This window comes from Aethalodelphis obliquidens, unplaced genomic scaffold (genome assembly GCF_003676395.1).
Source record: "Aethalodelphis obliquidens isolate GAN/ISIS:26980383/991018 unplaced genomic scaffold, ASM367639v1 scaffold32, whole genome shotgun sequence".
Classification (NCBI taxonomy): domain Eukaryota; kingdom Metazoa; phylum Chordata; class Mammalia; order Artiodactyla; family Delphinidae; genus Aethalodelphis; species Aethalodelphis obliquidens.
In genome coordinates, this window is record NW_020837976.1 from 10,477,213 (window position 1) to 10,765,570 (window position 288,358).

The 288,358-nt window shown below is 39.7% G+C and overlaps 1 protein-coding gene, 2 long non-coding RNA genes and 1 pseudogene across 4 annotated transcripts; 2 read left to right on the forward strand and 2 right to left on the reverse strand.

The window, feature by feature from the left end:
- Nucleotides 1–123,395: 123,395 nt before the first annotated feature.
- KLHL14 (kelch like family member 14) lies at nt 123,396–222,515 on the reverse strand. Its single transcript, XM_027127701.1, has 8 exons — nt 221,467–222,515; nt 194,370–194,491; nt 145,819–145,908; nt 137,808–137,886; nt 130,409–130,599; nt 130,169–130,327; nt 127,014–127,171; nt 123,396–124,512 (listed from the first exon to the last, which is right to left on the reverse strand). The coding sequence occupies exons 1-8, from the start codon at nt 222,393–222,395 to the stop codon at nt 124,372–124,374; spliced, it is 1,869 nt and encodes a 622-aa protein (XP_026983502.1). The 5' UTR covers nt 222,396–222,515; the 3' UTR covers nt 123,396–124,371.
- LOC113631338 (uncharacterized) lies at nt 221,679–227,274 on the forward strand. Of its 2 annotated transcripts, none has more exons than XR_003437266.1 (3): nt 221,679–221,789; nt 223,823–224,040; nt 225,098–227,274. It is a non-coding gene; the product is annotated as an uncharacterized LOC113631338 (long non-coding RNA). The 2 variants fall into 2 exon arrangements; XR_003437265.1 differs by lacking the exon at nt 221,679–221,789 and adding an exon at nt 222,517–223,540.
- Nucleotides 227,275–232,788: 5,514 nt separating this feature from the next.
- On the reverse strand, nt 232,789–237,002 carry LOC113631265 (uncharacterized). The gene is made up of 3 exons (XR_003437240.1): nt 236,990–237,002; nt 236,097–236,105; nt 232,789–232,895 (listed from the first exon to the last, which is right to left on the reverse strand). It is a non-coding gene; the product is annotated as an uncharacterized LOC113631265 (long non-coding RNA).
- A 48,190-nt stretch (nt 237,003–285,192) lies between these two features.
- LOC113631266 (60S acidic ribosomal protein P1 pseudogene) lies at nt 285,193–285,590 on the forward strand (annotated as a pseudogene).
- Nucleotides 285,591–288,358: the final 2,768 nt, after the last annotated feature.

Below are 288,358 nucleotides of genomic sequence, written 5' to 3' on the forward strand. Positions count from 1 at the left end.
CTTGAAATAAAGCACAGAGTTGGAGGCATATAAATCCAACACCTGTCATAAAAAAAATTTGTCTCAGCCTAGGCTCAGGACACTCTGCTTGGGCTCTCTGTTTTATCCCATTCCTGGAAACAAGAGCTGCTGCTGACATTGAAAACACAGCTTCTTATAATAGTTTCTTATCTCGTCCCTTAATTGGCCAGACAACCCGAGAGAGAAGTGAGGTCACACATTCACCGGGTTTAAGTTTACATGGGATCCTGCTCATTTTTTTTGTCTTAGGCTCCGAGATAGCTAAGGATGTTGCTAATGTCATATGTCATGACAACGGCGCCCCTTGATTCCCGGTGCCCTCAGAGGTCCTTGTCATGGCTCACAGAGAGCCAGGGGAGCCTGTGGATGCACACGGAGATATGTGCAAATCCATCACCACTACGGAAACTGCAATTCCAATGTCATGCCCTCCTGACGGAGGGTCAATGGCCCTGGCCTCGAACATGAAGGATGGCTCATTCCTTCATTAGACAGAGCTCTCCCCTGACCCAGAACACTGAGGATGAGTAAGCTCATCTCAAGACTCAGAAGGCCTGGCTGCTAAAAGCCTTACCACCACCCACACGGTTCATTGCACAGTTTCCTGATGTATACAGCTCCAGAACCCTCCTCCTTTTCCTCTGAAGCTGCAAGGTTTCACTAGTGCCACAGTGAAGAGGAATCAGACATTCCCATCATGGACACCTCTGCGAATATCAATGAATAATTTGTACCATGCATTTGTGGAGGAGAGAAATTCCTAGTGACCAATCCTAGTTTAGCAGAGAGTTTATTTTTCTTTTCTCTCTCTTTCTAAAATCACATTTGGTGCCTTGCGTGCCTAAGGAAACTTCTCCCTTGTCTTCATTAGAATAGAGAGTCTCTGAAAGTGTTTCTGGGGAGATAGCCCAATAAGTGACTAACAGTGCCAAAGTCAGACTGTCTGGGTCTTAATCTCTTCTTTTGCACACTTAATGGACTTGTGGACAAGTTCCTTAACTTCTCTAAGCTGGATTTTTCGCTATAAAATGGGAATGATCATGGTACCTAGCTCACAGAGCTCTTCCGGTGAATGATTCCACATAAAACACTACCTATGATGAGATAGAAAGCGAGCTTTGGAGATAGACTTGGCGTTAAATCCTGGATCTGTTCTCAGCAAACCATGTGACGTTAGGCAAATATTTAACCTCTCTGAGCCTTTTTTTTTTTTTTCATAAAAATGAGGATAGCTATTCCCATTGGAATATGTTTTGGAAAGGTTATATGAGTTAATCTCTATAGCACATCTGGCATATCATAGATGCTCAATGAATGTTAGTTTTCTCTTGTATTAAATTGTCAGAAACAACATGGTAGAACAAAAAAGCATGAACTTTGGATAGAAATTGACTTGAAAAACACACTATATTTATATAAAGCTCAGGGCTCACAGTCAATATAATTTCTCCCCTCATCCTCCCTTGGGCTTCTAGAAGTCAAATATATATTTTTAAAAAAGCAAAGCCAAACCAACAGCCATGACAACACTTTGAACTCTGATAATAAGAGGAGAAAGTTAGATGAAAGAGACTAGCACTTCTTATATGAGATAAAGGAACATCAAACCATATACACATAGATCTTCAGGTCGACTATGTAGAGGGGATTATTTATAAAATGAGTTGGTGTGTATCAAAGGATGTGATATTAGGGGTTCAAAGTCCCATTCTGATAAGCTTTCAAGAAGAAATGAGGGAGAGCTGCTGCTTCAACTCATGCAGATTTCAAAGTTAGAAAACAGCTAGCATCTCTCTTCTTGGGTGTGTAACAGTTCCAGAGAAACCTGACTTGCAGGGATGAGAGGACCTCTTTCGGGGTTACAAAGGGTCAAAGGCAGTCAAGCGGCCCCACCCCTCCTTGGCATGCCTTGGTACTGAAAATTTTCCATTTTATGTGGAACTTGAGACCTTATCATGAAACCCTGCATTTGAGGCCCTATTGTTTTTAAAAAAAAAAGTTACAAGAAATTATAGAGGGAGCTTGCACAGCTGGTGAGTGTTGGCAAACAAACCAAACCGAGAAAAGCAAGCCAACATAAATTCTCACCAGAAAACAGAGCGTGTGAGTGCCTTCTGGCCACAAGAGATGCAGGAAATCCAAAGCAAGGGACTTGAGAGGCTGAGAGAAATTTTGTTAAACTCTTACGGTTTCTCACTTCAACTTTGTGAAGAAAATTTAAGCAACAAAGTCCCTCTACAATGTGTCCCGGGTTCTCACACCGAGGTTCTAAATACTTTCAATGAATATTATATAATATGTCCCAGATTCACAGACCAAACAATTAATTGATGCTTACTTCCCCATACTGTATCCCTCAGGAAGATAATGGAATCTTCAAGTTGTCTTATTGCAGAGAGAAGGAAAGGCTCCAAACTTGATGGGCTTCTCAGAATTAAGACACACAGGCTTCGAAAATGAGTTTAGAACTAGACATATCTATACGCTGTACTACTATCTGTGATGGTGGTATTTTGGGAGGATAAACTGTGGGGTAGTGATAGATGTAGCTGAAATAAAAGTGTGATTATTTACGTGATAAAAGTCATTCTAGGGACGTCCCTGGTAGTCCAGTGGTTAAGAATCAGCCATCCAATGCAGGGGACGTGGGTTTGATCCTTGGTCGGGGAACTAAATCCCACACGCTGTGGGGCAACTAAGCCCACATGCCGCAACTACCGAGCCCACATGCCACATCTAGAGAGAAACCCGTGTGCCGCAATGAAAGATCCTTCATGCTGCAACGAAGATCCTGCGTGCCACGGCTAAGACCGACACAGCTAAATAAATATTTTTAAAAGAGTAATTCTACATTTTTGAAAATGTAGAGTGTAAAAAAATGAAAACTCTAACATATCATCTAGTCTATTGTTGTTAATATTTTGGTTTACTTTTCCCTAGTATCCTTGTTGGAGGCTTTTTGGAGGCCATTTATTTCTTTTTTCTAGTTATGGTCGTGCTAACTATATGTCTTTGACTTCTGTATTTTTTATTATGTATATATTTCACCATATTGTGAATTCTCCATGAACATAATTTTGATGACTGCTTCTTATTTGGGTTAAGTTCTTAATCTTCCATCCCCTATCTCCTCCTGTGCATTTGTTTCCACCTTTCCATCTCTGTGATCTCCAGACAGTTGTTTTATGTGGAATGCCAAGTATAGGGGAAAACAGGGGGCTCTGAAAAGAAAGGCCTGTTTCAAGTCAAACACCGTGAACTTTCATGAAACAAGAGTCAATGTTAGGGATGAGTCTACCATTACCATCCTGTTTTGGAGCAGATAAAATTAAAAAATTTTTTTCTTTCTTAAATTTTTTCTCCTTAATGATACATACTCATTATAAGTAGTAGTCAAACTAAATGAAAATATATCCTATAGAGAGAATAAAAGTTCCTTTCTCCTAAATTTCCCTCCCTAGGGGTAACTAACCACTTTTAGTGATTTGCACAGCCTTCCGGACTTTAAAACATGAATATACAAACACATATGTGAACATTTTGTTTTTAAATAATACAAGATCATTCTAGACATAGTTCTGCAACTTATTGTTTTTACTTTCTATATCATTGACTTCTCTCCATTAGTTTATATGATTTAGGCTCTTTTGACAAGTACTTTTATACTACTCTGTCATATTGCTGAGCCACAATTTATTTAACCATTCTCTGATTAATGGACGTTTGGGTTTTCTATTTCTTTTTGTTGCATTAAATAGTGCTGCAATTGACATCCTTAAGGATATATCTTTGCCCACTTGCATTTCTAAAAGAATGTTCCAGAAGTATAATAGCTTGGTCAAAAGTTTCGAACAATTTTTTGTTGGAAGGTGGCAGATCACTCTCTGAAAACGTCCCATGAGTGGACCTCCCACTAGCAATGGATAAGCGTCTCCATTTTCCCACACCCTCGACTTCTCAAAAGGTGGGGATTGCTGAGTCCGATGCAAACCATCTCCAGATACAATTTCCTATTATCTGACGTATCTGTACATGTATACCTTTTCTCTGTTACACTCCAAGTCAAAAATTATTTTGGGAAAGGCAGGAGAAAAGGAGAGGCAGAGAATGAATAGAGGAGAAAAAGAATCTGGTCACCGTCCGCCTGGTTTCACAGTTTTCCATCACTGGCTTGTGGGTAAGTAGTTAGAACCTTGAAGGCAGCTAAGGGAGGTTGTAATGTCTCGCCATGGGGATGCGCTTTTTTTCCCAGGTTTTTTTTTATTGTGGTAAAATACAGTAATATAAAATTTACTATCTTAACCATTTAAAAATGTACAATTCGGAAGTATTAACTACATTCATATTTTTCTACAACCATTACCATCATCCATCTCCAGAACTCTTAATCTTTCAAAATTATGTTTTATATACATTAAACAATAACTCCCTATTCTTCCTCCTCACAGCCCCTGACAATCACCATTTTTAAAAAAAAAATTATTTAATTTAATTTATTTATTTTTGGCTGCACTGGGTCTTCGTTGCTGCATATGGGCTTTCTCTAGTTGTGGCGAGCGGGGGCTACCCTTCGTTGCGGTGTGCGGGCTTCTCATTGCGGTGGTTTCTCTTGTTGCGGAACATGAGCTCTAGGCACGTGGGCTTCAGTAGTTGTGGTATGAGGGCTCAGTATTTGTGGCTCATGGGCTCTAGAGCGCAGTCTCAGTATTTGTGGCTCACGGGCTTAGTTGCTCCGCGGCATGTAGGATCCTCCAGGACCAGGGATAGAGCCTGTGTCCCCTACATTGGCAGGGGGATTCTTAACCACTGTGCCACCAGGGAAGTCCCACCATTCTTTTTGACTCTATGAATTTGACTATTCTAGGTACCTTATATAAATAGAATCATACAGTATTTGCCTTTTTGTGATTGGCTTATTTCACTTAGCGTAATGTCTTCCTCAGAATTTCCTTCCTTTTTAAGGTTGAATAATATTCCATTGTATATATATACCATATTTTGCTTATCTATTCACCCATTGATGGATACCTGGATTGCTTTCATGTTTTACTTATTCTGAATAATGCTGCTATGAACATGGGTGTACATATATTTCTTTGAGACCTGTTTTCAATCCTTTCAGGAGTATACCCAGAAGTGGAATAGTTGGATCATATGGTAACTATGTTCTTATTTGTTTGAGAAACTGCCATGCTATTTTCCATAGCGCTGAATCATTTTGCATTCCCACCAACGGTACACAGGGGTTCTAATTGCTCCACATTCTTGCCGACACTTGTACTTTTCTATTTTTTTGATACTAGCCAACCTAACAGGTATGAGGTGATTCTGGCTGCTTTTGGAGCTGCAGCGCTCCTTTTTGGGAGAGGCCCAGCTGAGGGCAGCACATGTGTCACAGCAGTAGCTCTTCTGCTATCTGGATCTTAAAGGCCACGATTGAGAATAGCTGGAGGAAGGGGTGAGGGACTGACACTGCTGTACTAACTCAACTACTCAACTGCCAACTACTCAGCATGTCGGTGTTGAAGGAGGCACATGAATATTTGCCAAGGGAAGAGAAGCAGCCCTTTCCAGCTGCCCTTCAGGGAAACACCCTCCTAGCGCCTTCTCTGCATTTACTGTGAAATTAAGTGCTCAGTCAGGTGGCTTAGTTTAATTTACTTTCCTTTTCTTTCAACTGCAGGATTCCTGGGGGCAGGAGCTGGGTCTGTAGAGTCACCAGTGTTCCCAGAACACAGTCACCAGCACAAGGTTAGTGCCTAATAATGGTCTGATGATCACAAGAGCACACCCCCCGTTCTCTTTTATGTGGAGGCGGTAAGGACCTACTTTACAGGGTAAAAATGGTCATAGCAATGACACTTAAAAAAAAAAAAGACTGATTTTTAGAGCAGTTTTAGGTTAACAGCAGCATTGAGTGGAAAATATAGAAATTTCCCATATACCCCTCCCCCCCAACCTCTCTCTCCATCACCATCCCTCACCAAAGTGGTACATCTGTTATAACTAATGAACCTACGTTGACACGTCATGATCACCCAAAGGCCATAGTTTACTTCAGGGTTCACTCTTGCTGTTTTGCATTTTATGGGTTGGACAAATGTAAAATAACGTGTATGTACCACTGTAGTATCCCACAGAGTAGTTTCACTGCCCTTAGAACAATGATGGTGCTAAAAATGTTTTTAAACATTCTTTGTTTTTAGCCTTCAAAATTGCGTAGAAGTTGAGAAGACAAACAGCACATGTTTGACATCTATAAGCAGAGGGCTTCAGCGGGCACAGGGTCCCAGGAACTGCAGCACACAGAGCATCCCAAACCGGACCCTGTGCGAGCAGCCAGGAGAAAGCAGAGTGACCTTGCCAAGTGGCATTGGTGGCAAGCACAGAGTCAGGGAGCCTGCGCAAGGATCGGGGTAACCCTGGTAACCGGGTTTTGATTAGAAATCAAGGGCCATGGGGCTTGGAGAACCCAGTGAGCGTTTTCTATTTCAATGTGGATAAAGACAGGCAGCAGGAAGAGGGCCAAGCTCTGAAATGGCATCTAGAGGCCAGATTTTCTTCTAAGTACTGGCTGAAGTGGCTTGCCTAAGCCTCTTAATGAGGGGATTTAATCCCCCAGCAGGTGAAAAGGACCGAGGGCTTTTTCCACGGAGTCTTTGCCAAATTCTATGGTTAAGCACAGTCCAGAGGCGATTAGCCTTCTGCCCACATAAGAATGAATCGAAATTAATGTGAGGGAATTAAAACCAAGGTTAGCTTAAGTTTAAGAAATCATTAAAAAACAGTTTAAGGGAGTCAGGAAGTTATGTGATGTGTACTGAAGTAGCTGTTTTTCATTAAGCCTTTTCTCAAATAATATATATAACTTTTTTTTACTGCTAAATGCTCACGTTCGCGTTTACTCTGTAGAGACTGCGATTTTAGTAAGGTTATAATGCTATGGAAACAGAACTTGGTGCTTACTTAGCACTGGGAAGTTTATTGACCCTGATGGTAAGAACCCTCTGACCTAGGGTCCCCTAAGAGGCACCAACACCACCTGATGGCTCTTGATAATGTTGCAGGTCCACTGGGCTCAGAGGAAGCCTTGAACTTCTGGGGAGCACTTCTTGCAAACGTGTGTTCTTACAATGAACATGATTGTCGAGGTTGCAAATACTGCCAAAGATTTAATATTTCCCGAGCATCTCTTTTGTGAGAGCAACAACTGCAGGGGTTCTGGGTATGTCATCCTTGTCGCAGTCCTATACCGTACAGAGTATCATAATCACCATTTTACAGATGAGGAAACTGAGGCACAACAAGATTAAATGACTTGCCCAAGGTCAGAGAGCTAGGCCTGCTGGACCTGTGGGTTGAAATCAGATTTGCCTGACCCAAGGGAAAACATTCTTTCCAAAACTTACTGTCTGAATTTTGCATAACAAAGGGCAATGAGATGCTTTGTGATTTTTTTAGGGGGTGATGTAGGATGTAGGCCCACAGTTAATGTGTTCATTTGGGGAGCATTTAAGAATAAGTATTTCAACATAACTGGATCAACTTATTGTTGGCCTTCCAGTTTTGAAAAACTGGACAAGATCTTTCCCCAAGGTGGGCTGTGTACCCAAGAGAGATAAGAGAAAGTTAAATGTATCTATTTACAATAGCCCGGAGATGGAAACAACCTAAGTGTCCATCATCGGATGAATGGATAAGGAAGATGTGGCACATATATACAATGGAATATTACTCAGCCATAAAAAGAAACGAAATTGAGCTATTTGTAATGAGGTGGATAGACCTAGAGTCTGTCATACAGAGTGAAGTAAGTCAGAAAGAGAAAGACAAATACCGTATGCTAACACATATATATGGAATTTAAGGGAAAAAAATGTAATGAAGAACCTAGGGGTAAGACAGGAATAAAGACACAGACCTACTAGAGAATGGACTTGAGGATATGGGGAGGGGGAAGGGTAAGCTGTGACAAAGCGAGAGAGGCATGGACATATATACACTACCAAACGTAAGGTAGATAGCTAGTGGGAAGCAGCCGCATAGCACAGGGAGATCAGCTCGGTGCTTTGTGACCGCCTGGAGGGGTGGGATAGGGAGGGTGGGAGGGAGGGAGACGCAAGAGGGAGGAGGTATGGGAACATATGTATATATATAACTGATTCACTTTGTTATAAAGCAGAAACTAACACACCATTGTAAAGCAATTATACTCCAATAAAGATTAAAAAAAAAGAGAGAAAGTTAAAAGTATTAGAACATCAAAGTCTACAAATTAATATTTATTTACCAAGTGTTTGCTGAGGAAGGGGCTGTTCTATTCCAGGCACAGTGATGTACAAAGGAATTGGATATGATTTCTGCCTGCAGAGAACATGGCTAGTTACAGACATGTAATGCCACGCTTTTTACCTCTATTTTAGCACAAGACTCTGATCTCAACACAAAGGAAAACATTACATAATTTAAAAAGTGAAAACACTCTTATTTGGCCTTCCTCCAGCCTTAGAGACCCCTCATCCCCAATTTTTCTTCCTCTTGTTCAACATTCAGGTTCTGATTTTAGTTCCTTTCTCCTTCTACCCATTCTTTCCAGAGGACTCTACTTATTCCAATTCAACCATCTGTCTTCAGACTTTCTTCCCGAGTTCCAGACCTTATATTTCCAATGGTCCATTATATTTCTTACTCAGCATGCTCAAAATTGTTCTTTTCCCAATTTCACTTAAGGTCACTATCAATCCCCCAGTTCTCTAAACCAGAAACCTGGGCATCATTTTAGATTTCTCTTGCTCTTTTCCTTTCAGCTGGTCACAGAGCCTTGAAAGGATGCTTGCTAAGCACCTCTTAAGTCTCTCTTTTCAAAGTTCTCACTGTTTAGTCTCAGCACATGTATTTTAGCTGAAATCCGGCAAAAGCATCCTTCCTCCAATGTCACCCCCTCCAATCCAGCTCTTCACTCCTACCAGAGGACAGTTCTAAAATGCCAATTTGATGTCATTATTTCCAGGTGAAAATCCTTTCACTGGCTCACGTCTCCTACAGCAACTGTACATCCCTACAGTTAAGAGCAGGAACTTGGGAGCCAGAGCATCTTAGTGGGAACCCCAGAAGCATCCCTGACAGGCTTATACTAATGCAAGGGCTATTAAGTTACTTAATCTCTGTGTCTGTTACTCATCGTAAAATGGGGGGGGGCAGGGGGTGGGACATTTACCGCATAGGACTTTTGCAAGAATTAAATGACTTAACATTTGTAATGCACTTCAAACAGTACCTGGTACAGAGCAATCCCGCAGGAAGTGTTTGTTAATTAAACAAGGTTAAAACATATCACTGTAATAAATAAGACCTGCAGTGACTTCTCCGGTCTTTGTCCACTTTTCCAGTTGCATTTATTTCCCTCCAGGCAACTTATATTCTGCCATATTGAACCGAAAACTCAGTGCTCTCATATACCTCTAGACCTTTGCGCATTCTATACCTTCTGCATAAGATTCCTTTCCTCACGATCTCTTGAAGATTCCTACTTATGCTGTAAAAATCACTCAAGATTGCCCTCCTTCATGAAGCCTGGAAAACAGTTAGCTTCTTCTCTGTGCTCCCATAGCTGTGTGTCTATCCGTTATAGCACTCTCCATATTGCTGTGACTGTTAGTTTATAAGTATGTCCAACTTGCTAGGGTAGTAGGCCCATGAGTACAGACTCTAAATTTGTTCTATTCCTTTTTTGTATCTCCAGCACCTACTGAAATATCAGGCCCAGATATGTGCTGTGTACATGTTTGTTATTATTATTTTCTTTTATTATAATAAGTTGGAAGGGATTTAAACACCTAGCCCAACTTCCTTATATTAAATGTGTGGAGGGCTTCCCTGGTGGCGCAGTGGTTAAGAATCCGCCTGCCAATGCAGGGGACACAGGTTCGAGCCCTGGTCCAGGAAGATCCCACATGCCGTGGAGCAACTAAGCCCGTGCGCCACAACTACTGAACCTGCGCGCCTAGAGCCCGTGCTCCGCAACAAGAGAAGCCACTGCAATGAGAAGCCCGCGCACCGCAACGAAGAGTAGCCCCCACTCGCCGCAACTAGAGAAAGCCCACGTGCAGCAACGAAGACCCAACACAGCCAAATATAAAATAAATTAAAAAAAAAAAAAAGAAACCATGAGTTATCATTTAAAAAAAAAAAGTGAGGAAACTGAAGACAGGGAGATAAAGATTTGCCTAAGGTCTTCTTGCTAGAGAGTCATAAAGGTGGGGTAGAACCTTGTTTCCTTTCTTCTCTTTCAATGCTTTCTTCTCTACATTATACAGTGGAACTCCTGTTCCTCCACTGTCTACAGGTTTGCCAAAAGTTGTGAACCAAATGACCTATATAAATGCTAACCATTGTTTGCCCTGCTTTAACACTTGCAGGAATTTCAAATGCTGAGACCACACTCCACCTGGTGGCAATTTACCTAAATTGCAAGTGCCTCTTGGCATTGGTGACCTCTCCTTGGTGTTCCTCTGTTTTTATTGGCTCCTCTTTCTCCTTTTCTTTTGTGGGTTTCTCTTCTTTTGCCTATTCTGTAAATATCAGTGTTTCTTTGTGTCCTTGGGCTTCTTCTTCTACACGCTTTCTTTGGTGTTGGTGGAATTCATCTACTCTTGAGCTTCAAACACTGTTTATATGCTGATGACCCTCAAGTCTTCATCTCCAACAAGAGTCTCTCTCTTGAGCCCTAGCCAGGGCCACCATACACATTTGGACAGTGTGGGCCCTGCTCTTCCATGGGAGGTCAATCTCATTGTAGTCCATGCGATTGGCACCCACTGGTATGCAGGAGACCTTCTTTAGGAATCGCAAACATGACATGGCCCAAACAGAACTTATTATTGCCCCTCTGAAAATGATTTTTTCTCTTGCCTTCTCATATCAAAGGGTGATTCTTTTATTCCTTCCTCACTGTTGGTTCTTCTCTTCCTGACCACATCCAATCTGCTCAACTACCAAGTCCTATGGATTCTACCACCATTTGCTCATCTCCACCTCAGCTTCTCACCTGAGCTCAAGCCCTCAGTATCACTGACCTGCATCACAGCTACATCCTTCGAAATGGCCTCCCTGACTCCAGTTTTGTCCATCTTTAATCTGATCTCCACACTGTTGTCAGTATGGACTTTCTAGAATATGTATTTGTTCATGTCATTTTTCTGTTGAAAACCCTACGATTGTTTCCCATTGCCTCAGGGTTAAGTTTAAATTCCTCGGAGTGGCTTACACAGTCCTCTAAGACCTGGGCCTTGATGTCCCCTGCAGTTCCCTTCTCCTTTTGCTCCCCTTCCCGTTCACTCTCTGTTTTGGAAATAGTTCTCCCAGTGAAACATGATTACTTTCAACGTTATAGCCTTTGCTCACCCACTTTTCTCGGTATATTCTCCTTTCTCCTTTTTGCCTGGCTAACCCTAACTGGTCTTTTGGGGCTCAGCTGAGCCATCACCTCTTTCAGGAAGCCCTCCTTGACCTCCCAAAGGTGGGTTGGGTACTCTTCTATGCTTCCCAAGGATAATACTGACCCCTCTACAAAGCCTTTATCTTATTGTATTGTAATTTAGCTGCTCATTTCCCCACCTTCTACATTAGATTTATCTTCTTCAAGGCCCAGGACTACTTCTTATTCACTGTTGTATTCATAGTACTTAGTATCCATTCAGGCACATGGTAGGCAGTCAGTAAATTTGGTGGTGGAGGGGGTAGAGTGAACAAATAAGTGACAACAAGAAAAGAAAGCCTCATGAATAGCTCCTTTGAGATTCCTAGGCTTCAAGTGTTGGCAAACGCCAGCAATTTTATCAGAAGGCACAAGGTATGCAGGCTGGGATCTTCCAGAGAAGTGGTAGGATCCTGTGCAGTGTGGACCAGCCTGCCCAATGGCTAATGGCCTAGAAAATGTAGTTTGACTTTAAGAATGGGAAAGTCCTCTACACTGAAACATCTTTCTTCATGTGCACACCTGAAATTCTTATGTAGAAAATTCAATCTTTCAGCTTAAAGATTAACTTTCAGTTCAACTGGAACAGCCCTTGCCCCCATGCCTATATCTTGAAAACAATCAATTATACTCTAATATGGACTGGTCTCAAATATTCTTCCAAGAGGCAGTTATAACAGGGAATGAACATGAAGTTAGTGGGAACTTGCAGGGGAAGGAGGATCTTTTTAAATTTAGAAGAAATGTCCAAAAACATTCAAAACGAAGAGGCTAAAGCAATAGAGATAAAGTTTGAATATTTCATGATTTTGCGTGGATTGGCCTTTGTGTGTGCATCATTGAAAATCCATCATCTGTACTGAATGTCCTTGGCTCCTAGACAAATCAATTCTCCTGATCCCCAAAGAGAAACAAATAGAATGAGTTAGCAAGAGTGTTTAAGATGGTACGATTCTTAGTGCAAAAAACAGTACAGAATAAATTTAATCTCAAAAACTGTTACAGTTAAAATGACATATTAGAATAACATGTTAAAAAGCAAATTTAAAATTGTAAAGTTAAAATTAATTTTAAAGATATTTGAACCGTAATGTAAATTAAAAGGCCAAAGATATTTTTTCTTTGCCAAAAGCTAAATTCAGATGATCATTTTCAATAATCTCCATGAAAATTACTTTCGAAGTCATGGTTTTTAAAAAACAATATTTAGGTCAGCCATGTATATGAACAATGGTGACTCATGCAGCTTGATTACTTCTATGTTCCTAAAATTCTGAAAACTCAAGAAACCATTTTGTAGTATTGGCAAGGCCATGCAAAGCTTTATTCTTTATATACAATAAGACTTCAGCCTACCCTAGACTCTGTGAGAAAGATGGACTTGCTTAGGGTAAGGTAATAATTTTTAATATTACCTTTCTATTAGTTCTGGTCTAATGCACAGGAAGGCATAACTCACTTGTGTAACAATAAGAAAGATAAAAATATGTGTATAGATGGATGTCATCAGTAAATGCCTTTGGCTAAATAAGGCGCAATTGATTTGAGGGGCATACATCAGAATGGGCCTTTGAGCGGCCCAAGGATGGAAAGGAATGCATAACTGTCAATGTTCATTGTAGATGGTCTTTTTCCTTCTCCCTGTTCCTTTCCTCCCCTCCCCCTCCCCCCTTTCTCTCCTCTCCTTGATGAAGATCAGTGATTGATAGATGAAAATATATGCGGTAATTGGAGAGGAATGAAGTTACACTAGATGTTAGAAGAGATAGACATGGAGGTGCTATTAACTGAATTAATTAAATGGAATAAAGATTCCAAAGCAAAGCATGGTCAAAGGGAATGTGAAAGAAAAATGAGACGTGAGACAATGATAACAAAGAATGATATATATTTTCTGAGTTTGAAATAAAAAAGGAGCAAAATGATCTTTCTCTCTAGTGGCCGTGTGCTTGAAGAACTGTAAGATGTGGAGCTTGGTAGAAGCAGAGGTTAGCACAATTTCGTTGGTCAGCATCAAGTGTTTCCTATAATAAAGCCAGTAAACAATTATGGCTAGAACCTTAACCTATCATGAAGCCGACAGATGTATGAAATAGAACTTTCAACATGGAAAAGTTGGCTATTAAAAGCAGATGAGAACAGTCCCTCCCATCAGGAAGCTTGCACAAGCCTCTTAGACAGCCTCATCCACCAGAAGGCAGACTGCAGGAGAAAGAAGAACTACAATTCTGCAGCCTGTGGAAGGAAAACCACATTCACAGAAAGATGGACAAGATGAAAAGGCAAAGGGCTATGTACCAGATGAAGGAACAAGAGAAAACCCCAGAAAAACAACTAAATGAAGTGGAGATAGGCAACCTTCCAGAAAAAGAATTCAGAAAAATTATAGTGAAGATGATCCAGGACCTCAGAAAAAGAATGGAGGCAAAGATCGAGAAGATGAAGGAAATGTTTAACAAAGACCTAGAAGAACTAAAGAACAAACACCTAGAAGAATTAAAGAACAAACAAACAGAGATGAAAAACACAATAACTGAAATGAAAAATACACTAGAAAGAATCAATAGATGAATAACTGAGGCAGAAGAACGGATGAGTGACCTGGAAGACATAATGGTGGAATTCATGGCCGTGGAGCAGAATAAAGAAAAAGAAAGAAAAGAAATGAAGGCAGCCTAAGAGACTCTGGGACAACATTTAATGCAACAACTTTCGCATTATAGGGGTCTCGAAGGAGAAAAGGGAGAGAAAGGAACAGAGAAAATATTTGAAGAGATTATAGTCAAAAACTTCCCTAACATGGGAAAGGAAATAGCCACCCAAGTCCAGGAAGCACAGAGAGTCCCATACAGGATAAACCCAAGGAGAAACACTCTGAGACACATAGTAACCAAATTGGCAAAAATTAAAGACAAAGAAAAATTATTGAAAGCAGCAAGGGAAAAACGACAAATAACATACAAGGGAACTCCCATAAGATTAACAGCTGATTTCTCAGCAGAAACTCTAAAAGTCAGAAGGGAGTGGCACGATATATTTAAAGTGACGAAAGGGAAGAAGCTACAACCAAGATTACTCTGCCCAGCAAGGATCTCATCCAGATTTGATGGAGAAATCAAAAGCTTTACAGACAAGCAAAAGCTAAGAGAATTCAGCACCACCAAACCAGCTCTACAATAAATGCTAAAGGAACTTCTCTAAGTGGGAAACACAAGAGAAGAAAAGGACCTACAAAAATAGACCCATAACAATTAAGAAAATGGTCATAGGAACATACATATCAATTATTACCTTAAACGTGAATAGATTAAATGCTCCAGCCAAAAGACACAGCCTAGCTGAATGGATACAAAACAAAGACCTATATATATGCTGTCTACAAGAGACCCACTTCAGACCTAGGGACACATACAGACTGAGAGTGAGGGGATGGAAAAAGATATTCCATGCAAATGGAAATCAAAAGAAAGCTGGAGTAGCAATACTCATTTCAGATAAAATAGACTTTAAAATAAAGAATGTTACAAGAGACAAGGAAGGACACTACATAATGATCAAGGGATCAATCCAAGAAGAAGATATAACAATTATAAATATATATGCATCCAACATAGGAACACCTCAATACATAAGGCAACTGTAACAGCTCTAAAAGAGGAAATCGACAGTAACACAATAGTGGGAGACTTGAACACCTCACTTACACCAATGGACAGATCATCCAGACAGAAAATTAATAAGGAAACACAAGCTTTAAAGGACACAGTAGACCAGATAGATTTAATTGATATTTATAGGACATTCCATCCAAAACCAGCAGATTACACCTTCTTCTCAAGTGCGCATGGAACATTCTCCAGGATAAATCATATCTTGGGTTACAAATCAAGCCTCAGTAAATTTAAGAAAACTGAAATCATATCAAACATCTTTTCCAACCACAACACTCTGAGGTTAGAAGTCAATTACAGGGGAAAAAGTATAAAAAACAAAAACACATGGAGGCTAAACAGTACATTACTAAATAACCAAGAGATCACTGAAGAAATCAAAGAGGAAATCAAAAAATACCTAGAGACAAAGGACAACGAAAACATGATGATCCAAAACCTACGGGATGCAGTGAAAGCAGTTCTAAGAGGGAAGCTTATAGCAATACAAGCCTACCTCAAGAAACAAGAAAAATCTCAAATAAACAACCTAACCTTGCACCTAAAAGAACCAGAAAAGAAGAACAAAGCAAACCCAAAGTTAGCAGAAGGAAAGAAATCATAAAAATCAGAGCAGAAATAAATGAAATTGAAACAAAGAAAACAATAGCAAAGATCAATAAAACTAAAAGCTGGTTATTTGAGAAGATAAACAAAATTGAGAAACCTTTAGCCAGACTCATGAAGAAAAAGGGAGAGGACTCAAATTAATAAAATTAGAAATGAAAAAGGAGAAGTTACAAAGGACACCACAGAAATACAAAGCATCATAAGAGAGTACTAGAAGCAAATCTATGCCAATAAAATGGACAACCTGGAAGAAATGGACAAATTCTTAGAAAGGTATAACCTTCCAAGACTGAACCAGGAAAAATAGAAAATATGAGCAGACCGATCACAAGTAATGAAATTGAAACTGTGATTTAAAATCTTCCAACAAACGAAAGTCCAGGACCAGATGTCTTCACAGGTGAATTCTATCAAACATTTAGAGAAGAGCTAACACCCATCCTTCTCAAAATCTTCCAAAAAATTGCAGAGGAAGGAACACTCCCAAACTCATTCTATGAGGCCACCATCACCCTGATACCAAAACCAGACAAAGACACTACAAAAAAAGAAAATTACAGACCAATATCACTGATGAACATAGATGCAAAAATCCTCAACAAAATACTAGCAAACAGAATCCAACAACACATTAAAAGGATCATACACCATGATCAAGTGGGATTTACCCCAGGGATGCAAAGATTCTTCAATATATGCAAATCAATCAATGTGATACACCATGTTAACAAATTAAAGGAGAAAAGCTATATGATCATCTCAATAGATGCAGAAAAAGCTTTTGACAAAATTCAACACCCATTTATTTTAAAAACTCTCCAGAAAGTGGGCATAGAGGGAATCTACCTCAACATAATAAAGGCCATATATGACAAACCCACAGCAAACATCATTCTCAATGGTGAAAAACTGAAAGCATTTCCTCTAAGATCAAGAACAAGACAAGGATGTCCACTCTCACCACTATTATTCAACATAGTTTTGGAAGTCCTAGCCACGGCAATCAGAGAAGAAAAGAAATAAAAGGAATACAAATTGGAAAAGAAGAAGTAAAACGATCACTGTTTGCAGATGACATGATGCTATACATAGAGAATCCTAAAGATGCCACCAGAAAACTACTAGAACTAATCAATGAATTTGGTAAACTTTCAGGATACAAAATTAATGCACAGAAATCTCTTGCATTCCTATACACTAACAATGAAAGATCAGAAAGAGAAATTAAGGAAACATTCCCTTTCACCATTGCAACAAAAATAATAAAATACCTAAAAATGAACCTAAGGAGGTAAAAGACCTGTACTGAGAAAACTATAAGACACTGATGAAAGAAATCAAAGATGACACAAACAGATGGAGAGATATACCATGTTCTTGGATTGGAAGAATCAATATTGTGAAGGTGACTATACTTTCCAAAACAATCTACAGATTCAATGCAATCCTATCAAATTACCAGTGGCATTTTTTTACAGAACTAGAACAAAAAAATCTTAAAATTGTATGGAGACACAAAGGACCCCAAATAGCAAAAGCAGTCTTAAGAGAAAAAAATGGAGCTGGAGGAATCAGACTCCCTGACTTCAGACTATACTACAAAGCTACAGTAATCAAGACAATATGGTACTGGCACAAAAACAGAAATATAGATCAATGGAAAAGGATAGAAAGCCCAGAGATAAACCCACACACCTATGGTCAACTAATTTATGACAAAGGAGGCAAGGATATACAATGGAGAAAAGACAGTCTCTTCAATAAGAGGTGCTGGGAAAACTGGACAGCTACATGTAAAAGAATAAAATTAGAACACTCCCTAAATAAACAAAAATAAACTCAAAATGTATTAGAGACCTAAATGTAAGACTGGACACTATAAAACTCTTAGAGGAAAACACAGGAAGAACATTTTTTGACATAAATCACAGCAAGATCTTTTTTTTTTTTTTTTGCAAGATCTTTTTTGATCCACCTCCTAGAGTAATGGAAATAAAACCAAAAATAAACAAATGGGACCTAATGAAACTTAAAGGCTTTTGCAAAGCTAAGGAAACTAACTACAAATAAGATGAAAAGACAACCCTCAGAATGGGAGAAAATATTTGCAAATGAATCAGTAGACAGAGGATTAATCTCCAAAATGTATAAACAGCTCATGCAGCTCAATATTAAAAAACCAAACAACCCAATCAAAAAATGGGTAGAATACCTAAATAGACATTTCTCCAAAGAAGACATGCAGATGGCCAAGAAGCACATGAAAAGCTGCTCAACATCACTAATTATTAGAGAATGCAAATCAAAACTGCAGTGAGGTATCACCTCACACCAACTGGAATGGGCATCATCAGAAAATCTATAACCAACAACTGCTGGAGAGGGTGTGGAGAAAAGGGAACCCTCTTGCATTGTTGGTGGGAATGTAAATTTCTACATGGATTTTTTTAGAAAAATTTTGTAGAAAATTTTCTCCATAGTGGAGAACAGTATGGAGGCTCCTTAAAAAACTAAAAATAGAACTACCATATGACCCAGCAATCCCACTACTGGGCATGTACCCTGAGAAAACCATAATTCAAAAAGAGTCATGTACCACAATGTTCATTGCAGCACTATTTACAGTAGCCAGGTAATGGAAGCAACCTAAATGCCCAATGACAGAAAGATGGATAAAGAAGAAGTGGTATATATATACAATGGAATATTACTCAGCCATAAAAAGGAATGAAATTGGGTCATTTGTAGAGATGTGGATGGAACTAGAGACTGTCTTACAGAGTGAAGTAAGTCAGAAAGAGAAATACAAATATCGTATATTAACGCATACATGTGGAACCTACAAAAATGGTACAGATGAACCGGTTCGCAAGGCAGAAATAGAGACACTGATGTAGAGAAGAAACGTATGGACACCAAGGGGGAGAAAGTGATGGGGGATGGGGTTGGGGTGGTGGTGGTGGGATGAATTGGGCGATTGGGATTGACATGTGTACACTAATATGTATAAAATAGATAACTAACAAGAACCTGTTGTATAAAAAATAAATAAAAGAAAATTCAAAAAAAAAAAGCAGATGAAAATATGGACCATTACGTGTTTTATGAGATGCAGTTTTCTTAAAAGTAACAACAACAAAAACATGAAACTATAGCAGCTGAAGTGTCAAAGTTGTACCGGCCCATCTGAGTATTTTAATTTTAACATAGTTTTTCAAAAGTGAAATTAAAATGCTGTTGTGTCACTCAAAATAAATGTTTGACAGTAAAACAATGTTTAGAAGTTGGTTATAAGCAGACGTCACTGGGGAGAAGCAAAAAATGCATCGCAAACCTGAGTCATGTGGTATACCATTACCCAGAGAAATGTACGCATCTAGTGAAAAATACATTTAAAAGCATTACATTTTGCAAAAAGCCTCGACTTCTCAGGTCTGCAGTTGAAGAATGAGTCACTTCTAAAAGCAGAGAAGTGGGTGTGACTTAGCATTTTAACTCTTGGGGAAGGGCTTTACTCAAACTAGCAGATTTAGCAAAACTGGCACCTTTTCTTTAGAGCAGTGAAGCTGCAGGATTCCTGAGAAAACTGGGCGCAGTTGCTGCTTAAGCTTTTAGTCAATGAGTATTGTGAAAGGCAGGAATAAAATCATAATGATCTTTCAAATTAAAATGATGTCAAAGGCCATTAATAAAGCCAATGTAGAGATGACTATTATGTGTAGACGGAGCCAGCTGCTAGGCCGGTTCAAGATTATTTAACTGCTTGGAGAAGGAACATAATAGCAGGTGATTTGAAGCTCATCCATGCCCTGCTTTACCTCCTTGACTGCCAGTGCCCAGTGAAACCGAGTGGGGCTCTGTGGGGCTCCTGGACACGAAGGCCTTTTTCTGTCCCCCGTTTCTCTTAGGCAAGACTCCAGTCTCCATGACCTTCCCTGAGTTCCAAAGGGCAGATTTGAACAGTTGCTAATCAAGGGAGGGGCAGCCAAGAAACTACCTGAGGCCAGATTAAAGGAACCAGAGAAACTCATCAAGATTCAGGAGAGCCTGCACACACCCTAATCTTGTCAGCAACCCGACCCTTGAACCATTGCCATAAAACTCCTCACCAAACTTCCCTGGCTGGGACATATAGTTTTCGAGGGCAGGAGCCCACTGTATCCCCCTTTGCCTGGCAAAGCAATAAAGCTATTCTTTTCTACTTCACCCAAAACTCTATCTCTGAAATTCGATTTGGCACTGGTATACAGAGAGGCTGAGCTTTCGTCATCACCTCCTGTTATATCTCCAACTTTAAGCAGGTGTGGAACACTCACTACTCTTTGACTTTCCTTACAGGATTAGCTTCATAAAAGCAATGGTCTGAGCATAATCTCGTCACCACCATTCTTATTCTTACAGATAACTGGACTCAAAATTTCTGAGTCTTCTTTGATTCATTCCTCGATCTCATTTCTCATGTCTTGTAAGTCATTGTACTTTCAGGTTCTTTTTGGAAAAGTCTGAGCTTTGTCCTTTTTTTTCTAAGATTAAAGCCACACCAGTCTGAGAGCTAATTATCTCCTGCCTGGAACTTTAAAATTGCTTCCTGGAGGCACTCTGCTATGACCATTTAAGTATGCCTATACATTTAAATTAAAGCGTTTTCATTATCCTTGTTGGTAAGTCTGTAAATGCTAACAATTTTTTATGCATTAAATTATCTATAAAATTATTAGTTATGTTAAATTGATCAGAAGAATATAAATATATTATAAAATTTGGTAATTATTAAATATAAAATGTAAAGTCTCTTGAAAATACATCTGTTATTGAGGGATAAAGCTGGCTTTTTTCCCAGTTTATGAATCTACAGATGAATATTATTTACCACTAGAATGTGACAGAGTTGAACTTCAAGTTTCTCTCCTTCCTGTCCTCTCCCCTCTCTTCCCCTCCCCCACCCTCTTTCTCCCTCCACCGCCCCCCTTCTTTCTTTCTTAATCTAGATGTAGGTACCGAGAAAACTTGCTCACAACAGTTGGTGGTAATGGTAGGAATTTTGATATAAGAATACATTTAGTTATTTGAAGTTCTTCCAAGTTGCACGCCAAAAGAATATAGTAATCTATAATAAAAAATATTTTAAATTATTTAGCAGCTGGTGACTTCATAATGGCCATTTAATTTTGTAAAAGGCATGAATTGGAACCATCTGATTTGCAAAAGGATTTGCTACCCTGTCATTAAAATCATTTAATTTCTCAATATCTGGGAAGTATATTAAAAAGAAATGTATCAGCTCTGATTCCTATTAATCTTTAACTTAGAGGTCCCTTGTTTATAGAGCTAAAATTACATGAAACTGGGTTTAAAAATAACCCTGAATAATTAGACTTATGTATTTTAGGAATTTACCCATTATTTCTGAACACAGATCTATATATTAATGCCAAATTTAAACTGTCTAGGAAGTCATCACAAAGTCTTTAAAAGTTGTGATACTTGAGAATTATTATATATAAATAAATTCTAATTTTATTTTATGATGAAACATGATGTTTTTATAACTAATATATTTGACAGAATTGAAAGAGATTTGAATTTGCAAAAGAGGAAGCAATTCAAACTAAATGACACTGGTTTTCTAGGGTTTAAGATATATCCAAAAATGCATTTTAGAAACATTTTGTCTCACATTTGCATATAAGAGGATGGTCTGTTTTTAAGCCTACAGATTTGCATTTTTATAAAAATTGACAAAAAAACTATATGGCCACTGTTAATTTTAGGGCATATAAATGATGTTTTAAATAAAAAGACGCATCAAAAGAGAGATGAATTGGGACTTCCCAGGTGATCCAGTGGGTAAGACTTTGCACTCCCAATGCAGGGGGGCCCGGGTTCAATCTCATGTCAGGGAAATAGATACTGCATGCTTGCCGCAACTAAGAGTCTGGATGCCACAACTAAGAGTCCGCACGCCACAACTAAGAGTCCGCATGCTGCAACAAAGATCCTGCATGCCACAACTAAGACCAGGCACAGCCAAAACAAACAAACAAATAAATAAATAAATAAAATTTAAAAAGAGAGATGAATTAACTATTATTGCTAAGTGCATGATTTAGGGTAAAAATCTATAACATAATCTCTTTATTTTAATCTTCAGCCCCAAAATACATGTAACAAATGAACATAGGCAAATGCAGGCAAGTGGGAGATTTGTGCCCAAGTTAAAAATGAATTTGTATTTACAGTATCTAATGGTTGGGCAACAGTTAATGAAAATGTTTCTTCTACCTGGGTGAATAATATAAGAAAATATGACATTAACTTACCTATTACCCATAGATCTCTTTTACTCAAAGATATACTATCATTTTACTGAAATAATCATGGAAAATTTTACGTCTTCTGGAATCATGCAAAATAGGCAAAACACTGAGACATTCTGACCCAGCCTTCCTCCATCAGTAGAGCCTGCAATGCAGGAGGCTTATTTTGAGAAGTGATCCCGAGAAATGGAAGTGGGAGAGAGGAAGGATTGAGAGACAGAAGGCAGAAACGCCAATCCAAGGGTAGTTTGTTGAGCTGGGTCACCACTGGGGGCAGTTGCAGCTCATTCCCACTAAGGACTCTTCAAGGAGTCATGTGAAATGCACCTCAACGTTGCCTACCCAAGGGATATGTTAGAGGAGTTTTCATCCTCCGGTTCTTGTTCCCATGGGGCAAAGGTCACCTCATGGGATATGAACTATCTCCCTTTCCAGTCTGTGCATGTGTCAAACGTGGGTGTCCCACCTGGCGGCAGCAGAAGAGAGACTTGAGGGTAGAAAGTAAAAGAGATGAAGTGCCGCTGATGTTCCACAGATGTGTGCAGCTGGTTGGCTGCAGGGCACGGGGTGGGCCTGGAGGACAGAGATGGGGCACAAGTGTCTGATCTGATTGACATCTTGTCATCAAACGCTGTTATTACTAAGAAAGGTGAACATACAGAGAGGCTGGATTTGCAGCAGATCAGTGTCTTCAAGCATACTTTTTGTTTTGTTTTACAAATACTAATCTAAGAAGCTAAGGCCTGAGACTCTTGCCACGTGTTGTTAACTAGGAGAAATAAAGTGACACTCTTTCAGTTTTAACCCACATGCTTTGCCTTTACTTTCCCACCCACCCTCCTTCAGAAGTACTGCATCCTTTGCCACTAATTAGGGGGCAAAGAGAGACTGTTAAAGGAAAATTGTCTTCACTTCAGCTTCCCCATACTACCGTCTGATGAGTATGATGATCAAAGGAGGCCACGCCTACAGCAATGTTTGAAATTTTCTTGTTCTTTGGCGTCCTGGAGTTTTTATACTACAGTTTAATTCACAGTGGGTGAGAGGGAGAACATTTATTCCTGAAGCGGGAACCCTGGTCGTTGTGAAAGGGGAGAACCAAGATAATCCTTCCTCAGTTCTCAGGCAGGTCAGCTTTAGGGAAAAACACAAACGGAAGTTGAGAATATGCAAATTAATTTCCTTACAACTGTCTATAGTTGTGCACCCTTCACAAAGTCTGTCTTTTCAAGGATTCTCTCACCTTAGTTGGATATTGGAAGTATGTGACGTCATTAACTGCTTTACTGTTGCTTCCTGCCACCTGGATAAAACCCTATGGCCAATCCCTAGAAGGATGTCATCCATCGCCAAGAGTGAGCTTTCGTGGGGAGCTGGGCTGGGGAGAAGATTTCTGAAGTGTGGAGGTTATTTTCTTTGCAAATCTTAGTGCTCTGGAATTGGTGAGTGAATGAGAGCAGATATCCTTGTCTTCATGCTCAACAGGATGGCATTTGGCATTTGGATACTTGTTCAGATTCTTTCTTGGAACTTGTTTCTTAAACAATCACAGGAGGTTATTCACGAAAGTCAATGAAACTGAAATGTTCTTTGCCAGCAGGAGAATGTAACTAAATGTGCTCTCATTATATCCACTGGAAGCGTTTCCCCTGATCTTCAAAATATATTATTACATTTCAGATGACATTAAGAGATAAGTCTTTAGTCATGGAATTCTAGTAGGAGGGGAAAAAAACGCAGTTTGGGTTATTTTCTTTATTATTGTTGTTAAAATGTGAATCATGCCCTTCAGTTGATGAATTCTCATTGATGCTTCAATGGAAGGAAGGGGAAGATGAAATAACATAAATGATAGCTATAATTAATTTTATACTAAGCTTCCTTGATGAAATTAATATTGTCAGATGGAAATGTAATTTAAGCAAAATATGCTTATATGCTCTTGTAAGCTGAGTTACACATTTGGACTTTAAGAAAAAAATCACTCTTGCATTTCATAGAACTGCTTACAGAATGATTTAGCTTAATTGTTTGTACAGCTTTCTAGACATTATAGCTCTTTAAAGGAAATAAAGGCATATGAGATGAAAGGGTGAAAGACAAAGGGTCATTTTAAATATGCTTCTATTATTTTGAAAAAAAATGCAGGACACTTCTAATTCCCAAAGAAACTAGTTTTTAACACATACGTTAATGAACTCTGACAGTAGTTTTGAATTCCTAAAAAAGGGAAAACTCTGGCAATTTAAAACAATTTAGATCTAAACTGAAATAAAGTATATTGGTTTGTTAAGTAAACTTCAGAACATATTGACCTAAAATGTCAGCAAATGTTAGTGAAAAATCTATGAGTCAATATCCATCACATGCCTGAATTCTTTGTCTTTATGTGACATTTCAAGCAATTTCATAACTGGTCAGGAAAGAGTACAAAATAACAAACACCAAGACAGTTCACTGATTTCAGATAAAATCTTCCATGTTCTCGAAAAGAAAACAAACAAACCCATGAGGGTCATAAACTAACATTGATTACTTTTCTGAAAACATCAACATCTGCGACTTGTTTCTTAATATGAAACCAAACATTATGTAACATATGAAAATTTGAACTATAAATCGTTATTTCTTCCTTAAAAATCTACTCCCAGTAGACAGTCAATACAGCATTTGTTAAATCAGCTGATTACGAGAGTTAAAGGGCTCATACACAGGAATACAGAAACTCCAGTTGATATGCCGGAAGAGAGGTGGCTTACTGGTCAAGTCAGCATTCTTCTCGACATTCACGTAGGGGAATACGCTATAGTGATCTACCTTTTTTCCTCCAGAATACATTGAAGCTATACATCTCTGTTAAAGATATGGCATATTTATGAGAATGTAAAGACCTCATTGGTGAGGTTGCCTTCATCTTTGTGATTAATGTCTGAGCTGTCAGTCTTGCTGTGACCACTATACTGTGCTTAACTCCCAAATAGAGAGTAGACATGTCAAGCAACACTTGGTCCATATCCTCCTCCTGTGGCTATATAGGTTGGTTGTAAAATCTCAGACAGCTGGAGACAGTAGGAGGAGGGAAAGAAACTTGCATTTATCAAGGGTCTCCCTTGTGTGGCAAACACTGTGTGCCTACTTTCCATGTGTGGCCTCACATTGTTCTTTCAACTACCCCAAGAAGTGGGTATTATTTCCATTTCACACATGAGGAAAATAAAACTCAGACAGACTGCACTATGAAAATGTAGTGAAATTAAAAATTTTAACCCAGGTGTTTTGTTATCTCAGTGATTATTTCTTGCATCTGTGGTTGTAAGGCTTCATATTCTTTCCTGTTACCGATCCTTGTCTTCTAGCCTTGCGAGATCTCTAACACTTCTAATTCATGGTGTCCCAAACCACATTCATTACATTCCTTACTATTTTTTATTTTATTTTTAAAGATTTATTTATTTTTTTATGTATTTAGTTTTTGGCTGAATTAGGTCTCTGTTGCTGCATGCGGGCTTTCTTTAGTTTCAGTGAGCGGGGGCTACTCTTCGTTACGGTGTGTGGGTTTCTCATTATGGTGGTTTCTCTTGTTGCGGAGCACAGGCTCTAGGTGTGCGGGCTTCAGAAGTTGTGGCTTGCAGGCTCTAGAGCGCAGGCTCAGTAATTGTGGTGCACAGGCTTATTTGTTCCGCAGCATGTGGGATCTTCCCAGACCAGGGCTTGCACGCGTGTCCCCTGAATTGGCAGGCGGATTCCCAACCACTGCGCCACCAGGGAAGTCCTAACAAATGATTTTAAGTAGTTTGTGTTGATATCTATTGCATAAACTAAACAAGCTCTAATGTAGCTAAGTAGAGGCCCTGTTACCCACTAGGGACATCTTTGTTGCCAAGCCTCTGGGTAGCACCCCAAATCTTCAGGCATTTAGAAAAAGACAACCCAGCTTTGTTATAGATACTATTTAGGTGACCTCAGGCAAACACTCACTTCCTAAAGCATTGCTTCTCAACATCAAATTTGTCTGAAACACATTTGAGACTCTCCTGGTGTACAGATTTCTGGGTCTCTACGCCAATTCTACAATTCTTACCTAGTAAGTTAAGGAAATAGAAACCTCTCTGCATATTTTAAACATAAAGAAATTTAAAATAGAGTTTCAAGTGTTTACAAAATCGTTGAAAGAGGTATAGGACTAGGCTATAGGCTGGGACTCCAGAATGAGAAGAACTGACCCAGTAGGGGAGCTACTGCCTTTGAGATGGCCACGGGAGATATGAGTTTGACAATTCATCACTGTAGGTGTCACCCAAGTTCAAGAAGTTGCTGTTTCTGCCATGGTCCCTGCTGTAATGACCCTTGACACCTAAGAAGCCGGAAAGTAGACACCTGTAGCTGTGAGCCATGGATGGGAAAGCCAGACTCAAGGATCTACTTCTGCACCAGTTGCCACCACGACTGTATGTCAGCACCAGGAAGCTGGACTATTTCTGCAGAAAAGCTGTTTCCACAGACTGTCTTCCAAAAGAAACAGGCAAGACGGGCAGGGAATTGCCTTTGCTTCACTTACACTCCCAAATCTTGTGTAAGTCCTTCTAATAGGCCAAACCTCATTCATATCCAGAACCCTAGTGGGTTTTAGCTTCCAATCCCTCCACCTAGAAGGAGGCTGGAAGGGCACCCAGGAAGGCAATCTACAGTACCCTCCACACTGCGGTTAACAGCTTCAGAAGGTATCTTTATACAGCTTTGCCTATATAACATATGCAGAATATAATTTGTGCATAAAAGTATGTTGAAACATATTATATTTGGACTTGTCTTTGTAATCTTTTTCTTGGAGATCATTCTTCATCAGTGTGTGTGGATATAAACCATTAGTTTTTTAAACAGTGCCTGGCATGTGCATATAGATTGTACCTAATTTTTGCTGGAACTAAAACAGCCGCAATGATATACTTGCACCTATGTTTTGGTGCACATGTGTGAGTGATTTTATAGTATACATTCCTAGAATTCAAAAGATCTTCATATTTAAAATTTTGTTAGATGTTGTCAAATGTAAAGAGCAAAACTATGGTACCAAAATATCTTCCTGTGATTAGTTTAGGAGGTCCTTGGTTTGATCATACCTTTGCCAATACTGAATATTTATTTTCTGTGACTCTGAAGAGTGAAAAATAATATTTCATTGTTTAATTTGCATTTTTGGATTATGAGTGAGGTTGTCTTTTTTTTTTTTTTTTTTTTGAGTTATGCGGGCCTCTCACTGTTGTGGCCTCTCCCATTGCGGAGCAGAGGCTCCGGACACGCAGGCTCAGCGGCCATGGCTCACAGGCCCAGCCGCTCCGCGGCATGTGGGATCTTCCCGGACCGGGGCACGAACCCACGTCCCCTGCAACGGCAGGCGGACTCTCAACCACTGCGCCACCAGGGAAGCCCGGAGGTTGTCTTTTTTGTGTTTTCTGGATATTTGTAGTTCTGTAAATTGCCTGTTCATTTGCTTTACTCATTAAAAAAAAATCTAGTTGTCATCTTTCTATTCATTTAAGGAAACTTTGTGTATTATAAATAATATTTCTTTGTCTAATATTGATTTCAAATATTTCTCATAATCTGTCACTTATCTTGTAACTTTGTTTTATGGTATCCTTTCTTAAATATCATACAGAAAGTTTACATTTTTATATCATCACATCGATCCATCTTTTTCCTTACAGTTTCTGTATTTTGAATTGTATTATTTGAATTGTATTATCCTTCCTAATACAACTGCATATCCCAAGATCATTAAAATACCCTTCCCTAATTTTTTGGGTGTGTTGCAATAAGCCTGTCAAACTCAGGGTCAAGGGCACAGTTCTCCACAAAACTGCCCTCACTTCAAGTGCCAGGTACAAATTTGGGGGTCTCTAAGGCCACCCTCACTTCCAACCAACTAACCACAAATTCAGGGGTTCCCATGACCACCCTCAGGTTTGATAACTCAGTAGAAAGCCTCACACAACTTACCGAAAGGGCTATCCTTATGATTACAGTTTTATTACAGCAAAAAGCTACAAATCAGAACACGCCCAAACAAGAGATGCACAGGTGAAGTCTGGAAGAGGTCCAAATGCAAATCTTCCAGTCGTCTTCTCCCTGTGGAGTCCTGGATGGTGTTACCTCCTTTAGGCTATGGTGTATGATAACACCCAGCATACTGCCAACCAGGGAAGTTCACCCACACCTTGGTATCCACAGTTTTTATTGGGGTTTCATTATGTAGGCATGATTGGTTAAACACTGGCCATGTGTTGCACTCAATTTCTAACCCCTTCTCCCTTGGGGAGATCAGGCTGTTATCATGGGGCTTAATGCCCCAACCCTTTAATCACTTGGTTGGTCTTTCTGGTGTGGCGAATCCCCAACTTGAGTTATCGCCTTAGCATGAACTATCCACCATGAGTCACCTTGTTAGCATAAATTATCAGGTATGTCTGAGGGGCCCACCATGAATAACAAGGACACTCCAGTCACTGAGAAAATTCTAAGGGTTTACAGATTACCTCCTGGGAGCTGGGACAAAGACCAGACCTCTCTTTGGGTAAAGTTTATTCTTTACTACACAGATGTTTTCTAATTAAAAGAATTTTTTTAGATTTTTAATATTTTTGGAATTATATTTTTATGACTGGTGTGATACATACATTCAACTTTTCCAAATGAGCAGCTAGTTGTCTCAACATCACTTGAGTATTGTAATCTTCCCATTATTTTGAAATATCATCTTTATCATATCCTAAATTTTTATATATATGTGGCTCTGTTTCTGTATCTCAATTCTGGTTCATTTATATTTTTCTAAATCTGCTCCAGTATTACACTATTCAAATTACTATAACTTTACAGTATTTTTTTCATAGTAAGCTTTGGTAACTAGCAGGTCAAATTCCATTTAATTGTTCTTTTTCCAAAGTATCTTTGTTCTTCTTGTATTTTTCTTTTCCAGAAAAATTTAAAAATTTTGTCAGATGCCATGAATAAATCTTAATGGGATTTTTAACAGGGATTTTATTGACTTTATGAATTGCTTTAAGGAAGTTGGTATCATTAGAATATGGAAATTTCTCACTCAGGATGCTAGCATACTTCTCTATTTATTAAGTTCCTTTAAAAAATGTCCTCCAGGTGGGATAGGGAGGATGGGAGGGAGACGCAAGAGCGAGGAGATATGGGGATGTATGTATACATATAGCTGATTCAGTTTGTTATACAGCAGAAATTAACACACCATTGTAAAGCAATTATACTCCAATAAAGATGTTTAAAAAATGTCAAGAATTAAATTTGCCTGCAGAACATTTAGAAAACAAACAAAAAAAGAAAACAAACGTTCTAAGGAGTCTTACATAAAAGCTCATCTCTAATCTATTTAGTGTTACTTGACTGGATTCTAGTCTTTTTAGGGTTACACAAATATTTGCAAATATTTTTATGTATGTTCATATACCCATTATCTGACTTGAACTGTCATTTTGGAAAAGAATTTAATGTTTTTGGTCATTTCAGATATATATCTGCTTTACCTTTCTCATCTACATTAGTGAGATATCACCAACATTCACCTACACTGGACCAAATAAATTCGGTTCAGTCTTGCTCATACATGCAATTTTTATCTTTTATTTATTCAAAAAATATTTCTAAAAAAAGAAAATGCATACAGATATACACAGGAGCTGAAAGCAAGGCAAAAATGTAAGCTAGGCATAATAAGTTAATATAGGTCTGTTTTCCCTTAAAAATTCTATTTAATGTATTCTAAAATTCCTTAGGAGATATCACTGACAGGGGAAACGAACCAAGAAGGACTACTCAATTTTACTATTAAGATAAGAAAATGTATCAGAGTGTGCATAATTCAATCATACATTTAATTTTCTCTACAAGAAAACCTAAAGAGTATTTTTTCTATCTGGAGATTTTTAGAAAAAATTAAACCAAACAAAAAAAAAGGAGAGGAAAATTCCTTGATTTAATCTGCTAATATTTACAAATGGTTCATCAGAAAACTTAAAGGTATATTACATTTATTTGTATCTTATCCTTATCTGAGGATATATACAAGCACTTATTTTTCTGTTTTTGATTTTTTGGGCTAGTGTGGAGAAAAAAATAAAGCATCTACTATTCCTGGCAACTTAGACATGTGTGCTTATTCCATGAGAATTGTTTATTCTGCAAAGAAGACTTCCGTTTTGGGTATTAGGGGATGATAAAGGGGTATTTTTATTCTAATGCCTTAATCAAGCAAATTGTATATAATTGAACTTGAAAATGTGGCTAAACATGTACATGCAAACCTAATAAAATTTCATATTACATTCTCATTTAGTGAAATATAGATTTTTTAAGACCCCACAAGCACCTTGCAACAACTAAATGTGAAAATCCCCTATTAGAAGTAATACAATAGGGGCTTCCCCGGGGCTTCCCCGGTGGTGCAGTGGTTAAGAATCTGCCTCTAAATGCAGGTGACACAGGTTCAGGGACACAGGTTTGAGCCCTGGTCAGGGAAGATCCCACGTGCCACAGAGCAACTAAGCCCGTGCGCCACATCTACTGAGTCTGCGCTCTAGAGCCCTCGAGCCACAACTACTGAAGCCCGCACGGCTAGAACCCGTGCTCCGCAACAAGAGAAGCCACCGCAATGAGAAGCCCATGCACCGCAACGAAGAATAGCCCCCGCTCGCCGCAACTAGAGAAAGCTGCAACAAAGACGCAATGCAGCCAAAGATAAATAATAAATAAATTTATTTAAAAAAAGAAGTAATACAATAATTACACCCATAAATTATTAAACATGCACACACAAACACATTTCCTGAGTTCCTTAGCTATTTGAGTAAACCTTTTTTTTTTAAATTCAATTTTCCAAATCATTCCTATTTAGTCTTAGTCTGGTCTGCTGCCGTACTTAATCAGCGGTTCCCTCCAAAATTCACGTAACCTAGGCTTAAAAGGAGTTTTACTGCTGTCACAGAATAGTATCTCTGGTTTTGCCTCTCATCCTCCATGTAAACCAGCTTTACCTTTAAAGGAATCATCTACATTTTGGTCCATTAGCTATACTTTCTTTGTAAGTCTAATTCTTCTTAATTAGTCTTTCTCTGAAGATAATTCCTATCTCTTCGGGTATTAAAAAACAAAGCAAATACCAAAAACAATGTACATCATAAGATTTCATCAATAAAATTGATTCTAGCTTCTGTTTTAAAAAAAGTCCTCCAGTAAAGTATTAATTCCTGTCTATATTTCTTGCATGCTTTAAAGACAATTTCTAGGCATTTTGCTTCTTTGTATGCAATTGTGAATGAATTTTTTTTCTGTTCCTGTTTCTGATTATTGCCTTCATAGAGAAAAACTCTGGGTTTATATCTTAAATCTAGTACATTATTAAATTACGTTATATTTATTAGTTCTAATAGCTGCTCAGTTAATTATTTTAGATAGATAATTATATAATCTGTGTAATGATACTATTGTCTCCTTTTGTTTTGTTTGTTTGTTTTTGCATGGTGTAAAAGTTTATTAATGGTATGAAACCCCCAACACACATACATTAAGATTATATGATGTTGATCAGGGAGCAAAACATATTCCTCCTTAGTCTCATTTCCTCTTCCCTGTCACAAGTAAAAGGAAAGCAACTGGAGAGGCATATATAACATGGTAGAGCTCTCCATATTATGGTATTTGTGGCATCTTTTAAAATGTTGGTTACGATGAAATTGTATGCACTATTGATTCAAGCTTTAGAAGAAAAAAATCCTCCTGTGGGATGTTAGGACATTAAATTGGGGGGTGTCTGGGAGGGAAGGACAATATTATCTGAGGGTGGGCATGGTCATGTGTCATGAACAGTTGTCTTACATCTGGCAGTCACTCAACAAAGAGTGGTTGAGAGTGTGAGCTCTGAAGTAGTATTCTGTACTATCTATTGTCTCCTTTTGAATAAATATTGGAATATGGGGGTGCAGCAAAAAATGTGGAATAGAAGTATTATTAGCAGGCATTATCATTCAGCTCATAATTTTAATGTGAATGCTTCCAATATTTCACTTTTAAGTAATACGGTTGTGATATATTTCTATATTATAGCTTTTGTCAATTTTAGTAAGTTGCTTCTATTTCTAGTACTCTGTAAGTTTTAATCAGAATAAGTTCTTAATTTACAAAGTGCTTTTGGAATTTAGCAAGATCATTTTATGTAATTTCATTTGTAATATGTTATAGTGAATGACATGAAAACATTTCCTTATATTAAATCATTTTTCTATTCTGTGGTTAAACATAGTTGAATCATAAATAGTACTTTTTAATAAACTGTGGAAGTTAATTTGCTACAGTTTTAGTTAGGATTTTCATAAGTTATTTTGATAAATAGGATATTTTTGGTATTCTCATTCACCTGGAATTGGCATCAGAATTGTGTTATCCTCAGGGAATGAGGTAGGAAAGCTTCCATAGTTTTCTATGCTTTGGAACAATTTAAATAATATAGGGATTATGTTTTTTTTAATTGCTAGAAATTACCTGTAACTGCACCCAAGACTTATACATTTTACAGGAATAGAAATTTGACCAACTTTTACATTTCTTCTCTGATTGTTGATCTGTTGAGTTTTATGGTTCTTTTTTGAGTTGTTAGTAGTTTGTATTTTCTTTAAAAATGGTGTCTTCTACATAAATTTTCAATTTGGGGGTATATTTCTGCATGTTTCCCTTTTATATTTCAAGCATTTCTCTATATTTGTACTTATTTACCCTTTCACATTCTTATGTTTTTTTCTATTTTCTTCCTTCTTTTCTTAATAATGTGAATATATTTGTAACAGGCATACATAATTGATCTTTTATTTTTTAATTTAATTTTAAAAATTAATTTTTATTGCAGTGTGGTTGCTTTACAATGTTGTGTTAGCCTCCACTGCACAACAAAATGAATCAGCCATACACATACAGACATTCCCTCCTTTTTGGTCTTCCCTCCCATTTAGGTTACCACAGTGCATTGAGTAGAGTTCCCTGTGCTATACAGTATGTTCCCATCAGTTGTCTATTTTATACGTAGTATCAATAATGTATATGTGTCAATCCCAGTCTCCCAATTCCTCCCACCCCACCCTTTTCCTCCTTGGTATCCATACATTTATTCTCTACCTCTGTGTCTCTACTTCTGCTTTGCAAATAAGACCATCTATACCATTTTTCTAGATTTCATATATATGCATTATTATACAATATTTGCTTTTCTCTTTCTGACTTACTTCACTCTGTATGACACGTAATTGATCTTTTAAAAGAACCAGCCATTGGTTTTTCTGATCCAGTTTACTTAAAAAAATTACCTGTATCATTAAATTATCTCTTTACTATTAATTCCTTCATTTACTTTCTTTAGGGTTATTTTGTGATTCTCTTTTTATCTTCTTGGACTGAATATTTAATTTCTTTATTTTCAAAGTCTTTTATTTTCTAACAAATTTAGTTAGATCACATTTTTCTCTTTGTCCACATCCTACATGTTTGGATCTGTGTGCTTTTATTTATTTTTTAAAATTTCTAAATAAATTGCAGTTAAGTCTTGATTTCCTCTTTAAGAATTCTTTAGGTATGTTGTGAAATATTACTAGTGACTGAATTTGTTAATTTTTAATTTTACTGCAAATGTGGCTTACATGACTCCTGTAATTTTTACTTGAGTGGAATTTATTTACATTTTCTTTGTGGGCTAATAACGTTTTCTTACTACAGTAAAAACATTGAATGTGCTATCTACCCTTTTAACAATGTTTTAAGTGTACAATATCATATTGTTAAATATATGTACAATGTTGTAAAGCGGATCTCTGGAATGTACTCATATTGTATAACTGAAGCTTTATTCCCATTGAATAGCAACTCTCTATCTCCTTCCCCCCATCCTCTGGTAACCACCATTCGACTCTCTGCTTTTATGAATTTGACTATTTTAGGCACTTCACATCAGTGGAATCATGCAGTATTTGTCCTTCTGTGACTGGATTATATCACTTGGCATAATGTCCTCCAGGTTCAACCAAGTAGTTTCATATTTCAGGATGTCCTCCGTTCTAAGGCTGAATAATGTTCCATTGTATATATATATCACATTTTCTTTACACATTCAGTGGATATTTAGGTTGTTATTGTGAATAATGCTGCAATGAACATGGGAGTGCAAATATCTCTTGGAGATCCTGATTTCAGACTAACAGATTTTTGAGTTTTGTAAATTTTATGGGTCTTTTGAAGAGCACCTGGAAGATGGAGAATGGAGATAGGGAAACTATGTAGAGAAAGTTTTGGGGGAGATAAGGAGCTCAGTTTTGGACATTAGTGTTTGAGATATCTCTTAAACATTCAAATGGAGCTGCAAAGTAAGCAGTTAGATATACAATTCTGGAGCATGGTTTTGAAATCTGGCCTGGAAATACAGATTTGGGAGTCACCATCCTATGGATGACATTTAAAGCTACAAGATTAAATGAGCTCACCAAGGATGTGGGTGAAAACAGAGAGGGAAAGAAGATCAAGGACTGAGCCTTGGGTTTCTCCAACATTAAGAGGTTGGAGGGAAGATGGGGAAACCAACCAGAGAGACTGAAAAGGAGCTACCATTGAGGGAAAAGGAAAACTAAGAAACTGTGATGTTTAGAAGATTAATGTAGAAAGATTACCAAGAGGGAAGGAGAAATCAATAGTTCCAAATGCTGCTGATGGGTCAGGTAAGAAGAGAACTGATTATGGACCATTGGCTTTAGCAGCAAAGGGGTCACTGGTGACTTGACAAGAGTATGCCTTGCTTCACACTTTGACCCTGCCTAGATGCTTTGCTATTTACCTCTGTAGCTAAATTACATGTAGCCAGGAGTTAGTAAATGTCCTGGTCTGCTCTGGCTGTTGTAACGAAATACCACAGACGGGGTAGCTTAAACAATAGACATTTGTTTTCTCACAGTTCTGGAGGCTTAAAGTTCAAGATCAGGGTTCAGCCAATTTGTTTTTTGTTGAGGGATCTCTTCTTGGCTTGAAGATGGCTGCCTTCTTGCTATGTCCTCACATGGCCTTTCTCAGTGCATCTGGGGGTGAATGTGGAGCACTCTCTGGTGTCTCTTCTTATAAGGACACTAATCGTTTTGGATCAGGACCTCACCCTTTATGACCTCATTTAACCTTAATTATTTCCTTGGAGTTCCCATTCCCAAATACAGCTGCATTGGAAATTGGAACCTCAACATATGAATTGTGGGGGGACACAAACATTCAATCCATAACAGTAATCTATGGTCATGGGTCAAATCTGATTCACTGATTGTTTTTGTAAATAAAGTTTTATTGGAACACAGGAATGCTCATTTGTTTATGTGTTGTTTTGGCTACTTTCACACTACAATGGAAAAATTGAGTAATTGCAACAGAGACCTTACAACCCACAAAGCCTAAAGCATATATTTACTATCTGGTCCTTTACAGGAAAAATTTGCTGACCCCTGCATTTAGCTTGGCACATGCCTTACTTCCTCTGAGACTAGACTGATTACTCTTCTGAACTCCTGTGGTATTTATTTTATGGTACAGTCATCTGATTCTTCTAATTCATTATCATGTATTGTTATTTTTTAGGTGATGCTATCTTGCTTCCCAATTAGATTAAAATCTCTTCAAAGGAAGAAATTCTGTGCTATTTTTGTTTGTTTGTTTCCACCACAATGTTATACGCATGCACACAAAAAGATAAAAAAAAAATTCATTAACTTATTTATGTTATATATTTGCAGATTTCATTGCTTGCTGTGCCCACAAATGAGAGATCTTTTCCGAAGCTCGGCAGAACACACTCATCAGGATTCTAGATCCCTGGGTGACCTTGTTCATTTGGAGGAGAGATCGGAAACATAGACTTGAAGGATAGTGTTAATCTGCAGGAGAAATAAAAATAACCTTTTAAAACAACAAGAAGCCAAAAGTCAGGCTATGTGAAATATGCCAGAAAAGGCAATAACGGTGGAACAGAGGCTGGATCTGAGCCAGCCAAAAAGTGAGGTGGTTGCAAAGTAAAGTTAATTCAAAGACAAACACAAGCAGAGCATACTGACACTGGAGAAAAGGTTTCTTTTGTACTTAACATAGTCGAATCCAAATCAATGAAATGTAGTCAGTGCGTATTTGCTTATGGCGCCCTTCTAAAAAAATATGATTTCTGTTTTCCAGGCTTATAGGCTAAAAGAGGCAACATTCAGATTAGTTTCTACATAAAGAAGACTTGAAGTGTTTAATACAGAAGCTTAAGTACAAATAAAACGTTGTAATACTTTAGAAAAACTGTTCTGTTAATTTTTAAAAGTACCTTCAGTTCTCCCTTGTTTTTAATGACAGCCAAGCAGACTCTGGAGATGGAGGTGGGTTCAGAATCTGGCTGTGTTCTCACCTGCTGGAAACCTGTGGATGAGCTATTTAGCAACTCTGATTCTTGGTTTCTTGATTTGAAAAATCAGGGGTGATCGCCACCCTGCAAGGCTGCCACTTTCAGACCAGGCTTGAGAGATTTCATTTGCCAAAGTTACACCAACTCCTTATTCGGTGGCTCAGTTTCCTCGTGTCTAGGAGCCTCTTTGCGCTTTAGAGTTTGTGATCACCTGGGTAGAGGCTGTTGCTTACAAGAGAACTTCAGAGTTTATTTGTGGTTGAAAAATACACAATGAAATGTTAAGGGAACCAGGAGGAAAATACGCGGTGAGGTAGTAAAACTTGATTAGCTCAAGTTCCTTCAGTTCCTTTGTATTTTAAGTTGGGGGTAGTGGGGACAGTGGGCTGCAAAGGGGACAGTAGTTGTTTATTTTTTAATTTTTTTGAGATGGTTTCTAACATTACTTCCAGCTCTAACATTTGATGAGTCTCTAAGACCTGGAGCAAATTTAATTTTTCCTTGACACTGAGGGTTCTTGCACAAAAGACAGTGGCCAGCTTTAATACATCTTCCTTGAGGATTGAATTAGGGGAACCAGACTGTACAAAAGCACCCATGATTTAGGTTAGAGATAAGGAAGACTTTCCAGACTGTGGGAATTGTTTACTGTTGTGAATTAACAAGGGAGGATGGGACAGTCTAGTAGGATGGATTTCTTTCTTTCTTTCTTTCTTTTTTTTTTTTGCTTAGTATATACTCATTTTAATACATTTTCACAGAACAGGATGATACTGTGCATAATGTTTTGTGAACCAATTTATATTAACAAAGTCTGAACAATTTCCATGTCAATACATATATTTTGTAACTGACATAACATTTAACTCTTTTATGTTTTTATCTGAGTGGTGTACATAATAAGAAAACAAACACACATAAGTCTTCCAACCAACATAAAAAAAAACATGTTTGGGGCATTATCAATATTACTGACATTAGCTGTGCATTCATACACAATTCCTATCCTAAATTTTTCTAGCAGGATGGATTTCTATCTCTCCCTGGACAGTGTAAGATTCTGAACGTGAAGACTAGGTTTCCAGTGAGCCACGGAGGGTGGGAGGACTGTGAGGTGGGGAAACAGATGAAGAAATTAATGGCCTTTCTCTGCCAGCTGACTTGTCGTCCCGGGTTTCACGGAGTTAATGTTCTTCGGAGTGCAGGCCAAGCTTGGTGATGATCAGTGAGCAAACACAACCATCAATGTGCTTTGCATTGGGGCCCAACTAAACGGTTAAGGAAGGGATTAATTAGCACACAGAGCAGACAGGCCTAAGTGTCAAAATTCCTGGTTCTTTTTTTACCACTCTGGTTAAGAGGACTGTAAAATTCTGGAGGATGGTAAGGTTCTAAAAGTGGTCAATCTGGGGGCTAACAAAACAGCCAATCCCCTCCCCCTCCAAGTTCCCAAATAAAGCAAGCAGAGCATCTGGTGTAGTGACACCACAGGAGGAACACCGTCGCGCTGAAAGGGAGGACCTGGACATGCTGTGAGTGTCAGCCTCGCAGGCTGTGCTGCCAGCCCTTTGAGAAAGGACCCCCCCCCCAATCCCCTCATGATGACGGCGGTTTTCTCAGCTGTATTTAGACTCGATAACCACTTTCATGTTGCTCTTCTAATCTTTATTTATTATTTTATTTTGTTTAAATTTTATTTCCTACTGTCTCCGAGTTCAGTTTCTCTGTATTGTCTCATTGTCTGAGCTTCAATTTTTGTTGTCGTCTGTATATTTTTTGCATGATGGGATTTTTATCGAAAAGATTTCATTATATCTCAAGACATTCTTGTGGTGTATTATTTTGTTTGCATTTGTTCTCAGCCAATCTGATTTCTGCTTGAAACTACTGTCGCCCCACTAGGGGGCCACAAGTGCCGTAGTCTGAGCCAGCCGTTGGCTGCTTTCCCAGCAGAGTGCTAGAAAGTTAAGACTGACACACACTTTAGGGAGGACAAAGCATCGCTGTGACCATAGTGAGATGCAGACCCCTTTGTCCTGATACTGGAGCAATTGTATGGTCAGAAAAAGAGAAGACATTAAAAAAAAAAACCCAAAAGCTAAGCTTGCTATTTTAAATGTTGTTGGATACTTGAGAGCATTGTTTTCTTTCAGAAACAGAGAGGAAATTTTAGGAAAAGACTATTTGTCTAGGCAACGTGTGGCCTTGTGAGATGCTTGAGAAAAGTTGCTCAGGGCTTTTAGGATTGGCTCATATGAAACTCTCCCATCTCTATTCTCTCTCCATTTCAATTCATCTGATCCACTACTGACAGATGAATCTTCCAAAAAACTATGCTGTCATCACATCACTGCCTGTCTCAGGAATCACCAACAGTTCCACATTATCTAGACAGAAACTTCCAATCTTTCAGAGTAATAAGGACTCCTTTTAATATATAAATATATATACAAGGAACAGCCACATATTTTTAAATCAATTCACTGTACTTTTAAGTGAATTTGTATTTAAGTATTCACAACAATATCTACGTACTTAAAAAAAAATGGTACAGGTGGGAGAAGGTATTTATTCCATCAGCTTATAATGATTGGCTCACCTCTGGATTCCTGAACCCTCTGAAATAACTCCAGGGTGCTATGAGCCTTGGGTCGGAAGTGTTAGCTTGGAGGACCACACTCTAAGCAGTGCCAGGCTGTTCTCTGATTCTATCCATTCTCCTAGGTGGGAAGGTTTTCTGAGTATATCCTCCCTCCTGTAACCCCCTGGACCATTCTCCCTCACTTCTGTATTTCTAATCACTCCCTTTTAATCGACACTTGCCTTGCAGCTCCCAAATATGCTCAGGTATCAAGTTATTTAAAATATCCTCCCTAATTCCTAGCTCTGTCTCCTTCCCTTCATAACCACGGCTCCTCTCTGGGCCAGTAAATGCTCGTTTGTTGAATTCCTATCCACATGTCAGTCTTACAGTCCCCGCTTTACTTCAGTCATTCATCATTTTGCACTTGTCTCCAATTATACAAGATTTCGATATTATAAGTAACCTTATAATCTTTTTATAATAGATGTAACATATAAAAACTGTGTTAATGATAGAACCTGAAAATAGAGTCTTAAGCAAATAAACAAAAAGCTTTCATGGTGATATAATTTGTAAGAGTAAAAAAATAAAATGAAATTGAGCTCACTTGGTTTGTGGCTCCCTCCCATTCTCTACCTGATGTCTGTGGGTAGCCTTGTCTGCATGGGGTTCCTATACCTTATTTTAATCTATGCTTTTCAAACCCACTTTGTCTTTAGCGCTCCAAAGAGGACCATCTTGGGAAAACGGAAGCTGCTTACAATCAACCAACTAGTAAAGAACAGCCTTTGCAATGATCAAAGTATATTTCTTTCTTTCCTTTTTTTTTTTTTTTTGCGGTACGCGGGCCTCTCACCGTTGCGGCCTCTCCCATTGCGGAGCACAGGCTCCGGACGCGCAGGCTCAGTGGTCATGGCTCACGGGCCTAGCCGCTCCGCTGCATGTGGGATCTTCCCGGACCGGGGCACGAACCCGTATCCCCTGCATACGGGTCCGGACTCTCAACCACTGCGCCACCAGGGAAGCCCTCAGTTTCATCATTTTAATTTAAAAATTTCAATAAATATTTGTTGAATGTACAAGTCTTTTCTGTCTCCTTAGTATTTCTCAGATCTATAAATCTTGCTTCTCTCTATGTCATCCTTTAAAATTTTTCTTTAGAGCCCTTCTGGTTATATCAGAAGACACTCTCAAGTGGTCACTCATGAAAGGGGTACAAAGGCTCATCAGGACGCGGCCCCGCCAGCTTTCTGTCTCACCCCTCTGAGCTCCCCTCCAGCACACTTGCAGGCCTCCTAAGATTCCCAGCTCTTTCTTGTCTCAGGATGTTGCATGTCCGCCCTCTGTCCGTAACGCCCATTTCCCCTTCCACCCCAGTCCTCAGAGCTCTTTCACTCCGCACCGGCCTTGTCTCATCAAGGCCAGGTTAATTGTCCATGTATACAACTGCCCCTTAGAATCCCATCCAATTCCCTCCCAACAGCTCTCATTCCACTGCAGTCCTTTGTTGATTTCCTGTGTTAGACTGTAAGCTCATTAAAGGAGGGACTGTGTCCTGTTCATCACAGAACCCCCCGTGCCTAGCATAGTGCCAGGCAGACACTCAGTTATATTTGTTGAATTTCAGTAATTGGACAACAAACTACATTTTCATGGGACTTTATTTACATCTATTATCACTTTGGCTTCTCAGTCCAGGCATACCTTGGAGATATTGCAGGTTCAGTTCCAGACCACCTCAATAAATTGAGTCACATGAATTCTTTTTGGTTTCCCAGTGCATATAAAAGTTATGCTTACACTAGTCTATTAAGTGTGCACTATGTCTAAAATAACAATGTACATACCTTAATTTAAAAATACCTTCTTGCTAAAATAATGCTAAACATCATCTGACAATGCAGGGCTGCTACAAACCTTCAGTTTGTGGAAAAGCGCAAAATCTGTGAAGCACAATGAAGCGACGTGTGCCGGTGCCACTCTAGTACCTAAGCATCATTATCCCTGTTTCACAGTGGGAACCTGGGCACAAACAGCCAGACTTCCATAGCTACTTTGTCCACAGCTTCACTCCCAAGTAAGAAGTTTTCATGGGTAATTCAGGAAGTGGTTACTTTCAAATATCTGGATGTCTTGATTGTGGCATCTTACAGAAATCAGCTGTCACTTTTCCCCCTGATTATTCTAAAAATGCCAAACATATTAGGATGTTAATTCTCTTGGGAATAGTCTCAAGCTGTGTCTACTGTCAGAGGGGGAAAAGTAGGAAACTCTTCTAAGGTGAAAGGATCCTCCACAGGCCTGTTCAAGCCAAACAGTCCAGGGCAAGTAAAATAAAATGGTGGCGAGATTTTGCCAGAAGTTGAATATTACCTTATCTGTGAGCCACAAGCTATGAGCAATTTGAAAGATAAAGCAACTACCTACCCACTAAAATAAATATGTGGTCTAAATAGTAATGAAATTGAAAAAAATCTAGAAAAAGATAGTTAGTCAATCTTGTATTAGGCTCTTGATATATCTAACTAAAGCAGAAAAAGTTGCCCATGCCCGAGCTAACATATTTTGCGCCAGGGAGAGATCTATAGGTGATGGTAATTTACATAAAGAAAACTGATTTAAAATTTCCCTTCAGAATTTGCCATTTTCCCTTCATATTCCCTTTTTTTTTTTCTTTGCTGCACCACTGCTTGTGGAACCTTAGTTCCCCGACTAGGGATCGAACCCACGCCCTCAGTGGTGAAAGCGCAGAGCCCTAAACACTGGACTGCCAGGCCGTTCCCCCTTTCCTCCTCTTTATTATCCTTCCTCCCCCAACTCCTCTTTTTAAGTACTATGGACACCTCATATTCTCAGGCAGCTCCAGGACATGTCTGGTTTCTAAAGATGGTGCTGTGGTTCATTGTTTATTCTAGGGATAAATGACCCAATCTCTAATCTTCTGAGATATTTTAAAGATGATTGCTTAGAAAGGCCAATGCTTAACCCAAAGGAAGAAATCCCCTCAAAGTAGAAAGTAGATTACCAAGCACTTTGTTTTGACAGGCAAGGATGTTTTGGGGTCAGGAGAATTTCTCCTGCCCTTTCGTTTATACCATGTAAATAACAGGCTGTCCTGAGTATACATAAGGCAAGCTTTTTCTAAGGATATGAACACCCTCTACCAAAATTAAGACTAATCCAAGGTGGGTCACAATCTGGAGAGCTTCCTGAAAGCTGGAATACTACATAGAATTGACTACATTCAGGTTGATTTCAGTGTGGTTTAGGAAGTCTTGGATTAAATTAGTCAAGATGGAATCATTTAAATGGCCATTGAAATGATAAACTTTCCAACTTCTCAAATCAGCTTCAGTGGTAAGGGGTAGGGACTACATTAGCCTTTCATTTCAATACTGTTGAGTTCCTATGTGCTAAGATTTACTAGTGAGCAAATAAATGGTTAGGCAGCAAGTCTGGAATCCATCCTCTCAAAATAAGGGGGAGATGGCCTGGGGAAAAAATAAGGTGACTCGGTCTAGTAATGGTAGACTTCTTCCAAACAAAATAATGGTATCTGCTAGCAGGAGAGTCCTTAACTGTGAAATGCTTTTAGCAGAATGAACTTGGTTGTCTGGGATTCCTTATGGTAAACCAACCTAGAATCTATGGATTACGGGAATGGTTTCTGGAAAATGTCACATAAACAATGTAACTAACTGAGGACAACATAGAAATGCTTCATGATCAAAATGGCCCCTTCTGTGCAAGTGACTGGATCATACACATCACTTAGTGATATCACCTGGTAGATCTGGGCCCAGAGTGCATTCAACATGGCAAAAACTATAACCTGGGGAGCTGAAGTGATAGGGCTGAACCTGCTTTACCTCAGTCTTACTCATATCCTTGTTATTAGTAAAGTTTGATACTGTGGGTTAGATATTTCTTTTGTGTGAGTCTGATGTGATAGTCTGATCACACCTAATTATCCCACCTAATCACTTGTGCTGGGATGTAATCAGTTGGTAGTTTTTTGGATTAGCTTTATAGCTCCATTAACTGATTAGGCTTTTTACATCACTTTAGTGTACAACTTAACTCTATCGCAGTTTCTCTTTTTGTGAAATGAGATTGATAAATACCCAAACCAGATTTATCCCACTTCCGGAGGGAAAACCTATGAAAGTTCATCAAATAATTATTACAATGATGTTTGTTGTTTGGGGGTGGATCCTTAAAGGAAGGAGTAATGTAACATGAATTGAGTCACATTTTACTAGTGTTTAAGATCCCCAAGAGGAGGTTGGGCCCTGTGACCTAAATCTGACTCCATTTCATCTTTACTCTTCCGTGCCAGGGCTCCATTTTGGGAAATTTATAAAAACTGCCTCTTATAGAATAATTTATTTCTAAGAATTAAATGTCCTTCAACACACCCTATACTAGTCATTTTCCTAGAAAAGTAGGGCAGTAGAATTAAAGAACTCTAATGGTACCATGGTAAAAGAAGTAATTTAGTCCAATACTCATCCTTTTCGGATGTTGGAGCTAAAATTCAGGAAGGTTCTGGTACTTTCCAAAGCTTCTTACACAGCTATTAAAGTTACAGCTGGGTCTTGAACCTTCCTTCTGATTACAGAACTCGCCATCCTTTATCCTTTTGGGAATGCCTCCCTTCCCCTATTCTCACTTAATGTGGTTCTGAGGGGCTCCAAAGGCGGGTATGTGGCTAAAACCTAGTCAGTCAGAGTATTCCATCTACCTAAGGGTTCAGGGATGGATTTGAGGCCCAAGGTGGGCCAATGAGAGTCACACTGGGACTTTTGCTGGAGCTAGTGGTGAAGAGGAGGTCTGTTCATGCTGGCGCTGCTCAATGGGGATAGTGGTGGACGTTCCTGGCACCAGTGAGGGGGAGAACAGGCCTGACAATCGAGCACACACAGAATAAAGAGAGAGGGAAAGAGAGAGAGAGAGAGAGAGAGAGAGAGAGAGAGAGAAATTGACCTTGTTAAGCCAGCTGAACTCTGATTTCTCCATTACATGAGGCAATGAATTCTCTTTTTGCTTAAGTGAATTTGATTTGAATTGCATTTCTAATATAGTAAGAACAGTTCTAACTTATACATTGTGTCTTATGATTTCAACTCCTATTACAGACTTTTCTTACATTTTTATTGGTAGGAAAAATGTTCAGTTTTTCAAGAAGACCCAAAGTAACAGTACCTGTTTAACTGTGGATTCAAATATAACTTTGCAAGAACAAAGTAGATTCAGTCTTTCCAGCTGATCCTGGCAAGAGAATTCACCTCTGCTCCGTTCCTGTGTGGCTTTCTATTGTAAGAATTATGGGATTGATTTTCTCTGTTCCCATAACCTCCCCACACTAGATTGGAAGCTTCCTGAGGACAGAGGCTGTGAATTTTCATCTTTGCATCTCTAGTAACCACTAAAAATAATATTGATAATGCCTAACACTTGTTGAGTGTGGGTGCCAGGAACAGATTAATATGTTTTATTTATTTAATCCTCACAGTAAACCTAGGAGGTGGGTACCATTTTATAGATGAGAAATGTACTCATGTTTGTAACTCATCAGTGGTGGAGCTGGGTTTCAAGCCTACACAGTCTCTTAAACAGTGCCCTGCACTGCTTTTCCTGATGTATAGTTTTGCTCTATAAATACGTGTTAAGTGAAAGAATAAATAGCTCTGACATTGCGATGGGAAACTTCTGTGGTCCCAGTTTTACATTTGGGGAAACTGAGTCAGAATTGAGTGTAACTAAAGCCTGCACCTCTTAACTCCTACTGGGGCGCTCGTTCCATTATCCAGTGCGTACCTTTGGGTCAGAAATATAGGTAAGTATTTTAATTTGAAGCTCCAGGTAAGATTTTGTGTTTATCAGCATAACTAACATTTTTGCAATAGACTATCCTCTACACGAACACATTCAAAACCGTATCTTTTTATTTAATAAATAAAAAATAAGAATAATAATGAGAAAGCCACTTAAAATACAAAAATATTTCGAAGTATTTTCCCAAAGAATGAAGAAAAGAATTAATATGGTGGAGGGGTGAGAAGTTCTCCATAAATAAAACAGGTGGTGGCATTACTTAAGTTGCTATTCATCATGTTAATAACTTGAAAATAAGCTAAACTGACTATAAACTATTTCTTTTATTTGTAATTTAGAAAGCCTAGAATAAGGGGCTCTGAGACAAAGATAGGCCACGTTCTCCATGAAAGATTCCTGGAAACTGAAAAATAAGGTCTTTTAACATTTTGTGATACAACTGTTTTTCTTGGGTTAAGCGTAGGTTTTAAAAAATGGTGCTCATTGTTTTGCTTCTCGTTCTTTTATGCATGGACAGCCGTGCTGATGGTGCATTCAGTTTAGGAGAATTTTCCAATTGAAAAAGTGCTCTGGAGAAGTTTAAGTGCCATGAATCACCCAAACCTCATCTAAGCCTCGTGAAGGCAGAGGCTGTGAAAGGCAGTCACAGAGGGAAGACGTATTGTCGTCGTGCTGCTTGATTCAACTAAATAGAAAAATATTTTGTAAAGACATGAGAATTTCAGGCATCTGACACACTGGTAAGGATAAATGTCACATTCTGTCCAAAGGGCAAAAATGAGTGACCTGCCACTCACGCTCCCTCCTCCTCTTTTCTCTCTCGTGAGGGGCAGACTTGGAATCCCAGTCTCATGTCTACAGAAAACACAAACCAAAAGCCTCTTATTTACATTTAGGAAAGCACTGGAAATGCGAGGTGGCATTTTTCCCCCCTTAATTATTTCCTAATGGCTTTTGGACATTCAAACGGTTTGATCAGGTGAATAGATCAATACATTTTTCCAGGGTGAAGGAAATAGGTTGTTAATAATAATTATAATAATAATAGCAGCATCAGCAGCAAATGTTTTCTGTGTAGCAGGTTGGCTGTCTCCATCCTCATCTGCCCAGGGAAGACCAAGAGAATAGAGCGGTAGAGCTTTCCCACTTGCCTGCTCTGTAAACTAGTATTTAATTCTGAATAGAGTACATATTTTATTCTTTCTCAATTATTAGGACATAGTAAATGTGTCGGATGCCTGGGTTCTCTTCTTCTCAACTTTACTAACCCTTAATATTTCTTTTAAAAATATTATCATGGGGCTTTGAAGTCTTTCCCTTCTCATGTGTCTGAGTCCTAGCTCCACTGAATGAGAATTCTCAGTCCAGGAAAATATCTAAGTGGTGTGGGTGCTCTGATGGCCTCGTGAGTCTGCAACTCTCAATGGAAAGTTATATAGTGAGAGGTTTTACTTGTCTGTCCAACTTTCTCTGTATCCACTCTGTTCCCAGAAAAAAGGAAAATGTGGACAATGTGATCTGTTATGCATGTGACTTGGGGACAGATTTGCAGTCTTTTTTTTTTTTTTTACATTTTCCTTCCTCCTCTCCCCCCCTAAGTAAGCAAAAACAGTGTCCAGGAGGATACTTTTGCAAAGCACCCAGTGCATTCTCCAGAATTTGGAAGGTACTTCTCTGAAGGGGTGTGTGTGTGTGTGTGTGTGTGTGTGTGTGTGTGTGTGTGTGTGTTTGTGTGTGTGTACAGGGCTATTCTGAGCCCCAGATCACTAGGCAGGCTGAACTTTAGACCTTTAAAATCTCTAGTCCAGTATAGCCTTATCTCTTTAGAGCCACTCACTTTGGGCCTGAGTAGCCAATGGAGCAGCTAGTGAGCAGAGGCTGTCATACTTTGTCTTCCTCAGTCTGACGAGTACTAGCTCATCTTTTTTGTTTCGTTTATTCCACAGGGGTTCTCTTCTTCTCCATTAACAGCTATTTTCTTATTATCATCCCTTAATTCATAGCAAGTAATTTGATTGTTTCCAAAGGATGAATAAAAATGGTATTACTTTAAAGGGTAAAGTAGGGACTGGAAGTTCAAATCCAAATTTTACTTGTTGTAGGCAATCATTGACCAGGTCAACGCGGCCTCGAGTCTACTTAGGTACCTTGACTCCCTAAGCCTACCTAGATTCACCATTAGAATAAGTCTAAGGCCTACAGAGATATCTAAACATGAGCCAATAACCCCCTGGTTGAGGAGTGATTACATGCTATGGGTACAGGCAATAAAAACGATGCTGGGACTGTTCCTGTGTAAGTTCTTCGCTGATTCTCTTGACCTTTCCATTTTCTGACATGTATCTTCAGCACTAAATGGTGGTTTGGCTGTACTACATACTGATGTGCAGATGTACTCCAAACTGCAAGCTTAATTTTCCTTTGCCCATGAACAAGTCATACCTCTTTCTAGAGTGCGCTACCGCTATGACCCAACTGTGAAATGATTTAAGCAGTGATGGCTTGCTTACACAGCATCAATGTTACTCAGTTTCATGTATGTCAACTTTGTTTCCCCAGATAAAACTTCCTCTACTTTCCTGTTCCCGCTGTCCAGAGTTGGGAATACAGCCTGCCTTTACTAGATGCTTATTGAACAATGGGATGCTTCTCAATTGTTGTTTGTGCCACAAAGACACACACATTTTCCTTTGAGGATTTGGTTTTTAATAGCAATCGAGCTTAATGGATTATGAAATTGAGGGTCAAGATTGATGTACTAAAAAAGGGGAGGTGCAAAAAGAGGTAGGAGAACCACAACTTACCTGAAAAGCCGTAATGTGATAGGAAGAGCAAGTTGCATCAAAGGGTCTGGTGCAACTCCAAGTGATGCCATTGATAAGCTATGAAGCCTGACCAAGTTGCTTCCTTTTTAAGGCTCTAAATTCCTCATTTGGGAATAGGTATGATACCAGTCCTTATCTCACGGTGTGAGTTGTAAATGCAAAGCAAATGAAATAATGCCCCTGGAAATACTTCATAAAATGTAAAGTACACCACAAATGAGGTGATTGTTATGACAGTTATTTTTGGAATGCTCTTAGGCTAATTGTTCTTTGACTCTCCTCTGCCTGAGAGAGATCCTTTGTATTTCTAATAAGAACTTGGGAGAATTCAAAGACGACTTCCAACTATAATTTTCCCCACTCCTCCTCATTAATATCTATTCCTTTCCCCTTCTATCCTATCTCTAAAAAAGTGAAACTCATATGAGCCTGTTTGTTTTCTTTCATTAAAGGTGAACTAGGTGTTAGCATCAATAAGTGCAGTTGATTCCTTTTACTCACAATAATTATAATAAGCTTTATAAAGTTGCCAAGAACACTAAATTAATGAATGCTCTGTGGCTTCTAGGGGAAATACGGGGTTAGGTTCCTGTGAGCCGCTGGTCACATTTTTGCCAACCCATTAATACATAACCTTGTTTTATATGTGTCTTTTTTAAGACACCTTATTTATTTAGTATATAGTTGGTTCATTACCATTGAACTCATGGCCAATACCATTATAATTCATTCCTGAACAAAGCTTCTCTAACACATGTAATTTCTCTGTAAGGCATATCATAGCTCTCTTGTATTTAGGAATACTAGACAGCACTATGATTCGGGGTCATTTAAAATAGTGAAATCATCAACAAAACACAAAAATGCAAAAAAAAAAAAAATGTGGCCTTAGTAGACCACAGAAGGACACTTGTATATAACACGAGAGCTGGAACAAGAAGACAGAGCATCTCCTTCTTTGGTCTCAACTGGGAATGTGCATGTTTTTACTCAAATTTTGTGCCACTGTGTACATGTACACAAATGACCACAGTACTGTTGGGGCTACTGATTTTGGGGTGAATTTGCAGATACAAATCCACAAACCATAAGACTCAGCTCAGTATCTCTGGAGGGCAGAGTTAGGACTGACTGATGGAAATTACAGAAGAGCAGTTTTCAGATCACTTCCAAAAAAGTGTTCCCTGATAATTAGACAATTATAATTGCTCAGCAAGAGAACAAACTTGCCAGCGAGCACCTAGCATTGTGCAGGTTCTAGAAGAAGGGGAGTGATTTAGACTGACCTGGGAAGAGAATATAGGTCTTGAGAGGAGGCCACATAGGCTGTAAGATGAGCCATGATTGGAGAAAGAATAGAAAAAAGCCAAATACAGTTACCATCGTGATTGATTGCTCCCTGAAATCCATCTACATTCTTTCACACCCAAAATGGAATTTCAATCAGGCCAATATATAGTGCTTTAAAAAAAAAAAAACCCAAGAAGCAGTGCTCTTTTAAATGGGAATATGTGCATAAGTGTCCTTTATTCTTGTAAGCTGTCAGATGTTAGAAGCCACGAGCAGCACTTAGTAGATTATAGAGCAGTGAGAGGAAAATGCTTAGAGATAAGGAAAGGTTTTTGAACTGGAGGAATAACTTCTCCAATAAATCATCAGAAGAGAAGACAGAAAGATCTCTGGTAAGAAGTCACTTTTAAAAATTCCTAACCAAAGCAGGAGGAGAGAGTGCATCTCCACAAAGGATTGAAGTATCCAGAGATCTCCATTAATGGAAAACAACCCATGTCCTTTTACTTACAAATAAATAACACAATGATATCACCGCCTCCAAATAAAACTAACTGTTTAATAATCAGGCAATTTAAGGCCATGCAGAAAAATCAGATGCTTAGGCTTAAAATATATTTTTAAAGGTTAAGTTAGGGAGGAGAGGCTATAACCACCTTTAAGTGTTTTCTCCCCTCCATTTCCCACAAAGAGGCTAGGGAAATTCCAGGGACCTTCAGCTGAGAGCTGAGAATTTTTTTTTAAGCAGAGCCAAATAAAGTAGCAGTAAATTCCCTCATTTGGGCCCCAGTCTGGCTTGTCTTCTTGTGTTGGATGGTGGAGGTGCTCCCGTGGGCCTCATTCCCAGGCACTTTTGCTGGGATTTTATGGATTCTGGGCTGGTGGGGACCTGGCTTACGTCCACTCATAGGGCTGGGCTGGGTTTCTGATTTCTCCCCCTTCCTCCACTCACATCTCAGAGCAGACAGCTGGCAACTGTGCTGATTCTGTGAGGTTAAGGTCGTTTTGTTTTGTTTCATTTCCACATATGGAGAGTCTTTCTTGGGTTCCAGAAGGTAAATCCAGCTGCCCCATTTGCGGGGGTCTAGGACTCACTCCCTCCAGCCCCCAACATCTCTTCCTGGTTTGGATGTCCCTGAGCTGTTCAGTTCAGCTTCTATTTAACACTTTGCCTATAAGTTCTGTTATTTCTGGAAGATGAGCTTTCTTTTTCTTGCTTTCAAGCGTAGCCAGGTATTAAGGAAAAGAATTTTTTATCTAGAATTTTTACGTGTTCAGAAAAGGGACACGATGGCTTCCTGTTCCTGCCCCATCTGCCATAATGAACAGAAGTCTGAAGATGGTACTCCCAACTCAAACTGTTAATTTTGAAAAATGTCAAGCTTTCCCAACAGTTGAACAAATGGTTCAATGGCTACCCATGTACCCTTCACCTAGATTTATCTAATTGTTAACATGTTACCACATTCCCTCTCTCTCTATGTATATTGATATTTTGCTGAAATATTTAAAAGTAAGTTGTAGATATCACACCACAAGTCATAAATACCTCAGCATACATTTCCTGAGAAGGACATTCTCCTTCATAACCACAGTACCATTATCACAAAGTTGACAATAATTCTTTGTATTCTAATATACAGCCCATTTTCTAACATCCCTGATTATCACCCAATTATCCTTCATAGCTTTTTAAAAGGAAATCTAGATTCAATGCAAGTTCACCCATGGATTTAGTTGTTGTGACACTAATCTAGCTAAGTCTCTAGAACAATCCCTCCAGCTTTTTATATTTTTCGTGACACTGCTTTTTTGTAATAATCCAGGCCCATTGTCTTGCAAAAAATTTTTTTCTGATTATTTCTTCATGTTGAGATCTTTTTTATTGTCTTAAAATATACATAACATAAAATTGACCATTGTAACCATTTGTGAGTTTACCATTGTGAGTTCAGTGCATTAAGTACATTTACGCTGTCGTGCAACCATCACCACTAGTTATCTCCAGAACTTTTACCCCATTCTAAACTGAAATGCTAGATCCATTAGACACTAATTCCTCATTTTGTCGCAACCCAGCCCCTGAAAACCGCTATTTTACCTTCTGTCTCTAGGAATTTGACTATTCTAGCCGCTTCTTATAAGTGGAAATGAATAATCTAGCTCCCAGTTTAAGAACTTAGAAAAGAAAAACAAAATAAATTCAAAGCAGATAGAAAGAAGGAAGTAACAAACATAGGAACAAAAAAATCAGTGAATTGAAAACAGAAAACAATAGAGAAAATCAATGAAACAAAATTCTCATTCTCTGAAATATCAATAAAAGAAAAATCTCTAGCAAGTTTGAAAAAAAAACAGAAAGAAAACTCAAATTACTAATATCAGGAATGAAACAGTGGGTATCACTACAGACTCTGAAAGTTATCAAAAAGATAACAAGAGAATACCACAAAGAAACACGACACATATAAACTTAACAACTTACATGAAATGGACTAATTCCTTGAAAGTGCAAACTACCATAATACCTAATATGAAATAGATAATTTGAATAGCCCTATAGCTATTGAAGAAATTGGATTTGTAATTCAAAAACTCCTGAAAAAAAGAATCTATAAGTCCAGGGACTTCCCTACTGGTTAAGAAATGGGTAGAGCTGAGAGTGGAGGGAAAGGGAGAGAAGGGGAGTGGGTGTGGCCATGTGGGATCCTGGAAGTGATGTAAATATTCTAAACAATTTTTACTGTATCAATGTCAATGTCCTGGTTGTGATAATGTACTACAGTTTTGCAAAATGTTATCATTGAGGGGAACTGGATAAAGGGTACATGGAATCTCTATTATTTCTTACAACTGCATGTGAATGTACAATTGTCTCAATATAAAATATTTAATTAAGAGTTTGTATTTGTAGATCCTACTCCCAGAGGTTCTGATTAAGTAAGTCTGTCAAGGGACCTAGGAATCTGTACTTCCAAAATACCATATATGATTGCAATGTAGGGAGGCCATGGAGCTCACTCTGTGAAACACTATTCTATGCCATTTCAGTGGAAGTAGGTAAAAAATGTCCTTCTGATATTTCCAATTCAAATGTAACACCAGAGTATCATTTTCTTTACCATCTTTTAGTTTATATTTGTATTTTTTTCCCCTTACAGTGAAAATCTGTATTCCTAATAACATTAATGGATTTCCTTATTTATTTTATCCTAAAATATACATAAAGCAATTAGAAAAATTATAATACCAATAGTACTCTAACGATGAGCCCACTAAGTAAAGCCTAGGTTACTTTGCAGTTCTTTGTGTTTAGAATATATTGTATAAAAGTTTATGGTCAGAATACTATGTTCAAAATTTACTTGAGTTGATTCTTTCCTCTGTGAGCTTATTTTATTTTATTATTTAAACTCAATTTGATATAATTTTAGTCTCCTTTGTTTTTGTTTCTATCTAGTATAGCATGTATTTTTTTCATCCTTTTTGATTGAATTTATTTTTTGAATGTATAAAATGTTTAGTTAATTAAAAATTCAAAATAATATAAAAAGGTATATTTAGTGAAATCTCACTCCCATCCCCTTTTCTGACACCTCCTGTCTTCCACCCTCATTACAGGTCTTCAAAATTATTAGTTTCTGGTTTATATTTCCTGTATTTCTCTTTGGCAAAAATTTAATGTATTCTTATCATATATATTCTTTATTTTAAATATTTTTATTACACAAAAAGTAACATACTCTATACATTCTTTTGCATCTTGCTTTTTAAATTTAAAAATATATCATGAAGTATATCAGTTTATAGAAAAGATACATTCTTAATAAATGATGATTGAAATCTGATGAATATTCTCTCAGGGACTTATGAAAAAAATACAGAAGGGTGAAATCCAAACATCTTGCATTGGAACTCTGAAGTATATTAGTTTATTCTCTGCTCTATTCCATAAAAATTTTAAGGCAGATAACCTACTATGGGATAAATTTTAAGGGCAAGATAGTGTCCCTAAGCTATCGGGTATCCTTTGCCGGTGAAAGGTTTCATTTTAAAGCAAATGAATTTTACACAGTTTGCATTTCATTATTTTGCAAGTATTCTAGGTTTTTTTCTTCAAAATGTTCAAGCAAATCCTTCAAAATAATTTGTAGCCTACTATGTATAGGTTTGGGCTTGTGTTTAACTTGCACCTTTGGGAACATCTATCCCTGAGCAGTGAAATCTTTCCTCTCATCATGAACTCCAGGGCAATCTCAAAACGCTCTTCATGGCTGACTTGTGTACTCTGGGGTCTCTACAGGCAGGATTGCTTCACAAGAGCCTCTTCGAGGAGCAGATCTTCTCCTGGGAAAGCTTGATACCACTCACAGTTGGTGTGGTTAGAAAAGTAGTGGTAAAACCTGTATAGAATCGGTTGTGGATATGTTTGCTTTGTTTCAGCTTTCAAAGCAAAAGAACCAGATCTTACCAGTTGGATGCAAAATGTGTGTCCATTAACAGGAATATATAACTGATCACTGTTACTTTAAAAAACCCTTGTACAGAGCAAGGAAAATACCAAAAGGTCTATAAATTGCATCTTAGTTAAATTTACAGAGAGAAACATAAAGAATGAAAAAGGACAGTGAAAATCAGGGATGTCACCCCACCTTGAACATCATTGTTCAATCATAGGACCTTACTACTCATGTAACATGAGGATTCCACGATGCTTGCAGAGCCCACAGGCAATGCTGAATATTTTCTGAGTAGATGTTCATAAACAAATACAGTAGTTCAACAATTAGAATCAGGTAAAATAATGCTGGTGGCTGTTTTATATTGATGATCAATACAAATTTCTTTTTATCTCATATTTTTTCTCTAGGATTTTACACTTCAGTCCTTTCCTACACTAGTATATTTGGGCTTCACGTACATACATTTTGCAGCTAAAATCCATAGCACTACATTTTAGTTGTGCAAATGTATTCAACTGCAGTCAGAATAAAGATATTTGATAGGCATTTAAGTTAACCTATAAAGCAGTAGTGTGTGTGTGTGTGTGTGTGTTTAGCCAAGTGCTTTACATGCATCTCATTTACTCTCAAGTTTATCCTCAGATGAATAAACGGGCTTAGAGAGGTGAAATAACTTTTCCAAGAAGTTGGACACATATTAACACAGCTCATAACAGGCTGTATGGAGATTCCAAATGCCTGAAGACAGCATCCTGAAAGCCCCAGGCAGGTCAAGCTGTCATATTCTTTAGAATACCAATTTTCTATTCTTTGTGGGCTCATTATCATTATACAGGTCAAAGGGTAATTGTTTTTCAAATGTGTATATATAAATATAGCTAGTTCCAAGGGGCAAGCTGTGGGAGACTCAGTCTCAATCAGTAGATCATGCAGCTCAATTTCCTTGACCAAGCATGAAAGAAGAGGCCAGTGAAATAGCCTAGTTGATGGGAAAGCAAATGGACAAGAAGTAGAGGTGATTCTCCTCCATCTTTTCTTACTAGAAAACCGTTCTAAAGTGCAGGATATATATATTCCAGGCAGGATGGCGTCTTTACCCTTATTCCAGTTACACTTGTTTCTGTTATAGTTACAGATAACCACGAGTTATTGTGGTAGTTGTTCAAGTCATCAGCTCTCTCGCTTTTGTTGTGACATTATTTGCTGGAGATAATGAGTGGATAAGAACTAGAAACTAGGGGGCTTCCCTGGTGGCGCAGTGGTTGAGAGTCCGCCTGCCGATGCAGGGGACACGGGTTCGTGCCCCGGTCCGGGAAGATCCCACATGCCGCGGGGCGGCTGGGTCCGTGAGCCATGGCCGCTGAGCCTGCGCTTCCGGAGCCTGTGCTCCGCAACGGGAGAGGCCACAACAGTGAGAGGCCCTCGTACCGCAAAAAAAAAAAAAGAACTAGAAACTAGCATATAGTACAATGTCTGAGACACACACTTAAAAAGCTATCTTCATCAGGCTGGAGCATGTGCTTGGGGGAATGGAAAGATGGATTCAACAGTTGGTAGCAGGAAATCCAGCCAGACAGATAAAGTTATTCAAGGTGTATAATGACAAGCAGCAGGTAGCAGTCCTGGAAGTTGGTCTCTGTCAGGATGGTGCAGAAAAGGGTCATAAGTAAACTGAACAGAGTATCACGACACAAGTTTTGAAGAAAGAGGCTTCAGACCTAGAGTCGTTTATTTCCTTACATGCTCATTTAGCATTAATTAAGCGCCTTCTATGGGACAGCCACTATACTAAGTGTTATGAATATAAGATGAATAAAACATGGCCTCTTCCTCACAATCCAGTGATGGAAACAAAATCTAACAATTGCAATACAATGTGTTGTGTTAGAATATAGGTAAACGCGCAAACTTTTATGAGCCCGGGAGAAGGAACTGACAAAATCATACTGGAAAGACTTCACAAATGAGGCAAATAAGGTAAAAGTTGCCTGTTCCTTAAAAGGTTCATAGGATTTGGTTGGAAGAAGGAAAAACATTACAGATATAGGAACAGCTTATAAAAGGGTATTAAGAGAGAAAAATGCTTCTTGATTTGTAGAATGAAAACTACTTTTAGGGGATCAGAGTACAGATATGTCAGGGGAAGTGAAAAGGTATGTGACTGCAGTGATAACCAGATAGGTGTTCATAAAATACCTTGAATATCATCATCGGCCAGGTGGTGGGGAGCCACTGAATGTTTTCATCACAGGATTAGCATTTGTTAGACATACGTTAACCATGAAACTGGTGATGTTAAAGCTCCAGGGCCCCTCTTACTTCACTCAGTCTGACAATCTCTAGGTCCATCTATGTTGCTGCAATTGGCATTATTTCATTCTTTTTAATGGCTGATATTCCATTGTATATGTGTACCACATCTTCTTTATTCATTCTTCTGTCGATGGACATTTAGGTTGCTTCCATGTCTTGGCTATTGTAAACAGTGCTGCAATGAACATTGGGGTACATGTATCCTTTTGGACTATGTGATATCACTTATATGCAGAATCTAAAAAGAAATGATACGAATGAACTTATTTACAAAACAGAAACAGACTCACAGACTTAGAGAAAGAACTTATGGTTACCAGGGGGGATGGGTGAAGGGAAGGGATAGTTAGGGAGTTTGGGACCGACAGGTACACACTGCTATATTTAAAACGGATAACCAACAAGGACCTACTATACAGCAGAGGGAACTCTGCTCAATGTTATGTGGCAGCCTGGATGGGAGGGGAGTTTGGGGGAGAATGGATACATGTATCTGTATGGCTTTGCTGTGCACCTGAAACTATCACAACATTGTTAATTGGCTATACTCCAATATAAAATAAAAAGTTAAAAAAAAAAGCCCCAGGGCCCCTCGTTTGCATAGGTCTTTCCAGGACCTTGGGAAGATCCCAAGCAGTGTGTCAATGGACACAGGTTTTTGCAAAATTTGAAGAATAAATCTTTTATTTTATAGAGTGTTTTATAGAGGACCTTCTAAATGGGATCGCCTTCAGGCTCCACAAAGCCTGGATCTGCCCCTGGCATGACCTGTGACTCAGAAAGCTCTCCCTGACAATGAGTTGGAAGACGGAGTGGTGGGGAAGAGTCTGGAAGGAGGCTCTTGCAAAGGCCTGAGACTTGTTGAGAACCGAACTAAGGCAATGTGGAGACGGTTGAGAGAAGGGGTAGGCTCTTAGGACGTAGAATCAACAGGATTTGTGACAGATGAATATGGGGATAAAGTGGATGGAAAGAATTCTTGGAAGATTCAGATTTTTTATGGGTGCCTAAAAGGATGGTGTTGCTGTAACTGCAAAATGGAAAATATATTTGAGGGCTGGAAAGGTGCTGGATCGACTTCGGGAGGGGAGAGGATTCTGAAAGAGGGGTGCTCCGCAGTGTTAAATACTGGAAAAAAAGATGGAGTAAAGTGAGAATTAAGGATTGTCTATTGAATTTCGTAATTAAGAAGTCTGTGGTTACCTTAGGAAAAAACGAGGAACAGATTCACTGGGTGGTGTGGGTGGAACCAGATGGGAGCAGGAAGCAGATTATAATCCTCCTTGTACCGTTTACCACTTTCATGAGTTCAAAGGTAGGATTGCAGTTTCTTTGGGGGAGTGGGTGAGAGATGACCTGTCAAATGAAAGACAGGTTCCAGTTCAAGAGGAGTGGAGGAGGTGGGCAGGCTGTGGGAAAGGGATTCAGCCACAGGAGAAACAAGTGGAGACTCAGTAGTGGAGCTTGGGACTTTTGGAAGCAGAAGCCCAGTTACTGACAGACAAGGTCCTAGAAAGACTAGAAGTTAGGCTGCGTTAATGCTGAAGGAGTCCAGTACTGCCATAAAATGCCCCAAGTCCCCCTTGGATAAAGATAACGTTTCCCCCAGAGTCCAGGGCATATCTAAGCCTGCAATTTTGGGGCAAGATTGCTCAGCGATATAGCAAGCGAGATGAAAGGATCAGGGAATCGGGAAGAGATAACCAGAAAGAATAATTTATGGTTGGGAAAGGGATGCAAGGCAGCCCCTCTTGCCTCCAGGCTCAGGAATCTGAGGTCAGCACTTTCTAAACTCAGAGGAGAGATTCAGGCCCATTGCCCTTTGTATTTCTCCCAACAGTATCACAGTCTTTTGAATTTATCATGTGATCATTCTAAAGTTTCAGAGACAAAAAACTGAAGATTTTGCTATAAAGATTCCTAAGGGGAATCAAGAAAGACATAGTATTGGTTTGTGGACAATTCACTAAAGTACTCCTGGCAACAAAAACCAAAAGAAACACAGCTGGAATCATTTTATGAATTGCAGGCAAATTGTAAGATTGAATTCAGTCAAGATAATTGGTTTATAAGTATGTCCTTTTCTCTTTCTCCTATTTGATATTATTAACATGAAGTCTTTTGAAATGTCAGTAATTGAGATGTAATTTAATTTCTTTAATGAAATTGTTTAATATTTTGAGAATGTAAGAATAGCTTTCGAGCAGCAGCAGAGGATGACAGAAGTGAGGTCGGGGTGCTCGACCTCCGAGGGGAAGGAAGGTACCCTCCATCTCTCCAGGATGACTCTGACGCCAGGGGAGTCCCTTTGAAAGTCCTCTGTTTCAAATTCCCCCAGCTGAATGTAATGACTGCATGCCAAGTGCCATTCAGGAAACGTAAAGGGTATTAAAATAGGCAGCGATCCAACAGTATTGGATACCGTTCCCAGGCCCACAGAATGCTAGGATTTAAGCAAAGCTGGAATCTGGAAAACAAATTGGACTGTCATAGCCCCGTAGCCTGGTATTTAAAGACCTCCACAGTTTACTTTTTGCAAAAACACTGAATCAGATTCAACTCTGAATCATTTTCAACTTTTTTTTTAAAAAAACATAAGTCTGAGTTTCTCTATCATGTAATTTATGAAGTTATACTTTTGGAACCTGGAACCAAGTAGAGGATTTTATATTTATCCCTATTTAATGTGATCTTGTGATTTTGAATGACACCAAGTTTCCAGGCTGTTCAGAACTTTCTGAATACTAATCCAACCATCTATTGATAGTGTGTTACCTGTTTCTCCCAGCTTTGTGCCATTTGCAAATACAATAATTATGCCATTGACATCTTCGTCCAGAAAACTGATTGAAAGTGTGGAGAGGACAGGGTTTGAGGACAAAGCTCTCTAAGCCCTAATTTCCCGTGGTTGACAACAATTAATTAATGGGGGAAATGGGAGGAAAACAACTTCTACGAAATATCTACCATGTATGTGATACTACCAATGATTTCTTGCATATATTAGCAATTTAACCTTGAATCATGGTAACACAGTTAGCAAGTCCTGAACTTGATTTTTGATTCTACATCTCTCTAACTCCACGCTGTTACTAATAAACCATATTGCCTCTAATTTATCAAAGTTCTTTACTTGGTTGTTCGGTCTCCTACCAATCCACCAAACTGTGTTTTCTTCCAGCCCAAATTTTGCATCTTGTCCGTGAGGACACCAAGACAGGCCTTATTAAACATGTGGCTGAAATTCAAATACACTACTTGAATTTCTCTCAATCATGTTGAGACTAAGACAGTATTGGTTGGAGTTGTAAAGGAGATGAAAGAGGACAGCCTGAAGTGATAAGGTTTGACTTTTACACAAGATGGTACTTACATTTGGTTGGTTCCTTTTCTGATAAGAAATATATTGTATATGACACTTAAATATTAGAATAAATAGAAATGTGGTTTTTCATAATATGTGTAGTATCATGTAGCATGTTCTACAATTTTTCTACAGTTGCTTTTTATTTTAGAGTTTGGAAATTTGAGGATCCTGTTATAATGGGAATTCTGTGACATCTGAGGATATTCTCCTCAATACTCCCAGCTGTGGTGATAACAGGAAAAATAATAATAACATTTAAATGCTTATTCTGTATCAGACATTGTGTAAAATGCTTTACATGTGTTAGGTATCATATCACTTATATGCAACTCTTTGAAGTGTTTCCTATTATTATTCCTATTATTATTATCTTCCTATTATTATTATTATAGATTGGGAAACAGACTGAGATGTTAAGTAATGTACCCAAGAGTTGTGGTTTGAACCCAGGAAGATGGGCTCCTTCAGTGCCCCTGGCTTTAGTCACTGCTGGGAGAGAATTGTCTAAGGATTTCTTGCATTTCTGTTTGTCTTGGGAGCAGAGGGACTGAATGCCTTGTTCTGAATTATCTTTTCAAGGAGTTTAAGTAATGAATAGCCTTAGGAGACACAGTGTCCCCCCCCCCCCAAAATAAAGGGCAGTTTTGTTTACTGGCCAGTATAATAAGATAATGTCTCTCTCTGGCCCAAACTTTAAGCAGGCTTACTGTCCGCTATAAAAGATGCAGGTTCCCTAAGCTCAGAATTCCTCTCCTGTAATGCAACTCACTGTGTGTGCAGATGTCACCTGGCCCTCATAGCATGACACTGTGGGAATGAGGGTAGGGTAACTGGTACAAATGCTGATCTTCTGGCTATTGCTATTACTGAGAGTAATAAAATCCTTTATCTCTGACCCAAGATTCTCATGTTTTTTTCTACAAAACTGTAGCAAGCTCACCAGTTAGCTTGCAAGTAAGGTAAAAATTTCAGACCCTTCATGGTTCTTGACTGCCTCTATCTCAAGAGTATGTGATTATCTCATCTATAGCTCAGCAACACTATCCCAAAAAATGTGACATTATAAGACAGGGGCTTCCCTGGTGGCGCAGTGGTTGAGAGTCCGCCTGCCGATGCAGGAGACACGGGTTCGTGCCCCGGTCCGGGAAGATCCTACATGCCGCGGAGCGGCTAGGTCCGTGAGCCATGGCCGCTGAGCCTGCGCGTCTGGAGCCTGTGCTCCGCAATTGGAGAGGCCACAACAGTGAGAGGCCCGCGTACCGCAAAAAAAAAAAAAAAAAAAAGAGAGAGCTAGTTGCCTTACAATGATCCAAACATCTTTGATGAGGTACTTCCCGGTAATAAACCCCTGGTGGTGGCCTCTCTTCTCCCTCTCTTAGATTAAAAATAAAACATATGAGAATCTGACTCTCCTTAGGTAGCCTAAAAGTGTGGTTCTGATTAAGAATATTTTGAAGCAGAGCTTCTAATTTAAGATTGCAGACTAGAAGGGCACTTTGCTGGGCTGCCTTTGTTGGTTCCCTTAAGGGATGTGGACTCATTTTGATGGAAAAAATAAACACAGAGAAAAGTCATCCAATCTGGTTTCGTTATAACTGTAGAGCTTGACATGCATCTATCAACAGCAGACTGATCTAGTGTCAAGAGGGAGAGTATTTCCGGAAAAGAGCCATTCTGAAATAAATAACACTTGTTTGAGAAAATCTCAGATGTTTCCTGGAGAAACTACACTTTTGGTTGTTCAAAAAAAGTGATCATTAGAGTGTACAAAGGATGATAATTTTATTTTTATACAATGATTTGGAATACTGTGCATTTTAAAGTTTGGGGTAGAAGAATTTGGATTTTCGATAGTTTTCAGTAGATTTTAGGAGTGTTTTCCTAACTTGCAATGCAAGAGACATACACTTGAAAGGTTGAACCCAAGGGTTTATTCAAACTATTTAAAATTTCATGCACATATCTAATCTCTCCCTAAATTTTCTGCTAAGCAGCTCAGGCAGGGGCTTACTCAGGACACAGTGTAAAAAAGAGCCAACATATGCAGGCTCCCAGGAAGAGCCTGGTCAGTGGCGCATTGGAGCACAGATTTCAAATGTGGATGCATGGATTTCCTTCTTTTTAATTTTGCAATCAAATTAATGGTGATGGATGCAGAGAACGAGCTGGTAGATGGCTTGGAATAACAACAATATTGGCTGCAGTTGGGCCAGTCCTGGCGGATTTGCTATAGACTTCCCATAGACCGGTGGTTCTCACACTTCAGTGAGCATCAGAATCTCCTGGAGGGCTTGCTATTTTGGTCTCACACCCCACCCCTTCTGGGGTGGGCCTGAGAACTTGCATTTCTAATTCATTCCTAAATAATGCTGATACTGCTGGTTTGAGGAACACGCTTTGAGAACCACTGCCCTATACCTTTTCTGTGGGACAAACAGTGCCTCTGGCCTAAGATGGGGGCTGGGGTGGGGTGAGCTCATTAGAAAGGTCAATAGTTAGCCTCTTTTTTTATATTTGCCTTAGGAAAGATATAAACTTTGGTTTCCCAGCGCACCCTCCTTCCACTTCCTGCTGATTTTTGTTTTGCATTATATTTCTATAAGTCAAAGTGAAATCCTGCCATAACATATACTGACTTCAGTTGCAGCCTCTCATATTCCTTTTTTCTGTTTTTCTTCCATCACCTTCTTCCTTCACACGTGAAGCCACATGCACTCATCATTAGGTGATTTTTCTGGACAAAATCAATGCCTATGATGCGGACCTCTTCTAAACTGCAAACAAGTGGCCACTTGAATTCCTTCTGGAGTGGGAAGGAAACAGTCTCCCGTCGCTCTTTGTATTTACCTGTTGGATTTCTGAGTGTTGTACATCAACGAACTGCAAACCATGTAAGGTCAAGACCCCATCTGGATTTGTACTTTTAGTAAATGCTTGCTTTTTATATAATAACAATCTTCTACTTGGCTGTTGTACATTTTTCTCATCATAGATCCCTTCGTCAGTTTATTCATCCCAATGTAGCCATATCTGTCGCATTTGAAATTTGTCATATGCGGATCTGTATATTCTTATTTATTTATTTTTTACTGAAGTCTAGTTGATTTACAATGTTGTATTACTTACTGGTATACAGCAAAGTGATTCAGTTTTATACATATATATTTTTTCAGATTCTTTTTAATTGTAGGTTATTACAAGATATTAAATATAGTTCCCTGTGCTATACAGTAGGATCTTGTTGTTTATCTATTTTATATATAGTGGTTTGTGTCTGCTAATCCCAAACTCCTAATCTATCCCTCCCCTACCTCCTTTCCCCTTTGGTAACCGTAAGTTTATTTTCTATGTCTGTGAGTCTGTTTCTGTATTGTAAATAAGTTCATCTGTATTGTATTTCAGATTCCACCTATAAGTGATATTATATGATATTTGTCTTTGGCTTACTTCACTTACTGTGATAATCTCTAGTTCCATCCATGTTGCTGCAAATGGCATTACTTCACTCTTTCGGTATATATGTGTGTGTGTGTACATATATATATATATATATATATATATATATATTTTTTTTTTTTTTTTTTTGGCTGTGCTGCACAGCACGCAAGGTTTTAGTTCCCTGACCAGGGATCAAGCCTGTGCCCCTTCCAGTGGAAGTGTGGAGTCTTAACCACTGGACTTCCAGGGAAGTCCCTTCAGTATATTATTAATATAAACAGATTAGTGACCCTTGTTGGATAGCCTGGGATGACAAACAAGGCTTATTCTTCCGGTCAATTGATGGTTGTATAGTGGCTGCCCGGAGCCTAGACTGAGATGAATTGACGGCACCCGAGCTTAGTGGGGGGACGCTCGCCGTCATCAGGTATGTCCACGTTGGGCCTCGCAGGGGCACGTGGCTGCATGTGAGTCCCATGGTGGTGGGCTCTGGTGTGTTGTGTCAATATCACGTGCAAATAGGATAGATCAAGCAACTGGATATGGAAATGTCAAAAAGTCTGGAACCTGTTAGAGGAACTTCTATTTTTCTGAGCCTCGTTTCCTTAGTTGTAAAAGTAGGGATAATAATATCTATTTGCTATTATAGATGACATTGTTAAGCTAGAAAAGGGCTTCACAAAAGAAAGGTATTGCAATGAAAAAGAGGAATATTGGAGATACTGTGGCTGGAATGGAGCAAGAGAGCCAGAAAGGGGTCAAACCTCACCTTTTCACTTACCTATCCGTTGCTTAATCTTGCTGAGTTTTATTTTCCTAATATGTAAAAATAGTAATAAAGTGTCTACTTCACAGGGTTTTGATAATTAAGTGATTAATACATGTACAGAGCATGGCTCATAATAGGTATTCAATAAAGGAGGTCGTTAGAAATGAATTGCTGGTATTTAGGATGGGAGATTTGGGAGAACCATTGTTAAAAATATTTGAAGATGGATGAGAGAATATTTTTGGTGTGATAAGTGAATTAGGGCCAAAGGATAAAAATTGTACCAGGGAGAATTACATTGAATACAAGGATGAACCTTCCAAGAACCCAACCTAGGCAAGCAATAGAATGTGTTTTTGTGTGACGCAGTGAATTATCTAACCCAGAAAATATTCAGAGAGAGGCTGCATAGTTTTGGTCAGATTGTGTAAAATGATTCCCACTTTAGATGGGAGGTTGAAGTCTATGATATCAGAAATTCCTCAAATTCAATTTACTATGAATTCACCCCAGTGTCTTTTGGAAAATTACCTTCTCTGCCCTATCTTACAGTACCCCCAGTGATGACTGTGGTATCCCAGAGGATTTATATTTCCATAAGGACCCATTGGATTTCAAAGATTACCATAAGGAAAACTCATCAGTCTCAGTGTTTAAAAACCAACAAACAAAATGAGACAACAGATACCCATTTCTTTTCTTTGTTTTCAAAACAGTAATAGGTGCTTTGCTTACCCAAGGGCTCAGGCATTAAAGGCACCCAGTTTAAGCAGTCTAAGGTTGACAGTACTAACAAGAGGACATTCTGAAAAAGCACATCAGGACATGGCAATTGAGTCTGGCAGCCCTAGGAAGAAGTGCACTACTGTGGCTGGAGGTTTCTGGTACAGTGATCAGCAGTGAAATGATTAACAGTGTTGGCATTTAAGTGATCATAATTAGGTTTCAAAGTTAACAGCCCATTGAGATAAATAGTGGAAGTTCACACCTCTCTCAGTGCTATTGTTTATCAGACTGTCAAGTTGCAGATTCAGGAAGACAACATTAATGTGGCTTTGGACACTGATTGCCCAAAGCCAAGTTACATCCACCTGGGGGTGTCCTTTGGGTATTTGTTCAACTAAAATGTCAGGGAATATACAGTGCTGGGGTTCTGCATTGCCTACCAGCATACAGCATAGCACTGATATTTTGATGCATAGAAGGCAAATGATACAAGAATATGCTGTAATGTTCGGGAGGAATCTTCTGGTTTCATGGTATATTTTTGCCTCAGTTTCTCCTCTCAGATGGTAGTGAAACTGCTCACTTGGACAAAATGGTTTCTGAGAGACATTTAATGATTTCAACAGCAACAACACCCTTTGCTCACATGAATTAGATTTCATAACCCATATTATTGTCCTAACGGAGTTACAAGCACATTCCATCAATAGAAGAACATGGTGAGCATAATAGAATTAATTTTCATAGAATTCTGGACTGTTTGTTCACAGTTAAGTTTACACGCATGATTGCATACTGCCTGAGCTTCAATAAGGGTGGAGATGGTACAGTTTAAGTTTGCAAAGTATTGATTTTCTTTTTCAAAAGACATTCAGGGCTTCCCTGGTGGTGCAGTGGTTAAGAATCTGCCTGCCAATGCAGGGGACACGGGTTCGAGCCCTGGTCCTGGAAGATCCCACATGCCGCGGAGCAACTAAGCCGTGCACCACAATTACTGAAGCCCGTGCGCCTAGAGCCTGAGCTCCGCAGCACAAGAAGCCACCGCAGTGAGAAGCCTGCGCACCGCAACAAAGAGTAGCCCCCTCTCGCCGCAACTAGAGAAAGCTGCGTGCAGCAACAAAGACCCAATGCAGCCAAAAAAACCAAAAAAACGAAAAACAACACACCAAGACATTCAATAATTAAAGGCAGAAAAACTGGGGAAAAAGCACTCCCAAGCTTTAAAAAAAAATAGTAGTGGTTGTCTTTTAATGAAACAAAGTTTCATAAAAGACCAAATCATTGGTAGTTCATTATCGTTGTCAACATGAAATAATTTTTGAACATGGTTCAAAAAATTACACCATCAAATAAACTTAAGGAAAACTGAAGTTTAGAACTTCTCACTTCTTACCATTTCACCTTGAACAGAATTTTTCTTTTCTTTGTTTTTTATTTCTCCATCCCTCTACTGACAGGTTAGAAAATGGATCATGGCATTTCCTTTAACCGAGTGCTACCATGGGACTTGACAATGACCAAAGAGATGAGGAGGGAACCCAATGCATGAAAAGGCAGGAGAAAAGGGAAAGAAGAGAGGTAGAATGGCAGAGTAGAAAAGAAGCACAGGAGCAAGAATGCATAATAGAAGAAGGGATTAAAATCAGATACACTGGAGAATAGGGAGGGGTCATCAGTTACCTCAGGTGCTGGGACCATTGTTTTCTTGCATCTCAATTAGAAACAGACGTCTAGCTTCTGCTGCTTTGAAGGAGCACTGCCTGGGGAAACTTTTTTTGTGTGTGTGTGTGTGGCACGCGGGCCTCTCACTGTTGTGGCCTCTCCCGTTGTGGATCACAGGCTCCGGACGCGCAGGCCCAGCGGCCATGGCTCACGGGCCCAGCCGCTCCGCGGCACGTGGGATCTTCCCAGACCATGGCACAAACCCATGTCCCCTGCATCAGCAGGCGGACTCTCAACCACTGCGCCACCAGGGAAGCCCCTGGGGAAACTTTTCATGAAACGAATTACACCAGAAAGAAATGGCTGTAATCTTTCTGAAAGACTAGGAGGTGTTTTCATTTCTTACTATTTTCCAACTGGTAAACCGTGAGGTTCTGAGGCCGGTCAGTAGAGGCTATTTCCACAGGCAACTGAAACAAGGTGGGCTGTAGGGGAGACCCAGACAGTCAGTGGTGTCTCTCATTTAGTGACCGGGGAAGAATCATGTTTTCTTGTTGTGTAAATAGGAGTAGACTGGGAACTCCCTGAGGCCAGGTGTTGTGCCTTATTAATTTTAACATCCTGCATCTAAACTCAAGGCCTAGTACATAGACTTTTTCTTTTAAGGGTAAATGCAGAATTTATGACAGATGCCTAAAAATACATTAATCCTCATCTTCCTTTAGGAGAGATGAAAAGCCACTGGGTAACTATTATACTCATAATTTTCATATCACACATTCAAAAATAATTTACATTTTTCAAAATGCTTCCACAGTACTTTTGGACCCCATTGGCTCTCTTGCAATCTTAACGCATGTCGGTGTCAAGGACAGGAAGAAAATGCACTCCGTAACATAAACCGTGATGTCACGGACAATTTTGAGTGTCAACTTGGCTAGGGTACAGCCAGTTATCCAATCAAACACTAATCTGTGTTGCTGTGAAGGTATTTTGTAGCTGTGACTAAAATGTATCATCAGTACTTCAAGTATGGAAGATTATTTTATGTAATTTGGGTGGACCTGATCCAATCAGACTTTACATGTAAAACAGGCTTCCCTGAGGAAGAAATTCCCCTTGTGGAGGGCAGGTTCAGCTTCTGCCCTAGAGTTCCAGCCTGCCCTTCCCGATGGCCTGCCCTACAGATTTCCAACTTGCCTAGTCAGCCTCCGTAAGTGTGTAAGCCAGTTACCTTCAATACATTTCTTTCTTTAAAAAAAAAAAAAAAAAGCTTTATTGAGATATCATTTACATACCATATAATTAACCCATTTAAAATACACAGTTCAATGGTTTTGATTATTACATTATTAATTTTAAAAAATTGTGGTAAAATAGATATAACATGAAATTTGCTGTTTTAACCATTTTAAAGTGAACAATTTAGTGGCATTAATTACATTCACAATGCAGTGCAACCATCATCAATATTTCCAAAACTTTTTCATAACCCCAAAGAGAAACTCTAGACATTAAGCAGTAATTCCCCATTCCCTCCTTCTCCCCAGCCCCTGGTAACCTCTAATCTACTTTCTGTCTATGGGAATTTGCCTATTCTAGACATTTCATATAGTAGAATCATACAAAATTTGTCATTTTGTGTCTGGCTTACTTTACTTTGCATAAAATTTCAAAGTTCATCCATGTTGCAGCATGTATCAGTACTTCATTCTTTTTTATGGCTGAATAATATTCCATTGTATGTATATACTGCATTTTGTTTATCTATTCATCAGTTGATGGACACTTGGGTTGTTTTCATCTTTTGGCTCTTGTGAATAATGCTGCAATGAATATTAACACACAAATATCTGTTCAAATCCCTACTTTCAATTCCTTTTGGTAAATTCTGAGGGTCATATGGTAATTCTACACAGTAAGTCTATATATCTATATCTATCCCATCTATCTGTTTATCTCTTCTACTGGTTCTCCTTCTCTGGTTGAACCTTCGCTGATACAAAGTCATGAGCTGGGGGAAAGTGAGAGAAAGAGAGAACATGATACATTTGCAGAACTGAAAGTAATCTATGGCCATGTTTGCTATATTTGCTCCAGTTAAAATATGTTTTTAGATATAACAGATATAGTTAAAGCTCTTACAATCCCATTCTTCACTCCCTGTCTCCACCTCACCTCTCCAAGATAAAGAACATTCTACATCTGGTGTGTACCCTTCTGATCCATGTTTACACATTTTCAGATATGTGTAAATGAACATAAACTGCTGAGTATTATATTTTGAGTTTTAGAAATTTACATAAATTCCATAATACTTTATCTTTTTGTAACTTACTTTTTTCACTACTGTAATGTATAAGACATTCATACAAATTTATACACATAAACCTAGTTCATTTATTTTAACTTCCGAATAGCATTCCATTGTAAAAATGCACCATTATTTTTCATACCCTTCCTTATTGGTTCTAACTTTTCACTATTTCAAACAGTGCTAAATGGACCCTTTTGCTTGCTTCCTTTTTGTGCAAAAATTTAACATATAATGAAAAATGGAATCTTTCTCTTTTATCTGTGTCTAATCTGATGTTTATGACATCCACTGAGTTTTTAATTCCAAAACTACTTTTTCTTTGAGAAGTTGTATTTGGCTCTTTTTTCAAATTCACCTTTCCTTTTTATAAATTTATTTATTTATTTTATTTATTTATTTTTGGCTCCATTGGGTCTTCGTTGCCACGTGCAGGCCTTCTCTAGTTGTGGCGAGTGGGGACTACTCTTCGTTGTGGTGCACGGGCTTCTCACTGCAGTGGCTTCCCTTGCTGCGGAGCATGGGCTCTAGGCGCGCAGGCTTCAGTAGTTGTGGCTCATGGGCTCAGAGCGCAGGCTCAGTACTTGTGGCGCACGGGCTTAGTTGCTCCAAGGCGTGTGGGATCTTCCCGGATCGGGGCTCGAACCCGTGTCCCCTGCATTGGCAGGCGGATTCTTAACCACTGCGCCACCAGGGAAGCCCCCTCACCTTTCTTTATTTTACATATTTTCCTATCCTATCATTAGGCTATTTCCTTCACTCCATGTAAAGGCAATGGTATGAAAAATAGAGAAGATATTTAAGAAAAGAAAGAAAGTAGTATTGGCAGGACTTGGTAACTGACTAAACATAGGAGGTAAAGAAGAAAGAATACAAAATGAAACAATGAACATTTACTGAGCACTTAGCATGTGTTGGGCACTGGGCTAAACATATTACATGCATGAACTCATTCACGCTCCATGTAGTAAAAGATTTGGCCCTTGACCGCTTTGGGGCTGTTAAGAGTATCTTTGTTTACTGGGCTATGCCAGGTAGTCTGTGCTAACATGTGACTTATGGTGAGAGCTTTGGGCTACGTAGTATCAGTCTGACCCCTGGAGGGACTGGAGAGTAAGGTCAGCCATGCGGGTGGTTGGCCATGTCTATGTGACCAAACCCCATGAAAAACTCTGGACACCAAGGCTCAGGTGAGCTTGCCTGATGGGCAATAGTCCATGGGTGTTACCACACATTGTTCCTGAGGGAAATTAAGTGCTATCTGTGTGACTGCTGGGAGAGGACAGCTAGAAGCTTCCTGCCTGGTCTTCCCTGGACTCTGCCCTATGTGCCTTTCCCTTTTGTTGATTTTAGTCGGTATCTTCCACTGTAATAAACTGTGATTGTGAATATCATGGCTTTTCTGAGTTCTGAGAGTTTCTCTAGCCAACTATTGAAACTGAGGGTGTTTTGGGGGGACTCTGGAATTGCATCCTCACAAAAACCTCTTCAGGTGGATATTATTATTTTCATTCTTATGGATGAGAACAATGAAGTTCAAAGAAATTAAGACATGATGAAACTTCAATGCAAATAAAGACCTCCATGATTCCTGTATTTCCAATCCTAAACTTCCTAAGCTAAAGAATCCTATACTTCCGGCTTGGGTAACTGGGTACAATTCACCAAGAATGGGACTTGAGAAGGAATAGATTTGGGAGGAAGATGCTGAGTTTGTTTTTGCGGCAGTTGGATATATGAGCCTAGAGCTCAGAAACCAGGTTTGAGCTGGATATAGATTGAGGAGCATTAGGTGGGTGTTGACATTACAGGAATGAATGTCGTCACCACGCTTGAGTATATAAGGAGAAAAGAGAGAGACTGAGAACAGAATCCATGATCTACCAGTGTGGAAAGATGAGATTCAAAAAAGGAGACAGTAAAGGATACCAAAAACAGAACAGTCAGCAGGAAAGGAGGAAAACCAGACAATTATGCCAAGAACACCAAGGGAGAAGCATGTAAAGAGGAAGGGCTCGGACACTGCTGTCAAACTTATATAACAAGGAAATAGTGTCCGTTGGGTTTGGAAACCAAGAAGCTGTGGCAGGAGCAGTTTTACATGAACGGTGGGGACAGAAGCAAGGCTTCAGTGGATGGAGTAGAAGGGAGGGTGGGCATGGCAATGGGAAGGTAGACAGCTCTTTCTTTTTCATCTGCATTGTCATGTGTCATTCCCTTGATTCTTGGGAATGTGACTTTTCATCTGCTGTGGGACTGTGGACTCCTTCAGGGCACATAGCCTGTCTCTGATCCCTGGGTCTGGCTCAGTAATGAGTCCACTGCAGATGCAAGTTCCTATTTCATAGGAGTTGGTACGCTGAGGAGGGGAATCATGGGGGTGGTGGGCAAAGGGGATCATTCCTGAGGGGTTCAGAGCACACCAGGGTAGGCTAGGTTCATGGGATACATTCATGCTTGGGAGTTAAGCTCTGGGTCAGACAGACCTTGTCTCAGATCCTGGCTCTGGTATTTTCTGTGTGACTTTGAGCAACTCTTCTAAGCCTCCACTTCCTTATCTGTCCAAAAGGTATATTATTTGGCCAGGTTGTCATAACAAAATACCCACAGACTGCATGGCTTAAACAATAAGAATTTATTTTCCCACAGTTCTAGAGACTAGAAGTCCACGATCGACATGCCGGCAGGTCTGATTTCTTCCGAGGCCTCTGCCCCCTCTGCTTGCAGATGACCACCTTCTTGCTGTGTCCTCACATGGTCATCCCTCTGTGTTGCCTATGTTCTAATCACCTCTTCTTATAAGGGCACCAGAAACACTGGATTAGGGCCCATCCTAATAACCCCACTTTAACTTAATTACCTCTTTAAAGTCCCTACCTCTAAATATAGTCACATTCTGAGGTATTGGGTATTATGACTTCAGTATATGAATTTGATGGGGACACAGTTCATAACAAAGAGGATAATCTTAAAAGCTATTGCATATACTTTGGGGATGAAGAATTGAGACAATATATAGAACACATTTAGCATAGTACCTTAGTGACTACTGAAAAAATGACCTAGAGAGAAGAAAACATGCAGACTGATCAAGGACGTGCTTGCCTAGCTCTAGACGGAAGTAGAGAGGAAAACCCAAAGTTCATTTTCTGAGGCATTTCTCCTGGAACACAATCCCTGACCAAGCCCCTTGCCTACAGGTGTGTCTCCTCTCAGCTCTGGTCCTGCCTGCTTCCATTATGTCCCTCCTCTCATGACTGTTTTCCCCCATGATGAATTCTCCAAAGGCAGAGATCATGTCTATCTTGTCTGTATCATCAGTATAGAAACAGGACAACCTGCACAAACATACTTATTGAATAAATAAATGACTCCCAACATTTTTCTGAGATAACGCAGTGATTCCTCCACCCACCCCATTTTTACAGCACCGGTGTACATAAAATAGTGAGGATTTAAGAAGGCTAGAAACATTGCTTTGATTCATGCGTATTTTGAATCTGCTTTTATTCAATGAAGTTGCTCTTTAAGTTTCCCCCTTTGAGTAAAGGAAAACCTGATACATTTGCAGGGCACGCAATCTGTGTGCTGTTATGTTTTCTTAATACTTAGCTGGCTTTCTCTCTCTTTCTCCCCACTGCCCTGGAGCAAATGCTGAATTTTAATTTTGTCATTTCATGTCTAAATTTTAGCTATAGCCTTTACACAGTTATGAATATGTCGACCCCCTCCCCCCAAAACCAGAAACATCAAAACTCAAAACACGCTTTATGTAAATTTGCCTTCTCAACGTATGCACCTGAGTTCAATGAGGCTCAGAGGAACGTTGCAATTTGGTTAATGTTTTCCTTCTGACACAGAATTTCAATTTGGAATTGTGTTTCTGAAAAGGCAGTACAATTTAGGAGGCTGACAATTTAGGACGCCGTTTAAGACGATGCCTTCTCTATTAAGGGTAGTAGGAGGGCTTCTGCTGGAGGGATTAACTGGGCCAAAAGTTCACCAAGGTCAGAGAGCAACAAATGTCCTTGACACTGTAAAGGTCTGTTTGGAAATCTGAGAAGTATTCAGAGCCCCCAGTTGTTTTTTTAATGCTGTTAATGGGAGACAGAATGCTAATTAGTCAGATCCACTAAGTGGCTGAGTCATGCCGTAACCCTTCTTATAAAAGAAGTACCCATTTAAAGATGCTAAATGAGGCCATAAAGGCAGCCAACCACGCCATTCCTGAAACATAAGAGAGTACCAATGAGGCTGTCAATGTAGCCAGTGAATTGAGTTTTGTGTGTATCTAAATCTATATGCATATCTGTCTATCTATCTATGGATTGAGGAGTCAGTTTTCACGTCTAGGGCCTACTCTAATAAGCACTTAAATAAATCCTGTAATAAACTTAGGTTTCCAAGACATTTAATCAGAGCAATTTATTCTGAAGGAAAATCTATGCACAATTTTTATTTGGAAAACAAAATCCTAAGGCTTAAGAATTAAACAATTTTCCTGAAAATTGTCATTTTGGGATTATCAGTAGAGGGAGCAGAATGGTAGAGGCAGGTTCTGAGGCACATACGGGAATAAGACGTGGGGATTTCGGGGTTTGGCCACACTCTCTCGGGAAGGATATCTTCGCTGGGCTTTCTTAGGCTTTCGTCAGGAGAATTAAATTTCTAAGCTACCTATTTGCTTATTTTACAGTCTTTTGCCCCCTTCTCTCGGTTGGCTCAACGGTTACCCAAATAAAATATTTTAACTAGAATTCCTTCTAGAGGTGTTGGTGGACAGCCCTGAACGGTGTTTGTTCTTCACAACTGGGACTGTGTTTCAGTTTCTCCTATTCCTGGCACAGTAGGATTGTTAACAGGAAAACCAGTGCAGGGTTACTGGTGCCTACGGACTGGAAACAAAATACACAGGAGAACTTGAAACAGTGTAGCTCTGAGAGGACGAGCAAATCATCAGGTGTTGTCAATTCTCCCAGCACACTGACTAGTGACTCTGAGAAACCGATGGTTTTTGCTTGGGATGATCTAGGCTAAGGGTATGATTAAGAAATATGTTCCCTTCTTTCGCCCTCCGTATCTTTAACTCCCTCTTGGGAAAGGAAATACTTTCATTTTGTCAAAAGCAAGAGAAGAAAAAAAGCATGGAACTGGGACACGCTAGTTTCGGTGACAGTAGACGGTGGTGTGTGCCGTGGGAAGGTGTCTTCACGAAGGTGAACCCAGGAGACAGCCTGTGGTTGGTGACACCGCATTGACCTCCCGCACAGACCATGATTTGGCGTGGCCCTGACCCTACTTCAAGTTTCCTCTGACGGGAAAAGAATGCCTGGAGAGAAGATGAGCCTGAACTGGCACAATGGGGGGTGAAAACAAAACAAAACAGCAAAACACATTTGGCAAATTATACACTATGTCCTTGTATAAACCATTTGGATTCTATTTAGGGGTAAGTGAGGTTCTCAGTCAACATTATTTTGAGTAAAGGAATGATATACTCAAGTTTCAGAAAGATCATTCTAGCAGCCAGCAGAGCAAAGAGCTTGAAGCAGGGAACACAGAGGGAGAGAAACCAGCGGGGAGGCGGTGAGGTGTCCCTGGCCAGGGACTCTGACCGGGTGCCTGCTGTTACTTAAAGGGTGATGGCCTCCCCCCCACAGCAGTACAGACATCACCTGGGAGCTTGTCAGAAATGCAGATCCATAGGCCCTGCCTGACGAGCGTATCCAAATCTCTGGGAATGGCGTCCAGGAAACTCTTCACACACTCTCTAGTAGATTCCTTTTTTTTTTTTTTAAGTTTTCTATTATATTTATTTTAAATTGATACATACATCACACAGAAAGATGAAAATTATCCTCCAGTGCCATCTTTTCTATATATTCAGAATGCAAAGGAAAGCACTACTTCAAAATAAAACAAAAAAAGATTTAAGTAAATTGTTATGTCTCTTTTAGCGTTTAAGAGGCCAACCTTTCCTCTCTAGCTTAGAAAGTTCATGGTTAAGCTTGGGCATGGAGTTATTCAACAATGGATCAGTGGTTCTTAATAAGTCCTCCACCACACCCTGATCGGTGGCAACCCTCCATGGCCATATCAGCAATCTGTGATCCAAAGTTAAAATCTGTGTCTGGGTTAAAATCTCTAGTAGAGGGCTTCCCTGATGGCGCACTGGTTGAGAGTCCGCCTGCCGATGCAGGGGACACGGGTTCGTGCCCCGGTCCGGGAAGATCCCACATGCCGTGCAGCGGCTGGGCCCGTGAGCCATGGCCGCTGAGCCTGCGCATCCGGAGCCTGTGCTCCACAACGGGAGAGGCCACGACAGTGAGAGGTCCGTGTACCGCAAAAAAAAAAAAAAAAAAAAAAAAAATCTCTAGTAGCTTCCTAATGCACATTCAAGTTTGAGGACGCTTCTGGACAAGATACCATGGGGAAACGCCAAGTTCTTTGGTCACCTGCTTGTGTACCTGGACCCACCCCTGCATTCCTGCCCTGCAGACGTGTACTCTGTAGGGTTAACTTTCTATCTTGATGCAACAAGGGAATATGCCTTTCAGCCATCAGGGTTCCACTTGGAAAACCACAACTTCCAGGGAATAAATCAGGCCACCTGGGAATAGTTTAGTCCCTTTACTTGAGTGTTTCATCAGCTTTGATTCATCAGAGGATCTGGCCTGCATTGTAATAATAATCATTTTTATGACAACCAGCACTTGTTTAAGGAGGGACGGATGATGACAGTGTATGGAGGACTTCAGTGTTGAGCAACAATAAATCCTCTCTCTTTGCCTTTGTGGGCTAGGATATTACTAATCATTTTCTTCCTTCCTTCCTCTCTGCCTGGGCAGAAAAAAGCAGGGAGCAGCTTAGTGGCGGTGAATTCAGGGATACCACAAAGACCTCCAGGAAGGCCCAAAATCCTTCCTGTCTGTCAGTGTTCCCCATGTACTGGTCACTCTGATATTCTATTGCTTTCTTTTCCTATTGAAACCTTAGTTATTTAAGCTATGAATTCCCTCTGAGTGGGTTGTAATTGAACAGTACCCTTTAACTGACTTGGAAGAGGACCCCAAATATATTTATCTTAAAATATACATGTACTATAGTACCAACATTATATATATGATACTAATGCAAACATAACAATGAAAATATAAATGTATATAAATGATATTTTTCCTGACCCCCAATGGATTGGGTGGCAAACCCTGCTTCACAGATTCCTGCTCTAAAATTGAAGGCCTGGGGATTTTCCTGGTGGCGCAGTGGTTGAGAGTCCACCTGCCAATGCAGGGGACACGGGTTCGAGCCCTGGTCCGGGAAGATCCCACATGCTGCGGAGCAACTAAGCCCGTGCGCCACAACTACTGAGCCCGTGTGCTGCAAATACTGAGACCGCACACCTAGAGCCCATGCTCCGCAACAAGAGAAGCCACCACAGTGAGAAACCCGCGCACTGCAACGAAGAGTAGCCCCCGCTCGCTGCAACTAGAGAAAGGCCGCGCACAGCAACAAAGACCCAGTGCAGCCAAAAATAAAAATAAAAATAAGATTGAAGGTCTTAATCTGGGGAAACCCATGAATGGGCTCCAAATGGTCAATCATCTCCCTGACGTGTATGCAAAATTGATAAGCATTTTTCTAGAGAGAAGGTATACCTGTAGCTTTCTTAGAGGGGTTTTTAAACTCAAAGAGTATTATATAATCACAGGTAAAATAAAGAACAATCTACAAATAGGATTCTGCATGAGGTGGAGGAGAAAGACATGAATGGAAGCAATGGAGTTATTTAATGAGCAGCTGCTATAAATTAGATACTGTCTCTGAAACCCTGATCTACCTTCCCTCACTTGATTTTCACAAGTCTTGTTGAAGGAGCCCTTGCTATGTCTGTTTTATAAATAGGCAAACTGGGACTCAGGGAAATTACATGATTTCCTCAGGTCTTAGCAGGAATGGGATGGATCTGGGATTCAAGGAGGTAGAACAATGGACACCTGGATTTAAAAGGCTTCAAACAGGGAGATTAGGGACCTCAAAGAGACACTTCCCTTCTTCTGGTCTCTGAGAAAGGTGGAGTGCTTCCCTTACCCAAGGCCAACCCCTCCAGTTATGCCGTGGGTTCTTCCTTCTCCTGACTCTTCTGGGCCTATCTCTATCAAGTATTCTCTCTCCCTTTTACACCTTCAGTCTCTCCTGCTGTCTTGAGGATCCTCAACAAGAAGGGTCTGCAGCAGGCAAGGGATGGGTCATGAAAACAAAACCAGAACCTCTCCAGGTAATTCTACCATCTTTGTTTCATTGTCCCCTCCTCAACTGAGAACTATTCTCTACCGTCTGTATTTATTCTCTACCCTCCTCCCTGTGAACATATTTACCCCTATTACAGAAAACTTCCCTTTTCCTTCTCTCAATCTCCCTCTCTCAATCCCCTAGTACTTGTTTTTGTTTTGTTTTGTTTTAGTTTTTTTTGCGGTGCGCGGGCCTCTCACTGTTGTGGCCTCTCCCGTTGCGGAGCACAGGCTCCGGACGCGCAGGCTCAGCGGCCATGGCTCACGGGCCCAGCCGCTCCACGGCATGTGGGATCCTCCCAGACCGGGGCACGAACCCGTGTCCCCTGCATCGGCAGGCAGACTCTCAACCACTGCGCCACCAGGGAAGCACCCCCTAGTACTTTTAAAACATAGCTCTGTTCCTATAGCGTTGGTGCAGAAACACCTTTGGTTAAAGTACAGATAATGAGATTTGTTGCCTACCTATCTTTCTCCTTCAATAGACCATGAACGTCTGGAGTAGTATGTTATTTTGGTTCCCTGGGCCTGACAGAGAGCTGGGAACAAAGCACGGTAATGCACGTATGGTGAAGGAATGACTGGATTCCACTGTCGAAAATCACAAATCAAATTCTGTGCTTTACAGGGTGAACAACTATCGTGGTATTCCCAGGGCTAATGGGTTTCTCAGAATGCAGAACGTCTAGCACTAAAGCTGGGCTGAATTGGTTGCCCTATGTCTTGACCTAATGGTCCAGACCCAGTATGATCTGGTCCCAAGATGCTTTTCCAAGTCAACTGGCATTCGTTCCTTACAGACATCCTATGTTTCCAAAGAGAAAGAACAAAGCATGTCCTTGAAGTCCCCTGAAGATGGATCATCTGCTAACCCTGTGATGTGAACGCAGGGCCTCAAGCCAGGTATCATGAAAGGGTGGGGGTGTGTGTGTGCTAGTTTCGTCGCACTTGGTTCAGTTTGCCACTGGAGGGCGTGTGAGTGGAGCTGACCCAGATTGTAAGGAACCGGGCTGTTTGGATGGGGGCGGGGTGCAGGGGTGGGATGGTTAGGAAGGGGTCTGGTGTGGCACAGGAGTTCTCCCAGTGTGGTCCTTGGACCCGCAGCAACGGCCTCCCCTGGAAAGCTGTTAGAAATGCAAATTCTCAGGCCCTACCCCAGCCCTACGGAATCAGACATTCTGGGGGTGTGCCCAGAATTCAACAAGCCACACAAATGCACACACAAATTTGAGGGCCACTGTCAGGTGAGATGAACACTTTAGCAGGATTCAGAAACCTGGGTGCCAGTGGTCACAGATTATCCGTGAGGTTGCGGGGCCTCCGAACCTCTAGGTACTAACTGAGGGGGGTGGAAGGGATGATCTCTGAAGTGTGAAGGAAAGTCCTTTCCCCCCAGTATCTCTAACTTCCTCTTACTATCCTATGAGCAGCTATAATCCTGTAATCTCAGCCTGTGTCAAAACCTTGATTTAATTCACATTGGCCCACTGCTCCTTGGATGGCTATTGCTGTGCTGGGTGCTCTCCTGGAGGGATGCTGTGAACTGACCTAAGCTGATTCGATCAGCCCCATAAAGGTCTTTGGGGAACATACTGGTAGCCTGGCCAGGGTGCTAGATCTCTTGGATTGGGACAACCTTGACACCAAGTTTTATTTTTCTTTCTTTCTTTTTATTTGGCCACACCCCACAGCTTGCAGGATCTTAGTCCCCCGACCAGGGATTGAACCCTGGCACTGAAAGCCAGGGAATTCCCTAACACCGGACTGCCAGGGAATTCCTGACACCAAGTTTTAATGATAGCAAGGCTCACACCAAATTCTGCCACACATATAAACATTTTAAGTCAGGAGACACAAAGGAGTCATATAAGCTGTTCTATGAGCTTGAGAAAGTCCTAGCTCTGGGTCCCTTTGAGCAGCGGTCCCCAAACTTTTTGGCACCAGAGACCGGTTTCGTGGAAGACAGTTTTTCCATGGATGGGGGTGGGAGGGGATTGGTTCAGGCGGTAGTGTGAGCGATGGGCAGCGGCAGATGAAGCTTTGCTCACTCGTCCCCACTCACCTCCTGCTGGGCCACCCGGTTCCTAACAGGCTGCGGACCGGTACTGGTCTGCAGTCGGGGGGTTGGGGACCCCTGCCTTTGAGTGTTCCCACAGCAACTTGCCCGGAGGGTTCACTAGAGGCAAAGAGGCAGTCATGGGGCAGCAGAATGCAGCTAACATTCCAGCCAGATTCAGACAAGGAGATTCCTCAGATTCAGCAGCCGGACCCAGGACAGTTTCTGCATCAAGGCTCATGCGCAGCTCCTAATTGCACAGGCTCTCAGGCTCAGTGGATTCTTAGCCCTGTTCACGCATGAGCGGGAGGCCTGCGCAATATTTCAGTCAATACACACATCTTGATCACCACTCGTTTCACCAATGAAAAATCATTTCTCATATCCATTACTCTACAAAGAAAGCCTCTGGAGTTGATCGGCCCTAAAGAGAGCTGAAGTGTTGCTAGAGCCTCACGTGGAGGGCAAAGTTTCCGTTAGAGTCTTTCAAATTCTAACCACCCCCAGAGAGAGTCAATGAGGGTGCTGACCTCCCTCCCTCCAGCTAGATGAAAACTAGCTAACAAATATTTTCTATGGGGGAATATGCAGAGAAACATAATATTACAGATTTCATACCATATGAAAATGCTGTATGTTTAGGTCAGAAATTTCTGGTTGAGGTTGGTAATTTTATATGATTCAACCTGAAGACATAGTCCTTGAGCATCTCTGAATACCTAGTGCTATCTGTTTTTCTTACCCCATCTCTGCTGGTCTCCTTGAGTGCCCCACTGCATCTCCCCACCAGACATTGACCTTGGTTCTCCACCTGAGATGGTTCCATCTCAATCTTTTTTCTGCAAATTGCCAATCTTATCTGAGATATCACCTTACACAAGGGGCTCTAGACTCCTCACATAAACCAGTGTGCTCCTAGGACATTTGAAATACGCTGTGCTGACTGCCTTCTGAGCACCATGTTGTAAATCCTTTGTTAACTCCTTTGTCCTGCCCTGTAGGTTGTGAGCTCCCGGACAGCTGGGGCTGGACCTACCTAATTGCCAGGACGGAGCAGAAGGGAACCAACAGTGCCTTATGCTCCACAGCATGTCTCCTTGAGAAGTTCTCTTGGGAGGACAAATGAGCTTAACCTACATGACAATAATGTCCTCAGTGGACCAATACAAGGCAGATTACAATTAGGTGCTAAATGTTGAGATATGGTCTGTAAGTGCCACAAGCAGGTAGGGATAGAAGACTGTAGGTGCAGCTGATGGAAAGCCAATCGGAGACATTTAGGAGATGGAGATTTAAGCCCTTGTCTTCAGTTTCCTGGTCATAAGGGACTACGGAGGAGAACCCAGGCCACTCTGATTCACCCACTGGGCTCACCCTGGACCATTCTCTGTGGAACAGTGAGGCTCCCATGAACCTGAGAGAGAACTCTCGGCATGACCAGATCTGTGCAAGGGCGACAGACAGAGGGATGGGGAAGGAATAACAATAACAGTTACACCAATTAAAACAGAACTGATATCATCTGGGATCACTCAACCAAGTAGCATACAATTTAGTGTAATGAGAAATCAGAGAGAAGAAGAGAGAGAGGGAGAGAATGAGAACACAAACACATGCACCTACCAAGAAGAGGTGAGGCAGCAAGAGGCCAAAACTGCTGGGTTTCAACGTTGGGTAGACCTCTCATTTGCCAGCAAGAATTCCACCCAAGGAGGAAGATGACTGTGTCCTAGCCCTTTTGGAGTCCAGCATATTATCTATTGCAGATTTTGACATCTTACTTAGGCTCTTGCCAGTCTGATTTTAGGAAGAGTGTACATTATTTACATGAAAACAAATAGGAGATTTAGGAGGCATTTTTCCCCTGCATGCAATTCCTACTGAGGAATTTACATTCTTCTAATTTGCTGCTTTACTGCATCACTTAGTATCCGCCTGAGATGAGCACAGTGTCCTCAGCTGGGACGGTGCAGAAGAAATTTACCCTTTTTGCACTGAATCAGTTGCTCTCCTCCTTGAAGCCACCAAATTCTTACTCACTTGAAATGCTCTTTTCTAAGCACATGCATTGTTCTGCAGGTATCAGCTGATCCCCAGATCGCGATGCAGGCTTGGGAAGTCGTTTGATTTTAACATTTCATCCCGAGTGTCCTGTTGCAGTATTTTTCCTCTGATTGAAAGTGGCCTTTTTAATAACCAGTGCAGCGGCATGTGTTTTATCGACGTTGCCACTGATGGATTCGTCTTTGGAATGGGGATTCTGAGTGAATTTGAGCAACACACAAATGTGAATACCATCTGGTGAGCTGCTTCCTGCAGAGTTAGGATAAACATCATGAATAGCATTAATGTAAACCACATGTATTAGTGGTACCCACCCTACCAGCTCAGTAGACGTACAGACTGAAACTGAACCAGAAACGGTCTTAGGAAACCAAACATTGAACTCCTGTGTTCCTCTAGGAAAAGGAAGACACATTTAGAACCTTGGTTTAAACACATAGGATTTCTAACGCCCACGCTTTTGCTTGTTGCATTTAGATTTTTAGGACTAACAGCAGGCCAAGAGGCCAGCTCTGAAGGCAGATTTTCATGTGATTGTGGATGTCTGTCACTTGCCAGTTCTATTAAAATTGGAAGAAATACAAACAAATCATGGAAGGTCTTTGAGGCATCGTGGCCCCGTGCATTTGCAGCTGTGCCCATTGCACTTAACCTGAAAGAATACTGGCTCATGAAGAGTTTTTGTGTTTAACAAAGACAAATGGCGGATGTGACGCCGATCTTCACCGGGACAGGGCAAAGGGCAGCGGAGAGCCTTTGGGAGTCACATTAATGGAGATTGATCTTTGTAGCTGTGTTTTATTTTCAAATATCAGTAGGGAGCAAACTTCTTGGCTGTGTGGCTTTTGCTCAACATTTTCTTGATATAATATGGTTTGGCTGGATTATAATTATAATCTATGGGGGCTGTATCCATGACGGCAACCTAGATTTTGAAGTCTTTTCCAAAGGCTTATTTTCTATCGTTGGGTCTGTCTCCTGCTGCTTAAATCCCTCACAGATGTAGGGAGATGCGAATAGGATATTCTTTGCTCTCCACTGTCTATCCCTGTCTGCCTTCTTATTTATTGTCTTTACTATGTGCCAGTTGTTGTGCTACTTGCTTTCCATTGTCCCTTCATTAGCACCGCTCCTATTTTGAATCCACATCTCCTATTTAGTTGCCACTGTTGGCCATGGCAAAGTGGACCTCCCATCCCTTTTTTGGTTTTACCGCCTTCTCCCATTTTCCTTTCTTCACACTAAGACCTCCCAATGTCTCGGTGACAAAATCTATGTTGATAAGATTGGCCATGAGTTACTCATTGTTGATGCTGGATTAAAGGTATACAGGGGTTCATTATACTAGTTTTCTACTTTTATGTAAGCTTGAAATGAAAAGTTAAAACATTTCATGTTGATGACCCTTCCAAAATCCTGGACTTAGCTTTCCTGAATATGGTCTTTGCTTCCATTTCAGCTACCATGGGCAAGACCACATGTTGGACTTCAATATCACTTAGACTGTTTCTCCCCCAAGATCTCCAGCCATGAAATTTCCTTATTTGGATTCACTTTCCACCTTGCCCACTACTACCCCATCTTTCCTACGAAGTTCATTATTGACCAACACCCAGATCTCAAATCCCCTTACTACTCTCAGTTCTTAGAATTCATTTGTTTTCATTTTGGCTTCAGTTAAGCTCCTGCCTAGCGTAGGTCCCTTGGATTGGACCATGAGATGATTCTCATACCACCACCCTAATTCAATACTCACTTGTCTTTATATGATACCTGCTCTTCCAATCTTCATCCATAGAAGCCCCGCTACACATTTTTTCTCCTGCTTACTTGGTAGCAAATATACTCCAGACCCCATTACCTGGGTACAGTCCGTATGCCAGAAAGTAGCAAATATTATGGAATATATTATTATTATGGAATATTCCTTTATGGAATATCCTATGAGTTTCCATCATCCATTTATTTTAACTCACATCTTAGCCATCCAGAGCAGCACTGTCCGCTAGAACTTTCTCTGAAGATAGAAATGTTTTCTGAATCACTACTGTTCAAAATGGCAGCCACAAGCCACATGTCCTATCTATCAAGCACTTGAAATGTGACAAGTGAGATTGAGACACTGAAATTTAACTGTATGAAGTTTCCATTGATTTAAATTTAAAGAGCCACATGTGGCTAGTGGCTACCATGTTGGACAGCACGGCTCCAGAGCTTTGGGGCATTTTTCTAATTTCAGCGCCATTGTTGCTACCTGGAGAATCTTCCTACCAAGGTGGTATGTTCCCTTCTCACCGCAAGGGCAGCTCTTCTGTACTGTGGATACTTTCTCTCTTTCTGGTGCTTTTGTTGTTGTCCCTGGGGTAGCCTGACTTGATGCTGGGTACAGAGATCGGAAACGCTGGGTTCTTGGCCCCTGTCTTACTCTCTCCTTCTGCAAGGCCATCTTTCATGCTTTATTTCAGCACCAAATGCCTGGAATTCCATTGTCTGTTTCCTGAACCCCTGTAATGAAATGGCCTCTGGCTAGTTTCCTTGCCACCATCTAGGGTCCATTCTTCACCCAGAAGATAGAATGAATGTATTAAAATGAAATTCATACTTCCTTTTCTCCTCTTTTGCCATTTCAGGGGTGTTATGAATGCCTTAGCCTAAAATTCTCCTCTTCTGTTTTTTGCAGAGCTGGCTCCCATCCTTAGAATCTCAGCTTACTTGACACCTTCTCAGAGAGGTCTTCTCTGACCTGTCTAAAGAACATCCTCATCTTACTGTCTCAGGCCCTGTTTTGTCCTTTGTAGCATTTATTGCAGTTTGTTCCTCTTTTATTTGTTTGTTTAATTGTTGTCTCCTATACTATGAACAGTCTACAAAGATAGGGATCACAGTAGTTTTTCCTTCCTCCCCGTTGGATCTCTACCACTTAACATGTGATAGAGACTCAATAAAGAATTGTTGGATGAATTACTGAGTAATGTCCCTTTTCTTCCTAAGGGAGCATGATAGGCTATCCTCTTCCTTCTTAAAGTCTGGTCCATGGACTGGCAGCACGGCACCGCCTGGACTTTTGTTAGAAATGCAGAATTTCAGGCCCTACCCCAGACCCACTGTATCAGAGTTTGAGATGGTTCTATCAGACTGACTGGGAGAAGAGAGTGGGGCGCTTCTTGTCACTGCCCCCTGCATTCCACCACTGGCTCCAGACCCATCTGTGGCCCTCGTAGTGGTTTTCTTTCTATTCAAGGGGAATAAGAATGTCTCTCCAACAACAGAAATGTACAAAGTCTCCTGACTATTCCCTGGAAATGGGGATTTACATTTTTCATGTCTGTTTGTCAGCTGCGTGGGCTCATTTGAGGCTGGACTGCAGGGCTGTACTGAGGACAGAATTGCTGGTTGAAGTCCTGACGTGTTGCCCACTGGCTGTGTGAGATTGGGCGTATTACATAACCTCTCTGCGTCTATTCAATACCTGCGTTAAAAACATAGTCAGGTGGTACACCCAGACAATGGAATATTATTCAGCACTAATAAAAAAGGAGCTATCAATACATTAAAAGACATGGAGAACCTTAAATGCATATCCCTAAGTGAAAAAAGCCAATCTGAAAAGGCTACATAATGTAGGATGCCAACTATATGACATTCTGGAAAAGGCAAGACTAGGGGAGACAGTAAAATGATTGTTGGTTACCAGGGGATGGTGGGGAGGAGAGGGGTGAATAGGTGGAGAATTTTTAGGGCAGTTAAAATACTCTCTTTGATACTAAGATGAGCACATGTCATTTGTCCAAACCCATAGAATAGGCACCAAGAATGGACCTTAATGTACACTGTGGACTTTGGATGATTACAATGTGTCAATGTAAGTTCATGAGTTGTAGCACAGGTAGCACTCTGGTGGGGGATGTTGATAATGGGGGAGGCAGTGTGTATGTGTGTGGAGGTGGGGATATATAGGAAATTTCTGTATCTTCCTCTGGATTTTGCTGTGAACCTAAAACTCTTTTTAAAAAATTGCCTTAATAAAAAACAAACAAACAAACGTAGGCAGCATTTATAGAGTGCTTACAACGAGCCAGGCCCTGCACTAAGTGCTTTACTTGACTTCATGCTTAACATTCACAAAACCCTATTAGATGCCTTTTTGTGATCATTGTAGCGAAGATGGAGATTTGGGGCTCCGAGACATGGAGTACTTTGCACAAGGTTACATAGCTGGTAAATGGCTAAGATGGACTTCAAACCCAGGGCTGCCTGTCTCCAGACTCTGATCCCCTGGTGTGGTGCAGCTCTTGGATGACAGTGCTTGGGGTTCTTGTGACATCCCAGTGAAAGAATACAGTGTTGATAGACTGTGATTAAGCCTTGTGTAAATGCTAGTTATAATCTGGAGTGGAGACAAATGGCCATGTCCCTCAACACATGACCAGCTTGTACATATGGTCCTGGATGGGGGTGTCTCAGCCAGCTACACCATCTCTGCTAGTGTCCAGACTTCTGGCTCTTCCCTGGGAGGTTCACAACGTGGACTGCTGGGATGTACCCCTCTCCCTGGACGAGGGAGGTGATCTAAATGAGAAGCCAAGGGAGGATTGCTCTTCTCCAGGTACTGCACACAAACCCAAGACCTGGACTCCTGCAGGATTCTGGCTGCTCTGTCGATCTGTTCCTGATAAGTAAGAGGAGAGGAACCACAAAGTGCTCAGGCCCCCAGAACCAAGATCACAAATTGCTCGCTAGGTATCCTATTCTATGCACTTCCGTCATCTCTGCAAGCAACACAGAACAGAAAACTCATCCCCTTTTTACACCTGGGGAACAGAACAGAAGTAGAAAGAGATGAAATCATTTGCCTAAGGTCACAGACTTCACCATGCTTAAGAGCAAGAACCAGGAACTTAAACATATCTTTACTCCAAATTCAGAGCTTTCTCTAGCAGATGCGTCTGCCTAAAAAGCTGGCATTTCAGTTCTTTTATGCTCAGTTCCATTTCAGCATTTCTTCTGATGTATGGTCCAAATTCTGCTTCAGTGCATCTTGCTCAAAACTCATTTCTTTGGTAAACCATCTTCTAATCTCATATGACCACAGGCTCTCCTTATATGGAAGCTCCTGAGCATGGTCTTTGAAAAATGACATCATAATCCTAAAAAGAAAGGAAGGAAATTGAAACCAATCTTTGTGACATACTGTTTTTATTTGGTTGCTTGTGCTATTTAGATGAAGGGGCTGCAGATAGGAACTCTATCTTTTCCATGTTTCATACCATGCTTAATAAGTTCACAGAATACAATAAATGTTTCACAGGCCAATGAAAACTTCCAAAACATAACCTATTGGGGAGGGTGTAAAATTATTCGTGGCTGACATTGATGAGAGGATCAGAGTTTTTACCCTACAGGGAGAAGACACCTTGACACCCAGAGAATCTAGGAGTTATTCTTAGGAAAACCAGATACAGAGTATTTCAATAAAACCTATTTCCAGCATGAATGTTATTACGATATATACAAATGTGCATAATAATAAGGTGCTAATTTATGCCACTCTATGATAAAACTAATAGTTGGTGCTTGTTATTTATCATATGATGCACTAATTTTAATAGAATTCTTCAAAGAGGATCATTATTGCTGATAGAATGAGATAATATATGTATAGGAGAGCATGTGTATAGTAAATATCATATATATGTAAATGATTATCTTAATAATGGAATCATTTCAGATGTCTGAACAACTGAATGAGCATTGTGGAATTATCGGAAAATGAAAGTTCAAAGATGTTGGACAAATAAAATTTGAAATTGAACCAACCACACTGTAAGACAGTTACGTGGAGTGTCAGAGAAAAGATTAACTGGAATAGGAGGGAGGAGAAAGTCCTTCAGCAAATTTTGAACATCTGCTTCCTTAGTTTAGCTGTTGCAATGTCCTGATAACAATTTTTATTGCAAATGAAACCATTTCCTAATGTGTGACTGAAAGGCTTAGTGCTTATGTATCCTGTAATAGTCTAAGCATAGCTATAGAAGAAGGTGAATGAATACAGAGAAATTCGGGGTCAATAAAGGAGTAGGTACATAGCACCCCTGGGAAGTAGAGCCTGTGAGGGGCTCACGTCCAGGTCAAAGGTCAAGGCTGGTATGAATGGGTGGGAGCAGACTGACCTGGAGGAAGGTGTCCTCAAGTAAGAGCTAGGCAGGGGGATGGGCTCTCATAGTCTTGTGAGAAAGACAGTTAAATTAATAAATGCAAAGTGCTAGGTGCTATGATGATGATGATGATGATGATGACTTTTTTGATCATTTATTAGGTATCCAGTGTATATTTTACCTGCATTTCTATGTATCGAAACACTTTATGTGAACACTCTGACACACAGGAGTAATTACAGGATGCTTTGAAATCCCATAAGAGGGATCTCTAACCTAGTCTAGGAGGATTAGTTTAGGTTTGCAGGAGAAGATGAATGTCTTAAATCAGAGTGGAGAGGCGATGGAAGTACAAGAGGGGAGTAGGGTGGAGAGAGGAGGGAATTCACGTGGCACATCAGAATGGCAAAAAGCTAAGGTGATTCCCTCTCCACCAGACTTTAGTCCTTCTTGTCAGGGTTATCTATGAAGTAATTGCTGGCGAGAGAGTCATCCTGTATATAATCAGAAAAATTGAGTTCCCCCTCCAAAGCTGCTCATACTATTTATGGTAGATATTGTTCTCGTTCACCAATATATCTGGTCTCCTCTCCAGTCGCATAGAAGATTAAGTTTCCCTTATCCCCAAAGACATAGCCATGGATTTGCTTTGGCCAATGACGTGTGTACAGAATTGAATTGGGTGGAGGCACATAAACGTTGGTGTGCTGTTCGCCCTACTCCTCTTTGTTTCATTGAACCAGATCGTGTACAGCTGTAAGCAGGTGGAGCCTCTGTCAGTTTGGAGCCTCACTCAGTGTCTGAGAAGGACTCCTGAGGGTCACCTTGACCCACAGCAAGTTTCGAGTGAGAAATCAATTTCTGTTCCGCTAAGTCGCTAAATTTTGGGGGGTGTTCATGACTGCAACATAACATTTTCTCTACTGTTTGTTTTTATTGCTGTTGAAAACATTTTTGTTTTTAAATTTGCATCTTGTTTTTGTGTCCTTTGACTCACTTTTACCATAAAGTATTGTCTATGGGCTCTTAATGGCATCTATATTTTTGCTGGAATGAAATGACCTTTGAAAATAACATACTATTATTTACAAATCTTATGGTGAATTTCAGATGGGAGTTTGAGTTAAAAATATAAGAAATTCTTCTATTAACGAAGTGAGAGAGTGGCATTGACATATATACACTACCAAATGTAAAATAGATAGCTAGTGGGAAGCAGCCGCATAGCACAGGGAGATCAGCTCGGTGCTTTGTGACCGCCTGGAGGGGTGGGATAGGGAGGGTGGGAGGGAGGGAGACGCAAGAGGGAAGAGATATGGGAACATATGTATATGTATAACTGATTCACTTTGTTATAAAGCAGAAACTAACACACCATTGTAAAGCAATTATACTCCAATAAAGATGTTAAAAAAAATCCTATATGGGTAATATTCTGCGAAACATACTCAATACTGTACTATTACCGTCAGTGTTTTGATGCTTGTTTTTTCTTTCTACTGGATAATACATTCTACATTTTCCCTACCATCACTAATGAAAGAGAACTTAATTTTCAGGTAACATGACGTTCCTATATTTATTAGGAAACCAACTCCTTAAAAATGGTAGTTGTGGGTTAAACCCATATATCCTTCTGGAACTATTTTTCTTTTTATAGAGAATGTTTCCAGTACATTGCTAGACCTCACGATTTGTGTTAATTAAAATATGCATTAATACACCTCACTGAAGCCGGAATTTCAATATTAGACACTTTCCGATGGTATGAGAAAGTTGGACCCAAACTTGCAAATTTGGCCTAGTTTATTGCTTAGCATCTGCTATCAGTTTTGTTTCCCAAAGTAATTCAAAGGCAAAGGTGAAACAGGTTAATAAAAATTCAGGCGCAACTACATTGGTAGACTAGATGATTAAGATGAGAGGCTGACCTGAAACAAGAGCAAAATTTCCAGTGAAATTCTGTTTATGATGTAATTTGCAAAGGATTAGGGGATCATAGTCTTTTCTGGGGTGTTTTAATTTGGAGACTCAGAAAAAAAGGTAGGAGATTATAAGATTTCTTCCTATAGAAGATCTTGCTTCCCACCAAACAGAAAAGATTGCTCATCAGAGTTTTTTTTTTCTTTCTTCCTTCTCTTCTTTTTTTTTATTTTTAAAGAAAAACAAAACAGTATTTTTATTGTAATATTTCATAGTATCTTATTGTAATTTGAAACATACCATGGGATTTCTAAAGTGAGCTGCCACCCACTGATAACTTTTCGGAACCTAAAGGATTTTCATGAGATGTCTTAAAACCTTACTGTGACAGCATTTACATAAGAGCAGTATTTATTATAATATGGTTATCCTCCTGGACCCAGAGAGTTTAGTTACTAAAGAGATAAAGTGATTTGTTTGTTTTATTATCTATAAGACAGTGTTCTATGACGATTCAAGGACAGTATTCAGAAAAATTTCCAATATATGTGTACATTCTTTTTTTTGTACCTGTTTGTGCCTTTTTGTACCATTTATTTGACTTCATTTTCTAATTTTTAAAATCTATTCCTCACGTTTCTGCACATAGTTCTTTATGTTTCTCTCACACCTCCTTCCCTGCTCTTTCCCACCTTTCTTCTCCCCCCTGATGCAGCCCTGCCTGACGTCCACTATCATGCTTGTTCTGCCTCTTAGCTTCTTGGGGGAAATAGGATGAGATGTTTTAAACTTCCTTTGGCAAAAAGAGGCATATTTTCTGATCATCCTTTCCCGACCCTTTGACTTAGCAGGTATTGGGGACTTGTTTTAATATTTCCACAACCATTGTCATGCAGGTTACATCATCCAATCGCCTCACCAAGTTGGGCTCTGAACAAAGAGATATAAAAAATGGGAATGATAAGGCTTCCCTGGTGGCGCGGTGGTTCAGAGTCCGCCTGCCGATGCAGGGGACACGGGTTCGTGCCCCGGTCCGGGAAGATCCCACATGCCGCGGGGCGGCTGGGCCCATGAGCCATGGCCGCTGAGCCTGCGCGTCCGGAGCCTGTGTTCCACAACGGGAGAGGCCACAAAAGTGAGAGGCCCACGTACCACAAAAAAAAAAAAAAAAAAAAAAAAAAAAGTGGGAATGATAAGACCTACCATGGCAAAACAATTTAACACCAGATTATTTCACGTAGTGCATAACTTACTGCTATACGCAAAGGTTAAATTACGTGGTAAGATAATTATAGATTAAAAATTGTGCCTTACAGATAATACGTGCAAAATAAAGTAGAATGAAGAGTGATTCACTTGAGAGCAGAATTACATCATTACCAGAAAAATTAAATTCTACGCCTTGAGATTCGGCTTTCCCTTGTGGGGTTCATCCTGAGTGCACTTGTTTCTCTTTCATTTGGTTTCTCTTTCCTGTTCTGTGTCCTCTGAGAAATCACTGTCTTCTTCAGGTAGTTTGCTAGCGGAGTCATTGGCGCTCTGAGCAGGAAGTCACAGTCAAGGGCAGAGATTGGATCATCAAAGATGGAGAATTGGTGGTCTCCCCAGTTCTCCTCCAGTGTTCATTTCCAGTACACTGTGTGGTCTGTAATAGCTACTTGGTGGAGGAGAATCAAAGGCTTTAGGCTTCTCCACAGGTGCGAGTGTGCACGCACACACGTGGACAGCAATCTTTTATGTGCAAATGCACGTATTCAATTACTTCAGGGTCTACGCATGTTTACCTTTCTGATTCATATATATATGAGCACACACACGATATCCTGTTACCAGACTTCTCTGTACAGGTAGAACACCTTGTATGTTTTCTTCTGTTTTCACCTTTGTAGATGACTTGTTTCATTAATGAACTGTCTCCATCAGCTTAATATGCACCAGGACAACAGAGCCAAGAATCCTCTCAAACAACTTCTATTAGTGTTTAGAATGTACTATAAAAGTGATGGTGAAAATTCATTTATATTTCCTGAGCACAATACCAGCTGAAGTTGAAGGAAGGTGGTCCAGGATTGTAGTGAGTGCAAAGGGAAAATGAGGTGGAGAAAAACTTGCCTTGGATAGGAATTTCCTTTTTTGTGTGGTGGTAGAATGGGGATTAAGGAGGACGGTGAGCACATTGATAACTTACTTTTTTATTACAAAAATTTATCCACCTGATTTTTTATTATAGGAACATTCACAACTTATTTTTTTATTAGAAAAGTAGGGACTTCCTTGGTGGTGCAGTGGTTAAGAATCCACCTACCAATGCAGGTGACATGGGTTCCAGCCCTGGTCTGGGAAGATCCCACATGCCGCGGAGCAACTAAGTCCGGGAGCCACAACTACTGAAGCCTGCGCGCCTAGAGCCCGTGCTCCGCCACAAGAGAGGCCACCGCAGTGAGAAACCCACGCACTGCAACGAAGAGTAACCTCCTCTCATCGCAACTAGGGAAAGCTCGGGCCCAGCAACGAAGACCCAGCGCAGCCAAAAATAAATAAAATTAAAAAAAAAAGAATAGTAAAACATACTTTATAGGAAAAAGAAATACAAATCAGCACACCCGAAAATTCACCTCAGTTTAAAAATACATTGGGATTAGATCTGCACTGAAGGATCTGTGCCACCTATTAAGAGTAGTTATCCTTGGGGAGGGATTGCTAGTTCAGTAATTTCATTTTTATGGTTCGTTTGGAGAGAACCAGAGAGTTGCTTTAAAAATGCTGTTAAATTAAACCTGTGTGAGAGACAACTGTAAACTACTTGAAAAAGAAGAAAAACAGCAAAAAATCTGTGAAAACCTAGAAATGTGAAAACCTAGAAATTAGAGAAAATGCTAATCATGTCCCAAGTTCTGTAAGCTTCTTTTTCCCTTTAAAGAGCCAGACTGGAATGGTAGACAGCACTACATAGACATGTGCAGGCACACGCAGCGCTACTGGCATTTGATAATCAAAGAGGAGCCTATGGCTTTATAGCAGCAGATTATCAAATACATGTGCATTTGTATATTTTAAATTGTGAAAAAAATCTTTAAGGTACTTTGTATCTTTTTGTTTTTAAACTTAATTGACTGTTGGACCACTTGTCCTACTCTTTCTTTCCACCTTTCATTCTATAGAATAGTAAAAAACATAATCTAGTCAACCCGGGCAAACTTCATCACTTCTGGTTTTCTTAGACTTTCAGACTTTTTTTTTTAAGACTTCCAAATTTTTTTAAATTAGATTTTTTAAGGTAAGGTAACGTAGATTTACATGCAGTTGTAAGAAATAACGCAGGTAGGTCCTGCATCCTCTTTATCCAGTTTCCCGCCATGGTAACATCTCGGAAAACTAGAGTAAAATATCGCACAGGATACTCATGATGATACAGTCAAGAAACAGAACATTTCATCCCCACAAGATCCCCTCTGTTGCTTCTTCTCTCCCACCCCACCTCCTCCTTAATTCCTGACAACCACTAATCTGTTCTCCATTCTTTTATTTTGTCATTTTAAGAATGTTATATAAACGGATTCACATAGTATGTAACCTTTTGGGATTGGTGTTTTTTCACTCAGCCTAATTCTCTGGAGAGTCATTCAGGTTGGGGCATGTATCAAGAGTTCCTTCCTTCTTATTCCTGGGCAGTATTCCATGGTATGGATGTACTGCACTTTGTTTATCATTCACCTATTGAGAGATATTTATTTTGGCTATTTCCAGTACTGAGTTATTATGAATAAAGCTGCTGTAAGCATCAAATACAGGTGTTTGTGTGAACATAATTTTTCATTTCTCTGGGATAAATGTCCAGGAGTATACTTGTTGTATTGTATGGTAGTTGATCACTTAGTTTTTCAGAAAGTGCTAAATTGTTTTCTAGAGTGGCTGTGCCTTTTCGCATTCCCAACAGTAAGGGATGAGTAATCCACACCCTTGCTAGCATTTGGTGATGCTGCTATTTTTAAATTTTAGCTGTTCTGATAGATGTGTAATGCTATCATTGTGGTTTTAATTTGTGTTTCTTTCATCGTTAATGATGTTGAGCATCTTTTCATGTGCTTATTTGCTATCCGTATGTCTATTTGTGCCTTTTGCCCATTTTCTAATTGGGTTGTTTACGTTTTTACTGTTGAGTTTTGAGAGTTCTTTATCCTGGATACTAGTCCTTTTTCAGATATGTGCTTTGTAAATATTTTTTGCCAACCTATACCTTGTCTTATCATTCTCTGAACAGGGTCTTTTATGAAGAAAAGTTTTAAATTTTGATGAAGTCCAACTTAGCAATTTTTCTGTTTATATGTCATGCTTTTGGTGTCACATCTATGAACTCTTTACTTAATCCTGGATCCAAATATTTTCTCTTGTTTTTTTCCTAAAAGTTTTATTTTCTATTTAAGACCAGGATTCATTTTAGGTTAATTTTTATAGAAACTGTAAAACTCAGGTTGAGTTTCTTTCTTTCTTTCTTTTTTTCTGTGGATGTCCAATTTCTCCAGCACCATTTGTTGAAAAGGTGGTTTTTCCTCTATTTTTGCTTTTGTCCCTTTGTCAAGAATCAGTTGGGTGTATCTGTGTGAGTTACTTCTGGTTTCTCTGCTCTGTTCCACTCACCTATGTGTCTATACCTCAGCCAGTACCACACAGTATTCATTACTGTAGCTATATAATACATCCTGAGATTGGGTACATTCTTGCCTCCCTAAAATGGAAAAACTCAGTATTTTTTTCCTATGTAGGAAAAAATCCCAATTCTTCCCTGTGAGTCTTCTTTACTACTTACATAAAACCCTTTACTTGTGCTCATCGAATGTGTATTTCCCCACACCAAGTAATTCTCTGAAACACCAGCTGTTGTGTCCTATGACCTTGCAGAACACATTTATATATTCCAAAAAATTTTTCTTGTAGATTTTTGGAATTTTATACGTGGACAATCATGTTTGGTACAAATAAGGACAATTGTATTTCTTCCATTCAGATCTATATGCCTTTTTCCCCCCTTTTTTGTCTTACTGCATTAGTTACAAATTTCAGCACTATGTTGAATAAGAGTGGTGAGAGTTGAAATCCTTGCATTGTTCTCAGTCTTAGGAGGGAAGCATTCAGTTTTTCACCATTAGTGGTTTTTTTGTTTTTGGTGTATTTTTTTTTTGGTAGCTGTTCTTTTTTTTTGGTCTTTTTTTTTTTTTTCTTTTGGCGGTATGCGGGCCTCTCACTGCTGTGGCCTCTCCCGTTGTGGAGCACAGGCTCCGGACGCGCAGGCTCAGCGGCCATGGCTCACGGGCCCAGCCGCTCCGCGGCACGTGGGATCCTCCGAGACCGGGGCACGAACCCGTGTCCCCTGCATCGGCAGGCGGACTCTCAACCACTGCGCCACCATGGAAGCCCGGTAGCTATTCTTTCTTAAATTGAAGTTCTACTATGTCTATTTTTCTGAGAGTTTTTATTATTAATGATTGTTAAATTTTGTCAAATTCCTTTTCAGTTTCAGTTGATATGATCACATGTAGGATTATTGGTTGTTCTTCACTCTCCACTACTGAGAAGGAATTCATTCTTTAGGACCATGACATATATGGCTACTGCTATCTGCCCTGAAGCCAACGGTCCTGCAATATTGTCTGGTTATCAGGTCCTTGCAGGTCATTCTACATATTTCTCAGGACACTTGCTATTCAGTTCTAACAGTGTTCTTTCAACTCCTTTTGCTTTTTAAGCTCTCTTGGGAGTACAGAAAAATCTAGAGGCTCTCCTATACGACTATGGGGCTAGGACTCTTGGGTGTTTATTGGGGTAGCATGGTAAGGGTGGAGAAACCAAAATTCTATTAAGAAGTCTCAATTCAGGCCTGTCCTTGTTATGTGTGGGATATGAAGGCCTCATATTATAAGTCCAACTATACAAAAGCTATTAAAGCAACTATCAAATTCTTAAAGACATGTCCAACCTTCTTACCTTAATAAAATAACTCTATAATGACAAAAAATAAAAATATGCATAAAAATATGTTTTGTATATGACTGAAAGTCAGCAAAATATCTAAGGTGGCTGAATTTAATTATTATTTTGCATATATGTGCATTTTATTGATGGGCCAATGAGGTTTACATAAGTAATAAGATAAAGGCACACATAATTCATATATTAGTATATCTCTATTTCATAAAACTTGTTTTTTGTGTACTCATTTCAGCAAAATCACTAGTTATGTTGTTATTACCAAGGTTTTCACATAATTTGTATTCTATTGATAACAAGGCTAAACGTTACAGTCTTTTCAAGTGCATAGTGCTTCTTATGTAGTTTTCATTAATTTCAATTTGGATAAACTTTCTTCTGCTGAGACAATAGTAAATGAATTTATCAATAAAAAATTTTAAGGATATATCTATATTTATATTTCCACATTTCAGTGGAACCCTACCTTATATGCTGACAAAATAATAATTTGTAATATGCAATATTATTGCCATGTTTAAAGGTGATATACAAAATCTGTGTTTACTGCCTAACTGGATTGTTTTGCCCCTTGAAGATACATATATATGCCTTCAAGGGCAAAACTTCAAGAATTGAGTGTCAATCCTCTTTACACAAAGGGGAAAAATATATATATATTTTATACACATAAAATATAAAATCACGAAGGATTATTTCTGCAATTGTGGGAGTTGCTAGGCAAGTCTGAAATCCGTATAGTAGGCTGTCAAGAAGAGCAGGCTGGAACTCTCCTGCACCAGCTGAAGATGAAATCCACAGGTGGAATTTCTTATTTTTCTTCTTCCTTCTTCTTTTCTTATGGCATTTCAGCTGATTGAATCAAGTCCAGTCCAATATCTAGAATAACATTTCTTACTTAAAATAAATTGATTATAGACTTTAATTACATCTACAAGATACCTTCACAACAACACAGAGATTAGTGGCGGGATAACTGGGGTCTTCTTGTCCTCCATAATTTCATGAGCCAATTTCTGTAATAAGTCTTCTCATATATATATTTCTCCTCTTGGCTCTGTTTCTCTGGAGGACTCCAGCTAGTACAGCACTTTTAAGAAAGTATACATATTACATTTACTCTATAAAGTTTCTATGGAGTTATAGAGTACATTGCATCAAAACCTAACTTTGGGAGTAAATTCTATTAGTCCCATTCATCCACCTTCTCTGCCAATCTCTGAGCGCTACAAGGGAGACCCTGAGTCTTATTCACTTTTGTACTCCAAAGCTCAGCACAGTCTTGCTGATAGAGGATGAATTCAAATTGCAATAAAAGAAAACGACCATAGTTAACATTTACTGAATGCCTAAAATATTCCAGGCAAAGTTCTAGGAACTTCATATATAGCCGACCCAGTGTCTTGGTTTGCTGGGACTGAGGGGTTTCTGAGATATGACACTTTGAGTGGTAAACTGTAAAGGTCCTAGGCAAATTGGGATGGTTCATCATTCTGTCACATGTAATAACTCCAAGCAAACTGTAGAGTAATTTACAGTCTTTAAACAATAAAACATTGTGGACTTATTATTGTCCTCAAATTACAAGAATACTGAGAAAAGCTCATTAGCTGTTCTTAGTCCCACTGAGTCTTCAGGTTTTCAGTAAATTCCTTACAGGCAGCAAGTTCTTTAAAAGTGCTTTTTTTAAAAAAAAAAACCCAAAACTTTATTTTATATTGGAGTAGAGTTGATTAACAATGTTGTGTTAGTTTCAGTTGTACAACAAAGTGATTCAGTTATACATATACGTGTATCTATTCTTCTTCAAATTCTTTTCCCAATTAGGTTGTTACATGATATTGAGCAGTTCCCTGTGCTACGGTAGAAATATGATATCGCTTATGTGCGGAATCTAAAAAAATTATAGAAATGAACTTATTTACAAAACAGTAACAGACTCACAATCTTAGAGAATGAACTTATGGTTAGGGGGAATGGGGTAGAGTGGGGGGGCAGGCGGGAGGGATAGTTAGGGAGTTTGGGATTGACATGTGCACACTGCTATATTTAACTCAGTGCTTTGGGATGACCTAGATGGGTGGGATGGAGGGGGTGGGTGGGAGGGAGGTTCAAGAGGGAGGAGATATATGTATACATATAGCTTATTCACTATGTTGTACAGCAGAAATGAACACAACATTGGAAAGCAATTATACTCCAACAAAAAAAAATTTTTTAAAGGATAACCAACAAAGACCTACCGTAAAAGTACTTTTTTAAAAAAATTACAAAATCTGTGTTTTCCTCAAAATGTACAATAGGACAGGATTACAGAGCACTCTATTTCTATACTTGGGAATATATTTACTATTGGTAGAGGTTTTTTGGGCTGTTTCATACATTATCTCATTTAACTCTGACAACAAATTCTGGGGGTAGAAATTACTATTCTCTTTTATAGATGAGGAAACAGAGGCTCAGAAGAGTAAAATAATCTACTTCAAGTCACAGACAAGTGGCAAGGCAATGAACAGTGCAATTGCAGCTCTTGCCCTTTCTAAGGCTGCACACACTGTCTCTCAAATAGTAGAGAAATCTGATGTGAAGAGGGCATGTCCAAAATGTATATGCCAGTGGTTCTCTAACCAGAATCCCACCTCCAGGCTTCACCAGGATAAAGAAAGGCGCTGCTCTCTGGTCCCTAATTCAGTGGGGGCACATATTAGGTTTTCCAAGGATGCTCTGGCTTTTTGCTCTGGAAGCAGGACAGGGCAGGCTCGGTGTTCTATAGAATGCACATACCTTTGGGTAGAAAGTAGAGATCTCAGCTTCCATTCAATCAACTGGCTCCAATTTCCATGAGTGTTTGGGGAGAAGTAAAGTGCCCCAGCGCTCTCTACTACAAATTCCCTTTCAAGGTCTCCCCCTAATTAATTCATAGTCTTTGCTTTCAGAAGTGTTTGAAGGTTATAAGTCACTGGACCCTTTTGCCTCCTCAGCAAGACCTCTGGGAATATGACCCTCACATAGAGAAGACGTGGTGTAACTGTCATGAAAACGTGCCACTCTGATCTCCTGCTGCAGGGAGCTCACTTGACTGACAGCACCAGAGGCTGTGCTCTGAATCTGTCCCTGTTTGTGCCAAAGTCCTCATGGACTACTCCCAGTCAGTGACCGTGTGTGTCAAGGGTACTGAGACAGGCCTATCAGGTGGGGAACTTTTGTGAAGTGGTGTTGGCACCAGAACTTTCGACTGGCCTTCTTCAAACCTTAGAGATTAGCTGGAGGCTGAGAATCTTCCTACCCAGCTTTCCTTTTTCCCTCCCCCCTTTACCATGGTCAGACATGAATTGCATTCTTAAGGTTCCTCCTGTCTCCCCTGCTGCCTTCCCCTTTTCCCTAGTAGACCTTTTCCTCAATATATCTCTTTCACGTCTATACCTGTCTTGGTGTTTGCTTCTCAGAGAACCTAAACTAACACATACAGGTACTGAATACCCACTGTCTTCAGTTTTGAGGACTTAGCCAAAATTCTAATCTGAGACAATAGGAAAAAATTGCATTTAATATCCTGCTACACATGCCATGGGTTCAAATTTTAGAGTATTTGATTTAATAACAGATATCTGAAAGCAAAGCATTTTTGGCGGTGGGGGGAGGTGAGTGGGATGGAGAGTATATTTGTATCAATAGAACATTTGAGGAAAAATCATTTAGTTTCGACAATTCTCCAGTTTTCCAGCTCGGTTTACTTGTATAAATGGAAACCATATGGACCTAAAGAAAACCGAACAATAATAGAAGAGGGTTGTTTTGGGACGGTGAAGGCAGTTATGTGGCTTCTGAATTTATCTCTTTCTCTTACTAATGATGGTGTTGAATACAACCCTTCATCTCTCTGCATTATGCTGTCTTCATCTGAAAAGTGTAAAATATTTTCATTATACCCAAGAGAAAAATATTATCACTCCCATTTTGCAGATAATGAAACTAAGGCTGAGAGAGAAGAATTGAACTTGCCCAAGTTAACCCAGCTAGGAAATAATAGAATCAAGATTTGGATAGAAGGGTTGGTGGCTATAGTCTTTGCTCTTTTCATCCATTTAAAGCCGTATTCAGTAATCTTTAATGTGTTTTCAATGATTAATTTATGGATTTATACACTTGAAATTAAAAGATAACACTTTGCATAAAAGCACATTTTAACTGTGCATGGATTTTCCGTCAGTGAAAGGAACTACCTTATTGGACAATTGTAGTTTATTTTTCATTGGCTGCTTTACTGAGCCTCATCAAATGTATTTGCTTCGCAGAGCTGCAGTGGATTAATCCTGAATAAGTAATTTGGAAATGTTTTTATTCATTTCTATGGAAACCATCTATCTGGATTTTCATATATCAAGATCATAGAGATTTGTCCCAGTCCAATTGCAATCTTAGTTACAGCAGTGTCGGCTTACATATGAAGGGTATAGTTTTGCTCTGATGGCCCTTCAGAAATCTGTAATTGGTGTGGAACACTGACACTAACAGAATGTGTCTTATGAGGTCCTGTGAGTTAGGCTGCTGCAGATTAGTGGAATCTTTCTTGATGGAACAAGTCCTTTGGAATTTATTAACACTCTCTGCCTCGTCCATTAACTACTCACTTCTCACACACTCCATCTGGTCTTCCTTTGCTAGCGTTTTAGAGAGTCAAACCTGAATCTGAGACTTAATTGACATCCATGGTGATATATACCAGACATATTCCTTGGCTTTTTTTCCCCAAACAGGACTTTTTTTTTCACTTTGGGATAACAGTACTACTTTTATATATTTTACTTCTACAGAGTAAGCGCCTATCTCTTTATTCTCAGAATACCTCATCTTGCCTCCAGTGTTACTTTACTCCCTACCCGCCCCCCCCCCAATGGTTTTAGGGCTTTTGGAGCCACAGTGCCTCTTTTCTTCTTCAGATTGCTGAGAGAGTTGTGTGTTTGTGTGGGGGTGGAGACTGGGGCTGTGCAAGTGCAGACCACCTGGAGATTATGAACCGTGTTTAAAGAAACAATACTGTGAGGGAGGGCCTATAGGTCTAAGAATTACGTTAGAATTTTAAGCCACAGATATGAATCCTGGGAGAGTGTAAAATGAATATGCAAGAAGACATGTCTATTATCTATTTATCTATCTATGTATCTTTTTATCTATCATCTATCATGTCCATTTGCCTAGTTATCTATCATCTCTCTTTTTTCCTTTTTTCTTTCATGTGCAATAATTTCTTAAAACATTGATTAGCTACAACAGAGTTATAATTTGTAAAACAGCATCTAATATGCCAAAATATTATCAACCCAGAAATACTAGGCTTTTAATGTAGAAAGAACTCATGCCCATTTACATGAACTTTGTTTATTCTGTTTTTTGTTTTTTTTTTAATTTTTATTACACCTACTGGTAGTATAGCCACATCACCTTTCTTCTGGTATATCCTTATATTTAAATTTTGTCTCCTGTTAGGATCATAAAATGAGTTATTTTTTTATTTTTATTTTTTGCGGTATGCGGGCCTCTCACTGTTGTGGCCTCTCCCGTTGCGGAGCACAGGCTCTGGACGCGCAGGCTCAGTGGCCATGGCTCACGGGCCCAGCCGCTCCGCAGCATGTGGGATCTTCCCAGACCGGGGCACGAACCCGTGTCCCCTGCATCGGCAGGCGGACTGTCAACCACCGCGCCACCAGGGAAGCCCAAAATGAGTTATTTTTAAACCAGTCTGACAATCTTATTCTTTTACTTGGTGTATTTAGTCCATTTATCTTTAATGAAATTACTGATATATTTGGTTTTATATCTCTCATCTTACTATTTGCTTTTAATTTGGTCTGCTTTATATTTTCTTTTCCCTCCTTTCTTGCTTTTTATAGAATTGATTAAATATTTTCAGTATTCCATTTTCCTCCTATTCATTTGTTAATTTTACAGTTATTATTATTATCATTAGTAGTTGTATAATGGTTAACCTAGAGATCACAACATGCCTTGATTTATTAAAATTATATTTTATCTCTTTCCTAATACTGCTGGAAATTTAGAACATTGAACTCTATTTACCACTCCCTCCTGTCTTTTGAATTATTCTTTTTATACATTTTAATTATATATATATTTTAAATTTCACAATTTTTTTTGTATGGTCAATACTCATTTATAGTTACCCACATATGTATCCTTTTCTGGATTCTTAATTCTTGTTTTTTTCCATGTTTCCATCTGTGATCATTTTTTTCTCCTGAAAATCTCTCTTTGGTATTTTTTTTAGTGCAGACCCACTATTAATAAACGTCCTCAGTTTTTATTTGTCTGAAATTATCTATTGTTATTTTCAATTTTGAGGGAATTTTTTTTTTTAAGAGAGATAGAAATCTGAGTTGGCTTTTGTTTTCTTTCAGCACTTTAACAATGTTATTATAGGAGCTTTCCTGGTGGTGCAGGGGTTAAGAATCTGCCTGCTAATGCAGGGGACATGGGTTCAAGCCCTGGTCCGGAAAGATTCCACATGATGCATAGCAACTAAGCCCGTGTGCCACAACTAATGAGCCTGTGCTCTAGGGCCTGTGAGCCAAAACTACTGAGCCCGCATGCCACAACTACTGAGGCCTGCATGCCTATAGCCTGTGTTCTGCAACAAGAGAAGCCACCACAATCAGAAGCCCACGCACTGCAACAAAGAGTAGCCCCTGCTCACCACAACTAGAGAAAGCCCGTGTGCAGCAAAGAAGACCCAACACAGCCAAAAATAAATAAATTTATTTAAAAAAATGTTATTATAAAATCTTTTGGTTTCCATCATTTCTGTCGAGAACTAAGTTGAAAGTCTCATTGTTGATACTTTGAAAACAATATAACTCTCTTCTCTAGCTGTTTTTAAGATACTTTGTCTTGGAGATCTTCAAGATAGTGGAGGAGTAAGATGTGGAGATCACCTTCCTCCCCACAAATACATCAGAAATACATCTACATGTGGAACAACTCCTACAGAACACCTACTGAACACTGGCAGAAGACCTCCGGCCTACCAAAAGGCAAGAAACTCCCCACTTACCTGGAGAGGGCAAAGGAAAAAACAAAAATCAGAGACAAAAGGATAGGGATGGGACGTGTACCTCTGGGAGGGAGCTGTGAAGGAGGAAAAGTTCCCACACACTAGGAAGCCCCTTCACTGGCAGAGATGGCAGGTGGGCAGGCAGGAAACTTCGGAGCCATGGAGGAGAGCACAGCAACAGGGGAGCAGAGGGCAAAGGGGAGAGATTCCCACACAGAGGATCGGTGCTGACCAGCACTCACCAGCCTGAGAGGCTTGTCTGCTCACCCACTGGGGCGGGTAGGGGCTGGGAGCTGAGGCTCAGACTTTGGAGGTCAGATGCCAGGGAGAGGACTGGGGTTGGCTGCATGAAGACAGCCTGAAGGGGACTAGTGTGCCACAACTAGCCAGGAGGGAGTCTGGGAAAAAGTCTGGAACTGCCAAAGAGGCAAGAGATCATTGTTTCAGGGTGCATGAGGAGAGGGAATTCAGAGCACCACCTAAACAGGCTCCAGAGATGGGAGCGAGCCATGGCTATCAGCGTGGACACCAGAGACGATCATGAGAAGCTAAGGCTGCTGCTGCAGCCACCATGAAGCCTATGTGCAAGCACAGGTCACTAGCCACACCTCCCCTCCTGGGAGCCTGTGCAGCCCGCCACTGCCAGGGTCCCGGGATCCAGGGACAACTTCCCCGGGAGAACACACGGCGTGCCTCAGGCTGGCGCAACATCACGCCAGCCTCTGCAGCACGCAGGCTCACCCTGCATTCCATACTCCTCCCTCCCCCCGGCCTCAGTGAGCTAGAGCCCCCTAATCGGCTGCTACTTTAACCCCATCCTGTCTGGGCAGGGAACAGACGCCCACAGGCAAACTACACATAAAGGCGGGGTCAAACCAAAAGCTGAACCCCAGGAGCTGTGCCAACAAAGAAGAGAAAGGGAAATCTCTCCCAGCAGCCTCAGGAGCAGCGGATTAAATTTCCACAATCAACTTGATGTACCCTGCATCTGTGGAATACATGAACACAACGAATCATCCCAAAATTGAGGCAGTAGACTTTGGGAGCAACTGTAGACTTGGGGTTTGCTTTCTGCATCTAATTTGTTTCTGGTATTATGTTTATCTTACTTTAGTATTTAGAGTTTATTATCATTGGTAGATTTATTTATTTATTTGGTTGCTCTCTTCTTCCTTTTTTTTTTTTTTTTTTTTTTTTTTTTTTTGCGGTACGCAGGCCTCTCACTGTTGTGGCCTCTCCCGCTGCGGAGCACAGGCTCCGGACGCGCAGGCTCAGCGGCCATGGCTCACGGGCCCAGCCGCTCCGCGGCATGTGGGATCTTCCCAAACCGGGACACGAACCCGTGTCCCCTGCATTGGCAGGCGGACTCTCAACCACTGCGCCACCAGGGAAGCCCCCTTCCTTTTTTTAATATATACGTATATATATATTTTTTTTTCCTTTTTCTCTTTTTCTGAGTGTGTATGTGTATGCTTCTTTGTGTGATTTTGTCTGTATAGCTTTGCTTTTACCATTTGTCCTAGGGTTCTGTCTGTCTGTTTTTTGCTTGTTTTTTTTTGTTTGTTTGTTTTGTTTTTAGTATAATTTTCAGTGCTTGCTGTCACTGGCAGATTTGTTTTTTGGTTTGGTTGCTCTCTTCTTTCTTTTCTTTTTTTAATACTTTTTAATTTAAAAAATTTTTAATAATTATTTTTTATTTTAATAACTTTATTTTTTTCTTTCTTTCTTTCCTTTTTTTCTCCCTTTTCTTCTGAGCTGTGTGGCTGACAGGGTCTTGATGCTCTGGCTGGATGTCAGGCCCGTGCCTCTGTGGTGGGAGATCTGAGTTCAGGACATTGGTCCACCACAGACCTCCCGGCTCCAAGTCATATCAAACAGCAAAGCTCTCCCAGAGATCTCCACCTCAACGGTAAGACCCAGTTCTACTCAATGACCAGCAAGCTACAGTGCTGGACATCCTATGCCAAACAACTAGCAAGACAGAAACACAACCCCACCCATTAGCAGAGAGGCTGCCTAAAATCATAATAAGGTCACACACACCCCCAAAACACACCACCGGATGCAGTCCTGCCCACCAGAAAGACAAGATCCAGCCTCACCCATCAGAACACAGGCACCAGTCCCCTCCACCAGGAAGCCTACACAACACACCGAACCAACATTTGGTGTCTGGGGGCAGACACCAAAAACAACGGGAATGACGAACATGCAGCCTGAGAAAAGGAGACTCCCAAACACAGTAAGTTAAGCAAAATGAGAAGACAGAGAAACACAGAGCAGATGAAGGAGCAAGGTAAAAACCCACCAGACCAAAGAAATGAAGAGGAAATAGGCAGTCTACCTGAAAAAGGATTCAGAGTGATGATAGTAAAGGTGATCCCAAATCTTGGAAATGGAATGGAGAAAATACAAGAAACGTTTAACAAGGACCTAGAAGAACTAAAGAGCAAACAAACAATGATGAACAACACTATAAATGAAATAAAAAACTCTCTAGAAGGAAACAAGAGCAGAATAACTGAGGCAGAAGAATGGATAAGTGACCTGGAAGATAAAATAGTGGGAATAACAACAGCAGAGCAGAATAAAGAAAAAAGAATGAAAAGAATTGAGGACAGTCTTAGAGACATTTAGGACAACATTAAATGCACCAACATTCGAATTACAGGGGCCCCAGAGGAAGAATAGAAAAAGAAAGGGACTGAGAACATATTTGAAAAGATTATAGTTGAAAATTTCCCTAATATGGGACAGGAAATAGTCAATCAAGTCCAGGAAGTGCAGAGAGTCCCGTACAGGACAGGAGAAATCCAAGGAGAAACATGGCAAGAAACATATTAATCAAACTATCAAAAATTAAATACAAAGAAAAAATATTAAAAGCAGCAAGGGAAAACAACAAATAACATACAAGGGAATCCCCATAAGGTTAACAGCTGATCTTTCAGCAGAAACTCTGCAAGCCAGAGGGAGTGGCAGGACATATTTAAAGTGATGAAAGGGAAACATCTACAACCAAGTTTACTCACCCAGCAAGGATCTCATTCAGATTCAACAGAGAAATTAAAACCTTTACAGACAAGCAAAAGCTAAGAGAATTCAGCACCACTAAACCCGCTTTACAACAAATGCTAAAGAAACTTCTCTAGGCAAGAAATACAGGAGAAGGAAAAGACTTATGGTAACAAACCCAAAACAATGAAGAAAATGGTAATAGGAACATACATATCGATAACTACCTTAAATGTAAATGGATTAAAGCTCCAACCAAAAGACATAGACTGGCTGAATGGATACAAAAACAAGACCCATACATACGCAGTCTCCAAGAGACCACTTCAAACCTAGGGACACATACAAACTGAAAGTGAGGGGATGGAAAAAGATATTCCATGCAAATGGAAATCAAAAGAAAGCTGGAGTAGCAATTCTCATATCAGACAAAATAGACTTTAAAATAAAGACTATTACAAGAGACAAAGAAGGACACTACATACTGATCAAGGGACCGATCCAAGAAGAAGGTATAACAATTGTAAATATTTATGCACCCAACATAGGAGCACCTCAATACATAAGGCAAATGCTAACAGCCATAAAAGGAGAAATCGACAGTAACACAATCATAGTAGGGGACTTTAACATCCTACTTGCACCAATGGACAGATCATCCAAAATGAAAATAAATAAGGAAACACAAGCTTTAAATGAAACATTAAACAAGATGGACTTGGGCTTCCCTGGTGGCGCAGTGGTTAACAGTCTGCCTGCCGATGCAGGGGACACGGGTTCGTGCCCCGGTCCGGGAAGATCCCACATGCCGCGGAGCGGCTGGGCCCGTGAGCCATGGCCGCTGAGCCTGTGTGCCTGGAGCCTGTGCTCTGCAACGGGAGAGGCCACAACAGTGAGAGGCCCAGTTACCGCAAAAAAAAAAAAAAAAACAAGATGGACTTAATTGATATTTATAGGACATTCCATCCAAAAACAACAGAATACACTTTCTTCTCAAGGGCTAATGGAGCATTTTCCAGAATAGATCATATCTTGGGTCACAAATCAAGCCTTGGTAAATTTAAGAAAATTGAAATCATATCAAGTATCTTTTCCAACCACAATGCTATGAGACTAGATATCAATTACAGGAAAAATCTGTAAAAAATACAAACACATGGAGGCTAAACAATACACTACTAAATAACCAAGAGATCACTGAAGAAATCAAAGAGGAAATATAAAACACCTAGAAACAAATGACAATGAAAACACTACGACACAAAGCCTATGGGATGCAGCAAAAGCAGTTCTAAGAGGGAAATTTATAGCAATAAAATCCTACCTCAAGAAACAAGAATCATCACAAATAAACAACCTAACCTTACTCCTAAAACAATTAGAGAAAGAAGAACAAAAAAGCCCCAAAGTTAGCAGAAGGAAACAAGTCATAAAAATCAGTTCAGATATAAATGAAAAAGAAATGAAGGAAACAATAGCAAAGATCAATAAAACTAAAAAGTGGTTCTTTGAGAAGATAAGAAAATGGATGAACCATTAGCCAGACTCATCAGGAAAAAATGGGAGAAGACTCAAATCAATAGAATTAGAAAAAAAAATAGAATTAGAAATGAAAAAGGAGAAGTAACAACTGACACTGCAGAAATACAAAGGATCATGAGATTACTACAAGCAACTCCATGCCAATAAAATGGACAACCTGGAATAAATGGGCAAATTCTTAGAAAAGGACTGCCTTCCGAGACTGAACCAGGAAGAAATAGAAAATATAAACAGACCAATGAGAAGCACTGAAATGGAGACTGTGATTAAAAATCTTCCAACAAACAAAAGCCCAAGACCAGATGGCTTCACATGCAAATTCAGTCAAACATTTAGTGAAGAGCTAACACCTATCCTTCTCAAACTCTTCCAAAATATAGCAGAGGGAGGAACACTCCCAAACTCATTCTACGAGGTCACCATCACCCTGATACCAAGACCAGGCAGAGATGTCACAAAGAAAGAAAATTACAGACCAATATCCCTGATGAACATAGTTGCAAAAATCCTCAACAAAATACTAGCAAACAGAATCCAACAGCACATTAAGAGGATCATACACCATGACCAAGTGGGGTTTATCCCAGGAATGCAAGGATTCTTCAATATACGGAAATCAGTCAATGTGATAAACCAAATTAACAAATTGAAGGAGAAAAACCATATGATCATCTCAATAGATGCAGAAAAAGCTTTTGACAAAATTCAACACTATTTATGATAAAAAGCCTCCAGAAAGTAGGCATAGAGGGAACTTACCTCAATATAATAAAGGCCATATATGACAAACCCACAGCCAACATCGTTCTAAATGGTGAAAAACTGAAACCATTTCCACTAAGATCACGAACAAGACAAGGTTGTCCATTCTCACTATTATTCAACATAGTCTTGGAAGTTTTGGCCACAACAATCAGAGAAGAAAAATAAAAAAGGAATCCAAATCGGAAAAAATGAAGTAAAGCTGTCACTGTTTGCAGATGACATGATAACATACATAGAGAATCTTAAAGATGCCAACAGAGCTAATCAATGAATTTGTTAAAGTGACAGGACACAAAATTAATGCACCGAAATCTCTTGCATTTCTATACACTAATGATGAAAAATCTGAAAGAGAAATCAAGAAAACATTCCCATTTACCACTGCAACAAAAAGAATAAAATACCTAGGAATAAACCTACCTAAGGAGACAAAATTCCTCTATGCAGAAAACTATAAGACACTGATGAAAGAAATTAAAAATGATGCAAATAGATGGAGAGATATACCATGTACGTGGATTGCAAGAATCAACATTGTGAAAATGAGTATACTACACAAAGCAATCTACAGATTCAATGCAATCCCCATCAGTGGCATTGCAATTGGCATCAATGACTTCCCTGGTGGCATAGTGGTAAAAATCTGCCTGTCAATGCAGGGAACACAGGTTCGAGCCCTGGTCTGGGAAGATGCCACATGCTGCGGATCAACTAAGCTTGTGCACCACAACTACTGAGCCTGCTCTCTAGAGCCTGCAATCCGCAACTACTGAGCCTGTGGGTCACACTACTGAAGCCTGCATGCCTAGATCCCATGCTCGGCAACAAGAGAAGCCACTGCAATGAGAAGCCCGTGCACTGCAACGAAGAGTAGCCCCTGCCCTCCACAACTAGAGAAAGCCCACACAGAGCAACGAAGACCCAGCACAGCCAAAAATAAATAAATTTATAAAAAGGAAAAAAAAAACTACCAATGGCATTTTTCACAGAACTAGAACAAAAAATTTCACAATCTGTATGGAAACACAAAAGACCCCGAATAGCCAAAGCAATCTTGAGAAAGGAAAATGGAGCTGGAGGAATCAAGCTCCCAGACTTCAGACTCTACTACAAAGCTACAGTAATCAAGACAGTATGGTACTGGCACAAAAACAGAAATATAGATCAATGGAACAGGATAAAAGCCCAGAGATAAACCCACGCACATATGGTCACCTTATTTTTGATAAAGGAGGCAAGAATATACAATGGAGAAAAGACAGCCTCTTCAATAAGTGGCGCTGGGAAAACTGGAGACCTACATGTAAAAGAATGAAATTAGAGCACTCCCTAGCATCATACACAAAAATAAACTCAAAATCGATCAAAGACCTAAAGGTAAAGCCAGACACTATCAAACTCTTAGAGGAAAACAGACAAAACACTCTATGACATAAATCACAGCAAGATCCTTTTTGACCCACCTCCTAGAGAAATGGAAATAAAAACAAACAAATAGGACCTAATGAAACTTAAAGGCTTTTGCACAGCAAAGGAAAACATAAAGAAGACAAAACGACAACCCTCAGAATGGGAGAAAATATTTGCAAATGAAACAACTAGCAAAGGATTAATCTCCAAAATTTACAAGTAGCTCATGCAGCTCAATATCAGAAAAACAAACAACCCAATCCAAAAATGGGCACAAGTCCTAAACAGACATTTCTCCACAGAAGATATACAGATTGCCAACAAACACATGAAAGGATGCTCAACATCACTAATCGTTGCAGAAATGCCAATCAAAACTACAATGAGGTATCACCTCACACAAGTCAGAACGGCCATCATCAAAAAATCTACAAACAATAAATGCTGGAGGGGGTGTGGAGAAAAGGTAACCCTCTTGCACTGTTGGTGGGAATGTAAATTGATACAGCCACTGTGGAGAACAGTATGGAGGTTCCTTAAGAAACTAAAAATAGAACTACCATACGACCCATCCATCCCTCTACTGGGCATATACCCTGAGAAAACCATAATTCAAAAAGAGTCTTGTACCACAATGTTCATTGCAGCTCTATTTACAATAGCCAGGACATGGACACCTAAGTGTCCGTCGATAGATGAATGGATAAAGAAGATGTGGCACATATATACAATGAATATTATTCAGCCATAAAAAGAAATGAAATTGAGTTATTTGTAGTGAGGTGGATGGACCTAGAGTTTGTCATACAGAGTGAAGTAAGTCAGAAAGAGAAAAACAAATACCGTTCGCTAACATATATATATGGAATCTAAAAAAAAAAAAAAAAAAGGGTTCTGAAGAACCTAGGGGTAGGACAGGAATAAAGACTCAGATGTAGAGAATGGACTTGAGGACATGGGGAGGCGGAAGGGTAAGCTGGGATGAAGTGAGAGAGTGACATGCACTTATGTATACTACCAAGTGTAAAATAGATAGCTAGTGGGAAGCAGCCTCATAGTACAGGGAGATCCGCTTGGTGCTTTGTGACCACCTAAAGGAGTGGGATAGGGAGGGTGGGACGGAGGGAGACGCAAGACGCAATATGTATATGTATAGCTCATTCACTTTGTTATAAAGCAGAAACTAACACAGCATTGTAAAGCAGTTACACTCCGATAAAAATGTTTAAAAAAAAATAGAATGTGAAAACACTTTGCACCTTGTAAACCCTGAAGGAAAATACACATTCAGGTATTATGATGAAATGAGTAAATCCAACATCTAGCCTGGCAAAGATACATTAATATCTGGCCTCAGCCTCACTTTCAAGTCACATTTTTCTTTGCTCCTCTGTTCATTGAGCAATATGAATCTTTGCTTTTCCAAAAAACAGCTATGCTTTTCCATCTTTGCCCTTTTGCTTGCAGTTTCTCCACAGAGAATGCCATTTCATGCTCAACACAATCTATTAAAATCCTGTCCTTCAAGGTCGCGTTCAAACTTCACTGCCTTCATTAAGCCTTCATGATCACGACAGTCCTACGTGATGTTTTTCATCTGACTTCCTATGGCTCTCCTACTTTATGTATTCCACACTACTTGTAAGATTTTATGTCTTACTCCCTTACTAGATTCAGTGTTCTTTGAGGTTAGAGATAATAAACAATATGTCTTTGAAAAAACCATGAAATATTTATTGAATAAAGGTACTGTGTTTTTAAATTACTAAAATAATATAATCAAGTTATGGACATTTTAGGAAATACAAGGGGATGAAAGAAAATTACCTTTACTCCATCATGCAGCACAATAGCTTGTCTTTTGGGGTCCAAACTCTTCCCAGTCTTTTTCACTTGCACTTTTGCATTCTGTACCTCTGAACTTATATCTTTATCTCTTAAATTTTTAGCATTTCATGAACATGTTTCCACGTGACTAGGTAGTCTCTATGGTCATTTTTAATAACTTCATAGTATGCTAAACAAACATTCAAAGATTGGCAAATTTTGATTTATCTACTGGTGTCACATACAATCGTCAGACAGCATTCTTCTGTGTTCTTTCTGATTCCCTCCCACTAATTTCACTCCACAGTTCGTGTTCTCCTCAACTATTAATATGGCTTCACCATAGCAAACTCTCTGAAATACATGAAAGCCCCTGGCTCTCCAGAGATATTGTTTATTTAGTCATCTCTGGTCCTTTTCCTCATTTAACATTTCTAGTGAGATTTCTGCAACTCCCCCCCACAGACCTCCAAGCTCTGCCAGAATAGTTGTGGTACATTGTACTCTCCTTGTGAAAGGACTTAGACCACCACCAAGATCTCACTTCAGGCCAGATGGCATTCATATAGTTTGGCAGGAAGTTCTTTACTTGTTCTTACAAGTTTGTCTTAAAAGCAATTCAGACTATTAAAACCAGCTGGGGTTGGATGCCATATTAAATTTATTCATTTATTTTCCAACATGATTGGCCATGTTAAACCAACTCTTAGGAAAGAAAGAAAAGGAAAGAACTTTAAAGCCAAAGGCCCTTGAGGCTATGTGTCTGATGAGAAAATGTAATCCAAGTCTCCCTAGACCATCCCTAGGGTGGTCATCATCTTTTCTAAATCCTTAGAATTTTTACTATCTATACTGTTCACATAGCACCTATCACATATTTTATTATATTGATGATGTTGTATAATATATTTATGGATAGGTTTAAATAATCCCCTTGATGTAGAATAGACAATGCCTGAAATGGGATGTTTCCCACAATGCTTTGCTCACTGTGGAGCTCAGTAAATGAGTAGTGGTTGATTTTAGAAGTATTAGAATCCCTGGAGTAGCAGAGTCATTTCTGACTCAGGAATTTTATGCTCATATTCTTGAAAATGTAAGTTGTACATGGATTTTCTCAAGGACTACTCTGACCGCTGCCAATATGACAGACCCTGCAAATAGCCTTTGACTGTGTGTGCAAGCTAGTTGCCTTTGTCATGTTAACCATGTTTCCCCTATTTAATGACTGTGAAAGCAAGAATTTATATGAAGAAACCCTTGTTTCTTTGTATAAAGACCTCACTATTATGAAATTCTTTGCCCCAGTGCACAAATGGGATAGTACTGGTGTAATTCTGGCCCCCAGCTCAGAAAACATACACAAATATTGCTTCCTGGGTGATCTCTTCACAAGCAACAAGGATGAGTATGTAAGAACTCTCTTGGTATCCCCAGAGCGTTATTACGTTTTATACTGTCAGTCTTTTGTTCATTTATTCCTTCCACTGTGGACAAAGCTCTATGATGTTCCCTGTGAAGGATATAAATATATGTAAGTAACTATAATGCAAGGTGGAAGTACAATAATGACATACAAATAAGGTGATGTGGGAACTCCAGAAAGGAAGAATTTATGTCCAACTAGGGGAATCAGGGAGTCAGACTGCGGCAGAGGATATATATAAAGTCAGTCCTGAAGAATAAGTAGAAAATAAATGGATTTGTTTTCAATTAATGTTTGTAAGATAATCCTTGAAAATGCAGTAAATAACAACTAAGCCAATTTCATATGGAAAACTACTAGATAAAAGATTTTATAATCATCTCTAGATTAGTGTATTGAATGGTGGTATAATTGATGAAGAAAATGAAAAAGTGTGAGGGCAAGGACTTTATATGTTTAGAGAGAATGACTTAATCCACAGCAGGCCAAGACTTCCATATTTTTCAAGGCGTTAGAGAGCTATAAAAGCAATTAGGACTAGGTGAACTAAAGCTCTAGAGAGGGAAGCAGCGTTCTAAGGTGAGCTGATGATGGCCAGTATTTTTTTCTCTGGGGACATTTTCAAGTCCTGGCCATGCGTTGATCAACCTTGGCCCAGGCAGAGGACCAATCCTGTGGGAAAGAGAAGCCAGGTAACTTTAGCTGTCACACAGAACTGGGGTGATACAATGAAAACTTGAGGAGCCCTAAACACACAGCCAACTTTCCCTGGAGGGAAATTTCTGGAGTTCTGGTGTTGTACAGGAGGATGGGGAACTAGGTCAAAACTTCTAGAAAACAGGAAATTGTTCCCACAATCTCACAGCACTTAGGAATTCAAGACTCGCCAGGTAAAGAGAATTGCTTCAAATACATGACTGCCCACCCCCTTAAGGCATTTGAAAATTTTAAAGTTGTATGAGTTGGAATGATAAAAAGTTAAGTTGAAAAGTGCTAAAGGGAAGAGTTGAATTTTCTTTGGACTTCAGGGCCGAGGAGACAAAGAGCAGAGTCTCAGCCAAAAGCCTAGGAAGACCTGCGCTAGGAAGACGGACCACAGCCAAGCTCAGTCCATATTGAATTGAGATAGTCACCTCCGCATTCTACCTGCATAAAAGAAAAAGAGGAAACCTGCTCTAATGGAAGATAAAATTATATCCAGTCACTACAGTACATTATTTAATACACAAAACAGTGTATTCAGTCAAAAATTCTTAGACTTGAAAAAAATACTGCACCATATGCTTTATAACCAATAGAAGAAAAGACAATAGAAATAGACCTTCTATTGATCCAGATTTTTGAGTTAGCAAACGAATTACTATGATCAATATGTTAAATAAAATATAGGAAAAGTGAACAAAATAAATGAAAGAATGGAGAATTTCACCAAAGTACTAGAATCTATTTTTTTAAATTTATGCTCACCAGGAATTCCCTGGCTGTCCAGTGGTTAGGGCTCCGCGCTTCCACTGCAGGGGGCATGGGTTCGATCTCTGGTTGGGGAACTAAGATCCTGCATGCTGTGCAGCACAGCCAAAAAAATAAATAAATAAAAAATTTAAATGTTTTAAAAAATAGATAAACTATGGTTATCAAAGGGAAAATGTTGGGGGGAGGGATAAATTAGGAGCTTGGGATTAACATATACATACTACTATACATAAAATAGATAATCAACTAGAACCTACTGTATAGCACAGGGAACTCTATTCAATACTCTGTAATAACCTACATGGGAAAAGAAAGTGAAAAAGAATTGATATATGTATATGTATAACTAAATCACTTTGCTGTACACCTGAAACTAACACAACATTGTAAATCAACTATATTCCAATATAAAGTAAATATTTAAAAAAAAGAATCAAAAGTTTATTCTAAAACTAAAAAAATATTAATATCTTAAAATATGAACTCAGTGAATGGAGTTGACAGAAAATTAGACACAGCAGAACACAGGACTGAAAAACCTGAAGAGAGATTAATAGAAAATATTCAAAAAGAAGCACAAAGAGAAAAAAGAATAGGAAGAACATACATATAATAAAGTGAAAGAGACTTCTGGTACATGCTTACAAGGTCTAACATATGTATCATTACAGTCCCAGAAAGAAAGAGAGATGACAGAAAAGCCATATAGGGCTTCCCTGGTGGCGCAGTGGTTGAGAGTCTGCCTGCCGATGCAGGGGACACGGGTTCGTGCCCCGGTCCGGGAAGATCCCACATGCTGCGGAGCAGCTGGGCCCGTGAGCCATGGCTGCTGAGCCTGTGCGTCCGGAGTCTGTGCTTCACAATGGGAGAGACCACAACAGTGAGAGGCCCGCGTACCGCAAAAAAAGAAAAAAGAAAAAAGAAAAGCCATATAATAAGGTATATTGGCCAAGAATTTTCCAAAACTGTTAAACAATGTTAACCCACAGTTTCAAGAAGCTCAACAAACCCCAAGCAGGATAAATAAAAAGAAAATCACACCATACATTATACTAAAATTCCTGAAAACCAAAGAAAAAAAAATCTTTTTTTTTCGTTGTATGATTTTCTTTTTCAAATTTCTTTTTCATTGAAGTATAGTTAATTTACAATGTTGCATTAGTTTTAGGTGTAAGCAAAGTGATTCAGTTTTACATACATGTATATCTATTTTTTTCAGATTCTTTTCCCTTATAGGTTATTACAAAGTACTGAGTCTAGTTCCCTGTGCTACATAGTAGATCCTTGTTAGTTATCTATTTTATACAAAGACAAAAGTATCCACTTTTTAAAACATCTTTATTGGAGTATAATTGCTTTACAATTGTGTGTTAGTTTCTGCTTTATAACAAAGTGAAACAGCTATACATATACATATATCCCCATATCTCCTGCTTCTTACGTCTCCCTCCACCCTCCCTATCCCATCCCTCTAGGTGGTCACAAAGCACCAAGCTGATCTCCCTGTGCTATGAGGCTGCTTCCCACTAGCTACCTATTTTACACTTGGTAGTATACATAAGTGCATGCCACTCTCTCACTTCATCCCAAGTTACCCTTCCCCTTCCCCATGTGCTCAAGTCCATTCTCTACTTTTGCATCTTTATTCCTGTCCTGCCCCTAGTTTCTTCAGAACCCTTTTTTTTTCTTTTTTCTAGATTCCATATATATGTGTTAGCATACGGTATTTGTTTTTCTCTTTCTGACTTACTTCACTCTGTATGACAGACTCTAGGTCTATCCACCTCACTACAAATAACTTAATTTCGTTTCTTTTTATGGCTGAATAATACTCCATTGTATATATGTCCCACATCTTCTTTATCTGTTCATCTATCAATGGACACTTAGGTGGCCTCCATGTTCTGGCTATTGTTAATAAAGCTGCAATGAACATTGTGGTACAAGACTCTTTTTGAATTATGGTATTCTCAGGGTATATGCCCAGTAGAGGGATGGATGGGTCGTATGGTAGTTCTATTTTTAGTTTCTTAAGGAATCTCCATACTGTTCTCCACAGTGGCTGTATCAATTTACATTCCCACCAACAGTGCAAGAGGGTTCCCTTTTCTCCACACCTTCTCCAGCATTTATTGTTTGTAGATTTTTTGATGATGGCCATTCTGACTGGTGTGAGGTGATACCTCATTGTAGTTTTGATTTGCATTTCTGCAACGATTAGTGATGTTGAGCATCCTTTCATGTGTTTGTTGGCAATCTGTAGATCTTCTATGGAGAAACGTCTGTTTAGGTCTTGTGCCCATTTTTGGATTGGGTTGTTTGTTTTTTTGGTATTGAGCTGCATGAGCTACTTGTAAATTTTGGAGATTAATCCTTTGCCAGTTGTTTCATTTGCAAACATTTTCTCCCATTCTGAGGGTTGTCGTTTTGTCTTCTTTATGTTTTCCTTTGCTGTGCAAAAGCCTTTAGGTTTCATTAGGTCTCATTTGTTTATTTTTGTTTTTATTTCCATTTCTCTAGGAGGTGGGTCAAAAAGGATCTTGCTGTGATTTATGTCATAGAGTGTTCTGCCTATGTTTTCCTCTAAGAGTTTGATAGTGTCTGGCTTTACCTTTAGGTCTTTGATCGATTTTGAGTTTATTTTTGTGTATGATGCTAGGGAGTGCTCTAATTTCATTCTTTTACATGTAGGTCTCCAGTTTTCCCAGCGCCACTTATTGAAGAGGCTGTCTTTTCTCCATTGTATATTCTTGCCTCCTTTATCAAAAATAAGGTGACCATATGTGCGTGGGTTTATCTCTGGGCTTTTATCCTGTTCCATTGATCTATATTTCTGTTTTTGTGCCAGTACCATACTGTCTTGATTACTGTAGCTTTGTAGTAGAGTCTGAAGTCTGGGAGCTTGATTCCTCCAGCTCCATTTTCCTTTCTCAAGATTGCTTTGGCTATTCAGGGTCTTTTGTGTTTCCATACAGATTGTGAAATTTTTTGTTCTAGTTCTGTGAAAAATGCCATTGGTAGTTTTTTTTTTCTTTTTTATAAATTTATTTATTTTTGGCTGTGCTGGGTCTTCGTTTTTGTGTGTGGGCTTTGTCTAGTTGTGCAGGGCAGGGGTTACTCTTCGTTGCAGTGTACAGGCTTCTCATTGCAGTGGCTTCTCTTGTTGCCGAGCATGTTTTAATTTCTCTGTTGAATTTGAATGAAATCCTAGCTGGGTAGAGAAATTTTGGTTGTAGATGTTTCCCTTTCATCACTTTAAATATGTCCTGCCACTCCCTCTGGCTTGCAGAGTTTCTGCTGAAAGATCAGCTGTTAACCTTATGGGGATTCCCTTGTATGTTATTTTCCTTTGCTGTTTTTAATATTTTTTCTTTGTATTTAATTTTTGATAGTTTGATTAATATGTGTCTTGGCGTGTTTCTCCTTGGATTTCTCCTGTCCTGTATGGGACTCTGCACTTCCTGGACTTGATTGACTATTTCCTGTCCCATATTAGGGAAATTTTCAACTATAATCTTTTCAAATATGTTCTCAGTCCCTTTCTTTTTCTCTTCTTCTTCTGGGGCCCCTGTAATTCGAATGTTGGTGCATTTAATGTTGTCCTAGAGGTCTCTAAGACTGTCCTCAATTCTTTTCATTCTTTTTTCTTTATTCTGCTCTGCTGTTGTTATTCCCACTATTTTATCTTCCAGGTCACTTATCCATTCTTCTGCCTCAGTTATTCTGCTCTTGTTTCCTTCTAGAGAGTTTTTTATTTCATTTATAGTGTTGTTCATCATTGTTTGTTTGCTCTTTAGTTCTTCTAGGTCCTTGTTAAACGTTTCTTGTATTTTCTCCATTCCATTTCCAAGATTTGGGATCACCTTTACTATCGTTACTCTGAATTCTTTTTCAGGTAGACTGCCTATTTCCTCTCCATTTTTTTGGTCTGGTGGGTTCTTACCTTGCTCCTTCATGTGTTCTGTGTTTCTCTGTCTTCTCATTTTGCTTAACTTACTGTGTTTGGGGTCTCCTTTTCTCAGGCTGCAGGTTCGTCATTCCCGTTGTTTTTGGTGTTTATCCCCAGACACCAAATGTTGGTTCGGTGGGTTGTGTAGGCTTCCTGGTGGAGGGGACTGGTGCCTGTGTTCTGATGGGTGAGGCTGGATCTTGTCATTCTGGTGGGCAGGACTGTGTCCGGTGGTGTGTTTGGGGGTGTCTGTGACCTTAGTATGATTTTAGGCAGCCTCTCTGCTAATGGGTGCGGTTGTGTTCCTGTCTTGCTAGTTGTTTGGCATAGGATGTCCAGCACTGTAGGTTGCTGGTCGTTGAGTGGAGCTGGGTGTTAGAGTTGAGATGGAGATCTCTGGGAGAGCTTTGCTGTTTGATATGACTTGGAGCCGGGAGGTCTGTGGTGGTCCAATGTCCTGAACTCAGATCTCCCACCACAGAGGCACAGGCCTGACGCCCGGCCAGAGCACCAAGACCCTGTCAGCCATACAGCTCAGAAGAAAAGGGAGAAAAAAAGAAAGAAAGAAAGAAAAAAATAAAATAAAGTTTTTAAAATAAAAAAATAATTATTAAAAATTAAATAAAAATTAAAAAGTAATAAAAAAAGAAGAGAGCAACCAAACCAAAAAACAAATCTGCCAGTGACAGCAAGCACTGAAAATTATACTAAAAACAAAACAAACAGACAAAAAAAACAAGCAAAAAACAGACAGACAGAACCCTAGGACAAATGGTAAAAGCAAAGCTATACAGACAAAATCACACAAAGAAGCATGCATATACACACTCACAAAAAGAGAAAAAGGAAAAAAATATTTATGTCTTTATATAAAAAAAGAGGGACGAGGGCAACCAAATGAATAAACAAATCTGCCAATGATAATAAACTCTAAATACTAAACTAAGATAAACATAATAGCAGAAACAAATTAGATGCAAAAAGCCAACCCCAGGTCTACAGTTGCTCCCAAAGTCCACTGCCTCAATTTTGGGATGATTTGTTGTCTATTCAGGTATTCCACAGATGCAGGGTGCATCAAGTTGATTGTGGAGATTTAATCTGCTGGTCCTGAGGCTGCTGGGAGAGATTTCCCTTTCTCTTCTTTGTTCTCACAGCTCACAGGGGCTCAGCTTTGGATTTGGCCCCGCCTCTGTGTGTAAGTCGCCTCAGGGTATCTGTTCCCACCCAGACAGGACGGGGTTAAAGGAGCAGCTGATTAGGGGGCTCTGGCTCACTCAGGCAGGGGGGAGGGAGGAATACGGAATGCGGGGCAAGCCTGTGGGCAGTGGAGGCCAGCATGATGTTGCACCAGCCTGAGGTGCGCCATGTGTTCTCCCAGGGTACCCTGGAAGTGGGATCCCGGGACCCTGGATCCCGGGACCCTGGCAGTGGCGGGCTGCACAGGCTCCCAGGAGGGGAGGTGTGGCTAGTGACCTGTGCTTGCACATAGGCTTCATGGTGGCTGCAGCAGCAGCCTTAGCTTCTCATGATCGTCTCTGGTGTCCACGCTGATAGCCATGGCTCGCTCCCATCTCTGGAGCCTGTTTAGGTGGTGCTCTGAATTCCCTCTCCTCATGCACCCTGAAACAATGATCTCTTGCCTCTTTGGCAGTTCCAGACTTTTTCCCAGACTCCCTCCTGGCTAGTTGTGGCACACTAGTCCCCTTCAGGCTGTCTTCATGCAGCCAACCCCAGTCCTCTCCCTGGCATCTGACCTCCAAAGTCTGAGCCTCAGCTCCCAGCCCCTACCCGCCCCAGTGGGTGAGCAGACAAGCCTCTCAGGCTGGTGAGTGCTGGTCAGCACCGATCCTCTGTGTGGGAATCTCTCCCCTTTGCCCTCTGCTCCCCTGTTGCTGTGCTCTCCTCCATGGCTCCGAAGTTTCCTGCCTGCCCACCTGCCATCCCTGCCAGTGAAGGGGCTTCCTAGTGTGTGGGAACTTTTCCTCCTTCACAGCTCCCTCCCAGAGGTACACGTCCCATCCCTATCCTTTTGTCTCTGATTTTTGTTTTTTCCTTTGCCCTCTCCAGGTAAGTGGGGAGTTTCTTGCCTTTTGGTAGGCCGGAGGTCTTCTGCCAGTGTTCAGTAGGTGTTCTGTAGGAGTTGTTCCACATGTAGATGTATTTCTGATGTATTTGTGGGGAGGAAGGTGATCTCCACGTCTTACTCCTCTGCCAACTTGAAGGTCTCATCTCCACATTCTTTACATATGATTTTCCCAGTAATGTTTTGAAGATGAGATTATCACTCCATATACAGATGACAAAACTGAAGTTGGAGAGACTAAATGATTCCCCAGTGTCACAGAGCAAGTTCCTTCCCCTGGTCACTCTTTCCAGTGGTTCATTCAGAACAACAATATAGCATTTGCCATAATGCACCATCATTAATTGTTCACTTTCCCCTCCAACATGTCCTATTTGCATTTGGAAAAATCAGTCAATCTACCAGGAATTCCTATGAGACTTCAAATGATTAAGAAATTTATTTTGTGAGCAGGAGAGTATGGTGGTTTGAGGTGGCCTAAGATTAACGCCTTAGTCTGAATCCTTGTTCTGCTACCTATGAGCTGTTTAACTTTATCAGATAGTTTACCCTTTCTGAGCACGTGTCCTTACCTTTCACATACAACTAACATTTACTTTATAGAGCTGTTTAGAGGAGTAAATAAGAAAACATGTATAAAATGCCTAGTAGAATGCCTGGCCCATAACAAACGTGAAGTTAGTGGAAGTGTTATGTTTGTTATAATATTGCTGATATAACTTTGAATTCATAACTAAACCCTATTCCTTTTCCCTAATTTAGTTCAATCACTTCCCAAATGGCCCAGATCTGAGGGACTTGATGGGAAGCCAGGAGGCTGCCTTCTCTGTAAATTTAGGATGCCTCCGTCCTGCAGCCAAATGTTCACCTTCCCTCCTGCCTATTGCCATATGTCATTTTTTTGTGCGTAGGGGATTTGGAAGGTCACAGAGGAAAAGTCCACTTAATAAGTGAAAAAATGGAAGGAGAGGTCACAATCAAGGATCACTTTGCCTGAAGTGATATAATTCCCCTGAGCCTGAATAGACAGTCTTAAATGTCAACTGACTGCAGCCATCTTGTTTTGAACATCTTCAGTGAGCTGAAAACACGAAGGTAATGCTGCTACTCGTGTTAGTGTTAAGAACTGACATTTACCAAGTCCTTAATATATGCTAGGCAACAGCCTGGAATAGAATGGAATAAGCCACTCAAGCTTCAATTTGCAGAAGACTTTTTCCTTAGTCCTAGCCCATTGTGCTGCATTCTTGAAGCACATTATCAGGACCTATCTCTAGAACTGAACCCTGTGTTTTTGCACCAAATAGAGCCAGCCAATAACGCCATTAAGAAACCCCCCCCAATATGTGGCCCATATTTAATGCTTGATGCAGAGCAGCCCTTTACAGCTATACAAATCAAACAGACTAACTACTTGGATATTTTCTTCTTTTTTTTTTAATATAAATTTATTTATTTATTTTTGGCTGCATTGGGTCTTGGTTGCTGTGTGTGGGCTTTTCTCTAGTTGTGGTGAGCGGGGCCTACTCTGTTGTGGTGTGCGGGCTTCTCATTGCGGCGGCTTCTCTTGTTGTGGAGCACAGTCTCTAGGTGCGTGGGCTTCAGTAGTTGTGGCACGCGGGCTCAGTAGTTGTGGTTTGAGGGCTCTAGAGCACAGGATCAGTAGTTGTGGCGCACGGGCTTAGTTGTTCCGTGGCATGTGGGATCTTCCCTGACCAGGGCTCGAACCCGTGTCCCCTGCATTGGCCGGTGGCTTCTTAACCACTATGCCACCAGGGAAGTCCTATTTTCTTCTTATATGGCCCTTTCTGCTGCTTCTTATTGCCATTTTATTTTCCACCAAAGTTCCAACATCTTCTAGGTCAGGCGCTTCTAGAAAGTCAGGCTTGATCAGTCATGGTCTTCCTCCTACCTCATCTACGGGAACTCAGTCTGTTAAGATACCCAGCGGTGTGTATTAATTGGCTTTGGTATGCTTTACCAACCTTATTTTAGCTGGTTTGCTTGTTCATTTAAAAATATTTTAACCTAGAGAACCAGGTTTAATCAGAAGCCTGGCATTTACAGTGATGCCTTTTGGGATATGTTCAATAAATACTTGGTATTACAATGTTGATAATGATGAGTTTGTTAAGTGATGTAAGTGTCAAGCAGCTAGGAAAATAGAAATTTGGCCCTTACAGGGGAGAACAAACACAGGTACTAATTTTAAGACCACAGACACAGCCTAAGTAATTAAAAAATCTGGTCCTATACTCACTCCTCCAAGCTTAGCCAGTTTTAGTTTAGTTATGAACTTAAAATAGGTGATTCCTTGGGATTAGGAAAAGGCCAAGTATATTTGCTTAACTGATCATGATAACTGGTCAGCACTATAGCTTTTGGAGCTTCACAGTATATGAAAGAAGTTCTGCAACAACTAGCCATTGGTTCAGGATAAGAAGCTACTATAAAGAAGGGCCTTTTCTGCTATGCTACACTAGCATGGAGAGCTGAAGATTCAGTGGGCAAAAGAAACTCCATTACTCTTGCTTCTGTAGAATACTACAGAGGGTCAAATGACCCTCTAATTATCAGTTTAATCATTAATAATGGAATATTTGGCTGGGAAGCATTAAGTTCTTTCTAGCTTTCAGGCTCTTTACCTGGAAGCTTGCCCAAACCTGCAGCCACGTGCCTCAGTTACTCCTATTGTCTTCCATAGCCCAGTCCTTTCCTTGCCCTGCACAGCCTCTTTTCCAGATTTCTAAAAAGGAAGTAAAATGGAACACTATATTTTTAGATAATTGACCTAATTAAATATGGGATTCATTTATCCTAAGGGTGCAAGTATTGTTTAACGCATATGGTGCTTCTAACAATTTCTATAAATACTTGGTTATCAGATCTTAAGTATGCCTTATTGCAACACTCTTACAGTGGAAAAACCAGATTCAATTCATGATTTTTAACTCACAACACTTTTCTCTGAAACATTCCGTAATTTTTAACATTGTTTGTACTACGTACATACTACATACTGCCAGGAAGCTAAATAAACTTGTAAAGTATATCTGCAGAATAAAAATATTTATGCATTTACCTATTACAAACCTTCAAACAAGTTAATGTGTAGATTTATAAACATGCTTTATAAGTCAGAATAGGAGAGACAGTTGAATTAGTACATAAAGTTTTTATTTAAAGTTTTCCCCTTCCAAGCAAGCTTCATTTACACATTCTAATACTGTACAAAATTTACATTCTCTGTGACTTATTTATTCACTTTTCACTTTCTAATAGTTTGTGCCTTTCTGAAATACAGAAAGCTTTGCTTATAGTTCTCATAAATGCTTTTATTTATTTTGGCTAGAAATAAAAATTAAATGAACAAGTCCAAGGAAAGCAAATACCCTTGTATAAATGGTGACTTTCAGAAGAAATGGGGACCATTGACGATAAAAGGTTTTGAAGGAGACCTTGTATTCCTCATGACGTCAGATGGGATTTTCTCACAAAGTACTGTAACTTTTCTTTTTTTCTATATACTCATATGCGATCAAGGAAAAAAGAAATGAAAGTTGATTGCACTGGATATATATATATTTATATATATATTTTTACAACGGATCCTTTGGATCTGAACATACAAATAAATACAAAAACAACAAAGATTGCACTTTACTGTAGAAACGGCATTGGATTCTAGTACACCCATCCATCTGGACATGCTCCACGGTGAAAACTTATCACCAAGACATTTTTAACCTGTGGCTTCCCTGTGAGGTTGTTTTTGAAAGACACACTTGTTGAGGGATTCAACAACATCTCTGGGTGATTCACAAAATATTTTAGGCTTTGATTTATTCCTAACTATTGTTGTGCCAGCTCTGAAGAGCTTGAAAAGCAAATCCGTGTTCCTGCTAGTTTTTCTCTTTTGATGGGCCGCATGGACACTGTCTCATGCTCTCCTGACCTTCTGCTCTTAAATTTCTCATGCTTCTCAAGGCAGCTAGCTATTGCTCGCTTAACTGAGCCCAGGCGTCTCTGGTGATAACAAAGAAATGTGATGAGTTGCGGGAAAGAAGGAGGGTCCGTCATGGGCTTTTCTAGAGCCATATCTAGAGCTTTTTTTAGAGCTGAAGGTGAGGAAGAGGGGGAGGTATTTTGTTAGGAGCTATGGTTTGCTCCTGAGGCTCTTCAAGTTGTGTGTTTTAGGGACAGAGAGAAAAGGGGACAGTTCTTCAGAGAAATCTGTCTTTTCGTCCCTGAATTTCCGAAAGCAATCTCTCAGTTTTCATTAGGGGTTAAGTTTGGGCCAGATGTGCTATTTACAGAATATTCAATATTGCATGACTGTCTTTGTCAGTCCTATATTTTCGAAGCAAAGACAAGGTGTATTCATGACTTAATATGCTGCTCCAAATGAGAAAGAGTGAGCCTCTATAAACTGAATGGTGACACACCGTATTTTGTCTTAATCTTTCGGATAAAACTGAGGACACAGAAATTATGACTCTGGCTAGCCTGGAACCTACAGGGCAGAAAGCAATTGCTACAAGAGCCAATATCTTTCTCTTCTACATTCCCACGAGGTGCTGTAAGGGGCAAAAGGTATATGAAATGAAGTTATATGGAAACAAAAATGTTCCTCTTTAATCTTTTATGATTTTCTATAACTGTGTTGCCTACGGAATCTGTGAAGTCGCCACAGGTTAGGAATACAGAATCAAGTGGCAATTTCTGTAATGCAGTGTGAGTCTTTTGGTGGGTCAAATTTTGCATCATTCATGAACACAATATCCCCAAAACTTCAACACAGATCACATGCAGGTAGACTACAATGCACAATACTGATCTTAGGTCTCTCTGGGGGGCACTCTCCTGTATTTTATCTTTCTCCTTTTGAAAGTTGAGATCCATGTGAGGAGTTTTTATAAAGCTGGGACAAGTTAAAACCAGTCTGAAACGGAAGAGTCTATCACCACAGGAAGTTCGGTGTAATCCGAGTTACAGACAGAGTACCTGTTCAAGGACAGGTCTTCTTCTTTTGTAGCTTCTTGTAAATCATCAGAAACCAAGAATGGAGTTTCGGCAGTTGTACCATTAGGATGTATTGTTCCTATTATAATAGGGATGTCACCTGTCATTGCTTCCTAGAATGCGATACTGTTCATTCCAGGGTTTCCTGGTGTTATTTGTTGTAAGGTACACAGGCAGGCAGGATAACTGTTGCACAGGCTGGGCCTGCCAGTGGTTCTGCTACGTCTCCTTCAAGTTCTGTCCAGCTGCCTTTTTCTGGACAATAGCATATTGTAGATGACTTGTAGGCTCCCTGGAATGGTAGAGAAGCGAGCCTTTAGAGAATTACCACAGCAAGCTTATTTATCACATTTACATAAAGAAGACAATATTTTTTCTCTGCGCTTGCTAAAAAAATTCCAAATGAAAGCAATGGATCTTAAACCATTGTACTCTAAGGAAAAATTTGGGATTGGCAAGATTTCAAAATCTGGGTTTTTGTATGGGTGTGTGGCTACTAATAAAAGTCAAGCACCTACAACACCCTAGATGATTTATAAATCCCTTATGATAACTTACCTCAAGTTGGAAATTATCCCTCTGGTTTAAGTTTTAAAAAAAATTTATCTTTTATATTCTGTTTTGTTTTTTTTTTTGCGGTACGCGGGCCTCTAATTGTTGTGGCCTTTCCCGTTGAGGAGCACAGGCTCAGGATGCGCAGGCCCAGCAGCCATGACTCACGGGCCCAGCCGATCTACGGCATGTGGGATCTTCCCGGACCGGGGCACGAACCCGTGTCCCCTGCATCGGCAGGCGGACTCTCAACCACTGCGCCACCAGGGAAGCCCTATCTTAAATATTCAAATAAAAGAAGTAAATTGGATTTTAGATTGTCACCTCACTTTTCCATTTTTATCTTACTACTATAGAGAATCAGAGATGGGGTTCAAAACCAGTTTAAAATAAACTGGAAATGAAGACGTGCCAACTTCTTCACACATTGACTTACTTATTTTGAAAAGGCCACACGAGAAATAAAAAATGTCTTTAATCTTGTTTCCTTTGTCAACCTCTGAGGCTAGTGCTTGTATAATATTTCTCTTCCTAAACCAAAGCAGCTTTGTTTTTACCATAGGCAAGAAACAAACAAAAATCCCAACCAACATAATCGTTTTCTGAAAGTGTATTCCTGGTGTCTGGTTCTAAACATACCTACTCTTGCAGCTATCAATTTCCACTAGCGAAAGAGCACATGTACCAATACCTAGTGATATATGTCAATACACATTCACTTCCAAATAACTAATAGCTTTTTAAAGCTCCTCCAAACTTTATATAACAATCTTGTTGGATGCAAAAGAAATAAAACTAATTAATATTATTAAAATCCCAAATTAATCTTATAAAACCAACACACATAAATAGGAAAATATAGGAACGGTCATCATTTAAAAAGTGACTGTGTAGACCATTAGACCCTATGTGTCTTCTGATGTGATGTTATTTGAATTACACAGCCACCTCCTTACGTGTTCTCGCTAAAATAAATAGACAAATAAATAAATAAATAAATGGTACATAAATAACAAAAAAAATTTAAAAAACAGAGAAAAGCTGAACTTAAGCCCTTATCTCTAGCTTCCAGTCTATAGGAAATAGGGAGACAGAGGACTATTTTTAAATGACAACATAGGAAATCATTAGGCAATTCGAGAGTATCAGATATTCTATAAGATAACTGACCTTGCTTTTTAACAAGACAATGGCATGGGACAGGAAGAGGGGCAGGAGCAATCCTCCAGATTGTAAGAGATGTATGAGATATAATAACCAAATACAAGTGAGACTTTTTTTTTTGCGGTACGCGGGCCTCTCGTTGTGGCCTCTCCCGTTGCGGAGCACAGGCTCCGGACGCACAGGCCCAGCGGCCACAGCTCACGGGCCCAGCTGCTCCGCGGCACGTGGGATCTTCCCGGACCGGGGCACAAACCCGTGTCCCCTGCATCGGCAGGCGGACTCTCAACCACTGCACCACCAGGGAAGCCCCCAAGTGAGACTTCTTGGATCTTGATTTGAACATATCACTTTGAAAAATACATTTTTATTCAAGTCAATGGGATAAACTTGAAAATGGATTGCATATAAAGGAATTATTGTTAATTTTACTGAGTGTGATAATGATAGTGTGTTTACATAAACAAGTGATTTTTTTTTAGAGGAATACTGAAGAATTTAGGGTGAAATAACATGTCTAGAATTTGCTTCAAATTGCTTCAACCAAAATTTTTCAAAGGGAGGGCAGATGAAGTAAGTACTGCAAAGCACTGATGGATGTCAAAGTTGGATGGTGCGTTAATAAGGGCCCATTGAACCCTCAGTTTTTGTGTATGTTTAGAAATTTTCATCATAAAGTGAGGGGAAAGTGGAAAGCAATGGCAAATTACATAATCCTAAATAGAATTTGTGGGTAACTGAACAATTAATTTCCATTTTTTATGCTTAGCTGGTCAGAAACTTTTCACTCTCCCAGTCAAACAGTTTTAATAGAACGTTTGTAAAAACCACTTCAGTCCGACTTTTAGTTGGAGAGCATGGGGGTGGGAGGGAAGCAGCAAGCTACTGGATACAATTGACCAGATAGCAAGACAGCTCTACAGCGACCGCACTGAGTTTATTTTACAGCTTAAAGCAATTTACTGCGTGCGTATAAACATGTTACTCTTAAAAGGTACTTGTGTGGGTGGTAACACATTTGGAGAGAAACAAAAAGGAAGCACAAATAAAAAGGAGGAGGAGATAAATGTGGACACTTACCATACTCCAGCTGTAGCCTCCCACAAGGTAAATGCTGTCATCTAGCACTGCACAGCCAGGACCACTGCGACCCTCCAAAATGGGAGTCTGGAGAATATTCCACTGGTCACCTTTTGGGTCATAGCATTCCACGAGCATTACATCGAGGTGGGAGAAACCTAAGTGACATAGCAAAATGGAGTCACCAAAGAATAAACTCTCAGGGTCCCAATTTAAGGCTAGGGCTTCTTTTTGCAAAAGGACTAGGGCCAAGAAGTAGATAATTGTGTCTTTGAAGACACATGTATAAGCTGACTGGTGAAATTGGGAGACATGTCGGAAAGACCTAAGAAACAAACAGACAACCCCCCCCCCCCCCCGCCACTCCACCTCGACACCGACACTCCAACCCTGGATGCTTTGGATTTCTTCAAAGCAAAAATGCCTGGCTAGATGTCATTGGTAGAAGCTGATTTACCTTGGAGTATCAATAAAGGTTTATTTAAACCTTATTTAAAAAGATTTAAAATAGTAATAGCTAAAGCAAGCATTTTATAGACTGCTTACAATAAGCTGTTGTTTTCTAGGTGCTTTGTATAAAGGAGCTCATTTAACCCCCTCAAGCATCCTATAGATACCATTATATTCATTTTATAGAGGAGAAACTGAGGAACAGAGGGAGTTAATGACCTGAGTTAGTCATACGGCCATTAGATAGGCTGATATTTGAATCCGGGTGAACAGGCTTCAAAGGTCACACTTTTACAGACTAAACTTTATTGCTTTTCTTAAGTGGATATTCAGTTCTCTCAAAATCTTTTACTTTTTTTCTTTTTTTTACAGTCTGACTATATGTATAAACAGCTGCGATGATGTGAATGGTTTCCAGTATCTACTAAGGATCCAGGTTTAGAGTAGGGGGCTATCATCCTCTGAAAGACTCTTCCCACTTTTGATAAAATTTCTCAGTGGCTGGAGCAGTAACTAGGTTGCAGAGAACAACTCATTTCCCCAGACTCCACTGAAGCCCTGCCTTTCATTTAGGGAGTGAAAAATCCTTAATGGGCGCTTCAGGGTCACCGAGCAGACCAAACCCTTAAGGACTTTTTTTTTTTTTTAATGGTTAAACACATGCTATGGATGTTGGCTAGCTGACAATCACAACACATATGGTAAATTAGTCAACATACCGGCCTCTTCAAAGTAATTAAAGAGATAGACCACAAATCAGAAAAATGTTCACTCTTGAAGTGGTGGACAGACTATTTCAGGCCACTAACTTTTTTTTTTTTTTTAACATCTTTATTGGAGTATAATTGCTTTACAATGGTGTGCTAGCTTGTGATTTACAACAAAATGAATCAGTTATACATATACATATGTTCCCATATCACTTCCCTCTTGCGTCTCCCTCCCTCCCACCCTCCCTATCCCACCCCTCCAGGCGGTCACAAAGCACCGAGCTGATCTCCCTGTGCTATGCGCAGGCCACTAACTTTTTACATAAAATAAATCACATAAGGGAGCAACACAGCAATGTGCTTACTGCGACCCTGTGATGTAATCCTTTCCTTTAACATTAAGAGTTTGATGATAATTGTTGAAGCATTTATATGAAATGGGGATTTGGGCAAGTTTCCCTAGTGGCATCTATGAGGATATGTGTGCCTTCTCTGTACCGAGTACATACGTTGACTATAACCCTCACAATTACCAAGGAAAGGATAATTACCCCTTTTTTACAGACACGAGGTAAATGTCTACAGTAAGATCACACAACTCTAAGTACATAACCGGGATTCAGACCCAGGCTTAGATGCAAAATCCATACTCTTTCCCCCTTTCACAATGTTTTCCTGAGCTAACCTAATTCTGATGTGCATGTGCTATTTTTCATTTAGATTGTCATTACCTAAGTCTTTTCTGTCCAAGTATAACCTTAAATACTAAAAGTTCCTAAAATATGAGGCATTCTTGTGCAAAAGAAGTTAGTAGAAGTCATTTTTTAATGCAGAAAGCTACAAAGTTAATATAAAATACGTTGATGTAAAGGAATGAATGGAGTATGGATTGAAATGAAAGAGCACCAGTGAAAGCAAAAAAGAATGAAATGGGAAGCGTCTGAAACAGTAAAGATAAATTCCCTTCCACTGAGGACACCTCTAAGGTGAGAAGCAGATCTAGACCAGAATATTGTCATTTCTGATTGAATAGGAACTTGGAAATACTTATTTAAAAATTATACTTGTCCAGTATTTATTACAGTTAGGGGTAAATATGTATTATGAAAAAGAGAAAAAATGTCTATATCTAACTCATGGTTTAAGATGGGTATATGACTGGAAAATAAATGCACGGAATCGCCTTATGTGCCATACCCAGATGGCCTGTTTCTCACTTTGTTCAATTTCAAAGATCATGGACAGTCAGAGCTGGAAGAGATTTTAGAGAACAACTTGACCACCTTCTTCATTTTCAGATGGGAAAACGGAAGCTCAAAGCAGTTCAATGATGTTCTCAGTATCACAGGTCTCTCCGCTTTCCTGTCAAATTCAGCGTTACACACATGCACACAAACTACAAAAAAGTTGCAGTCACATACATACACGAGGAGGGAAACAAGCCAAAATATGGCCCTAAAAAGACTCTGCTTTAAATGTTACTGATTAAAAAAGCAAATGGAAAGAATTGAGAATCATAGATAGCTTGATATTCAACTCTTCAAAGAAATAATTCTAAATTTAGACATGAAATTCTGTTTTCTTTAAGAAAAATCACATACACGCTTCTTTGTGCTTCTCTGACTAAAGTTCTTTATGATTATTACAAAAACAATTTTCTGGAAAAAATCCATTACTATAATTTTGGTGATAAGGAATAATTTATTTTACTGAATTCATTGTTACAAAAAATTGTGCTTTTCAGTTATTAATGCTCTAGTTTTTTAAATTTTCTGTAGACATCATTATTCATTTCTTTAATGTATGTGGTAACTTCAAAATAATCCTATCTGCAGGAGAGCCAAAATAAGTGCTTGCCCAAGGGTACTGCTAATTTGCAAAGAGTAGATTTCATTTGGTCAACCTTTTTACTTGGTAAACTATGATTATCTAACGAGAAACCCCCTTAGCAAGAAACATGAGATGCAAATGTTATTGTGATTAAAAAAAAAAGACCTTTCAAATGATTTCCTCCAATTGCATACAAGCGATCATTCATTACAGCCAAAGTGTGGATGGCGCGTTTTGTGTTCATATCTTGTTTTCGAGCCCAGACGTCCATGACGGGGTCATAGCAATATAGCCATGGGACATATTCTCCATTGTGTACACCCCCTGTGAATTAAGCATAGACACACAAGTCAAGAAAATGCCTTGGAACTGAACTTTGTAACACAAAGTGGATGAATGACTTGCCTGAAATGTATATTTTCCCATTGTGCACTGCTCCTGCATGAGCTGCCAGAGGCTGTGGCAAGGGGGACACATAATGCCATTCATTTGTTTCTAGGTTATAGCACTCCACGCTGGACAAGTAGCCAGTTTCATTCCGTCCACCAATAACGTATAAATGTTTGTCCAACCGACATGCATAGAAACTGGCTCTTCTACAATGAAAAAAACCAAAAAACAAAACAACCCAATGTAAATCACAAAAGGAGCCCAGTCAGTCACGGGAAGCGAGGACAGCCTGCTTCAGAAAGGGGTGCAGACCTTTGGAAATTACACGTATAGCTCCCTTCTAAATCTGAGACCTTGTACAGCAACCATCTGCAGTGCCCATGCTGGTTAAGATTATGGATACTAAAGTCACAGTAGAGGAGAAATTCACCAACTCTTTGTTTCAGCTCTTTTATCTTGCTTTTTATACACTGTTAAAGTGTTCACTAATGTTTGGGATATTTGGTACCTTGTAAGGATATCACAGCTCAGTAAGACAAAGTGAAAAATGAGGTAGATAATGCAACAATAATAAATTATCTTGACATTCACTTTCTTTATGGTCCTTCAAGGGTCATTGTTCCCAATTTACAAGAGAACTACATCATCAAAATTTTTCTTCAATTATCATTTTTTCTTTTTTCCTCCCAGTATGACTGCAAGTAGAGAAACTTTTTCAACTGAATATAGTGTTGAAATCTTGCTCTTATATAACCCATATTAGGAACTTCATCTATGTAGCTTTTGGTGTTGATTCTCACGAACCTCTAAGGATATTTTAAAGTCTCTTTGCAAGAGAGACTATTTATTAAGTTATCCCACCTGCCATCAAAGGCAAAAGACATACATGCTGTGTTGAAAGGACTGGAGACAGGGAGGCCAGTTCTGAGGGAGAATATAATCTAGGAGTAAGAGATTGAGGACCCGAATTAGAATTTTAGTAGAAGACATGAAAAGAGGTGATGCAAGATATTTTAAAGGAGGATGTAAGGCTTAGTTACTAATAATATATGAGAGCTGAGGGAGAAAAGAGGTTGGAAGAGGACTCAAAGATTTGGAGTTAGAATGACTAGGTTGAAATCTTAAGCAAGTCCTTGACCTTTTGTTTCTTTTTTTCTCATTCACGCTACTGGAATAATATACTTCATAAGGATAACATATGGTTCAATACTGAAAAAGTACAATCGTAAAGTGCCAAGCCCCTCAGAGAACATAATTTATGTTTATTGAATTAATGGTCTTTATAAAAATTGATGCCAAGACTCTTGGGCCATGTCAACAGCAAAATGAGGAGCCCTAGAGGTTTTAAATCAGGTAAACCTATATTGTTTGGAGATTTTCCAAGTTGTGTTTACTAAGTGTCAAAACCTCTGGGAAGCAGTATATAGCATCTTGATGAACAGTTTGTTCTCTGGAATCAGACTGCCTGGTTGTACGACTTATTGGGTGTGTGGCCTTTGACATGTTACTTAACCCCCTCAGCCTCAGATTACTCATCTGTAACATAGAGATTATGACGGTACCTTCCTCATGGGGTTATTTGTGAACACATGCGTAAAGTGTTTGTCATAGTGTCCAACGTTTTGTTCATACTCAGGAGCTATCGGTTGATATTATTTGGATAAAAAGGTTTTAAAAATCAGCTATCAAGATGTTTGCATATAAACTTTTCCGAATAGTATTTTAAATGATGACTAAATTCTTTAGCGTTTTTATATAATTTATACCATAAATGTATGGCATATGTTATGGATGGTGATCAATGCAGTTATTTTATTTTTTCCAGCTTTCCTGAGGCATAATTGACAAAACTGTAATACACGTAAAGGGTACAATGTGATGATTTGATATGCGCATACACTGTAAAATGATTTTCACAATCAAATTAATGAACACATCCACCAGCTCATGTAGTAACTTTTTTTCTTGTGAGAACACTTAAGATCTACTCTCTCAGCAAATTTCAAGTAACAATACAGTATTATTAACTGTAGTTACCATGCTGTACATTAGATCCTCAGAATTTACTTATAATTGAAAGTTTGTACCCTTTGACCAATCTCTCCCCATTTTCCCCACCCTTATCCCCTGGCAACCACCATTCTAGTCTGTTTCTTTAAGTCTGACTTTTAAAATAAGATTCCACGTATAAGTGATATCATACAGTGTTTGTCTTTCTCAGTCTGGCATTTCACTTAGCACGATCACCTTCAGTTTCATCCATGTTTGTCATGCCAATGGCAGGATTTCCTTCTTTTCTATGGCAGAATAATATTCCATTCTATATATTCACCACATTTTCTTTATCTATTTATCTGTCAGCAGACACTTAGGTTGTTTCCATATCTTGGCTCTTGTGAATAATGCTGCAATGAACACGGGAGTGCAGATATCTCTTCAAGTTACTGATGTTGGTTCCTTTGGATACAGTATATGCGGAAGTGGGATCGCTAGATCGTAAGGTTCAGTTTTTCTGGATAGTCCTAGAATTGTTAGCATCATTGGTAGCTTGAGAGTAATATTTTGGCTATGTTTTTTTTCCCCTATATTTTCTTGACGGTTTTGAAAGAAATAGGTGCTGTGCAAAACACAGAAAGATGATGAAAGGAAAATGAGAGAAGGATAAAATTAGGAAGGAGAATAAAGAGCAAGTGAGATAGATTTCATTAAATAAGGGTTGTTGTTATCCTGGGCCCATGTCTTCTGAGGGATATATGAAGCTCTGAAATTGTAAAAAGAATTTTTTAATAAAATGTCATATATTATATATATATATATATGTATATATGTGCATTTTTGGAATATGTTTGGAGAAAGATTTTGGGGGGAAGTTTTTAATCATATTATCAAGGGGATTAACAACCTAAAAAATATGGGATTTCCTGGTGTAAAGAAGTAAAAACTCATCTAAATATAAAATTAGGTTTAATAACAATAGCAAAATTAAGTGCACACAGATGGACCACTGGTTCCTTCCATTTCTCTAACCAGATTTCAATTGCTCTCTTATTGAATATGATAGGTCAAGGTTATTTTACTAGCGCTTTTACCTTCTCAAGTTAAAATATTTGATTGAAAAGACCGACTCATGTCTACAAAAATCTGTACTAAAGTAACACAGATATTTCTTTGCATCATTGACACCAGGGTAGGTCAGTATCCCTCTTCCATATGATTCTATGACAGGTTTTGGAGCGTCTGAAATAATTAATTTACTAATTTTACTAATAGGCTATCTTTAGTGGGCCAATCCCATAGTTTGGACCATGTGGGTAACATACTATATTCTGAGTTCTTCTATGTATTATGTACCATATTCCGGTTTAGAAGAGAAAAATGTTAGTCATGACAAGTATGAAAATCCTCTATTTAATGAAGTTTAGATAGTGGAGAATACGAGAAAGATCTTCTCTTGGCAGTGTGAACTCCTTTTATCTTGTCTAAAGTTCAGTTTTCTCACTCTTTCTGTTCTGGTTCCTTCCTTCCTCTCTTAACCCGAGGGAGCCTGTTGGAACTCTCAATTTTTAGCCCAGGTGTTCTTAATCTGATGCTCCGTGTACTCCTAGCTTTATCCACACAGTGTCACTGTTAGGTTCTGAACGGGGGAAAAAAAATCAGTAGGTTTCACTTCCTGACTAAAAGTGCATTTTTATGCAGAAATTTTAATAACGAAGGTTCTGAGTCTCTGACTTATTCCCTTGCATGCCCAAAGTGAGAATTCACGAAATGCATTATAGAAACACTGGATAGTTAATGGTCTATCAGCAACTGTGAACATTTGCTCGAGGCTAAAATTTTACCATACCAGGTCTCTCCTGAAAAGCTTCCTGCCCGACCTACCCACATGAAGAGCACACCTGATTAGGCTGTTTTATTTCGGGGGGGGGGAAAAAGGAAGCTCAAGATTATTGAAGATTTTTTAATGGAATTACACTATTTGTATTACAAATTGTTCTTCTCTCCCTCCTCCACCCCTCCACCCCCTGTCCCAATGCCAGAGAGGATATTCAATGAATTGAGATAAGTTTAAAAAAACTACCAATGACCTCTACAAATATACTTTAAACCTGTGTTTAAAGAACTTTAAAAGTTCTTTCTGACCCTTAGGTCAGAAAACTGAGATTGTATCTCAGTTTCAACTTTTGACTTCTACCATCAGGTTAAAAACAGATTTTTAAAAACACAATATTGTCTCCCATTGTTTCTTGTAAGGCTGCTAGAAACATAGCATTTAAAATTGGAAACATCTTTGTTGTATTTGCTTCCAGCTTTTCACCTAGTCTGTGAAACTTAAGCTTTGTTACTGGTGCTCTCCAAATGGCTTTTTCTCTCCCTCCCTCCCTTCTTTTTCTTTTCTGTTTCGAAGACTAGCTAAGGGGTAATATCTCCACAAGAATAATACCTAAAATGTCTACTTTTTTTGAAAACAACATTAAAGTCACCAAAGCATTTTTATTGATCCAAGTGTTCATTTTTGCCCTCTTCTTACTGAAGAATCAAATCCTAGATCTGAGAGCAAAACAACTCATAGCTTTACATTTATCTTTGTACTTTTGTCTAATCACTTCTGTCAGTAACCTCATAGGCAGCAGGCATACAACTCTTGAGTTGACCTATGGTTGAGTGAGCCTGGAGGTCACGTGCCCATTTCTCTGCTGAACTGGGAGGGTGTTCTGCACTTTTATTATATTCTTCTGGAAGCTCTGATTAGGTAAGATAATCCTAGGAATTTGCCCAGCCAGCTCTATGAGAGTGGGTGATCCCAGAGTTGGCTTTCAACGTGTTTCTATTATTCTCAATCAGTTTGGTAACTTCTCAGCAGTTAGGCAGCAGCTAATGGAAGGAGGGAGGTGGGAAACTTCTGGTGAGTTTGACTAATGATCTATACAATGCAAAATTAACTCAATTAAATGTCTCAAGAAACCTCTTTTCTGATCTGAAGAGTATTTCATATATTTTAGTATTTTTTCCCTTCTTTGTTGAATCACCAATTAAACCATGCTGGTAGCTAACTGTACTTGCTATGTTGAATGGAAGCTCGGCGATGACAGAAAAATTTCATTTTCAGTTATGGATTGCTGCCTAGGTCAACCAACCCCTAGGAGATATGGAGCTAGAAGATTGACTGGGCATTTGTGAGATCTGCCTTTTCCCATTCAGCTCTGGAAGGAGCTCTTTATTTGGTCTATCGAGTTGATTGTTCTAAATCTAAAAAAAAACTTCCTTTACTAGGGACCTGACATGATATACCATAATGACTTCGAAAGAAACGTTAAACAGTCCATCCTGTCAACAGTGGCTGCCAGGCGCCGACAGACCATGGCAGGTCTTTTTATCAGGTCAATGAGCTGCTAAAAATTGTCTAAGTAGGACCCTGCCATGATAGGCCATAATGCCTCAGAGGAAGTCATTATAGAATATCAAGTAAACAATACACATTTTAAAAAATTACTAATTAGGTTTTGCAGCAATACTTCTCATCCTTAGGGGCTCTACAGTGAGATAATTGACCGTGACGTGAGTTATGCCTCCCAAACCCAAGGCGTGAAGGTTAATTATCGTGGTGAACAGCCCCCAGCAAAGGCGACCATAGTGATGAGATGCTGACATTTCAAACATGTTATTGATGTGTATTTTTAAAATGTGTTTTTAACAAAATTTTTTGGGATGGTTTTGATGAAAGGGTAAAGTGATGCAGCTACAATAACAGCAACTAGAAAATAACCCCAAAAGGAGAGAAACAAGGTACTTTGGAGAAAGACATCAGGAGAGGCTTTTATATATACATGTATACACAACAGGAGGATTGAGAAGTCTGTCAGGGTATTAACTGACTCAGAATAATTTCTTGAGGTACCTTGCAGCTAGACATTCCTAACAGTGTCTATGGTCCTTAGACTATATTGTGCCTCATCATTTTCAATGTATAGCTTTTAGTCTCCTGAAAGAGAGTTTTAATATGCTTATATGGAATGGGAAGTTAGATATTGTTTCTTTATAGCAGAGATTCATACTCTCTTTCTGTAGTAATGTACCTTTTTGAGGAATGGTATGAGTTGAAAATTTCTTTTTAACTTTGAATTTATGATTAAGGATTTAGCTTGATCTCAGGGTAATCTGATTAAATGTTTAAAGAAGGAGATGTTAAGGTTAGGAAGGAAATAAGAAAGAAAATTATTTCTTAGTCCAATCGAGAAGAGGAAACAGGTTGCAGCTTACCCTTACTATTATATTGGAAAATTTGCTCAAGAGGATGTTGAGATATTATTTGAAAAGAACCAAGTGTTCAAACTTTAGTATGTGAATTTACATGCGCATATTAAGACATGGTGTCCTGCCTAAGTAACAGTCAGGAGAACTGAATATGTATAAACATAGTTGCCTTATTGTCCTTTGATACTAGGAGAACTGGCTGAGATAAACACTGCACACATTAAAAATGAGAGGACACTTGGCAAAACTCTTTTATTTCTAAGCTAACAAATCAACTGTTTTTGAATGTATGATGGGGAGATATTTGAGGAGGTAAATGCAATGAATTTGAGATTGTGAGACCTAAAAACTTCAATATTGAAATTTCTACATCAAAGTATATACATATCATTGTGAGAATGGTGTTTTATATTTCAATGATAAGATTTAAATATATTATAACTAAGAAGAGTGGAATAGCCAGTGAAATTGTAGCTCTGTTTGTCAAAAAAAAAAAGCAAAAACCAATTCGACGTGGAAAAGGAAGACAAGTCATGGAGAGCATTATGCTAAGTGAAATAAGTCAGACAGAGAAAGACAAATACTGTATGATATCACGTATATGTGGAATCCAAAAAATACAACAAACTATTGAATATAACAAAAAAGCAGCAGATTCACAGATATAGAGAACCAACTAGTGGTTACCAATTGGGAGAGGGAGGGGGGAGGGGCAAGATAGGGGTACGGGATTAAGAGGTACAAACTATTAGGTATAAAATAAGTTACAAGGATACATTGTACAACACAGGGAATATAGCCAATATTTTATAACTATACATGGAGTATAACCTTTAAAAATTTGAATCATTATATTGTACACTTATATTGTATAGAAACTATACTTCAATAAAAAAGTGAACTCTAACTAGTAACAAAAAAAGGAAGACAAGTCATACAAATTTTTTCTTCCTCCATTGGGACAAATAATTGACTTATTTGATTATTTTTTCCATTGAGTTAATAAGGCAGTTAGTCTAAGTTGGCCAGGCCAGGTTTTGTATTTGACTCCTGTGACTTTCACTGGCTCTGTTTAGCGTACCTTATCATGGAAAACCATTCAGCATCCTTGCTTCCAGTAAAGCAGCCACAAATGTTTCAGACCTAAGAAATAGACACTTACCTTTCTTGCATGGGCGGAAGTTGTATCCAGCTATTAAATCGGGGATCATATCTGCTGACAAAATTTGTACTGTGTTTTCCTGTAAAAATATATTTGAGACACTTAAAACTTAAATTCCTTTGTTGTTTTGCACATTTAAAAGTATTTTATAAGATGCCTCTGTTCTCAGGTTTAAGAAACAGATGAATTAAGTAGATTTAAGTAGAGGGACTATCTAACACAGTATGAGAAGTGATAAGTCAGAAGAAAAATTTATGTGCCTCTTCAAACGTTTTTCCTTTTTTTCTTCTTTTCTCCTCCACTTTTTCTGTGGGGTGGGGATGAGTTGGAATAAAAATAATTCAACCATAATAATAAAAGCAAGTATGTTTATCAGACTATCAAAGGTAGGGTAAAATTTCTGTATTTTGGTGTTTATAGGTTTTAAAAACATGAAGTTATTGTCTATACATAATCAGTTCCAGAGACTAACTTGTGTGATATCTCTGGATAGAACCTTTTTCTAAATGATCCAAGAATTCTAGCAGTGGAAGAGTCCACTCTGTCTCCAGGGAAACAATAGCAATCACTACCATAAGAGTTTGCATTAGGAAATCAGTTGTAGGCTATGACCGTCATGCAAGTTCTGTTTGTGCATTTGGGGAAAGCACAGTTGCTGTGATGTATCACAAGTACATTTACTGAAATGGGAAACATGCGTCCTCAGAGCTGGTTAACCAGCTTATCTCCTCTGTTGAGCCTAAGAAACACAGTAATGCCTCCAAGGTATGAAAATGAATCTTGTTTTACATACAGATTGACACCAAAGCAAGAAATAGGAGCAAAAGTGTGTATTCCATTTTCTGTGTAGCAACTGAGATGATAGTCATCTAAAGCGCCTGAAGGCTTAACTCTAAAAGTATGTTTTTCATTAATGTATGTGTAACCATTGAAATATAAGTACCAAACTTCACCACGGGAATAAACAGATAGGATTGTGTGTGTGTGTGTGTGTGTGTGTGTGTGTGTGTACACGCACTCACACGGGCATGTATACACAACACAATTATTAATTGCAAGAATATATATTGAGCGCTCACTATGTGTCTTATGTGTTCTAGGTTCTGGGAATATGCTGGTAAACGAGAAAGACAAAGTCCTCGTTCTTGTAAATAAATAAACACAGACTTGTAAATAAATACATATATAATAATGCTATATTTTCTTTACCAAATGCCAGAAAGAAAAATAAAGCAGGGATTGATAGAGGGGAAGCCAGTTTCAGTAGGGTGGTCACCTGCTCACAGATATCTTCTGCAAGCCACGCAAATATCTGCAGAATTAGCGTCTCAGGCAGTGGGGAAGGTGAGTATAAAGTCCCTGGGCTGGCCATGCATTCAAAACCAGCAAGAATGCTGGGGTGACTTGGACAGAAGTCGAAGTATATCAAGGTCCAGACACGGTGTGTCTTGTGGACTGGTGTCAAATTTCGTCTTTTGTCATAAGAACATTAGGAAGTCACTGGCAAGTTTTGAGCAAATGAGAAACATGGCCTAATTTACCTCTTATCATGATCACTCTGGCTGTTGTGTAAAAAACTAGACCATACAAGGGCTGCTCAGGAAGTGGGGGACCTGTCACGAGGCCATCGCAACAGTCAAGGCAAGAGCTGGCTTGAGTGGAGGTGGAAGCAAGATATGGTCGAGTTTGGGATCTATTCTGTGGGCACAGCCAATACAATTTTCTGATAGATTGAGCATTGGTATAAGAAAAAGTGAGTAATTAAAGACGACTGCTAGGTTTTTAGCCAGCGGAACTGGATGGAATGTCATGCAATTTGCCGAGGTGGGGAAGACCAGGCAGGGGTAGTTGGGGGGTTAGGGAGAGAAGCCATGAGTTCTGTTTTGGATTTAACCTTGAGAGGACTATCGGATCTCAAAGCATAAGTGGCTGGTAGGCCACTGGCTAAATGAGGCCGCAGGTGCAAATTTTGGAGTCATTAGTCAAGAGATACTGTTTAAAATCAAAGAACAAGATGAAACTCTTTAGGGAAAGGGTATGGAAATGGAAGATAATGAGTGCTGGAAATGAGCCCTGGGGGAGAAGAAGAAAAACTAGCAAAGAAAAGGAGTTGTCAGAAGCAGGAGGAAAAGAGGAGTGAGCGACGGAGAACTGACCATAGGATTTGGAAACATGGGGGTTGGTGGTGACCATGACAAGCACTGTTTCAGTGGACACGAGGGCATGAAAGCCTGAGTGGGGACTCCTCAGGAGAGACTAAGATGTAAGAAAGCAGAGGCAAGAGGATAAGCAATGCTTCTTAGGACTTTTGACATGAAAAGAAGATTATAGCAGGAAGATGCAGCATCGAGAGAAAATTTTATTTAGTTCTTGGTTGTGTTTTTCAATTCCGAAGTACCCCAAAGTCCTTGAGTAGGCAAAAGGGAATGAGGAATAGGCTTTAAGTTGGAGCAGAAACAGTAATAAGAGAGATATGTTTTATCTAAAATATACGGGTAGCAATGGATTTGGTAGTAGCAAGATGCAGATTTTATCTTTTGATTGCTTCTGTCCTCATTGGACTAAAAAGCAAGGCTATCAGCTGAGAGTGAGGAGGGAGGTTTTGGAGAAAGGTATCTGAGGAGAGAGAAGGTGTGAAATAATTAACTCAGAGGGTGGAAGAGTGCATTGACCAGGGAAACTTAGTGGAGTTGGCTAGTAGCCAGCATGGTTCATTAGTAGCCAGCATGGCCGTATGGTTTTCTATGTCCACATTTAGTTGCTCAGGGGGAGGGGAGAGGTGGAAGAAAGTTGGGTTTAACCAGGACCAGGGCTTTACCAGGCAAGTATCATAGGAGAGAAGGACACGAGGGCTGCAGGTGTATGCACTAATGTGATTATAAGGATGGGCAACAGAATATAAGCTCAGTAAGGAGGGAAGTAAGGGCTTGAGGGGATGATGGACAATGAAAAAGTGGTAGGGTAGAGTGAAGGAGGTGGCATTTGCAGGATAACAGTGGGTAGCTGCCACATAAAGGGGCAGCAGGTGGTAAAATCTGAAGACATCCTTTAAAGTGGTGAGTTTTAAGGATGTGGGAGTGGCAATGAAGAAGAAGTAGAAAAGCTATCGGCCTCCAATAATGTGAAATATAAGGGCGGGGGTGGGGAACAGAACCTAGTCCCCATTGAAGAGGTGGCTGGGAAAACAGTCCTCTCAGAGAATAGCCAGGCTTTGATTAGAAAAGAAGCTGAAGGGACCATTTAGGGAAGAGTTTAAGGATTATAGGGATCTTGCTGATGTGAGATCATCAGTTCCAAGGATTGCATGGGAGGGTTTGGATGGCCTGGTTGGGTGGTAAGTCAAGTTTTATTTGGGGATTACAGTAAGAGTTGGGGATTGCAGAAGGAGTTAAGAGTGCCAGGAGTGAGTATGACCCAAAAGACTTGGATCCCACAAAGGGAGGCTCCAACCCAAGAAAGGATTATGTCTAGAGTTGGTTTATAAGTAAGCTTTCGTAGAATTTGCAATCATCTCCCTGTAGAAAAAAACCATTCTTGATAGTCAGGTTTCAAGGTTAATTCCCAAATGTATCTGAAGATCAGTGTTGGTAAGAGGAATGTAGAATATACACGCCATGTATAAGAGTGTTTCTCTGTGAAGTTTGGTTTAGAATTTCCATTTGGAGGAAGACATCTGCCTCCTTTCAGCAATGGGACAGATGCTGTCACATGCTGAGCACTGGTGGTGGAAATCAGCTATTTGCTTTGCTTATTGGTGGGAATGCCAGTGGCCTTCACTCAGAGAAAAGGCTAAGCAGGGACTGGTGTGATTTCGATGGAAGATGAAGAAAGGGTTTCCAGAGGCAGAGTCAATGGTGTGAAAAAAGGGCAAGGATGGAGGATGGGAAGATAAAAAGAAGAAAAATGTTCTAAAGTTGGCAAAGGATGTGCAGAGGGGATAATAAATGTCAGAAGGAATGAGTGTGGTAGAGTGAGGAAACTGAGATAAAATGGGGATATTCATTTCTTCCTTGTGGCTTTCATCGACACTACTTAGAAGCCTAAGAGGGGTAGCCACATGCAATAGAATTTTGGATTACTCTTCACTCCTTTGGTTTCTTCTCATCTTTTCCATTTTCTTCTAACCCTTCCTCCACTTCTTCCCTTTTTTGATGATGTCCTGTCACCAGACCCTGTTGTTGACTATCATTTGGGAGATAGGTAAAATGGGGCAGGGGCGGCAGTTTTCAGCCAGTGGTGGAGGGGAAGGAAGCAGGATGAAAAGGACATCACCTGCAGGCAGTTTTTTTGGGAGTCAATCATCAGTAAGTGACAAATGTAAATTGGTTCTCTGTAAGTTGGAGCACTGAAGGAATATATGCATGTATATTAGCATATTACAATGCAGTCTATCACTAATGACATGAAGGGAGTTAATAGGAGTTAATATCTATAGCTGAGTAGAAACAAAATGTATGTATCCTGCTTATATTTCCAGTAACTCATATGTTTTATGATTTCAAATTTTGGTCCTGTAATCAAGATAATCAGTAAATAAAATGATATTTGTATTTTATGAGTACATATTTGTGTTTTATGAGCATGTGTTGAAATGTACATTTTTGTATTTCATTCCAAGACATGCATCTCAGGCACCATTTTCATAAGAACTAAAGTTTAACTTAAGATTTCATCTTTGGAACTGATGTATACATAACATTTAAACTCATGGATTTAAAATTCTTCCTCCCTGTCAGTAGTGAAATTAAAGCATGTTGTATATTATTATAGGATTGCTGTTCTTTCTTTTTTTTTTTTGCGGTACGCGGGCCTCTCACCATTGTGGCCTCTCCCATTGCGGAGCACAGGCTCCGGACGCGCAGGCTCAGCGGCCATGGCTCATGGGCCCAGCCGCTCCGCGGCATGTGGGATCTTCCCGGACCCTGCATCGGCAGGTGGACTCTCAACCACTGCGCCACCAGGGAAGCCCAGGATTGCTGTTCTTTATAAGTTTTGGTATTAACTGCTTCCTTTTTAGTTGTATGAGGTATTATAAAATGAAAATCCTATATTTTTGAGATGATGGTGTCCCTTCATGGTTTTCTAAATGGGAAATAATGAAGAGCTCTTTGGGAGCCAGTAAGAGCCACTGTCCATGGTGATACAATACTGATTTAATTTCACAAGATCAAAGGCAAATGCACAATTGTTGTTTAGTATCTAACTAAATACGTATGTTTATGTGAGGTGGCGAGTGTGATACACTGGTTAAAGGCTGAGGCTCTGGAGTCACACAGACCTACGTTGGAATCACTCATCTTCTTGCAAGCTGTGTGTCCTGGAAAGTTGTTTAAACTCTTAGGGCTTAGACTCCTCATAGTAAAGCTAGAGCAATCATGCAACAGGCCTCATAGGATGGTTGTGAGGATTAAGTGAAATGATGCAGATGAGTGCTTAGCAAAGTTCCTGGGAAATAATGACTACTCAATAAATACTACGACTAATACCAAAACGGTCAGCTGTGGTTGACCAGATGGATGGAATATGAAAGTCCATGGAAACCATTTAAGGGATGGTGGTGGATGTGTGTTTTGGTACCTAGCTGAGATACTTTTACCAGACTGGTACACCTGTTCCCTAGCTGATGGTTGTTGGTTGTTCATGGTCACAGCTGCTCCCTCTCTAGAGAACTGCCCTCAGCTGAACAGGCCACTTCACTGCCCACCCTCACCCCCACCTGGGGGAAGGCCTCAGCCAATGACTGATTGGTTGACATGAGGTACAAGAGACTGGCCTGCTTGCCTCACAGTGTGACCAATTATCCTGTGCTTAGGAGATGCTAATCAGTGGCTCATCAGCACTTACCCCGATCTATAATAAATGACCTCAAAGGCGAAACAAGTCAGGGACGGAATGACTCAGATTTGCAGGTGGAACTCCCAAAGTTCTAAATAAGGGTCTTACAGAGAGAGAGAGTTGTGAGCTGCTAGGCCCGTATGGAGACTAAAAGTAAACAAAATATAGTAATTAAAGTTTTACTGAAGTTCAATTTTGAGCCTCCTGGCGGCTAAAGCAAAAGAGACACATTAAATCATATGATTGGCGTTAGAAGTAATTGTTCAAAGCACACCATGCCTCAGTACTTTGGTTTGACAAGGACTTGTCACGCAGGTCTTCCCATAGAGCACGCTGAGTGGTGGCAGTGAAAGGTGCCCCCACAGGAAATGCAATGCTGTGCTTTCTGTAGTCTTTCCTCACAGCATATTTGTTGAGGGATTTAAACTGAATCACTGCTCCTCTCAGGAGTCGGGGGGAGGCAAATCAGTGAGGTCCAATGGCGTAGTTTTATGGGAATCTGAATTAGCTCAACGATAAAATCTCGATTCTCTAGACTAGAGGAAGGAATATGTCCCTTATACTCGCCCCTAATCCCCCCACCCATCCTCTCGGTTGTGTGTCTGATAGAAGTTGAACAGTAAGCAGTGGCAGGTTATTTTGGGCAGGGGTGGGGGGCAGGGGTAAACCCAGGGAGTGGGTTTTCTGTGTTGCTGATTAATGTCTGTCTCACAGGAATGGGAGGTTCATAGTGATTTGTGAAAACTGAGTTGTCGCCCCAAGACTGGTCTTTTAGCAGAGGCTTATCCCACGTGGGAACAGAGGTGGGCTGAGAAAGGACCATCATTAGAAACAGGACTTTCCATGGGACTTTCCTGGTGGTCCAGTGGTTAAGACTCTGCGCTTCCACTGCAAGGGGTTCTATCCCTGGATGGGGAACTAAGATCCCATGTGCCGCACAGTACGACCAAAAAAAAAAAAAAAAAAGGAAAGAAACAGGACTTTCCAGCCCTGTCTACTGTTTCCTTACAAACGCTCTATTCTGTTCAAATCACTTCCTCGGAAGAAGCGGTTAAACAGGAAATGGAGAGTTTACAGTGGGTTGTATATTGGCCAGGGTTTTTGTTTTGTTTTGTTTTAACATATCAAATCAGTCATTGCAAAGATAAGTTAGAGGAGAGATACTAAATATTTCAGTTCCTGATCCAAATCTGTTTCTCCCAAAGCCCCGGAACCATCTTTCCAAAACTGAAAGATATGAACCAACAGAGCTGATCTGGAGAAAGAATGTCCCTTTCCCTTCAAAGAAATGTTCTTGGAGGGTGGCCTGGGTTGTTTTCCTTTAAGATTTTCTAGAGTGAACAGATGTAACAATTTTCTATAATTTACCTTTGTGCAGATGCTGAAAGAGAACATTCACCATAAAATATATGCAGTATATGTAATTTCAGCTGGCTGTTCTGGGGTTTTAAAGCAAAAATGTGTACCTGCAAGCTGTTTTATGGTTTCTCACTCATAATGATCTCTGTTACACAGAAGGCTACAACTGCAACCCCTCCTTCACGTGCAAGATTTCCAAAAATATCTTGATAATTTTGCGTGTTCTGCAAGGCGCAGTGTACTCCCTACATTAGACTTGGGAAGTGTATTCAAATGTTGACTTTCTCTTTGTGATACAATTATGAAGAAATCGCATCAACAGGGAAGATGGTGGATAACCTGTGGACGAAGCCCTTGCAGAAGATGCAGCAGCCAGAACAGGTGTCAAGTAATAAATGCTGCAAAGGCACTTCAGCTCAGGTCATGTACAGCGTGACAGCAGATAACGCTTATGTATTGAAACTGCATATTATTATCCTGATAAAATGGGAGAAAAGTGGTGGAGAAGGTGGTGAGAATTCTTAATAGTTGCCGCTTGCTACCTCCCTTGAGGGAGTCTGGGCTTACACTGGTGGCACTCCTCAGGGGATGGATCAGGAGAGGGGCTGGGCATCACGGTGGAGCCAAATCCCCAGATAGTCCATGAGTGAATGCACTGCTGCGTGTGTCCTCTGCCAGCCCACTTCACCGACTACTTCGTTTGTCCCTGCTGCACAGAAATATGTTTTCCACGGTAATTACAAAATGGACTGCCGCTGGCACCCCTCATCACACACAGACGTGTCGAGCACCTACTGTTAAGTGGTTCAATAGTTACCATTAGGGTTCCATTGGTCCTCTCCACCCAATACAAACAGGAAGTTTTCCACCTCCACAACGCAGTGATGGGCACTGTTGTATGGCATAACTGGAATTGAGAAAAAAAAAAAAAAAGACGTATAAAATTTTCCATCTTAGGACTTGATACCTTGGCTCACTAGTTATGTGCTTTCACCAAAATGTATAAAACGTGAGACTAAGTCAGAAGGAAGAAAAGCACATAGACAAGCAGAGTGGGGCACCCACCAATCCACAGTGGCTCAGCGGTGTGTTCCCAGCAATTGCCAACCCCACCCCTTTTGATTAATTTTACATAATGTTATTCTGCAAATTAGTCAAGAACAACCTGTCGGGCTGCTTTCAATTCTTAAGTCCTCCTCACCTGCCTGATGGTGGGGATCGTGCAGTCTACAACCATGACTGACACTCCCAAATGGTCAGGGCTGGGGCTGGGGTTATTGCTTGGAAGAAATAACCCAGCATCCACTTGGAGCCATTAAGCTGCTCTGCCCAAACTTGGCTCGCTGGCAATCTTTCCACAAACAGACTCAGGGTGCTTGGTTGCTTTCTATTCTACAGCAACGAGCAAGCTGAATTTCCATACAGTGTTAAGTTTTTAAATTAAGGTCCTGCTGATTTAATGCCTTCTCCAAATGTATACGCTTAATTTCCTGTACAATGTCATTAGCAGCACAATCACGCATTTTCTATCTATCTGCTTAAGAGCTCTTCTGGAACAAAGATAAAAACTGTCAGGAACGTCATAAATACCCATTCCCCTCGTCCTGCCCTGCTCTGCCCCAAATGTGGTGGCTGTGAGGAGGGCGGAGTGATTCAGAAACCCACCAAAGGTTTCGCTGCATCTGTTCTCATTTACATTTTCTTTGGGGACACACACAACAAGAATAGGACACCCCCGTCACCCCGTGTGCAGTGCAGTGTCAGTCTCTGCTATTATTATATCATATGGTGAATGTAAACTTACACAGCGTTCGTTATCATATCACAGGCAGTGGTTTGGGCCCAGTGACACCAGTAGGAAAAATGATGTCCTTGTTCAGCTCATCATATGGGCACCTTAAATCTAGGTGAGGACAAATGGGGAGGTGATATGCATGTTCAGGCAGGGAACTTATTGCTTGACACGGATCAACAGAGCACTTAAGAAACCAGTGCAGTGGGAAATCAATATGAGTCAGGGCCAGCTTGTACTCTGTACTCTTTTGCCAATGGAGAGAGAGAGAGAGAGAAAGAGCCTATCTTATACCCAATTTACTTTGGATGATATATATCTCATTTCACTTTGTTTTTATTATCTTTTTTCTCAGAATGCGCTTATGCTGGCTAAGATATGTAAACAAAAATAAGGAGAAACAGGCATAGCTTTGAAACCTGTAACACAACTTCTGAAAGAGCAAATCAGGTCGTTTAAGCTTCATATTGAAAGATTTTAGGAATTTTCATTATTTTATTATGTATTCACTTTTACTGTGAATATTCACTATTTTCGAACTTATAGCCACAAGGGAGAAGACATTGGTATGGAAACCCTGGATTTCCGGGATCATGTAGAAATTGGGTGTGCCATGGATTTGTGTGGCCCATGAATGAGGTCAACTGATTTAGGGAGTCACCTCAGCAACGTCCTTCTGCCCCTCAACCCTTAGTTATCTCTTTGGAAAATGCTTTTAACCATATAGCTCCTGCAGGCATCACTTCTCAGAGTCCATTGGGGCAGAGTATATGTTGAGTTCACGCAGCAACTAAAATTGGGCGACTGGATGTGTTTGGAACATCTTTTTTTCTTTTCTTAAATTAACTCATCATTGTTTGGATTATACCAAACACAAAGCTATGCTACCCATATATTATGTATATTGTGCATTTTGTGAACAGCCTGGTGCTACTCTGGTTTATCACAATGCCATCTGGGCAGTAAACTTACAGCATTGTCACCTGTAAGCATATACTCATATGAGACACGCGTGTAAGAACAGCGGCCACTGATACAACCAACTTACTTTATGACTACCAGTCTTCCAATATTTATTTAAAATTTTTGGTCAGTTCAATGCCCACATTTTATAAGTAATAAAAAATCGTATTATCTTCTTTTTAACCGGAAGTCCAGCTTTATAATAAAGCACAGACTCTGAAAATAGAACAACAGTTGTGTTTGTCCATTTACTTGCTCCCATTCAGGCAGAAATTAAGTGAAGGAAAGAATACATAATTTATTCTTAAGCCTCTTTCTCGTTTGATTACCGCTATTGTTATGCTTTATGCAAACAAACAAAACTATTGCACTAAACTAACTATTGAAACCTTCAAAATACGAGAAGGTCTTTGAAATGCTAACATAAAGGCTGCTTGAAGATATTCTCATTTATCTACCCTTTTTACTCTTGTTTTAAAACCTTGTATGCTATATTTCTTGGCTCTTTCAGCATTTTCATTCCTGAATTGTTGTCTCTTCTGATTTATTATTTACTCAACTCTTCTGAATTGAGAGGCTACAAATACACACAGATAACTTTTGGGGATTATCCTGAATGTAAAACGCTCCAAATCTATTAGAAAAAAATCGATGTGAAATCAATGTTTGAGTTTTGCAAAAGACCTCATTTCTTTGGCTTCTGATTAAACCTGAACGAAAGCAAAATAAAGAGGGCAGTGATCAAGAGAAAACATCTGCTTAAAATGGCACTGGGTACCGCAATTATTGATTATCTTTTAAATAACAAGGAAGACATGCCCTCTCCCTTCCAGATTTCTCTAGGGATGCTCGCCGGCCTCGCCCTCACAAGCAGGTACCGGAGGAGAAGTTTGTACTCCCTGTTCATATACAGCCCGGTGTGAGTTTTTAGCGTGTCAGTCAGTGAGTTAGAGGGAAAGGGTAAAGAGAAGCTAATCAGGATGAAATGAGATTAAAGGCTGTCTAATTTTACAGCAACTGTGATCCATCAGCCACTGTGAAAGTGACAGTGGAAATGAATGATGGAGACAGACAGGTGGGGCTGTACATTTCACTGATTTATCCTCAAATGCACTGGGCCTTATTTTATTGAGTGAACATGACCGCATTTATCATGACTGTCATCTAAACCCACTTCCCTCCATTTAAAAAGGTCACTTTACTCACAGGGAGGAGGAGAGAGGCACTTTCAAATCAGATTTAAAATCTAATAACACGTGTTCATAAGGCCCTTTGTGAAAATTCTCAACTTTATTAAACAAACTCGAAGTGCTAGAAGGAAAGGGGAAAAAAAGCCAGAAAACTGAAAAGGAAGAAACCTTTGGTCATCCGAGGGAGCACGTTCATTTAGTCTCTAAGTTTGAAGCAATTTGTACCATTTTTGCCTTTCCCACTCCAAATACCTGCTATTCTATTCTAGTCTGGGAAATTCAATAAAACATTTACATTTAATATTTTTAATGAAGAAAGTAGGAAGCAGGCCATCCTTGGAGAGGATACTAAGTCACAGTATTTACTCTGCAGAATGACTAATCATCACACACTCAATAGATGTTAGCCATTTTACAAGTGGAATCTCTGCCACAATTCACTTACATACCTGTTAAATGTTTTCCCATAATGTTAAGGCCACAAAAATCTCAGTGACACAAATTCTTTTGCCCCTCCCTGTACAGTGACATGAAATGTACTGGCATGTGGTACACAAAATTGGTCTTTGTGGATATGAAAATGAAGAGTCAAACTCTCAGAGTATTTTGTGTTACTTTTCACAATAGGAACCACCATTTACCAAACATTTACTATGTGCCAGGCATTGTGCAGGTGCTATATACTTATGCGTATATGTAATTATATTTATATATAGTTACCTATATTATATCTCTGAAAATAGAACAGCACTTATGATTCATTCTTACTTGCTCCTAATCAGGCAGAAATTACATGAAGGAAATAATATATGATATTATAATACATGATAAAATATATCTATATTTTATTTGCCCATATCTTTCATTTAATATAACTAACTATTAGGGAGGCATTGGTCATTCATTTTATTTCTGTAAGAAATACTGAGGCCTTGAGAGGTTAAGTCACTTGTTGAAGGTCAGACTCAGCTAATGAATGGCAGAGATAGAATCCAAACACAGGGATATCTGGATCCCAACCCATGCTCTCATCCATTTCACTCTACTGATTTTCACTAGGTATGTTCATCCAACCAGCAAGTAATTACCGAGTACCTGTGTGTTCAATGATGGTGTTCCTGAAATTTCTGTATAATTTTTTGTTATTGAATCACTTTTAAATGTTTCTTATTTTCATATTTGAAAGAATCCGTAATAAAGCAGTGGACCTTCCTTCACATTTTTTTTCTATAAATCCACATATTCAAATAGTGGATTTTCTTAAAGGAAGACACGTTTACATGTATTTGATGGAGCCAGAAAAACACTGACCAAATCAGCTAGTTAAGGATGGGTAGAGTCTATTGGCAGAGGGTTTTTATTTATTTGTTGAACAGCGAGGGCATATTTCAACCTTGCAAGCAGATTCAAAGTATCTTGGGCACAGAGGCCCTTTTCCTGGCATATGAAATGTGCAGGGGTCTTGCTGCACTTACGAAGGCCTTGTTCTGCTTAAGATTCACGCTCCTGTTTCCTCCCATATTTTATATCTGAGGAATATATATACCCCTTCCAACAGAAAGTATAGGTATCTTTTGCAACCGCAGATGTGCATGAACATCCAAACGAGATTGCATAGGGCTATGACAAGTTTATAGGATTGTTAAATACATGGCTGTTGAATGTTTATCATTTCAAGTAACATTTATGAGGTCCTTGATTTCCTTTTGGCTTCAAATACATAAACTTACAAAACTGTCAAATATGACATAATTTTTTGGAAAAAGTAATTAATGCCCATGTTTTGTAAAAATACAATCTTATAAAAAATAATGATATACAGGAACAATAAGTTTTCCTCTTATGCCTCTCAGCCTTGCAGTTCCCTACTGCAGAAGCTACCCCTGTTATTGTGTTCTTGGATTTTTCTTCCAGAGAGATTATATATACGGGTCATTTTTTAAAAATACAATTGACACAGCATTCTATGAGCACACTGTTTAGCACCTTGCTTTTTTGCACTCAAGAATACATTCATTTATTCATTCCTCACCAATCAAAGACCTGTTCAGCTGCTACTGTATGTCAGGCAAGGTTCTACCTGCTGGGGAGGTCATGACAGCATCAAGGAACGTTCTAGTCAGGGGAAGCATGTAATAAACATGGACACAAATAAATAGGCACTTTTGTTTCAAATGATAAGTGCAATGAAGAAAAGTAAAGCTGGGTCCAAGGAGGGTGAGGAATTTTGAGAGTAGTCAGGGAGGGCTTTCTGAACAGATGACTTTTGAGCAGAGGACTGACAGAAGTGAGCAAGGGAGCCATGCAGGGGTAGTGGTAGGCATAGATGTGGGAAAAGCAAGTGTCAAGGACCTGGGGCACAGGTGTGGAGTGTAGCAAGAACAGCAAGAAGACCAAGAACAGAAGCATCTGAGAGGAGGTCTCGGAGGGAGACCGAGGCCAGATCTGTGCGATGGTGCAGTCTTGGTCGGAGGAAGACACTTGGATCGTCTACCGGCCCATTCTTTTCAACAGCCATACACTGCTTCACCCGATGGGTGTCCTATAATGTGTCCCAGCCCCTTCTGATGGCCATTGATTAATTCACTCAGCAAACATTTACTAAACACTCATTATGTGCAGATACTTTTCTGGTTGGTAATAAAGCAACGAATGAAGCTGACAGCATCCCTGCTCTCCGAGACCTAAATGACAGGGAAAAGAAGAATGTAAACTAATACACAGTGGAATGCACAGGAACACAGCCAGGCGATGACAGACAATGTAAAAAGGAAAAAAAATAGGACAGTGTGTTAGAGAGTGAGTGCCTGGCTAGCGCTCTAGCTGAGGTGGTCAGGGAAGGTCTCTCTGGGGACTGGCGTTGAAGGTAAATTTTGAAGGTTGAGAAAGGGCCATTGCAAGAAAATAAGGGGAAGGGATCCATGCAGAGACCCTGAAGCACGAATGAGCTGGATGTGCCTGAGCAGCCCAGAGAAAGCCTCTGTGTCTAGAGCACCGAGGGTGAGGGCTAGAGAGGCATGAGAGAAGTCAGGAGGCAGGCAGAGGCTGGGTAGAAGCCAGGATAAGTGGTGTCGATTTTATTCTTAGCATGATGGAAAGGCATTGGAGGGGTTTTAGCAGCAGCAGGACATGATCTGATTTATGTTTTAAAAATATCACTCTGGCTCCTAGGGATGTTGTAGGAGTGAAAGAGGGAAAAGAGGAAGATCAAGCAGGGCGCCCCTCCTGTGGTCCAGATGAGGGACGATGGAGGCTGGATGAGGTAGGGGCGCTAGGGCTGGAGGGAAGGGGATGTGTTGAAGGTTGCTGCTATTACAAACAGTGCTCTGCCGAGTGTCCTCATGGGTCGACAACACACATACACGTGCATTTATCTGAAGGATTAATTCCTCCAAGTGAAATTTCTGGGCCAAAGGATGGGTGCGTTTTACATTTTAATGGATGGCATCACATCGTATCCCTTTTTATATCTGTACCTTTGCCAACACGGTAGGTGAACAATTGGTGTCTAGTTAAAATTTAAATCTCCACTCATTTGTGATAGAGGTTGAGTATCTTTCCATATGTTTCAAATCCATTTGTATGGTATACATTTTTCTGTTGGTTTTTGACTTCTTGATATCATAAGTTGCCTATAGTTACGTGATTTCTGTTCTTAAAGGGTTCTTTTCTATAGAATTATCTAAACTGGCAAAATAAATGATATTTTGGAAGCATGGTATTGCTAGAATATATATTTGTACAATATTTACTCATTAAAGCAAATTCAAATAGTAATTACATGCTGTTGAAAACAAATATAACCTGAAGGAAAGGTGCCTCAGTCTAATGACATTGAAAGAGTATTTCTTGCTATAGGATTGTAGAGAAATTGTTTTCTTACATTTTCTTCAATTTTATAGTAAGTATAATTGAGAAACATAAATGTTTAAAAATTTACTAGTTTAGGGCTTCCCTGGTGGCGCAGTGGTTGGGAGTCCGCCTGCCGATGCAGGGCACACGGGTTCGTGCCCCGGTCCGGGAAGATCCCACATGCCGCAGAGCGGCTGGGCCCGTGAGCCATGGCTGCTGAGTCTGCGCGTCCGGAGCCTGTGCTCCGCAACGGGAGGGGCCACAGCGGTGGAAGGCCCACGTACCGCAAAAAAAAAAAAAAAAAAAAAAAAAAAAAAAAATCACTAGTTTAATCCTACCGTCCTGTCTTTCTGCAAAGATCTAGAAATTTGGCCATTGCTTCTCTGGAGGTAGAAACAGACACATAGTCAAACATCTTACATGAAGCACATGCTTGATACATATTATTGAATAAATAATGCATAGAAAAGGCTCTGTTACTTTTTTTCTGTTGTATATGGATGTTTACTAGCCCTGTAAGCTGCAAATAAATGGAAATGTTTTGTGCATTTGGGAATGACTTGATCATTACAGACAGTGAGTCTGGAAAACCAAATCCCGTAAGAAATTCACATGGTCTGAATCCTGTGAAGAGTTGGTGAAGGTTCTGAATTAACCCAAAGGTGGCCAACACTTTCTCCTCACTCCCAACTTATTCTGCACACACAGAGCTGGGTTCCCACAGTCCCACTGGAGACAAAGTTGTTGAAGTGAGTTTGAAATGTATAAATCTGAATAAAAGTGCCTATGCGTTAGGTTTTGGAGGCTATGCAAGAATAAGAGAGTTTGCTTCTCTTTCATAATACAAAATTGTATCTAAGGGAGAGTTTTCCTGACAATGAAAACTTGCTTTGTGACTCTCTCCTCTGTGCCACTATTGTAGTAAATGCATGCCTTTACCCTATACCTGCCAAGTCATGATACAGTGTATTAAAATCATCTGCCTTTTGTGTGTCCCACCCTAAAGAATCTGTAAGCTCCTTGAGGCCAGACTGTGTCATTTCTATAGCTTTATGACCACCACAATGCCCAGTACATAGGATAGTAGAGCCTTAGGCATGGCTACAGATTTTATGCCTAATACAGTAATTAGAAATATTAATGAATCAATAAATGTTAGTAGCATGAATGAGTGAATGCTATAACTAAGAGAGACTGTGGCATTTACTTCTCTGGAAGGTGTAAAAAATGTATGGGTACCAGAAGATGTGAAGGAGGGAAGAAGTGAAAGAAAGGGAAGACAGGGAAGAAAGCAAGAAAGATCTATGCCTTAGATCAGGATTCTGTGGCGTCTAGGATGGATGTCACCCTATATGCAATACATGTGTTAAACAAAGGAGGTTTGTTAAGTTCTTCAAAGACTGTGACATATTTCTTTAGGATCTATCATAGGCCTAATTGTGCCAAGGTCAAAGGTTTTCAATAAATCCTTGTTGATTTACAGTTTTAGCTCTGAGCACTTAAACGGAGGGAAAGGCTAACAACCAGCGGAAGCTGAGGGGACTTAAAATAAGACTTCTATTAGCTGTTCGAGCAAAACTCCCTTTTCAAATTATGACTCTATTATTACAATGTGGTGTACCAACTATTTTATTTTGTTTAGTTCTTGATATGATAGTTAGAATTTTAAAATAGTTTTATTTTCACTTTTGGAAAGTAAAACATCTCCAGGAATGAACACTGCAATTTCTTCCAAATGCTAGGTGTTTTTTTTTTTTTTCCTGTTTTTTAAAGTGTGTTTTCAGAGACACATTGATGAAACACGCTAGTGCTTTGATGTTTGTCCTTTCCTAAGTGCCAGTACAGTGTCTTCCTGATCATGTCCTGGGGGAGTGAGAAATTGCACTTTTCATTGTTCTACACCTAAAAAGGCTCAGTAAAAAAGAATAGTCAACTCTGTAAATGAATTAAAGTAGAAGATCAACTCATTATTTAAACGTGTGAAAATAAGATCCTTGACAAAGGTTGAAGGAGCCAGGACTATTTATACTGTGAATGATATGACAACAGGATAGCAAAAATGATCGTAAAACAGCTTAAATTCTCTTAGATGATGGCCCCATAGTTACTGATGGCGGGAAGAAGGAAATGGATATGGTGCGTAGAATGAGGATGTGTAAAGAAGCATTTTCTGATGTAGATCACACATACTCAGGATTGGAAAGTGAACTCTAGTGGTTCACTTTAAAATCCAGGAGACAGCAAAAGAATCTACCGACCTCTTCATTCATTTTTTCATTCAAAAATTTGTATTGAGGAATTAGTTATTGTGCTAAACTCTGGGACACCATTCCTATATTTCAGAGCTCACAGTGCAGAGAGAATAAACAGAGAAATCGAACACACAGTGTTCTAGAAGAACAACGATGGAAGCACCAGGGAGGAAGCGACTGTAACTTCAGGGAGGAAGTGACTGTAACTTCAGGGAAGAAGCGACTGTAACTTCAGGGAGGAAGTGACTGTAACTTCAGGGAGGAAGCGACTGTAACTTCAGGGAAGAAGCAACTGTAACTTCAGGGAGGAAGCGACTGTAACTTCAGGGAGAAAGTGACACTTAAGATAAATCATAAAACCAAGACGGGATTTTCCAGGTTGTCACAGCAGCAAAAGTCATTATCAGTAAAAGGAACATGGATTCAACAAATACTTATTGAGCTCCTACTATGTGCCAGACCTTAGGCTAAGTTCTAGGGATATATTTTAATTGGATTATTTTTATAAAAATGATTATTAAAATTAGATCAATTTCCAAAACGTCCTTAATACTATGATCACTATACTATATCAGCTATTATGTTCAGGCCAGAGAAAATGTGTTTGGGGAACATGAGAGCAAATAAAAAGGGTGGACTGTTACCTCCGCTGTCCTTTTGGGCAGCCTATTCCTCGACTCAAATTCCCTCTGGAGCACTCTCTCCTTAGACAACAAGCAGTCACGGCCTCTACCCTAATTGAATTTCTCCTGGTATGTGGAGCCACCTGATGGTTCTGGAAGCAGTTGGTAGGATTATCAGAACAGTGAGCAACACCGTCGTTCCTTTCAGACCACCCCTCACGGCATTTGCGCTCGCAGTTTCAGTACGTCGTGCTATTGCACTTATTTGATTTCAAAGGACATTTCATTGCAAAGATCCAGAAAGATTTCTTATATACTCCTCCATGGTCATTTCATGGTGTGTGCATGTGTGCCTTCCCATGAACCCATGTGTATGTGTTGGATCTGGGAAGCACGAGGGCAGGCGGGCTGGGCAATGAAGACTGTACTGAGTCAATAGCTTATAACACACAGGGGAAGTGATCTCAGGAGATGAGCTCCTGGTCTTGGCCATCACAAGGCCCCTAGAACCATCTCTTGAGAAACTTCTGAAATCTGTATTGCTGGAAAAAGTAGACAACTTTTTGGAGCTCTGCAGATCCAAACAGGGAAACACGTAGGCAATATGATGAATAGTGAAGTTCCATTTTCTCTTTTTTGGGCACCATTTTTTACTGGTAAAGCTAGATAGTCATTGAATGTTAAGTGATATTTACTTATGAATATATTTATGAACGTGCATGAGTATCTGGCACTTTTCTTGTCTTAGAATTTAGGTTGAGACCCTAAGGCTGAAGCTAATCTAAAGAGTTGTGTCGGGCCTTTTGGTGGGTAAGTGCTGCATGAACCAGCCTCTGGGAGACTGACCATCTAAGTTCTTTTACTCAAAGTATGTTGCATGGACCTGAAGCATCAACCTCACCCGGGGAAAAATTAGCAGTGCAGAATCTCAAGGACCCTCCTGGACATCCTGAGTCAGACTGTATGTTACAGACCCCATGGGTACTCTAAAGTCTGAGCATCCCTGAGCTAGGACAGGCTGGTCCAGACCACCTGCACTGGAATCACCTGGGCCCCATCCCAGACTCCTGGGCCCTAGGCCTGACCTTCTGAATCTGAATTTCTAAGGTTAGGTCCAGGAACCTGAAATTTCAGTATGCTTCTGAGATTATTCTTAGGCACATCGACAGTCACACTAATCCCAAAAAGACTTGGTCCAAACAGTCATGTTTAAATTGGGTCAGAAAAACTGAACTCCTTAAACTGTTTTGGTAAATTACTTCCTTCCGTTTCTATGGAAAGCAGCACTTTCGTAAGTCAATGTCTGGCAGATAGTTGGTGCTCAATAAATGTAGCTTTGTTTAAAAAAAGAAAAAGGTCTGTGCCAGGCCACTGATGCCAGACTTTCTAAAAGTGGTTCCTAATCTGTGTCTCACTGGTCATGTGACTGTGCACACGCATGCACGCACACGCACACACATATTTTGTCTACATATACAATGATGTGGAAGACTATTAGTGGGTAGGGATTTTTTTTTTTTTTTTAAGAGAGTGGTTGTGGGAGACTGTGGAACCACTGGGCATTTTCCATCCACGGTGGAACAGAATTCTCCTCCTATCCTCCACCCCAAAAACAAAAGCAAAGGCTGGTGGAAGAATCTTGGGCCAGATGTCTCCGTGCTTCCTGGGGCTTGGCCAGCAAAAGGTGAAGTCTGAAGACAAGAGGCTGGTGGGAGCCGTCTGTGATGGGAGTGTGAAGGGAGAGAGCAGGGGCAGACGTGGCCTGCATTTCTGGGTTTGGTGGAACACTATCACCCAGTACCTCCCTGTGGGCTGAGCTGTGGGTCTGTTTGGTTACAACTGCCATGAAAGGACACACACCCCCACCCAAGAAGATTAATTGCTAGTTCAAGGTGACCTTAACAGAAGCTATGCGGTAGACAGTGGGAAGTCTTCAGAAAAAGGTTCACAGCAGAGCCCATAAAGACAGCTCATGAGAAAACAAAGTCAACGTTACCGCATTTACCTCCTGAAAGCCAGGTTCTAAAAACACCAGGTAAATAAGAGCTTTTCTCCCTTTGCCTTCCCCTCCTCCAGCTCTATCTCTGGTTAAACCAGACTACTTGCATGGCTGATTTCCATCCAAGGGTGGGTCAGCCTTTCTTACCCTCATGTCAACGTCAGTGTGCAGGAAAGATTTAACACAGCAGGCCCGAAACCGCTATCCTTAGAAAGGCCTGGCCTTTCCTAGAAAGGTTGGACTTTGGCCGATGTTAGGGAACTTAGATTTCAAGAGTGTTCCCACAACCTTAACTAAGAGTGGCTGTCTGTGCCCAAGTTGTACAAAAAATGGGATTTATGCTGAGCACCTGCTTCTGGGAGTATGGAGTTTTGGTATGTGCTAGGCAGACGTCTACCTAACCAGCCCTCAGTAAAATCTTCGGGTACTTAGCCTCTGATGAACTTCTCTGGTAGATAACATTTCACAGGTGTTGTCACAATCGGACACTGGAGGAAATAAATGCATCCTGCGTGACGCCACTGGGAGAAGACACTTGGAAGTTTGAGCCTGGTTTCCTCTGGACTTTGCTCCATGCACCCTTTCCCTTTGCTGATTTGCCTTATACTTCCCTCCTGTAATAACTCATAGCTGTGAGTATGACGACATGCTGGTCCTGTTGGTTCTCCTAGTAAATCACTGAACTTGGGGGTCAATAGGGGACAGAGAAATTACAAGCGTATTTAGAGAACAAGGTTTCTATTGAACATCCCAAGACACCTGGGGCTGCTTTAAGATCTTCCTGAGGTGTAGCCACAGGGAGAGACGAGACATCCAATAGAGAGGTTTTGGAAAATCTGTGGTTGGAAAAAAAAGAAGTTGTCTTCGGTTGGCCCCATACGTGAAGTTCTTTCAATAAACTGATCGTGGATATACATATGCGTGACATGACTGCTTCTGGACTCTGGGTAAGCATGGGCTCCACATTTCCTCTGGTTGGAATCAATGTGCAAATCGCCTGAAAACCTGCTAATGCTCAACACTGTCTCATCATAGGTACTAGAGGCTTTATTGGATTATTTGACACTATGGCCCTTTTTATTTTCTTGGGAAATGTGCAGTCACTGTATTACTTGAAACACTAATACAGACACATAGGAGACCATCTGTCAGGAGTATACAGTGGTCCAGGAGCTTTGTGGCAGAGAAATCCGGAGAAAGGAGCAGTCACTGGGCCTGGGCTCCGTCGGGTAGCGATGTACAATCTTCAATCTCTCCCCAGCCATTACATCTTTCTGTTTTCTTCACAGGGTGCTTTGCCTTATCTCTTTTTTTTTTTTAAAAAAAAAAAACAAACCCAAAACAAAGAAAATGCAAACTTCTTTATCCCACTGCTCCTTCCAGGTATCCTTAGAGCACCCCATCCCCTGGACCATAAATCTGGGCTCATAATCACAGTCCTGGGCACAGTGAGCGCTTGGTCTTGAGATGGTCCCATGACCCAGCCAGGCCCTTCAGTGGGGGTTGCGCCCTGGCGCCGACAAGAAGAAACCTTTCCTTTCTGACCACAGATCCTGGTGGGGCAATGGAGAAGCAGGTCTGAGCAAGGAGAAGTGAGGAGAAATGAGAGGAGAGGAGGAGTGAGGAGAAATGAGACCACAGTTTTGAAATTTTGTTTCTGCATCGTCCATAAGGCCAGTCCCTGCCCTCCTGGTTATGTGGCCCATGTATCTGTTTCCCCACTGGACTTTTATGAAAGCCCCCAACAGTCTCCTTGCTTTCATTCTTGTCCCCTTTTGGCTTAATCTTCACAGAACTCTCAGAATGATCCTTCAAAAACCAAATCAGATGAGGACATTCACTTCTTGTCAGTCCTTTCCTTACTTGCCATCTACCTTAAATAAATGTTAAAGTTTTCAGAATGGCCTACGAGGACCATATGGCCTGGCTGCTGGCCACCTTTCCAGCTGCCTTTCCTACCACTGTCCTCTCCCCAGTGGTGCTCCGGTCATATTCCTTCCTTGGGAATCTCCCCAACATCCCAAACACATTCCTGGTTGAGGGACTTTGCACTTGCTATCCTCTGCCTCATATGTTCTTCCTTTGTGTATTCCCATGGCTAACTCCTTCACTTTACTCAGTGTGTACTAGAAAGGGAGATCTTCTCTGACAATCCCACTTAAAAAGCATCCCTGTACAGCAAAGTAAATCAGTTACACGTATACATATATCCACTCTTTTTTAGACTTCCTTCCCATTTAGGTCACCACAGATCATGGAGTAGAGTTCACTGTGCTATACAGTAGGTTCTCATTAGTTATCTATTTTATACATAGTAGTGTACATACGTCAATCCCAATTTCCCAATTCGTCCAACCGTCCCTTCCCTCCTTGGTAACCGTAAGTTTGTTCTTTACATCTGTGACTCTATTTCTGCTTTACCAGTAAGTTCATCTGTACCATTTTTTCTAGATTTCACATGTAAGCGAAATAGTTAAGCAAGTATACTCCAATAAAAATTAATAAAAAAGAAAAATAAATAAATAAATAACCCTCTAACTCAAAGACCAAGTTGGAGTGGATCTGAGATTTGTCTCCCACTCCCTTGCTTGGTGCCGTGCAAATAAATTCTGACTTTGCCACAAAAAAAATAAAAAGCCTGCCCTTTCATTCACCATTCCTTCACCCTGCTGTGTTATTCTTAACAGTTCTTAACTGTCCGACAGATCTTTTGTTTATAAAATATTTTCATACTAATATATTAGCTGCGTAGGTAGGCAATATACTAATATATTAGCTGTGTAGGTAGACAATATACTAATATATTAGCTGCGTAGGTATGTAGGCAATATACTAATATATTAGCTGCGTAGGTAGGCAATATACTAATATATTAGCCATGTGGCTGCATGACTGTCTTGTTCACCACTGAACCCCTAGTGCTTAGAAGAATGTCGTGCACACAGAAGGCGCCCGATAAATATTTGTTAAGTTGATGACAAAACAGTTAAGTTAGATTGAATTGGATTTCTGTAACTTGCAACCAATACTTTTAAATGTCAGATGGAGAAAGTAAAGTAATTTAGTTAAGGTAGACTAACAATGTAATAAGCATGTGGCTTTAGCTCCTAGGTTCAGTATTGGAGACTTATGTGCAATTTGCCTTTTAAAATGGAAGACAGTAGAGTGTCATACAGATCTAGGTTTGATATCATTTAACTGTGTGAGTTTAGAAGTCATGGTTTTCTTCATCAGTAAGATGTGGATAATAATATCTACCTCATAGGGCTATTGGAAGAACTCAATTAAATTGGATAACTTATGGAGTGCACCAGGCTCATTACAGACAAACTATAAAAGTTAGTTCTTTTATTGTTCCTTTTCCTTCATTCCTCCTTCAAATATTCTTACGTCGTTTTACTTTACAAAGAACAAAAACAATCTGCAAACAAGCAAAATTCCTTCACTTGCAATATTAACAAGTTGACAAAAGCATGAAATTGGTAAAGCATGGATTTGATGTGGAATGGACTTTAAAACATAGTTTTGGCTTATTGGGGTAGAAATGTATGGTCCCCAAAAGATTCACATTAGGATTGTGGCTGGGATGAAGTGACACAGGTCCCCATATTATCAAGAGGTATGTTGATGATCCTTATGTGGTTTAAACTAACTTCCTAACAACACATGTTTTGTGAAGATAAGAGATTTCATTTAGTTTTTACTTAATATATATCAGACATCTACTGTGTGCTGTGTATAAAACAGGGAAGAATCCAGGGGCTCATGTCCAATGGAGGAAAAATTTATGTGCACATGAAAATATAATGCAAAGTAGACTGTAGTTAATGACATAAGTCCAAAGTACAGAGAAGGATGAGGCAAATGAAGAGTAATTTTTTTAGTTGTCTTGGAAAATAAGACCTAAAAGGAGATTTGTGATGGGTCCTTGAAGGAAGGATGGGAGATGGACTGATGGAGAGGGGCTCGGGGAATTCCAGTCAATGCCATCTGTGTGCACAGAGGCATGGTGGCTGGGGAACTGTTACGGAGCTTTGTGGGGCTGGAGTGTAAAGTAAGATTTGAAAAGCAATGGGATGTAAAGTTGGGAAGGTAGTGCGAGACAAGGTCAGGGAGGTCCTTGAATACCAAACAGTAAATGACTCTCAGTAGAGAGGCCGTGAAGGTTTCAGGAGGGCAGTAAAGCCTTAACCAAGTGAACAGGGGCTAGAGCCTGTGCTTAGATGGTGCTAACATTCTTTCATCACCTGTGTATGTTTCTACTAAAATAAAGAAAAGCCATCATCTTAAAGATCATAAGCGCAACAAAAAAGAGAAAGGTCTAGAGGGAGAAAAAAGCAGAGAATAAGCACCTTTAAGTGTCGACTCAGAAAAGGTAAAACATAACCACACGTAAAGGCTAAGAGGTGAAGACAAGGGAAGAGGGAGACATCGAGAGGGGAAAAAAAGACCGTTAACTAAAACATGCCAATGGATATATGGATTATTTGTGGAGAAGGACTAAGCAAGAACATTTTTATAATAACACAGGGGAAGAAGAGAGGGAGTAGTCCTAATAACTAAAAATTTAGATATTATTGTAAACAAGACTGTCCTTCAAACACAGCGTCCACATCGATGTGGATTCTCCTTCCCTTCCAGTTGATAAAATGGGGAGTAGCGTTACGTCTACCCCACAGAGTGATAACTACTCTAAGCATTGTTACTCTATAATGTATGAACCACTGTTTAGCTCTTACTCTGCAGTAAAATAGCCAATGAGCTGTTGTCTTCCCTCAGGAAAAGCATCTGAGCATCAAAGGCTAGTAGTGAAGCCTAAATCCATTACCTTCCTCTTTTCCCCTGTCCCTCATACCCCATAGCCCTCATTTCCTTACTTCCCTCCTGACTCAGCTTAGATTTCAATGTTCACCTTGTAATAATTTTCTGGCACACACTCTCAACTCTCTTGCTCCGTTCTCCATTCTTCACACTTGTGTAGAAAAACCAAATCTTGGTTACATCCAGCCCCACACAACTGCTGGTGATATTTATACCATCATTTAAAATTCATGTTATTGTTGCCTGAAGTTCCTACTGTGTTCCCCTACACCATTTATTATCCCACCAAGGGTTAACGAACTACTGTCTAAGGGACAAATTGGGCCTGCCACGTTTTTGTAAATAAAGTTTTATTGAAACACAGTTTACGTTTTATCTACTGCTGTTTCCTTGCTGCAATGGCAGATTTAAATAGTTGCGACGGAGACCTAAGGGCCTGCAAAGGATGAAATATTTACCACCTTGCCCTTTAAAGAAAAAGGTTTCTGACCTTTGTCCTAAATGACTACTCCATACCTTGTTCTCTCTCCTCAGCTCTCTTAACATCTGCTCCCTGATTTACTTTTAGCTGATAACCTTGTTGTCTATTTCACTGAGAATATAGAAAATTTAGAAAAGAACTCCCGCAGGCTCCCAGCATTGTACCAACCAAGCTACCTGCATCAGTATTATCTATACTTGCCTTTCCTTTTGCTATTAAGTATGGATGGACCATCCACGCTTATTTCTAAAGTCAAGCCCTCCGTTTGTGTCCCATTCCCTCTTGACTATTCAAGGATATTTTTCTGAGCAATTTTATCATGTCTTGTGTCTTTAATTTTTTCCCTCTTTATCAGGTCTCTCCTATCAGCAGAGAAACATGCTGATATGTTGCCACCTTAAAAAAAAGTTCTTGAATCAATATCCTTGTTTTCCTCCCTATCCCATTTCTCTGTTTTCCCTTACATAAATAATTCTCAGAAGAGTTGTCTTTACTCAAGGTTTCCAATTTTTCCCTTCCCATTTTCACTTAAGCTTTTTCAATTAGGCTTTTAGCTTCATCATTGCATGGAAACAGCTGTTGTTAACGTCCATGTTGCTCAAACCAATGTCATTTCCCAGCCCTCATCTCATGAGATCTCTTCCCAGCATTTAGCACAGATCACTCTCTACCTGTGTCCTTCCGGCAGACCATTCTCTCTGGATCCTCCTCTACCTGACTGCTGTTCTCTAGTTTGACTCGTGGCTGGCTGCTTCTCATCAACTCAATCTGTAAACGTTGGCATGCCCCCAGAGCTTGGCCTTGAAATCTCTTCTCACCTCCATCACTCACTGTCTCGGAGATCTTCCAGCCACATGACTTTAAAAACCTCAGTACAGCTCCACTTGGGTACCAGATGGACTCTCCAACTCAACATGCCTCCAAACAAACCCCTGGCTTTCCCATCCAAACATTTCCACCTAAGTCAGTGTCAACTCTAACCTTCCACTTGCTCAGGACAAAAACTTTAGTAGAAGAATCCTTGACTCTTTTCTTTCTCTTATATTATGCTTGATCAAAATAAATTATTCATTTCTCATGAGATAAAAGATATCCTTTTAGACTTTTTCTTTGCCTACTCACAAATACATAAAATGGTATGCATATGATATATATGCTTTCCTAATCTCTTTTCACCTGTAAATGTATGGTATTTTCATTTTCAAAACAGTATAGATTTTCATTGGTCGTTTTTAATAGTGGTATGCTATATGTTTTGGTATGGATAAACTAAAACTTACTCAGCAACCCCTAATTGTCGAACACCTGAGTTTGGTTCTTAGTAATTGTTCTTATAAACAATACTGATGTGAATATCTTTGAACATGTGAATGATTATTTCCTTAGAACAAATCTTAGAAGTAGCACTGCTGAAGTCAGGACCGTTCTGTTTCTTAAAAGTCTATCTTTTATGTAATTTACATATAACTGTATAAAAATAAATAAATGCATTTTCTGGATTCCTAGATGAGCATGATATATATATATATATATATATATATATATATATATATAGATAGATAGATGAAACTCTATCTCTCTATATAAAATGTATATAGATGAAAATCACATAACAAATAAATTACTGACAATTTAGTAATGTTCTTTTACCAATTACATTTGAATTGCAGTTGTGAATCCAGTGTATGTAAAAGACATTGTACATTTGATTTTTAGAAAATGTGCCTTGTGACTGTGGATTCAAGGTTCTTGTGGTAGTTGCATGGCTCCCCGGGAGTCCAGAGACTGGCAACCACAGCTTTGGTTGATGATATAGAGAAGCAATTCACTTAGCATATGATCACAAATGGAACCTATTTCCTCTCCTACCCAAGTTGCTCACTTCTTGACATAACAGTTTTACAGTAGGAATATGAATTCTGGTACTAAACAGGCAAGTAAAAAGTTCTCATTAAAGCAGAGTGATTACAGATATGTAGTCAGAATAGAGTAGGATTGTAACTGTAGGCTATTTAAATTAACTTCCTTGATCGAATCTTTTTATGTGCTGTGAGGGCTTTCCTCTGGAATTCATGGCAACCCCTTCAGCATTCCTCAGGCACTTGGAGAAATGTGGAAGTCAGTCTGCTGATTGTCATTGGCTGCACTCTGCTCAAAAGCCTTTCTTGCACTGCTGCAATTTTGAACTAAGCCACTAGATGGTGTACACTGTTCTTTGCTTGCCCCCCAGAAAAAACATCAAGAACTATGCTCAGATATGGCTCTAAGTAAGACCAACGAAACAAAGAGGAAAACTACAATGGTAAGACAAGATTTGGGGGATCTCTTTAAAACTCTGGTGTCCGGTTTTTTTTTTTCTGTTGAAGACCATGCTGATTTAGAGAATAATATAAACGTTATTTCCTTTACTCCATTTCTCCTAAGTAATTCCAAATATCTGAGCTGGACAAAATCTCTCTCTCATTCTCTAGCTATTCATGGTAACCTACTTTTGAACTTCATACTTCAGTGCTGAAAGCAATCTAAATAGTTTATTTTCTCTTTTAGAGACTCATATGGACAAATACTTAGCAGAGACATCCTATGCTGATGTTGTTAAAGACAGATTTTTTAAGTAGACCAGATTTTCCAATAACTTAAAAGATCTGCAGGTAAGTCCTTTAATACAGTAAGTTGCTTTCAGTTAAGAAGCAAACATTTTAGTGAAGAAGTTGAAAGAATAAAAAAGTCATCTTCCTTACCTTAAAGTAATCCCCCAGACTTTACAAATAACACATGCATTTAAACTACAGATGATCCTTTTTGGATCAAGTAGTTTCACCTCATTTTCTACCCTTTCTTGTCATATTAACCCAGGTCTTATGTGAATCACAGCCCCTCATCTCAAGTGGTAGTTAACTTTCTGAATCCTTAATAGTCAAAGATGACTGTAGCAAATCAATATGATCATCCTTTGTGGGGAAATATCATTCAAACCAACTGGGGTCTTTGAGCTGACAAAGTGTTCCAAGTTCATTTCCACTACACAATAATGAGATGCAAAAATGTCTGTATGCGCACCGTCAGTTGGAAAATCGAAAAAGTCAGTGAAATTACAAAAAGGCTTTAATGGTGCTTCTGAAAACAGACATAATTTTATGTTCTCATTTTTGAATTACATTTCACTTGACATTTAGAAGTAATTTTAATGGAAAATTTTTTATTAACTGAGAAACAAGAATTCTTGGACTCTAATGATAAATGATGACTCTATTTTAAAAATAGAGTCACCTCATGATTATTCAATGACCAGTGGTCTGGTTCCTATATTATTCTAATATTATTATTTCTTCTGTTACCTGCTTGCTGCCTGCTCTTTGGTTATTTAATTCTTCAGAGAGTAGGTAAAGCCAAAGGACAGTGGTAAATACAAATAGATCAATCATGTATCAGCTATGAAAAAACTTTGATTTTGTGTGTGTGTGCGTGTGTGTGGTGAGGAAAGGGGATGATAAGGTTAAAATTTTACAAATTGTGAGATTTGTAGTTTGCTTGAATTCTAACAATCAATTTTATCCCTTTACTGATACAATTAATATTTAGAAATTGGTTTTTTTACATTATGTTTTGTATCTAGTTTATATTTCTAGTATTTTTCAGATACTGCTTTTGTAGATATAAACCTTTTTCATTAGGACTCCTAAAAGCTTTAATTTCTTATTATTTACATATTCTTATTCACCCTGCTGTCCTCATCTGCTAGTCTAGGCTGGGCCTGTAAGAGAAAGGCCAACTCTGATTGAGACTGAAGTACCCTCTCTCACCAAACTGGCTTTCCTAATTAACGATGGTCAAGGTATTAGACCAATAGCTCCAAAACGTCTCATGCAACATGTTGTATATACGGGTCACGAATGCACTGAGCATTTTGGTTCTATTTGGCCCATTTTTAATACATGAAAAAGTGTTATCAGTTCCTGTCATTGTTGTATTATGGGCAGTCTTAAGGAAAGAATAATTGTTACAACTGCAGTTTGATGATAGATTTAAGTAAATACATTGAACTGGAAAGAAAACGTGTGGAGGTGAGAAGGACAAGAAGAAATTCCTCATGGTTGCCTGAAATTTAGGCTATAGAATTCACATTTCCTCATGGGAGCCAGATGATGAACTGCAGAATTAGTCTACAATTCAGACAAACACTTCAGGCAAAACAAAGGGCTACAACAAGACTCCCAGCTGTTCTTCCTTTATCTGCTCCTGAAAAGTTGGTATTCATTCTTTCCTTCATTCATGTACTCAACAAATATTTATTTATTGATCTCTATGCTATGCCAGGCGTTGGACATACATAATCCTATTTTCTTAGAGTCATTAGTTCTTTTTTTTTTTTTTTTTTTCTGGTACGCGGGCCTCTCACTGTTGTGGCCTCTCCCGTTGCGGAGCACAGGCTCCGGACGCGCAGGCTCAGCGGCCATGGTTCACGGGCCCAGCCACTCCGCGGCATGTGGGATCTTCCCGGACCGGGGAACGAACCCGTGTCCCCTGCATCGGCAGGCGGACTCTCAACCACTGCGCCACCACGGAAGCCTCATTAGTTCTTTTTTTTACTCCATCTCTTCTTCCTTTCAGATCTCAATTTGCTTATATGCTGACTTCAGAATTTGTATTTCCAGGCTTTTCTCCTCTGTCATATAGACCAATATTTTCCAGTCCTTCCTGGATAACTTCCCTTAAATCTCTCTCAGTCTTTAATTCTTCCTTCCTTCATTGATACATTCACCAAATATTTATTGAACAATTACAACGTACCAGGCACAAAGCTGAATATGATGGATAGGGACACCACAACTCAATGTTTAAGACTAAACTTATTCCATCCTTCTCTAAACTTGAATCTTCTTGGTTTCCTCCTTTGAGCAAAAGCATCAACTCAATTTAGCCCATCAAGCCAGACTGTCTCTTACCTCCTAGTGTCCAGCATTACCAAACGAAGTTTAACTCTACTTATGAAATGAGTTTTAATTTTGCCATTCTTTCATTGTTTTCATAGCCATTGCTGTAAATCAGGCCCTAATTATCCCTTGCCTGGGTTATGTAATAAATGGTTACCCTGTCTCCAACCTCTCCTTTTCTAATTTACCCTAAATTAACTTTTAAAACACAGATTTAATTATGTTATTACCCTGCTCAAAGAGTTTTGGTGACTCCCCACTGACTATAGAATAAGATCTAAATGGTCTTCACCTGACCCTTTATACCTGCTCTCAACCCACTTTTCAGCAGTTCCCAACTCTTTGCAACTTCCTAAGTTTAAAATGCAATGTCACACTCTGCTTTTGTTTATGTTGTTCTCTCTCTGCCTGGAATAATAAGAACTCATCATATTTGTATGTCACTTTCCAGTTTATAAGGATTTTTCCCATGCACCTTCCATGAGGTAGGCAGGGATCATTTCCCAGAATTTAAAACCGAAAGAGTCAGGGCTCTGAAGATATAAATAATTTACTGAGGGTCTTATGGTTAGTAGGAGAGCCCAGATACTAAACATCAATGGGCCCTAGCACCAAAAAGCAGACTAGACTGAGGTGTAGCATTTTTACTGAATAAAATGAATTTGAGGCATAGGTTTCCCTCTATATATGGTGTCATATATTTTATCTAAGAGCAACTTTTATACAGAGAGTCAATTCTTAAATTCCATATATCTTTGGACTTATTATACTTATCAGAGTTTAAAAAATAATTTCAACATTTTATAGTCACTATGGTAGGTGCCATCCTATTTTCAATCTTTGTGTATTTTTACAGTGATATAAAATATACTCACAGGGGTTTCCCTGGTGGCGCACTGGTTGACAGTCCGCCTGCCGATGCAGGGGACACGGGTTCATGCCCCGGTCCGGGGAGATCCCACATGCTGCGGAGCGTCTGGGCCCGTGAGCCATGGCCACTAGGCCTGTGTGTCTGGAGCCTGTGCTCCGCAATGGGAGAGGCCACAACAGTGATAGGCCCGCGTACCACACACACACACACACACACACACAAATATATATATATACATTACATATATATACATATATATAATATATACATATATATAATATATATACATATATATGTATACATATATATGTGTATATATACATATACATATATAATATATATACATATATATGTATATATATACATATACATATATATAATATATATAATATACATATTATATACATATATATAACATACATATATACATATATATAATATATATAATATACATCTTATATACATATATATAATATACATATATACATATATAATATATATACATATATAATATATATATACATTATACATTAAAAATATATATACATATACAAAATATATATATATATATATGTACAATATTGGTACAGCCTACCTTTCATGAACATTTTATAAAAATAGCGCCGGCAAGTTTCATCAAAATGTGCTACAATTTGGTGGAAACACACTATTTCAACAGATATTTAGCAGTACCTGTTTTAATAAACACTTCATAAGAAAGAATACATTTTCAAAGCTTGCCCACAATGTTTGAACTTGAACTATAAATAAAACATGTGTATAACCCATAAGTCCACTCTTCGAAGACCAGAATGAATTGGAATTTCTCTCATCATTAACAACTATAAGCACCTTGGGGCCTCACTGTATAACATGTTATGTATATCTCAAATAATTTGATGTAACTCTCATCCAAATTGATCACTGGAGGGATAAGATGTGAAGGTAAACTGGCTTTGATGTCTGTCAGTTTACTGATTTCCAGGGATGCTTAAGCTGCTATTGCAGTTTAGGTACCACTCAGTCATTTCTTCAATGATTATTATATGTAGTTGACACAATGGCTATAAAGAAACATAAGGCACAGTAATTCTTGCTTTCAGCCTAGGAAGGTAGACATTTATTTTATTTATTTATTTTTGTTTCATATTTAGACCTTTTAATTTTGTCTCAAATATATTAATACAAATATTTCAAAAAAAGTCTAATGTATTTTACATCCCCCACTTTTATAGATACTGTTGATTTAACTTTTTTGCTTTTAGAAGAAACTTCATATTAAAATAAATACATGTGGAAGATTAGAAAACACGAAGTATATATATATACCCTTTGTATATATATATATACCATGAGCTGTGTCTCATGACTGGGTTTTCTCTTTTTTTTAAATTTAATTTAATTTTATATTGGAGTATAGTTGATTTACAATGTTGTGTTAGTTTCAAGTGCACAGCAAAGTGATTCACTTATACATATACATATTCTTTTTCAAATTCCTTTCCCATTTAGGTTATTACAGAATATTGAGTAGAGTTCCCTGTGCTATACAGTAGGTCCTTGTTGATTACCTATTCTATATATGGCAGTGTGTATATGTTAATCCCAAACTCCTAATTTATCTCCCCCTCCCCAAGAAGTTAGACATTTAAACAACTACAACACAAACAAACAATAAGCTCTCTAAGGTAGGTCTGGGCAGGGAACTGTGACAACACGGAGGAGAAATCAATTCTTTATTAGAGGTGGGTCAGAAAGCACCTGCTCAGAAGGACATTTATGGCCACGTTGGTGTACTGCTATGTGCTCCCTTAGCAGCCTTTACCTACTTTTATGCTGACCTAGCACATTATATAGAACTGAGTCATGTATGTTTCCTGGGAAAACTGCGGCAACCTTAATAATATGGGCCATGTCCTATTTGTATGCCAAGTTCCAAGCACAAAGCTTGAAACAGAGCAAGAGCTGCCCAATTGTATGTGCAATTCGAACTGAAGAGCATTCCGTGCAGAAGAAAGGGCACGAGCAATCGCCTAGGTGTCAGAAATGCTACATCTCAGGGATCTGCATGTAGTTTGGAAAAGCTGGAGGAAAGGTGTGGGACGGGACAATGGGCATAAAGTGAATCCAGGGAGGCGGGCTTTAGAAACCCTGCTGACGGGTTGGAGCTCATCTTTTGGGAAGCTACTTTCAGGAATTTGTGAAAGATTTTATGTTAGGGATCGACAAGGTGAATTGAGATGAAGAAATAGATTAAAGTGGATACAGACGATAAAAATCACAACACTTGTTGACAAGATGAAGAAAGGACTGGAGGAGAGGGACAAGTCAGGGATGACACCTGGGTTTTCAGGTTGGGGAGATGAAGATGCCATTCACCACAATAGAGACCAACAAAGACAATGAGTTCGAAGGCAAGGTAACGATTTTAAGGCCAAGTGGAGATGTTCAGGAGGCAGTTGGAAATATAGCAGTTGGTTTCAAGAGAGAGCTCTGGGACGTAACTACAGATTAGGGTTAGGGTTAGTGTTAGGATTAATGGCCCATCATGAACTGTTACAGATGCCATGCTGCAGGAAGGGTGCTCAGGATGAGAAGAGGACTCAGGGCGATGTTCTGCCAAACACTAGTACTTACAGAGTAACTAAAAAAAGAAGTATCCAGGATTACTGAGAAAACACATTTTTCACAAAGTTACATTTTCGGAGTAAGAAGATGACTTAACCAGACAGACACAATTTTCATCTAGGTGAAAGGCATATTAGAAGTACTAGAAGTACAGAACGGATGCTCTCTGGACCAGAAGTCATTGCCAAATAAACACTCCCTGATTTCAACACCAGGCCCACCAAGCTTCCTCATGTACGAACAGCGTTAATAATTGTCATGACTCTCCTCTTCCTCAAGTTCTTCCTCTTCCCCTCCTTTGGAAGCGCATGTGTTTAAAGATATCCCCTTCACATTAGTCTTATTAACTGGAAACATGGGAGAATGGTGAGATGGCACAGTGGCAGGAGGAAGAGTACAGTTGTAGAGAACAAAGCACGCTCTCTAGAGAGAAGGCTCTTTACTCCCGTGTGGGCCAGGAGTGCGCTGCTGCTCTGAGGCTGGTGATTTCCAAACCACTCTAAAAACTATACCCTCTGTTCCATGACTCTGGACACTTAGATGACATGAGGAGGCAGGGGACAACCAAAGTGGCAAAGTCACACTTAAAACCCTGCCGAGAGGAAGGCTGGGCATTTCTTAGTACAGCTGACCCTTGAACAACGCAGAGCATTCATCCAAGTGTAATTTATAGTCGGCCCTTTGTATCCGCGATTCCTCTGCATCTGGGAATTCAACAAAACACTATGGTGTAGTACTGTAATATTTACTACTGAAAATTATCCGCATGTAAGTGGATCCACGCAGTTCAAATCCACGTTGTTCAAGGGTCAACTGTAGTCTGCAGAGTGACGCACCCCTTGGGCTTTTAGAGAGGCCCAGGGATGCCCCAGTTGTCTGCCAGCCCTGAAGCCCTGGTACCATAAATCATAAGAAACTGTATAGGTAAGAGGTAAACCATATATTTAAGGGATAAAAGAGAGGAAAAAAAATGGCTTTCAAATTAGATTTATATTGAAGTTAATAATACTCATTAAAAATGATGTGTTATTGACATCTACATTCCCTGAGCATTTGTTCAGGCTTGACGCCTTTGAAATTTACATTTTCACCTGTTTTCTATTCACTTCAGGGAAGGGAAGGGTTCCTCTCCCCCAACCCTGACACATTTGTTTTAAATGGATTTTTAATCAAACTCTTCTTTTTCGCATGGCTGATCTTCCGCAGTCGCCGACCTGAAAATCTCTGTGTGATGAAAGTGTTAGAACGCTTAGTGCTCCAGTGGACACAAGTTTGGGGACACCTTCTCCAGAAGTCTCCTTCTGCTTTCAGATCTCAAGCACAGTGAACCCACTTGCCTGATTCACCCATTTTAAATCCACAAATACCCATCTGACCTTGAAAAACAGTGTGATTCTCCCACAGGACCCTCCCGACAATGGCTTTTCCTTCAGCATTTAGTGCCAATCGGAGGCCCCAGCTCAAACCTATGCCATCCCTCAGATATGTAGGGCCTTTTTTTGATCAGAAACAAGGCTCAAGTCTAACGCAATATGACCAACAATGACAAAAAAGAGAGAGAAATGCAACCAAAAGGAACCTGGGACCATGGAGAGAAGCAGTAAGGCAGCAGGGCAGCGCTCTGTACACAAGGAACTCACAGAGCTCAACAGGGATCTACGCCATTGAAGACAGTGGTCTGAGTTCTCACCTCAAACACACTTGTGCTTTCTGCTAAAGGTGAGTCAAACCACAGATTTTCACTTCATCACATTAATATGTGTAAAGCATAACACTGTACCATGGAGACTGTCTTCAACATGGCAAAGAGAATCGCAAGAAAGAAGAAAAGTCATCCATCTTTGAAAAGTCAAACCAATATTCACGGTCATTCTTACTATGGCGGATGGACTTAGGATAATACAGATTACAGGCTTGACCTGTAACGGGTGTGCAGGCTTGGTGGTACCATGTCACTATCTCCTTGCTACCTGCCTCCACTCCAGTTTACTTGGTAGTGGGCCAGTTTGACCCAGAAGAAAATATAATACAGCTCAGGTTTTAAGGAACTCTGGTAAGCCACACTAAGTATTACAGTTCCAAAGAACTGAAAATATCTGTATTTTGACATTGTCAATCGGAGGGTTTGGTGTCTAATAAAAGGTAGCTTATGAATAGCGAGTGCTGGGGCTTCCCTGGTGGCGCAGTGGTTGAGAGTCCGCCTGCCGATGCAGGGGACATGGGTTCGTGCCCCGGTCCAGGAAGATCCCACATGCCGCGGAGCGGCTGGGCCCCTGAGCCATGGCCGCTGAGCCTGCGCGTCCGGAGCCTGTGCTCCGCAACGGGAGAGGCCACAGCAGTGAGAGGCCCGCGTACCGCAAAAAAAAAAAAAAAATAGTGAATGCTGAGCATCTTCTGATTGCCCTGCAGATCCACTCTCCACCCCAATGAGCCTGCTTGGTTCTTCCAGGCGCTGATGCTTCTGACCACATCTCAGGGCTCCCTTTTCTCTGGCTTCTGGCTGGATTTGGTTTCAGAAGACAGAGGGAAGGAGAAGAGAAAGGTTAGGGTATTTCTTTCCCTAGCTTGCTTCTTCTGGGTCAGTGTGGGCTGCCTTCCTTGTGTGAATAAAGTGTCTATTAGATGGTCATCTCAACACAGCCCTCTGTCTCTTGTTCTGGAAACTTTTCCCTCCCCTAGCCTTTCAGCCCTAAGAGCGGTGACAGTGCCCCACTGTGTTAGCAATGAGGGACGGGGAAGGAGGTAAACTACTCCTTGAGGTGTTCTTAACCATTGCCCGCATCTCTCTAAGTAACTCACTCATAATCGAACATCTTCTGTTTCCTGTGTTATTCACCAAATGTGCTTCCGCTTTAATATGGCACCTGTGAGTTCTCACTGCCGTGTTATTTGCAATTGAGGAATTAATTATTTTTCCATTCAAAACGGTTTGAGTGAATTAAAAGCCTCTGATATATACTTCTCTAAATAATCCAGTTGGAAAAAAAAATACCATGTTAAAAAGAGTTCAAATAATGTCAGTTACAGGTCAAAGAACTCCTAATAAGGTTTCATGGAATATGGCTTAATAGAAAGAACACTAAACTAAATTAGGTCAGAACCCACGGGTTTGAGTCACAGATTCATCAATTATGACATGACCTTGACAGGTCACTTAACTGCTCTGAACTTTAGTTTTCTCATATGTCAGACAGTGATAATAATGCTGGTCCTGTTTATCTCACATTGTTATTGTGGGGGACCCAGTGAATGATAGACTTGAAAGTGCTTTCCAGTTGTGAGGACTAGATAGGGATATAACCCAGAGTGGTTACGAGGATATAATTTATCCAATAAACAAGCACATAAAGTTCATTATACTAGAAAGCCCTCAACCCATGTCCATTCTTACCCTTAAAATCACAGCGACAAGATAAAAGCAGTGCAATGCCGAGTTTAAGAGGCAGGCCCTGAAGCCAACTGTTTGGGCTCATTAATTGGGCTCCACCACAAACAAGCTTGGACACGCTCCTTGATTTGGTTGCCTCAACGATAAAATGGGGATAATAATGATCTCAACCTTACACTGGTACTGTGAGTATTACATGAGATAATCCGTGTAGAGCAGCGGTCCCCAACCTTTTTGGCACCAGGGACCAATTTCATGGAAGACAATTTTTCCACAGACTGGGGTGGGGTGTGGTTTCAGGATGATTCAAGCGCATTACATTTATTGTGCACTTTATTTCTATTATTATTACACTGTACTATATAATGAAAGAATTATACAACTCACCATAATGCTGACTGGAGGCGGTGCTCAGGCAGTAATGGGAGCGGCGGGGAGCGGCTGTAAATACAGATAGAGCTTTGCTCGCTCACCTGCCGCTCACCTCCTGCTGTGCGGCCCGGTTCCTAACAGGCCACAGACAAGTGCTGGTCTGTGGCCCGGGAGCTGGGGACCCCAGGTGTAAAGCATGAAGCACAGTGTCTCACACATAGAAGTTCTCCATCTACATTAACCTCAGCCACGAGATGGAGAGTGAGCCAGGGTCAGAGAGGGCGCAGCGTCCAGCTTTTGGAGTCAAAATTTCACGCCTTGGAATATTAACTCAGATATTTACTAACTGCAAGTTTGAACAAGTTATTTAGTCTTTCTAAGCTTTAGTTTTTTAAAATATTCATCAGGATAATTATATCTGCCTTAAAATGGAATCCTGTGAGCACCAAGTAAGAGGTATGTAATGTGCTTAACACAAGTTCTCAATTAAAACGGTCATTATCATTTTGATGTTGCTAAAATCAAAACTCCCCTTCCTTGTCTTTTTATCCCTTACTTCTTTTGCATGAAGAGTCCACAAAGAGGCTGGTTTACATAACAAGTATTTGCAAGTTCAAAGACAGGTAAGCAGAAAAACCTAACTACATATTTAAGGGCTGGACATACCTTTGAAAGGCTGACGTCTCAGTGCAAGCAGTGTACGACCTCCTGGAGGACCCCATAGCTAATGAGCCAAAGTTTAGCTACTTTTGATACTTGCCTGTGGCCTTGGCAAGTGTGAGTTAATCTCCTGATTTAGCATTTGTCCCGTGTTTGTGGGGCATGTCCTGTGAAATAGGCAGGGGAATGGAGGTAATTAACAAAGTAAATATAATGTCTGCCCCCATGTTGCTGGCTGAGAGAGTGCTTCATTTATGTTCAGAACAGAGTCTGTCTCAAAGTTAAATATAAAGGTCACAAAATATTCCCTGAGGGTCAGTATGGCTTGTGATTTAAGGGCGTGATCTCTGGAGGGAAACGACCTGAGTTCGAATCTTGGCTTTGCTTTTTACTCCTGGTGTTAGACAAGTTATCTTACCTGTTTATGCCATGGTTCCTCCTCTATAAAATGGGAGTCATAGTAGAACTTGCATCATTGGACTGATTGTTGTGAGGATTAAATGAGCTAATATATATAAATGGCTTAGTCAGGACAATAAATGTTAGTCATGCTTACCATGATAAGTATTGTTTTATTACAAAGTGATGTGATTCGTGAATAAAATAGACATGTCCTTAGATTAGAGGGCAAGTGTTGGCAAACTATGAATGCAGGTCATATCCAGCTCTCCACCTATTTTTATAAATAAAGCTTTATTGGAACACAGCTTCGCTTATTCATTTACTTATTGTCTATGGCTGCTTTCATGCTACATTGGTAGTTGAGTAGTTGCGATGGAGATCTTATGGCTACAAAGCCCCGAATATTTTCTATCTGGCTCTTTATGAAAAAAGTTTGCTGATTCCTGGATAGAAAACTACTACTAACATATTTTTCTCAGAAGGAAAAGTTGGCATAGAAAACATTTATTCTGGGGAAATATGTTTATAGCGTTTGCACTCTGTCAAGTGACATATTATACACCGTAAACAAGTGTAACTCAGAAGACCTCGGAAGGTACTGCTTTGTGCTCTCCCTGCCCCCATCAGTTCTGCTTAAGGAAGCAACGAGCATGAGGATGATGCTACTAACCTACTTTCAGCAGAATAAATGTCCTGTTACTTTCCAGTAATGTTAATGGATATGCGCCCTTCCAGCCTCTCTTTTCAATGGGCTTCCATTATCAATAGACATATATGCTTATACAGAGCTGGCTGGGGTGCAGCCTGTGGTTTGGGGAAAAAAATTCCCTCCATACGAACCCAGGTGAACTGTAAAGGGAATTCAACTCTCACCCCTGGCTTTTCTCAGACCTGATAGAATCAGGCATTGGCTATCATATTTGTAAATGACTGAACTTTGTTTGGTAAAAGGAACAAAAGCTGCTTCTTAAAAAGACAAGTATTTTCTGTTTCTTTTTTTTTAAAAAAACAAACAGAATATGTCTACAAATAATAAATGCTAGAGAGGATGTGAAGAAAAAGAAACCCCCTACACTGCTGGTGGGAATGTAAATTGGTGCAGCCACTATGGAGAACAGTATGGAAGTTCCTTAAAAACTAAAAATAGAACTACCATATGATCCAGCAATCCTACTCCTGGGCATATATCCGGAGAAAACTCTAATTCAAAAAGACACATGCACCCCAATGTTCATAGCAGCACTATTTACAATAGCCAAGACATGGAAGCAACCTAAATGTCCATCGACAGATGAATGGATAAAGATGTGTACATACATACAATGGAATATTACTCAGCCACAAAAAAGAATGAAATAATTTCATTTGCAGCAACATGGATGGACCTAGAGAGTATCACTCTGAGTGAAGTAAGTCAGACAGAGAAAGACAAATATCATATGATATCGCTTATATGTGGAATCTAAGAAAATGATACAAATGTACTTATTTACAAATCATAAATAGACTCACAGACATAAAAAACAAACTTATGGTTACCAAATGGGGCAATGGGGGAGGGAGGGGTAAATTAGGAGTTTGGGATTAAAATATACAGACTACTATATATAAAATTGATAACCAACACAGACCTACTGTATAGCACAGGGAACTATACTCAATAACTTGTAATAACCTACAATGGAAAAGAATCTAAAAAAGAATATATATAAATGTATATATATAACTGAATCACTTTGCTGTATACCTGAAACTAACACAACATTGCAAATCAACTAGATTTCAACAAAAATTAAACAAACAAAATTTCTGTTGGGGAACAGAAATTATTAACAAATGTTTCATGTTCAAAAGGATGTTGATCTCAGAAGAGGTAATGTGGTTAATTCTGTGAAAAAATTCAAAATAAAAACTTAAAAATAAAAAATTCAAAATAAAAATAAAAATTCAAAAAAAAATAAAATATATTTATTTTAGTTATAAAATAAAATAAATAAAACAGAATATGGAAAATTTAAAAATTTTCCAAAGGCCAAGAAAGGTTATTCCCTCCAATGAAACTGTTGGGTAGTGCCACACTTCTGGCTTCATCTTCTACCCACGTCCACTCAAGCTTTTCAGTTCGGGGCTGAAACTAGCTGGAGTAAGACATGGAAGATGAATCCCCAATGCTGAGATTAGCAAATGAAATGGACGTTAGAGATACACATAAATTATGAGGAACATTGTGGATTATTTTCCGAATTAGATCAGGAAACCTATTTACATGTATATGTGACAAACACAATACAGGATATCCAACCTTGCAAATTTAATAATAAGACTGAAAACAAGTAACCATTACACTTCTCCTTAATTCATCTGCACATACATCTTTTGATTATCACTCAGGTGGGGAAAATGATTTGGGTTTTTGACAAGAATAAAGACAAAAAAGATGCCTTATCATTTTTTTAAAAAATGAAAGCTCTAACGTGGAATAAGTAATTTAATGCTAGGAAATTTTATGCACACACAAAAGCAGCTACCAATATTTGGTAAAGTTAATGATTTCGGTAATGAAAAACTTCAAACAAATTTATGAATGAACAGGAAACGAAGATCTGAGATTTACCAACATATCCAGACTGAGGAATACCTCGGCATCATTAGTTCGAGATAAATCAGACGACCAACCCAAGACAGCAAGATGCACGGCTTTCCCCTCTTTAGGAAACTGAATTTTGCCACACAGCCCTTACAATTGTAATTTTTGCAAGTGAGAAGGTATACACAGAAAGCAATGGAAGGAACTGCAAGGCCCCAGGAAGTGAAAATCACCTCTTTCTAAAATAATTTTCACCTAGAAATAACCCAGCATGTACTGTATTCTTTCTTCAATCTTCAATTAACAACAAAGGGGTAGTGGAAGTTTCAACAAAGAAACATGCATATTTAGGATATTAATATATTCCATTTGTGCAGAGAATATTCCACTTTATCCTGCATAAAATGCTGAAGTCTAGTCTTGCTTCACCTTTAACTATTTCTACGATTTGCTCTCTGTCATTACTATAGTAATGAGAAACAGAAAACGGTGCAGGCTCTGGAGCTCTATTTGGGTACTCATTTTGGCTCTGCCATTTACCATCTGTGTGACCTTGAGCAAATGACTTAATGTTTCTGTGCCTCCATTTCTGCATCTGAAGTAGAAACAATCATAGCGCCTAATACCATAGAGTGTAAATGCGAGTGAGGTGCCTAGAATGTGTGCCTTGCACACAGCAAGTGTTTAATAGCTCTTTGCTTTGTTATATTTTTTCCTGATGTGTGTCATTTGCCAACTATAGTGAGTTGAACTGTGTCCCCCAAAAAGATATGCTTAAGTTCTAACCACCAGAAGCAACCTGTGAATGTAACTTATTTGGAAATAGGGTCTTTGCAGATATAAGCAAGTTAAGATGAGGTCATACTGGATTAGGGTGGACCCTAAGGCCAGTGACAGATGTCTTCATAAGAGAAAGGAGAGGAAGATTTAGACACAGAGACACAGAGGAGTGACACAGGGAAAAAGGCCAGGTGAAGACAGGGCAGAGATTGCAGTGATGAAACTACAAACCAAAGAAGACCAAAGATTGCCAGGAGCCACCAGGAGCTAAGAAGAAGCGAGGAAGCATTATTCCCCTAGAGTCTCTGGAGGGATCATGGCCCTGCTGACACTTAGATTTTGGAATTCTAGCCTCCAGACCTGTGAGAGAATAAATTTTTATTGTTTTAAGCCATCCAGTTTTTGGTACTTTGTTATGGCAGCCCCAGGAAATGAATATAGCAGGTAACCTCGATGAAAAAGTGGGACTTCCCTGGTGGAATTCAGAGGATGCAGGTTCGATCTCTGGTTGGGGAACTAAGATCCCACATGCCTCGGGGCAACTATGCCCGCACACCGCAACTACTGAGCATCCGCGCTCTGGAGCTCACACGCCACAACATAGAGAGCCTGTGCACCACAATCAGAGAGCCTGTGTGCCGCAGTGAAAGATCCCGCATGCCGCAACTAAGACCTGACACAGCCAAATAAATAAAATAAATAAATTAAAAAAAAAAACCCCATAACTTCTTAAGGAGAACCTTGAACAATTAAAAAACAAAAACCAAAAAGTGGGGATTTCTAGGAAAGAATGAGGTGAAATCCCAGCACCTAGAAGAGAGCTCACAGGTGGTTCATTGGGTGTTCTTTGAATTTAGTTATTTCATGGAGTCATCGATTTTTTTCACCTTGCTTAAAAGGGGATAGGTTTGGGCCAGCAGACAGCTCTCCTAAGTGACTGTGACCACATCACACAACTTCATCTAGAGCTGTGCTGTTGCTACAGAAGCCACTTGTCACAAAGAGTTATCTAAATTTAAATTCATCAACATGAACTAAAATTAGAAATTCAGTTTCTCAGTCGTATGAGCCATATTTAAAGTGCCCTATAGCCACAGGGGGCTACCATATTGTATTGTGAAGATACAGAACATTTCCATCATTGCATAAAGTTCCATTAGACAGCATTAGATGATATTTGTACTGTAATAGGATTTATTCAGCAGGCAAGTAAAACAAGCAGACAGTTCGTGTAGAAAAAAGCCAGTGCTGTATTCTTATAATACGGGTAAGCAACTCCATTTTTTAAGCAAAAAAGAAAAAGTGAATATGGAATAATTGATACTTGGACAGCTGCTCACAGGAGGTCTCACTTGTTGAATGGCCCATTGTTTTCTTCTTAAGGTCACCTACACCACTGCTTTTCTGTAACTTGGACAAAGGATATTTTATTCAGTTTTTGTAGACTGAAAATTAGTACCACAGAAAGCTAGCCTATGTCCGATGCCAGGCATCACTATGGAAAATATGGCTTACTTTACCTGCATCTGGTTGAGATACACCTCGTATAGAATCGGTTAATTTTTTGGTCCCTTAATACTGTGAAGGAGGTAAATGCTACAAAGTGACAAATGAGATCAAGAAATCCGTGAGCTACAATCTCTCTCCTCCTCTTCAGATCTAATCATATAGATGAATAAATTGCTATAAAAAATACCAAAAATAAAACTAAAAACAGTGACTGAGTCATTTTTTTAATCTCATGTACTCTGTGCTCAAGTAGCAAGAAATTTAATTCCAGTCCAACCAGTCTCCTGTGATTTTTTTTTTCCCCTTTCATCTAAGATATTTTTAATGCTCAGAGGTGTTATAATAGAAAAGCATGTATTTTTGCCTGGTTTATACCCATCATCCTTACCATTACAACAAGACAAAAGCATTAAAGTAAAATTAATCATGTCAAAAGATTTTAGCAAAAACAAGTGAGACCATGCGTAAAGCATCGCTTTGTCTAGTGTGAAGTCACGCTCTGATTAAAAACATATAATGAAAGTGAAAGTGATACATCATTGCCTTAGCAGTAGGATTTTCTGAAAGTGCTTTGTGGTTCTCAACATAAAAATGTGGCAAGATTTTCGTCTTTGAAACTCACAATGATTATTGTTCTAGCTAAATAACTGCAATTCAATCTTAAAATTTTTTCTTTAAAGAAATTAAGACTTAACGACCAAATAAGGCATGTCAGTAGGATTAATAATTAGCGCACACTGCAAGCAGTAGTTTGCCTTGACATCCAGACACAGAGATAAGAAAGTATCTGCTCAACGCTCCCCTTTTACAAAACCATCTTTAATGCTAGCTAAATACAGACAGGCCCTTCAGGTATCTTCTATGAAGCATAACTGTTTGCTTCATCGAAAGCAATACCATTAATAAATACCAAGGTATGGTCATAGTATGATCATTCCCCAGCAATGGAGTCATTTTTTATATGATACACAAAACCAAAAATTCTAACTGGCCAGATAGTCACAAAATATAGATTTAGTTCCCTGATGCCACCGTAGAGTCATGTTGTGAGTCTGAAAAGGAAGTTTGCTTATTTGCACTCTGCCTTAATTACTCCTTTATTTTGATGGAGTTATTTGCATATAATAATCACTGCCCTAGGTTTTCATTTTTTTGTTGTTGTAATTTTGAAAGTCATTTCAATTCCTTTTTTATCATCTCTCTCAATGATAAAAACCATTCTGTTCCATGGGAGTTATGTGTATCTATATGATTTATATCTATATTTGTTTTTGTATATCAGAGATGCATACTAGTTGACATATAATGAACAGTAGAACTAGTAAAAATTACATCAAGACATATTTAAACTATTTGAGAGGAGTCCAAATTAGAAAAATTTCCTCTCAAATGCATTATAATAATATTTGGAGTGTACTTGAAAACTTTTCCTTTAACGTAGAGGTATCTAATCTTCTGTGAATAAAGATCAGTCCCGACAATAATGTCACATTGATAGAGGAAGAGATAGAAAGACGCATGGAGCAGCTATGACTTCTGACTGATAACTGCTCATAGGAGGAGTGAGAATACTTTGCATGAAGAAGAGTGAACCAAATATTTGTTGAACGTAAGGGTGCACTGTTGTAATCATTAGGGCTATTGAACAAATATTTTGATTATCCTTCTGAGAGCTTGGGAGGGTTGCATTTCTCCACATACTTTGAAGTTAGGTGTGGCCATGTGATTTGTTTTTGCCAATAGAATATGTTAATTCAGGCCAGAAGCTTAAAGAGTCAGTATGAAATTTTTCTCTGCTCTGCCTTGGCAACCGGAATAAGGCAAATCGTGGAATTTCCATCCATCTGAGTACCAGAGGAGGAGAAATGGAATACAGATCTAGGTAACTTACCATAGACATGTGACATGAAAAGAAATAAATCTTTACTTATATAAGCCACTAAGATTTGGGGATTGTTGTTATGACTGCCTAACCTAGCCTAGCCTCTAAAAGATATAGGCGTTGGTTCTAAGAGGGCCCAGGGGCTGATGACAAGGAAACTGATGCTGGAAGGTGGAAAGATGGAAGTGCACGTTATGGTATGGAAAACCACTAGGTAAAAACTGTTGTTTGCTTTTACTTGGATGGTTCATCAGTTATTTAATAAACTTCCACCTCCAAGGGAAGAGGTTTGAAAACAGAATGTTGATAGTGTGTATTGGTTGCTGTTGGCTGTGCTTGGCAAGATCTGCAAAGAAGAGGTGATCTCACAAAAAACATCAGCCTATTTATATGTAGGAGTGAAAGAAATAGTCTCAAAATCTAGGAGCGTGCAGCATTGGAAGAAGCAATGTTTTTCAGTCTCATCTGGGAAAAGATGAAATTGAAAAGAATTTTGAGCAAAAAAGGTAAATTAAAACTCAGCTTCTGAGGGCTGGGATGAATTGGGAGATTGGGATTGACATATCCACACTATTAATGTTATGTATAAAATAGATGACTCATGAGAACTTACTGTATTGCACAGGGAACTCTAGTCAGTGCTCTGTGGTGACCTAAATGAGAAGGGAATCCGAAAAAGAGGGGATATATGTATACGTATAGCTGATTCACTTTGCTGTACAGTAGAAACTAACACAACATTGTAAAGCAACTATGCTCCAATAAAAATTTAAAAACACAACTCAGCTTCTGTCCATCAACAGAGGAATGGATAAAGAAGATATGGTACATATATACAATGGAATATTACTCAGCCATCAAAAGGAACAAAATAATGCCATTTGCAGCAACATGGATGGACCTAGAGATTGTCATACTGAGTGAAGTAAGTCAGACAGAGAAAGACAAATAACCTATGATATTGCTTATAGTGGAATCTAAATAAGGGGTACAAATGAACTTACCTACAAAACAGAAACAGAGTTATAGATGTAGAAAACAAACTTATGGTTACCAGAGGGTAAGGGTGGGGAGGGACAAATTGGGAGATTGGGATTGACATATACACACTACTATATATAAAATAGATAACTAATAAGCACCTACTGTATAGCACAGGGAACTCTACTCAATACTCTGTAATGGCCTACATGGGAAAAGAATCTAAAAAAGAGTAGATATATGTATAACTGATTCACTTTGCTGTACACCTGAAACTAACACAACATTGTAAATCAACTATGCTCCAATAAAAATTAAAAAAAAAAAACTCAGCTTACTGACAAAGAAAATTAAAAGTACGGCTTTTGGAGTTCAGAGTTTTTGAGCACGAGTCACCAGTTCTCCTTGCTTGGCCCTCCAATAAACCTTTCTCTGCTCCGAACTCCAAAAAAAAACAGAAAAAGTATTGCTTTCATAGTAATTTTACCACCTTAGAGTATCTTAGAAGAAAGTTGCAATGAAAGGAGAGACACCGAGTAAACTCTTGTAACCCAGGGAAAAGAGTAAAAAGGGAGCTTTCCCAGCAGAGCCAGGTAGATAGACAAATATATAGAGTATTAGGGAGGGAGAGAAAAGAGAGAGAGAGAGAAGAGAAAAATGGCTATAAGAAAACAAAGGAAAAAGCAATATAAGAAATATATCAGAAAAGTGCATATGGTCACTGGCCATGGAGTAGATGGAAATATAAATATAAGAAGACAGCTAAGTGTTTTAGAGGATGAATTACCAAAAGATTCACCAGTCTGGACTACAAGAGCCTGTGACAATTAGAGACTTAAAATAACCCTTGTCCCCTAAATGTCTTAGACATGAAGCGTACTTAGAAAACTCTTCCACTCCTAGGAAGTGTACAATCCTCAGGTTCACTTCAGATAAGGAAGCTAATGGAAAAAGAAGAATCTTCCGAACAGTGGAACCATGGCCATGGAGAACAAAGGCTGATGAGCAGAATTAGGGAGGACTCTTATCAGGGAACACAACTTTGGATACGCACCCTTCCAAATGCCTATTTGGTGGGGTTGCTAAATTGCTATGCTGTTTCTAAATTAAAGAGTTTGCCGTGTTCATACTGTCCCTAATCTATCACTGTGCATTTTGTGTTAGGGAGCCAGATAATTTGTCTCTTTATTTGGTTTCCAGATCAAGAGGAGTCTCCAATGAACCCTGTGACTGAGCAGAAATGACAAATGTCATTTTTAATTGCCAGTGCAAGATGCTGGCAGCTCATTTCTCCCCCTGCTGTGCCGACGGTAGAAATGCCTGTTAAGGTAGAGCCTCATATGCCTGGATCCCTGAATGACTCAGACATCCTCTGCCAACCTGTGCTGCCATGTAGCATGAGTTAGAACTAAGTTTTTTGTTGGTTTAAGATTTTGGAGATGTTTGTTACCACAGCATAATCTAGCCCATCCCAACTGATACACATAGCTTCATGCTAGAAATAGAAATTTCATCCTGAGTCAAAAGTGTGTCTTCTTCAGATGGCCAAGAGGCACATGAAAAGATGCTCAATATTGCTAATTATTAGAGAAATGCACTACAATGAGGTACCACCTCACACTGATCAGGATGGCCATCATTAAATGTCTACAAATAATAAATACTGAAGGGGGTGTGGAGAAAAGGGAACCCTCCTACACTGTTGGTAGGAATGTAGGTTGTTGCAGCCACTATGGAAAACAGTATGGAGGTTCCTCAAAAACTAATAATAGAGTTGCCATATGATCCAGCAATCCCACTCCTGGGCACATACCCAGAAAAAACTATAATTAAAAAATATACATGCACCCCTATGTTCATAGCAGCACTATTTACAATAGCCAAGACAGGGAAACAACCTAAATGTCCATCAACAAATGAATGAATAAAGAAGATGTGGTACATATATACAATGGAATACTACTCAGCCATAAAAAGAATGAAATAATGCTATTTGCAGCAACATAGATGGACCTAGAGATTATCATACTAAGTGAAATAAGTCAGAAAGAGAAAGACAAATACCATATGATATCACTTACATGTGAAATCTAAAATACAACACAAATGAACATATTTATGAAACAGAAACAGACTCACAGACATAGAGAACAGACTTGTGGTTGCCAAAAAGGAGGTGGGTGAGTAGGGACGGATTGGGAGTGTGGGATTAGCAGGTGTGAACTATTATATATAGGATGGATAAACAACAAGGTCCTACTGTATAGCACAGGGAACTATATTCAATATCCTGTAATAAACCATAATGGAAAAGAATATGAAAAAGAATATATATATAACTGAGTCACTTTGCTGTACAGCAGAAATTAACACAACAGTGTAAATCAACTATACTTCAATAAAATTTAAAAATATATATGTAATTAGATTAAAAAATAAAATGTATAACTGTTACAAAAAGAAAAAAAAAGCGTGTCTCCTTCCTCAAACCTTTGATGATAGGAGCAGAAGACAAGATTCACTTCTTTTTGGTTATAAAACAACACAAAATGGAGTCAAATAGAATAAAAATGTATCAAGGGGCTTCCCTGGTGGCACAGTGGTTAAGAATCCGCCAGCCAATGCAGGGGACACGGGTTTGAGCCCTGGTCCAGGAAGAGCCCACATGCCGTGTACCAATTAAGCCCGTGCGCCACAACTACTGAGCCTGCGGTCTAGAGGCCGAGCCACAACTACTGAAGCCCGCATGCCTAGAGCCTGTGCTCTGCAACAAGAGAAGCTGCTGCAGAGAGAAGGCTGCGCACCGCAATGAAGAGTAGCCACCACTCGCCGCAACTAGAGAAAAGCCCACATGCAGCAATGAAGACCCAACATAGCCAAAAATAAAATAAATTAAATAAATAAAATTTAAAAAATGTATAAGGAAACAACTATATTACAGATGCTGAGCCCAGAATTTTATTGTATTATTTTATTTAATTTTCACAATAAATCTAAGAGGTGAGTATAATTATATTCACAGTGCAGATGACAAGGATCAGAGACGAAGCAGCATGACCAAAGGCTCACGGTCAACAATGTCTGGGGGTATATTTCCATTTAGACCTGTCTGTCCTGAGAGATGTTGCTCTGTGTGTGTGTGTGTGTGTGTGTAGTTTCATTTTTGCCACTGCTTCCAAGGCAGATTTAAAATGTCAAGAAATCTTCATTGAATTATGGCTTGTCAGTAATCTTCCATGCAAATTTCATCACTTACACGTCTTAATTTGCAGTTTAGTTCATAAACCAATATTATATTCTTGACCTCTAGGAATAGGATATTTATTCAATTAACCTGTACTAGTTCTACTCTCTGAACGTGGAACTAATCCAAGTGCACTGGATCCATTTAGATTTTCATGGGTGCAATGGGTCGGCACAGATTAAATCCCATTCATCTGCTTGGAGTCTCGACTAACGGCACTTGTTGGTGAGACAGACTGGTGTGGTACGTGAGGCAGCACTGTTTGAGAGAAACACAGAGACCAGTGTTCTATTCGTCGTCCTGCCACTAAATCATCATGGGACTCTGGGTACGACACCTCTGCTCTTTCAGTCATTTAAAGTAAAAACCAAAATTGTGAATGTGCCATAGAAGTGCTTCCGTGGTCTGGTTCCTGCTGATGTCTTTAGCCATACGTCATATCTTTCTCCCCCTCACTCTTTGAGTTCAGTCATGCACCTTCTTCCTACAGGGTCTTAAGACTTACTTTTAACTAACCTGAAGCAATCGTCTCTCGTATCTTTACCTGAGCTACCTCTGTCTCATCCTTCAGATCTCAGCTCAAGTGTCACTTCTTTGGTGATATCGTCCATGACTCCTACACTAGATCTGGTCTCTCCATTACACGACTTTATATATTTTATACCCTTCCTTCAGAGCACCATCACATTTTGCTATTCTATATTGCTATCCGGAATTATTTACTAATGCTGATTCCCCCACTAAACTCTAAGCTTGGTGAACACATGATGCTATTTGCTTTGACTCATCATTGTTTCTTCTGTATCTCGGATAATGCCTGCTACATAGAAGGTATCACTTATATTTGTTAAATGAATGAAATTAATGTGTAAAATGAGAGGGTTGGGTAAGAAGATCATTTAATCTTTCAGTGCTCACATTCAACGGTTTGCTGGACTTCGCCTGCAATTTGCCTAGGATTGACACAGAGCAAATCCAAGCAACCCGTATCACTCACACCTCCTTCACGCCAGATTCAGTAGCAAATACCACAGCTGGGGTGTAAAGAAGGCCTCAGAATTATTGGTACCCATGCTGTTCTCTGGAGAAAAAGCATTTGCCGTATTCAAGGGAGGTACATATAAACAAGAAATAAAGTCAACTGGTCTTTCTAGTCACCCAACTTACTTGAAATACAGTATATGGAGTGACCACCACACATTTTTTTTTAAAAATCTATGAAAAAATCCACTAATGCACCGGTGCATGAATACACAGAAGCAAACAATTCAAAATATATAGCAATGTGCAGCCATGGATACCAAATTAGAATTGAGCTCATTGAAGGTAAAATTAGATGCTAACATATTTTAAAAGTCCAAACACAATTCTCTCTCCTTCTTCTTTGTCCAATGTCCTGGAAACAATTACTCCATGAATTGAAATTCAAAGTTCCAAGCTAAGAGAGAAGAACTGCCATGCTATATTTTAAAACCATTAGATCACTGTGTTTTCACTAAAAATAAAAATGAGAGGGGTATGTCTACTCTCAATTCTTAATTCTTGAACCTATCTTAGGAATTCCTTGAAACGGTCCCGTACAATAGGGCTCTTGGTTAACTCTCCAGCCCCACCACATACCTCCCCAACCTCAGGCTCTCCTATAGATACACAAATTCATTTCAGTTTCTAGAAGGCACCAAGTCTCTCTTGCCTTTTGGCACTCCCAGTACTGGACCCTTTTATTAAAATACTTTATCACCCACCTCTTTGCATCAATAATTCCTACCCGTTTTTTCCAGCTTTACAGAAGGTCACTTTTAGGAAAGCCTCCCTAACCTCCCACGTTTAGATGAAGGGCCCTTTCTGTGCTCCCATAGCAGCCCAGCTTCCCCTGTCTATCCCTCAGTACACTCTTACTGTCATTGCTTCCTCTGGTTCTTGGAAGGAGAGATGATCACATTCTACTTTACCACCCTACACAGAGTGGGTATGCAATAACTGCTTGCTACATAAAGGAATAAGGTCTGTAGTTAAGTCTAAATTCTTCCCAGGCATTTTGAGTCATTCTGGAAGCACATAGTTGTTTTCTGAGGTTCTCCTGCAACGAGAAGTGCACTATCTACAGACCCTACCTATCTGTCTAGAAATTAAGTTAAACAATTTGTGGGTTTTGGTTCTTGGTAATAAAGATCATATGAATAGAGGAAACCTACAGGTATAAAACCCTCAATTAAGCTTACTTTTTATTTCTTTCAAAACAAATTATAAGAAATGATTGTTTTCGACTAACTTGCCTTTCCTCTCAATATAACCTCAAAGAACGGAAATGAACTGAAATCAAGAAACAGAGGACCAAGAAAAAAGTCTGATCAAAACTGTCAATGTCGGGCTTCCCTAGTGGCGCAGTGGTTGAGAGTCCGCCTGCCGATGCAGGGGACACGGGTTTGCGCTCCGGTCGGGGGAGATCCCACATGCCGCGGAGCGGCTGGGCCCGTGAGCCATGGCCGCTGAGCCTGCGCGTCCGGAGCCTGTGCTCCGCAACGGGAGAGGCCACAACAGTGAGAGGCCCGCGTACCGCAAAAAAAAAAAACCAAACAAACAAACAAAAAAAAAAAAACTGTCAATGTGCAGGTTTATTATTCCCTGAATAACCAGCAATTAAACCATTCTCCATTGCTCGATTATCAGATAAACATCCAATCTATATTTATCTTTTGGAACTGAAGTTCAATGTCTTAGATAAGATGTGTTTTCTCAGTAGTCTTTCTTCAACATTTATGGAAAGTATATTTTTTTTAAAAAAATGAAGAGTCCACCAGCCTCTGATCTTTGTGACTCTCCTAAAAGAAATCGATGATGCCCAGTCCCGGGACCGTTCCTGTGTGGTGGATGGGATCAAGTTCACGGTCCTCCATGAACCAGAGAAGACAACCCAGGAAACCTCTGCACAATGGTTTCTTTTATTTTCTACGAATGAAAAAATCCAAGTCCCCAAATCCTTGCACTACCAAGCAAAGAACAGAATTGTAAATTGAAAGGAAGAGGAAAAAAGGCATTTCCCCCTCCCTCTAATGAATGGAACTGCAAGTGGCCAAAAGAAGGAACACACCTTTCTAACCTAGCTCTTCTAGTTTTTATTCTAACCTTATTAAAGGGAACTCCTCAGCAGCACATGGAGAGATAAATCTATATTTTGAAATCCTTTTTCCTGGTATTGCTCACAGAAAACAATAAGAAGCATCTAATAAGTAGAATCTCTTATCTGAAATGTAGGTAAAAGGAAGTCAGTTTCCGGGAAACACGTGGTCAGTGGGGAACCCAAATAGAATAGACAGCCCCTCTGTACTGTCTCCTGGGAAGGAAGGTAAGCTGCTTCCACACGAGGACTTCATAAAAACTTTGATGTGTCAGTCATATGCTATGAAAGTACATAGTAGCCATGGGAACTGTTTTGTTTGATCTTTAAACGAAGGATTTAGGACCTGCAAAGTGCAAGCGGCATGCTTTTTGCATTGGCCATTTTAGTATTCATGTCTCCTGTACTGCTTCCTAATAGGTTAAGAATGAAATGGAAGACTGCGTGCAGGAGTGAGAAATGCAAGAAAAGCAGTACTGTAAAATAAAAATGAACAAAAGTGCATTTCAACTTCCCTTTCATTATTAACAGTCAAGAGAACAACGCCAACACTTAACATTTCACATTTACAAAAGGACCTACCGTCATTTTTACAGGGTATTTCTCAGTACTTTGCTGATAGAGGCTGGGGAATCTGTTACTATTCTTAATATTAATTCTATAATGTTAAATAAGTGATTTTTTTTCCAAAGAGGAGGATAAAAATGAAGGTTGTGTTAGTATGTTACTAAGTCTTTTCAGTGAAAATAATCATCCCCTTTGCTGTCTGGGTAGACCAAGCCACTGGTTAGCTGACTGTTGAATTCTGTTTTCTTTATGTTAGGTAGAATCATTTTTTCACTTCCACTCACCTCCACTCCATTCAATTTCTTGTTATTTGTGGACCCCTTATATAGTGTTTCTAAAACATAAATAACATAACAGAATAAGAGCTAAAGAAAATTATGACTGACTTTCCTTTTAATTCTTCTTGGTTTTATTACATGTGTAAGTGGTGTGACACCCATAAGTGGGCAGCTGTGCTCCTGCCCGTGGATGGCACCCTTCTAAAAGCAGCACGTCTGTGAGACAGGCTGGAAAATATTTGCTCAAGCCAAGTGGGTAAAGGATTCTAAGATTCAGAGGCTCTAGCTCATCTCAGGTTTTCGGTTTTTGCTGGTTAGCTTATTTGTTAGTTTTTATGGAGAGAGTCATTCAGTAAATGAGCAGACGCCACACCAGAAACTGTCTGCTAGCATTAATTGTCATCCTCAACTCCCTGCCAATCAGCTTGGCAGTTCTTTGGGGTCAAAAAAAAAAAAAAAAAATGACCGTGGAAAGCTCTGCAATCCCTAATGTTTCATTGGATTTGGAGAGAATTTGGATACTTTCTTATTCCAATAAGAAACATTTCTTCATTTATTATTAGATGGGCTAAAGAGTGTGGAAATTGATCAGTTACCGGACTTATTTATTCAGTTTAGCCAAATAAGATGCCTTAATTAAAAAATACAAACCAGCAGCAGAAATCATCCAAATAAACTGTCTATATTTCTCCAATAAACCTAAAAAATATGCTTTCACTCGGGACCATGTAGTCACAGCCCAGCAAGTAATAAACTCTATTTTTTAAAGTACAAGCCAAGTGAAATGAAGAGTACAAGTAGAGTAGACATTTATTTCAAAGCTGTGAGCTGCCTGAGTACAGAAAAACGATTCAAGATCTTTGCAAATGTTCCCATTATTTGAACTTTTCTATACATTAATGTCTTTATTTCCTTCCATTTCAAATCTGATGAATGGAGTCAACAGAAACCCATCTATCTTTACTTCTTAGTCTGCAGATGACTACATTCAACATATAAAAACTAGAGAAAGTGGTCTCCCTACTGAAGCAGTGGGTCTTTGTGTTGTGTCTGTTAAAATGTAATTTGTCTCCCCTCTTCCTGGAGAGCTTGAGTTGACTGAGGCTTCCAAGGTATAAAGGTACATACAGTTCTTACGCTAATATTGGTAACAGTGTTACAACAATAGCAATAGTATCTGCAATTCACTGAGTTCCTGCTATGTGCTAGATGATTTACAAACACAATTTTATTTTAAAAATACTCAAAGGATGCTGTAGAATGAAGAAACCATGACTCAGGACATGTATATGACTTGCTCAAGGTCACAGATGTGGGGTCGAACCCAGGTCTGACCGACTCAACTTCATGCTTTCTTACTACATCTTGCTAAGGAAAGAGTTACATCAGGCAATATGAAAAATTGAAGTAGGGTGACCCTATGTTCCAGTCTATACCCGTTGCCCCAGCATAATTAACAGATCCCCATTTCATGCTCTAAAGTCTCCTAGGTTGAACAATAAATTAGATGATCACCCTGTCTCTGAACAAGGCTTGAATTGAGCCTAAGACTTTTCTTAGGTATTGTTCATAATGCTTTAATTAATCTTTTTGCCTTTAACGTAGGGCTTCAAACCACTAGAAAATTGGACCTTGCCTGATGTATTTGGGAGAAGAGATGGATTTGTGAGTGAATATCATTTATCGCTTGGGTGTAATATCTCCCTGCCCCTTGGCCTCTGTTCCTCTGTCATCTCCCATCAAGAATCTCTTGTTCTTCCTCTTTCCTCTCTCCTCCTCCCCGTATCCATGTCTACTTCTGTGTAGGCTTTCTCTATTGATCAAGTGTCAGAAAATTGATTCTTTGGTTTTACTTTAGCTTGAGTTTCTGACGAATCTTGAAAATACAGCTTGCTCAACTCATTCAGATGTTTAAACCACTATGAACGGTATTTTTGTCAAAAAGAGAATGAAAATCATTTGAAGGCATCTCTAACTTATTTTTCTTCCTTCCTAATCTGGCTTCTACTCTCCGTCACTTTGTTACTACAACCAGAGTGTATAGGCGTCCAGGGAGCTTTCTCATTGCAGTTCCTGGACGACGCTACTGCAGGTTTCGCTGGGGTAAGCCAGCTCCAAAATGTATTATTTCAAGCACCACCTCACATGTCTTTGCTCCTTTCCTGCATTTATGGGCAAACTGTTGTCCTGTTTGTGTTATTTTAAAGGGCTTTCAGTAAGAGGAGAGGAAATGACTTTTTAAAAAATCTGCTAAAATATATAACTGCTTAAAAGACACATGCAATAAGAAAATCTAACTTTCACTTTTGTCGGTTTTAAATGTATGGCTTTGATTTATGGATCAAAATTGCTCTCTTATTATTTTATCTATACAGCTCTGGGCAATTTTGACAGTTAAAATTTAGTTTTATTGACCAGTGCAGCCACGGTGTCCACAAGGGGACCGGTGCACACAGTCCCCTGCACTCAAGAAACGATGATTTTTGATTCCATGACTGAGTCAGATTGGGAATCATAACCGATGTAACCGTAAGTTCCAAATCTCAGTGCCCAAGGCAAGAGGTTTGCTCTAAAACACAATCACCCTTTAAGGAGGGGAGGAGAAGAATCTTGGGTGGAAGTTTCAAGCACAATTTAATGCAGCAGGGAGAGGTCCTGGGTATATCTGTCCATCTGAACAGTGGAGCAATGGAAGGGGATGGTTCTCTAAAGACCCGGGGCCACAGATTAAAGGTTAATGAGGAAAGATGCCTAAAAAGCAAAATGAACATTAGTTACAGGGACAATGAACATTAGTTACAGAGACAATGAACTAAACAATCATTTTGACATGAGAAAACTTACTAGGGCTATTAACCAAGCTTTCCCTTTTCCAAGAGCAAAACCATAATGGAAGAATTTCTTTTGGAAGATCTCGGTCTTCCCTCCCCCTCTGTGGCAACACACACAGAAACACCAACTCACGTGCACTGATTTTAGGCCACTTTTAATTTAGGCCTCTTCCACTACCAAATCGGCCACTCTGCAATGTTAATTTAGTCTTTGACTTTAAATCCCCTGTGATACATAAACACACCTCCAACGGGTAACAAATCGATAAAATGTCTAATTTGATTAACCATGTTTTCAAATTCATCAAGATAGCTCTAACCTGAAATAAGTAGGTGGGTAAGTAAATAAAGAAAGGCACTCACTTGTGAGGATTTTCCACGTCTTCTTTTCATCATCATAGTACTGAACCAAATTGCTGGGGAGCCGGTCCGGCCCAGGAGGCAATCCACCAACCAACAACAGCATTTTCTTGTTAGAGCGAATTCTTCACCCAAAACAAAAGAGGAGATGAATAACCACATTATTGTAGAGCCTCTTTAGTGGCAACAAAATCATAACCATCAAAAGAATGTTCCCTGCTTGCAGATTTCTATTTCATTTTTTTCCTGTTTCTTCTCCCATTCATATCTCAACAATTTTTTTGAACCAAGCAGAAAAATGATCAGAAGCACGGCATATCCCCATACTCAAGGAATAATAAGCTCCTTTTATGCAATTTGTTAGAGGTTCATTCTAGAACGACCTTTTTCTTATATTATCCCTTTAAATCATCACTCTTTACAGCTGAGTACACATGAAATGCTCTGGAGTTGTACTAAGGTTAAGCATTAAAGTTGCATGTCAAAAATCGTATTAGTCAAAATCATTATTATAAACCATTCTCCACTCAAAGAACCTTGAAAAAATTAAGGTTATGCAGAGACTTTGTCAGCCAACTCTTTAATCACCCAGCGAACTTCAAATACCAGTTTGGTACAATTAGCACAGGGCTAGCTGGGGTGGGTTCACCAGCACGAACAGGACTTTTTGTTGAATTTAGCTGAGACTTCCACCTTCATCCTCTTCCCAGCCCCTCCCCTCCCTCCCCCCATCCCAGGGCACCAGGGGCGACACAGCAGCACCAATCGGTAAAAATGAGACTGTGAGGTTGTTTTGAGCCTCCCCAGAGTGGAGTCCTGCCAACGCTTGCCACTGATCCAGCGGCATGAACTTGCTCAGCTGTGCAAAGTCACTCTAATTCCTTCCCTCTGTTTTTCTACCTTCTCCCCCCAGGGGGCAACCACTGAAAGGAGTGACTACCCACCCATCAAGAGCTAGCAATTCGCTGCTATTAAGCGTGACTGTGATTCCCAGTCTGCCCGGCAGTTCCTGAGAACAGGCCTGCAACGTCTCATATGCAGTAAAAGCTGTAAGACGCACCCTGGCCGGCACACTCGACCTGATGGATGTATGACCCTCGGGAACAGTAATGGCTTGAGCTCACTTGCGATTGGACGGAGGAGGGGAGACCCAGCCCCCCACAAGGGTCCTGCTGATTTAACGGTTGCTTTACATATAATTGAAACTTTCGTTCACCTGAAAGGCTGAAGGTGGTGGTGGAAGAAACGAAACAACCATGATTGAAGGAAGAAGTCAGTAAATGTAAAAGGGTTCCTCTTAAATATGCTCACCACCCACAGCGTGGCTCCGAATCTATTATTACATATTCAGCCTGGTCGTTCTGATTCAAGGACGCTTGGCGAAGTACGCCCTAGTGGAGAAGCACTGTTCGTTGGTTAAGAACCTAACACTCGGAGAGTTAACTGAATACAGTTAATGACATTTTCATGGGAAGGAAGGGAACAAGAGAATTCCTTTAATGAAACTCTGGTGCTATAGAATGCCTCGTATATGCCTCAGCAGAAAAAAATACCTTCTGGAAAACCTCCTATCAGGGACTCATGCATAGGGGGAGCTGTACTTGTAGAAGAATGTTCAATGTGATATCAGCTTGCAATATTAATTTTGCCACAAACAAAAAAGCTCGACTTCTTTGAAGCTGAACTACTTTGGAACTGTACCCTTATGCCTTATAGATCAGTAGTTGGGAAACAAAAACAATACAATGGCAAAGAGCTCCATATTTTGAGGATGTCAACGATTGGGGTGGTTTGTTCACAGGGGTTAAGAAAATTCAGTGCAGTAAGTACCTCTCTTTTATTCGCAAACAATACATAATTCATGCGCCATATAATCTCCTAAATGCCTGGTTACAGGACTAATATAAGACAATTTTTTCCTGTAGGTTTAGCTCAAATAATCAACCACTCTGTGAGTATAAGTTAAGATGAAAGCCTCTGTATTTTGAGATGGCTGTCAGTTTCCACGTGTAGACAGACCTGTTCAACGGGAAGTCACGATTGGCTGTCGTGATTTGACACTGTATGTGCTCTAGACTGAAGGTGGGGAAAGATGGACCGTATCTACCGGTTAGACATAGAGGCAAGGACTCATTGGAATGGTGGTATGACCAAAGCAATGTAATTAAATCTTTGTTTTAATATTTAAATTAATGTACTGCTTTTAAAATGTGTTTCATGAGTGACAAAGGGAGATAAACTCATGGCTCAAATATGTTTGTAAGGGCGTTTCATTCATTGATAAGGCTAGTTTCCCTGGACCAATCCCATTGGTGATTTTCACCACCTCCTTAGATGGACCATCTCTGCAGATGGGGAGCAGATTGAGAGTCTTTGTGCCCAAAGAGCCAGTCATTGCCATCTGTCCCCTAAGAACTGGACTGAGATTACCGATAAATAAACCACTGATCAAATGGCAAATGGTAACAACTTCCACCCTGCCAGCAAAGACACTGTTTAAAGGCTAGCTGGCATAGCAGCTCTGAGAGACTTCACATCAACTAGGACAAGTCTCTAAACCACCCAGCCCTCCTGAAGAATTACATGGAAGTAAAGGAAACCCCAGCTCCCCTCATTGGCTGTGTGTTTTCTGTAAAGCCACAGTTCTCCTAGTAGTTCATTACATTTGGCCTTCTTAGTGAGTGAAGACACATTCTAAAGCTTTTGCGCTATTATATTTATATCATCATTCATTCAATTTATGGCTTTCTTCCTTGCAGTATTTTGTTTCTAGGGTTTAGTGTTACTCAATGTTCCAACCCGGTATTAATATTATTTAATTCTAAATAAAGCTTAAAACGCTACCTTGTGAAGGTGAAGCACATAGAAAGCAAAAACAGGATAAAGCATGTGAGAAGTAGCATAGTACAGAAGAAAGAACACATAAAATAACAAAACACATTTAAGTGGTTTTCTCACCATTTTCTCCATTGACTCCCAAAACAGCCCTACGTCATAGGTATAGTTCCATTTTACAGGAAAGTGAGAAAGTTCTTAGAGTCAAATAAAGTGGCAGAAACAGTGTTCAGACCTAGCCCTTCTAACTCTACCAGGTCCATGATCTTTTTAAAATTCAAATTTATTTAAAAAATTTTAATTTTACCGTAAATTCTGGTTAAGACCCAGGTGACCTGGCTTCTAGGGCTGATTTTGCTATTCAGCAGAGTGACTTGGTATAAGTTACTTGGCTTCTTGGAGCCTATGTTTTCTCATCTTTAAATGGAGGAGTAATATCTGATCTGCATCTTCAAAGGATTGTCGTGAGAATGATGTAAAAGAATGAGGTGAAAAGTTCTATGTAAACTCTAAGGTAAATTATTATTAATTTATCTTTAGTACTGACAATACAATGTGGGCTTTATTTCATTATGCCAAACCTGATTAGTTAAAAAAGAAAAGTAGTATTTTTCATAGAGATACTTGCTGAGTTCATATATATAAATACAAGTTAATTAAGAGGGTTTCACTACCTAGCTGTTATCTTATAATTGTATGTTCTTAGAAAATTATCATTTTAATTATATTGGCTATCTTGAGCCTTGTTATAAGAAAGTATACATCAGACATCACATAAAACTGTGAACATTTCTGGATCCAAATAAGGAGACCTAATGGAGATTACTCTGCATTTCTTATTTCTTAAGAATAAAACAAATGAGAAAAACCAGCACATATTTTACTTTGATATAAATGCAATGTCAACTATTCAATTACTCCTAGAAACTAATACACGTGAATAATTCCTGTGGAAAAGCTTCCATTCTTTTTACAGTGTGCAATTATAATCGTGACAATGACAATAATGACAGATAATAATGAATGCATATTGGATATTGAAACCTCTGATTATCATGCCATTTATTTGATGTGTGTGAACTTCAATTTGAAAACGCCATGAAAAAAGATACCTTGTGAACTAGAAAAGTAAAATTAGAAGAATCTGAATTAACTTGCTGAAGGGGGTTTCAATTATTCTCTTCTAAACAATTCCAGTGGAGCCTTACAGGTTTAATTTTAGATTAGGCAAAATCTACAATATTGCAATAATTAGAGTTCCTTCATATGGCAACATAGTATAATTTTTAGAAGCTCTTTACACAGGAAGCCAATTTAGCCAGAATTAATCTGTTCTCTTTAAGTCTGTTAATGTTTTACAAATACTCCTTTTTACTCCTCATCTTAGCACCACTTAGACCAAAGTAATATATTTAAGAGTTAAGTAATTAGAGAAAGTTAAAGAGCTGAGTATGTCGTGATTAATAATATTATTTAGATGCCTTTGGGTCCCTAGATTCTTGCAAAGAAAAATATAAGGTTAAAAAGGCGATGGAATTTGAAGGTCTCCTTTGTTCCAGCTCAGTAATTGCCCAACATTTACCATGTGTCACATTTGTGCATGTGTGTGCGTGTGTATGCGTGTGCGCTCGCGCGCATAGGTACTTTGGTTCCAGGGATGAATGATTGAAGGATAACCTAAAACCTCCTGGTGTAAACAAATTTTTCATCGTACTGGTGTTATAAGTATGGTAAAGTCTCATTTATTTATATTTCAGTGATTTGGAACTTCAATAATTGGGAAACAGGCCAGATAAAGTTTTCCTTCCCAGGATACATATAAAAATTTTTTATTAACTAGATTGCAAGAAGCGTTTTAACCAATTTAAGAAATCAGCTGGTCTGCTGGCACCTTAGAGCCACCCGTGTACATTTAGGCTAAGTTCATTTTGCAGATAACAAATCATTATTTATTTATGAAAGAAAATGTTCTGCAATATTCTTAAGAATCATTAAGTCAGAGAGTTAGAAGAGAACTTTGAGGTCATCTCGTTCAGGGATTTCCAAGTCTGGCAAGTCATCAAGGTCATCTGAGGGGATTAAAAAATTAAGATTCTTGAGATAGATTCTTAGGTCCTAATTCCTGGAGATTATGATTCAGTGGGATGAAGCCTTAAAAATCGATAATGTTTCTCAGTTTTCTGGTTGATTCTGACACACAGCCAGACTTGAGGCCACTGATTTGGTCCAGTTCTCTACATAATGTAGAAATCCTTTCAATCGTTTTTTTTTTATGTAAGTATTCTTATTAATTTGGAAATTTATAATGAAATGGACCTTAGTTTTTCAAATGCACTCTGTTGTGGAAAGTTGTTGGACAGTTGTGTTAGATTGATTTTTTTCTCCTTATGCTGAGCTGAGAATCTGCCAAAGTCTTTCAGAGAAAAAGAGCAAGGTGCTGTCATGGCAGCACCTCCGATAACGGCAGAGAGTTGCTATATGTCTTCTCTTTAGCATGTTGAAAATGTCCATTTCTTTCTGAAAAAATTTCCATTTTCCTTATTAAAAATGTACTCAATGTACCTTATTAGAACTGTACACAATATAACAAATATGATATTGATATGTGATGTGATGTATCTTTTTAAGGCTTTTTAAAAATCACAATGGTCTTTCAGCTGTCACAATGCAGTGCTGGTTCCAGCTGACTACAAATACAGATTGTTTTTAAAAAAACCAACCCAGGTTGTCAAGTCAGGCTTTTCCCTATCCTATCTTTCTTCTAGTTAAGTATTTTAAATATCAATGCATTACCCTTTTTAAATGCTTTTATACCCTCTACTGATTGAGACACTTTGTTTCAATTAATTTATCATTTAGCAATTATTAATTGAGTTTCTACTATGTTCCAGTTTCTACTATGTTCTAAACACTAAAGGTCATGGTGCGAATAAGAGGAATAAATTCCCTGTTCTTCGTGGCAGTTACTTCCATTCTAGTGGGGACATCTATTGGAAATATCACAATTCTCCAAGCAGGACAGCCTGGTTGTTAAGAGTGTAGGTCTCACAATTGGGGTGAGACTTTTGGCTTCAGCTGTTCTGAGATGAGTGACCTTGGGCTAGCTTCTTTGTCCTCTTGAATCTCGTGTGTAAAACTGGGATAAGAATAGACCTAAGGCATAGGTTTGTTTAATCTTCAGGCTTAAAAAAAATATATGCAAAGCATTTACAATGGTGCTAATTAAATGCTATCACCATCCTCCTCTCATCGCCATCATCGTCAGTATAGCTATTCCTTTGTGTAATCTGCAGGTTTGATAAGCGAGTAGCCCATGTCCCCATCCAAATTGTATCACTTAGAAGCAATAGCATCACATTTCCATGGTTTAGATATTTTAGTCATCCCAACTCATTCTCTCTGAAATGATACATAAATACTGGGATTTTTACTCTGTAATTCCCCATATATGGTCTTCAGAGGTGTATCGCCATTTTTTTTTTTAAACAAAAATGTAATGGAAAAACTAAGCAGTTTCGAAGGGGCAATGTAAATGGGGGTAGATAATAATTATTCCATCTTTTAAAGGCCAAGTTAATTTTAATTTAAGAATCAGCCAGACCTGGACTGAAGTTCTCTTTTTACCACTTCATACGTTTATATACTTGGGCTGGTATTCAACCTCTTGAAGCCTCAGTTGCCTCATCTGTAAAGTGGGAATGTTGTGAGGGTTAAATGAAGTCATTTAAGCATAATTTGGAAAAGAAATGGCTGCAACTCGTAAACAAAATCACCTCCTAGAGCTAGTCTCTTCAACCAACGAAGGGCACTTTGTGCTGCTGTTGCCTTTAAAGATGAATGTCTCTGCACCGTGAGGGGAGACAAAAACTGATGCTCCCAGGACTTCCCTGGTGGTGCAGTGGTTAAGAATCCATCTACCAATGCAGGGGACACGGGTTCAAGCCCTGGCCCGGGAAGATCCCACATGTCGCGGAGCAACTAAGCCCGTGCGCCACAACTACTGAGCCTTCGCTCTAGAACCCTCAAGCCACAACTACTGAAGCCTGCATGCCTAGAGCCTGTGCTCCGCGACAAGAGAAGCCACCACAATGAGAAGCCCGCTCACCACAGCGAAGAGTAGCCCCCGCTCGCCGCAACTAGAGAAAGCCCAAGCCCAGCAAAGAAGACCAAACGCAGCCAAAAATAGATAAATAAAAAATAAATAAATGTATAAAAACAAACAACAACAAAAAAAACTGATGCTCCCAACATGACCCAGTAGGGAGAGGCTGGAGAAGACTGGAAGAAGTTATGCCTCTTTCCCACGACTTTCCAACTTCAGTGAACTTTGCTAACCCTATGATGGCTTAGCATTTTATACAAGCGGCGAGTGAACGGGCAATTTCACATCTGGTGGTACAGCAGTGGTGTTTGGTAGTGATCCAGAGGCAGGGAAATTCGGGAAGATGTAAAGCCCTGGGGATTCACAGAGACAAAGGTTTTGGATTTCCACAGGCCTTTGGATTGAAGGGGTTTGCAACAATTTTACCAGATCTTTACCAGAACTGAAAAGCCACCAGCTGACATCTGAGTTGCATATGGAAAATATGTATGTAGTTCCCATAGTAATCAATCGATAAATGACAATATTATTATGCATAATTATTAAGCTTACAAAGCACTCACTTGAACATCCATCTTTGGAATTTTGGCAGTTTCTTTTATTGTTTAGAAGCCTTTTCAGGTACCAGAGGTGCACCGTTTATAAACAGTCAGAATATTTACTGCACAAGCAAGTTTAACAAAAATATAAAGCCACTGGGCTTCCTACAATGGCATTGGTCTAGATCTCATTCATAAATTCAACCCACTCATTCTTGGCTGCCATCTCTTTCTGTTAAGGAAGTCCCCAAACCTTATGATATCCAACTCTCCCAGTTGCATGGTAATCTTGACGCTTCTCTCAGTTTCCTGCTATAGTCAACGTTGTACCAAATCCTACGGATTCTAGAGCTGTAACATGTACACACGGCTATATTTAAAATGGATAATCAACAAGGACCTACTGTATAGCACAGGGAACTCTGCTCAGTATTCTGTAACAACCTAATTGGGAAAAGAATTTGAAAAAGAATAGATACATGTATATGTATAACTGAATCGCTCTGTTGTACACCTGAACCTAACACAACATTGTTAATCAACTATACTCCAATATAAAGAATATATATCTCTTCATTTCAACCGAACTGCCAGTAGCCTGATTCAGCTAGGTTGACTTTCTCTTGAGTGGTTGTAATAGTGATGTCCCTGCTTTGTGAGCTTCTGCTCCCATCTAATTTACCCTACATGCTTTGTCAAATGAATTTCAGCAAAGCCTGACATTAATGATCGATTACTTCGGTCCTCTTTCTATAAACTATCAAAGAATTCCCCATTACTTATCCTCTATAAAATGCACATATCCTCTACATTATAGCCTCCCTTTTCTCTCTTTGTCTCTGTCTCTGTCTCTCTCAAACACACTCTCTCTCTTTCTCTGTCATAGGTAATTGCCTTGCTTGAGATTCTTTTCACGGATAAAACAGTTTCTGAGTTAAGATCTGAAAAACTTGAAAGAGGAATTTCAGATGGAAACTGCTTAGACCATGGGGGAAAAGTAAACAGAGAAAGATCCCAAATCAGTAGCCAGGAGGAGACTTTCCAGATCAGCTAGCCTTCCCTAAACTTCCAGCTAGAAGGGTACCCAAAAGTCGCCAGAGGAGAGCTGCTACCCCTTTCTTAAATTTTTCCAGAGAAGTAAACTCCCTGGAGAACTTGTTCCAGCTGATTTGCTGTTGTATTTAGGTTTTTTTTTTTTTTATCATAGCTGTTCTTGGTAATTACACAGCAGCTTTCATCAGAAGAGCCTTTAAATAGACCTGGTAATGCCTCTCTGAGGTAGGTAAACATAAAGTATCATTATCCCCATTTAACAGATGAAAGAATAGAGGAAAAAGGGTTTGGGCACCTTTTCCAGTGCCTCAGGATGGGTTTTATTTCTTCCATTTCACAGAGGAAATGTCTCTAGGGCTTTCGTACACAACCCTTCTGTGATTCTCAGGAACGGCTGAAAATGTCTTTGCTTCCATCTTCTGACACTTTATCTCCCGCCAGGAGTCTGGCTGCGTGGTAACTGGAGAACGGTCAGTCATATACAGTATTTAGTTTTCCTAAAATGGAAGTAACTTTATGATTCGTTTGATCATAAAGACAACACAAGCTCACTGAGAAAAATTCTAAGTATAGTTAAACACAAAAAGGACTTAGTACTACATAGGTACTCAGTAAATGCTTGTTGTAGGAATGAAGAAATGATGAATAAAAGAACGAACTGGTGAAAAGAGTCAAAGTCATTTGCAATCCCACTAATCCAGATATATGTCATTACAGATTCTTATCATCCTTTTTTTTTTCCTCATCTGCTTTAAGGTCTAGTCAGTGGGTGTGGTGATGGGGGTGTCAAAAGGCAAAAGGGAAAGAGGAAAAGCCATGTTTCTGAACCAAACTGTGGAAGAGTCAGAGGGTGACATTGGAGAACAGACAGTCTTGTTGATTAACCCCCAAATCTAACCTGCTACCTAGGATCAGTGTTGTCCCCCAGAATGGGGGCTACCCACGATAGAGGGAAGTTTACCCAATTTCAGTTATTAGCACAATACAGGGCTTTAATGATCTTTGCCATATCCGTATATTATTTACTTAATATTTTATTTAAAACTGATCACTTTAAAATGCTTAATCCCTAGTCTGTTCTAGTCTTTCCCAATGGCGGCTGCCCTTTAGAACCACCTGGGAGAGCTTTTATAAACTATTTAGGGTCGGGGTGCCTCTCAGAGATTCTGATTTCATGATCTACTGTGGGACCCAGCATCGGTGTCTTTTAAAAATCTTTTTAAGCTTTCTGTGTGGTTCTAATATACAACCGGTATTGAGAATCATTGTTCTAGCAATTATATTTATGAATCACGGACTTCATGGGTTAACTCTGTTTTACCTCTAACACATGTTAAAATATAGTAATACCTAACGATTAAAATAAATTTAAAAATGGTTTCTCGTGTACCATCTGAAATGGTCTCACATTCTACCAGTGGCAGGTAAACCATAGCTGAGGACACACTAGAGTACATGGAAGAAACCAGGACTTTAAAATCTTGAACCCTCGTCACATTCTGAAAACCTGTGACTCTGAAAACCTAGTCACATTCCAACTTGGCCCCTTCTTATAGGTTTGACCATGAGAAGCTCAACATGTTGAATGACTGGAGCTTTGCATGTTACAATTGTAATGAACCATCTTCCCACTCCTTCACTTCTCACCCCAGCCCCCGTAGCACACTAGGACATTCTTCCACAATTATTCACTGACACGTACTGAACTCAGAATGTCACCGGTTCCTCCAGCATGCAGGTGGGGGTAGTTTACTGATGTTTTTGCCACATTTCTCTGGACACCAAAGCTGTAGACTGATTCATGATGGCAGAGGCAGATATGACAGAAGTGTCTTAAGGTCCTCATCTGAATCCATGAAATGTAAGACTCCCCAAGGCTTAGTTCATAAGCCAGAATGGGTCTATCTTTATACTGTACATAGCATTTCACACTTCACTCCTTGTCCTTTGCTTCATGAGGAAAAATGGCTTCCAGCCAACTTTATACTCACTGCATTTCCACCCGCCCCCAACCTCCTAGATGAAAGCTTCCTTTGGTAACTAGAAGTAGTTGCATATCTTCTTTGCTTGATTACCTATATAATCTCTAATTCGAATACCTAGTACATAGTGACTTTCTGAGGAGCATGAATTGCAATGGGAATAGCATCTCATTAATCCTCCCTATTCCTGGGAGGAAGTTGTGTGGCAAGTATGATCTCTTCGACTAATCCTCCTGCCTCCAAGTGGGACTCGGGGTCTCCCTACTCACTAAAACAGATGCCACCCAACACGCTGGCAGGGACACCAATGTTTGTGTCATAGGAAAAAACTCCAGAGAGAAGTGGTTCTGTGCAGCCTGTCACCAAGGAGCTATTCAAGCTCTGTGTAGCCTAGTGATGAAAAGCGATAAAGCATCACTCTCACGCCAGTGATGGACTCCTAAGTAATGCCTGCATTTAAACCCCTAATAAAGGCCAATTATTAGACTACGCTGCCTCTTGAGAACCAATCTCATTAGAGACTTCTCTCTCTCTCCCTCCCATCTGGCCGCCTTTCTGAAGAGAAAAGAGTGACTTCCTGACCTGAGGAAATGTTGGTACCTGCTGCACAAGACAAAGTGCAGAAAGACACAAGATCACATGATGACGCTGAAAATCCAAGTTCAGGATGTTACATACCTCCCACTGAAATTACTTGTATCTGACAGTTCCAGACCTAACAGTAAAAATGAATCTTTAACAAAATCACGCTCCCCAAATAGAAGTTCAGCCATTCAGGATGAGGGGACGATGGCCTGACTGACACCTCATGGGTCTAGAGACTGATTTTATCCATTCCTCTAACTCCAGGGAAAGATTTCTCATGGGGAAAGTAGCAAGCTCGTACTTACAGGAGTAAGTAAGTACTTACAGGAGTAACAGGAGCCAGCCTCCCACCAGGCAGGCTGTTGCCAGTTGGAGCATCACTGCAGGAGTGGTCGTGCAGAGAGACAGGGAGCAAAGTTAGTTGGTAACTGAATGTATTACCCCATGCTTCTCTTGGAATATTCATGGCAATAAATAGGTATCCATTTTCAAGAAAAGGGAGTTGTAGCTGATACCATCTACAGGGGCCCAGAATTTATTTTTAGGGGAAGAATAATGTTATGAAATCATCCTGGGATTAAGATAAATGAAAGTTATCCTTATTTTGGGGTAGAGAAGCCGTGAGGGACTGAGGCAGGCCTGGGGTGTGAGATGTGGAGACGATGAGGTGTGGCTTGTGGGATCCAGCTTAGGGGCACCCCACTGTGGTGGGTGAAATAGGAATTTCTTATCTTCCTCTTCTTTTCCTCTCCCTCCCTGTGGGGAGCCTGTTCTTTGCTGCTTCACCAACCCTGGAGGGGCTAAGTGATAAAGGAAACCCTGGCTCGAGGGATGTGCAGGATCTGGGAGGCTCTCCAACGTACCCCCAGGAAGGGGAATTTGCAGAAGCCCCTGAGGCTCACCGATCAGCCAGTCCCTGACACTGTCCTTTACAATCATCAGATCTCTGACAGGCAGAAACAAATTATTCTGGGAAAATTCACCACATTCTCTGAAGCTGAATTGTGGACTCTATACTGTGCGGCTTGAATTATCCTGAAAATTCTCTAGCATAGTAGGTACCCAAATTTCATCATCCGGAAACAAATCCCCTAGAGTCCGGTAATTCCAATAACTTTCCCTAAGACTCATTTCTCTTTTTCTCATGTCAGTGAATCTGATTTCTTTTAATTTTGCAACAAATTTTCCTTAAACTTATCTTCCAGTAAATCGCAATCAGTATTTTCTTCCATCGTCCACAGATACGTAGCAAATTGGAAAACAGAAGCATCTGTTTAGTCTTGTGATTTTCACAGTGTGGTCCCAAAATCACCCAGGAAGTTGTTAAATATGCAGGTTCCTGGGTCCACGCTCCAGATCAATCTATTTAGAATCTCTGGGTAGGACTAGGGAAGATAGGTTTCAATAAAAAAGCTCTATGGTTGATTCTTCAAAGAACTACTGATCTATGGGCTTCCCTGGTGGCGCAGTGGTTGAGAGTCCGCCTGCCAATTCAGGGCACACGGGTTCGTGCCCCGGTCCGGGAAGATCCCACATGCCGCGGAGCGGCTGGGCCCGTGAGCCATGGCCACTGAGCCTGCGTGTCCGGAGCCTGTGCTCCGCAACGGGAGAGGCCACAACAGTGAGAGGCCCGCGTACCACAAAAAAAAAAAAAAAGAACTACTGATCTAGGCAAGATTTTATGGGACTGAAGAAAACAGATCTGTACTTTTTTTTTCTCTTCTAGGTTTGTATTATTGGAGGATCTATCAACACATTGCTGACTTGGATAATTGCTCATCTGCCTAGATAATTTTGCCTTATAGATCTAGTTGAAAAGTAACATTTCAGTTAGTGCCTCGAACCTGTTTTATAATTCCTTGTGTTCTGTTCTTGGCCCTTGTTTTAGACTGAATGGTGTTGTCTCCAAATTCTTATGTTGAAGCCCTAACTCCCAATGTGACTGTGTTTGGAGATAAGGCTTTTAGGAGGTAGTTAAGGTGAAATGAGGTCATAAGGGTGGGGCCCACATCTAATAGAACTGGTGTCCTTATAAGAAGAGGAAGAGACACCAGAGTTTCCCTTCTTCTTCTCCCCACCCCACCCCCCAGCTCTGCATACAGAGGACAGGCCATGCAAGCACACAGTGAGAAGGCAACTGTCTAAAAACCAGGAAGAGAGCCCTCACCAGAAACCAGCCCTGCTGGATCTTGATCTTGGACTTCCAGCCTCTAGAACTGTGAGAAAACAAATTTCAGTTGTTTAAGTTACCTAGTCCATATTTATTCTGTTATGGCAGCTCGAGCGGACTAATACAGTCCTTAACAGAACTAACCAGCCAACAGAAACACAGGGCAGAATGATGCCAATGGCTCTCACACTCGTTTTTGGGAATTGACACTTGAGAAGGAGGCTTCAATGGTCAAAACCTGCACGACTGCTTTAAGAAAGGATCGTCTTAATTTCACCACACAACAGCTGTATTTTATAGCAGCCAACCTCACCGTATGGAGAATTTGGAATATGGGAGGCAGACTCCTTATCTCCTCCTCTGCTTGGTGCTCGCCTACTTACATATGCAGTAAATGTTAATGGTTAACAATGTTCCAATGAAGGGAGGGCGACCAGGAGGGATAAGAACAGATATGGATAAAGGAGAGAAGTGATTCCCATAAGCTTTTGTAGCAGACTCTAATTAGTGTCTGTAAAGCTATAGACATACATTTCTTTGTGCTTTCAGACATTTTAAACGTTTCTCATGCTCTGAGATTCTAAAGTTTCCTTGCCATAAAAAATGGGAAGCACTCTCCACAAAAATCTTTCTGAGGTGAGATTATTCTTTCTAGGTCAAAAAGACTATCGTGTTCTGGAACCTGGGCTCTCAGTTTGACTAGGCTGATGCAAGACTTGAGGGGCTTCTTCCTGTACAGGGGGTGCCCCTTCCTTGGAATGGATTTTTGCTTGCTGCTGCTTAACTCTGGAGCAATCACAGATCTTGAGTTTGAGTGCAACAAAGTGGTGTTTAACTATTTCAGTTTTGCTTTGTCTGCTTTCTCTTTCCAAATTTTGAATATAAGAATGTCTGAGGGCTTCCCTGGTGGCGCAGTGGTTGAGAGTCCGCCTGCCGATGCAGGGGACATGGGTTCGTGCCCCGGTCTGGGAAGATCCCACATGCCGCAGAGCGGCTGGGCCCGTGAGCCATGGCCGCTGAGCCTGCGCGTCCGGAGGCTGTGCTCCGCAACGGGAGAGGCCACAACGGTGAGAGGCTCGCGTACCGCAAAATAAATAAATAAATAAATAAAAATAATCTCTGAGTGACAGATGAAGTTTATTGGGCTTCTCAGGGTTCTGAACTGACTACCTTGAATTAGGTATCTTCTCTATAATTCTGCCGAGGGAAGAAGGTGCCTGCCTTCTAAACACACAAAGTGACTAGTTTAGGCAATTATCTGCTTACCTGGGATCTGTTGGCAGTGCTGCTAAAACCTATGAAGTTATCACATGCTTTTAATAACACTTGGTCCCTTTGAATAGCTAGATAAGAAATCCACGTTAAAATTTCTACTGCTTTGCACTCAGATCTATGATGGTGGCCTCAAGTCTTCTTTGTCGTGTAATAGACATGTAACTCTTTTAACAGAAAGCAAGAATTTGATTGTTCAAAGAGATTCATAATCAAAATAGAAATTGTTCCATCTGGAAGCATAAACATTAAGCTCAGGAAATGATTTGCTGAACATTCTGCCACATCCATACACTCAAAGCAAGAGTTAGTGAAGTAACCTATGGGAATTCCTTGGCGGTCCAGCGGTTAGGGCTCCACGCTTCCACCGCCGTGGGCCTGGGTTCAATCCCTGGTCAGGGAACTAAGATCCCACATGCTGCATGGTGCAGCGAAAAATAAAATAAATGAATAAATTAAAAACTTAAAAAAAAAAAGAGTCAGTGAAGTAACCTAACCTACTAAGAGCAGTAAAAGTAATTTCTTGTCAAGAGCAGTCGATATTTTTTGTCCCTAAGGAAAACTGCAAGGACACTGTAGCAAAGGAAGATGAAACCGGACAAGTTATTCTCATGATGAATTTAGCTCTTCCATGTCAAAAACTGCCTTGGTGATATGTATAGGGAAGCCCTCAGTTGAATGTCAGCCATGACTGAAAATCCTGGGCTGTGCTGTTTCCTGCTCACCCCCACAAGGAACACTTTTGCATCCCCTTTCGAATAAGAGCATCTGTTTTTCAGGTTTTATTAAAACATTTCTTCTTCTTCAGTGGTTCTTATGAGTCATCACTGTCTTGGCAGTCAAAGAATTTTACCTCATTTCCCTAAAAGAATTATTGCATAAACATAGTTTGAATAAAACGTTCTGATGTGCCTTTAAGACAATGTAAATAAATAACTTGAGTAATAAATATTTTTTCTTTGAATAAAAGATTTGCTACACCAAGTGCAACTACCACTTGAGGAATATAATGCCTAAATCAACATAAAGCCAAAATAATCAAATGAAGAAGAAAACAAACACCAACCACAGATAGTTTCCTCTGCCACACTAAAAACCAAGAATTTTAATAAGACATATGTGCCTCATGAAAGTATCTAGAGAATTTTCCACTGTACATGTGCATGCGTTTGATTTTCATTTTTGTCAAATGGAATACCCAATTCCTGCAGAAGGTGCCCCCAGCTGTGATCTATAGGAACCATAAGAAGCCCTCCTAAAAATGCCAAAAAGACTCTTACGACTCAATAAGAAAAAGAAATAACCAAACTAAAAAATGGCCAAAGGATTTGAAAAAAACTTTTCTCCAAAAAATATACAAGTGGTTAATAAACACATGAAAAGATGCTCGGCATGATTAGCCATTAGGGAAATGCAAATCACAGCGAGATAGCACTTTGCATCCATTAGGATGGCTACAGTCAAAAAGGCAGGTATTAAGTGTGGGCGCGGATGTGGAGAAATTGGAGGCTTTATACACTGCTAGTGAGAATGCAGTGCAGATGCTTTGGAAAACATTCTGACGGTTCCTCAAAAAGTTAAACATTTGTTCAGTGTTAACTGATACCATAAGACCCAGCAAATTCGACTCCTAGGTATGTATCTAAGAGAACTGAAAACATATGTTCACACAAAAACTTGTACATAAATGCTCATAGCAGCATTATTCATAATAGTAAAAAGTGGAAACAAACCAAATGTCCATCCACGAATGGACAAAGTGTGGTTTATCCATACAATGGAATATTATTTAGCCATAAAAAGGAATGCAGTACTGTTACATGCTACAACATAGATGAACTTTGAAAACTTATGCTGCATGGAAGGAGCTACCTCCAAAGACCATATATTGCATGATGTCATATTCCACGCGAAATGTCCAGAATAAGGAAATCTATGGATTTATGGAGATGGAAAGTAGATTAGTGGTTGCCTACACCTGCAAGGGGCAGGGGCAGATGGGGGCTGATTGCTAATAGGTATGGGGTCTTTTTGGAGGGGGTGGTAAAAATGTTCTAAAATTAATTGTGGTGATGGTGCAAACACTGACTATACTACAGCTCTTTGGATTGTACACTTGAAATGGGTAAATTGTGTTGGATGTAAATTACACCTCCAAAAAGCTGTTCAACCTGAATCCACAAAGGCTTTTCTAACTTTTCCAACTGCTGACATGGATAGAACAAGGGAATGGACCAGACTCAGGACTGGCCTCAGCTCTGTAGTTTACTCAAAGGTGGATAAAACGGACACTGTCAGCTAAACCTTATCATTATCAGAGCAGCACTTGGGACCCAGACTGTGAGAATCTGGCTCTAGAATGAACATCCTGTATGGAATTAGGAGTCCTAACAAGTGAACAGAAAGGCAAATTGGATATAAACAGAACTATTCCTATAAGAATAAAAGCTATCAATGATTAAGTATTTACCGTCTGGTACTGTGTTAAGGGTAGTACATACATTCTTCCAACATTCAGAATTGCCCTGATGAGGTGGGTATCATTATCTACATTTCAGAGGTAAGCGATCTGAAAGAAGATTAAGTAAATTCCCCAAAGAGAGCCAGCTTTTAAGTGGTCAAGGTGGGATTTGACCTGCATCTGTCTGAATTTTAGGTCTTAATTACTATGCAATAGAACTGTTTAAGATATTTGCACTATAACATAACATTTTTATCTGTACCTCCTATTATGTCATAGTCTCTTTCTCTCCATACCTATATCTCCTAGCTTTATTCTGTAGTCTGTACCTACAGATGTTATTCTGGAGTGAACCCTTGTGAAAACCTTAAGACAGGGAGTTTACAGGAATTGCCACTGACAGTAGTGGTACAGTTGTCATAGTAACCAATCCACCAAATTGGTCCCTGCTAGGAGGCTCACACTTCTGCCTCTACAACACACCAGTATTGGCTGGGATCCCTCACAGTATCCATGGCCCCCTGTTAATGCATATGGGGTAGGAAGTGCTGAGGTCCTGGTGTGCATCCTAAAGCATTAAAGTTCTTCCTTCAAAGTTTCCCTCTCTGACACAGATTTTCCATTCCCTCTTCTAATCCTTTCCATTTGCCCAGGATGTTCCGGTGTGCTTGGTTCTGAGGGGTGCTAAAAATCAGGGCCAGACAGAGTCTGCTGCTTTGTTCTAAGCAGGATTTACAAAATACGACTATTTTCTTTTTGGCAAAAAACTGACCCTCCCAACCCAGTAACTCCTCACTCAGTGCCAGACTGTGAATCTTTGACTGTCCCGGCCCCACCCACACGCAAAATAGACCTTTAGCTCATAAAAACACCTCTCAGAAGACGTACAGAAAATTTCAAGCTGGCAGCCCGCAGTACGCAGTGTCTGGGGCTACGCACGCAGACACGCAAACACATCCGTCCCTCCGCATCTTTCAACGATGCCTCTACATTTTCAAGGACTCTTCTTTTCTAACCTAGGTCTTTCTCTCTTCGTCCTCCTCTCCATTTCACTGGCCTCGTCTGTCTTCAGAGGCACCTGAAGGCACATAAGGCAGGGAAGTGAAACCGACTGTAATTCTTCAGTTCACTTCTCTGCAGCCTCCAGTGAGCCAGTCTCCATACGGTGGCCCAGCTGAGCTTGGAGGAAGCTCCGGTCCCTGCGCAGGTGTAACTTACCAACCCGCTCGCAGGCGCTGTGGGAGCAGAGAGCCAGACGCTGGACGCCAGAGGCTCTGCGAGCGGCACCAAACGAAGCCCTACATCGAATATATGAGATTAAAAAGAGGAGGGACTCTCCTCTGTGAAAGGAAGAAATGGAGACTCTTATACCTAAAAAGGCCATCATTTCCAGGAATGAAATATAAATTGCTGAGAGCAATCAAAAATTCTGATTTTCCCACTTCCTTCTATGACCTTGTGTTCACCTTCGAGTCCCTCCAACTTCACTCTTAGGTCCTTAGAAGTCTGACTATTTCTGTGCTATCAGTGAAATCACAAATATGTTCAAGAGTTTTCTAGATGGGCAAAAACGTATTCAGGTAACTTTGCTTAGTGTATCTTTTAAAATTAAAAAGAAATCAATTACAACTAGCACTTTCTGTTTGGAGTTTTTTCACGTTCTGAGCTGATCCTTACCAAAACCCCAGGAAGGTGAACTATAATTCTTAACCCATTTTACTGATTTGGGACTCAGCTAAAGTAGAGCCAAGATACACACTTAGGTTTACGAATTCAAAGGTGGCAGTGTTTCCAATATAGTATTGATCATTTACTCAGTTCAAGTATAAAAGCATGCTGATTTTTCCATATGGAATTCATCCATGCAGTGGATAATCGTTGACAGAGCCCACAACTTCTTTTATGATTTGGACAACCCTCCCTGCACTATCTCTAGCCACACACACCTCCTTTCAGCCCCTGGAAGGTACCGAACTCTTTGCCGCCTAGTGTTCGTGTACGTACTCCTCTCTCAGCTTATGCCTTCCCCACCTGCAGACCCTGCCTTCCCCCAGACCCACTACTCTGGATATCTCATCTCTCAAAGTTCATCTTAAACCTCTTCTGTAGAGAAAGAACTCTTCGGCCACTCCGACAAGGTTACAGCACTGTGTTATACCGTTTCCCAGCAAATGGCACTTTTCCAATCTATAGCATGTATTACCCGTGTGATTAATCTGTGTACTTATTTCTTCTTCCTTATACGGTAAACCACGTGAAGTCACGAATGTGTCTGTCTTCTTCACTCTGTATCTCAGAGCATAGCACAGAGTTTGGTGTGTTATACATGTTCAGCATAAGTTTGGGGGATATTCCGTGGCAGAACTTCTTGTTAGTGGTAAATTCGACGCATCATCCCAAATTCCCACCGTGGGCGTGGCACGGCCATGGGCATGGGTTTAGAAAATGTGCCCAAGGTCATGAAGGTCCCCTTGTTTCTCAGGTCTGCTGCCAGCTCTAATTATACTGAGAATCAAGATTTACAAAGAATACAGTTACATTTTCATCTCCTCCTGTTGGCATAACAGACTGCCCCTTTAAACCCTGATGCTTCTGAAGCTACTGCATTATTTAGCTCAAGAACAAAGAGTTATTTATAAAACATCTTAACTCAGATTACAAATATATAATTATTGAACTGAATCAAATTATAGGAGTGAAGGGTCCATGACTGACCATTTTTTTCTTGTTGAAAGATTTTTTCTTTTGAGGAAAAGAGGTTTTTTTTCCTTTTAGTGGAACTTTGTCTATAACTCTGCAAATTATATGTTCACTATGTAGTGACTTAAATGCTTCTTAATTTGTGCTTATTAGTCCAGCAAATATTGAGCGTCTACTCTCCAAACTCTAGAATTTTCTTGCCCGTCCTCCTTTACTACTAGTTCTCTTTTTCTTTCTTTTTCAGATGGTTTATATCTTAATAATTTCTTTGATTTCCCATATTTCCTTGCATTTTTGTTACTGCTGTTTTTTCTTTTTACTTCCCTTTGATTTATTTTCTCTCTATCACAAATATTTGCTATTTTCATTTCCCAACTACAATAAGCTTTCTCTAGTGCCTTTCTGCTTTACTTCTAATGCTGCAAATAGTTCTAACCTGATTGTCATTAATTAACTTGCGAGTAAATAAGCCCTTTTGATATTTACAGTAAAATAGACATACTCACTATATGTTACAACCGAGAGTCTTTCCCCTGACTCACTGTCCTGCCCATATCATAACAGTGCTTATTTGTTTGGTTTTTTAAGAGAAATCATTAGTAATTCATGCATCAAGAATTAACTTGGATGTTGATGGAAATGACATAGCACTGAATATATTTTCTGAAATTCCAAATGAATGACAGAAGGCATAAACACTACAGTGTAGCGAATGTTAAAATGATTTTCTTGAAACAAAAGATAAGCAGAATAAATTTTCAATTAGACTAATCTTATTTTCTGTTATTAAAACATACGAGTATTTTTATAATTCTGGCTTCTACCTGTTGTATTTATCACCTGTAAGTATCACCAATGTGAAGAGCTTTCTCTTGTCTTCACAGAAACAAAGCTGATAGCTTCCCTAGGACTCCAGTGCACAGAAATCTAGGGGGCTGGGGGCAATCTCTTGGTTCCAATACGAGCTCCAAGGCTTTGTTTTGGTTTGTTTTATTTTCACAATTATTTTTCAGAGTTAAGCTGAAAAGTTTTTATTTTTATTGATTTATTTAAAATATATTGGCTCATCTTATTTTTAGTAAGTCAGTATCATAGTGATAATCTCAGCAATCTCATTATTTAGCCCCTTAATCTCAGAACGAATAATTGAGTATGGTAGACCAGTAGGAAAAAGTCTGGGCTTTCTACTATCTTCCTCTCACTCTTCTTCATTGGTTGGGTGGTTTGAAGATGCGTTAGAGGGTTGGAACTTTTAATCACTACTGTGCTGTGGTAAAACAAAAATATGGGAGGTGTAGATTGGAGTTTGCTTTTCATAGAGGCCATATTTACAATATGCACTCATAATAAGAGACTATTCTTCAGATGATGACAATTGACTCCCAACTCAACATTATTCAGATAATTGGACAACTTATTTTCTCTGAGCCTCAACTGTCTAATATGTTAAAAGATTGAAAGGACTAGAAAGAATGTAAGTAATATGTCAAGCTCACTCATGGTAGGTGCTCCATTAGTGACAGGTACCATTATTACTGGCAAACAGCAGGTGTCTGCGTGTATGTGTGTGTGTATGTAATCATCTTTAAAATTACCTCCATTTTTATCTTTCATTGGCTTTGTCAATTCACATGAAACTGAAACAAATCCTAAGTGTCCACCACAATTATATTTAAGACCAATACGCATTCATACTGAACTCACACTTTGGGGTCAAGTCCAGGCACTTGATCCAGTCGGGGAGATAGACACATAAGCCAAACCTACAGCAGCACGCACGCTCCTCCAGAGGTTACCCACTTTGGAGAAAGCAGGGAGGTTCTATAGACATACTCAATCCAGCTGACGCACTCAGAAGTCAGGAATCCTGCCAAGAATGCCCTTTGATCACAGCAGCTGGAGATACAGGTTGACATTTAGAAGAATAATTGGTCACATGTTCATTCATATGCCTAGATTCGTTTATTCGATATGTACATGTCAGTCTCAGAAAGCAGTGTGTTAAATGTACCTGGCTCCTCTACTTTCCTCCCGGAAATCATTAAAATACCATATCAATGATATTAAAGCCTATTCTGAATAATGACCAATCTATGTTAGTTGGTTCTACATCCAGCATGTTGGAAAAAAATGAGCAACTCATTCACTCTTTTAATTAATCACCATTTACCTTCCTGGGGTTGCTATTCAAATTCTTAAGTCTTACTACAGAAAGTTGAAATTTTAACTTAGCATGATAGAATTATTTAGATTTGAATTCCTTCCAAACAGAAGCAAGAACACCAGAGGGATTCTTTCCACTAGAATAAGGGCAAAATTTTGTGTCCATTTTGTCCACTGATGTATCCCAACTGCCTAAAATGGGTTTTGGCAAACTATGACTCACAGAACAAATCCAGCTTGCCTCCTGTTTTTATACGGCACCCCCCCAACACAAAATGGTTTTTAGATTTTCAAATGGTGGAAAAGAATCAAAAGAAGAACCATATTTCATAACATGTGAAAATTACATGAAATTTCAATGCTCACAAATGAAGTTTTATTGTAACGTAGCCATGCTCATTCATTTACATACTGTCCGTGGCTGTGTTTGTGCTACCAAGGAAGAGTGAAGTAGCTGCAACAGAGTTAGTGTGACCCTGAAGCCAAGTATAATTACTATTTGACCTTTTACAGAAACAAAAAAGCTGACCTTTGGTCCAGAATAATACATGTCCTTAACTTCTTTTAAAGTCAGATACATTAAAATTTAACCCTCACAGATGTCTTTCCAAAAAGGAAGTCTTAAACCTACATATAACTCTAGGGTCAATCACCAGATTATATGATAGAATAGAGAGGCTCATAGTAAGAAGCAGAACACCATGGATGAGAACACGGACTCAAGAGCCACAACTGCTCGGGCTCAGACTTGGGCTCTACCACTTACCAGCTGTGCAGCCATGGGCAAAATGCTTAACTTCTCTGTGCATCAGTTTTTCTATGCATAAAATGAAACAAATGATGGTACCCATCCCTTAGGGTTATTATGAGCATTAAGTAACTTAATATTTGTAACAGGCTTAGAATATCACCTGGTATGAAGTAACTGTTGTAAGTAAAGTAACATTTTTCACTGTATTTTTAAGATAAGAAATTTGAGATACTTAGAAATTAGCTAAGGTAATGAGTGAGCCTCAATGTGTTCATAAGTATGGGGAAAAAAAACAAAGATGAGTTAAAATTTGAACATGTCCACTATTGTCAGTAAGTCCTCTGAGCCAATGCAGTGCACTAATATCTACTCTAATTGCTTTTTGATTGTAGGATATAACTATTTGGCTCCCATATCTGTGATATAATTTTGTAATCAATGGTCCTGTTTTAGATAATAAACAAATTGTATTCTGAATGGTTGAGTGACTTCTGATACAAAATCTAACTACCTAACAAGTTCTTATCTGAGGGTATCTAATTGACATAAAGGGAAATCACAATTTAGAGGATGCGAGGACACAAGATTAGTTTGCTTTGTTAAGGTTGTTATTCAGGTCTTAGGAAGGGAATCAATAGAAAATATTGTCCTACATTTAAAGAAACATTTTCTAAGCACCAAAACCAGGAATCAAAACTGTGCCTTAAGGAATTCTAATGGCTTTTTAATCATTGCAAGTCATTTTAGCAAATAGATAATTAGTATTTCTGATGTTTAAATAGATTTTTACATTAATTTATATGAAATCTTTAAATAGACTGTTTTGCAGAAAGTGAAATCTTTATAAGGTAGCCTTTTATCATCTATAAAATATAATCTCTTCAAAATTACACTTCAATACAGGCCTGTATACAGGACTGTAACAGCTGGATAGCTGACAGAGCCAGCAGGCCCCAGCTGGCATGCTAAATCCAGACTAAATCCAGACTAAATCCAGACTAAGGTGGGAAATTTTAAAAATATAATTATTTTTATGAATGCTTTTCTATTACAGGTGTTCTCCTGGAGGAGGTTCAATGGACTTTTGTTATGTGCAATAGTAACATAGGTTGAAGAACTTTTGGTAAAATGTAACACTGAGGCTTTCTTATTTTATAATTTTAGTTCCTTCAACTTTCACTAAACATTTATTTAACTGTTACATTGTGGGAGGTGCAATGAAAATGTAAAAGAGAAGTTAATTAAGCCAGTCCAATTTGATTTATTTGGGACAATTACTAAATTATGCATAAAAATTTTTTAAATACAAATAAAAAAACTTTTTGGGTTACTTAAGCTAAACTTACACTACAAGTCTTTTGATACTTACTTTTTAATGCACTAAATGTTGCATGTCATGTCACTCTATTAAATTTTTTTGCTTTAGAAGCCTTTAATAATGACTTTCCCAGAAACTTTTTCAAAACTTATTTCTTAAGTGTCCCATTTCTTGCAATAAAGCAATATGAAAATAAGAAATAAGACTTCAAAATATTTTAATTTTTGTCCATCCAGGTCCTGTGGTCTTAAATTAGTTACATATATACTTTAATATAAGATAATAAGTCTATTATTTTTAATATCCTTAATGCTTAGTTTGCTAAAATAAAATATGAATCCGAGTATAAATGTCATAATCAGAAAAACTAAGCAATTAGGATAAAAATTAAATTAATTTGCATATTTATAAAGCCTCTATGCTTGGTTTGCTTTATTTTTCTAGACTTACTAAAAATTCAAAATTACTCAATAATTTAAAAAATATTTAAAATATTGTTATTATATTAATAGCCCTACATTCTATAGATAACATGTATTCTTAAACAAGTAAATTCCTTCTGAAGTTATTCTATATGCTTGTATTTTGAACTTATTCCAACAGACTGGCCAATTTAAATTTTCCCACTCCTTCTCTGAATTTGAGGAACTCTTTCATATTTAGACTACAGGTAGATAAAAAGTAATAAATACAATGCCCTTCCATTCAATTGTCTTCAATAAAAGTGATGCAATTTCAAAAACAATTGTTTAACACATTTATCCCTCTGTTAGACTACATGTAAGACTGAGAGAACATTTTTATATTGCTCTGATGCTATAACAAATGGGCTGATATCATACTATTGGTTGCAACTTACAACATTTTTGTCTACATTTAAGTTAAGATCTTGGTGGTTATTCTTGCATTCTTTCTGTGAATTAAAATTAGAATAATGTAATTAATCCCTGAAATTAAAATGCTTCAGTTACTAATAATGGAACAAAGTCTAAATTATATTACTTTGAGATCAACAATAGGTTCACATGAACTATTTTCCGTATCTTCCGCTTTTAAAGGAAAATACAGTTTTCTTCCTATGGCAGAAGTATCAGATTCTTGCAGCATCCATGACACTTGTAAGCATTCAGTGGTCAGACGCCACTACATATCCTTCAAATGATATGGCCCAGTGAAGCTGGACGGTGTCATCACGGAGCCAGGCAGCCTAGTATCTCAGCCATCCACCAGGACAGAGCCAGCAGGCCCCAGCTGGCATGCTAAATCCAGACTAAGGTGGGAAATGGATTTTGCATTTTGAAAGTCAACTCTTCCAACACTGAAACCTAGGACATATTTATCAGGTAAAAGTGCAATGAGGACTTCAAGCTTATTTATTGGATCAAATTTATAATGCTTATTTCCCCAAATTACTCTTAGAACAAGTTAAATCTTAATTTTATTATCCTTCTGGGTTTCTGAATTTATACTAGATTGTACATTTAAAAAATATGAATAAATGTATGTTCAGGACTATAACTTAATAGTATGATACATGCTAAGTTAAGTATATTTGTAAGTCACAAAAGTTAAAATAACAGAATATTGATCACCAATGTTCCTTGGTGTGGTAACATTTGCCTGTCACATTAAGCTTACTATCTTGATTTTTAGGCAAATTGGAACTCTTACAAAACAAAAATACATTCCATGTTATTGTCGCTTGGACTCCTGTGTTCACTATTCAATCACATGAGTTTGGATCCTCGTTTGTGTTATTGTCTTAACTGTCATGTTCTGACACTACAATTCATTTCTTGAAAATAGTAGAAAAATCAACTTACAAGATTTGTGAGTTCAAGATTTCCCATGCCTCCCGTGGGCCTCACCTGAATACAAGTGCTCCCTAAACAACTGTAAGAATATCTTCCTGTTTCCTAAAAGTTTAGTTACCTAGGTCTGGTAGAAACATCATGATGGAAAAAATAAACATTTAATTCCATAAGACTGCAGAAAGTGGACCCCATGTTTAAGACATCGTTCTGAGTGGGAAAAGGCCATGGTGGATTCTTAAACCGTGTACTTTCTAACATAGCACTTAGGTGGATTAGACTGGGATAGCCTGGCATCTGGAATCATGATGTTTTATCATGAGAAACTGAGAAGATACTGCTTCTCTTTTCTAAAAAGAGAAAGCAACCCTCTGCTAGGGCTCATTAAAAAAGGCGTTTAAAATTGGAGCCAATAAAACATGATTGCCAATTCCAACAGTCTTTTTGTTTTTTTAATCTCAGCAGCATTTTTCAAAGGCATTGTTTCTCTCTCAACTTTGACAGGAAATCCCACGTTCAATACACACAGGGGACACATTCCAAATAGCAACAACAACAACAATAACAACTCTCCAACTTCTTTGTGACTTCAGAGCAGGCGTACAGACCTAACTGCAGCTAGATGACCTTCCCCTCCTCTCAGTTCTCTCAGTTTTCAACTGTGCTTCCCTCTGACATGGGAACTACTAGGCAGGATTCACTCTGACATCCCGAATCCTCTTGCTTTGCTGTAAGGAAAGGTTTTGCTTTTTCATAAGATAGAAAAGTTTGCCTGGGTATGGGATGCCAGAATTTCTGACAGCGACCCTAAAAGACAAAGCCTTTCAGAGCTCTAAGCAAACCCCAGTCGTTGAAAAACAGAAAATAACTTGAGTGTCAGAATGAATGAAAGCTTTCCTCCTCGAGCATCGCCTGGCACTTCTGCTTGCCCAAGGCAGGAAAGAGGGGGACTGGGGTGGGGACTTCTCATCACAGAACCCTTTTTCTTAAGTAAGCATATTTTGAGATGTAGAGGGAAGCCTGGATAAAAAGGGCTCCAAGGCTGTACTTCTAACTGCCTGGCCTTTGACCCCACCTGCCTGTCAGTTTCAGCCCGCAAGTCCCACATCTCCGGCTCTGGGGATATTGAGAACGTGGGCTTTCTAGAGCTCGGGGATGCTGTGAGGCCAGTTTCCTGTTGACCTTTCAAGGACTCTGAAATCAACTTTCCCCACACAGTCTGAATTGTTTGTTTTCGTTTGTTTTCAGCCTGCCTGAGCCTCCCGCCCAGCCCACCCCTATCCTCCTCCTGCCTGTCCCCCCTCCCTCCGGCCTCTCGCCTCCCCCCCCCCCCCCCCCCCCGCTTTGTTGTCTCATACCTGCTGGCCAGGCTCTGCCTGCAGTGCTGCCTGAAGGGCATCAGGTGGTAGTTCATGGCGTCCAGCAGCAGCTTCTGGCAGACCGGGTCGGTGCGCATGAAATCCACTGACTGGACCCGCTCCACCAGCTCGGGGGCCGGGATGAGCGCGAAGCGGAGGCGCTTCATGAGGTCGGGCGCGTACTGCATGCGGGTCTCGCGGTCGTGCTCCAGCCACAGCACGGACATCTGGAAGAGCGCCAGCTCCGACTCCACGGGGGGCGGCAGCGAGTCCAGCAGGGCGCGCATCTCCTCGAAGTTGAGCAGCAGCACATCCTCCACCAGGTACTTGTTGGCCAGCTTCTTGGTCTCCTCCAGGCCGTGCAGTGCGGCGATCTTGCACACTTGCTTGTAGTTCTGCACCGAGATCTGGTCGTTGAGGAACTGCACGCAGAGCTTGGTGACCTGGGGGATGTGCAAGATCTTGCTGACCGACAGCACCTCCTCCACCGTGTCCAGGGAGAGGGTCACGTTGGCCGTGTAGAGGTACTCGAGCACCAGGCGCAGCCCGATGGACGAGCAGCCCTGCAGCACCAGGTTGTTGATGGCCCGAGGACTGGTCAGCAGCTTGTCGTCGGGGGAGGAGGAAGGAGTCCCCGGCTCCTCCTGCGGCGGCGGCGGCTGTTGCTGCGGCGGCTGCTGGTCCTTGGGGGGCCCCAGACCGTCCTGGCCGCCGACCCCTCCCCCGAGAGGGGGATGACTGGAGAAAAGCGATCGGAAGTACTGCGAGCAGGAGGCCAGCACGGCCTTGTGGCAGTGGAACTGCTGGCCCTGGGCCGTCAGGGTCACGTCGCAAAACAGCTGCTTCCTCCACAGCAGATTGAGGCCGTGCAGCAGGTTGTCGCTGTGGCTGGGGTCGAAGGTGGAGGTCCGGTCCCCGGATCTGGACATGGCGAGCTGACTCGGCGCACCTGGCTTTAAACCCTCCTCCGACCTGGCAGACAGGGGTGGGGGATGGGAGGGAGGGGAGAAGGGTAGTGGAGGGGGTGGGGTGGGGTCGGCGTGGGGACGGGTGTGGAGGGGAGGGGTGGGGAGGGCGAAGAACCACAATCAGTGCTCAGCTTGGCCTCCGGACACCGACCCTCGGAGGAGGTCTGAAGGCGCTGGATCCGTGAGCGCCACCAGAAGGGCCCTGTCTGGGGTCCGGGCGCCCGTTCTGCTCCCTACTACGCCTCCCGCCACCGCCCACACACTTCGTCCCCCACTTTCCTAAAACCACCCGGGCTCGGCTCTTGGCAGCGACAGCGGTGGCATCAGCGACGGCAAAGTGGCGGCTGAGGCCGAGACACCCCGTGGGCTCGTGTCCATGCCCGGCCGGGGCGGGGAGAGGCCGGGGAGTGGGGAGCCGGGGGGTGGCCCGAGAGCGCAGAGGCGACCGTCGACGGAGCTTCCAGGTCAACTCGCGCCCGCAGCTTTGCTTTTCGCAGTTGGTCCAGTTTTGGGGGGGTGGGAACGGGGACACGACAGGCGTGCGGGCGGGCAATACTTAGCCCTCCAAAAGCTGGGGACCCCTTCGATTAGCCGTGCTGCCCCGAGAAACTCCTAGACTAATAGTCTGAGGGAGCAGATAAAGCCCTTTCTTCTCCCGGGAAAGTGCAGCGGAGCGCGGTGAGGACCAGCTCAGTGGACTAGGCAGAGGCGGGAGCTGTCCTTATCAATTCTAGCTCATTTCCCTCACCCCGGCCCTGCCTGCTTCCCTGCTTCGCAAACTGTTGGCTTCCCAGTCACCACTCAGTTTTGCTAATTTTCCAGAGACGCCTTTAAACCTGAGGAGAATCCCTCCAGCCCCAGACCCCCTCTCCCCCGCCTCCCCCCACCTCCTGCATTTCAAAGCGCGGAAGTTCGGGCGTGTATCTCCCCTTCCCCCGCGGGGCGGCACCGAGGAAGATGAGGAGGAAGGCAGTGGAGCTACTGGGGTGGATTTAGAGCAAGAGCCGGGAGGCCCGGTGGGATTCGTGTGGACGGTTCTCCCTCCCAGGCACTGGGCGCAGTGGCTTTAACTCCTGTAACTATGAGAAGTTCAAGTTAACCGGCAGGTATTGGGGGAGGGGCTGGGGGCTATCCGATGGTGGGGGGGCGCGCAGTTCGGCGCGGGATCTCTGGATCCAGCGTTGCCGCCGAAGCCGCAGCTTCCTTCAGAGCCCCTCAGCACAGCCCCCCCACCCCGAGCCCCCCAACTCGGGCACCCCGACTCCCTCGGCCCTGGAACTACTTGTGCAAAAAGTCTGAGCCGCCCGCATCCAGGCGGAGGAGGGCAGGATGGGGGGGGGGGGCGAGATCGATGCGCCAGGTCCTTAACGTGTAATTGCACCTTCTAGGGCTGAGCAGAAAGGGACCCTTTGCCCACACCCGGCCCGCGCGCCCGCCAGCCCGGGAGAACCGCCGCCGCCGCCGCCGCCCGGCTCAGAGGGATCCCGCCGGACCTGCGCCTTCCACTGCGGCTCACTCTGCCCTGCCTGGCGCCAGTCCTGGATCGCCGGCTTCCTATTTCCACCGGACTGGGCTCCTCTCGACTCACTTTATCATCCCGTTCCAGGTGGACCCTAATCTCCCGCGAGCTCCCTCCCCCGGCAGCATCCGCACCCCCCCCGCCCCCGCCCCCAAAGCTCTGGCTCTCCTGAAACATCTCCCAGAGTCTCTCCCTTTAAGTGGACTCGGTCATACCTCCCTCTCGCTCTCCCCGCTTCGTTGTCTTCCCCCCCATCTTTTCCTATTCCCCTTCCTTCTTGCTCTCCTCCTTTGCCTTCCCCCCTCATCTGCTTATTTCTTGCAATAGGAGTTTTATTCTTTATGAGCGTTTGCCACACAATCACCCCCCACCCCTTTGAAAGACTCCCTTCCCGTCCCTCCCCACGCGGCCAACAACCCAAAAGACACAACAAAATACACACACAAGGCAGACACAAGGCCAGAAACTTACCTGCTTTCAACCAGCTGCAAAGTCAAGGCTCACTTAAGCTCCCCCCCAAAATCAATTGTCCTTCCTTTTTAAAGGTTTGCTCTCTCCTTGGGAGGGGGAAAACACCTTCAGGTTCCCAACTCCGGGCAGTCACTCTTTACAATTTATTTTGTCGTACATCATTTGATCACCATGAATTAGCAACAGCAAGAAAATGTAGGAGAGGGAGAAAAGAGAGAAAGAGAGAGGGAGAGAGAGGGAGAGAGGGGAGAGAGAGAGAGAGAGGGAGCAGAGCTTTCTGCAAGAGAAGAAGAAGAAAAAATGTACGTGTGACAAATTATGCTACCAAGAAACAACACATCATTATCCTTGGGCCTGGGGCTCAGTGAGTCGTAACGAGAGTAATAGGAAATCCACGGTTGGGGAGAGAAACGGTCGTGCTTGGCCAGTAGAGAGAGACCATACAGGGGGATGGATGCTGGAGAGACTCGCAAAATTATGGCTCAAGGCTATTGTAAAAATTGTCGAGCGTAAATGACTGCGATTTCAAACATCTTTGGAAGAAAGAAGGGGAAAAAGCGAGCCCCCCCTCCCTCCCTCTCCCTCTCTCTCCCTCTCTCTTCTCTCTCTCTATAAAGAACCGTCAAGTTTTAGTGCGCATTGCTAATTAGTCAATTTCTCTCTGCCTTCACAGGCTGGCGACTTCGCTGCTGAGCTGAAACTGCTAATTTCTGTGACCAGCTTTTTTCTTAGCTGTGATCTGGATGAATGAGTAGCTGTCTCACAGAGATGACAAAAATAAACTCTAATCCCCCCCAAAATTTCCACTACGTCTTTCTCATGCATAGATTTATGATCTTCAAGCGCTCTGTGCAAATATGCAAACTTTTTGTGTCTGTGTATGTGCTGTTGTTTCCAGATTTCACTACATTGGTATGCTGCTTTTCCCTTTCACCTCCCCCTCACCCCTCACACTGTGAAATGCAGAAACAATCTGATCTCAAAGTATGCCAAGATGTCACTTTATAGTGTCTTGGTATTTGGGGTTTGAGTCTGACTTGGAAGTCAGGAGCCCTTGCCTAAGAGGTGAGTGGCTAAGTGTACAATGGGGGTGGGGGTGGGGGAAGTAGACAGAATAGAGGACAGCCCTTTGCTCTACATTTGTTTCCCTGCACCATTCAAGCTTTATGATCTTGTTGGAAAACATATTTTCCCTGGTTATGCAACCATCTCTGAACTTCTCTGTCAGCTCTTCAACAGTAAGGATTCAGAACTCACAATTTTTTTTTTTACTGGAAGATTAAGCTTATTGTCAGATGTGCCTTTCAATTAGGAGTCTTTGATTTGCAGGAGCTAGAATCAAGTGCCAGGAAAGCCAGCTGCAATTTCACAAATATAACCTTTAAACTTTGGAGCTTATCTGATATATAAGGTTGGCCACAGAGAGCTCACATTTTTGACCCTGCTTAGCATGCAAAAAGAACCCCAGCATGACTCTGGAATTTTTGCTGTACCAGAGATTCATGTGCATTTTGGTAGAGGACATGTTCTCTAGACTTACCTCATGATGTATTGCACCCTTACATTTATAGCCCTGCATTTTGGTTGTCAATGGGGGCTGGAGGTGTCCGAGAAAGAAGGGGAAAAAAAAGCAGAAAAAAGAAGGTATGCCCTTGAATAAAATGAACATGGAAGAAAGCTGGACTTGAGTTAGATTGAGTTTTCTTTGCTATTAAATGTATGAACATGATTCATTCTAATTGATATGTACTCTGATTAGTAAACTTATTAAAATACACATCAGCTCATTGAAAGCCTGCCTTTTTACCTTCCCCTTTGATTGGTGAGAGATGGAAAGACACCTGCTTAAGGGAGGGGGAAACCTGAAAATTCTTTGGTTCAGAAATCAGGAATTCCCCATTTAAAATGATCAACATTAACATGCATATGGGATATTTACTCTTGAATAGATGAGGAAGGATCATACCGAAGCGTTTATCCTTCACAAAGGCCTTTCTCTATCAAGGTCCTAGATTATCTGAGGGTAAGACTACTTTATTCAGATCTTGCTGAGATGCTGCATTCTCATATTCGTATTTATAATCAAAAGCCCCAATACATGATAAAATAACAGAAAAGGACTTTTTGATTAGAGCAGGGGAAGGAAAGAGAACAGATCTTCCAAATCTTCTGGCCCTTCTATGTTTTTTTTTTTTTTTTTTAATTTCTCTTATTTAGGTCTTGAACAGGAAGACTGTGTGACTGTAATATAACACCTTTTGGGGTTTCTGTTTCATTAGCAAGTGTGTGAAGTGTCACCAAACTCTCTGCCACGCAAAGTATAATTTTATGGTACGCTTTTGCTGTTGACCTTTTATGAGCTTCCAATGAAGTATTTGGAACTAAACCCAAAGGCGAATAAGAGTATTGATCGCTTAAATTATTGCCATATTTCCATTTTATCATAAAGGAATTAGGGATTAAGGTTGTTTTGTAGACCTCGCAGTATCTTAGTTTTGAATTTATATATATATGTATATATATTTACTGATAGGATATATTGATATTGATATATAATTATGATTACTAGGACCTTTGCTGTTTTCAACCAATATAAAAGCCACATTTCAAAAATTTTAACTACCTACAATTGTAATGCTTATTTAACAACCTGGACGGAAGGGAAGGGGGACCGGTTGGGGGTTGCAATTCTAAAACAGCTGTTAAAATGAAGAGGTTAGGCTGTTTTCTTCTCGATTTTAAAGTTACACTATTTGAGAATGTTTAACATTCAGAGAAAAATTACACTTATGGCTATTTTGTAAGCAATTAAAAAAAGAATACTGGTAATAAAAAAAATCCGTTCTTAATCTGTGCGTAAACCAGTGTTTATATCATATAAATTACATACCTCCAATATCTTGCCCTGGCTTTGACTGAAATTATCGCAGAACTCACAAATGATATGACACTATTTACAATAAATCCCGTTATGAAAGATTCAATTTTGCAGCAATCGGATGCTAGCTACTAAGCGTTTGTAAGTATTTGAATTTTATCTTACTTCACTGTTCAACGTATAGAAATTGCATCTGTGTGTTTGATCTGTCCTGCTGAGTACTACCAGCAGCTTGCATCTCTGCCACTATTGTTTTTAAAATGGCAGGAAGGACGTGACTAGTCGAGAGTACTCAGCGGGATGGATTTCACATGACATAAGAGGAGCCAGAATTGTCTTATAAAAAAAATTAATTATGATCATGTAGTCATCTAATTCAAACAGTCTTCACACTTTGACAGAATTATCAGATTTATTCATCAGTGAATCTGCATTTAAACTACGTACAGTGGAAAGATGCGGAAACTGCTGGCACTAAGCAGTCTAACGAGAGCTGCCCCCAGCTCTGAGCAGGCTGGTCAGCCTTCAGGGTGACGGGGACCCAGGAGAATCTGTGGTTCAGGTTGCTCCGGACCATCTCACCGGACTGGGTGAACTTAATTTTATCTTCAGAGCAGTTCAAGAAGCATTTTGCTGCCTAACAGGAAGGGACGGCCACGTTGAAACTTTACTTCTCTGGTTCTTGACTTTTCTTTTAAGATTTACGAGTTCTCCTCCAATTATATCAATATCAAAGCCTGGCCTCCCCGTGTGTCTTTCGGTTAGTAAATACTACTTCCCATGGCCTGACCTTTCAGATTGCCACCATTGTAAAATGGGTGGACGGAGAGAGGTATTGTTCCATTTTACAATGAAATGGAGGAAGGAGGGACCTGTTGGCTCCCCAAAGCCAGGGAGTGGCAAAACCCAGACAAAACTTGCAGGTTTCTAGTGTTTTATTTTAAATCTTGGGTAGATGTGGCCTGAGATAGCACAAACCATCAGCATCAAGAAGCTTACTGAAGAACAAAAAATCTGAAATAGCAATAAAAGTCAAGAAATAGTGCTATTGAGTAGCACGTAGTCAAAAGCCAATGCTTTGCTATTGCCCTGGGGTCAAATCCAACTCCTTGGCCAGCATCCTGGGTTCCCAGGATCTAGTTCTAATGTTTCTGGGAAGTCTGTTGTTAGCTGCTTTCTGAACACAACCCGCTTTCACAGCACAGTGCCAACGCTTAGGTTGTGTTCTTATCAGAGGCCTTGGTTCTCTACGTATAGAAACCGCACGTAGTTCTCAAGATTGAACTCAGATTTCTTTCCAAGGTGAAACTTCCTGGCAACTTCAAGCAGACTAATAATAGCTAATACTTATTGAGCTTATTACTTGTGTGGTAGACACTAGTTTAAATCATTTAGGCGTTTTATTTTCTTGATCCTCTTGCTAATCCTATGAGAATTTGGTAGATTGTAAGAATGGCCCCAGTCTCATATATACGTGTTAGCATATGGTATTTGTCTTTCTCTTTCTGACTTACTTCACTCCATCCTTCCCCATAGAAACACCCCATTATAATGTGGCTTGGTTGCCCTTCGCATCAAGAGTGGAGTCTATTTCCCCACCCTTTGAGTGTGAGCTGGTTTTGTGACTTGCTTTGACCAATAGAATCTGCCAGAAATGACTTTGTGCCGGGTCCAGGTCTGAGCCTCAGGAGGCCTTGTCTAATTCAACTCTCCCTCTCTGAACCCTGCCGGGTGCGATGTGCAAAAGCCCAGGTTAGCCTGTGGCGGATGAGGTACCACATGGACCAAGCCATTGCCCAGCTGACCTGATATCTGAACTCAGCTGTGTGACTGAGCTTAGCCGAGGCGGAAGAACTAACACACCCCGAATTACCGCCCTACAGAACGCTGAGCTAATTAAATGGCTGCCATTTCAAGCTATTCGTTTTGGGGGTGATATGTTCCATAGTAAAATTAGCTGATAAAGAAAGGTTCTATTACTATCATTTTACCAATGAACAAAATGAGGTGCAAAGAAATCAAGTAAATTTTTCAGGGTCACACAGCATTTCAAAGGTACAGCTGAGATTCAGACCCCACAATCTGACTCTAGAGATGAGCCAGTCTGCTACACTGGCCACAGAAGAAATGCCTGCCTCCTGTGACCTACATTTATTCATTCATCAAGCATATGTCAAGTATTTATTATATACCAGACAATGTGGTAAACACTGAAGATACAATGATGAATAAAACTGCATTCTTGCCCTCGAGGGGCTAACATTCTAATGGAGGAGACAGGCAGGTAAATTACACACAGCAAGTGAGTAATTACATTGTGATAATTGCTCTAATAAGGGTATGTGTAATGAACTACTGGAGCAGAAAGGAGCAGGTTCTTAACTTTCTTATAGCACTTATTATCTGTAATATTCTTTTCACATTTATTATTTACTTCTTTGTATTATTAGTTGCTTATTTAGGAAAATATGTTTTATGATCTCAGCTAGATTATAAGTTTCTAGGGTAGAAAGAGCCTAGTGCCTGGTAAAACTTCCCATGGAGCCTGACTCTGTATCTCGCCCATAGTAGTTATTCAATAAATATGTTGATGGACTATGAAAGCTAATTTTTCAAATTTATCAGGGTAACTGCAGAAAGAACAAGGAGATATGTTATAATCAGAGACTGTGTTTGGCATTTGACTAAAGTGGTATTATTCAATTCTTTGATTATATTGACCTATTATCTAAAAATTAATAAAAGTCTTTATAATATTGTGAAGTAAGCAATTTACTGTTCACAGCACATAGATAGGAGTTTGATGGGACCTCAGTGAGTGCTTCCCTCAAATCTCACCTATGGCAATCATCACTCAGCAAAGTGCTCTAAATCCTTGAAGAGAGCCGCTACTTGTATGGACATATTAAACTACTAAGCGTACATAGCACAGAACCATATTTCTAAGCCTGGACTCTGGAAGCAGATCACCTGCATTTGAATCCTAGCTCTGCCTCTTTCCTTCTGTGTGACCTTGGGCAAATAATCTCTCTCTGCCCAGTTTCCCTATCTTGAGGATCAGGATAGTTGCAGCACCGCCCTCCTAGGGTTTCATGATGCTTAAATTTTTGTACGTATTTGTAAAAGTGCTTAGAACAGTTCCAGATACATAGTGTCATGTGAATGTTTGTTAAATAAAAAATAAACATATGAAGCTAAAGATTTTTTTCTTTTTCGGCTTCCTTTTTCTTTTCTGCACACACTGTCTAGTGCTCAACAAATACTGGATGGAGGAAGGAGTAATGACATCTACTTTTCTCAAGGGTGCAATGATTCATGATGCTGTTCAAGAAGCAACTGGTCACTTTAACGAAAGAACCTCTATTTTTGACTTTTCATTTTAGATATTTTATGTTACAGTTTGTTTACCTATAGTTTTAAAAGTCATCTTTCTTTTATCTTTGGGGACATTTGGCATTTCACATACATGTCTTGAGTAACTGAGATTCTAAAAAAGTAAGGATATTTATTATTAATGATAGTTTAATGATAGATGGCAGAATATATTCCTGATTCTGAAAAGCAGCTCTTTGGTGATAGTTCTTCATGCCAATGACTGAGATGAGAGAGGATGTTGTTGCACTTCAGCTTCTGTCTTTTTTTTTATTTTAACTGGAGTATAGTTGATTTACAATGTTGTGTTACTTTCTGCTGTACAGCAAAGTGAATAAGTCATGCATATACATATTTCCACTCTTTTTTAGATTCTTTTCCCATATAGATCATTACAGAGTATTGAGTAGAGTTTCCTGTGCTATACAGGAGGTCCTTATTATAGCTTCTGTCTTTGATGTTACCTGTGACTCTGGACAAATCACTGTTCTTCTCCAGGTCTCAATTTCCCCATATATGGAGAGAGAGAGCATTTGGAGAGAGGTAGCATTTCCTTCATTTAACTACTGTATAGGTTTGCACTGAGGGGAAGTGGCTAGAGTGAATGGTCCACAAGAACAATTGGGAACGTTCTTAGCGACTTGTGGAATGAGATGAAGATTTAGATAATAGAAGAAGAAAAATCTTCTTTGCTCCCTGAAAAGCGCCCAGAGGCTTGGGGCAAGAGGTATTTACCCAGTCATCTTTCTGGAAGTAGTCAAATGCAAACAACAAATCCAAAATTGAAAGTATTTTGAATGTATCAACAGAAATTATATTAGATACATTCACAAATAAATGCTTTTTTAAAAATTCAAACAGAAAGTCACAAAAATTATAATCATCCTCATCAGTTCACTCAGTCCCATGTAATTAATTTTTTTCATCTTGATCTTTTGTTAGCACTTTTATGAATTCATCAGTTTTCCATTAGAGTTCTGAAAATGCTTATTCATTCAGTTCAGCAGTATAGTCAGTTACCAGAAACCTGTACTTGTCAGTCTTTTCCATGAATTCCTTGAAGATGAAACCCTTTTATAATAAATGCTTTTATATGCATCAAAATTTTCAAACAGTTGGAGTTTATGGAAAAGTATTTGTTTTACTGTAGAAATGCCCTATTCCAAATGTTCATTAAAGAAAGGCATGGAACTCTTTCCTTATAAGCAAGACAATGTACCTTTATCATAAAGAGTTATCATCCAGATTTGCAAATTATCCTAATCACCTTCTCCACCCTCAAATATTTCTTTTATTTGTGGCAATATTTTTTCTTTCTCTTACTGATTCTTAAAAATGAAGGTAAGTATTGCTGTGTTGCAATATTCACCAGCCCGTTGAAATTTTTTTTTTATAGTTAATAGAGAAAAATGACCTAAGTTTTTTAGTCAAATACTTATATGCCTAATCATTAATTATCATTGTATCATTACAAGGACATACTATCTTGACTGAGGTCCAGTTTTCCTTAGAGATGACCTGTTTATACCTTGAAATATCTGTTTATTTCTGCTCTCAGCTTCTTTGATTAGTGCAAATTTTCCCAATTTTTCAATTTTTAGAATAATATTTCTCTGTTGCTCTGTCTTATCCCTTTCTCCATATCCTCTTTACTCCTCTATGCCTTCTCAGTATACCCAATCCCATTTTTAATTACATTACGTTTTATAATACAATATTTCATAGTATTTCAGTAAAGTTTCAAATTGTTCAAATTCTATGCATTAGTAGTTTTATTGTTGAAGAACCGTCTGACCGTTTGGATAAATTTTGGGAGTCGGCTGGCTTAGGTGACAAATAAAGAATTCTGCTGGGTATTTCATTTTATTTTACTTTTTTAAAGACAACTGACTACCGAATGGATACGTTTTCTCAAAATCTGATAGTAACAGGCAGCCACTGCTAATACAACCCGATAAATCTGAATTGGAATCTTTTCATTTTGTCTTTACATCTTATTGAGCTCACCAATAGGACTGATTTAAATTCTCTGTGGGGACTTAAATCCCATCTGCAAGAATATTTTGTCCAGTTTTATCTCGTTTTATGTGAATGAAGTCCATAGTTTACTGAAATTTCCTTAGTTTTTACCTAATGTCCTTTTTCTGTTCCAGGATCCCATCTAGGATAAACACATTACATTAAATTGTCATATTTCCTTAGTCTCCTTTTGGCTATATAGCTTCTCACACTTGTTTTTGATGACCTTGAAAGTTTTTAGGGATACGGATCAGATAATTTGTAGAATGTTTCTCAATTGGGAGTTGTCTGATGTTCTTGTCATGATAATACTGGGGTTGTGGGTTTGGGGAAGGAGGACCACAGAGGTAAAGCCCCATTTTAATCACAGAATATCTAGTTGATGTTAAACCTGATCACCTGGCTGAGGTGGTATTTGCAGTAAAGGTACTTTTTATTTTTTACTCCTCTTTCTATAAAGAGGATGTAAGTTTTATTCACAGCCCACACTTAAGGGGTGGAGGGTTTAGCTCCATCTCCTTGAGGGTAGAGCACCTACACAAAAGATTTGAGATTTGTCTGCAAGGAAGATTTGTCCATTCTCCTGTATCTATTTTTCTTTATTTAGTCATTTATTTATATCAGTATGGGCTCATGGATATTTATTTTGTACTTTGGGTTATAATCCAATACTACTATATTTATCTTGCTGCCGGAACTGTTCAGCTTTGGCCATGGGCAAGTCTTTCTGTTGGCTTCTATATTCCTTGACATACTCCCATCGTTACCTTCCTCCCTCACTCCTCCCTCCCTCCCTTCCTTCCTGGCATGGCAAAATACTGCATGCTCATCTTGTTTATTTCATCCCCCAGTCCTAGAATCAACAGTTTCTCCCAGGGACCCTGTTTGCCTTTTTGGAGACTGGTGTTAGGAACAAAGATCTGGACATTAGATTGATAGTTGATACTGGGGTGTTTCTTTTAGACATTCTCAGCTGACAGAGCAAGCTGTATGTACACATCTATACATGTTTCTATATGTAACCATCTGTATCTATATTAAGCTCAACATGAGTTCATACTGATGTCCCTAACTCTAATCCACTAACAGCCAACTTAATTTTAACTAAAATGGTTTATGTGGGAAAAACAGGAGGAGAAGGAAGAACAGGCAAAACAGTGTCCCTGCTTTGGGGTGGATGAGACCAGAGAGGACACTGAACTCCCAAAGGATGTAAACAAGGGCTCCAATGGAGGAAGAAACTATTAATACATCCTTTAGTAACAATTTTCAGGTTTACTATTAATAGGGTTATACTTCAAACATTTTTAGGGTAACATGCAGCAAAGGAATACTTTGCAACAGAAGTCCAATATCTTTTCAGTTGGACTTTTCAAAGTCCGATATCTTTTCAATAGGAGAGATGTCAGGATTCTGTAGCCTGAGAGGGAGACTTCAAACACAGCTCTATTGGGAGGAGGCTATAAGACAAAGCATCCCAGCCTAGTCCGATCTTGCTTCTCTAGGCCATTGATCCTGATGACCGCTGGAAGATCCTATAAGAGGGGTGGTGAGGGGTGGTTGTAGCTACAGTTCACCTAATAGTTCAATGTCCTGTAGGAATAGTAGGAAAGAACATGGGACTTGGAATAGAAAGAAATGGATTTGAGGGTCACCGCCACCATTTGTTAGTAATATAAATATCCTAATATCTCTAAACCTTGGTTTTCTCATTTGTGAAATAATAATAATTTCTATAATATTTATTTTTTAGGGGCAGTGTAATGATCAAGAAAGCTAGCATGTGAAAGTAATTTGTGAACTGAAAAAACAATGCAGAAAGTATTCTTATTTATATTCTTCACAGTAGGAGATCACACATATGTAGGTAGTTGCAGGTGATATAGCATGGTGGTCAAGAAAGTGAATTCTGGAAAGAGACTGCTTAGGTTAAAATCCCAATGACACAGTTCACTAATTGTGTAAAGTTGGTCCAGAAACAATTTCACTGAGATTCAGTTTTCTCCTAGATAAATGAGGTTCATTTATCCCATAAACTCATTGTGAGAATTTGGTGGGAGAATGTCTCGTACATGGAAAACACTCAATATCAGTTTGGTGAACCCCAAATAATTAATTCACAAGAGAACTGAGAAATAAAGCCATCCTCATGTTAACTTTCCGTGGATTTTAGTTTAATCATCTATGGAGTGGGGAGGGGGTTTGTACAGTTGCTAACTTCCTTTTCAGCTCTAAACCTCAAATTCTGAATCTCTGTTTCCTTGAAATGCTGATTGAGGCATGGGAAATGCACTCCCAGTTCATAATGCAGAATCTGGGTAAATTTCTTGAAGTAAGCTAGAGGGATTGGCCCCTCAATTTAGCTATGACGCATTCCCCCCACTTCAGTGATCAGAGAAGGCTACAGTAGGAAAGGCCCTCACTTACACAGGCCCCTTCCAAATCTCTGGGAGGGGCCTTGGCAATGTGTAAAATCTGCAAAAACAAGACATTTTAATTGCAATCAGTGGATTGCTATTTCCACTTTGACTTTCCCTCCTGTCAGATGGTATGGGAGGGACATTGAACATTTTTGAGAGATGGTGAAAGGGAAGGTGATCCAGGAATTTAGTGCAGATTGAGATAGTAGGATGTATTTATGTGTTCACCATTACAGATGTTCCTCCACTTAGAGTGGGGCTATGTCCCAATAAATCCATCATAAATGGAAAATACCATAAGTTGAAAATGCATTTAATACACTTAACCTACCAAATATCACAGCTTAGCCTGGCTTCATGCTCAGGACACTTACACCAGTTAACAGTTGGGCAAAATCATCTAACACAAAGCCTGCGTTATAATAAAGTGTTGAATAGCTCATGTAAGGTATTCACTGCTGTGCTGAAAGTGAAAAACAGAGTGGGTGTCTGGGTACAGCATGGTTGTATGTGTATTGGTTGTTCACCCTCGTGGTCACGTAGCCGACTGGGAGCTGCAGCTCACTGTCTCTGCCCAGCATCACAAGAGTGTATCTTACCAGATGTCACTAGTCTGGGAAAAGATGAAAATTCAAAATTTGAAGCAACATTTCTACTGAATGCATGTTGCTTTGTATCACTGTGAGTTAGAAAAATTGTAAGTCATCGAAAAATTGTTAAGTCGAACCAACGTAAGTCAGGGATTGTGTGCACTTCCAAGCGGTTGCTAGTCCCCCGCAGTGAAAGAAGGACCAACAGAAATATTCTGACTTCCCACTGTGCTGACTCACACAAAATAGAGATAAGAAGGTGTAGGAATGGAAGTTATATTATCATGTGAGTGTGTACCATTGAAACAGTTCCTGAAGAACGTGGAGGTATTTAAGATGGTTCTCTGCACAAGAAAATTTGAAATCTTACAGCTCATATATGAAAGAACTTACGGAGTTTCTCTCAAATATGCATATCACCCACACATACAAGTTGGGAAGCTGAAAGAAATGTTCTAAGCTACAACAATAAAAAACCCAAATTTTGATCAATCATGTTAAAAGAAAGACTAGAAAGACTAATATTTTTTTTTTCTCTAGAAAATAGTGTTACAAAAACTTTGCCATCATGCTAATTGAAAACTATGAAGCCAAAATTTCAGGGAAAAGAGTATTAGGGAGGTGTGTATTTGTCAGTTATTTAGTTAAAATTATGTGATTTTCATGGGTTATTTATGTTTGTGGTATTGCTAGCTTTTTAATATTTGTAATTTTATGCACCAGAGAATGTGTATCTGCTCCTGTATGTACCCCACATTTGCTTCTTTGAGGATCCTGCCAAGTCTCTTAGAAGAGGCGGTGGGAGTAGATGGATTTCTCTGATGTACAAAGATGCAAGACTGAATTAAGATTTCCTTTTAGATCCTTTGTATTTCAGGAATCTTCTCCATGAAACGAAGAGTTGAGACTCTCAGAGCTTCCTTCTGTTTGTACGGCTCCTTCCCTACTGGCTTAGAAGAAGCTGGTGGCTCCCAAGGGCTCAACTTGCTACCTGGCAATTGACTCAGGCAATTGACTTGGACTTGTATGTTCCAGTTGTGCTGACGGATTCCACTATGCATTCATCGTTCATTCATTCATCAGCAAAATATTTACTGTTATGTGTAAGGTGACCTCTGCACTCATATGTTTTTTCCTTAGAACAAATGCTTTGAGGTATGTGCAACGGAAGAACTGGCACTGTATGAAAATTTGACTATTTGATTATTTAAGCACATTGTCACTTATCGATAGGGGTCTGAAATCTGCGGAAATTTAGAAACTCTTCTGTTATCTTACCTCCTAACCTGGCTTTTCTTGAAATCATACAGATTCCTGATAGCAATTTAGCAATCTCTACCCCAAATATCTTTATTCCAACGGCAGAATCTGAGGGTTTATTTGAGCTAAATGCATCTCCTAATAAAAATGCAATTTATTAAAGTGATTTAAAAAGTGCCAAATTATTTTGGAAAATAATGTATTGTTGATCGAAACATCTGAATCACAACTTAAGTGGTCAAGTTCTCTATTCCAGGGTAGACATGGTGATTTTGTATGTATGTATACATGCATGCGCACATATATGTGCACACATATATGCATTCATGTGTACATGTGAATTTCATATTTACATACATACACATCTAAATACATAGATATACATATATAGTATATCTAATTACTGTATACGTGCACTTTGTAAAACTTAAGAATTACTGTACCCATCCTTAGAGGGAATAATCTATTAAAATATGGTTTAGGACCAACTTAATAGCTTTAGTAGAGAAAGAAATATTACCTGTGTCCTATGACCTACGTGGATTTTACTATTTAGGAATACATACACTTGTTTGCTCAGTGGCTTTGTATATTTCCCAAGAGTAGGGTGCCAGGTGGTAGGTGCCAACACTAAGCAAAAAATTTGCTGTCACCTATAAATATTTCAAAGGGGACAACATCAGTCCCCAGTATCCAAATTCTTGTCCAGCTCTGCCCCTAAGCAGGGAGTGAATGGAAGGCATATGCTTTAAGTGAGGGACTATCAGAGCCCATCTCTGGCATCCAGGCAGCAAATAGTGGCAAATGAGTCTGAGCTGTGGATCAGCTAGAGGGTAATTGATCATTCTACCCTCTAACCACAGCAGGTGACATCAACCTGTTATCACAATAGCCTAGTCGAAAATGAACAGGAGGTTGTGCCTGTCTCCCAGAATCCCCTTCACGTTGGAGGTGCTCTCCTGTTCACTCTCCCATATACCCTACTGAGAAACTCTACCATGAGGGCCCAAGGGTAACAAATAATTTCTGAAGTTGTAGCTTACTGTAAGCTTTCATGCACTTACTCTTCTGAAGAAAATGAATTTACTACATAGAATCGCACTCCTCTTAAAATATCCCTGGCTCTCCACAACCTACAGATATATAACAAGCCAAAAAGTACTGATGGACGCTGATCTATTAAACCATTTCCCCGAAATACCTACAGTGTTTTCATATGAAACAGAAAAAAAATCACTAAAGCTATGGTTTGCCAGACAATTACTTTGTCAAATCTCAAGAAATTGCATAATAAATTGTATACATGCATCAAACATGAACAGCAGAGTATAACAAGCTATATCTTTCCAGTCCACTTGCTCTTTCATCTAAACAGCAGCTTTTGTTTTCAAGAACAATTCTATATCCCTTTTGAAGGCTTTCATAAAATATGGCTATACATTTATCTATCAAACTAAGTAGAAATAATTGAAACACTTAATATGCACAGTAATAGGGAAACACATGAATAACTTCATTATTAATGTCTATCGATTATTTATGTTTACAAATAGGCAAATGTAGCTGCTAGTATTTTGATCATTTAAATCTCTGTGTATTTTGGTTTTACCTGTTTATTGGCAAATTTGCAATCTACATTATGGGCATTTTTATTGCTTTACACACTTACTTGACGTGTACATAACTGAGGTCAGTTTACCAACTGACTAGTGTTTACTCAATTTGATTACTATGTTACATTTCTGAGCTTATTTTTCCAAAGGGAAAATTAACTGTACAAGGAAGCCCAGTAAATCTTTACTTAAAAATTCCAAACTTTAGATTGATTTCAGCAGTGAGTTTGTATTGATCTCAAAAGCTTTGCGTTCCTAACTAAAAACTAATCTTTATTTCACCTTTTAGTGACTGCGGTCATAAATAAGCTCACTCCTACCCATGTAGAGTGGATTAATGGTTATTGGAGATTGGGGCTTCCAACTGAGTCTGGGAAACCTTAACCTTTGGAGGAAAACATAAAGGCACTTACCCCTTGTCAGCTATAATCCGTGGGTCCATTTTTGACATTTACCTGAGTGTTAAAGAGGAAGCAGAGCAAGGACCGGGGAATAAAGCTCTAGAGATTCTGCTTGGCTGTTAATCACTCACTGTTAGATTGACTGCTGTACCTGATCCAGCTGCTTCCGGCCATCAGAGTCACCAAAAGGCATGGCCCCTCCACTCCACTCTGGAACCCAGGTAAACTCCTCCCGGGGAAGGCTTTTACCGCCTGCCTTCGAGGAGGGGCTTATTGCGTTGCTAAAACCCGTCTGTTATTATTCTTCCAAATTTGCTGTACTGATGGAGCAAACATTTTGGGAAGTGTGTCCAACCCATTTGCAAGATCTAATTATAGAGGATAAAAGAGTTAAAAGGGAACAGAAGAGAATTTGTTATCAAGGGGTGATCAGTAACATTCCAGGCAGTGGCGGACAGATGGCTGACAAATGGTAAGGAAGCTGTAAAGCTGGGTTTCTCAAAGCATGGTCCTTGGTACCTCTCGAATCACAATAACCGAATTAGAGTGTGAACTTAGAATCTCCTGGACGCCAGCATCCCAGACTTCAACAAGCACTCCAACAACATGTTCCCCAAGTGTGAGACCCACAGTTGTAATGTGGGTGTGTTTTATCCCTTTATCACTTTCTGTGATGGAAAGTAAAAATTTTGATTTTCTTGGACCCGATGGCAGACATTACTATTAGGTAACCCAATAGCCATACTTTTCTTTCTATTTAATAATGAAGCCTTAATTTTCACCTAAGCTCCTTTTTTATCATTTCCCAGCGTTTCCCAATTATCATTTCCCAGCGTTCCTCACAGCTAGGCGCAAGAGGGGTTTTTGCGTAGCGCTTATAAAATGTCTCCTTTAAAAATGGGAGCATGCCCTTTTTCTTCCTTTTCTCCAATCTGTCACCTAAAACGTGCCTCTATTAGCTGGAGCCTCAGCAGCACACCCTGGACCCTGATGACGAGGCTGATGGGATTGGTGGGTCAGAGAGCTTGCCAGGGTCTGGGTCCCTGATGGTTTCATGAAACCACCACACTGGTCCTCGGCTGCATATGACTGGATCTTTTTTACATGACAGAATAAAACCTGCGTGTTTAACCCCTTACTGGGAAAGGGGAGCCACTGTACTTCATAGCTGAACGAGATTACTAACTGGTACAGACACCATTTAAGACTACGGGTTAACTTCAGGCAGAATTCTCCCACTGCAGATGACCCCAACTTTCCCCCCGAAGCATTATTTTTGGCTGTGAGGGTGAAAGCTGTGTCTAAACAGAACAGTGTTATGTTTTTGAGCTCTGGAGTCAGAGGGGTGCTCCTGGTCCTGTTTCGAATTTCAGAAAGGTATGTGTGTTCCTGCCTCTTGTCCACAGAAAGGTGATAGGTTTGCAGTGGCTAGGTGGCCAAAGGGGTTCTAAGGAGGGTGGCAGCCCCAAGGACAGACATGTGTGCAAGAATCTAGATTGCCTGTTAAAGCAATTGATTACTTAGTGGTGCCCTCCATGCTCCATGAAGCTAACCTTTATCAGACTTAAGGCTAGGACTATTACATATGGATGAAATGCAGTGTCTTAAAAACATTCGAAGCTTACTTAAAGTGTCCCTTTTACCTTGAGAAGTAGAGATTGTATTTCTTTCCTCCCGTTAATGTTTTTATTTTTTGTTTCCAAATCTGATGCTATCAAGTCATTATCTTTGAGTAGTTATAGCATTTCCAACACTCACTGTCGAGACTCTTTAAGATAACATGCAAATACAGCAGGCAACGTAAGATTGTCTTTCCTTCACCGATGCTGGCTCAGTTATTGAAATCATTTATTAGAGGGTTTTTCCCGTTTCCCTTTTCTCTCTCATTCTGCTATAAATGCAGTTACAACTTTTAACATGCTTACCTTTATAGATACATTGATTAATGGGATGGCTATAGATCCACTTGCAGGATAATTTGTTATTAAATTTCGCATCCAACATCCAGTGTGACCCTGGTTATGTTAGAACAGGGATTCTCAAAGTGTGGTCCCTGGGCCAGCAGCATCAACATCACCTGAGAACTTGTTAGAAATGCAAATTCTTGGACTCCATCCCAGACCCACTGAATCAGAAACCCTGGAGGTGGGGCTCAGCAATTGGTGTTTTTACAAACCTTCTAGGTAATTCTGAGGCTCATTCAAGTTTGAGAACGAGTGTTTCAGAGTAAGTCAGTCTAGTCATATCTTCAAATCCACACACCAAGAATGCTTAAAAGTTAATATTCCTTAATGTTTCCTCACAAGTGAAATCTTAGAGGGATGCCTACATGTTGGCTGGTAAAATAATATTATTTAATGAATGAACATCTAAATGAATAATATTTAAGTGTGATTTGCCAATGAATTAGGGGGAAAAATCTATGGAGTATTAGGCCAAACTCATTTGAATGGAGAGGAAACTTAATGAAAAAAATGTCCCCATTTTCTCATTATATATTAGACGCTAAGACATTTGACAAAGGTTAATACTCACTGACTTACAGACGCCCTCGAGACTGACTTATTGTCTTCATTTAATAGAAACACAAACTCAAGATAGCCATGGGTCATACTCATGAGGCCAATCTTCTCTCTGTGTTATTATTAACTACTCTTAGATGGGAGAGTATAATTTTTCAAGAACATAAATATAATATTTAGGAATTTGTTTAAGTGATCCTTAAATCCATTTCTAAACTATAATCTAAGTTAGGATATTATGCTCCATTAGTTTACTGGATATGGCTTACATAGTATTTTTTTTAAAAATTATATTAAAATTAAAAATTATCTTTAGAAAATGGGAGAAAATAAAACAAAGAACCTCTTTAAAACAACCTAGCACCTAGATAAGTGCTAAGTTTATTAAACTTAGCACTTATTGGCATTAGCCAAATACCTTTACTAATATTCCAGGATTGTCATTCTAACCAGATATTTCAGCATTTGATAATAGTCTCTCTTAGCTCTGAGACTTTTAAAAAGTAGCATCAATCCTAAGACTCTTAATCTTTTCATAAGCTTTCCAAAAAGAGCAAATCCCAAACCACAGTGTTTTGAAGCAAACTTCTGATAAAGAATTTGGAGCATTTTCAATAAGAATAACTTAAAATTAAATTTCCAGGAGTGTGCTTTAGTGGAAAAGATTCAAGCTTTGGAGTTAGAAAACTGGGCTTGAGATCCACCTCTGTAACTTACTAGCTATAAGGCCAAGTTACGTATCGCACTGAGCCTCAGTTTCCTCATCTGTAAGTTGGGAGTGATATTAATACCTGCCTCATAGAGTTTTTGTTAATATCAAACAGAACCATGTGTGTTGATTTTCCAGCCTAGAGACTGGCAAATAGAAAATCCTTGATATAGACTATCTCTCATTATTATGAGAGAAAATACAAATGTACATGAAATAATTTGTAAAACATAAAAGAATGCCTAAACGTTGGTTGATATATTAGTTTTTGCCAGAAACGAAGTGAAACAATTATAGTTAGAGGATCACTCCAAGCACACATTTGGGAAATTCAAACCAGTTTGACTACATGACTTTCTTCAGCTGGTGCACGAAAGATTTGCACCAAATCTGAGGAAATACCAAGGTCCTCCACTAACTGATAGGAGAGAAAGCATTCATTACACAATTCCCTAGTAATTCAAAAGAAAGCTGTTCTTGAATTCTGGTATGCTAAAAGACAAGTAACTAAACAGGCACATCCAGATAGCCTACAAGTCTTTCAGCAACATGACTGTGGCATTGAGTTTTTTAAGAGAAAAATAAAGATAACAAAGAAAGTGAGTGACAGTGTCCAAATATGATCTTGCCTTAGGTTCTTAGATAATTTCCACATCACCATTCTCTACTTCCCCTAAAGGAACAATAATAAAATAAGGGTAAACTGATATCACCCTGGAAGACAACTGCCCCGATATCCTTCAACTCAATGAACCCTAGTCTTTCCTAAACACTTCCGAAGTGTAGTGTGCTGGGATTTTAAAGATGAAGAAAATACAGTATCTGCTCTGGAATTGTTCAGTAATCCAACTCTGCAGGACTTAAGAGAAGGACGGGTAATCGTTGAACTGTGCAATTATTGAAAATAATCAGGCAAGTGAAAATAGCAGATAAAGCACCAGCTGAAACACACTCACCTAGAGGAACTTTCATGACAAACTTATACAGTTATGCACACCTCATAAATAATACCACAAGTAAACCAGTCAGAGAAGGCTTAAAGGCAAGGATGCAGAGCTTCTAACAGCTCCGAGGGCCTCAAGTTTTCTGTAGTTATAAACACAAGAGATTATTTGTATACAGCAGCAGTTCTTAAAATGTGATCCATAGACCCTTGGGGGTGCTGGAAATACTTTCAGAGAGTTCATGAGGTCTAAACTATTTTTACAATAATACAAAGATGTTATCTTCATGTTTTTCTGTGTTAACATTTGTACTGATGGTGGAAAAGCAACGTGGGTAAAACTGCAGGTGTCTTGAATCAAGGCAGTAACATCAAACTAAACTAGTAATTATATAGTAATTATATTCTTAAATGCTATGTACTTCCAGTTTTAAAATATTGTCAGTTTCACTTAAGAACATATTTGATAAAGCAATAAAACTATTAATTTTATTGCATCTTCACCTTTAATACATATTGTTTAAATAATATGTGTGACAAAATGGGAAGTTCTCCTGTATAGCAAAGTATAATGGTTGCCTTAAGGAAAAGTTCTTGTGCAACTGTTTGAGTTTCAAGCTAAACTAGCCATTTTTTTCATGGAATGTGTCTAGACTTGAAAGAATGATTGACAAGTATTTTCAGACTTGGATATATAGCAGAAATTCTCTAGACAATGAACTTCGAGAAAAGCAACCGACAGTATTTATTGCCAAGGATGAAATTTGAGCTTTTCAGTGAAAAATAAAATCTTGGAAAACCTGTATTCACCACCGTGAACTTGATTTAAACACTTATCTAATGCAATTGGTTGTACTATTAATGGATAATATTTTAAAAAATATTGTATAATGATATATGTCAACATTTAGAAACTTTGTATAATTCAGTGAGGCAATATTTTCCCAATACTAATGTTTGATGATACAAAATCATACATGGGTAAAGGATTCATGAAAAATTCGAGGCAGACCAATGGATTTTAATGTACCAGAATACAAAAGTTAAATTAGTATGACTTCATACACTGCAACTGATTATAGGGAAATATCACTTGCTAAGTTTTGATGTAATATCAAAAAAGAATATATAAAATTAGCTGAAATGGCTACAAAAATGCCCTCTTTTCCGAACTACATGTCTGTCTGGGTCTGGATTTTCATATGTTCCTATCAGAGCAACATATTACAACAAACTGAATGCAGAAGCAGGCATAAGAATCTGGTTGTCATCTATTAAGCCAGACATTAACATGATTTGCAAACATATACAAAAATGCCCCAATTCTCACTAATTTTCATTTGTTTTGGATAATACAGTTACTTTTCCTAAATTGTGATTTATTCTAACATGTAACAGACTTATCGTTTTAAATGAATTAACAAATATATTTTTGAAGTGTCTTTTTTCATTTCTAGTTATCAATAGGTGTAAACCATGTAACTAAAAATCTCTTTGAGTACTCAATATTTTTTAAAGAGTGTACAAGTTTCCTGAAGCAAACTGTGTGAGAATCACTAATGTGGAGTATAAGAAAATGTCTCTTGTTAAACATTTTGATTTCTCACTCACACTCTCTGAGGAAGATCTCACAGTTATGGCCAAATGTCACATTTGAGCACGAAAGAAAAAGGTTAACATTGCTGTGTTGAATGTCATTGGGGATCCCCGTGGACGACGGTGGGGATCATTAATGGACTTCCTGAAGATCCACAAGAAGTGACTCTCCCTACGAGAAAGTCCCTCTGGTAGAATTCTCAGGGCATTTATTCTCTGAAGGCCAAAATACTTCTAGCACTGGAGCATAAGGTACTTTGATTTTGTGATAGCCCAGGATGTAAAAAAAATGATCTCAGTGGATGATTATTTTTTAAAAAAACTTTGCATCAAATAATTTTACTTTGCTTTAGTTTTCCAAAAGTTTATAAAGAGTGAGCTTATAATTTTTTTTATAGATGTGTGTGTATGTGTGTATACGTGTGTGTGTGTGTGTGTGTAAATATGGTGTCTAAAATTTACTAGCTGAGGGGTATGGACCTTTAAAACATTAAAAGGTATTCCAGGGCTTCCCTGGTGGCACAGTGGTTGAGAGTCCGCCTGCCAATGCAGGGTACACGGGTTGGTGCCCCGGTCTGGGAAAGTCCCACATCCCGCGGAGCGGCTGGGCCCGTGAGCCGTGGCCGCTGAGCCTGCGCGTCCGGAGCCTGTGCTCCGCAACGGGAGAGGCCACAACAGTGAGAGGCCCGCGTACCGCAAAAAAAAAAAAAAAAAAAGGCATTCCATAGCTGTAGGGACAATGCTTATGATAAGAACCAATATAATCATAACTATAGTGCACGTGTTACACTTTTCCTTCAATTCTAGCCACTTTATTCTTTTGTTTTTCTTCTTCCTTCCCAGCGAGGTTCTAGCTCGGTACTCTTATTGTAATTGACTCCCCCACGCTCTGTCCCTTTTTATTAAGCACCAAAATGTCAGCTAGGTAGCCAAAAGATGTTACTGAACTCTGCACGGCGCATCGCACACACTCATATTTAAAGGTATCCATGAGCAAGGGAAGCCTCGTGCTGAGCCAGGAGTAGGTCACAAGGAGTCAGAAAGCCTCTCTTTTTGTCACTCCCTGCAGATGCCCGCATTTCCTCTTAGAACAAAATCCCTTCAGTTTCAGGTTGAAAACATGGGGGAAAATGCAAATACCTTCAATGTGGTAAAAGAGCGTTTGTATCCTACTGTGAATGAAGAACTCCAGGATCTGTTCAGCAGGGATCCGGAAGGAGAGGCTGGCAGAGATCCCTCCCATGGGGAAGGGAGCTGAAGGATGAGAGGGCCAGAAACACCAACATTAGTTTCCCCAGGAGTCCATGTAGGGTGGTGGCAGGCGTGCTGCCAGCTAGACCTGGGTTTGAATCCCTGTTCTCCCACTCACTTACCAGCTGGGTGACTTGAGGAGATCTACTTAATCTCATGTAGCATCAACCTCCTCATGTAGTAAATGAGGACAATTGTACCTCCCTCGCAGGGTTGAGTGAAGATTTGGTGAGAGCAAGCGTGTGACATGCCTGGAACACAGTAGGTGTCCAATAAATGCCAATTTTCTTTCCTTGTTTTATTGGTTTTCATGCATGTTTTGAGATTTGTTACCTTTTAAACGGACAAATGGACCCATTTTTCAGGGACCAACTGGACATTTTCTAAACTCTTCCCCACGCCCCTAATGAGTTTACCTGTTTTAAGATGTTTCACAGTATCTAACAGAGACCACTATCAGAAGCTTTCTTTAAAAAAAAAGGCAAAGAATAGAGTGTTCATTCTCTTCTCCCGTCTTCACGGTCAGTTGTGTCTTCCAGAAATTCCAAGAAGTTAGTGAGGCCTGACCTTCCTCTTTTTCTTCTTCCCTTTTTGTAAAGCATGCCAGCAATCTTTAATCATGCTGCGATTTCTAAATGCCACCCAGGTTTGCTTCTGAAGCAGCTTCAAACAAAGATTTAACCCACAGACACACAAATAGCTGATGTACTTTCCGGAGACTCAGAAGCATTTTGTTTTGCAAAAATTAATATTTGTTAGTTTTCTCTTTTTATTTCCATATTTATTTCTAGAGAGAAGCATTTCCTTTTGTTATAGATTTTCATAAAAATTCAGTCCTAATTATAGGGAGTTTTTGGTACTGACTTTTGTTGGGGTGATTAACACACAAAGCATTTTAGAACATTTTTTTCTTCTAAAAGAAAAAGAGTAGGGGGACTTCCCTGGTGGTGCAGTGGTTAAGAATCTTCCTGCCGATTCAGGGGACACGGGTTCGAGCCCTGGTCCGGGAAGATCCCACATGTTGCGGAGCAGCTAAGCCCGTGCGCCACAGCTACTGAGCCCACGTGCCACAACTACTGAAGCCTATGCTCCTAGAGCCTGTGTTCTGCAACAAGAGAAGCCACTGCAATGAGAAGCCCGTGCACCGCAACAAAGAATAGCCCCCATTTGCGGCAACTAGAGAAAGCCCATAGGCAGCAATGAAGACCCAACGCAGCCAAAAATAAATAAATTTATTATTATTTTTTTAAAAAAGTAGATATGTAAAGTGCACAGAGTTGACCTATTAGCTGCTTCCTAGGTCACCCAGTTTTCACCTGATTAAAACTAATTTGCTGGAAAAGTTCACTGTTTGAAATGAGAAGATTTGGAAAGGAAGATTAGTAAAGAGAAAATAAGCTGAAATATTGCTGTAAATACTATTGGAGATCATGCTGTTGACCACCTTCCTAAACGTTTAAAATTAGCCATCCGGTCACTCTGATGGAAGATGAGGGCAGTTAAGAGAGTTAGAGCCAGACAAATGCACGTGGACACAGCCAAGACGAAAACATCCAACAGCCAACTGCCAAAAAGTCTAGGGCACTGGCTTTCATCAGAAATGCGAGGAGACCTTAGAAAGGCAAAGTTCCCATCAGATTGTTTCTTTGCAGTGACATTTCTCTGCCCTACCTGCTTTGATGTGGTGATGATGATACCGGAAGTGATGGTGAACAAAGACAACAGCACAGTTCCCAGGGGTGGTCTTAGGATGAGTCATACGGTAAATTGAGCTGCAAAATAAATGCAGTAATCCCAGAGACGTATAGGAAGTAAAAAATGGCGAAAGCACCACTTAAAAGAATTCTCTATTTTTGAATGGTATTTGTTCCTTGGTTGACAAAAAATCTGGATCCTTTTATCTGATAAAATATTTACAATAAGAAGCTCTTTAGTGTTGAGACCCAGGGGTGTCTTGTCCACTTTGCCTTACATACCCCTCCTTTCCTGAGCGATGGTCAGATGAAAATGTTGGAGTGAACTGAAACGATGTATGATGCACGATAAAACAAAAACATTCAATGTGGCATTCGATGATGAAGACATAATCAGCTGGACTCGGTGCCTGATGTGGTCAATTTCTTTTGCATTTTCTCCTACCTTAGATTTCTGTTTTAGAGATTTACTTCCATTCCTTTCAGATCCCCAGTGCATGCAGTGGAAATCCTCCTTAAGCATTCCTCTCTCTTTCTCTTTTTTCCCTCCCAATATATTTCATGCTTCCTTTACCCTGTGAGAAATAGGTCTGGCTGTTTTGAGGTGGCTTTCCCAAAGCATAGTGGGAATATCTTGTTATTTGTTGAACTTCTTACAAGGTTTCCTCTTCATCACTCCCAACGTGCTGTTTGCAAAACATACCGCAAATATGTTTACCTTTACCTCGTTGTATCATTGCACCTTATTTTTTCTCCTGTAGGTGAGTGAAAATGATGATCTGACTGAGACCATAATCATTGCTGATCAGTACTTGGCCTCCTACAGAGGTCCATGCAAGCACATGGGTTTTTTGTAAGATGCCTCTGAGCAGATATCAGATGGAGCTCCCTCCCCCATCACCTTCTCGCTGCTGAAAAACTTAATAACTTGGTATTGTTCAGCGAGTCACTCAAGCGAGCAGAGTGGAATTCTACCTGTTCCTCAAGGTAAAGTATCTGCTAGGCTGCTGCAAAGACTGTAAGGCATTCATAGCTCTTTCTACGTGTTAAACGCTCATGGTTAGGTGAATGCAAACCTTGAGTGAAAGCTTGGTAACTTCCTGTGTTTGTCTGAAATCATGCACAAATGAAGCCAGTGTGCAAAGCAGAGCTCAACAAATACATTCCTCTTTTTCGGTGGCCATTTTCTAACTCTATTTTTTTTTCCACTAGGAGAGAAATGCCCTGGAAACAGACTAGACACACAAGAAGCTGAAAACTTTAAACTTTCACAAATTCTACTACACAGTTTCATAAATGATCACTAAAGGTTTTTTTCAAACATTGGTTGTAATTTCTACTAGGTGTCACAACCCAGTGAACCATTAAAAGTGAACCGGCTCACTGAACCGAACTGAACAGATGGAATTCCACCCTTGCTCTGCTTGAAAGGCTCCACAAGCAATACAAAGTCTTCTTTTAAGTCCCCTCCTCTGTAGTTGCTTACCTCACCAATGCAAACACGTGGGGAGCTCTCAGGATGGAACATGGCCCCTCAGCCCTTTGTTCGGTTATGTGGTATTTTTGTTCAAGCAGAAGGGAAGGCAGTCCATTTTGAAACCTTCAGGGACACCCCCATCATTTTCAAAGTCCCAATGTTATTTTCCATTTGTTTCCAAGTGTATGTTCTCTTTTAATGCTGCCCTGAGTTGTCATTCACTTTAACCTGTCCAGATATAGATATACCTTGAAAGATTGTGTGTGTGTGTGTGTGTGTGTGTGTGTGTGTGTGTGTGTGAGAATAGGTCTGAACAACATGGACTAGTGTGTTACTCTCTTCACCTGACTTTATTATTTAATTTTCACTTCTTTTCAGGAACTGCAGATGAATGCCAGACCACAAGACCGATTTCAGTCCTTTCTTGGCTTCTAAAATCCTGACAGCACAGGGAAGGGAAACTGATATAGATGGTTATAGACATGCATTGCTAATCAAAGTGCCAAAGATCCTCTTAGGGGGCCAAGAGATCAAAAGGCTGTTTGCAGTCAATTCATTAAGCATTAGTCAATCAATTAGTTAATTCAATGTATACGTATGAGGGCTAACTAGTGTCAGGCATTATACTGCACGTTGTGTGGGATCTAAAATGCAACGAAGTTCAAGTCTCTGTTTTACTCTGTTCACCTTCCTATTTTGACTCATAACTGGGGCAATGATCTGTTGACACACGTCAATATCTTCAGTATTGGGATTTTGTAGATACGTTCATTTTCAAGGCTTATGTTTTGTAAAGCTTTATACTGATTTTGTTTCTTTGAAAATCAGACCATTTCTTCAAAGCATGTTCTAATAGTGTTTGGGAGACAATGGACCAGAGGTAAAGCCATAGGGGCCAGGATTGGGAGTTTGGGTAGGCACAAAAGGTACTGGCAGGTGGATTGTTGATTAATTCCAGAGAGGTCAGCTGAGGGAGAGATTTGCAAGTAAGAGGACCAGAAACCAGGGAGACAGGCGTTAGGGATCAGATACTGAGGTTAGGATTCCGGAACACACAAGGTCAAGGGGTGAAAAAGAAGTTTTTGGCAACATGGGGTCATGAGTCCAGGTCAAAACCCCTCAACAACAAGAGATTAGGAGCCATTCAAAAGGTCTGAATAATAGGCATAGGATATAAACAGAAAGCATGAGTTTGATGTTGAATGGTCCTGTGGCTCTCAGCCCTTCACATGGCTCTGAACTAAGACTAGAGCTGGTTAGAGGGACAGGCATGTCTGAGTTTGCAAGAAGACAGTTTCTGGATTAGATGAAGGATAGGGCAGAGAATTAAGTATTTTGCGAGAGTATTAAAATACAGTGTTGGAAAGCTGTTGGCGAATCTGGATTTCTGAGTTTATGTATTCCTATACTAAACCTCGCAAAGCCATGGTTTCTTTAAGTGTAAAATAAGAATGACACCTATTTCAGGGTGCAAAATATTCAACATTGAAAAATAATAGAGGCAAAATTATTATTTGTTGACGTTATTTTTATTATCACAATCCTCATTAATACCGACCTGGACTTTTTATTCAGGAATTTTATCCTTTTCCCTTTCAGGATGCAATATTATATTCTACAAAGTTAATAGCTTGACTATTCCCATTGATTTTTTTCTTCCCAGTGACTCAATCTCCTTTCAGGAAGTCTTTGCTTGTTTTGTTTATTATTAAGCAGCAATAATACTTATGAGGAAATTTATTGAAATATCCTATATAAAATACATATTTATAATATATTTAAAAACCCTGTATAAAATCTTTCTAAGCTCACACTCAGAGTTGCCCATCTAGTAACATTGATTGAAGGTCCAGGAGTTGGACTGTAAGTCTAGGGAGAGCAAATCTACATCCTTCTCTATCTTGTTCTAAGTATGACTCATCATGGGGCAAACATTTTACATTGTCACCTACCCCAACGCCACACAAAAATGAGTTCTTAAAGGATTCTGTGTATTTCCTATATGGAAATAAAGTTAATAAGGTTTTCTTTTGTGTGTGTGGTTAGGACTTAAAATAATGGATTTTCAACTGTGGAATAGTTTAGAAAATATTTTAATTTAAATATTATTTTAACTACTCCCCATGAGTTGTTATGGAAAAAGAAACAACCATATGTGGAAGACTCCTGAGGCAGAAACTGATGGATACCACTACAAAGGAAAAAAATCAATTTTCTCCCCTGTTCATACTGGGCTTCCATAACACTTTCTTTAAAATATTAAAATAACATCAAACAAAGGGCAAGAGCCTTGCTTTCTAGCCTAGATCTGAGCCTGCATTTTCATAAGCTCTTGAGAAATACTTTTGAATGTGACTTTCTCTTTTTCCACCACGTTTGCTTGCACTCTCATTCTTGCTGCTTATTCCTTCCCACTGCCAGATCTTCAATAGCATTACTCAAACCCAATTCTGAACCCTAACGTATTTATATTGCCTATATGTTAGTGTCACATGGAGTGTGAGATTAACTTGGATCCTGATGACAAAAGGCCATTGTCCTAAAAGCTACCATTAGTCTGTGACTGGCTCCACAATCAGACAAAATTACAAAATTCATTCATCTATTGATTAACGAAGGTTATCTCAGAATTTTATGCTTTTACTTGGGGGACAATGGAGCTGTAGTAAACTGGTTCCATGGGCATTTTCTCAGTGCTTGATGTGGAGTTGGCAATATCTTTACAGTTGTAGATTTTCCCCACCCCATGGGCTTTGGGTTGAAGGGCAGAGTAGTGCGAAGTCTTATGTCTCCTTTCAGGATTGGTGCAGGCATTGCAAGGTCTAAGAGTGGATGGACACTTAGGAAGGAAGGAGCCAGTTGTACTATGTTCAAGCCACACTTGACAGTGCAGATTTCCTTCCTCAACACATCTTACAGTATCTTAGCCCCATGCCGTCATCTCTGGAATGCCTACTTCTAATCCCTCATTTGCTTCCTTCAAGTTCAGATATTGTCTCCCTTGCAACACTTTCTCATGCACCCATTTGCTTCAGCTCTGAACAAATTTAATTGCACAGTTCTCTGTACTTTCGTAGCAGTTATCTATTGGCCTAGAAACTGGCCTAGAGGAGGCAATGGGACTCCAGCAGAGAAAAATCTCTATAGAATGCACCGTCTGAGAACTGGGGCCCAGGTGGGGCATTAGGGGAGGGCAGTTCAAGGTGAAGCCTTGAGCCTCTTCACAAGAGGTTCTATCTAATCTTATTCATCTTTGGAAGGCATAGTGAGTTGGTGGTTAAGAATATGGACTCTGGAGTTAGAAGCTTTGGGGGAAACTTCCTCTCCTCCACTTACTGCTTGACTTTGGAGAAGATGTTTAGCAACTCTGAGTCATAGTTTCAATATCTGTAAAATGGCTGCTTGTTACAATATGGAAGTTGCTTTCATAATTTAAAAAATTCCGCATAAAATACTTGGCATATAGTAAGCCCTCAAGTACCATGACCCCTGATGGATTATATTATTTTATATACTTAGTGCTCAGCAGTGTCTGGCTCACAGCAGGGCTGTAGTACATGTTTGTTTCCCTCAGCTCATGTCATCCTTAGACCACATAGTAAAAACATATGACTTCAAGAAGCAGCTTATATATTTCTTTCACTAAAGGATGGGAAGGACTGAGGATGGAAACTTTCTGTGAAAGACAGTGGAAAGGAAATGAAAACTGAAGCACTAAAACCTGAACTCATTTTTAACATTGCCAAGAGCATCACCAAGCTAAGAGATCAGGGAGTTACAGACCTTCAGTTCCAACTTTTGGTTGGCTTCTCATTCACTATATGAATCTAGAATCATCTTCTGACTTTTTTTTTTTGGTAGCTCTGTTTTAATACACATAAAACCGATACTCAGTGCTAACTTGTCTTCTCTAGATGTAAAGCAAGCAGGGCACAACACTCAGCCAACTTTATTATCAGCCCCCTCCTGCTCTTACAGCAGGGAAACTGAGATACACGTCTGGGGACTTGATCAAGGTCACAGTCAGTGGCAGAACAAAATTAAAATTCATGTTCCCAGAGTCCTTTCCATGCCATTGCTTCACCTACTGACCCATGGTGCTCTACCAAGAAGTACTTCTGATTAAGTGAACTTTCAGGTTTCAATAACACAAAACCTTGGCAAGGACTTTAGGTAACAAGCTCATATCATATACTCCAGTTACTTTTTGGCAAGAACTGGTTGTCTCATATATACGTTGACTTAATTGCCTCATACAGGCCGACACAAGAAAATGGTGTGGTTTCAATGTGGAAACAAGAGTACAAGAGCTTAATAAAGCCTTTACTTGAAAAATAAGGAGGGCAAATGACAGACACCTTCCTTATAGACTGTACAGTCCACTGTCAGGAGCCACAACCCTTTTTGGTCACTGCTGTGGTTTCAGAGCCTAGCACAGTGCCTGCACATGATATATGTTCAATTGATATGGAATAAATGAATGAACGAATACCTCAGTGGAATTGAGGAAATTCCATTTCCTCAGTGGAAACCTCAATACTTCAGGTGTAGCTGAATAACTTCCCGTACTTTGGTGCAATATTACCCTAATACTAATATGGTGGATTTTCCTATATCCAGTGTTTTTTAAAAAAAATTGGTGTGCGTATATGTAATAGGATGTTAAAATTTTTGACCAAGTTTTCACGAGACAATAGATGTGTCACAGCAAAGTGAGGTGCTGGATAAAATGTGCGTGCTTTAAAGCAGGAGGTTAAGAGCTGGTTTCACAGATTTGGAGCTTGACACTAGGGGGACACTGACCCACATGGAGAATGTAACAGTGTTAAGAGAGAGGACAGGAGAGAGCACTTTGAGGACTGTTTCTCAGGGAACACTGCATTGACAGCCTCCTCTTCCCCTAAGGGAAGGCAGCTGGAGACATACCTGTCCTCACACAGAGTAAGGAAGAATGTCAAGGATCACTTGGTGAGCTTGTTATCCTTCCTCTGATTTTGAGCCCAGAGTGGACAGAGTCTGATTTCAGCCCAGGAAGTCAGGGAGTAGACAAGATGTGTTAGAAAGATGGTTGAGCACCTGAACAGAGTTGTCTCTGTTGCATCCAGAAAGTAACTTCTCTCTCTTGCCAGAAGTTCAAAGAGGCAAACCCCAGGGATCAGAGAGAGATTTGATGTACAAATGACCTGAAGCCATTTTATGTCTTAGAAAAGAAACTGGCCTAGAAGAGGCAATGGGACTCCAGCAGAGAAAAATCTCTATAGAATGGACCGTCTGAGAACTGGGGCCCAGGTGGGGCATTAGGGGAGGGCAGTTCAAGGTGAAGCATAAACTAGAGATAGAGTTGGAGGGGACCGGTAGGGGACTTGCCAAATTTAGCTACTATAACCTCCATGAGAGAAGGAGTGAGCTTAGACATCTTCCAGACACAGGTAGCATAAAGTCAGATTATAGCAATACCAATTCATGAAAGAAACTTCCCTGCCACCTTTCTGCTTTCTAACTCACTATGTGGCAACCCAGGAGGGGTTAGAAACCATAGCCAATGAGCAGGGTAGGAGGAGTAGAAGAGCGATTCTGGACAAAGAAGAAGAGTGTCCTGCCCTCTAGGTGGCAGGCAGCTCTCCTGAAACTGGCCCAGCTGGTGGACGGGAGAGAATTTAACTCTAAATCAAGTTCAGAATTTTGCTAATTACCAGCGATGAGCATCTGACTCTTGATTTGAGACTGTTTTGAACCTAAGGTGAATTTAAAAGCATCTATTTCTAAATAGTAAACACAAAAGTAAAGGGATGTTTTGAAGAGGGAATTTAATGGCGGGGGGAAACTTTCCCCCATTACGTACATTTTAAAGAGGGAGGGGAGATCAAAAGAAAGTTACATTTGGGTTATACCTCATAAGCTGAGCATGGTAAAAATAGCAGAGAGAGTTCTCTTGATTTCATTTTGTATGTGCTTTTGTAAGCTTACACAGAGCCTTCATATTAAAAATATACAATTTTGTTAGCACCCATGGGGACACTGCCTACATTTTAAGGGCACAGATCTGGGGAGGCGGCCATGGTTTACCAACCCTACTCCCTGGACACCAGGTTAGTAAGAACACGTCAGTCTGGCTGGAATCAGAAGAAATGGCTTGAAAGAGAATTAGAAATCATTTGGTCTTACCCATCTAATGCCTGCATTTTCTCCATTATACACTGGGAAAAAAAAAAAAGGCCAATCCACTGATAATCTTATTTTGTATTTTAGAGCTACCCTAAGCTGGATTAGTGTCTACCAGCTGGTGAAAAGCACTTCCTATAATGTAATTCGTGTATATGTTTTATTCTCTCAAGATTTCTCAAGTCCATTTCTATTCCTCCATCTTTCCCACTGGCCCATCAGATTTTAAGAGTTGACCTGGCAATGGAGATACTATTATCTTGGTAGAAGTAAGAAGAAAGCGAGAAGGGACCACTAATGTCTGATACACTGTTGGTCATGGAAACAAAGGGGGATCAAGGGAGTGGAGGTGATGTTTATTGAGCAGCTACCCAATGCTGTGTGCCATGCAAGTGCTTTCACACGACTGATCTGACTTTCTGTGAGCAATAGTTCCATTAAAGTAGATATTATTGGGGCTTCCCTGGTGGCGCAGTGGTTGAGAGTCCGCCTGCCGATGCAGGGGACACGGGTTCGTGCCCCGGTCTGGGAAGATCCCACATGCCGTGGAGCGGCTGGGCCCGTGAGCCATGGCCGCTGAGCCTGCGTGTCCGGAGCTTGTGCTCCGCAACGGGAGAGGCCACAGCAGTAACAGGCCCGCGTACCGCAGGAAAAAAAAAAAAAGTAGATATTATTGTACATACTTTAGGTAGAAAATGAGAGAAGTGACTTGCTTAGCATCGTGAATTCAGGACAGTCATATCCAAAATCCCTGCTCTTTCTGCAATCCTATACAGCTTCCGTTGAAACTACATTTTAAAATACATTTTTGAACTTTGCTTGTGACTTCTCTCATTCTTTTTAATCTCCAGACTCTAATCTCATATCAAAGCTGATAGTATTTTTAAATAATGAAGTTGTTTTGGATTTCCATTACTACATTTTTATGAGACTACATTAACTTCTGTTCTTAGAATTGAATTTCAGGAGAGCAAATGTCACTCGCTCTTTCTCAACACTGTACACCTGTCCATTATAGTACACAACCGTTGATTCCAATCAACTTTTTTTTTTAACTCATTCCACATTTCCAATATTTTTATATTTCTATTACCCTTCACAAATATTCTCAGAAGTATGTTCCAATCTGATGATATTATGATAACTTTCCCCTAGGGGTTTATTAGCTTCCATGTTGCAGTATTCATTTCACCTATTTTCATTTCCTTGGACTGAGTCCAGAATAGCCCCTGGTCCTGTTGATTGCTTCACAAGCTATGTGAGGGAACATTTTTGCAATGCACTCAGAGACAAGCATCCGTCTGATTCCATTCCTGTGATCTATCAGTCATTGTCAGGGGATTGAAATTACATCACATTGACTACTTTTATTTCTCTAAAGTCTCCCCATTTTTTTCCTGCTCATTTCCTAGTTTTCAGTTATAGGAAAACATATCTCCTCGCATTAATAACTTTTTATGAATTCTACTCTTGTTTAGAAAAGTGGCCTTTCTATGTGACATGACATTTTTTTTTTTAACCAACTGGACCAGGAATCCCAACTTGAGCCCGTATAGCGTTTACCAAGATTTTGACATGCCTCTGAAGATAGAGCTGCCAAAAACTGGGCTGTTGCCCTCTAGGATCAACTAACTCTTTGGAAAGAACTCCTCCTGAGGAGGCTCAAGGGCAAACGGTAACTTTCAAGTCAGAGGAGAAAATCCTAATAAGGCAATTGTGCTTGGCACGTGAAGGGTCCAGTAGGCTGGCCACAAGGACATAAACCTGAGTCCTTAGGGTTGAGGGACAGGGAAAAAGAAGACCAAGGGAAAATAAAATGTGCAATTTCTCCACTTCTAAGGGATGATAAAAACACAGGGTATAAGTAGCATTGACATCAGTGGCCGTGGTGTTGACTGCCATATGGTGAAGGAGGAGAAGCTGTACTGTCCTAGAAGTGGCAGCGCTGGAGAGAGCAGTACTGTGGGGCTGACAGTGGTGGCTGTGATAACAGCAGTGTCTCAGTGTCCTTTTAGAGCTCTCAAAATTGGATACTGGAAACACTGTCACATGTATTGGCATCAGTGATGGCAGAGCTTCTGATGGGTAGCAGTGAAGCTGGAGGTAATGCCATTATAACATTATAAGCCTTTGAGAAAGGGGGAGGACTGGACATCCTGATAGCCCAATGAGACATTACCTGGCAATTTCCAGAACTATTTGGTAGCTTGAGCAGAGAGGGTAAAATTCCTGAAAAGCAGGTGGTGTGGAGTTAGAGAAATACTGTTTTGTAGCTTTTATGACCATTTTATTAACCCCAGGCTGATATGGCCTAAGAAACACAAGAAAGAATAAGAGTAACCTCAATGAGAAGTAACAGTATGTTCCAGGTGCTGTTTCATTCCTCACAACAATACTATGAGGCGATACTAGAGGTGATACTGTTATTGTCCCCATTTTAGAGATGATACATTTGAGATACTGAGAAATCAAGTAACTTTTCCAAGTTCATATAAGGAGTAAGTGCTGATCTGCAATACAACTTAGGAAGTCTAGCTCCAAAGCTATACTTTTAGCGATCTTAAGACACTATGGGACCTCGTTACTTTAGTCTCAAGATGTAAATACAATTTTAATATGATTTTTGAAGATTTTTTTGAGGGCTAGTGAAATTCCTTTAAGAAAAACAATCAAGATTCAAGATCAGAAAAGGAATATTAAACTTAAAGAAGAAATATTGCATTTAATAACTAATATACTTTTATTATAAAATAAGATTCTTTCTCCTCCTATTTATCTTAGCCTCCCAATTATCTTGCATTTTTTTCTTGCATTTCTTTTAGATTTTCCTTTCTCTTACTGTTGCCACTGCCCTAGACAAGACCCTCATCACATCATGCCTGGACAATTACAATGATGCCCCCAAAAGATGCCCTGACTCTTCTCTCACTTCTCCAGTTTACTTAATACTGCATTAGATAAATGTTACTAAAACAGCAACCACTTGTAACCTGTTCAGAAATATTTGTTGGCTCTGAGTAGCTAGAAAATAAATCCTATACTTTTTAGCCTGGAGTACATACATCTTCCCCATATGTTTCCTTAGCTCAAAATACTGCCCCACACCCCACAAGTGGTCCCCAAACTTATCCTTGGTATTTTCATCTGCTGGAATTACAGCAAAGTACACTCATACTGCAAGACGTGTTCAAAGCTTACACCTTTTGTAAAATTCCACTCAATTAGAGCCTCCTGGCACTTACCATATCTCTCTGTGAATTGCTATAAAAAGGCCTCTCCTCTCTGCTCCGAAGCAGGCTGCAGGAGGGCAGAGGGCTTGGTGAGCAGAGCTGCGTTGGATTTCAGCTGCCCCGCCCCCAATCCACCTGGGCTTTTCATGCAGAACACAAATGTTCTTCCACGAATGGTGGCCCTGTCTACTGTCTCCACCCCAGCCCCCCAGAAAGGGCTCACCCTGTCCCCAATTCCTAAAGCAGTGATTGCCTCTACAATTCATTAGGCAATTAATCATGTATTATTTGGTGACATCTCTTCAACTGTGGTTTTAAAAATTCTTTTATCAATATTTTAATGTTTAATGTGTTATTGTCTTAACTCCTCAGAATATTCCGTCTTGAGGGCAGGATTAATAGAGTATATTTCTTTGTGGTTCTCAGAATATACAACACAGTGTCTTATATTGTAGGAACTCAAACATGATGTTTGTTGATTTTACTTGAATTGTTTTTATGCAAATACACATAGCTAATTACAAATGAAGCATGAATTTGTTGGGATTAATGATCAACAATTGGCTGTCCATCCTTAGCTGAAAAAGATAATGTTTCCACCAACACACATACACACACACACACACGCACACACCCTACAGTTGTACTGTGATTATAATTCACCTTTATTTTTATTATTTATCTTTTACATTTTGGTATATTGAATTACCAACTGCAAGTAGAGAGAATTATTCTTGTTCTTTGGTTTACATTGAATGCCATATGGCTGTTCATTATAGTTAGGCTTCTCAACATAATTATTTTGCCAACAACTATTTATAAACTCAAAGTACTTCAGGGGAAACAAAGATGAAAACATTTCAGTCTCTTCCATCAATGAGATTTAATTCTGAGTGGAAGAAAACATTCATTAACAAATACAATGTTAGTAAAACAGATGCAAGTTCCACAAAAGCAGTACAGGAATGTGAAGTAGGTGTTTGGAGAAGCCAAGAAGCTCTAGCATTTGCCTTTGGACTGGAGCTTGCAGTAGGGCAAACAGGTTAATGCAGTCCTATTGGTTTGAAAGGAGCACTCCAGGCAGAGGCAAGGTGTGGAAAAAGGAAAGTTGAAGAAGTGTCCTCGGAATCACAAAATTTTTTGTTTGGTGTAAAGTATCCTTGTGTACCACCTTCCCAATGCCACATCTATGGCTCCCAATCCCTACATATCTAATTTATGAGGTCTGCCTGAAGTGGATTATCACAGAATTCCCAGTTTCAATCCTCAGCAATGATACCTGTAAAGTCAGAGGCATTATGTGCTAGTTATATATTTTCTAATACTCATTATGCTTTAGAAGGAAAACCTCCAGATGGAAAGAGATGGCTATAACATTGACGCTTAAGTTTCCCTTAAGAAACTCCCTTTCAATTTTTCTCACCTGAACCAAATTTTTCATCACCTAAGCCAGACTTGGGAGTATTCTGCAATACTATTGAAAAAAACAAAACAATCTTGTATTTTTCACTCACCTTAGCACAGCTAAAGGGGACTGGAATTTTTCTAAAGGAATGTTATTTCAAAAGGGTGTGAGTGGTATTTCTGCCTCTGGTTATAACAGACTACGTTGTAATAAAATAGCCCTCCTCCAGGTACAAGTAGAAAGGCTGGAAGGAGCTTTAAAAATCTCTGATTGGAGGGAATAATCCCCGATTGGAGGGTTAGAGTTATTGTTAGGGCTAGGGTTAGCTACCAAGCTTGTCATTACTTGAGGGATCACTAACTCAGGCAGAAGGAAGTACCTCAAGGTTATCCCAATATTTTGTGCTAATACATTTCCTCTCAGTGCATGTGCCAATCCATAGGTGGGGTGGGCTTGAGAGCTGAGAAACTGAGCAGAATTTCTGGCAGTTTTACAACTCTGAGGAGATGAAAATTAGAGTTCAGGGCTATGAGGGCAGCCAGAACTTAAGCAAAGTCCTGAAGAGAAGTGACATTTCCTAATTTATGAGCATCAACTAAGAAGTTGAAAAGCCAAGAAGAAACCTTCAGCTAAGAGGATGGGAAGCCAAGTAGACTTTCGGCAGTCTTGTGGTCCTGGGGAAACAAAATTAAAATTCAGGGCTCACCAAGAAAGCAGGACCTAGGAAACACGCTAGCTTTTCAGTTGAGACCCCTTAAGTCTACACTCTGTCAGTAGAGGTAAAAAAATTTAGCTTTCACAAAAATAGAATTTCAGCTTCAATTCAGTTCCATCTGAACTTGGATTAGTGTGAACTACCCCTAGTGTCACTGCTTACCAGAAGCAAACGTAAATCATTTGTTCAGGAGATGACATCATTCAGAGTTTCAAACTATCATGCACAATGTCTGGTATTCCACAACAAGAACGACAAATTGCCAAGAAGGAAAATACCAGGAGAAAACACCAAGTTGCAGAAAACCAAGAGGAAACAATAAGCAAAATAGAAAGACTGACAGGTGATTCAGATAATGAGAATTCAGGACATGGGCTTTAAAATAACTGTGATTATAATACTGTGCCAGTTAACTGAAAAGAAAAAAAAAGGTAGAGTTGCTATATTAATATCAGACAAAGTGGACTTTAGGATAAATGTACTAGGGAGACTCCACGATGAGAGGATCAATTCACCAGGAAGAAATAAGAGTTCCAATTTGTATGTGTCCGATAGCAAAGTCTCAAACTAGGTAAAGCCAATTTAACAAAATTCAAAGGAGACATTGACACTTCTATAATCATAGTGATAGATTCAAACACATTTCTTTTAATAACTGAGAGAGCAAGCATGAAGAAAACTTAGTGAAGGTATAGAAAGTTTGACTAACACAATTAACACTCTTAACCTAGTTGACTTAAATAGAACACAGCTCAAAGCAACTGTAGAATATACTTTTTTTAAGTTCATGTAGAACATTTACCAAAATGGAACATATGTTGAGCCATAAAGAAAAACTCAATTAAATTGAAAAGTCTGAATATATATAGAATATATTCTATAGTTAACACAAGTATCATACACTTAAAATTTGTTAAGAGTGTAGATCTAATGTTAAGTGTTCTTACTACAAAAACAAAAAAGCAAAGGACAGCAGGAAACTTTTGGGGGTAGTAGATTATATTTATAACCTTGATTGTGATGATGATTTCATGGGTGTGTACATAGATCCAAACTCACTAAATTATTTACATTAAATATGCCCGTTTTTTGTATATCAAGTATACCTCAATAAAGTTGTTTTAAAATAAGAAAATCTCCAATTGTTTAGAAATTTTAAAATTCCCTTTGATAATTCACGAGGAAATACTTAAAGTGGAAATTAGAAAACATTTTAAACTTGATAATACAAATGTGATATATTAAAACTTGTGGATTGCAGCTAAAGCTGTGATGAGAGGGAAATTTTAGTCTTAAATTCATACTATAGAAAAGAGGAAAGGTTACAAAGCAATGATCTGAGCACCTATTTCAAGAAGTTATGAAAAGATTGGCAAATAAAACGTAAATAACACAGAGAAGATAAAGATGACAGACAGGAAACAAATGTACAAATCGAGAAATCAAAGAAGCAAAAGGTTGGGTATTTGAAAGACTAATAAAATTGATAAAATCCTAGTGAGATTGATCAAAAGAAAAAAAATGGAGATTAAGCTCAAACTATCAAAATAGCATTGAAGATATTACCACATTGCCTTCAGACATTAAAAATATAATAAGATATGTTAAGAAAAATTTAAAGTAATGAATTTGAATATTCAGAAAGAATGGACAAATCCTTTGAGAAACACAATTTAATAAATCTGATGTAAGAAGAAATAGAAAAGCTAAACAGTCCTATATTTACTAAAGACATTAAATCTAAAAAAAAAATCTTTTCATAAAGAAATGTCAGAACAAGACGACTTTGTCAGTAAATTCTTTCTTACACTTACAGAAGAAATAGGATCACTTTTACACAAAAATAGGAGAAAAACCCTCTCAATTACTTTTTACTACAACAGCAATAATTCCAGTAGATGTTTAAGAAAGCTGTATGACTTTGTGAGACAGGAATTTCTCAAAAGTCTCTTCAAGAACAAAGGATCCTCCTGGGTTTTCCTTTATATTTTTCTCTCTATAAACTTTTTTTTTTTTGAACTGCATTCTTTACCTGCCAGAAGCAAGAGTAAATCTTCTCTGGAAGAAGATAACACCCAGAACTTCAAAGTATCTCTATCATAAGCCAGAGTAACCTTGATACCAAAACTTGATAAAATCTTTACAAGACAGGAAAATTGCAGACCCATCTTTTTCATCATCAGAGGTGCAAAGATCCTAAAGAAATGATTGACAATTTAAATTCTATGACACTTAAAACAATAATACATCAGTACAAATTAGTATATTCCTGGCATACAAGATTGGCTTAATGTTTTAAAATCAATTTTACAAATAACAAAATAAAATTATATTATCATTGCAATGGATGTATAAAAAGATCTGATAAAATTCAACATCATTTATGACAAAAACTCATATCAAACCAAGAGTAAAATGAAATTTCCTTATTTTGATAAAATCTACATTAAATATCATAATTAAAAATGAAATGCTTTCCCTGCTGAGATCAGCATAAGACAACACTGCACATTATTATCATATCTATTCAACTTTCTACTAAAAGTTTTAGCCAACGTAAATGGGAAAAAAATAGTATAAATATTAAAGAAAAGAAATAAAATTGTCATTTTTTACAGGACAGTGTAAGCATTCAGAAAATATAAAATACTTTAAAAATAAAGTATTAGAATAAATAAATGAATTTATCTAGGTAATTAGTATAAGCTCAATATAAAAAAATCAGCTGTATTCCTATATACTAGAAACTACTGTTAAAAAAAAGTTTTAAAGAAAAGATATTATTTATAATAGTGTTGAGTTAAATACATTTACCTAAGCCTAAGGAAAGATGTAAGAAATCTACACTGAAAATCATAAAACATGGAGAGAAATTAAAGATTTAACCATGTGAATAGAGATATTATAGTTAAGAATTACAAGAGTCAATATCACTAAATTGTCAGTTTTTTCCAAACTGGCTTATAAATTTAAAGTAATCCACTCAAAATTCCAGTAGGTTTTCATAGGGGGTGGAAATCAACAAGCTGATTCTAAAATGTATATGAAAGTGCAAAGATGTAGGAATAGTAAGAGAAAATATATCATAAAGAACAAAATTGGAATACATATGGTGCTACATATCAAGACCTAATTATGGTAGCTTCATAATGAGACAGTGTGAAATTGACATAAAGGTTGACCCTTAAACCAAGAGCACAGAATAGAATCCAGAAAAAACTCTGCATTCTTTTGACAACATGTGGTCTCTTGATTTGTGACATTTGGTGACCCTGAGACTGTGGAGAAAGAATGTTATTCCTATAATAGTGCTAGGCTGACTGGGTAGCACCTTGATCACCATTTAATACCATAAATCAGTGATTCTCAGTGGGAGTGATTTTGGCCTCCCTACCCCCAAGGACATCCAGAAATGTCTGGAGACATTATTATCACGAGTGAGTGGGGGGAGTGTTACTGGCATCTAGTGGGTACAGATCAGGGATGTTGCTAAACATCCTATGATGCATAGTATAGTCCCAAACAGCAAAGAATCATCTTCTTCAAAATGTCAGTAGTGTCAAGACTGAGAAACTCTGTCTCAAACAAAAATCAACGTCAGGAGGATTATAAGCTTAAATATTAAAACATATTAAAGTTTCTTGAGGGTAACAAGTAAGAAGATATTTATGACCTTGGGGTTGGTAAAGATTTCTTAAACATGACACAAAAAACCAGGAAGCAAAATATTGATAAATGAGATTACAATTTATCAAAACATATCACTGACATAGTAAAATGTTAAGCCAAAGAGGAGAAGATATTTGCAATATGTATAACCAGCAAAGTACTTCCGTCGAGAATATATAAGCATTGTTCATGAATCAAGGAGAAAAGAAGAGAAAACCCAGTGGAAAAAATGGGCGAAAGAATTGAACCCATACTTCATAGTAGACAGTGCCCATTTGATAATACATGTATGAGAAAGTGTCCAACATCATTAGTCATTAAGGAAATTAAAATGAAAACTACTGTGAAATAACCATACATACCAGAAAGGTGGAAATTAAAAAGAGTGAGAAATGAAATGTTGATTAAACCGTGGAGCTACTGGAGTTTTCATACCCTGCTGACGGGAAAGTAAATTGGGACGACCTTTTGGAAAGCCATTGTGAGTATCTACTAAAACTGAATATGTTCATACCCATGTGACTTAATTCCATTCCAACAGAAATGCATACATATATTCACTAAAAGGTGTGTATACACGTATATACTTATATATACACATACAGGTATAGTATATATGTATCTATATATGTATGAATGCTTATAGCAGCATTATTAATACTGATTCATAACAGTTCAAAATTAGTAACAACCCACTAGTCTAGCAAAAACAAAATAAATAAATAAACTCTTGTATATTCACACAATAGAATTCCTCACAGCAGTGAAAATAAACCATTATTATATGCAATTACACGAATAAAGCTCATAAACAATGCTGAAAGAAGTCAGACACAGAGGGTACACGTGTTGTATATCATTTCATGTACATAAAAATTGCGAATCAGGCAAAACTAATATATGTCTTCTAGGTCAGGATGGAGGTACCTTTGGAGGGGAAGGTAGGGACAGGTACCAAGAAAAGGTCCATGGAGGGCTTCTGGAGTGTGGTGATATTTATTTCTCTATCTGGATGGTGTGTTCCTTGTACATAAATTCACTGAGCTACACAATTATGATTTGTACAGTCTTCTTATATCTGTATTGATAAAAATGTGTTTTTGAAAAAATGTATAAGAGTGGGTGGGGTGAGGGAAAACTGATGTAGAAATAAAATATACATTTAAAAATGCATATTATCATATGAGCTTTCAAGATAAAGATTTTGGCTCCTAAGTTTCCAGTACAAAACACTAGAGAATTATAGTGAGTTCCTCAAATTTTCTTATTATAAAATAAGTTGTTCCCAACTATTAGGTGTTCCTTTCTTACCAAGTTTCCCTAGTTATTTTTTTCTTTTAGTGTGTATTTGTTTTTTGCTTTTTTAAACATATTTATTGGAGTATAATTGCTTTACAATGGTCTGTTAGTTTCTGCTTTATAACAAAGTGAATCAGCTATACATATACATATATCCCCATATCTCCTCCCTCTTGTGTCTCCCTCCTACCCTCCCTATCCCACTCCTCTAGGTGGTCACAAAGCACTGAGCTGATTTCCCTGTGCTATGTGGCTGCTTCCCACTAGCTATCTACCTTACGTTTGGTAGTGTATATATGTCCATGCCACTTTGTCACTTCGTCCCAGCTTACCCTTCCCCCTCCCCGTGTCCTCAAGTCCATTCTCTATGTCTGTGTCTTTATTCCTGTCCTGCCCCTAGGTTCTTCAGAAACTTTTTTTTTTTTTTTTAGATTCCATATATATGTATTAGCATACGGTATTTGTTTTTCTCTTTCTGACTTACTTCACTCTGTATGACAGACTCTAGGTCCATCCACGTTTTTAAAATATTAGTATGGGTCTGAATTAGACAACCTTTCTTTCTCTTTTCCCTCCCTCAAATTATTCTACCCTGTCCTCAGGGGTAAGTCAGAGCTGTTGAACCAGAGTGTTGAGAGATGTCTTGTCTTGCCCAATATTTTCCTCCTGAGAGGGCCATTGGCAGAGCAGGGGACTCTGTCCTCAGAGATTACACACCTGAGTGGCAGGGGAGTGTCACATTCCCTTTTTTCAGGATTCAACTTGGCATTTATTAGTAATTTCAGGGTGCCTAACAACAGATGATTTCCAATATATACTGTTTCTGCTGAACAGTTGTATTAATTTTTTTCATCAGTGCCCATCGATGTGACCTCCACAAAGTAAATTTGCTGTTAAATATATAACCTTTTCATTGAGAATCGTTATTGTATTTGGTTCTTTTATGCAATAGTCACATTATTTCAAGATATGTTAAACACAGTGCTTCTAATTCACTAAAGAAACTAATTAGTTTAGAGAATATAATCTTTTGAAATTAACAAGGCTACTAATAATACAGTCAAGTTAAATCCTATGTACTTTCCTAAACTGTTGGATGGCAAACTTTAGGGTCATTAGGGTCTGTTTTAGTTATCTATAGGTTCAAATTGAGTTTTCAAAACTATACTATGAATTTTAAAATTATATAATATATAACTATATATAACCATATATATATATATATATATAACTTTAAAATTCTGCTTCTAAATGGGACCTTTTTGAGACACTACAGTTTATTTTTATTTAAAAAATGGATTCCTTTTTTTTCAGATCTCCTTTCCAGAGAAAAATGGAAAGGAGATCATGGGAGGAGCCTTTGTACCTTAAAATTGCCTTTTGAGAAACTCCCGTCTCGAAATGACATACTGTTGTTTTAAACAAGTCCTGCTGGAATTATTGCTGCTGGTGCGGATGGCAGAGAAGGACTGTCCCTGAGGATGAAATGGTGCTCACATTCTGCACTGCAGATGGAGTGGTGAACGCTGTAGGGCAACAGGACAGAGTGAGGGACAGAGGTATAAACAGAAATGAATATTCAACTTTTTTATAAGGTTGCACACTGTATTTGCACTATATTTCTTGCACGCTGTACTTCATTGCAGAAGGACTCCAGAAAGATAGTATTTCGTTGTATGGACTTATTACTCTGCATACACAGAAGCACTTGGAAACAAGGGAAATCAGATCACGCTCTGAGAATCAAGTTACAAAATCGGTGCACGTGGAATGAAGCGCAGGCGGTCACCTGAAATAGACTCATTCTCATATCCAAGGGAGCTTCCCAAGATGCTGCTTTACCTGTTCTCTGAGTGCATATCCCAGATCCCTCTACCCTGGCCTCCTCATTGGCTACCATGCACCTACCTCTTCCATGACTGTCTCTCATCGGACAGTGCATCTGCTAATGACTGCTAACTTCATTGGAGGTTACACCTGCCATCGTCAGCCCATCCTTAGGGGAGGATCATGGTTTTATTCTGTACCATATTGGGCACAGGCCCTGCCCCAATTTCCTATAATATAACATTTACAAATACCGTGATGTAAATTTTTGAATGAGATGTCGCTTAACTTTTAGGGATAAAGGAATGGGGGTAAAATATGGGGAAGAATTCATAACTTGATCCTAAGCCCAGACTCACTCCAGGTGAAGTTTAGGTGTGGTCCCCCTTTCTCTCCCAGGCTACTGCTGGGGGTGCCAGGGGTCACTCATGTCCATCCACACCCTGACTGGCCCAGTAACTGGCCAGTCTAGGCTCTAACCTACCCTGACACCCACCCCCTGACACCTCTAATACAGTCATTTCCTCTGCATTTTTTCTCTGCATTTTTAAGAAACGCTGGTTGTGAAAGACTGGGCTTAAACAGCCCCCTTCCACACACCTCTCTTTCTAGATTTTCCTCGAAGATTGCAGTATAGCATTTTCAGTACATTTCAGTGTTCTTTTCTCAAACACGTCCACACTGCTCATGACAGCTTCCAGTCATGATTATTTTATGTTTGTTTCTTTTAATGGGCTTTCATCACTGTAAAATTTTTAAATTTCTCTTCAATTTCTTTCTTATTTTTCTTCCAGCTCAGTTTTAGTTGATCTTTGTTTTAGTTTATAATCTCTTATTTGAACATTTGTAGCCTTTTTTTTTGACTCTTCTTTTGTTTTTTAAAAGACATAATGCTATCTCTAATTTTATTTATTTATTTATTTTTGCGGTACACAGGCCTCTCACTGCCGTGGCCTCTCCCGCTGCGGAGCACAGGCTCCGGACGCGCAGGCTCAGCGGCCATGGCTCACGGGCCCAGCCGCTCCGCGGTAATGTGGCATCTTCCCGCACTGAGGCACGAACCCGTGTCCCCTGCATCGGCAGGCGGACTCCCAACCACTGCGCCACCAGGGAAGCCCTCTAATTTTATTTAGATTGTGGTATTTTAGGTCTTCCATTTCCTTGATTGATTTGTTTTCTGAGGTTATTCTTTGAGTGCCCTTTGCTTATATTCTGTTTCTTATTTTTTGTAGTTTCTATGCCTATGTTCCATACGGTCTTCTGTCTGATTCTTAGCTCATATTTGAATGGATTCTAATATTTGCTATAAAATAGTCTAAGCAGGGCAGAGATCGAGGATGGAATAAAGGCAGGTAGGATAACTCACAACTTCTGTCCAGATTTTCTTTTACAAAAAACCGTTTGTCAAATAAGTTATATCCTTTTCCTGATGGCTTGTCTCTCACTTGACTTTTTTACCTTTCATGACATTGCTTCCTCACATTTCACCTCACACTGTCCCCTGGATAGTTGTCCAGGATGTTGACAATCAAAAAGATGGGTAGGATAATTCCTCCTTCATTACAGCCTTCCTAGGGCTCCCTGACACATCTATGGGATGTGCCCTGGTCCTCCTAGATCATATCTCCTTATTCAAACACCCACTTGATTAGTATTTGGGGATGTGATTATTCTTGATCAACTGATTAATAAAACTCAATTGACACAATATTTGGCAGGGACATTTCGTATTTTGGGCTTTGGGACTATTTCCTTGTTTCAATGAAGATTAATTTCTTCCTTTTTATTATTTAGTAATAAATAGGTGCTTTTGATAGTTGCCTTTACTCTGGCATCTTGTCCCAGAATATATGTTTTAAAATGAGGCTTCTCTGATGTTTTAGAGGAAAAACAAACAGAAGATCAACATGGAGAATGAGATACATCTCCTCAACCTGGATTATCCTCACGTCTTATAGCCGGCTGCCCTGTGCCTCGCTCCCAGCCCATCTTCCACACAGCACGTGCCATCCACTGAAAGAATTCACTCTGTCCTTCCATATCTCCGCCGGTCCCCACCTCCAAGCACTGCCCCAAACCTCTCCAGGTTCATATTTAGGATGAACAGCAAAAGAAGACATCCATTCCTTTCAGAGAGCAGCCTTGTCTAGACATGTAGGTTTGTGGTTTAGCCTGAAAGTTCAACAAGGCAAACATAAAATAATGTAATGTTGAGACATCTCCAAATTTCTAGGTTATTCATCTGCTTCCAAATTTCCATATTGCATAAAGAAGAAAAGAAGAAGGAATGACTTTCCAGGAGTGGAAGGACAAAGAAAGGACAATCAGAAGGACAGGTTTTATTAGGGCTCTCCAGGCCCTGCCCCTGGGAGGTGTCCTCTCCCTTGAATAGCCATCTGCAGCCCCTATCAGAACTAATGCTATTAAACTTCAGAATCATATGCCCACTCATTCTGATTCCATGCCAATCTTTTCATAATTTGATTTCCTATGTGCTTTGTCTATAGGGAAAATATGTGCTTGTTTAGCACTATTGATATTAAAGTTTTCTTTGGCAGTTAACCTTCTCCTTATAAATTAAAAATTCAGATTTTACAAGTAAATCTGTTAGTAGCTTTGATGCATGCTTTAGCGTCCCGAAGTTAGGTGGTCTCTAGAATAAAGATAAGGTGAAATTTTGGAGGATGCAAGGCTGATGACAGCCCCTGGACTGTGGTCAACGCACCAAGGACATGCACCTGAAGGGCGTCAGTCCTGGAGGCGAGACATGCTTCCCTGGAGAGGCTGCTTCTGCACGACAGGGGATTTTCATCTGAGCCCCCAAAGTGTACACATTGCCTACCTAGAGGAAACACCAATCTGACACATCCAAACACTGGTAAAATTAGACCCATTTAATGAATCTATTGTTACAACTCAGCCTTACAGACAACTCCAAGAAGTTTCCAAGCCCAAAATAATTTTAACCAATATACCATTTCAAAGAGGTCAAAGCTTTGAAAAATTACATCACAGTTCACCAAGTAGAAATAAGTTCTCATCCTGGGAAGGTTAAGTAAGTGTTTATGTATAAGATTAGTTTCACTGCTTTAGATGAGTGTCAAATATAAGCTATCCTAGGATATTTTAAATTTTGGCAAAACTTGAAATAATTTCCTAGCTTTTATAAAAATAATTTTTTTACCCTCACTAAAATAAGAAGGAAACCCATATAATGAGCATTTTCTATGTGCAAGGGAGTAAGATCAGTGATTAATATACCTTACCTCATTTAGTTTGTACAACTCCCTGATTAGTTAAGATATTGTACCATTTTACAGATGGGGAAATTGAGGCATTAAAAATTTGTGACTTAGCGAAAGTCATACAAGTAATATGTTATAGAGCCAGAATTATAATAACCTAGGTCTGTGCCCCCATTGGAGAAGAAGTAAATGATAATTATTACTATGCTAACGTTTTCTAGCCAGAGACCACCAGGAACACACGTGTAGTTGAAGTTTGGGTTTATCACTCCTTGCATGAAAGGAGAACACATGCCATGGGGAACCGTAGGGGGTCTTAGTAAGGGGATTAGAAAGAGCCTATTAGAGGACTTGGGCTTTGGTTGGATGATTTGGGAAGGGGTCCAAGGAGGCTGGAGTTCACTCTGGACAGGATAGAAAGCAGGAGTCATTCTATCATGACAGGAAGGGTACCCTGGGTCAGGATAGAGCCGTAATGGTTGGTAAAGAAGGAACAGTCATTCACGTTAGCCTATACAGGGGGATGTTTGGTATTTCATGGGTGGCACGGAGACCTTGCTTTCATCTGTATTCATTCAAAATTATGAAGTGGTCTTGTTTTATCTAAGTGACCTTGTCTGATGATGGTTCTGTGAGATAATCTATGTTTAACAGAAGAATATATAAACACATGGCCTGGCTGTGAGCACCAAGCCAGCTTCAAACAATGCTGAGTCCTTGCTGTAAGTGTCAGACCAGTTCCTGGATGTCAGGGCTGCTTCCTGATTTCTCTTCTAAGACCATGATATGATAGCAGAGTGGTAACTGTAGCTGAGCTGTGAAATTATGAGGCCAAGAATTCTCTGGCTGTTGGCTAAAAGGATCTTGAGGCTTTGGGTGCTTCTAAATGGGAAGTTGAGGCACAGGCAATGCAGTTGTGATAAGACTGCTCACAGGAAGTGGTTTCTGAGAAAGATGTGAGGAGAGAGAGAAGAGGAGAAAGACAGAGAGAGAGGAGAGAGAGCACATTCAAGATGGAAACTGCAATCTGTCAAAAGCCCATCTCATCCCATTTGCCATATTCTGTTCATTAGAAATGTGTCACTAAGTTCAGCCCACACGTCAAAGGGAAGGGAATTAACCTTCAACTCCTGAAAGAAGGGGTATCAAAGAACTTGTGAACATATATTTTTTAATCCCCCAAAGTACATTTATTGTTTTAGTCATTATTATCCCATGAAATTTTCTACTATGTTCTATTGAGACATATTTCATGTTCTTTATATTATCATTAAGACAAATTGCATATTACACATTTTAACTTAATGAAGTTTACTTAAGTGCACTTAATGAGAGAGACAGAGAGAGAGAGAGACAGACAGAAATAATACCTATTTAAATAGTGCAGGGGAAAGAAAATACAATGCATGTTGCTTAGTTGGATTCAAGTTCAAATTAACTAACTATAGAAGGTATTTTGAGTATACTAAAGGAAATTTGAATACGGACTGGATGTTAGATGATATTAAGAAGTTATAAATTCTGCTGGTGTGATAATAAAATTGGGCCATTAAAGAAAATTCCCTTTTGAAAGAGATACTGAAGTTTTTTGGGTAAAATACAGTATCTGTAACTTATTTTGCATTTTCAATCCCCCTCTCAGAAAATGTAAAGCAAATATACCAAGATTAATGTCTTTCACAACTTAGTAAATGTTGCATGGATGTTCAGTATACTATTCTTTCTACTCTTCTGTGTTTCAATTTTTTAAAATAATAACAAGTAAAAATAAAACCAAAAATCCCCCCGACACACCAGTGCAGATGAGCCTGTCTCCACTCAGACCACAGGCAGGGAGTGAGGAAAAGGAGAGTATGGGCTTTGCTTTCGGTTGTCTTCTTCCCTGTTGAGAGAAACTCTATTACAAAAGGATATTTTACGTGGAAATGCTATTATAATATCCTACTATACATTTGCATATACAAAATTATTTGTATTATACATTATGGGCTACTTTAGGGATTTTGGAAAACTACTTTGACCTCATCTGAGTTTTGCCTGTTATGATGCTATTAGAACTGAGCCTGAAGTGACTGACCTCATAGGGGTGTTGCCACCCAAAGCTCGTGTGGTTTTCGTCTGTACATTCCAGGCAATGACCACCCAGGATGCCCTCTGGTTCTCGGCTCACGTGATCCAGTCTGGTGCAGTGGGTCCAAGTTGGGACAGTGTCAAAGTAATAGCTTGAGCTTCACAATGTTTATAGCTTAAATCTCCCACGTTGGAGATTTATCATTGAGTCCTTCCAGCTATGGGAATAGATTTGCCAGTTATCAGCGTTTGACACTGACAGTGTGGGTTGTGGAGGCTGAGTATATTGGAAGAGTCGAGGCTGCTGGAGAAAAGTGTGACAGGGCTGGGAGGAGCCGCAGGGAGGAGACGGCCTGGAAAGGAGTGGAGAAGGAAAGCCGATTGCAATTGAGGATGGAGCCAGAGACCATTGTGAATCTAGGGTCAGAAAAATCTGTTGTCTAGGTGAAGAATTAAATAGAGCAAAGACAATGGTTGCCCGAACTCCAGGTTTCACTCATAAAACGACCTGAGGTAGGTCTGCAGTTACTGAGTGTAGGAAACCTTGTGTCTAATGGATCCTTTTGAACATTTACCTGTAATGATGGAATTAAAACATGATCTATGCAGCACTCCTGCTGAAATGCTTCGAGTGTGCAGTGAACGGGGGGGGGGGGGGGGGGGGGGGGGGGGGGAATCAGATCCCACGCCCCCTCCCGCCAAGGCGACATTCGAATCTGTCATAACCACCGTCTGAATTCCATCGTGGAGGGAACCCGTTCCATCTGTTTGTCACGATGGCCTATTTGTAGCCAAGTGGATTTAAGCCCTTTAAAAATGATTTCCTCTCAAAAGCCCTTTCTTTGTGTGTGCGATTTCCCAACAAGTCTCAGATGGAAGTTCACCTCACCGGCGTTGCCACTTAGCAACTAACCCTCTGTTTAAATTATGCTTCAAAATGCTGCACATGACAAAGCTGATTCTCATTCATTTTCCAAACGCCATGATATTCACCAGAATCTTGCAGTGGCCTTGCCCCCTCTGCAGTGCTTGCCTTGGATTTTTATCAGTGTCTGTCAGAGACCCAGGGTTCAAACTACTGGAGATCCAGATGACATCTGGCTACCCAGCTCCCCGGAATACTGGCTGCAGTGCTTATCAGTGCATTATTCATCAAAACTGATGATGCAAGGTACAGCATGCTGTCTGCAGTTCAGTGTATGAGTAGAAAGGGGTTGGCAGAAACGCCTGGTGTTCTGTGAGCAGCATGTAATCAATAGTCTGGGTGCTTATTCACTTCGTGTTGATGACTATTCCCTCTGGTACATTGCTGTATATTTTTGGGTTCACTGTACTACCAGCTGTGCAATTTTTCTTCCTCCTCTGTTCCTCCTATCAGCCCTGATACAGCGCAACCTATTTGTATGATGGGTGTCAAATCAAATAATCTAATGACCAAAAACAGGGCAGCAGGCATGGGTGAAAAGAGACCAATCTGCTAATACCCACGTAATAAAATCAAATGAGCTGCACTTAAATTCAGACTTTCTGCTACTTGACTCAGATGAAACAATACCAGTCCTCCCCTGTCTCCATCTCAAATGACAAACAAATCATTGGCATCCCCCTTCCATTTTATCTTCTAAGTGTGTTTGTGTGTGCTACAGTTTGTAAATCCTATTCCCTCTGAGCAGAGGAACTTAGTTCCCTCTGTTAATGACAAATGCTCAACACTGTCAAGGGACTGCAGAATCTGAGAGGTCACGCCTCAGCCCCCTCCTTCTCTGTTGATGTTATTAGGAATTGTACAGAATGTGCTCAGATCAATACTGCAATCCATCCAGTTACATCTGAGATGAAGAAATTAATTTTCACTTGCAAGTTAAGGAGCAGTTATCCATCTTGTACAGTTTTAAAAATGTGATTATTATTATTAAGAGAAAAGGTATCTGTCTTTTTTAAGATGTAGAAAACAGTAGATATCCAAGTGGAAAAAGCTAGCTTTAAATGTTCAAATCAGCCCCCAATTTTAGTCAACCTCTCAGCAATCCCCACAGAAGTTCTTTAAGATTTAATATTCTCTGTGAGTCCGTGTTCTTAAGAGCTCCTGTCTCAGGCAGCAGTGAAGCCTATGGTCTGGTAGGTGATTTGAAGACTGGACGGCCGTGGCCAGCGTGCACCATGGTGTTGGCCCATGTCCGGGGTTTGATAGCTGGGTCCATCATTTTTGTCAGGATGGGTGATCACTGTGGGCCAAAACCATGGTCACTAAGACGTTGACTGGTCTCCTGAATCTTCACACATTTTCATCAATAAGAAAAAAAAAAGAATTCTTTATTTTCAGGATGAGTGAGTCTGGTTAGACCTATTCATAGTCGTCAGTGGTATTATGTGGATGCAGTTCAGACCTCGAGTGGGATTCCAAATTCTGGGACTTGCTCTAGATGTAGCCCCAGAGCCACGCTGCACACACATGACATCCACCTCTTGACAAAGTGAATCTCTCTGGTTCCTGGATCCTGCCCTGAAATGCGGCTTAAAACGGGCAAATGCGCAGACAATAGAGCATCACGTGGCACAGCTGTGGGCAGGGTTGGAATAAAAGAGGCAATCGTTACAGTAGTTACTGAGGTCACAAAATTCAATTTTGGATAGTGTGATAGTTACCTCATGGGGCTATCTCAATTCAGACAGCCTGGGTTCAAATCCTGCCATTTCCTAGGGCTGAAGTCCCTGGTAAAGTGAATTAACCTCTCTGTTGTTCAGTTCCATTCCATGCTAAATGTGAATAACATTTCCCAGGTCATAGGGTTATTGCGAGGAATAAACTGAGATAGATCACGTAAAGGATTAGCAAGCACCTGGCACCTAGAAAGTGATCAATGGAAGTTAGCCTTTATTACCAATGACCAGCAAACTAGGACCTGGTACTATTATTTCCATTCAACTCTACTCAACTGCAACTGCATTGGTGAACATCCAACACGTGTAAGGCACTGTCCTGTGTGTTGAGGGGTAAAAATATGATGAAAATACGGCTCTAGCCTCCAGTTGCTTAGGATTGATGGGGTGGAGTTAGACACGTATACACCTGACAGCAATGAGGGTATAACCGAGGCACAGACCACATCCACAAACCATGAAGATAGGGAGGAAAGTCTCTCATTCTTATTTGAGGTGGGGAGGAGGGTGGTCCAGGTGATCACTGGGGCTGGTCCTGGAAGTACAAGTAAGAATTTAAGGAGGAACTGGGAGTGTGAGGGGATATTCTGATGCAATATCATAAACGGGGAAATGGAAAGTTGTGGGGATTGTAGCGAATGGTCTTATTTAACTAGGAGCATGCATGACATGAAGAGAAAAGCAGGAACTCTGGAGTCGTTGGCTCAACCTGTGTTTGGCTCTGCCTTTATTCCTTGGCTGTGTGACGTGGAACCTCACCATATGTGAAACATATAAACCCTGTGTGGATGTACACCGATGATGGATAATAATCATATGTACCCCATAGTATCGTTGTAGGGATTTACGGGAATAAGATATGTAAAGCACTGGGTTTGTGAAAGCCAACAGTAAATATTTCCTTTGGGGACAGAGAGTGGGAGGTTCTTCACCATTGTTTAGTATGGCTCAGTTGGCAGCTGGAGCTCCCCAGTGTTTTGAGGCTTAGGGAAAGATGACTCAAGCCCCAAATCCACTTTCTGTTGTGTCTGTGCATCGCTAGGTCACTCCTGGCTTTGAGCCCTCTGAGTTTCCTCTAACTATCTCTCATGCTCTTGCTTCTCTTCCAGAAGCAGCCCTTGTCCCTCAGAACAGCTGGATGGATTGGCCCAGGCAGAAGGAAAAGCAGATGCAAAGACCCTAAGGTAAGTGTGAGCTTGACTTACTCAAAGAAGAGCAAGGAAGTCCGAGGGCTAGAACAGAGTGGGAAAAAGCGACAGTGACAGGAGATGCAGTCAGAGTAGTAGTCAGGGCACAGATAATGGAAAGCACCATAGACCATGGCGAGGACTTCAGATTTTATCCAGAATGAAAAGACAAGTCTTTGAAGAGTTTTGGTAAAGGGAGTGAGATGATATATCTTATGCTTAAAAGGACCACTCTGGCAGCAAGAAAGGAAAATAGATTGAAGAGGCAAAAGAAGCAGGGAGACCACTCAGGAGACTCTTGAAATAACCCAGGTGAGAGCTGATGGTGGTTTGGGCTAGGGTTGTAATGGTGGACATGGTTAGAAATGCTCTAGGGAGAGGTGAGATGATTCATTCATGGATAGAATACAAAGGTGAGGAAGAAGAGTCAAGGGCAAGTCCACAATTTTTGACCAGAGCAACTAGAGGGTAGAGGTACTGTTTACCAAGTGGGAAAGGACTGAAGGAGGAACAGGTTTGGGGGAGGGGATATCAAGAGTTCTGCTTTGGACATGTTAAGTCTGAGATGTCTTTTCCTATTAATCACCCATCAAATGGAGATGTCGAGCAAATACTGGAATACATGATTTTAGAATCTGGGGCGAGGTTAGGGCTCAAGATTAAATTTGGAAATGCATTATCCTCTGCTGTTAGATGAAAACATTACATTTATAGCTCAAAATTATGGAAATAACATGGATTTAAATTCGGACAAAGAGGAAAAAAATTTCTTCTGAGTCAGTTTGCCTTCAACACCATCAAGTACCCTGCGGGGCCTAGGGGACAGGGCCCAGGGAGCCAGGCCAGCTCCGTGTATTGGCCTGTGTGAGGTCCTGAGGACCCTGACGGCCGACATCAATGAAGGTCATGCACACAGACCCAGCCGGGGAAAAGGGAACAGAAATCAAACTGCTCCAGAATACATCCAGAGCAAACAAGCAAAACTCACCTTCCTTTATTTTCTGTTTTATATCACTGAGCAATTTGATTAAAACAAATCAGCAGGACAAAGCTTTTCTGTGGGGAGACAAAAATCAATGAGAAGAATCAAGGTTGAGTAAATGTCCTATGGATATGCAGGGGAGAGAATACATTTTCCAGAATAAGAAGGGAACGTGTCAGAATTAGTTGTTCCTAAACACAAAGTTACTTTTACTTTCATTTAGTGCTTTCAATGGGTTTGAGGGGGTGGGTCACATCTGTGGAGAAACAGTCCATGACCTGAGAAGGTTTCAAAAGTGTTTATGATATGTTTTTTGACTTGGTAAGATGTGGAAATTTTTCACAAAGGAATTTCTTTATGAAAGTAATTGGGTAAGTCATTGGGAAAGAGTACACATCCAAATTAAAGTTGGCAGCAGCAATGCAGTGACCTGATTGGCTGTCATCAATTTCAGCCCATGCAATCACACTGGAAAGGAATCGATGCCTGTAAGTGAAAGCCATCCTGGTGCACCACTCAGCCATCCCTTCAAGGGAAGACCTGCTACAAGGAGCGCGAGTAGCCAACAGCCTCTGAGTGTAGGTGACCTTGGGATCTGCCTCAGCTTTTAAGCCAGTGCCGAGCACTTGCATGGCAGCCCTCAGCAGACCATTGAGCAAAACAGTGGTGAAGGGCTTGCGATCTCTGGAGAGCGGTGTCTCTCCCACTGCTTTCTGGGAGCTTATTGTCCTGCAGCCCCTTGTTGGCTGACCGAGGCTTCCTCAGAGCTGCCCCACAGGCTGAGGTTCTCCCTACCTGACCCTCCTTCCTTCCCTTGTACTTCCACAGGCATCAGACCTACATCAGAGTCTGAAAGTTTTCTCTAACTGTTCTTGTTCCTTCTCCCCTTTATCTGTAACAGGCATTATCCCCAATTAATACCTTGCATTTCTAGCTCTGTCTGAGGATCTGCTGCTGGAAAGACTCAACTGACACCATGTCACCCTTTATTTTGTTGTATCAGGAACTTGCGGAGAATATAGGGGAAAACAATTTTTAAAAACCTACTTTTATTCTTTTTTATTTACTCATATATTCCCCATTTACACCAATTTCTGCTTTATATAAAGGTGTGACATACTCTGCGATATTCCTTGCCTCCAATCCCTGATTAACAGGTTTCTGCTCTGGTTGGATCCTATGTACTCTTTCTAAGAGAGAATCTAGCATGTTTTGAAAGAATGCTAACATTTTGGAAGAATTGACACTAACAAATATGTACATTATTCAAAAGGTAAAATCTCCTCTGACAGTTAAAAACTCGTAAACTGGTATCAACTATTTTCCAATTTTCCTTGCAGTTGGCTGACACAGAATTGTTCTATCAAATATAAATGGTCTCTAATTATAACAGATTTAGGGAAGAATGACTGTGATGGAAAACCTGAAAACAATTGGGACCAAGTTGAGGTGGGCTGAATCAAACTGAAAGCTTCCTCAAATGAGCATCCTAGTATGCTTTTAGCAAAGTGTTCATTTTCAGTACATCCTTCTCATCTGTAACTCCTCAGTGCCATGTGTGGTTTCTGTATGAGAAAGTCTGTGAAATCAATCATCTATCTTTCTTTCTTATTTTACTGCTAAACAGAGCCCTGACATGGGTTTTGGATCATGAGTCCATGACCACGTGGACCTTGGCCAATTCACCCAAGCTTTTAGGCTCTCCCTTCCACGTGTATGGAAGGAAGGGGTTGAACCAGAAATTCACTATGATCACTTTCAGCTCCTAATGTCTATCATTTTATGGAACGAAAAAAGAATAAAATATGCCTAAAGTCATCTTCCTGTGCTACTTCTCCTTCTCTCAAAAACAAAACACTAAAACATATTCAGTTTTTCAAAGACATTTTTGCTTTATTCAAACCCCTTCCCCCGCTTTGCAGGATGATCTTGACGAATTTCAGAGGAATTGAGAAGACCAATTTCCAGATCATCTGGAGTAATTAATTCCAGTGGCTGGAGTTAATTATGATGAGGCAATTCATAAAGTATACAGTAGAAAAAAAAGCAGCAATTGATGAGACTTCATCTGCAGTGGGACTCGTTTTTTCAAAGGCATTCTTCTGGCAACACATTTCAAAGTTAAACATGTGTGCTTCAATGGTGGGAAAACAGTTTATGAGGTTATCATTAGGTATGGGTATGAATTATGTGCAAACGGCCTTATGTATATTTTTGCAGATATGATACAGGCCTAATTGGTGTATTACATGGGGGAATTAATGACTATAGCAGAGACTTCAACTCCATCATGTTTTTTATGTGGAAACTATGGTTATTTACAAAAAAAAAATCCATTAGTAAAAATGGCATGATATTGTGAAATAATATTAACATCGATATGAAAAATTAACAGGAACATATTCAGTATAAAAATGACAATTTGGGAAGCACTCTCAAATCTGTATTATAAAAATAAAGAATTCATAATAATGCAATAACAGAATGTATTTCTGTTTTATGATTCAGATAGTAAAGCACTTAGGTTCCACTTTCATGGTTTATGCTGTTATCAGAATCCCCTGATATAATTAGATGCCCTTATTTTGGCCTTATTACTTATATTTTCTTATTGCATAGCAAAAATCCCACTGGTGAGAAAAATCCTCAATATCTTAAATCTAAGAGCTATGTTGCTGAAATAAGCGTGAGAGCCTGAAATCAAGTTCATTCACAAAAATGGAGCCAGGATTTTTGTAAGCTGACTAATACAGATAATACCACTCCTGAACATTTTCAAACTTTTTATTAGTTTAAAAATTGATTTTACTTTCATAATCTCTCTCATTTTATTCTCCTAATGCCCCTGTGAGGTAGATGCTATTGTTCCCATTTCGTAGATGGAAAAGTTTATGGTTGTATGAAATGGCAGAGCAGAGGCTCGAACATTTTTCATGCTACTCAACCACTCCATTCTACTCACAACCCTGGAAATTACAAGCAAAACCATCTAGCTACGAAACAGCACGTGTATACGGTGTGCTTTGTACTATTGTGTTTAAAAGCTGATTATTAAAATCTATTCCTGACCCTTTCTCAGAAATGCCAATACTTCACTTTTTACCTGAAGGCTGGGTACCTGAGTTTTAAGGCAGGTTTTGTTGTTAACCGGGCTTTGAATCCTTAGCCAAACAGCTTGCCCTCTCTGAAAAGAGGGGACTGAAGTCTTCTAGATCTAAAGCACTTGATTCAAATTTTGTTAAACGAAAATAAATGTACTCCTGATTAACTGACCATGTCATTGTCACTTATGTCACCATATTGTAGTGGTTATAGGTTGCAATCAATGGCTCAGAAAGATTGCTTCTATAAGAACAGGCTCAAATAAGCTTGCATAAGACATTTCCTTTGAAAATTATTATATCTGAAAAGTTTTTTCTCTAAAATATCTTATGTGAATAAGGCAAAACTTAACCTACTTTGTTAAAAAAAAGAAAGAAACAGAAGAAAAATTCACAAATGGAGATAGCTTAACAGTGTCTTAACAATTTTCTATTCTTTACTGATTTAGGTACCAGACTACAGAAATGTTTTAATTATTGAGAGCAGGAAAACAATCTCACCGGTCTTTTGACATTAACATAAGCATGTTGGCTCACATAGGCTGTGCTAAGTGTATAGAATGGTCTAAAAATGGGACAAATATACTTGCCACTGAGAATGTGACTGGAGCTAAAAAGTCAAAATAATTGTTAAAATGCTGGCCACACCTGATAAAAATATGAATCTGAAATGCATTTCCAACTTTTTTTTTTTTTTTTTGCGGTACCCGGGCCTCTCACTGCTGTGGCCTCTCCCATTGCGGAGCACAGGCTCCGGACGCGCAGGCTCAGCGGCCATGGCTCACGGGCCCAGCCGCTCCGCGGCATGTGGGATCTTCCCGGACTGGGGCACGAACCCGGGTCCCCTGCATCGGCAGGCAGACTCTCAACCACTGCGCCACCAGGGAAGCCCCCAACTTTATTATAAATAGAACCATTTGAATTTTGCTTAGGATCTTTGTGGCATTTCAGATAAAAAGTTGTCAGCCAAAACACTGCCATTGTAATAATGTATTTCAGTTCAAGTTACATATGCTGTTGATCCCTGAACAATGCAGGGGTTAGGGGCACTGACCACCCGGGCAATGGAAAATCCACATATAAGTTATGGTTGACCCTTGCGTCCACAGTTCCACATCTGTGGATTCAACCACCACAAACCCGTGTAGTACTGTAATACTTACTACTGAAAAAAAATCTACATATAAGTGGACCTGCTCAGTTCAAACCCACGTTGTTCAAGGGTCAACTGTATTTCATGTCTTATACATTTACAATAAGTTCTCCCCAACTTCCTCCCCCCCAAAAACCATGTCCCAATGGTAGCTATTGTTTGTTATGGATCCAGCATTATAAGTATTATTTACCTTTATCTTCTAAACAACTGTGTAAGTGAGGTGTTGTTACCTCAATTTTGCATATAAGGAAAACAAGTTCAGTAGTAACTCCAGGTATACTTGCTTCACAAGGCAAGTTGGTTTGATTAACCACAAAACTTTCTGTCCACTTTGTAGCCAATTGCTGTAGCATTCTATACACCTACGTGCTAGGAAATATGAATACTACTGTGGTGGAAATTTCTATGTGGTGGTTTTTCTGGAACATAAGAAAATTCTGGGAGTGATCATGAGTAGTCCTCAGAAATAACCATTTTCCCCCTAAGAGGAAAATTCCCTGATGCTTGGGGAAAGGCATCAGTTTTCTAAACTGATGTGCCTTTGTGTTGGGTTATGTATCTGTATCTCTGTCCATTGGCAGACTTTTTGGGGGCTTCCCCTTGCTTCCCAGCACATGATCAATTTTTCATGGGAAGAGGCATGACCTAGGACATTTGCCTATTTTATATATAGAACTATAAAGATAACGATACCCTCCAGCAAATGAGGAAACCTGTGAGCTGTAAATGCCTGTGTCTCCAATTAATTCACAGAATTCCCTCCAAGGGAGAGACTTATTTTGCATTTGAACTCCAAAACACCTTTCAAGATTGTTAAACTTAACACCAGCCTGAAAATCCCAATCATGCTGGAGATCAGTTAACTGCTTCCAGTGTTCTACTAGCTCCCCTTTAAGGTGTTTGCATTTTAGAGTAAGTAATTTGGCCATTACCACATTTGCACTGAATAAAAACACATTATTGTTTTGTATGATAGTAAGTTGACTTATAATACTCAAAGGCACTGAAAGCTTGCTCCTTGACTTTCTTATCTGAGCTAATAGTCAATATCATCCTTTCCCCTCTTTACCAGTTTCAAATCTCAGCTTGTCTTCCTCTGTACACTTGTTTTATTTGAATTCTTTTTTTCCATGACACAATTGCTTTCCTCATTCCCACGTTGGGATTTAAATGCTCTGATACTCCCCTGTTACATATTTCAAACCAACTTTCTCATATTGCATCAAAATTAATTCCTTGACTACTTGATTATCTAATTATTTGCCATTAACTTTAATAGTTTAAAATAATAGTGTCTTATGACAACAATTGATGTTCATGGTAGAAGATTTATACAATTAGATAAGGGGTGAAGAGAAAATAAGAAACACTGCAGTATCATCAACCAGAAATAACCTGTGTTATGGTATATAGTTTTTCTTTATTTCCATGGATATTCTTATTTACAAATATTACAATAATGAATCACACTGTATAAACTATTTTGTAACCTTTCCCCACAATATAACATGAATATATTTCTATCTTCCTAAATGCTATTTTTCAATCTTATTCAAAATGATTTTATAATTTCCCATTATATGGGTATACACAGTTTATTCAACCAGTTCCCTAATGTTGGGCTAGAGGTTCTATCCATGTTTTTGGTTATTGTAAACAAGTACATTGATAAATAACCTTGGTAAATAAATCTTTGTTACATCTGTAATCATTTTCTTAGGGTGAATTCTTAGAGGAAGAATTACTAGGTCATAGTTTGTACACAATTTTAGGATTAAAAAAATGGATATATTTTTCCAAAGTTACATTCAGCATAGCTGTACCAATTTATACTCCTTAAGCTTATTGATGATTCCTGCATCATTATCCCTGAATATTATCAATTTTAAAGTACATTTTCTAGGCAAAAACTCACTGATTTAATCAGCTTTTATTTGACTAGCTGGAATAATTGAACTTAAAACTTTTTCCTGGTCTATCGTTTTTTTGTTTTTTAAAAATATTTATTTATTTATTTACCTTTGGCTGCGTTGGGTCTTCGTCGCTGTGCATAGGCTTTCTCTAGTTGCAGCGAGCGGGGGCAACTCTTCATTGCGGTGCGCGGGCTTCTCACTGCGGTGGCTTCTCTTGTTGCGGAGCACGGGCTCTAGGTGCGCAGGCACAATAGTTGTGGCGCACGGGCTTAGTTGCTCCATGGCATGTGGGATCTTCCTGGACCAGGGCTTGAACCCTTGTCCCCTGCATTGGCAGGCGGATTCTTAACCACTGCACGACCATGGAAGCCTCTCCTGGTCTATCTTTAGTTGTGTGTGTATGTGTTTTACTGCCGGTTCATGTTCTTTGCTCATTTGTTTATTGGAATACGTGCTCTTTCTTAAAAATTAATTTTTAAGAACCCTCCATATATTAAAGATAGTAAAATCTAAATGTCACATATGTTATAAATATTTTTCCAGTTTAAAAGGTCTTTCAATTATTTTGTTTCAGACAGTTCAAACATGTGTGGAGTTTACCTTTTCCTTTAAAGTATTTGTTGCTTTGATATCACAGTTATCAACATATTTCAACCCTAATATTAAATGCATTTTCAACTACAACACAGCTTTAGTATTTCTATGATTTTACTTAAAAATTTAGATTTGCACTATTTAAAAGAGTGAAGGATCTAACAACAGATTAGGAAGATACTAGAGGGAGAGGCAGAGGAATCCCCCTTACCACTCTCCACTTTCAGCCTCCCAGGCTGGTAGATCTGGTTTGATGGTGGTGGGACAATGACCTTACAGGAGGTCAGGGTTAGACTCACCTTGTAGGGTCACCTGGAAAGAAATATCAGCATCTGGAGAGGAAGTGACAAAGAAGGGAGGTGAAAGCCTGGTGAGCACAACTTTGCCTGCTCCCGTGCTTTAGTGCATGGCTGCTGTCCATCAACGGCATTCCTTTAAGGATCCTCTCACATTCTCCAGATTGTGCTGAGTTCCATCCAAACTGAGTGTGAAGACCACACTTTCCAATGGCCCCACTTTGGAAGAGAGGAAGGGGCCTGACACCCAGAGGTACGAAGTGGTACGGAAAGAAAAACAAGATGTGACTGGGTCAGGGTAAATCCACCCAGGACCATCTGTTTGCAGCGTGTGTCCCCTTCAACATCTTCTCGGGCAAGAGCACAAACTGTCCTATTCAAAAAGGCTTACTTGCCTTTCCTTAGCTGCCTCTAAGCTGCTCAGTCCTTCCGGAGAAGCAAAGGCCGCTTTTGGGGTGAGGCTGTCGCTTCATCCAGCGACTAACACCATGCCCGGCAGCCCCACCTAGCACTTGCCCGCACCATGGCCTCCGTCTTGGAGCTGGCACGCATCTACTTGGCCCTCATCCTGCACGACGATGAGGTGACAGTCACGGAGGATAAGATAAATGCGCTCATTAAAGCAGCCGGTGTAAATGTTGAACATCTCTGGCCAGGCTTGTTTGCAAAGGCTTTGGCCAATGTCAACATCGGGCTCCTCATGCGCAATGTGCGGACTGGTGGACCCGCCCCAGCAGCTGATGCTGCCCTGGCGGGGGTCCTGCCCCCTCCATCACTGCTGCCCCAGCTGAGGAGAAGAAAGCAGAAGCAAAGAAAGAAGAATCTGAAGAGTCTTATGATGGCATGTGCTTTGGTCTTTTTGACTAAACCTCTTTAGTAACAGGGTCAATAAAAAGCTGAACTCTTTGCTGCCGTTGGTCTTACTGCTATAAATAAATAAATAAATAGGCTTTCTCAGAATTCCTAGCAGGAAATTTCTGTCTATATATTATTGGTCAGGCGTGTGTAACAGGAACACCTCTCACTACTGGAGAGGCTGGGAATGCAAGTGCTTATATGGGCACGTTGGCACCCTTAATCCAATTAGCATTCTCTTAGTAAAGGAAGAAGGAGAGATACATTGGATGGAAAATAACAGTCTCTGTTATTAATGGGGGAGAATTTGAGAAACAATTCAAATAAAATGTGAACATTCTAAATAATAATATGCTGAGTAGAATATCAGTTATCTACTTTATTACTTCATAGGGTTATTGTGAGTATTAAATGAGAGAAGCCTCAAGAAGTCTTACCCACGATTATTATACACTTAATTTAAATGAGGTAATGCCTATAAAGTGTTGCACAGAGCAAAGACTCAAAAAATATTAACTGTGGTTCTTTGCTGTTATGAAAACGTTTCATTCTCTGTGATTCTTTGCTTCTGCTTCATAAATGATACGAATACAATTCTATGCAGAGGTTTTTATTTCCTATCTACATGACGATCACAAGTTTAACCTTAAGGGGGATGGCAGTGCTTTCCAATCATGTCACATAAAACATCACTTATTAAGAATGTTTTGGGAAGCTGTAGCAGATGATAATATTTATCTGCCTTATTGTAACACTTTATTTTATAACAGGTTGATTCATGAAGGTTTGTTGGAGTCAGGATTGCTATAATGAACATCCAATGTTTGTGAGACTATTTGAGAATACTTGGTTAATATCAACTATCTTATATTTGAAAGGCATAAAAAGAATAATGAGTAAAGCATACTTTCAAAAAACTGCTGTGACTTAGAATTATAGGATCATTGAATTTTTGAGCTGGGAGGATTTTAGAGGGGAAACTGAGGCTGGGAGTGTATAGAGTGAATAAGTGGATTGGAGAAATTCACAAATAGGTAATATCATCTATTATATCTTGTCTCATGAAGTCATATCAAGTAGAACATAAAAACCCTTTGCTTATGCTTTATTTTTCTAGTGTAATTGGTATTATAACCGTTTAGTTGTGATTTCCACTATAGCAATGAAAAATATATAGTCTTTGTTGGGTGAATTGATAGAAAATAATGACATGATATCAATAGCTAGGATATTGGGCTGATTTTATATTTGCTGTCTCATCTCTGACTTTATGAGATTCTACTCCTCACTTTTCTTTCAATTAAACTGGCAGGAGGACATTTACTTTCTCTTATTTCTTGGACTTATTATCTAGAGATAAGAATCTGAGAGATAAGACTAAAGAATGATTTCATTGTGACTTCATTTTAGAACCAACGGCACTTTGCAAATGGCTGTGACGTTAGCAGATAATTTAACCATCCCAAACTTTGCGATCCTTACATGGGAATAAAAGTAGTACCTACCTCATCATGTTGTTGAGGCTTAAACGAGGTAATATGCTTAAAGACTTTCCAGAATACCTACATCATGTGCATTCACTATTATTATGAGGAGTAGAATTATAACTGGCACCTGTCTGATACATACAAGAGATTTTGTTGAGTTGAAAAGCAATGGATTTGCCACAGAAGTCCTCATGTGCTGGGGAAGTAGCTATTTTATTACTGTCTAATCTTTCAAAAATCCTCTTGGCTTCAAGCACAATTTCTCTCTCAAATCCAGTTTTTGGTGGGGATTCTCAATATGTGGGTGTTAGTAGAACACACCCTCATGGCATTTGTAAGAGCACAACTTACAAAGGACCACTGTAGCCTGCAGATCACTGATAAAAACAGCTGGAGCTGACATCTGCGCCTTACAAACCTTTTCAAGTCATAACAAAACCGGCCTGATTCCATAGCCACAGTACGAATTTCAACTCATGTATAGGAAAGATGTCTGGGAAACCTGATAATGCTGGGCACATAAGATGAAGGCCTTGTCCTTTAATTCCATGTTGGGAAGCACCGATGAAAGGACATAAAATGCGCACTTAACACTTCCCTAAGTAAGCATGGATTTCACAGTTACAGGTTGATTGTCATTTGGTGAATTTGTGAGCTTTTAATGATTCTCGCCACTTTCAAATGACAAGTAGGAGTATGTTTGAAATTGATCACTCTGATTTATACTCATAAAGGTAACAGGATAAGTCAGAAGACCTAAGGCAGGACCCTCTTTCTAAAATGCATTTTGTCTCTGGTTCCTTTGGCCAGCCTGTAATTGCTAATGAGCTCTTCTGCCAGTTATAAGTCACAGGTCCCGTGACAGGTTTTCCTATATGATTTTCATCAAATGCTTCGGAATCCTGGGGCAGAAAGAAATTATGTAAATATAAGTTTTTATTACTATTGCGTTTTTATTACTTTTCTCCTCTGGTTTTTATTGCCTCATATAATACAGGTAAATATGGAGATCCCACGAGGAGATGGGGGTTACTGATCTCGTGCCTCTGCTCTCATGCTTTGTATTCAATCCGTGTTAATTATCCATGATTTCTTAGGCAAAGAGAGGAACGCAGACTCCATGCTGTCTGCAACTACTTCAGTCATTCCTTTACTGCCCATGACACCATGTGAGACCTGCAGATGCTAATCAATCTCTCCCTGCCCCAGCTCAAACAAAAAATGTTAACCATATGCAACTTCAACCTGTTTATCCTTAAGCAATGCAAAGCCATGCAGCACTACAGACGGGCAGTGGGGGAGAGCACAGAGCTGACACTTCACACAGTGTTGCTT

Bases quoted from the DNA above. Each gene is read 5' to 3' on its own strand.
- KLHL14 (XM_027127701.1), bottom strand. From the start codon at position 222,395: ATGTCCAGATCCGGGGACCGGACCTCCACCTTCGACCCCAGCCACAGC. The intron at 137,887-145,818 runs GTAACTATTGAA...ATATTTTTACAG, and splicing joins GGACCAATGGAACCCTAATG to GAAAACACAGTACAAATTTT. The intron at 130,328-130,408 runs GCAAGTCATTCA...CTTAATTCACAG, and splicing joins TGGGAAAATATACATTTCAG to GGGGTGTACACAATGGAGAA.